The sequence below is a fragment of the Mustela erminea genome, chromosome 1 (assembly GCF_009829155.1).
Source record: "Mustela erminea isolate mMusErm1 chromosome 1, mMusErm1.Pri, whole genome shotgun sequence".
Lineage (NCBI taxonomy): Eukaryota > Metazoa > Chordata > Mammalia > Carnivora > Mustelidae > Mustela > Mustela erminea.
In genome coordinates, this window is record NC_045614.1 from 160,100,099 (window position 1) to 160,388,456 (window position 288,358).

At 39.7% G+C, this 288,358-nt stretch overlaps 4 protein-coding genes and 1 pseudogene across 22 annotated transcripts in view; 3 read left to right on the forward strand and 2 right to left on the reverse strand.

Annotated features, from left to right (window-relative positions):
* The first annotated feature begins 20,953 nt into the window (after positions 1-20,953).
* On the forward strand, positions 20,954-21,073 carry LOC116581028 (annotated as a pseudogene).
* Positions 21,074-21,533: 460 nt separating this feature from the next.
* Positions 21,534-84,556, reverse strand: ATP6V1A (ATPase H+ transporting V1 subunit A). Of its 6 annotated transcripts, none has more exons than XM_032348427.1 (16): positions 84,542-84,556; positions 83,861-84,022; positions 54,644-54,738; positions 52,043-52,171; positions 47,814-48,028; positions 47,394-47,531; positions 44,719-44,870; positions 41,051-41,213; positions 40,413-40,521; positions 35,355-35,477; positions 35,147-35,261; positions 34,107-34,170; positions 32,327-32,530; positions 28,611-28,705; positions 27,105-27,276; positions 21,534-23,893 (listed from the first exon to the last, which is right to left on the reverse strand). In XM_032348427.1, the coding sequence occupies exons 3-16, from the start codon at positions 54,726-54,728 to the stop codon at positions 23,801-23,803; spliced, it is 1,857 nt and encodes a 618-aa protein (XP_032204318.1). In that variant the 5' UTR covers positions 54,729-54,738; positions 83,861-84,022; positions 84,542-84,556; the 3' UTR covers positions 21,534-23,800. The 6 variants fall into 6 exon arrangements, with proteins under 6 accessions (XP_032204318.1, XP_032204335.1, XP_032204311.1 ...); XM_032348444.1 differs by lacking the exon at positions 84,542-84,556 and adding an exon at positions 83,460-83,507 and having other exon boundaries at positions 83,861-84,123; XM_032348420.1 differs by lacking the exon at positions 84,542-84,556 and having other exon boundaries at positions 83,861-84,122.
* Positions 84,557-84,692: 136 nt separating this feature from the next.
* NAA50 (N-alpha-acetyltransferase 50, NatE catalytic subunit) lies at positions 84,693-115,513 on the forward strand. Of its 2 annotated transcripts, none has more exons than XM_032348478.1 (5): positions 84,693-85,025; positions 111,171-111,307; positions 111,720-111,839; positions 112,295-112,361; positions 113,405-115,513. In XM_032348478.1, the coding sequence occupies exons 1-5, from the start codon at positions 85,018-85,020 to the stop codon at positions 113,580-113,582; spliced, it is 510 nt and encodes a 169-aa protein (XP_032204369.1). In that variant the 5' UTR covers positions 84,693-85,017; the 3' UTR covers positions 113,583-115,513. The 2 variants fall into 2 exon arrangements, with proteins under 2 accessions (XP_032204369.1, XP_032204379.1); XM_032348488.1 differs by having other exon boundaries at positions 111,174-111,307.
* A 17,044-nt stretch (positions 115,514-132,557) lies between these two features.
* On the forward strand, positions 132,558-175,942 carry USF3 (upstream transcription factor family member 3). Of its 5 annotated transcripts, XM_032348508.1 has the most exons (8): positions 132,558-132,871; positions 143,447-143,643; positions 155,809-155,924; positions 157,581-157,645; positions 158,773-158,801; positions 160,007-160,089; positions 165,080-165,176; positions 167,639-175,942. In XM_032348508.1, the coding sequence occupies exons 4-8, from the start codon at positions 157,599-157,601 to the stop codon at positions 174,127-174,129; spliced, it is 6,747 nt and encodes a 2,248-aa protein (XP_032204399.1). In that variant the 5' UTR covers positions 132,558-132,871; positions 143,447-143,643; positions 155,809-155,924; positions 157,581-157,598; the 3' UTR covers positions 174,130-175,942. The 5 variants fall into 5 exon arrangements, with proteins under 5 accessions (XP_032204399.1, XP_032204396.1, XP_032204392.1 ...); XM_032348505.1 differs by lacking the exon at positions 143,447-143,643 and having other exon boundaries at positions 155,809-155,933; XM_032348501.1 differs by lacking the exon at positions 143,447-143,643.
* Positions 175,943-188,894: 12,952 nt separating this feature from the next.
* Positions 188,895-288,358, reverse strand: part of SIDT1 (SID1 transmembrane family member 1) — a 101,075-nt gene continuing 1,611 nt past the window's right edge. For 2 of the 9 annotated variants that reach the window (XM_032348602.1, XM_032348611.1), the window contains 25 exons: positions 256,139-256,260; positions 254,806-254,976; positions 243,797-243,842; positions 240,291-240,392; positions 238,576-238,659; positions 236,738-236,843; positions 235,729-235,800; positions 235,210-235,303; positions 224,430-224,473; positions 213,607-213,678; positions 212,174-212,319; positions 211,246-211,319; positions 209,967-210,033; positions 208,646-208,719; positions 207,535-207,658; positions 207,208-207,325; positions 204,846-204,982; positions 204,102-204,210; positions 201,222-201,236; positions 200,115-200,191; positions 197,340-197,386; positions 193,929-194,034; positions 193,720-193,830; positions 192,679-192,792; positions 188,895-190,797 (listed from right to left, as the gene is read on the reverse strand). In XM_032348602.1, coding sequence (XP_032204493.1) covers positions 190,735-190,797; positions 192,679-192,792; positions 193,720-193,830; positions 193,929-194,034; positions 197,340-197,386; positions 200,115-200,191; positions 201,222-201,236; positions 204,102-204,210; positions 204,846-204,982; positions 207,208-207,325; positions 207,535-207,658; positions 208,646-208,719; positions 209,967-210,033; positions 211,246-211,319; positions 212,174-212,319; positions 213,607-213,678; positions 224,430-224,473; positions 235,210-235,303; positions 235,729-235,800; positions 236,738-236,843; positions 238,576-238,659; positions 240,291-240,392; positions 243,797-243,842; positions 254,806-254,976; positions 256,139-256,260 — 2,295 coding nt within the window. In that variant the 3' untranslated portion in view covers positions 188,895-190,734. Of the gene's footprint in view, positions 190,798-192,678; positions 192,793-193,719; positions 193,831-193,928; positions 194,035-197,339; positions 197,387-200,114; positions 200,192-201,221; positions 201,237-204,101; positions 204,211-204,845; positions 204,983-207,207; positions 207,326-207,534; positions 207,659-208,645; positions 208,720-209,966; positions 210,034-211,245; positions 211,320-212,173; positions 212,320-213,606; positions 213,679-224,429; positions 224,474-235,209; positions 235,306-235,728; positions 235,801-236,737; positions 236,844-238,575; positions 238,660-240,290; positions 240,393-243,796; positions 243,843-254,805; positions 254,977-256,138; positions 256,261-288,358 lie in introns of those variants that run through there. The other 7 variants (XM_032348631.1, XM_032348653.1, XM_032348621.1 and 4 more) reach the window with 7 other exon arrangements.

Here is a 288,358-nt window from a genome sequence, read left to right on the forward strand (position 1 = left end):
AGTCTCAATAAGAGAGCTTTGTGACATTTTATTTGACTCTGGTACCATCCCCCACTCCACAACAGCCCAAATTCCTGGCTCAAGTTCCTAGTCTTGGAAGGGGTAGCACAGACCTCATTAAAGAATTGGGGTCGTTTGTTTCGACCTGTCTGGTGGCTCCCTGAAGGACAATGATTTGAATTTATTTCACCTAACTCACAACTCAGGGATGGGACAGATACCTTAAAGGGGAGGGCTGGTAGCAAACATTTGCAGGCCAATGAATTTGCCCCTGCAACTTAGAGCAAAGGAAAAGAGTTGAGGCAAACAGTGGGCTGTCTGAAAAGTTTGGGAGGAAAGTCTGGGGAATGAGGGCCTGGGGAATGAATTTCCTCCAAATTCCAGGGAATCTAGAAAGTCACACATATGCACAGAAGCATGCACAGAAATGACCTCGGAAGGCACTAATCTCTTGCCTTGAGGCTCTGCACAGCAGGAAGGCAAAGCAAAGGAGGAGCTATCAACTGTCAGAATGAATGTTGTAGGCATGCCAAAACACCACCTGCAAAGACTATGGATCGATCGATCTTTCTTTCTTTCTTTTTCTTTCCTTCTTTCCTTCCTTTCCTTTCCTTTTCTTCTCTTTTCCTTTCTTTTTCTTTCCTTCTTTCCTTCTTTCTCTTTATCTCCTTCTTTTTCTCTCTATCTTTTTTCTTCCTTTCTTCCACATCTCTTTCTTTTTTTCTTTCTTTCCTTCTTTCTCTATCTTTCTCTCTCTCTCTTTTCTTCTTTCGTTCCTTCCTTCCTTCCTTTCTTTGCTTTTTGGAGTTTAAAAATCTCTATCAAATCACTAGCTGATCACTAAGCTAACAGAATAGAGATTTCTGTGGCCACACATGACAAAGAGCATACATTTACAAAATTAGTTCAACTTAAGAGTATTGAAACTTATAGAGCCAGAAAGTAGAATGGTGGTTTCAGGTGGCTGGAGGAAGGGCAGAATGGGGAGTTATTGTTTAAAGGGTATGGAGTTTCAGTTTGGAAAGATGAAAAATTTCTGATGGGGGACAGTGGTGACAATTGCATAGCAACATGAATGTGCTTACTTCCACTGAATGGCACACTTGAAATGGATAAAATGGTAAACTTCATCTTGTGTATATTTTATCACAATAAAAAAAAAAAAAACAAGAAGTAGTAAAACAAATAATAACAACAAACTCTGTGGAACAGGAAAGGGAACAATCTGATTTCCCAGAGTTGCCAGAATATAATATTCAAAATGTCCAGTTCTCAACAAAAAATTAAAAGGCTTTTGTAAGAAGAAACAAAAAAGCATGGCCCATATACAGGAAAAGTTAATCAAAACTGTCCCTAATAAGGCCCAGACACTGAACAGACAAAACTTTATATCAGCTGTTTTATATATGCTCAAAGAGTTAAAGGAAACCATGTATAAACACAGAAACTATGAGAACGATGTTTCACCCAATAGAGACTATCAATAAAGAAATTATAAAAAGAGACCACTTAGGACATCTGGAGTTGAAAATTCAATCACAGAAATGAAAAATGCACTAGAGGGGCGCCTGGGTGACTCAGTGGGTTAAGCCTCTGCCTTTGGCGTCGGTCATGATCTCAGGGTCCTGGGATCCAGCCCTGCATCGGGCTCTCTGCTCAGTGGGAAACCTGCTTCCCCCTCTCTCTCTGCCTGCCTCTCTGCCTCCTTGTGATCTCTGTCTGTCAAATAAATAAATAAAATCTTTTTTAAAAATGCACTAGAGGAATTCAGTAGCAGATTAGAGCTGGCAGAAGAAAGAGTCAGCAAACTTAAAGATAGGTCTATAGAAGTTATTGATTCTGAGGAGCAGAAAGAGAAAAAAAAGTCTGAAGAAAAAATGAGCAGAATCTAAGAGATCTCTGGCACCATCAAATGGACCAACATACCTAAAGGAAAGTTCTCAGAAGAGAGAGAGAGACAGAAGGAATATTTGAGGAGATAATGGTCAACAACAACAACAACAAAAAAGAATAAGGAAACTCATTAGGTATTGATTATGGAAAGAGCTACAAAATATATTGTTAAAGAACAAAAGCAAGGTATAAAACTACATATGGTGTCAAAAATGCATGCTATGAATCTAATCAGGAGAAAACATCAGACAAATTTAAATTGAGGGACATTCTATAAATAATTGACTTGAATTCCTCAGAAATATCAAGCTCCTAAAAGCCATAGGAAGATTGTACTATTGCTCCATATTTAAAAAGTTGAAAGATACATGGCAATGAGCTGCAGTGTATGACCTTGGATTGGATCCTGTACCAGAATTTTTTTTTTTTTTTTTTTTTTTTTGTATAAAGGACATGATTGGACAACTGGAAAACTTTGAATAAAGTCTACAGATGAGGCAATGATATTTGTCCAATATTAATTTCCATTTTGATATTCATACTATGGTGAGAATGTCCTTGTTTGGGGAAATATATTGCTATATATTTATTTCTGTTTAAGTCATGTGTTTAGGTTTAACTCACTCAGATATTCAGAAAAAAGTCATGTGTGCAGAGAGAGAGATTAATCAAACAAATAAAGCAAACACAGAAATGTTAATAATTGGGGAATGTGAGTCAAGGGTATATGGGAACTCTATACTATTTTTCAACTTCCCTTATTTCATAAAATTAAAAACTATTATAACCTGTCAAAACAAAGCAAAACCAGCCTGCACAGGTGTGTGTTTTTCTGCTGTTGCACTAGTGCAAATACAGAAAGGGCTGAGTTGGATTTAATTAGAGTTGAATTTTACCAAATGAATGTACTAAAGCAAGAGGGGAGCAAGGGAGATGAGTGTGCATGTGTAAGCCAGTAACAATTGTCCTTGGAATCCAAACCGGGTAAGAGGTAAAGTAAGGTTATAGGAGTGTGAAAGACAAGTGAAAAATATTAGAATTAAAGGCTGGTAAATCTAGTTGGGGGTTGAAGGATGGCTGGTAATAGACAGCTACAATTAAGAGTTGTCAGCTCTATGTAAACAATGTGACAAGAAGAAGCTCATTCTGTTTCTCACGTGGCAAAATCCATAAAAATTTGGATAAGTACATTAATTTTTTTAAGTTTTTATTTAAATTCCAGTTAGTTAACGTACAGCATAATCTTACTTTCAAGTGTACAATGTAGTGATTCAACACTCATACAACACCTGATGCTCATCACAACATTGGGTAAGAACATTAATTCTTTGTAAACATTTTATTTATCTATTTGAGACAGAGAGAGTGCACAAGTGGGGGTGAAGGGCAGAAGGAGAAAGAGAAGTAAACTCCCTCCTGAGCAGGGAGCTGAGCGGGGATCCCAATATGGGGCTCGATCCCAGGACCCCGAGATCATGACCTCAGGCAAAGGCAGATGCTTAACCTAATGAGGCACCTAGCTTCTCCAGAACATTAATTTTTTTTTAAAGAAAATAACTATAGAGGTGACGAGTTGGAAAAATAGGCGTTGATGCTTGTGATTGGGATTGTGGACAAGCTGTGGTTATAAAGACAAGTTCTCTGATATGAGCCTCAGAAGGGGTGATTGCCTAGAGTAGACAAAATGATGAGGGCAAGGTCAAGGAACTAAAAAAGCAAGGATTAGAGATACAATTTTAGTGGATATTGAAATCACCAAGTGCTATGGTCTGAATGTGTCCCCCCCCAAATTTGTATATTGAATCAATCCTAACCTCCAAAGGTGATGGTAGCAGGACATGGGGCCTTTGGGAGGCTCTGCTCTCAAGAATGGAATTAGTGCTCTTACAGAAGAGACTCCAGAGAGCTCCTTGCCCCTTCTACCATGTAAGGACACAGAGAGAAGGTGTCAGTTATGAACCAGGAAGAGCATGCCACCTAAACGCAGCTATGCCAGCACCTTGATCCTAGACTTCCCAGCCTCCGGAACAGTGAGAAGTAAACTTCTGTTTTTATAAGCCACCCAGTCTATGGTATTTGCTATGACAACCTAAATGGACTAAAACAGCAAGTATAAAAATGACTGCATAGAGGAAAGTGACCATGAGCAAGGAATAAAAATCTTCAATAAAAAAAGGAACATGAATGAGTTGGTACACAATCATAATAAAGATAGATAGTCTGGGGCATTGTTTTATTTTTTCTTTTAAATTTTATTTATGTAAGAAATGTATTTATCTGAGAGAGAATGAGAGAGAGAGAGCATGAGAGCAGGAAGGGTCAGAGGAAGAAGCAGACTCCCCTCTGAGCAAGGAGCTTGATGCAAGGCTCTATCCCAGGGCCCTGAGCCAAAGGCAGATGATCAACCGACCACGCCAACCACGTGACATTATTTTCTCACATGAAATTCAAAGCTCGGGTTTTAGGTATGGGGAAGAGTGAAAGAGAGGAGTCTGGCGGTAATGAGAGAACAGGCAATCACTTTCTCTGGACCCAGTCGTGTTCCAGTTAATTACTATGCTGCATGACACATAACCTAAAACCCTAGTGGCTGAAAACAGCAGTAATCATTCATTATGTCTCATGGTTTCTTGGCGGTCGAGGACTTGGGAGCAGCTTAGCTGGGCAGTTCTGGCTCACAGTCTCTCATGAGCTAGCCCTCATTAGCCATGCGGGGCTTCAGTCATCAAAAGATCTGGTTGAAACTGGAAGAACCACATTCAAGGTGTGTCATTTACACAACCAGCAACATGGTGTCGGCTGCTGCTCCAGAGCCTCAGTTCCTCTCTGCGTTGGTCTACCCAAGAGGCTGCTTGAGCCCTCTTCGTATGGTAGAGCCTTTCCTCAGAGCATGTTGATTCAAAAGACCACACTGAACGCTGCAGCACCTTTTATGACCTAGCCTTGGGAATTATGCACTGTCTCACACACACCTCCTGTTGGGTTAAAGGGTTAGATCTGATTCTCTGTGGGAGGCAACTATATAGGACCTGACTCCCAGAAAGCAGGATCACTGTGAGCCTTCTGGAAATAAAGCTCCCACAAGTACTGTGACAGTGTGGGAGAGAAAATGGCCGCCACTTGAGAGGACTGCACGGAGCAATGTCCTCAGCAGAAAGCTCGGTTTTAGTCACAGCAAAGTAAAGAGACCTTCTAGAGAATTTCCAGGGGGGAAACCAAACAAACAAACAAAAACACCTCTCAGAATTTTGACTATAGGAATTTTTTTGATGTTTGATCTTAAATTCCATAGCACACCAAGAAGGAATTTGAGAGTTAGGGATGGAAGGGATGGGGGAGAGAGCAAGAGGATGGATAGAGCTGCATGGTGATGAGAGTTTGGGGGTAGAGAGCTGGAAGTCTTGGATGTCTAGTACTGACGGAAATAAATAAAATTATAGGGCATAACCAGATTAGTCTTGATGACTATATTAATCTCCAAAGAAACAGAATCATTCCTCCTTTTCCTTCTCCTCTAGCTGAGGACAGAATCCACACACACCCACCCCGCCCCCACTGGCCATGCTCAGATTCTTTTCTGTACTTAGCTTGTAAAGTAGCTATTCTGCCTGCGTGCTCCACTGCTTCTCTCTGTAGGTTTCTGCTTTGACTTTCTCCTGGGTCTGGAAGGAACCAGGGGAGGTTTAGAAGCAGAAAACAGAGCGCTCTACTCTCTCTGGCCATACTTTTTTTTTTTTTTTTTTTTAAGATTTTATTCATTTATTTGAGAGAGTGTGTGAGAGAGAGAGAACAAGCAGGCAGAGGCAGAGAGAGAAGCAGGCTCCCCAGTGAACAGGAAGCCCCACTCGGGACTGGATTCCAAGACCCCAGAATCATGATCTGAGCCAAAGGCAAACGCTTAGCTGACTTAGCCACCCAGGTGTCCCTCTCTAGCCATACTTTTGTTAAATACCTAGTATCTGGTCAGAGCACTCAAACTATGGTGAACCCTATGTTTGTCAAGTTGCCTGAAGGCCCTTGCCCTCTGACCTTCCTAGAAAGGATTTCTGTAAATGCTCAGGGAACCTGACGCCAAATCATGACCCATAGTCTCTGTTGAGCCGATTTTCTCCTAGAAGCCAGAGTCACCCTTCCTCATAGGGAAAGATTATCTCTTGCTATTCACTTGGCGCTCCCCTGTTCTGCTCTTTTTTTTTTTTTTTCAAACTAAGGAATATATTATTTAGAGATACATACGTAGGCGGCAAAACTATGTATTTTTAAAGATTTTATTTATTTATTTAACAGAAAGAGATCACAAGTAGGCAGAGAAGCAGGCAGAGAGAGAGAGAGGAGGAAGTAGGCTCCCTGCTGAGCAGGGAGCCTGATGCGGGACTCAATCCCAGGACCCTGAGATCATGACCTGAGCCAAAGGCAGCGGCTTAACCCACTGAGCCACCCAGGTGCCCAAAACTATAAATTTTTTTTTAAAGACTTCATTTATTTATCTGAGAGAAAGATTGAGAGAATGAGGGGGAGGAGGGGCAGAGGAGAAGCAGACTCTCTGCAGAGCAGGGAGCCCAAGGCGGGACTCAATTCCCAGGACCCTGGGATCAGGACCTGACCCAACCCAGATGTTCAACTGATTGAAGCCACCCAGGCTCCAGCAAATCTATAAATTGAAGGAAGGAACTAATTAACGTAAATTTTGAGGTAATGTTTATCTTCAAGGGAAGGGAGATGGATGCAATTGCAATTGATGGAGGGACATGGAGGGTTTCTATGTTACTTAGGTGTTCTATTTCTTAATCTGATTAATGGATACATACATATTTATATTGTTAAATTGTCCATGTAAATATTACATATTCTTCTGTATGCATGATTTGTTTCATGGTATTTTTAAGTAACTAAAAATCAATTAACAAAAATAATTACCCTTTTATTTAAGTGTTGCTGATTGGCTGTTAGGTGGACAGAAAAGTTTTTGTTTTGACTTGAATGGTTTTTGTAAGATGCAAGTGACTGGAATATATTTTTAACCTAACTGGGAAAGGCCAATAGAGAAGTTTAAGACTGAGAAAGGATAACATTTCCTGGGAGAGTAGGAAGAGATCCAATGGACAGAACCACTAGTAGAGACTGGTCAAAGTGAAGGATACATATGAAATAGAAGCTAGTATTGGGGTAAGAGAGAAGTGCAAACTGAGACACTTGCTATGTCACTTGCTAAAGCTATTGGGTTTCTAGATTGCATTTCATTAAACTGTGAATTATTTAAATCCACCTGGAGCCAATTTCTGACATGGGATGCCTTATATTAAATATCTAATGTAGCACTCTACCTTATGATGTTCAATAAATAAACATACCAGAATCTGACCTGCCAAACTTCTCACCCCTCTCCTATCCCTGTGCCTTAACCACATCTATAACTTCGCAATTTTAAGATTACTATTTTACATAGGAACACTTTGCTTTTACAAAGATATAAGCAAATGTTTTACACTACTGATAGTGTAATTAAATTTAGAAATCATCAAACTTATTGAGACAATGTTTTCTTTCATATAATATTCTTCCTGAAAATTAGATATATTTAGAAACTACATTATCCATTTTATTGAATCTAACAAGCCACAGGAGTATCATTTTTAAAAATCTCTAGTGAGATCATTTGCAATTTAGCAGTTGTAATTCATGGATAAGTGTTAATTCTGCCTACTAAAGATAAGAATAGAAACTGTGCTCATTGCGATTAGAACTCAATGATAAATACAAATTGTAAAATAGGTAGTATTTTTTGTGTAGCTATGTTGGAAGCAGAGACTAGTAATACTAATGGGTAACTTACCTTGGACCACACAATGGTGCATTTAAAAGTACAGCCCCTTGGAAAATGGCTTCTATGTCTGATTCAGATCCTAGAACAGAAGAAAGACATAGAAGAAAAAGATGTGGACTTGGATTCTCAATTCCCTTGAAATGAAGGCTACAATTTCTCTTTTTTCTTTTAGTATTTTGTTTATTTATTTGAGAGAGAGAGGGAGAAGCAGATTTCCTGCTGAGCAGAGAGCTCGATGTGGGACTCAATCCCAGGATCCTGAGATCATGACCTGAGCAGAAGGCAGATGCTTAACTGATTGAGTGACCCAGGTGCCCCGAAGGCTACAATTCCAAGACCTTCTTTTAGTCAGAACTTCTCAGAACAAGATACTTGTCTGACTATATCCAACACGGCTGGAAAAACCAGAGGACATGGTCATTTCTACTCAGTGAGAATTTCTGTGGAAGAGAAAATGGAGCAGAGGGAGGAAATGGAAGGTAACATACTTAGTTCAGTTCCCTGGAAGTCAAGTATGAGACAAATCATGTGAGTGACTTCCTGAGGGTAGTGCTGCTCTGGAGAAATGTGTAAGGGCATGAGGGAAACAGGAAAGAAGAGGAGACACTGATGAGAGGTGTATAGCCTGATCCCATAGGGAGCTCTAGAGAATGAATGTTACCACAGACTTGTGTCTCCTTGAGGTAAGAGGACTGGTCTTTGATACCCTCATATTGGCTTGTGACCACTGGTGGCTGAGGGAGCGCAGACGCGGAATCCTTAACCTTCTAGACATTGCCAGATGTGCCACCTCCTGCTGGTTGAGAGCAAATTTCAGTACAAATGTGCCATGAGTTCTTGGCTGCCAGTTCTCAGTTGGCCTGGTAAAAGAGCTATGGCCAGTTTACCAACTGGAACAACTGCAAATAATATTTTTATCTGTGCTTTTTTTGCTTTTATCCTAACACCTCACCATTTACTTCAGGTACATATTTTAGCTCCAGAAATTTTTTGGTAGTAGCCATTACTATGTTAAAAATAAAACTTGATTTTAATATTTAACACCTTTTCCTTTAGCATCTGGGTTCATTGTTATAATTTAAAAAACCAAAATTAAAAAGTTAAATAATTCCTCATAAAAGCCACTTTAGTCTTCGATCTAAATAATGTGTATAGTTGGGTGTTTAAGGGAAAAGGCTTGAGTAAAATAAAAGTGGATTTCAGTTCTGGCTCCAGTGTCTGCTATCTATGTGATTGTGTGCAAGTTTCTTCTGTATGCCTCATCTGTTTATCTGGGGAAAAAAGGGGAAGAAGAGTAATAGTAACTCTTTAGAGTTGTTGTGAGGTTTAAAGAACACATGATAGAGTTCCATTTCTAGTTTTGGAAATAGGATGGGTAACATCATTGGACCAAACTTTCTACTACGGATAACTAAAAGTACTTTATAAGATATTTTCAGAGACCTTCTGTAAATCATCAGAGACCTGACAAGATCATAAGAGTTACCAGGCCAATGTCTAAGGAACACAGAAAAGTGAGTCAAGTAATGAAATTGCTTTTGCCCTGAACCTGGCCAAAGTAAGGAGAATGACAGAAGACAAAATCAAGGCCCAGTGAGGAGAATGACAAAAGAAAAAAAATCCCAGTGTGGAGAATCTAATGGGATCCATCTCCCCACAAAGCAGCAAGTGAACTTGAAGAAAACCCATCCCATATTCTGACCCACAAGAAACTGGAAGGTAGTTAGACAGCACGTACTGAAAGTTTGTAATTATAAACCAACCATTATTCTGCTTTGCAGACCATATTCACGCTCATTGTTTCAAAGAAACTTTAAGCTGTGAATTTAGTATAAAGCCATCCTGGATCTCCTTTTTTTCTAGAAGAATCTCAGCTAACATTGTAGAAGGGATGATAAAATTGGATATCACAAGCAGCAATAATGAAACTAGACTTGTACTCTTCAATATAGTAACCACTAACCACAATTTGCTATTTAAATTTAAATTAATTAAGAGGCACCTTGTGTCAGTCCATTAAGCATATGACTTTTTATTTTTGGCTCAGGTCATGATTGCAGGGTCATGGATCAAGCCCCATATCAGGCTCCAAGCTCCGCACAGAGTCTTCTTGAGATTCTCTCTCTCCCTCTCCCTTTGCGCCTCCCCCTCCTCACGCTCTAGAAATAAATAAATAAACAAACAAACAAATAAATAAATAAAAGCTTTTTAAAAATAAAAACACTTAAATTAATTGATACTAGAATTCAATTCCTCAGTCACACTACTACATTTCAGTGCTCAGTTAGTTAGCTATCATTTTGACAGCACAGATTTAGAACATTTTCATTAACTGAAAGTTCTATTGGGCAGTCTTGATTAAAGCAATAATCTTCAATGGCTTCAATAATTAGGTGAAATATAAGAATGTTAATGTCAAGACTGGCTGACAGCATGTAAACCCATGATCAGTTTTAATACACACACACCACACACACACACACACACACACACACACACAGGATTTGTTTAAACACATTTAGTCATTCTAGGATTTATATCCATAACCCAAAACAACTATGAGTCAACAAGAAAAAGCAAGATGACTCAATTTTATAATAGGTAAAATATTTGAATAGGTACTTCATATATCCAATAAACATAGGAATTGCCCCCAATCTCATTAACTGTAAGAAAAAGACCAAACAATAAGACGTCACCACCCACCCACAGATGGATTAGATTACAGACTGACAAGTGTTGAGGGAATGTAGAGAACTAGAATTCTCATTTTCTGTTAAGAGAGTAAATTGGTAGAATCACTTGGAAAATCATAAGTATCTACTAAAGTTTTAACATAAGCATAACCCATGTCATAGTGCTTTCACTCATTGGGCTATGCATAAAATATGTACCAAATGTTTACCAACAGATATATAAAAGAATACTCATAGCAATACTGTTTGCAGTAGCCTCCAAATTGGACCAACTCAAATATTTATCATCAGCAAAACTGATAAATAATGATATAGCCACACAATTGAATATATAGATGGGAGAAAAAATAACAATAAAATAATTGCTATCTGCAAAAACACAGATGCTTCTCACAAGTAGAATTCAGAATGAAAGAGACCAGATAAAAGGGAATCATTCTAATAATTCCATTCATAAAAAAGTTCAAATGTAGGTGCTGTGTCTTGTGGTTACCTCTAGGGTGGGTTAGTGGCTTGAAGGGTCTTGTGGGTGCCCCTAATTTTTGGTAATCTTCATCCTCAGCATGGGGCTTGAACTTACAACATCAAGATTCAGTGTTCTACTAATTGAGCCAGCCAGGCACCCCAGGGGTTTATTTTACCATTATCTCCATTTTTCTGTATACTTGAAATTTTTCATGATAAAAATTTTGTAAAAAAGTCTTAAAAAAAAGATTTTATTTATTTGACAGAGAGAGAAAGAGAGAGATCACAAGTAGGCAGAGAGGCAGGCAGAGAGAGAGGGGGAAGCAGCCTCCCCACTGAGCAGAGCCCAACATGGGGCTCAATCCCGGGACCCTGAGATTGAAGGCAGAGGCCTGACCCACTGAGTCACCCAGGCACCCCTAAAAATGAAGTCTTGTAGTTATTCAGGGTTAGGGATGAGTTGGAAAGCAAAGGGATGGTAGGAGGGAAGGAGGTGTGGTTACAAAAGGTCCATAACAGGGATCCTTGTAGTATTGGAACTGTCCCTTATCTTGACTAGTGGTAGATAACCTGAACCGACATATGTGATTAAATTGCACAGAACTAAACACACACATACACACACACACACACCCCTAAAGAAAGCAACCTGGGGAAATCCGAATGAGACTGTTCAATTGTGTCAATGCTATTATCCTGGTTATGATATTACACTACAGTTTTGCAAGATGTTACCACTGGGGGGACTGAATAAAGGATACATATTATTTCTGCATTATTTCTTACAAGTGTGTGTAAATCTATAATTATCTAAAAGAAAGTTTAATTTAAAATTAAAATAAATAAGTTGGGGCGCCTGGGTGGCTCAGTGGGTTAAGCCGCTGCCTTCGGCTCAGGTCGTGATCTCAGGGTCCTGGGATCGAGTCCCGCATCGGGCTCTCTGCTCAGCGGGGAGCCCGCTTCCCTCTCTCTCTCTCTGCCTGCCTCTCCATCTACTTGTGATTTCTCTCTGTCAAATAAATAAATAAATAAATCTTTAAAAAAAAATTAAAATAAATAAGTAAAAAAAAAATTAACAATGACATAGCCAAGGAACATTACTTGGCCTTTATAAACAATGACATAGAAATTTATACAGACAAATGGTTAGCTCTCCAATATGTATTATTAAGTAAAAAAGAAACCAGATATATAATAACATGTATGTTATGCTTCTGAAAGTTTTTAAGTATGTATTTGTGTATATGGGAAATTTCCAGAAGTATAAACAAAAAAGTAGTTGCTTTTCTGAAGTATATCTTATGCTAGGGTTTTGGGTTCTTGTTTTTGTTTTTTTCATTTTTAAAATTTTGTTGTGGTGGGATGCCTAGGTGGCTCAGTTGGTTAAGCAGCTGCCTTCGGCTCAGATCATGATCCCAGGGTCCTGGGATCGAGTCCCACATTGGGGTCCTTGCTCGGCAGGGAGCCTGCTTCTCCCTCTGCCTCTGCCTGCCTCTTTGTCTGCCTGTGCTCACTCGCTCTCTCTCCCTCTGTCTCTGACAAATAAATAAATAAAATCTTTTAAAAAATATTGTTGTGGTAAAATACACATAAAATAAACTTAACATTTTAACTATTTTTTTACTTTTTGTTTTTAATATAAGCTCTACACACAACAGGGGGCTTGAACTCACAACCCTGAGATCAAGAGTCAGATATTCTACCATATTCTGCCAAATGAGCCAGGCAGATACCCCTTAACATTTTTTTTTTTTTACCCCTTAACATTTTAACTATTTTTTTTTCATTTTAACCATTTTCAAGTATAAAATTCAGTGGAATTAAGTACATTCACATTGTTGTAATTAATTATGGTTTTTAATATCTGTATGTCTTCTTTGGAGAAACATCTGTTCATGTCTTCTGCCCATTCCTTGATTGGATGGATTATTTGTTCTTTGGGTGTTGAGTTTGATAAGTTCTTTATAGATTTTGGATACTAGTCCTTTATCTGATATGACATTTGCAAATATCTTCTCCTATTCTGTCGGTTGTCTTTTGGTTTTGTTGACTGTTTTCTTCACCATGCAAAAGCTTTTATTTTGATGAAGTCCCAATAATTCATTTTTGCCTTTGTTTCCCTTGCCTTTGGAGATGTGTCTAGCAAGAATTTGCTGTGGCCAAGGTTGAAAAGGTTGCTGCCTGTGTTTTCCTCTAGGAATTTGATGGATTTCTATTTCACCTTTAGGTTTTTCATTCATTTTGAGTCTATTTTTGTGTATGGTGTATTAGGAAATGATCCAGTTTCATTTTTCTGCATGTGGCTGTTCAATTTTCCCAACACCATTTGTTGAAGAGACTGTCTTTTTTCCACTGAATATTCTTTCCTGCTTTGTTGGAGATTTACATACCACGTTTTATTTATCCATTCATCCAATGGACACTTGAGCTACTTCCAACTTTCAGGGATTGTGAGTAATGGTGCTATGAACATATGTATATAAATAAGTATCTGTTCAAGTCCCTGTTCCTTATATCCGTCTGAAAAAATATATATTTTTGAAGGGGTAAATAAATGCATTGCCTGTATAAATATTAAATGCTTAAGAATAAATCTAACAAGAATTGTGCTGGACTTCTTTATAGATTTTTTAAGTAGATATTAAGAAACTTTTTAAAGAAAAAAATAAATGGAATGATGTAGCATGTTCATAGATTGGAATACTCAATATTTGAAAAATATCAGGTGTTCTTCAAATTTAGATTAAATATAGGGGCGCCTGGGGGGCTCAGTCCCTTAAGAATCTGACTCTTGGTTTCGGCTCAGGTCATGATCTCAGAGAGTCCTGAGATTGAGCCCCGCACTGGGGCTCAGTGCAGAGTCTGCTTGTCCCTCTGCCTCCCCCTCTACTTCACTCCCCACTTGTGCTGTCTCTCTCTCAAATAAATAAATAAAATCCTTTTTTAAAAATTTAGATTAAATGTAAGTCTAATTAAAATTAAAATCTTATTCTAGAATTGCAAAGAACAGCCAAAATAAGAACAGCAAAGTGGCAAGCTTGGAAGAACAGCAAATGTTAAGATTTGTCCTGTTATATATAAACATTTATTATAAAGCTGCAGTAATAAAAACAGAGTAGTAATAGTTCAGGGATAGACAAATATGACCAATGAAAAATGATAGGCAACCCAGAAATTTCTTATTTATGTAAACTCTTGATTTATGACAGAAGTGATACTGCATAGCCTTGGGGAAGGATGTGTTTTACAGTAACTGGCTCTCCAAATAGAGGGCATTCGTCTGGAAAAATGAATTTGGATTCTTCTACCTTTCACCACACCTAAGCATGAAAGACAAATAATTTAACTTTCAGAAGAAAATATTAGAGAGTGTCTTCATGAATTCCAGGATTTTCAAAACAAGACACAAAAAAGTACCAATCATGAAGGAGAACACATTTGATGATATTAAAATTTACAACTTTTATTAGTGTAGGGACAGATAATTATAAACAAGTGCTTAACCTATGTGAATGTCTGGTGGAATATGTGAGATTCATGCAGGAGACTTTCAAATGACTTTTCATTCCTTCACATTTCAAAATATCTTGCATCTTTGGCCCTGTCCACTAAATGTCCCTGGCAAAGAAGTCCGCATTCAAAACATGCACACACATACACACACACACACACACACACATACACGAACATGTATACACACAGGGGTGCATGAGCACCCACCATTCACTGTGACAAATTTTAAGACCTTCATAAATTTCCCAAACGTCCCTAGGGATGATGCATCCATCATTGAGAAACTCTGATCTTTGAGATCATGATGAGATCACCATCATGAGAAACTCATGATCTTGGCTCACAGCTGCCTGGAATAAAGGTTACATCTTCCAATTTGTTTTGCGGATAGACATGACCTTGTAACTAAGTATGGCCCAGTTATGTGTCAGAAATTCCCTTAAGAAAAAGGAAACATTTCCTTATTCCTGATGGGTGGAATATGCTTTGTAGGCTTGATGGCAGGAGCTGGAGCAGTCATCTTGGACTTGAGAATGAAAGCCATGTATTGAGGATAGAGAAGAACAAACTTGGGCACCTGAAGGTCAATATCCACTTTACCAGCACTAGGATGCTTACATTTCTGTAAAAAAAAAAAAAAAAAAAAAAAAAAAAAAAAATATATATATATATATATATATATATATATATATATATATATATATATGCTTTGACCTTATTTTAACCACATTATTTTGGATTTCTGTTACTTAAGTTAAACTTAATCCTAACTAAAACAGGTAGATATTTTTATCATCCCAATTTTACAGATGAGAAACTGAGAGGTTAATTGTCCAATGTTGCACAGCTAGTATGTAGCAAAGCTGGGATTTGAAACCATACAGTCTAACTTGAGATCTTATGCTCTCACTGACCATGCTATTTTGTTCCTGCTGTGAGACAAAGGGGAAGAGCCTACTAGAACAAGAGCAACTGATGATGGCAATGATATTGAGAACAGCTGTGTTTTAAAGCTCTAGTAAGAAATTTATATTTTTAAAAGCTCTAGTAAGAAATATATATTTTTGAATGTCACCTCCTGAGGAGTTCTGCATTTGATGATGAGTTTCTGTCTGGGATCAAGACAACATTTAGGGTTCTTTTAAAAAGTACTTGGCCAGCACTTATATTTTAACAGGCACTAAACAATCAGTCTGGCTTTCAACTTACAGGCAGTGTTGCTGCAGTTTCTACTTTGAAGACTACCTTCATGATTTTTGTTGCTTTTTTTTGTCTATAACTTTCTATACTTCATATTTTTCTTTAACAATAACTCACTTTTAGTATTTACTGTTTGGCTTCCTCCCTAAGAAAATCCTTGAAATCTTGGGTATGAAGTACTAAAAGTTCACTTCTATACATTGAAACATATGCATGTCTTTCTTTGAAAACCATCTTATGGGCACAGAGCTGTGCTGTACAGATCTCCCTTCAAGGAAAGACATGCATGCAACGTGTTGCCCAGCTGCCAGGAGTGTCTGGTGGACAACCTTCTGTTGTTAGATCCTTCCAGGTCAGGTCCCCAATGTCACCTCACCAGAGGTCATGTCTCCCCAGGGCAGCCTCAACCTGGACTCCAAGGGAGGTGGGAGTAATAAGGGCAGGCCATTTCAGTCAGGTGCATGTCAACTGTGATTGGCAATATTTGCTTTAGAGCTTCCCTCTAGGAGTGGCCAAATCTTTGTCAGGCCTGCTTTGTGTTTTGATTTCCACTATGCACACCCTGTTTTGCCCCTTCTTTTCTCAGCATTGATTCCAAAGGAGCAACTTGCACCCACATCTCCATCTCAGCATGCTTCCAGAGAGTCTAACTTGCATGCCATGCTTGAGGAAATACTGTCCTAAATAGTGTTTTTAGGACAAGCGTCAAAGGTCTTCATAATGGCTTTAAGATAGAGAATGAAATTTAAAAATAAAGGCCATGAATATGATTTTATATGATTGAAGGCAATTTGGCTTTTATGCAGGGTATCCAAAACTTTTAGTGCAATTTTAAGTCATCTAGTAAATGTTAGATGTTATTAGCTATTTGGAAGTTATAATAGTATAAGAGCTATTCAGATGATGGTTGAAAAATCAAACTAAAAAATTATCTTAATGGATTTTTTAAAAAGAATTTGAATCCCAAGACAAATGCTGTTTTTAAAAAATGGAACTAAATTACATTCTTTTATAATTATATTCACAAACTAAGACTGTATATGACAAAATTCAAATATGTCACAGAATTTTGATTCCTTTTTGAATTCGCCTGCATGTAAAGAAATGGGCAGAAGAGAAACTGCCAGTCCATTCAGTAAATACTGTAACAATCCTGCTTGAAATCTATACATATAACAATTACTACTGTTTGAATGCCATGATTTTGGAATACTTTGTCCTACTGTCGGATCATTCTGAATCTAAATCAGTCAGAATACATGTAAATCAGCACAGCAGTGTTTAAGTTCAGTAACAAGGGATATCTTAAATAGGATATGTGGTTCAGTAAAATTTTCTAACTCTGAGATTGCGGCACAGCTAGTTAACATTTGGAGAATACTTAACTCTCCTTTGTTACATTTCATGTCTGAGTATTGAGTAAAGATACTTGTTTCACAAAACTTGCCCCATGCTAAGAATTACCTGGGATTTTTTTTTTTTAAGATATTTATTTATTTATTTGACGGACAGAGATCACAAGCAGGCAGAGAGAGAGAGGAGGAAGCAGGTTCCCCACAGAGCAGAGAGCCCAATGCAGGGCTCGATCCCAGGACCCTGGGATCATGACCGAGCCAAAGGCAGAGGCTTTAACCCACTGAGCCACCCAGGCGCCCCTACCTGGGATGTTTGTTAAATGGGCTCCTATACCCTTTCCCTAGATACATTTCAGTTCAGTCCATTTAGGGTGGGCCCGGAAATCTCTATCATAAATACAATCCCATATGTTTATGTTCAGAGAGGTTTCAGAAACAGCTAATCAAGACACATATACTTATTTAAAACATCAAACAGGGGCACCTGGGCACCTGGGCACCTGGGTGCCTGGGCGCCTGGGCACCTGGGCACCTGGGCGCCTGGGTGGCTCGGTGGGTTGGGCCTCTGCCTTTGGCTCAGGTCATGATCCCAGAGTCCTGGGCTCAAGCCCCACATCAGGGTCTCTGCTCAGCAGGGAGCCTGCTTCCCTTTCTCTCTGCCTGCCTCTCTGCCTACTTGTGATCTCTGTCTGTCAAATAAATAAAGTCTTAAAAACAAACAAACAAAAAATCAAACATTTTTATAGTCATCCATTGCTACTTGGAGGACTGCTATTTATTCATGGACATCTGAATATACACTTGTTTGTGACTGGCTCTAGCATGTCTGTGTGGTTTCATTAGCTTCATTGGTCTAAGAACAGACTATTTCCCAAATCCTGGTCACCTGTTTGACAAAGTAAATTATTTTGAGAAATTACTTTGAGAACTGTGAAGAAATTACTTTGGAACTGAGAGTTCCTGAATTGAAAAATTTAAATTTATCACTTCTAGAAAAGTGCAAGTTTAAAAATCAAACAAAAACATGATTTTATTATTAGGTAGAACTTAAAAGCATTTTAAAGCCACCAGTAAACATTTCTTAGTGAAAAACTACTTATATATTATTTATTATTATTATTATTACTTTTTTTAAAGTAAGCTCCCTGCCCAACAAAGCTACTTTAAATAAATAGAAATCCTTCAGTATAAGATTTTTTCTCTTGGGAAACTTAAGTAGGACATATGTACAGAAATGTGCTTGAAAAAAAAAAAAGAAATGTGCTTGAATCATGTGGGTGAATTCTTACAAAATGAACACACCCATGTAAGCAGGACCCACAAGAATCAGAACACCCCAGAAATCCCCCATATGCTAGCCAATTGTTGTAATGTTGTAATGTCCCCTTCCCCACCATGTGTGACCACTATCCTGACTTCAAACACCATGTATTAGTATTGTGGTTTTTGAATTCTGTATTCATGGAATCATACAGTGTGTATTCTCTTGTTTGGCTTCCTTAACCATTCTATTTGTGAGATTCATACATCATGTTGCGTTAACTCTCATTTCTATATATTATTTCATTGTGTGAACAGGCAGTTTGCTAGTATCTATTCTTTCAAACTACCATTTAGATGGTTTTCAGTTTGGGGCTATTGCAAATAGCGCTGCTATGAACATTGTGGCGCATGTCTTTTGGTGAACATGTATGTATTCATTTCTGTTGTAATACCTAATAACCTGGAATGGTATTCCTAGGAATTGGAATGGAATAACCTAGGAATTAGGTATTACTAATTCAACCTTGTAGACACTACCAGAATAGTTCTCCAAACTGATTGTACAAGTTTATATTTATATTTGTATTCCCACCTGTATGACAATTCTGGTTAGTCCACATCCTCACCAACACTGTTCTTCCCATTTTAGTCCTTCTAGTAGGTATGAAATGGTATCACATTGTAATTTTAATTCGCATTTCCCTGGTGACTAGAAGCTAAGAATCTTTTTCATATATTAATGGGCCATTTTGTGGGGTGCCTCTTCAAGTCTTTTACCCATTTATCTATTAAGATTTCTCTCCCTGTGTGTGTGTGTGTGTGAGAGAGAGAGAGAGAGAGAGAGACTTGTAGTTCTTTATGAATTCTGGCTGGATACAAGTCCTTTTAAGATATTTGTCATGAATTGTTTATGTTCTCATTCCTCCACATTTTGATGACTTGTAGTTTTGACAAAAAGTGTTATTTATTTCCAGACCCACCTCCCTAAACTGGCTCAAACTGGCTCCCAGCTACATTTTCCTTCTTTAAGTGAGTCATCACACTGTCTATGACTACCTTGTTCAGCCAGTCAGTCCGCCCTACTTTTCTTCTGGTTTATCTATCTTTGTATGTCACATTTATTCAAACCAACTTCCTGGTTGTAAGGAAAGTACATACATAAGGAAAAAGTATATGGTATGATTTACTACAGAGAGACACCAGAAATCAGGAGGGTTGAGTGCTGGTATTAAGTGGCAGTGTGACATAGGGCAAATCAGTTAACCTCTCTGGAGTTCAATTTCGTCTTCTGTGTTAATGAGGTTGGAATAAATAACCAAAATTCTCATTCATCTAAGAAACTGTTTTATTTCAGGAGTATTAAACCTCACATCTGCCTGTTGATAATCATAATAGGTGTACTATTTGGTCTTTAAAGAACATCTTCCCTTTGAAAAAAATCTTTCCAGGCCTGCCTGGGTGGCTCAGTCAGTTAAGCAACTGCCCTCAGTTCAGGTCAAGATCCTCTCAAGTCATAGGATCAAGCCCTGCATCCGGCTCACTGTTCAGCAGGGAGCCTGCTTTAGCCACTCCCCCATGTGTGTGTGTTCTCCCTCTCCCACTCTCTCTCTCTCAAATAAATGAACTAAAACCACCACCACCAACAACAACCCAACAACAAACTCTTTCCAAATACAGAGGCAGGATGTAGTGTGGTGATTGAGAGTACACTCTTTGGCATCAGGCTGCCTGGCTTCCAAAGACTGTCCTTTCTTTTACAGGGTGGTTCCTTATTTTTAGAACAGCATAGAACAGTGGCTTTTTAGTTACTGATCAATTAATCTTTTTTTCCTGGGCTCTTAAGAAGTCTGATGCAGTTGCTAGAGGAGTGTCCCACCTAAAGCTCCTGGGCCATGCCTACCATTTCGCTGCACAACAGCCCAATCTCCCAACTACCTGCACCCAAATCTCTTTGTGGGGTTTTCTGCAGCTACCAGTGCCCTATCTACCTGTGTGCAAGTTCTGGGCACTGAGTCCCCCAGTCTTTGTGGGAACAGTCTTCACTGGATGACTGACAGGAGCTGGCTGTCAATCAATGACTGACACAAGTATCCCAGTTCTCTTGCACCACAGGTGGGATAACGGAGGTGCTTATTCTTCAGTTGTTCCCAGAACTCCGTAGCAGCATTGTGCTAAATAGTCCCAAGTGTTAACTTACTTGATAATGAATTTTTACTGGCTTCGTACAATTCTGTCTGAATTCTTTACTCCCCTATTGGTGTGTCCTGAGATCACATCCTGAATAAACCCCTGTACTCAACTACTTGTCTGAGTTCACTTCCAGGGTAACCCAAACTAAGAGGAGGCTCTTAGAACAACTTCAGTGGCATTTTATCACAGCCCACTTGAGAAAGTTACTTTCCTTCTCTGTGCTCTTATATTGTAGCAATACATTAAAAGAATAACCTAAAGATATTGGGATACTATTACCAAGTGGACTAAAAATTACCCAAGCATTGTATAATGAATAAGCTTTCCTATGAATTTTTAAGCATTTCTCTATAAAAATTTGGCACTTGATATTAATATACTAATATAGAGTGGTTCATTTCACACTCCTCTTTACTTCCTTGGAAGTTGTTAGAAATACATTTAAAAAAATAAAATGTGTCCTAAGTAACATGTTGTTACATTGGATCTTAAATGATTTGGCTTGTAAAATCATGAATTACAAGGTTTAGTTCATTTGTCAAAAATAGAAATGAAGCTTTGCGCAGTGGCAGTATCGTAGCCAATGAGGTTTATCCGAGGCGCGATTATTGCTAATTGAAAAATAGAAATGAGTACCACTGCTCTCCTTTAATTCTTTTATTTTTTTTTAAAGATTTTTATTTATTTATTTGACAGAGAGAGATCACAAGTAGGCAGAGAGGCAGGCAGAGAGAGAGAGAGGAGGAAGCAGGCTCCCTGCCGAGCAGAGAGCCCGATGCAGGACTTGATCCCAGGACCCTGAGATCATGACCCGAGATGAAGGCAGCGGCTTAACCCACTGAGCCACCCAGGCACCCCCTCTCCTTTAATTTTTAAGTGGACTTTTAGAAACCATTCACTTTTCAAATCTGAAGTAATGTTCAGGATGGCATGAGATTCTGTGTACTAACTACACTTCCAAATCATACGGGTATATGATTATAGGACTTTTTGCATTCTATCGCAAGGGCTCAGACTCAATTTCATGATCTTAATAATCCATAAAGAGAGGGAGGAACAAAAAATTTTAAAGTTCATACTGAAAACAAAATAGATGGCATGTTTTCTAGCAAACACACACACACACAAAAAATGTTAATTTAAATCCACTTTTTATTCTTTCATAGATTTTAACAATTATACACAACTTTGAACATAAAGATAGTGAAATCTCAAGGATAAGGAGGCAATATATATGGCCTCTTCTATTCGTTCTTCAAGATGGAAGGAAATTTCCAAAGGGTACAATGTGTGAGGTTTAACACTGGAAAAATACATATGAAACTTGTTTAACTGGCTCCACTCAGGACCAGGCATAGCACAATAAATATAGAACTGCATCATCTTTTTAAAAGATTGTTGTAATTTTAACACATTCTTACCCAAGAAATATGATCAGTGACCAATTTGAAATTCTACAACACAAAGGTGGAGGGACACTTACAAAGAGTATCAGAGCATCTTCTCTAGCATCTTCACTCCCATACAACAACATTCTTAGAAGGGAGTAGGAATTACATCGTAAATTCAGAACGACAAAAAACAAACTTGGTCAAACTTTCTTCATCATACCATTCATTACTATCACAATCCTAGTTTGCTGGTAGGTTTAAGGTAGGAATAGAACATTTCTGAAATCCTTTTCATTTCCATTGGTCTTCGGGCCTCTGGGTAGGAGGCCACATTGGAAGCAAACTGATAAAGCAGCACCATTAAGTCCGCATCTCAACAAATCACCGCATAATTTTTATCTTCCAGTATTTGGAAAGGTTAAAAAAAAAGAGAGAGAACTGCATGGAAGAATATCTATCCTGAAGAACAAGCCACTGTCAAAACATGCAATCCGCAAGGATTTCAACACACTATCGCTGAACTGTCTACTCATGGCATCTTTCCTTAACGGACCAAAAGAAACACGTTACCTAAAAATTAAATAATAATATGCTGAGGCATAAAATAAATACTTTATTTATGCTATTATGTTTGGGTATTTGAGATTGTTAGACATGTTCACATACCCTTTCCTCTCTCCAAAGAGGAAACAATGGTGCCAGCACTATTGGTCAGAAAGAGTTAATGAGAAACAGCTGCTCTCAGAGCTGTTCTGCAGTGTGCCTTACACAGACACAGAAATTATTTAAAAACATATACTGAAAAGACAGGATGAAATTATCTTTTTTTCACGTGACCCAGATTCTGTCATCAGCAGATGTAAGAATTAATCTCATCCCTATTAAATAGAATGGAAACTGTTATGCTGCTATTGCTACAGATATTCTGGGAAAACTCTTGAGCCGGTAAACTGGTAAACTGGTTGTTCAAAAGTTCACGAAACAAACAAACATGCAAACACGTGACACATATCATTACCTTGTAAAAATGTAATGCCATTCTGGCCCCAAGCATCACTACAGTCCAGCTGGTCCTTAATGGTGCGAACAGCCTTTAACCACACTGAACCCCTTCTCGGTGGCATTTTACCCACCCCCCCCCCCATATGATTCTCAGAAGCTCAGGCTTCTAAGACGTTTGAGAAAAAGAAAAGGGTGTGATGTGATTCAAGTTCCCAGTGATTGTTTTAAATGTGATTTTAAGAAGAATTTCCCGGTAATTCAGTAGTATAGTCCTTGATACTGAACTTTTCACACTGAAATACAATATGCTTTAACAAGAGGATGTTTAAGTTTGACCACCTGGCTCCTTTACCACTTTTTTGGAGGGTACTGATTCATAAACTGTGCTGAGTCCCACAAACGCCTGTTTCAAAAACAGTAGAGTTTCCAACAGTTTCCTATAAACATTCCTGATTTATACTGGGGGAAGCAATGCATAATTGGAACATTAATCATTCACGTTTTAAAAAAAGCAGTTATATCCTGCAAAGCAGTTACTTAGCAAAACGCTAAGCTGCGAATAACCTTACCACACAGATATTGAGTCATTTCACAAAGTTACCTGTCAAAATGTATAGAAATCTGGCCTTCCATTCCAAATCTATTGCAAAGAGAATACATGCAGTAGTCCTGTTTACAATTTAATGGCAATGAGGAAAGGGTAAACCTAGGACAAGGAGAGATGTCACCCTACAGACAAGTTTACAGTAGTGTAGCCATTATATATCATATTTACTACATTCACCACTTCGGAGAAAGGATCACGGAGGCCCTTCAAACACTGGAAGAAAGGAATGTTTGTTTTATATAAGACCTACCAGGTAAACAGGGAAACAAATGGTAACACACACAGGCACTAGCCTCGAAGCTGCACAATAAGGAAGCAAAGGGTTTGGCGATGAGAAATTTAGGAAAATGTACACATACGAGACGAGCTTGCTCAGGAAAAGAAGGAAAGAAATCACAGTTCTAATCTTCAAGGCTACGAAATGCGTTCTGCATATCTTCAAGAAGTTGTGCATAGTCGGCCTTGATCTTTGCCTCACCATCTTTCACTGGATCCTGAAAAAAGACAGGACAGAACTCAATTTGCCTTTGGAAAATAATTTTCAGGACAGGTAGTAAGTTACTTATATTGAACATATTTTCAGTATTAGGTAAGTGAGGTATACTGGCAAAACATAGGAAGGAGTCAAAATTATCCTTATTTTCCTTTAAAGTAAAAATGTATGGAAGGAGGAATACCCCAATCTGTCAGAAAGAAGACAGAATTTTGATTCCCCTGAAACTAATAATACACTATATGTTACCTAAATTGCATTTAAATACAAAACTTAAAAAAAAAAAAAAAAAGATAAAATTCTGCTTTTGTATATGGCTTGCTAACTGTATTCAGTGACCAATGGATTTATCCTCAACAATATGCAATGTAAGAGGGAATTATACAGTATCACATATTAGATTCATTCTACTGCATGTACATGATAGTTGGAATTAATTTAGCCAAAACATAATTTATTGTTCAAGGTCTTATAGTATCACATTGGCACAGGAAATAAAATTTCTAAAATAATCTTAAAAGGCAACACATTTTAAATTCCTATGGAAAACAACTTAATTTGAGCAGTATGTGTAAAAGAAACTTTAAAATATTTAAACTCTCTGACTGAATCGGTCTCCTTCTGGGAACCTAATAATAGAAAAATACATAAAACCAACTATATAAATAAAGGGGTCCATAGCAACAACTGGAAATTTCTTAAATACTTAACAATAGGAAAATATCACTCTCCAGCCACAAATAATGCTACAGAATATTCAATGACCAAAAAAAAAAAAAAAAAAAAAGAGTGGCGCCTGGGGGACTCAGTCAGTTAAGCAGCCAACTCTTTATTTCTGCTCAAGTCATGATCTCAGGGTCCTGGGATTGAGTCCTGTCTGGCTCCGCACTTGGTAAGGAGTCTGCTTGAGGATTCTCTCTCCCTCTGCCCCTTCCTCACTTGCGCTTTTGCTCTCTCAAATAAAGAAAGAAATTTTTAAAAACAAAACAAGAGCTTAAAAAAAAACCGAGTTGTCAATCTGATACACTGTACATGTAAACAGGAAAAAGATTCCACCTCGAATCACACTACCAGAAATCATCACTACATTACTATTGAAAATATATATTATAGTATATATGATATATATTATTATTACTATTGTAATAGTAATAATACTATATAGTATACACAGTACATATTACTAGAATAATATATAATAATATACTATATATTATGCTATATTACTGTTGAATATATTTATATTATATAAATATATAAATATGATATATATTCATATAGTCAAATATTCATTCATGTATTCAATATACACTCAATATGTATTTATTTTAAAAGAGAGGTTTTCCCCTTAGTTCAGAACAAGAGGAGGAGGTCCACTCTCACCACTTTTTAGAAATATTTATTTATTTGAGATAGAGAATGAGAGCAAGCGAGCATGAGCTGGGGACAGAGGGAGAGGAAGAAGCAGGTTACTCACTGAGCAGGGAGCCCGATGTGGGGCTCCATCCCAGGACCCTGGGATCATGACCAGAGCCAAAGGCAGACACTTAACTGACTGAGCCACCCAGGCCCCCCGATTGCATATATTTTATATCATCTTCCTATGAATGTATAATTTTATTTTAGTATAATTAATATATAGTATTGTATTAGTTTTGGGTATATAATATAGAGATTTTTAAAATCTTTTTTAAAGATTTTATTTATTCATTTGTCAGAAAGAGAGAAAGAGCACAAGCAGCAGGAACAGTAGGCACAGAGAGAAATAGGCTACCTGCTGCTCAAGGAGCCTAATGACCTGAGCCAAAAACAGATGCTTGACTGGGCTGCCCAGGCGTCCCATAACAGTGTACCTCTTAATCCTCTTCACCTGTTTCACTCATTCCCTCAGCCATCTCCCCTCTGGCAACTACGAGATTGTTCTCTATATAAAAGAGTCTGTTTTTTGGTTTGTTTCTTTTTTCCCTTGTTTGTTTGTTTTGTTTCTTAAACTCTGTAGGAGTGAAATCATATGGTATTTGCCTTCCTCTAACCAACTTATCTCACTTAGCATTAAAATACTCTCTAGATCTATCCATGTTGCAAGCGGCAAGATTCTACTCTTTTGTATGGTTGAGTAATACTCCACAGTATGTATGTGTGTATCATATTTTCTTTACCCATATGAATGTGTAATTTTTAAAAAATAAAATTTGGATCAAATTACAATACAGAATTTTTTGCAACCTGGTATTTTTCATTCATTATACCAGAAGCATTTCCCCATTACCTTTGGATTTTCTTTGAAAAAATATTAATGTTTTTATAATATTCTTGCTAGAATTGTACATGCCATAATTGACCCTGTTCACTTTTGAATGACATTTAAGAAGTTTCATGAACAATCTTTTATATATTCACATAAAAAATCTCTGATTATTGTGCGTCAACTGTACTTCCAACTAAAAAAAAAAATCTGATTATGTCCTTGGGTTATATGTTCTGAATTAGAATGACCGGACTCAAAGAGTGTGAATATTTTCAAATTCCTGATACACTGAGTGTCTACTTTTACAGATTTATTTTCAACCTATAGTGCAAAACAAATACTATATATATAACACATGGTCAGAAAATCGTTCTCAATTTCTCAACAGGTCATTAGTAAATATTCTTGTATGTCATGACTTAGAAATAAGTAAATACAACCCAACTGATCAACTATTTTAAAAACAATCTTACACATTCAAACTTCTACTGATAATTTCATTTAAGTATTTATGTTGTATACTTAAAAAAAAAAAAAGAACTGACCCAGAAGTTAAAAACAGTGTGTAATAGGGGGGAAAAATGATGTGTAATAGGATACTTAGAAGTAAACAGCATAAGTCATTTCAGATGAGCATGGAGATAAGATGGTAATTGGTACCTGAGGAAAAGTAATTGCTCTTCAGCCATGATTTTAGCTCTAAATTGGCTGGCAGTTCAGACAAAAGGGAAAATATGTCAGCATTTATTTTAGACATGACATACTGTAATTTTTATCTCTAGAATTCTTATTTGAATGTAAATTTGCGGTCTCTTCTGATTTTACATAACCTGAGCCATGTGTGAAAATGATAAAGGCAAATCCCACACACCAGGTTTGTGAATAAATAGGTTGTCTGTAAAGAGTTAAAAAAATAAAAAGAAACATTTCCTACTTAAAGAAGTTCAGTAGAAACAAAATATACCTTGAATTTCATGGAGGAAAGTTTATAGAGGATCTCTCCCATGTGCTCACGGATAATGGACCACGTGATTTTATTGTCACTCTGTGCAGTGGTCTCAACAGCTCTACGGGCCATATCATAAAATGCGATCATGTTGGACAGCATCCCGACCGTCTTGTAGAATGGGCAGAACCTAAGGTTTAAGTGAAAATCAAAGTAATTAATAAAAATAAAATCCAAAGTACGTTCATACTTCATCCATAAAATAATGGAGCACTAGCTTCTTTATTTAAATATGCAGACTACTTATATTTATCAGATGATAATAATGAATGAAAAAGAAAAGTGGAAAAGAATTACAATAACTTGAGCAGAGCTTTTGGGTAGAGATGGAAAATGGGGTGGATGGATAGATGGAGATATTTATTTATTTAAAGAGAGATGTTTATTTTTATCTATTAAAATAATCAAACAGGAAGAACAATCAAACAGTACTGCTATAATCTAACAACTCTCTGATGGTTTGTTTTTATATAGTGCGGTTAAAAGAATAAGCCAGATGGTAAAATAACAATGTTGCAAAGACTCCTTGTGATAGTGGGGTTAAGGTTAGTAAGTAATAGAAAAGCAGAAAACTGAAATTTCCTAAAGTGAATAGTAGTTCCTTCTCCCATTAACGTATTCATTTTCAGTTACCCACACCTTTAATAATGAGGACACGCAAGTTAATATTCAACTTGGATCACATGCATGCTTGTCAACTTTCTGACACATTTAAACACACTTGCATACAAATTTTATGCACATTCTATATTACACTTTCCGAACAATTTTCCTTTGGTTGAGTTATCTTTGTATGGATGGCCGGAGGTTCTTAAGTTACTGATACAGATTTTTGAGGCTTACTGATTATATTGCCATATTTTCTGCTTGTCCTACATTCTAGTAATTTTCCCATGTGTCAGTTCCCTCTTCAGTCCAAATAAGATCTGAGGGAGAAAAGCTAGCCTATGATGAAACGGCTTAATTTATCGAAGTTTAAAGAAACGGAGACTTTAAATAAGTCACAGCAGTAGCAGACGCAAGTGGGACATCTAACAGAGACTATGGCAGAAAGAAAGAGACTAGGACTATTGGGAAACAGAGTAGAAAAGTAGGACACAATTACTTAGGAAAAGAACAGAAGTGGCAGTTCTTACAACAGGCAGTTGTAAGAGGTAGTGAGAAAAGCACCTGAGGAAGGCAATGATCCCTGGACTCTACATACTACACCACAATCTAATCTAATTAAAGATGGCTGGATAATAAGTGAAAACACTGTCATAACTACACAAATGAATAAAATCAAAGATAAGGGGACATATTCAGTCATTAGATATTTGCTATGAAAACACAAAATAAACCTATATATTGAGTCAGAGTTGTGTCTGTATGAGGGAAAAAAAAGCTTTTTAATGTGGAGGCAGCTCTTTCTTCAAAACTCAACAGAATATCCTCAAATAACAAAAGAGAATCAGGATAGGTTACCTGTCATAAGGAGTATATCCATTTTGTTGTAAGAAATCATCTTTGATAAGTTTTGCTACCTCCAGAGTGATTTTATCTGTTTCGGCTAGAGAAGCCTAAGGGGGAAAAAAAATTTTTAAAGAAATTTACTTCCATAATATGGAACTAGTGATTATAATCAATTAAGCAAGCAAAAACTGTATAATGAACACACAATCATCTATCATTAACAAATTCACTTCATAAATGCCTGTTGATTTTATTGTGGTAAAAACATGTAACAAGCTTTCATCTTAACCATTTTTAAGTGTAGTTCAATAGTGCTCAGTATATTTGCATTGCTGTGAAACAGATTTCTCGAACTGGTCATCTTGCAAAGTGGAAACTGTATACCCATTAAACACAAATTCTCCTTTTCCTCCTCTCCTAGAACCTGGTAACTACCATCCCACTTTCTGTTCCTATGTGACTACTTTAGATGGAATCATACTGTAGTTGTCTTTTTGTGACTGTTTTATATCACTTAACATAATGTCCTCAAGGTTCATCCATGTTGTAGCATGTGTTAGAAGTCTCCTTCCAGGGGCGCCTGGATGGCTCAGTGAGTGGGTTAAAGCCTCTGCCTTCAGCTCGGGTCCTGGGATCCCTGCATTGGGCTCTCTGCTCAGCGGGGAGACTCCTTCCTCCTCTCTTGCCTGCCTCCCTGCCTACTCTCTGTCAAATAAATACAATCTAAATAAATAAATAAGTCTCCTTCCTTTCTAAGGCTGGATAATATCCCATTACATATATACACACCACATTTTGTTTATCCATTCAGTAATCAAAAGATAGTTGGGTTGCTTCTATCTCTTAGCTATTGTGAATAAGTGCTGCTAGAAACATGGGAATACAAATAAATTAATCTTTTTTGGAAACACTTTGTTCACATCCTGTCTTGCTAGCCTAACTATTCGAATTCTGAGTCTTGAGTTTGTTTCAAAAACACCTTCACATTCCATAAACAGTTACTTTTTAATTTTTCTTAAAGATTTTATTTATTTATTTGACAAAGCAGAGACACAGTAAGAGAGGGAATACAAGCAGGGGGAGAAGGAGAATCAGGCTTCCCACTGAGCAGGGAGCCCGACACAGGGCTTGATCCCAGGATGCTGGGATCATGACCTGAGCCTAAGGCAGACGCCTAAAAGCTGAGCCACCCAGGTGGCCCTAAACTATTCCTATAAAAAAAATTACATGGTGTTTATAACTATGTAAATGCATGGGGTACCTGGCTGGATTAGTCAGTGGAATGTGCAACTCTTGGTCTTGGGGTTTTGAGTTTGACCTCCACGGTGGGGGGAAAGATTACTTAAAAATAAAATCTTAAAAAAAAAAAAAAAAAAACTATGTAAATGCAAAGTATAGTAAGCATGTACTCATCTATGCCTGAGTGCTGTTAGAGCTTCTTTAACTATCACTGCCTCAAAAGCTTTAACTTTGGCAATCATTCTAATCAGCCTAGCCAGTAAAGATTTGTTGGAAATGGTGGCAAAGGAACAAGCCGAGTAAGTGAACTGCAGTCTTTTGTCATCTATGTGCAACTAAGCTTCTTAGAGGTAAGGATCAGGTCTTTCTTTTCTTTCTGTTTTTTTTTTTTTTAATCCCTTTTATACATTATCCCCTCTTCAACCGTAAGTATTAAATTGTGTATCCTTTTATGTGCATAAATTCATTTTGTATTAGTATTTTAAATTATGCAGAGCAGTCACGTTTGTGTCTGACACTTTTTCAGAACCATCCATGTTGCCGTGTGCCACACAGTTTGCTTCTAGGTCTTTCAGACCTCATTCTCCATGGCATGCAATTTCCCTATTTTTTTTTTTCTTTTTTGAGAGACAGCATGTGAAGTGAGGGGGAGCAGAGGGAGAGAGACAATTCCAAGCAGGCTCCACACCTGGCGCAGAGCCCAGTGCAGGGCTTGATCCCATGACCCTGAGATCAGGACTCAAGTTGAAATCAAGAGTCAGATGGGCAGTGGGTGGCTCAGTCGGTTAGGTGTCTGACTCTTGATTTTGGCTCGGGTCAGATCTCAAGGTTGTAGGATTGGGCCCTGTGTTGGGCTCTGCTCTGACAACGGAGCGTGCTTGGGATTTTCTCTTTCCTTCTCCCTCTGTCTCTCTCCCACTCGCTCTTGCTCTTTCTCTCTCTCTGTAAAAAAAAGTAAACAATTATAAATAAAAGTAATGAATTTCAAATACTTCTTCCACATTGGTTAAGATGTCCTTTTTCCATTACATTGGTAAGTTACAATAATCATATTTGCATTACTGAGATAAACTTTACTAGTTTATTTATTTATTTAGTTAGTTATTTACTAGTTACTTACTATTTTATTTAGTTTCAGTTTATTTATTTATTTACTATTTACCAGTTGTTTATTTAGTTAGTTTTATTATTTATTTAGTTGAATCATATTTGCATTCCTGAGATAAACTTTACTAGTTGATTTATTTATTTACTAGTTACTTACTATTTTATTTAGTTTTAGTTTATTTATTTAGTTATTTACTATTTATCAGTTATTTAGTTAGTTAGTTAGTTTTATTATTTATTTAGTTGAATCATATTTGCATTTCTGAGATAAACTTTACTTGCTCATGCTGTATTATTTTACTCTTTTTAATACCCTGCAGAATCTAGGATTTTGATACCAACATTCATAAAGAAAATTAGCTTGAGCTTTTTTTGGTCTTATATTGTCTTTTCTGGTTCTGGATGTCTTTGTTTCTACTTCCTCATACTTAGGGCCACAGTACTCATTTATAAATAATGAGTACTTAATATGTGCTAGCTATGTAATAGTACTATCATTTGCGGAAAAAGAAATTAGGAGGTGACTTTATAAATCCTTCTGATTCCTAGCCCTGGTGCTCCTGCAAAAATATAACAGATCCAAACCATACTACCTCTAATTTGGTTGGTGATGGGTACACTGTATTTTAAGAAATAAAAGTAAATCAAGTGTTTTTCTCATCTAAAGTATTAACGAGGACTATACCAAGTGCTACTAAGGATCAAAAAGAATACAAAGGCCTGAACAACTTAAATTACCCCTCTTGATAGACAATTTTGAAGTACAAGCCCCTCTTCTTGAATCTGGGCAAGATCTGTGGCTATGACCAGAACATAAGACTGAAGTGATATACCAGTTTTGAGACTGAGGCTTAAGAGGCTATTGGATTCTACTTCCTCTCTTTTCAATCAACTCTCTCGGAGAGCCCTAAACTGTCAAAAGGAGATACTACGTAGAGAGAAAAATGCCCAGCCAACCCTTAGCTATTCCAGCCATCTCAGCCCAAGCACTACATATATGAGGGAACAACCTTTCACATGATCCCAGCCCTCAGTCACCATATGACTGCAACTGTATGAGGGGCCCAAGCAAGAATTCTAATGGTCCATCAACCCCAAAACTACAAGCAGTAAAACACTGTTCAGACTTCTAAGTATTAGGAGTGGTTTGTTACTCAGCAATAGATAACCAAAACAATAATCATTTTTCTGCCTTCCATAACACAAATAGGGCCTGCAAATATCTGCCGGATAAAGGATAAGCCAAACTTCTATTAGTTCACAAAATATTTAATAAGTACTCATTTTGCTAGGCAAGAAGCTGCATATCCAATGTTCTATCTGTCCTTGCAACAGACCAGTATAACTCACAGACCTGTCCTCCATGGGACCTAACCACTCACCTTTCCTACAAGCTGTACAATTTCTGCCAGGTCTTCTTCCTCCTGCAGAATCTCCTTAGCTTTGGTCCTCAGAGGAACAAATTCTGTGAAGTGTTTGTCATAGTACTCGTCCAAGGCACGCATGTACTTGCTGTAGCTGATTAACCAGTTGACAGAGGGGAAATGCTTACGTTGAGCTAGTTTCTTATCTAAGCCCCAGAATACCTGATTTAAAAACAAAACAGACAAAGTGAATTTCTTAAAAAAATTTTTTCTAAAGTCAGAGTATATACGTTTGTCCAAAATATGCAATTCTATGATGTTTTGGTCAAATCATCAATCTTTTTAGTATATCCCACATATAGTTGAAACAGAATACAACTTACAATTAAAAAAATATATTCCTTTTAGTTTCAGGATGGATATCATTTACAAATCAAACTCAAATTGTATCTTAATTTCCTTAGCAGTGTGGCAAATCTGATAGAAAAATGAATGGACTCTATTGAAAACTCATTACGGTCCCATATAAACAGAGAAACCAGAAAGTTCTTACTGAGAGAATAGATTCTTCACTTTGATTAAACATCTTGAAACATTCTGACTAAATTCAATTCCCCATTAAAGGCCAATCCAGGGCGCGTGGGTGGCTCAGTGGGTTAAGCCGCTGCCTTCGGCTCAGGTCATGATCCCAGGGTCCTGGGATTGAGTCCCGCATCGGGCTCTCTGCTCAGCGGGGAGCCTGCTTCCCCCTCTCTCTCTCTGCCTGCCTCTCTGCCTGCTTGTGATCTCTCTCTCTGTCAAATAAGTAAATAAAATCTTTAATTAAAAAAAAAAAAGGCCAATCCAGCAAGATCTAACAGTCATTTTTCTAAGGCCAAATGTTCACATATATTTTATGCATTCTTAACTTTGCTTGCCCTTTCCCTGAAATTGAAACTCAAAATGTTAGCAAACACCTTGAGAGTTATAAATACAGCCTCTGCCATTTCTTTTATCAGATACTGACAGAAACATAAGCAAATATTCTCTTTCCCCACTAACAATACACATACTTACAAATATATCAACATTTATTTTCTTTACAATAGCCCTGAATTGTATACATCTTTCATTTTGGCTTCTTTTGATAGCCAGGTTGACTAGCTATCCACAATTCATGCCTTGTCACTGGAAAAAGCTGCGCAGCAGAAACTATATTTTCCAGCTTGGCTTTTTCATCTGGGTGTGGCCAACTAGAAAGAGTGGGGTGACTGCCTCTGAGCCCAGAGTTCACAGTATGGGTGTGCCTTCTCCACCGTTTCCCCCATGCCAACCTGATGCAGGAAGTTACCAGGCTGGGTGACAGTGAAGTCCCAAGCTGGAAGGAACCCTGCTCTCTGAATTACTAGTGAGTGGAAAAGAGCCACCCTCTAATACAATCATCTGCTTTAGACCATACCATGAGAAAAAAGAAACTTCCACTGAGTTTTTGCCATTATGCATTTTTTAGGCCTATTTGTTTCTACAATTAGGGTTACTCTCACTTAAAGGCTAGTATTATTCTAACACTAATAAAACTCTGCTATTCTGGATGTATTTTCCACTTAAAGAAATTTAGCTTGTTATAAATCTTGGGCAAAGAGCTAAGAAAGAATGGACAGTATCGAAAATTCTCAGCGACAAAGTATTTCTAAAACAGACTTTCCTACTGCTTACTCTTCAGTGAGTAAATTAAATACTTCACGATGATTTAGATAATGACATTAGAGCAGAGTCAGAGTGGAAAACCTCAGAAGTTTACTATGCTAGCAAGACATACCTGAACAATACCAAGAGTAGCAGATGTAACTGGATCAGAAAAATCACCACCAGGTGGAGAAACCCTGTATTTAAAGGGGAAAAAAAGTCATTAGAGATGTTTAAGAAAAGTAACTGGCATATGAAAATAAAACCTGTTTGAATGTCAGTATTAATGTAAATAACTTTAGAACTAACCTTTATTTTAAGATTTTATTTACTTATTAGAGAGAGAGAGCCACAGAGCACAAGTGGTCCCTGGTGGGGGATGGAGAGTGTGGGTGTAGAACAGCAGATCCCAGAACCTTGGCATCATGACCTGAGCTGAAGGCAGACACTAAACCAACTGAGACACCCAGGTACCCCTAGAACTAACCTTTAGAACTAAATTTTAGAATAAGAGAAACTTACATACAAATGTTAATAGAAATCAGTACTAAGTTGCAAATAACAATGGTAACTACTGAACACCTTCCAGTACCAGAAATGAGAGAGATAATCAGTTTCATGATTCTAAACAAAAGATGAAACAGGAAGGAAGAAAAAGTTCTAAAAACAAAGTATGGCTTTATGTAGTGATCATAATCTCCACTTTTTTATCCTGATGCAATGTTACCTTAACAGGTCTATAATTTTCTAAGTTATTAAGACATTGTGACTTAAATATGATAAATCAGTTAAGTTGAATAACCAGAACAGGCAGAGAGAACCTAAACATGTACATTGTAAAGAACTCTTTGCGTGACCCTGGAGTGCAATCTTGGTTAAGAACCACTACCCCCAGGGACACCTGGATGACTCAGTGGGTTAAAGCCTCTGCCTTTGGCTCAGGTCATGATCCTGGGGTCCTGGGATCAAGCCCCACATTGGGCTCTCTGCTCCACAGGGAGCCTGCTTCTCCCTCTCTCTGCCTGCCTCTCTGTCAAAAAAACAAAACAAAACAAAACAAAAAAACAAAAAACAAAAAAACAACCACTACCCTCAGAGGAAGCTGAACCTTTTCTCTTTAAAATAAATGAATTTTAATTTTTCTTCTGAAAAGTTAGTGATTGAGATGCTTACGCTCCTACAATGCTGACACTTCCTTCCCTTTCAGGATTTCCCAGACATTTCACCCTGCCGGCTCGCTCATAGAAAGAGGCCAGACGGGCACCAAGATATGCAGGATATCCACTATCTGAAAAATCAAAAAAGAAATTTAAGAGAGGTTCTAAGCCAATCCTAAAAATCCTATCAACCTTCTTACATGATAAGCAATACAAAGACTTACCTGCAGGCATTTCAGCTAAGCGGCCCGAGATTTCTCTAAGGGCCTCTGCCCATCTAGAGGTAGAGTCAGCCATCATACTGACGTGATAACCCATGTCACGGAAATATTCTGACAGCGTAATTCCTAAATTGGGAAGAATATTGCAAATTATAGTTTTACAACGTAGAATCCTGATTTTGTCACCCTTAAGAAAACTTTACAACAACAAGGATATGAGATAGATTGCTAGGTGTTCACCAAAATCTATTCCCCTCTTCTTTTATGCACACAGTTGAATTATGTTTCCTGGCCTCCTTAATATTTAGATATGACCATGTAGGAGCACCTGGGTGGCTCAGTGGGTTAGAGCCTCTGCCTTCGGTTCAGGTCATGATCCCAGGGTCCTGGGATCCAGCCCCGCATCCGGCTCTCTGCTCGGCGGGGAGCCTGCTTCCTCCTCTCTCTGCCTGCCTCTCTGCCTACTTGTGATCTCTCTTCTGTCAAATAAATAAATAAAATCTATTAAAAAAAAAAAAAAGATATGACCATGTAACTGACCTCGAGCTAACAGAATGAAAGTCAAAGTAATGAGTTCCATCATCAAGCAAGCCACATATCCTTCCATGCTCTTTATTCCTTCTCACTTACTGATATAGAGAGGACTCCCAGGAGTCCTGGAAGTCGTGAGTTAAAAATGAAAGAGTACATTTCAGCCTAGGTCCCAGTCCAGAATGACAGTATGAAAGAAGAGTGAGTCCCCTGACCACTTGAAGAAAACATGTTTTATTGAGCAATGACAAGTTTGGGTTTATTTGTTGCCATAACCTAATCTAATACAATACACATTTTAAAAAGTAGGAAAAGACTTTTTCCTTATTCCTTGTTGAGATAATTAAGCCTGAAATTAATTTCCAACCCCCCAAATAATTAGCTTGTTTGGTTATTTTTCAAAAGTTGAAAATGTTATTAACCTGAATAATATTTAATTATCCAGATCATTCTGCTGTGCATTATCAGGTTCCATTTTATTAAATTACTTATAGTAAACCATTTAGAAGAGCCTAACATACAGAAAGAAGTCCCAGGTTCTAGTTTTTGTTCTGTCATCAAATGAAGCTAGCTTCATTTCCCAGTATGGTTTCCTAATCTGTTAAAATGGAGTAACTCTTGCTCTATCTGTATAAATCAGATGAGATGATACATATAAACATCCTCTGAAAAGTACAATATACTATACAATTAAGATACTAGAAAATTATAGTTGTTACTACACTGTAAGAGCCCCAAAATCTAATGCCCTGATTCATTTTATCAGTAAAGAAACAGAGGCATATATAAGTAAAACAAAATGCACTAAAAAAATTCAGCACTTTACTATTTATCATATTACATCTTTCAGAATAAGAAATACTGATATCTAAGTCTTCTAAAAAGATGATTCCATGGTCAAAATCTTAAAAAAAAAAAATAACTTCTCATTATTGAGGCTTAAAAAAACCACATCTGTCATCAAATATTCCAATGTGATGATAGGATCAGGTCCTTTCTTACACCAGCATGGCTACATTTTCAGTCTCTGTGATGATGCTCATTAATGCCTGTATTAGAAAGACTTAATGGAAGAGACAGAGACCCATGAGTAAACTTCAAAGGAGTTTCACAGACCTAACGATATCAGTTCCTAACAGTTAAAAAAACAACACCTCAGACAAAATCAGAAGATGAACAAACTGGGAAAACACTGGCAACTCATGACAGATAAAACGCTATTTCAAAGCTTTTATAAATCAGTAAGAAAAAGGAGTCCTATCCAAAAGGAACATGGACAGAAAACAGTTTTCAAATGGTTAATACAGAGAGGAAAAACGCTAGCTCAGGAAAGAAATACAGACTGAACAGGTACCTAATATAAAGCAGGGATAGTAAAATGCAAATTGACAAATCTAGGTACTGAGAAAATCAGCATTCACTGCAATATTCCTTCAAATGTCTATGTGTCTGATAATTACTGGTAAAGATATGGAGAAACAGAACTCTTTTTTGCTGTTAACCCTTTTGAAGGGCTATCAAAATCAAAAATCTACATTAGCTGTTGTATGCTTGGCAATTTTACTTCTACAAATTAACCTTACAAAAATGGGCAAAGAGGGCGCCTGGGTGGCTCAGTGGGTTAAGCCGCTGCCTTTGGCTCAGGTCATGATCTCAGGGTCCTGGGATCGAGGCCCGCATCGGGCTCTCTGCTCAGCAGGGAGCCTGCTTCCCTCTCTCTCTCTCTGCCTGCCTCTCTATCTACTTGTGATCTCTCTCTGTCAAATAAATAAATAAAATCTTTAAAAAAAAAATGGGCAAAGAAATGTGCATAAAACATGAAAAGAACTATAAAAAAAAACACACATAAAGATGTTTTAGTGATACAAGGTTTGTGATAGCAAAAAAAGATCAATAATCCAAGTGTCTACAGAAAGATGCTGGTTAAATCAGTTATGATGTAGCCATACAGCTGGGATACTGTGCAGCTATTTAAAAGAAGAACTCCTGTCTTAAGATAGATGAATTTGTCACTTTCTCCTTCTCACACAAGTTAATCACCAAACAAGGAGAACAAGAAATATAAATATAAAATTATTGGGCACCTAGGTGGCTCAGTGGGTTAAGCCTCTGCCTTCAGCTCAGGTCATGATCTCAGGGTCCTGGGATCAAGTCCCGCATCGAGCTCTTTGCTCGGCATGGAGCCTGCTTCCTCCTCTCTCTCTCTGCCTGCCTCTCTGCCTACTTGTAATCTCTCTGTGTCAAATAAATAAGTAAAATCTTAAAAAAACAAAAACAAAAAAAACAAAACTCTATTACTAAAAACAAGGGGATATGTTTAGTCCCAAAACAAAATCATGAGGAAAGCCACCTAAATGAGGTAAAACCCAAACAAGAATTCACAAGAAGCTGGACATCTCAGATTAAGTCTCTGCAAAACAGGGGCAAAACCAAGAATCCTTTGTTTGGAACACTGCACAAGGGATACAGATTCCTTGGATCCAGTCTGGCATCAAGCAGCAGGGAGATGGTGACAAACAAAATACATGTAGGCACTCCTCTACAGTAAGGAAGAGTAGATGAGGCAGGGTAGAAGAAGGAATTCACTGTTAAGTGACTTTGCAGCCGTAGATTTCTGTGGTAGAAGAGAGGAGCAAAATCACTTACTTACACAACTCCATGCCATTACAAACTTCACAGAGTCCCATGAAGGAATGCTGCCATGCCCTCCCATCTTTAAGGTAATAGTTAACAATACACATCAGCACAGGAACTACACAAAAATATAGAAGAAAAAAGACAGAAGAGCAAATGCAATGATGGTCAAAGAACCTGCCAAAGAACCGATGATAGCTGTGGCCACGTTTAATTAATGAAAGAAAATATTAATAATGCATCCTACCACAAAATAAAATCTCAAGAAATATACAGTAAGCTCAGAAAAGAGGTTTCATGAGAAAGCAAAACTCAACAAAGAGCTGGAAGAAAAAATAAAGCCATTACAGAAATGAAGGTTTCATTAGAAGCAAAGCAAATAATAAACCCTGATTATCCTGTGAACAAATGGACAAAAGGCTAAATAAAAAGGATCAGAGAGAAAAGATATGTGTGGAAAATAGACAAAGGAGACCAGTATGTCTAGATAACCATAAGAGAAGAGAAAAAATTTCAGAAACAATTCTTGAACTCTCCCCCCCTTACCAAAACAGACATATTCATTGGTTGAAAAGGTAAGTATGTTTCAGGGAAAATTCACCAAAACTATCAATACTGGCATATATCCTAATAAAGTTATAAAACTTTAAAGAGAAATTCCTTTGGGCAAAAGAAAAATCAGTAATAGAAAAAAAAAAAAAAAGTTCAGTTTCAAATCTTTACCTGGCATTTTTTTAAAAAAAAGATTTATTTATTTTGAGAGAGAGAGAGAGCTCACATGAGTGAGCACACCAGGAGAGGCAGAGGAAAAGGGAGAGAGAATCCCAAGCAGGCTCTGCACTGAGTGTGGAGCCTGATGTGGGGCTCAATCCCACAACCCTGAGAAATTAATCTGAGTCAAAACCAAGAATCCAAGGTCAACTGACTGTACCACCCAGATGCCCCCCTCTCCCTAGCTCTTAATGCTAGAATAAGAGGTCTCAAGGAAACAGATATTGATCCAAAATACTTATACCCAGCCAAACTATTATTAAAATTTAAAGGCAGTGGAGAGGGATCTGACTGGCTTAGCTGGAAGAGTGTGCAAGTCTTGATCTTGGGGTCATTAGTTCAAGCCCCAAATTGGGTGTAGAGATTATTTAAAGAGAAAGGGAAAAAGAAAGAAAATTTAAAGGCAGTGGAAAAAAAAAACTTATGAAGAAAAAAGAATCTATGGGAATATATTTTTCCTGAGCCTTTCTTGAAGGAACGTCGTAAAATCAGATTTTAGCCAACCATGAAACGGATGGAGAAACTATAGCCAAAGGACTGCTGTGGAAACTAACTCCATTTTATTCTAGGTTTAAGGCTAATACAAATATTGTATATAGGGTTACACAACAGAATGTGAATACTATAAATCCTGAAAATGTAGAAATAAGAGTACCAAAATCTGGGACAGAAGTGGGAGCAAAAAGTAATACATAAACAAATGGATTTTCTTATCTTTTATATCCAGCCATCAAGATATAATTCAAAACTGATAATTCAAGTTATAGAGATTCAGATATATTTGGAGTTAGAGCAATGGTAAAACATGTAATAAAAAAAACAATAGTAGATGTGTCATTTATGGTCATGCTAGCTTTAAACTTATGAACAGATATAAACTGCCTTTTTTTTCTTTAAAGATTTACTTTAGAGAGAGAAACAAGAGGGTGAGTGAGTGGGGGGAGGGGCACAGAGAGGAGAAGAATCCCAAGCTGACTCCCCACCAAGCACAGAGCCCAGCATAAGGCTTGATCCTAGGACCTGAGATCATGACCTGAGCCAAAATCAAGAGCTAGACTCTTAACCAACTGCATCACCCAAGTGCCCCCAGATGTGAACTGCTTTTATTCCAATTCATATACTCACCAGTATAAATAGAAGCTTCTCTAGCAGCAACAGGCATATTGGAGGTATTGGCTACCAAAGCTGTCCTCTTCATAATTGATTCCACCTTACCATCAACTTCCATTGTGAGCTAGAGACAAACAATCTATTTTGATCCTCTAATTTCCAAATAGAATATTTTAGTCCCCCATTTTTTTTTTTTTACAATTTACCCATACTTAATTCATTTTATAATCAGTTTTCCTGAAGTAATATTTCCCATCACTCCAACCCTTTCTCCCTACCTCACTGTGCTGTAAGAAGACAGGCATTATTTCTATTTTATAAATGAAATCTATTATTTTATGGAAGAAGGAATATTAGTTTAGCAACCTAATAGATCATATAAAACCGATATAAAGTTCCCATCCATAAATACTTTGTCTATTTTCTCTCCACAACACCGTGAAAAGAAACTTTAAAGTATCTGACTGAAAAAGTCAAATTCCTTTCCTTGAATATAAAAATTGAATCACAAATATAATTAGAAAATTCCTTAAGAGATCCTTGACAAATGAGAGCATTGCTCCAGATCCCACACAAAGCTTTATTAATTGCCACTGAAAGTTGATTAGTGGTATTTTCTCTAGAGTAACATTTGAAGCCTTATATATACAAACCTCTGGAAAGTCGCGGAGGACTTCAGACATCTCATTTCCTCGTTCACCACATCCTACATAGATGATCACATCACTGTTGGAATACTTGGATAGGGACTGTGATATCACTGTCTTCCCACAGCCAAAAGCCCCCGGGATTGCAGTAGTTCCTCCCTGTACACATCTAAGCAAAGAAAACAAAGTGGATAACTTTACTTGGTAATAAATACTAACAAATAAAGTAGGTAAGTGACACAGAAATACAAGTTAAGGGGAAAAAAGCACTTTGAAATACTTTCATCTGTATCAATATCTATATATAACTATATACACAAAGATAGATTTACAGCTACAGATACAAAAATTGCTTCCCCAACTGATAGCTATAACTGCATTTGTTTATTATCATTAACCATCTCTACCATCTTTAATAGTTAAAAAGTGAGAATATAAGCCAAAACGTACCTGGGGAAAAGGAATACAAAAATAAATAAAACAGTACTAATGATCTTTGGAATGCTTATATAAATTAGTTTATGAAAGTACAATATAGGAATTAAAGCTAAAAGACAAATTTAAACTAATTTACTAAGTAGTCTTCTGATGCAAAAAATAAGACCTAAGAAAATCATATCCTGCCGTAAAGGTTAATGAACAAGGACTTGTATTAAGGTGTCACTGTCAATCCCTCTTTATACATTGCGTAACTATTTATGAAGTACTTCCTAGGCATTAAACACTGCTTGGAGATACTGGAGAGACACAAGCAAATAAGATAGCCACGTTTCTGTCTGCACAAAGCCCACATTCCAGCAGGGTAAAATGAAAAGGCAGCTGGTGATTACAGTGCCATTTAGCAGCTTCGTTCGAACTTTCCCTATGCAGTGGTACCAGAGAGTGAATCACCCTTAAGGGCAAAGGAAAGTACATGTTGTGGTGTGTATCTGTGTCTGTGTCCGTGTATGTGTGTGTCCGTGTGTGTGTGTATGCAGGTACAGCAGGAGGGTGTGGGAAAAAGAAATGAAATGTAATGCTAAGGAAAATGTCTTTGTAATATTGTGTTCTACTATAAAATTCACAGAAACACCATAGCCTTAATAATAATGATAGACTTCTTCAATATAAAACTAATATGCATTAAAGTTTTTTCCCCTTCAAACTTTTCAATGACTTCAATAAACTGAGTCCATCTCTCAGATCACTTTTAACTTGGGCGGGGAGGCAGGGCTGGGTGTGACCCAGTTTGGAAATTCAACAATTCAGTGTGAAAAGTGCTAGCACAGAGAACATCCAAGGTGCTATAGGAGAACACAGCAAGGGATACAAAGTGCGACACTGGATTGGAGTGTGGTTAGGAGATCCTTCCGACAGTAGCTAAGACCTGAAGGGAAACAGAAATTAGCCAGATGAAAAGAAATAATGTTCCAAGCAGAGGAAACAGCATATCCAAAGGCCCAAGGGCAAGAAGGAGCACTGCTTGAGGAACTGAAAGTCCCTCAGGATACCTGGCAGATGATATATAAGGTGCTAGGGCAGTCAAGTGGCTGAGATACTGGCAAGTTAAGTGACAGCCAGATCACAGCTGGTTTTGTAAGGAGTTATGGAGTATTTGTTTGAAAAGCAGTGAAGTGCACTTAGAGGTTTCAAGCAAAACAGTGCAGGACCAGATATGTTTTAGATGGGTCATTACGTAATATGGACAATACTTAGAAAGAAGGCAAGACTGAAGAGAAGTCTGATTAAAATGTGATTATTGCAAGAATTAGGGTAGAATCCTTTATTAAAATCATGGAGTAGGGATGAAAGATATAGATTTTAAAATGTCCAGGTAATAGAATAAAAGCACTTGTTCAATAATTAGGTGTGGGCAGGTAAGAATGATCATTGAGAGGAGTCAAAGATTTCACATTTGGCATTTTACCAGATGGATGACAGTGACATTGGTTCCGAGAGACAACAAAAAAAGATGAGCAACTTTCAAAGAGTGGTGATTAAGATAATGATTTTAGCTATGAACATACTGACTCTGAGGCACCTCTAAGGCATTCAAAAAAAGAGGTATGAATAGAAGTGAATATTTGAGTGTGGAACTCAGGTGAGATCTGGGAGGAAGATACAGATTTGGAAGTCATCATGTTAATATTTAATATTTAAGTCATGAGTGTGAAAAAACTCTTAACATCAAAATTAAGGGAGAAGGGACCTGAAATGGAGAATAAGAACTTGTGGACAGAAGCTAATAGGAAAAACAAAGAAAGAGGATATTTCAAGGAGGAAGGAGTAGAAAGCAATATCTGAAGTTACAGGAATCAAGGAAATACTAAAGCTTATTTATTGAATTATCAGTACAGGAGTGAATGATATTAGTGAGAGTAGTTTCAACTAGGTGGGCAACATGAATTAGAGTGGGAAAAGTAGAGATGGCCAATTTATTTTTTCAAGAGGTCTCGCTATGAAGATGAGGAGACAAGTAGTGGAAGATAGAAAGGAGTAAGGGGTGGAAGGTAGACATTTTTTTCATTAGATGGGAAATAAAGGGAAGATAAGCTTGAAGCTTATATAAAGGGAGATAGCCTAAAGTGAGGTCTCTGAGGAGACATGAGGTAGGATATACTCCAGAAAGACGAAAGGAAGAAGAAATCAACGGAAGTGCACATTAACTGAAGGAGTTTCAAATGTGATGGCCTCTAAGTTCTCTGTGAAGGCTCTAGCATGATCACTTTTTGCCAAACAAAGAAGGAAGAATGGAGCTGAGGCTTTGACACAGGTGTAGAGGTCTGAAACAGCTGCCGAGTAGAGGAAGAGAATGGTAAAGAGGGAAATGCCGGGCGTGACCCAGCAGTGCTGTACTAACTTGCACTGGTTATCTGATTTTCTCAGCAGCCTGTGTGTAGACCTGAGAGAAGGGGATAGCTGGACCGATTCACAGCTGGGAAGCTGCCGGGAGGGATGTTGCTAGGTGTAACAAAAACAAAAGAACAAGAAAATTCAGTATCCCGGCAAATATGCAGAAAATTGACAGACTAGTAAGCTTAAGCTAAATACTGAAGGATACGGAAACAGGAGGTACTGACTAATAAGAAGCCACAGGAGCGAAGATTTTAATGAGAAATAGCGAGAATAACTCAAAGTAGGTTTCAAGGGTCGTGGGATGTATGCGGGTTAGTGATCAAGGTTAAAGGAGTTACTGTACAATGGCTTCAGTCTTTCCTGGGGATTAAATGATAAAGTCATTTGTTTAAAGTAAAGCAGGGTATGGTGAAGCCTGAGAATTAAAAGAGATTTTTAAACAGTCGAAGAAAATGGCAAAGTGCAGACGTGAGCAGCATGTAGAGCTCGGTTGATTTTAGAAACCATTGACTTAAAGTGAATGATACCAATCTACTCATTCTAGGATAACTTAATAAAGATAGTCATATCTTTGGGCACAGATTTTCTTCTGGAAATTTTATTTTTTCAGAAACTTTCAGGAAAAAAAAACCTTTCCTTTTGCAACTGTGAAACAATAAATCTTCAATGATTTGACTCTATAACAAGCACTGGCAATATATGAATATATTTAACTAGTTCACTATTATTTCTCTAGATAAATTTATTGTAGGATTAGCACAGGAAACCTTTCATCTATAAACAAGTGAAACAATAAACATATATAATCCTGAGGGGAAAAAAACACAGCTCACACTTACGGAAAAAGGGCATCAAGAACCCTTTGGCCAGTCAACAAGGGATGATTAGCTGGCAGCTTCTCAGTGACTGGCCGAACTTGACGTACAGGCCATACTTGTACCATGCTAAACTTTTCCTTTATGCCTTCAAATTCAAGCTCCAAGACAACATCCTATAAAAATAGGGCAGGATGTTAAGTACAGTCAAATCTATGAACATTCCTTCCTCTAAAATCAAAGTAATTCCAGATTCCTCTTGGGGGTGGAGAGGTGGTATGTGGAAGTAGAGAAGGAGATCTGTATTTCTTAATGCTCATCGTTATATACAGAGTTCTCATTTTTTTAACCAGGTGCACTTATTACTGTTTCAAGAATTAAAAAACAGGAGTTTTGAGAAAGAGGTATTTCAAGTAACAGAGGAATAGTTAAATTATATGGATATGCACAGGGACAAGTCTTAAAAGATACAGATGACACTCTTGGGACTGGGGAGAAATGAAAACTTTCAGAATTTACTTTGTATGCTTTGTGTGCTTACTCTATTACAATGTTCTTATACTGATTTAATTAAAAATGCTTACCTATTAAGAACCCTAACATATTTAATAAAGTTAAATATTAAATATTTACAAAAGCAAAAAGATGAGTAATACTCTAACATTTATGAACACTGGGATGGTTTCAACTATTCAAAAACAATCCCAACATCCAGACTTATAGATATCAGTAATTTTGTTGATAAGTGAATTTGAATTATCTACCTCAGAGTATTTCATTCCGTGTAGGAGTGTATGAGTCTCAAAGCTAGTGAGTCAGGTTGGCTGACGGCCCAGAATCCCAATTATTACTTAACTCTTTTGTTCTCAATATTTTGTAGAGAACAGACTTATTCTCGTGGAATGATTAGAAAAATATTCTTTTATCACATTTTGTTGGGAACAGATTATTTGTTATAATGTTCTCCTTAATAAAGTTATCTTCATACCCACAAAGATTTTTTTAGGGTTTGTTTACTATATTTGATATGATATGACTATCAATAACATTCAAGGACTAAGTTTTAAATAGCTCATCCAGAGTCAGAATTCATATAATCTGTCATACAGTTTACTATATAAATATATACTGACAGTTAAAAGCAAAGTAAGTCTATTCTATGCCTAAAAGATCAGGTTTTAAGTAATGTAGCATAAGTTAAGAAATGTTACACTACATATTGCTTTTCCTTAAAAAAAAAAAAAAAACCCACAAAACTCAGTATGTTCTGCTTTTTGTATTCCCAAGCCCAAGTTTAAAAATAAAATCATAAAAAAATCTTTAAAAATTATAGGAATTATTTACAGGGAACATCAGGTGTTGGCAAGGATGTAGAGAAAAGGGAGCCCTCTTGCCCTGTTAGTGGGTATGTAAATTTGTGGTGCAGCTATGCTGGAACCACATTTTGAGGAAAACAGGTTCCTCAAAAAGTTAAAAATATAACTACCCTACAACTCAGCAATTTCACTGTAGGTAATTACCCAAAAGATACAGAAATATGATTCAAAGGGATACATGCACCCCAATGTTTATGGCAGCATTATCAACAATAGTCAAACCATGAAAAGAGCCCAAATACCCATCCATTCATCAGTAGATGGATATTTGGGCTCTTTTCATATATATATATATATTTTATATATATACATGTATGTATGGAGGAATATTACTCAGCCATAGATAAAGAATGAAATCTTGACATCTGCAACAATGTGGATGGACCTAGAGAGTATTATGCTAAAAGTGAAATAAGTCAGTCAAAGACAAATAGCACAGGATTTCACTTGTATGTGGAATTTAAGAAAAATAGATGAACACGGGGCGGGGAAGAGAGGCAACCATAAAACAGACTTTTAACTGTAGAGGACAAACTGAGAGTTACTGGGTTGGGGAGAGGGATGGGCTAAATGGATGATGGGTATTAAAGAGGCCCCTTGCAGGGGCACCTGGGTGACTCAGTCCTTAAGGGTCTGCCTTTAGCTCAGGTCATGATCCCAGAGCCCTGGGACTGAGCCCCGTATCAGGCTCCCCACTCGGTGGGAAGCCTGCTTCTCCCTTTCTCACTCCCCCTGCTTGTGTTCCCTCCATTGCTGTCTCTCTTCTCTGTCAAATAAATAAATAAAATCTTAAAAAAAAAAAAAAAGAGGCCACCTGTTGTGATGAGCACTGGATGTTATATGTAACTGATGAATCACTAAATTCTACACCTGCAACTACTATTATTACATTGTATGTTAACAGGAATTTGAATTAAAACTTGGAAAAAAAAAATGAGTAAGTGAATCTAACATATAACATGATGACTGTAGTTCACTGTATTGTATTACATACTTAAAGGCTGCTAACAGAGTAGATCTTAAATGTTCTCACCACACCCACACACACACATTAAGCACCCAAAGTGCTCTGATGAAGTACTAACTAACCCTATTGTGGTAATCATTTTGCAATGATAAGGGTACCAAATCATCATGGTTAAAAAAAAAAAAAAAATTATGGGAGCTATTTAAAACCTACACATTAAGTATCAATTCTATGACTATTTAGGACACTAAAATGGGACAATTATCAGGTAGTGCCACACTTTACATAATAAAGTTTAGATCAAGTTTACATAATAAAGATAAATAAAGTTTATTTAAAGTTTACATAATACTTACTGAGGTATCGTAATTTCCAGGTGGAGCAATGTAAGTTACAGTTCCTCTGTTTCGTGGGGGTAACATGATTTTGTGTTTGATGAGTGAGTTCTCATTGACAACTCCATAAATATCTCCACCAGTGATGTGACTACCAACCTAGAGAGCAAGTACATTTGCTGTTTAATGTTCAAATAAACATCAAGCTGTTTAATGTTTAAATAAATGCCAAGTAGATTCATCCTTGCTGCCATTATTTAAATCATCTGCCTCACTTATCAATAAAACACATTAGTTCTATAATTCTTCTAGCAGATTTAAAGAAAAATTTAAACTATGCTTCTGTGGTCTATTTTTATTTGATAAAGTACAAAATAGTTCACTAAACATCTATTTCACATTCTTTCACCAACTTTAGAAATCTTGGTTAAAAAGACATACCCGTAGGTTTTTGCAAGGTGTAAAATCCCATTTGACATCTCTGCTGAGAGCGGACACATTTACTCCTCTGGGAATGTAGATACTTTGAGTCTGACTGCTGATATCTGACAAAGGTCTCTGAATACCATCAAAAATAGCTCCCATGATGCCAGGCCCAAGCTCTACTGAGAGGGGTTTACCAGTGCGGAGTACAGGATCTCCAACAGATACACCAGCTAGAAACAGTAGTTGAGGAAAACTCACTATGAAAGTTTAGAAACCCTATAAGAAGGAAATACCACAAGGAGATGATACTTAAGGAGCTAAAACAGAAATTCTCAAACTTCCTTAATTTGCAACATCCTCGGTGTTTCAGTAACTTTTTCACAGCAGCCTATGACAAAATATATATTTAATAATTCCATTTATTAAATAGTTCTATCCAACCAACTTAACAAATATATATGTCCTAACAACTGAGTATCACTTTAAGAGAAAAATATATAAAGATTAAAAGAAAAAAATGGCATTTTAATTTCATTTTTAAGTAACATCACTTCTTCAAATGTACTGTAAAATTTTCAAACATTAGAATCAGACAAATACCTGTTCCACATTCATTTTTGTATGATACCTGCTTTTCAGCTTAACAATCACCACTCAGTTTTGCAAAGATATGACATCATTGACAAGAATATAGTATAGTAGAATAATGAAAGTGTCTATTAACTGAAGTTACTGGTTCACATGATGTCTGACAGTATGTCTAATATTCTGATGTTAACCTCAAAAATTTTAAATATCCTGGCACGTCACCTGAGTTTGCAGCAGCTGCTCAGTGTGCCTTCTAAAGTTTGGGAACCACAGAGCTAAGCACAGAAGCAATACATTGTGAATACATTGTTTCAACTATACTACTAAGGAATATCAGTCCCACAGAAAGGATATTAGTACCTGAGCAAAATCTTAAAATCTTAAAAATTAATAAGTGATTTTGAAAAGGAAAAGAATAAAACCTGCAAATAAGCACACTGAAACCATGTTGTTCACATACTTGTTGATTGATAGAGGAGTAAAATCAGTACAACTTTTACTGACAGCAACTCACCAAAATCTATCAAAATTTAAAACACATAACCTTGACCCAGGGGCACCTCGGTGTCTCAGTGGGTTAAGCCTCTGCCTTCGGCTCAGGTCATGATCTCAGGGTCGTGGGATCGAGCCCCGCATTGGGCTCTCTCCTCATCAAGGAGCCTGTTTCCACCCCCTTCCCTTCCACTGCCTGCCTCTGCCTACTTGTGATCTCACAAAAAAAAAAAAAAACCAAAACTTAAAAAAAAAAAAACAAACCTTGACCCAAGAATCAAACTCCCATGACTTTGTACTATAATTACATTATAACACTGTTTAACATATGTAGACTAGACACAACCAAAATTTTTATCATTAAAGAGATTAATAAATAATGGTATATTCATATGATGGAACTCTAAGTAGCTTTTAAAACAAAACAGAGGATTTTCAATTAATTGCTCTAGAAAGATCTCCAAAATGTATTTTTTTTAAAAGATTTTATTTATTTATTTGTCAGAGAGAGAGAAAGAGAGAGAGAGCGAGTGAGCACGAACAAGTGGGCAGAGTGGCAGGCAGAGGCGGAGAGAGAAGCAGGCTCCCTGCTGAGCAGGGAGCCCAATGCAGGACTCGATCCCAGGACCCTGGGATCATGACCTGAGCCGAAGGCAGCAGCTTAACTGACTGAGCCACCCAGGCATCCCTGCAAAATGTATTTTCATTTCCAGTATGAAACTTTTCCTTTTTTTTTCTTTTTTAAAGATTTTATTTATTTATTTGAGAGAGAGTGAGAGTGGGAGAGAGAGCATGAGTGGGATGAAAGGCAGAGGGAAAAGCAGACTCCCTGCCAAGCAGGGAATCCAATGTGGGGCTGAATTCTGGAACTCTGGGATCATGACTTGAGCCAAAGGCAGAACCTCAACCGACTGAGCTACCCAGACGCCCCCAATACGAAACTTTTCAAACCTAGAGCAAAGTTGAAAGAATTTTACAGTGAATTCTTTTATCTACCAGTTAGATCTTACCATTAACATTTTCCTATACTTTATCACATCCCTATCCATCTTCCATAATAGTATTTTTTCTTTCTTTTTCTTTTTTTTTTTTTAAAAGATTTTATTTATTTACTTGAGAGAGAGACAGTGAGAGAGAGCATTAACGAGGAGAAGGTCAGAGAGAGAAGCAGACTCCCCATGGAGCTGGGAGCCTGATGTGGGACTCGATCCCAGGACTCCAGGATCATGACCTGAGCCGAAGGCAGTCGTCCAACCAACTGAGCCACCCAGGCGTCCCATAATAGATGTATTTTTAAGTAAAAAAAGCAAAGTGTAGAACAGGGCATATGATATGTGGTCTTTTGGGGAAAAAAGGTTAGAAAAAACCGCATTTATATTGGTTCATATATGCAATGAACAAACTAGAAGGATATACAATAAAAGGAATTGATAAAAATGGCTGCATGCGTGTTTGGAAAATTGGTCAGATATAGGATGACAAAGGTGGAAAGGGCTGTCACTGTATACATGTTCATTTGTTTTTAAGTCTTCAAACCACATAAAAGATTGAAATATAAAGCTAACATTAGATTAAAAAAAAACCTTTAAAAATTTCTTTTAATTAGTCATGATTTCACAGCTACAAAGACTTCTAATTTTATTTAAATTTTCAGATAATTTTATTTTGATTTAGCACCCCACCACTCACACAGTGAGAACAGCTACCTGAAAAAACGTATTTTAGTACGGCAAAAAAGTTCTATCAAGTAAAGCTTAATTAAATAGCCAAAGAACCAATGCCGCCCCTGTATTTATAGCAACATTATTTACAACAGCCAAGATAGGTAAGTATCCTAAGTGTCCACGGATATAAATGATGTGTGTTTGTGTGTATAAAGAATATTATGGCATGTGTATAGAGAGAGAATACAGAGATGTGGAGATGTGTATATAGAGAGAATATATTGTGTATTATGTTTCATTTTGTGTGTATGTATACACACACACACACACACACACACACACACTATATTACACAATAAAATATTACTCAGCCACAAAAAAATAATGAAATCTTGCCATTTGCGACAACATGGGTGGACCTAGAAGGTCCATGAAGTTAAGTCAGAGAAAAATGAAGTAAGACAGAGAAAAATAGAGAAAAACAAATACCATATAATTTAACTTATGTGTGGAATCTAGAAAACAAAACAAATGAAAACACAGAAACAGAAACAGAGACAGATTCATTAAATACGGAGAACAACCTAGTGGTTGCCAGAGATGAGAAGGTTGGGTAGATGGGCAAAATAGGTGAAGGATATTAAGAGGTACAAACTTCCAGTTATAAAATAAATTAATCATGGGGATAAAAAGGTACAGCATGGGGAATATAGCCAATAATATTATAATAACTTTGTCCAGTAACAGATGAGAACTACACTTATCATGGTGAGCATTTCATAAAGAATGTTAACTGTCAAATCCCTATGTTATACACCTGAAACTAGTATTATATTGTATGCCAACTCTACTTCAATAAAAAAAATTTCAAATAATAGTAATAAATAAGAAGAATTAACGCTGATCCTGAAAATCAATTTAAGTAAAATATGTAAGTGAAGTTAAAAAAAAGCGGTTCCTCTTCACAAAGCCTAACACGTTATCTCTTTTTCATAGAAAACTAAAAATAAATACTTTGTTTAAAAGCCAAAAATATGATAATCAAACAAGTAGTAAAGATTCCCTAGTGCTAAAGTTATAATGCAACATGTCATCCAGCATTTATTAGGATAAGATAGAGTAGTGACTTATTCATAAAATTTTCTATTTTAAACAGAAATCATGATCAGAGAATTTTAACCATAAAAATAGATGTTGTTATTGTTTATGCTTTCCTCTACAGTATGTTACTCTTAAGAAAAACTGTAATTGGTTTCCCGTAAAGTTTGTGAACTACCAAAATATAAAGGGCAATAAAAGTTCAGAAGACAATACTAACTGCTTAAAATAAGATCAGTAATTCCTAGTACCTTTCTTCAAATTCTTGTATAAATCAGGTTTCTTTACAACACCAAGATTTCATGCTTTTGATGTGACTGCTTGTTGCTGCTTCCACCTTTGCCATAAATCCTTAAATTCGGACTTGTAGAAAGTGACAAGAAATTGAACCAAAAAGGATACAAGTTTCTTCATACACCTGGATAGTAGCCATGTCACCCTCCAATCGGATAATCTCTCCAACCAGCTCACTGTGGCCCACTCTCACCAGCTCATACATGGCCGCACCTGCCATGTCACAGGCTGTGACCACTGAAAAGAACAAATGAGTATTTGGTAACTTAAGATTCTGTGAACAGTTACAGGTAACTGAAATATCTGATCAATCCAGTAACACACCTCTCTCACACATTAAGAAAAATAAAATACCTGCTATGAAGCATACATACAGTTTCACAAAAATATGCATTTTTAGCAGATGATATACAGGTAAACAAAAGAAATCTGTTAGGCTAAAGCTTATTCATTTCATTTACATAATACACATGAAAATTATTTTCAAAAATTCTGAAGTTCTATATGGCAAACCCTTACCTAGCAGCACTAAGACAAAATTTTGACCAACTGAAGTTGCTATAAAGCATGAAATGATGGATTTGGGAACAATAAAAAAAATTTTAAACCAAAGTTAGAACAAGAACTTTAGCAAGTAGCATGGTAAAATGCAACACAATTATCAGTTTGCTGTGTTGTCACCATTCCTTTGAGAAACAATATATAAAATAACATCTTTATTTTCATTTCTAACACTTCATATTACTGGTTCTTAAAACTCTTCTGGGACAAGGACACCTTTGATAAACTAATGACAGCTCTACCTAGAAAAACTCACATATGCATCAAAAAAATTTTTTTCAGGGTCACCGAGCTGGCTCAGTTGGCACAGCATGCAACTCCTGATGTCAGGATTGTGAGTTCAAGCCCCACAATGGGTGTAGAGATTATCTAAGATATAAAATCTTTAAAAAATAATAATATTTTTCATAGATCTTTCATCCCTTCAAAGGATGTTTATAATCAGTCATCACCAGTGGGTGAAGTTCCAATTAATAAGTATAACTGTATTTTTAGTATTTAGTCTTCTGATGAAATTAATTAGAACTATGTATTAGCTAATATTCAAGTGGAAACCGTTAAAGTATTAATACTTAATTAACTTGGATTAGAACAATAAAGATTTGTTAATTTCATAATATTTAACTCTATACCTACTATGTAAGAATAATTAGGATGAACTGAAATGATAGAGACAATTAAAATGTTATTTTATTATTCGTTTAAGGAGGGAGGGGAGAGGAAGAGAGAGAATCTTAAGCAGGCTCCACAACCAGCATGAAGCCCAACTCTGTGGGCTTGATCTCACAACCCTGAGATCGTGACCTCAGCTGAAATCAGAGTCTGACCCTTAACCAACTGAGCCACCCTGGTGCCCCTAAAATTTTAAATCGTATTTCATAAACCCCAAAGTATGCCATTTCTCTACCATTTTATTTAGTACTTAAGAATAATAAAGAGGTTCCAGGAGAAGTATTTTGAAGAAAAGTATTTTGACCTAAACTCTTTTGTTGGTGTTCTTTTTTCTCCCCTCACCCCAAGATTTTAGTATATTTGACAGAGAGAGAGAGAGAACACAAGCAGGGGGAGTGGGAGAGGGAGAAGAAGCCCAATGAGGGGCTCAATCTCAGGACCCTGGGATCATGACCTGATCCAAAGGTAGACACTTAACTACTGAGACACCCAGGCGCCCCTGATGGTGTTCTTTTTTTGTCTCTTCCCTAAAAGTTCTTGAGTGTTGCCTGACTTTCCCAAAGACCCTTCTGATCATGAAGAGGAAACCTGTTGGCAAGAGACTGAAGACAGTGAAAAGTATTTTTGCCGATGAGTTCACGCTCAAGACACCATGTTCTAAGCTGTAGAAGCTTCATAGGGAGAAATAAACACTGTGACTGACTGACTTCATGTGCACAAAAACTAAAAAGGGGTCATCACCTCTACTGTGATTAAAACAAAAAAGCCTATAGCATGAGGTTTATAAAAAGACATAAGGAAAAATATTTATGGCACTAAGGACTATAAATCAATGAGTGGTTTACCTATGGAAAACCAGTGAATCATATTTTGTAGTTGAAGTAAAATGAATATTAGAATGAGATTTATCATTTAAAATGCAGTACCCCAAGTTCTGGGAGAATAAACAAAGTTTTTAAACTGCTTTCTATTTTTTTCACATCATAAAACCTCTTTCCCACAGGTAGCTAGTTATGCGATATCTGACATAAATGTTCAGAAGGATTCATATATGCAAGGAGCCAAGGATATTGTTGAGAAAAGCTCTGAAAAAAATTATTTAAGTTCAAACCACATAAACATATATTTACTGAATGCCTATTATCTGCAAGGTATTACATACTAAAAGCTATAGAGACCACAGATTCAACAAAAAAAACAGACATATCTAAAACTCTGAACTCCAATTATACACTTACATAATAAATAGGATATTACAAATTAGCATCCAAAAATTATCAAATTAAGATAACGAATGCAAGAGAAGCTCTTATGATGGAGGCATTAACTCAGTCTTATAGCAACTATGAAATCTTTTAGGGACAAAAAGACATATGGGTGAACAGAAACCTATATATTTTACCTAATACACCTCAAAAAGACATTAATTGAAGTTAGGAATCTTCTTTACTATTGAGATTATGACATATTACTTACCAGGTCCTGAGACCCCGTGCACATAACCAAACGTGCTTTCTTTATCTTCATCAAGTATTTTGGGTAGCTTGGAGAAATCCATCATGTTAATTTACCTATGGTTAAAAAAAAAAAAAAAAGTTATAACCACAAACCCTAAAGCAAAAGAATTGACATAAGTAGTCAACTCTAAACTATTACCACTTCTTTAGAGTAAAATATAAAATTCTAAAATAGTTCAAAGTACCTCATTCCTGAATGGTCTACAGTTATTAAAATTCAAAATTACATATTCTTATGCAACGTATCCCATAGAAAATACCAAGGAACATAATAAACCATGTGAAGTCTTTCCAATGGTTTATCCAGCCCTACATCCTGTCCTCCATACCATTACCATTCTAACCACCTCTCCAGCTATTCTTCTCCATAATCATTCTGCATACACATACTGAACTCTTTGTCAATTCTCAAAGACACGTGCATTCTGCCCCAGGATCTTTGTACTTGTCCCCATGCCTGGAGTACTCTTCTCCTAGATAGCCACCCCCATCTCTCTTTCATGTCTTTGCTTAATGTCCCCTTCTCTGAGGTGCTTCTCTGGCCATCTATATTGCAACACACCTCTCTTCTTTCCTGCTTTACTTCCACCATCTGACAAATTAAATCTTACAATGAATATATTTTATTGTACTACCTGTCTTTATAACTTTTCTGACAAACTATATCTTACAATAAAATTTTTTAATGTATTATCTTTATTTTTTTTCTGAAAGCAATTTCCCTTTTCCTTCTTTTTTTAAAAGCAGATCACAGAACAGTTTAAGAAATTCAGTTCAACTTCTTTACTTTGTAGGTGTGCAATCTCAAAAACCCAAAGAATGAACTGTTCAAGAACAAACAGAAAACTGATTGCAGATCCCAAAGCATAAAGTTTATTTTTGATTGCTGGTATAACTTAATAATTACTGTCAATTTAATAAGGGAGATAAAATACATGTACATATAAAAAGTTCATAATGCCCCAAACAACCATAAAGGGTAAAAGATCAATAAATATTTGAGTACCAAATAATACACACTTATTTACTAAAATTACAAAGATTAGAATGTTTAGGGAAGAATTCTTGAAGGTCAGACAGAATTAGCACAAACTAAGAAAAGGAGGACAGCAAAGGCATTCCAAGTGGGGTAAATAACAAGAACAAAACAACAGAAATAAATTTCTTTTAAGATTTTATTTATTTATTTGACAGAGATCACAAGTAGGCAGAGAGGCAGGTAGAGAGAGAGGAGGAAGCAGGCTCCCCGCTGAGCGGAGAGCCCAATGCAGGGCTCCATCCCAGGACCCTGGGATCATGACCTGAGCGGAAGGCAAAGGCTTTAACCCACTGAGCCACCCAGGTGCCCCAAGAATGGAAATAAAATTTGCAGGAACAGTTAACAGACCAGTTTGACTGGAATAAAAGGTTTATATTACAGTAGAAGTGAAAAATAAGGATGCACAGGTAGAGATTAATATGCGGGTCTTGAAATGAATGCCAAGTGGACTTTAGCCTATATACAATAGGAAACAACCAAGTGGGAACTGTTATGAGAAGGATGATGTTTAATTCAACTAACAGATTACAGTAGGGGAGGGAATGCAGGCAAGATGAGAAGCTGAAAAGCTCTGGAAAGTTATGGCTTGAGTGTCAATGGAATTCAATTTATTAAATGTTTATTGAGCTCCTATTTGAAAAGGCACAGTGTTGAACTTAGGGAATAAGGACTATGAATAAAAGGAGCTTTCACTGGCTTTAAACAAATGTACTATAAAGCAAAATGACTTTAGTGTTCAAAATCACAACACACTGGGCATTGGTAGTATAGTGGTGAGCACAGCTGCCTTCCAAAATGACCACACACTGGAAGCAGAGAAGAAATTGATTCAGATGTGGGAAATGTACAAACCAATATGGATGAGGTAAGGGGAACAGATAGGTGAAAAGTTAAGTTTAGTCCAGATAGAAAAAATACAGAACAGAAAAAGCAAAAACAAACCTTGAGATTGGGGATTAATTCAGGCAGGGTTGAGTAATGTTTTGGTCTTTCTGAAGCCACTAAAGGATCACTAGGGAACAACATACTCCATGGGGCACAATTTGTAATCCATTAACCAAGACAGCGAAGAACTGGGGAGGAGAGTGTAACAATGAAGTCGTTAACAGTGGAGTTCTGGCTTGATACACTCTTCTGAAGGGAAATGCTGGATGAAGTTAATAAAGAAATGCTGGATAAAGTTAATAAAGAAGAACCAAGTGATTAAAGAAACAAGTATGAGTGAAAACAAAGAGGAAAACCACATGGAGAAACAGGAAACTGTTTCTCCATGTGGTTTCTCCAACAGTCAAGAAAAGTATCAAGAACTTAAAGATGACATTGGTGATAAGGTAGAGACTATCAAGGCTGGTTATTTATTGATAAATGGTAGGGTACACTTATGCCCACTGGAAACAATGGAATTGAATTAGAAAGAAAAAAATAAACCAGATAACCATAGTCCAAGTGTCACAATAAGAGAGATAAAGACTTTTGTGTTCTCAGTAGGAAAGTTAAATTGGAAGAAGGGAGGGAGGAAGTGGAGGGAGGAAGTAAAGAAAAGGGGAATCTGGTTTACTAGGATTTTCCAGCTTCCTCAAGATGCAGTAGAAGGGCCTGTTAAGTTAGCAGCTAAGGAACTGCAAAAGACTGGAATACAAAAAGAACAAATTTTTCTGGAGACCACTTAGATAATAAGAAAAAAAACCAAAGTTTAAAGACAGACTTTTTTTTTTTTGAAGATTTTATTTGAGAGAGAGAGAGAGATCACAAGTAGGCAGAGAGGCAGACAGAAAGAGAGGGAGAAGCAGGCTCCCTGCTGAGCAGAGTGCCTGATTTCGGCCGGATCCCAGGACCCTGAGATCATGACCTGAGCCAAAGGTAGAGGCTTATTAACCCGCTGAGCCACCCAGGTGCCCTAGAGACAGACTTTTATTTGGGAAATGGGCTAGACAAGTCTTCAAAGAAGTAGTGAACAAACAAATGAGGTCTAATTTTAATCTTCAGAAAAAAATTTTCAGAGTCAGAAGACAACGTGACAATCACAGTCTAACTTCTTCCTCAAATACGGTATTTCCTACATAGCATGCATGATACATGGTCACCTGCCTATCAAGTGGAAAGAGCATGAAATTTTGAGTCAGCCTACTTTGGGGACCCTGGTTCTACCAGTGATATGCTGCAGGAGGATCTGGACAAATCAAAATCTCTTTGTACCTTCATTTGAAAAGTACAAATAATGCTAATATCTATGCCACAGTTGTGGCTGAATTATAACTTTGAATGTTCCTTGTGAAATATAAAACGTTTTTAAGAATTTCATCAGTAATACCACTATTTAAGCAAGGCTTCAATGTTGAAAAAGCAATTCTTTTTTTTTTTTTTTTTTAAATCTCCTCTTAGTGCCTTATATCCCACAAAAATCTACTTCCCCATTTGCTTCTACCCTCTGGCCCTATTTCTTCCAACTGCTATAGCCACAAAGAGGATGTCCATCTTCCAAGGAAATTCTCTGTAGTGCCTTTAACTTTCAAAAATTTTTTCAGATCTTTCTCTCCCAAGGCTACTCTTTTCTGAAGGATTTCATAATATCAAAGTTTGTTTTATTTATTTATTTTTGAAGATTTTATTTATTTGAGAGAGACAGTACATGAATGTGGGGAAGGGGAGTGGTGAGTAGTAGGAGAGGGACAAGCAGACTCTGCACTGAGCATGGAGTCCAATCCCATGACCCAACCTGGAGGATCATAACATGAGCCAAAATCAAGAGTCAGAGGCTCAACCAACTGAGCCACCAAGGTGTCCCTCAATGTTTCTTCTAAAGGGGAGCAAATAAAATAAAAAACAGTATTCTAAACATTATACAAGTGAGAACTGATGAGTACCATTTCATTTGTCCTGTTCTTTTTATTGAAACAGAGACTAAGGCTTTGAGTCAGACAGAACTGAGTTGAATTTACAAATTATATCCTCAGGCAAATCAAATTCTTTCAAACTTTTGAACCTCAGTTTCATCTGTAAAATCTAATGAGGTTATTGCATGGGACCAAAAGTAAGCCTAACAGAAAAGTAATAGTGATGACTACTAACTGTATTCTGTTATTACAAGCTAATCTTGGCTAGTATCTAAAAGGTACCTAGTATATTTCTACCTTCTTGTTACCTGAACCAAATCTAGTCCCTTGGCTAGTTTTTTTCTTAGCTATTAAGTGTATTTAACCATAACTTTATCTGTTAAAACTAAACAGATTTTTAAGCATCAAGGATGTGCCAGGTGCTGTGTATTACAGAATGAAAATATAAAATGTAAGGGAGTAGTAAGACACAATCTCTCCCCCACGGAATTCCTGGCGTGGTGGGATATAAAGGCAAATATGTAGTAACAACAAGTGACACATGTGCTCCTTTAGGAGCTGTCAGGCTGATTTGGAAGAGCATAAAGCAAAGGCATCAAACCTGGACTTGGGCAGGACAGGAATGACTTAGAAAAGAGTAAGCAGAATCTTGAAGGATGAACAAGAAGACATTCAGTAGAGCTTCCTCACAGATGATTCAAATCTTCCTCACAGATGATTCAAATGAAGGTATTCTGGAGAAAGTTCATGAGGCAATACAGGTATCTGTTCTCATTTTTAAAAATAAGTATTTATATACATTCCCTTTAAAACAACAGTGAGAACCTCCAAATGTATGAGCAATGATTAGCGGAAATCAAAGGGCTTATTCATGATTCAGCTACCTTGTGGGTTTATCACGCAGCTGACTAATCCTAGCCACCATGGAAACTAGTGATTCTATAGTTTTTAACTGTATTATTTTTAGGCATGTATTATTTATGCCAAAGACAGCAGACATTAGAAATAGTGGTATCAAACTAGTAAGAGAATTAAGAGCCTAAATAATAATTCTATAAATTTAGATATGCATTCACCAGATCCACAAACTTGCATTCATCTGGTTAATATTCTTATACAGCAAATCAAGATGATTTTATTTTTTAAAAAGTCAATGTTAAGAGGAGAAATACCTGATAATGATTATGCATAACTTAAGCTTTTTCTATTCCACTGTATTACAGGCAGAGAAATGGTTGCAAATACATCCCCAAACCAGCTCTTAATCTATCTCTCAGGACAGAATAAGAAAATCATGAAAACATGAGTTTTCAAAATATAAAATACAGGCATTCCCTGGACTTTTGTCCATTTCTGATGCTAACACAGTTAAATTTTAATCTCGGCTCCAGCAACTCAGACATTTCCGCTTGCTGTGCTCCTGCCTGGAAAGTGTTTCCTCACTCCCATGAATAATCCCCCTGGTCCCACTGTCATCCTCAATGCTCTTACCCTGCTTTTCTTCATACCACTTACAATTAACTACCTGAAAGAATATAATTTTTCTTTTTAACTCACTTTTTTATTAGGTGGGTCACTCCCTACAGTGCAAGTTTCACGAGGGCAAAGAAAACAGTGCCTCAGCAAAGAAAATAAGCACTCAGTGAAGAGTTACTTAATAACTTCATACCCACTAATGCCATTGCTATTTTATAAATGGAAAACCCAAGGAATGGAGATTTAAGTAACTTTGCCCAAGTTCACAAAATTGGCAAGCTTTACAGGTGGGATTTGAACCTCAGCAGTCTGACTCCAATGCCCAGGCTTATTAAGACCCTGCACTCTCTGCCTCAATTAACTAGGCTGGTTTCTACCGTTTGCTTCTAAACAATCCTCTGTGGCAGGAAGGACAATAGTCTCTGCCTACAGGCAACAGTGTTATCAAATGAGACAGGGAGATGAAGCATCCACATTCCCCTTCAAGAAGGGACAGGGAGTGTCGCCAGTGGATAGCCAGTAGCTATCATTCCTTCAGGGTTGGCCTCAGATGCAGAGAGCTGCCTGGCCCACAATCACAGCCTTTGCTGGCCACCTGCACTTGGTGATCGAGCACACTGGAGGTATAAAAATCCAGCCATGTCAACCGGATGTGGAATACTCTCATAAGACTCACTCCAGATCTCGCCACAGGGTCAGCTAAGAACTTTTCCAGGCTTGAATGGCATTTCAACTTCTCTGCCCAATTCGGCATGTGCCCTCTGTTTCACATGTGTTGATCCCTAATGAACATCTTAAACAACTCTTTCTTGGCATCTGATTCCAGAGAACCCCAAGTGCTCAAATAATGAATAAAGTGAATAATTCCCTGGATAACTAAAACTGAGACTCACACTTGAACCACAATGATCTTTGGCCTGTTTTCTTAGTTATCCTGTAACTAGTTATTCTGCAAAGGAGGAAAGAAATACAAAAGTGGCTTTAGAGGGGCACCTGGGTGGCTCAGTGAGTTAAAGCCTCTGCCTTCGACTCAGGTCATGATCCCGGGGTCCTGGGATGGAGCCCCGCATCGGGCTCTCTGCTCAGTGGGGAGCCTGCTTCCTCCTCTCTCTCTCTGTCTGCCTCCCTGCCTACTTGTGATCTCTGTCTGTCAAATAAATAAATAAACAAAATCTTTAAAAAAAAAAAAGTGGCTTTAGAAAGTTAGGGCAATTAGGACAATACTTGGGCTAAGTCAAGCAACTGACATAGAGGTCGGGTCCCCATACAACCAAAGCCTTAGTTTCTTCCAGGAACTTGCTTTTGTCTTCAACATAAAACTCAGAACCCATCATCAGTAGTTCTAGGAACAGAGTCCCAATTAAGAGTTTATTTAACTCCTAAAGTACTTTCTCTGACAGAGTTGGAAAATATGTTTTCCAGGTCTGAAAGTTTTTGGATCTAACTTATACACTTTGAGAAACTTCCATGAACTGGTCCAAGGTAATGAGCTTTTTTGAACATTAAATTTTCAATTCCCACAGCACTACGGGTTCCCATTGTACTTCTAAAGCTTTTTCACCAAAGCACCCCAATACGAGATAAACAAGTAAACAGTGAATAAATACCCCTCTATTTTCTCCCAATCTTCCTGACAGAGAACAGGATGTTATACCAGTCTACTGTAAGCTGGTAAATTTCTTTTTTTTTAGAAAGAGAGAGAATGCATGTGGTTGAGTGAGCAGGGGCCAGGGGAGGAGTGCAGAGAGAGGGAAAGAGAAAATCTTAAGCAGGCTCCTTATTCAGCACTGAGCCCAATGCAGAGCTCTATCTCAAGACCCTGAGATCATGACCTGAACAAAATCAAGAGTTGGGCCCTTAACCAACTGAGACACCCAGGCAACCCCAGGAAAATTTCTTTGTATGCTCTTGTATATTCTCTTAATCTAAGCAAGCTTTGTACTCCATTATATACGATATCTGTTTTATAAGATAAATCTGAAATTGCTTCCTTCCCACAACAAACAAAATAAAAATTATTCATTAGACTGACTTATATTGACTTAATCACTGAATAGGGCTAAGCATTTGGCAGTTTGATATATATGGTCATACAACATAATATTTTGTATCCATTAATCACCCCTTTATTGTTATCTATGAAAATAGTGAAAATAAAAATAGTCCAAACTAAAATCATTTGTTTCACTACTTAATGCTTTTTCACATAGAGGCATCCCACAACATCTTAACTTGAAATAAGCAAATTATATTGCAAGTTACAGTACACTGAAAATTAATCCTATCTCAAATTTCCATAATACCCAAGATAACATGATTTCATGCTACATTAGGTTTTGTATGTTATTTAATAACTCCTTCCTATTACAACATACACCTATTCTTGTTGCTCCCCATCATTTAAAAAAAAAAAAAGCATGATACCTACTTTAAAAACAATTGCTTGCTTTAAAATAATGTGGCATATATAGTTGCACTCATAGAGAAATCAACTTAATGATTACATAAAAATTTTGCCTTTATGTGCTTGATTCCTACTTCGAGGATAAAAAGTAAATGCAACTTACAACCAAGATTCCTATAGTCATAGACTGTAGGGTTTTCCACCATATTTATAAAGAGTTAAAAACAAAACAAAATCCTGCTGTGTAAGGGTAAAAACTCCAAGCATAGGCAACCATCTGATCTAATGAGTCATCACTCCCTCCACCTTGCAGAACACTGCAGTGACAAATCACGACATCGGAGGCCCAGTTCTGTTTCTTTCATTTCACAAGGTCCTCTCTAAATTGCTACTGGTTGATACACTGTATAGTAATTTCGTCATTCCAGAAAGAAGAGGGTCTGCTGGGGGAAAGTATGAGGTGTTATGTAAGAGCTACATACCAAGATTCCAGGACAGTATTATTTACATATAAAATCCTGGGGCACTTCATACTTCATTTTGTACACAGTTTACCTTCTTAGAAAAAGGTATCATAAATCTGTTTGACATTCTTATAGTTAGTCAAAAAGTTATAAAATACGTAGAATTCCAGCTAATAACATTACCTTGTATTCTAGTACAGTACCACATCATTTTGTGAAACACATTCCTATTCATTTTATTTAATCTACCCACCCAGCAACTCCATTAGAAAAGTTTATGTAGCAGATGACTATGCTTAGCTAGTTTCTATTTTTATCTTGCCAACAAAACCCTAAGTTGGCTCCAATTTTGGTAAGCCATCAAGGTAATTCTAGTTTCTTTGAGAGTAACTGGTTTGGAAATGAGCATATAATGATGTTCTGACCAATAAAGGAAAGGCAAAGTCTGTTGGAAAGCCTGTGGAAATAATCTCCTTGCTTTTTAAAAAGATACAGGCCATGAGAAACACTTTTTTCCCCTTGGGATGTGTTCATCTGCATGGGATGTGAAGCCAACTTGGGACCTCATGGGGAGCTAATCTAAGCAGACAGGCCACTTCGCATCTGGGTCCTTGTTGCTTTTACTGGTCTATTAAATTAACCAATCTAAGAAGAAAGGAAAGAGTTTCAAGAATAAACACTTTTAGGGCACCTGGGTGGCTCAGCCGTTAAGCGGCTGCCCTCGGCTCAGGTCATGATCCCAGAGTCCTGGGATCAAGGTCCACATCGGGCTCCCCTGCTTGCAGGGAGCCTGCTTCTTCCTCCCCCATTCCCTCTGCTTGTGTTCCGTGTCTCTCTGCCAAATAAATAAATAAAATCTTAAAAAAAAAAAAAAAAGAATGAACTTTTTTTTTTTTTAAAGATTTTATTTATTTATTTTACAGAGAGAGATCACAAGCAGGCAGAGAGGCAGGCAGAGAGAGAGCAGGAAGCAGGCTCCCTGCTGAGCAGAGAGCCCGAGGCGGGGCTCGATCCCAGGACCCTGAGATCATGCCCTGAGCCGAAGGCAGCAGCTTAACCCACTGAGCCACCCAGGCGCCCCAAGAATGAACATTTTAATGTTATACAGATTTCACATTGCTATTTTAAAAAGAAGAATGGGGGTGCCTGGGTAGCTTAGTGGATTAAGTGTTCAACTCTTGATTTCATCTCAGGTCTTGATTTCAAGCTCTGCATTGAGCTCCATGCTTGGTGTGGAACCTACTTAAAAAAATTTTTTAAAAGTCAGGGGCGCCTGGGTGACTCAGGAGTTAAGCTTCTGCCTTTGGCTTAGGTCGTGATCCCAAGGTCCTGGAATTGAGCCCTGCATCAGGCCCCTGCTCGGCGGGAAGCCTGCTTCTCCCTCTCCCACTCCCGTTGCTTGTGTTCCCTCTGTCAAATAAATAAATAAAATCTTTTTTTAAAAAAAAGTTAAATAAATAAGAATAGATAGATCAAAAAGTTAAGAACAAAGGCAAACATAAGGTCATTAAATAGTTCACAAAAATTACTGAGATGGATAATAAGGAAATGTGCAGACAAATGTGAGAACCACAGAGTAGAGAAGTATAGAAAAATCACAGATGGCAAACCAGACTAACGGAATCAGGAAAAATGTATTCCTCTTGGAATAAAACTTTTTGAGGACATGCACACATGCACCCCTCCATTTATCAAAAAAAAGGCATTTCCGTAAAAGAAATAGTAACTATAAAAGTTAGGTGAACGCTTAAGTGGGGAACAGAATTCAAACTATCAGCTATATATGCTTTAGATTTATTGACAGTCTTGCCCACAATTTTTACAGTATTTCTAGAAATAAGCAATTAAGATTCCTTTTACTTCAAATTTTTATAAATAAAATGGTACTATAGTATGGAATAACCCAAAGTTTTAGCTAAGAACCCCCAATACTTGATTTACTGTGTAAGTTCTATGGTATATGAATTTATAGGCTAGAAGCCTATGATCAATGATAAGCCATTATATGAATATACTTGTGTATCCCTGCTTTCAGGGAGCATGTTTATTATTTTCTGGCCCCTCCTCCCACACAGCAAAGTGCCTTGCACAGCAGTAACTTGATAAAAATGTCTGAAAATGAAAATAGATAATATCAACTACTATTCATTACGCACATATTACACTTTAGGCATTATGTTAAAAAATGGGCACATATCATTTAACACTTAACAGTCTTATGACATTGGTGGTGTTTGATTAGGTGATAGGTTTTGAGACTTAAGCCACCTTCTTGAGACAACAGAGCCATACAGTGGTGAAGCCCAGGTTTACTCTCGTTTTAACGCGCAGGCATTTTACCATAAATAATTCAAAACACCTTATTTCAGCCAACAGCTCTATTACTTTTTCTTTTTTAAAGCCAAGGATGCCTGTTTTTCATTAGTAACTGAATCTATATTAAAATTACAAAGGTTGGGGCACCTTGGGTGGCTCAGGTCATGATCCCAGGGTCCTGGGATGGAGCCCTGCATCAGCCTCCTTGCTCGGTGGGAAGCCTGTTTCTCCCTCTCCCACTCCTCCTGCTTATTGTGTTCCCTCTCTCACTGTGTCTCTCCGTATCAAATAAATAAACAAAATCTTAAAAAAAAAATTACAAAGGTTAATATGCAGGTAAAGGGAGATGAAAAAAAGGTGAGAGATCATTCACAAACTAAAGAATAAGAACAACAACCAGGAACTGACTGCTCCTAAAATACCCATCTCCTAAAAAAATTGAGATTCTTAAAAAAAAGAAAGAAAGAAAGACAGACTTATCTATTTATCTGACGGACGGGGGGGCGGTTTAGGGAAGGGTGGAGGGAGAGAACTCTTCACAGAGCATAGCATGTAGCTGGACGCAGGGCTTGACCCCACCATCCTGAGACCATGACCTGAGCCAGAATCAACAGTTGGATGCTTAACCAAATGAGACACCCAAGTATCACCTAAAACTAAAATTCTCAAAGAACAGTGCAAATGCCATATTTTATTAGTGCCTAGCTTTATAATACAAACCTAACCAATTTATTATAATAGGAAGGAAGGAGGGAAAGAAAGAAGGCAGGAGGGAAGTAAGGAGAAAGGAAGGAAGGATGGACAGACAGACTGTCAATGAAGTACAAAATGAATGGGCATATCTAAGTGGAAAATGAATATCTTTGGAGCAAATAAGAATATTAATGAAAACGGACCGAATTCTGTTACTGGTTTTGCTTCTTTTTTTTTTTTTTTTAAGATTTTATTTATTTGAGAGAGAGAGAGCGAGCATGTAAGGGGTGAGGGGTGGAGGGAGAAGCCGGCTCCCTGATGAGCAGAGGGCCTGATGTGGGACTCAATCCTGGGACTCCAAGATCATGACCTGAGCCGAAGGCAGTTGCCACCCAGGTGCCCTCTGTTACTGTTAATAACAGGGAACAGTAGTGGAAACTTGCTGGTTAATAGACTGTCATAAATTTGGAACAATGAAGCTACATAAATAGTACCCAAGCGAGAAATTCCTCTTATTTTTCTTACTTCTTGGATAAAACTTAAACTGGAGTGTAAAAAAGTTCTAGTGAAGCTAATATTACTATCCCATTAGACTTTTTGTGACTTTTTAGAACATTTTCTCTATTTCAGGTTGAAAAAAATTGTATCCCTGAAGAAAGTCTCTTGATTAATTTCCTAACTTACCTATGATGTAAAAAGCCAAGAGAGCCAAATGATATAAATAATAAAGAAAAAAAGCATGTATTACATAATTTTAAAGTTTATTTTCAAAAGCAATATGCTTACAATTTTTAAAATACTCAAAAGTCTCATCACTTAAATGTTGACCTATTTCCTCACAATTTTTGACATTCTTGTAATCAATACTGTAATATATTCTCACCTATTGTGAGAATTCTCACATGAGTATTATCTTAAACTGTGAAGTATTTGATTAAAGGAATGCCATAGCTTACCTAACAATTCTCCTTGCTGGGTAATGAGACAGCTTCCCACTTTTTGATTTTTATTTTTTACACTTTGCTAGTGTATTTTTATTTATTTTAACTTACTAACTAGGGGAGCCAAGGTAAGGCAACAAACTAAGGATCCATAAGGATACTCTTTATGCTGATGTCTCATAAGAGCAGTTCTTACACACACACACACACACACACAAACACACCCCTACCTAGATGTAATACCATATTTTATCTAATCTAAGATACCATCAACTGTAACATACTCTTCACTTATACTCCAGAAATTTTAGGACATTAATTTCACAGTTGTTAAAATGTCGGGGGGGGGGATGTATTTCTTAGAAATAATAATACACAGTATTAGAACTGAATACAGTATAATATTTATACAGAAGGTCAGACTTGTCAACTGTCATTAGAATCAAGACTAAGAAATAGAAAACAGATTTCTAAACTGCTAAGATGACAAGTCTGTGTTTATGTTTCTACAGTTTCAAGAGACCTTCGTATAATCTTGACTCAATTTATGCACATTAAAAAATATTACCTAATATTTTAGATCACTGCAGATTTAAACTAACAAAATACTAAATTATTAGAGGGCTACACTCCAAGAATAAATAAAGTAGATAATGAAAGAGACTATATGAATTATAGGTAATTCATAAGAATTACCTATAACCATCAAGGAAACCGTTTGATTATAAATTGTACCTCTGGGAATCTATTTAACATGCAGATAAGGATTTATTTACATATGTGTTTAACAATACAAAAATTAAAAACTTGAAATATCTTTAAGATCTAATAACAAAATGAAGTATTAATTTATTTGAAATCCTACAGTCTTCCCCTAACCCCCAGGGTATTTAATAATAATAATGAAATTTCTTGTGTTAAACAGCCTGCAAGTTCAAGTTCACGGTACCAAGCACTGTCCTCAGCAAATTCTCTTCTTAGAGGACCCTTAACCTTCATGGCCTCTGAGCACCGCAAAAGTTGTGTAGCTTTTGTACAGGCTGTTTCAGGTAAACTGCAGCTGAAGTGACCATGCCAATTAAAAAAAATGTCAGCGGTCATGTATGAGAATTATCCCCTTTAAAAGTAATCAACCTAGAAATTTTTCAACCACTGCTCAAAACACTAAGAAACTTCTCCTGAAAACTGCCTATGATTACTATGTCACTCTTTTCAACTGTTAATTAAGGAGAAACTTTCTGGAATGTTTTCCCAGTAAACATATCCCAAACAGCCAACCTGGCCAAATACAAGTAATACACATATCTGAGAACAATGTACATAGGAGAGTCAGCACCAACAGTGTTGCAGTGAAAATGCTATTACACTTGTATTATAAAGTGTTATTTATGTATTCAAATGATCTGTCTTGTTACTTATTTCATGGATGGAATAGAAGAGATAAAAGGTTTATAAAGTGTACAAAGACACATTAGCCTAATGTTAAAAGAAACATCACCATAAACAGGTTCTCCTTCAACTCAGGAATTCATAAAATCTCTGCAATGAAAATATGACCTAAAGGACAAAGGGTGCAGAGGTGGGAAAGAATGGTGCCTAGTATAGGTGAGAAAACATTTCACAACATGGACTTAAAGGTATGACTTTAGTCAAAAGTTCACCGACATTTCCAATTCAGAGGGCAAGAAGCTGCATTTCTAATGGTTTGCCGTGTAGTCCATGATTAATAACAACCAGGGTTTATTTATTTAACTAAAGTAGCTGTGGGGAGAGAAGGATTTAATCACAGATAGAGGTTTTCAATAGTATGATGTGCTAAGGAATTTACTTCCAGTTCCTCTGGGTATGTGTTCAGTCTTCAATATTGCTCCTTTGTCATACTTGCTACTACTGTAACTAAAAATCTGTGAACAGAGTTGTTCAATGTCTGTCTCCACTGCCAGACTGTAAATGTTAGGGAAACAGGGGCTAGACCTGTCTCATTCGCTGAGTACCCCAATTACATAGTAAAGCACCCTGACACAGAGTAGACAATTACTAAATAGTGAATACTGGCAAAGGTTATGTGGGAAATAAGCATGCTCATTCACTGAGTGAAAACTGATACAACTTTGAAGTGCACTAAATACACATCTTGACCTAATGCCCAATGGCCAAGATAAAAATAAAAATAAAAATAAAAATAAAAAACAACAGTATTTAGGTGAGGCCAAAGGAAAACCAAATACCATCATCATAGAATGATCTTCTAATATAAAACCTTTTGTTAGAAACTGAAAATCCTGAAATCTTAATGGTTATTTTGCTTATTATGAATGTCAAAAAACCAAATCATTCTACAAAGAATACATAAAATATCGTTCTGCCTGGTAGGATGATTTTAAATTCTACAAACATTTATTAGCTCAATATGGCTATATAAGCAGATATAAGTGGACAACTGACTTGACAAAAGTGCAAAGGCAATTCAGTGGAGAAAGTCTTTTAATAAGTGGTAGAACAAGTCTATATGCAAATACAAAAAAAAGGTACTTCAATCCATACCCTGTAGCATATACAAAAATAAACTAAAAATGAATGGTAGACCTAAATGTAAAACCTAAAAACCATAAACTTCCTTTGTGATCTTGGACTAGGCAGATTTATTAGATAAAATACTCAAAACACAATCCATAAAAGAACAACTGATATATTATACTTCATGAAAATCACAAGCTTTTGCTCTTCAAAATACTGTTAGAACAAAAAGCCAAGTTCCAGACTGGGCAAAAATATTTGCAAAGCGTAAATGTAATAAAGGACATATCTAGAATATACTTTAAAGTTCCCAAAACTGGGTATAAAAAAACACAGTTAATATGACAAGCGAAGTATTTGAAAAATATTTCAGGGGCGCCTGGGTGGCTCAGTGCGTTAAAGCCGCTGCCTTCGGCTCAGGTCAAGGTCTCAGGGTCCTGGGATCGAGTCCCACATCGGGCTCTCTGCTTGGCAGGGAGCCTGCTTCCCCTCTCTCTCTCTCTGCCTGCCTCTCTGCCTACCTGTGATCTCTGTCTGTCAAATAAATAAATAAAATCTTAAAAAAAATAAAAACTTAAAAAAAAAAGAAAAATATTTCACTAAGGAAAATATATGGATGGTAAATAACTACATGAAAGATGCTTAACATCATTAAGAGGCACATTAAAAGCAAAATAAAATGCTACTCCATACCTAATAGAATAGCTAAAATTAAAAAAAAAATAGAAAATGTTGGTAAGGATATAGAACTAGAACTATCATAAACTGGTGGCAGGAATGTAAAATGATACAAGCACTTTAGAAAACAATTTGGCAGTTTCTGAAAAAGCTAAATATACACCTACATAGGATCCAGCCATTCTACTCCTTGGTATTTATCCTTAAGAAATGAAAGCTTATGGGACACCTGGCTGGCTCAGTCGGTAAAGCATGACTTGTGATCTTGCGGTTATTAGTTTGAGCCCCACACTGGGTATAGAGATTACTTAAAAATAAGATTAAAAAAAAAAACCAATTTAAAAAAGAAATGAAAGCTTATGTGCAAAGACTTTCATATGGATGTTTATAGCAGCTTTATTTATAACAGCCAAAAGGTGGAAAGACAACCCTAATATCTACCAATGGATGAACAGATAAACAAATCTTGGTATAGTTATACAAGGAAATAATACTCAGCAATGAAAAAAACGAAACACTGAAATGCTTAACAACCTGGAAGGATTCCAAATAATTATGCTAACTAAAAGGCAGACACAGAAAAAGAAAAAAAAAAGGTTCTATTTAATTAAATTCTAGAAAACGCTAACTAACCTACAATGACAGAAAAAAGATCAATGGTTGCTTAGAAATGCGTAGTGGGGAGATACAGAAGTAAGGGATTACAAGGAAGAATGAGAAAAAACCTTTTGGAGGTAATGACATGTTCACTATATTGCTTGCAGTGATGGTTTCACAGGTGTATACATGTATCAAAACATCAAACACTTCAAATATGTGCAAGTATGTCAATTATACCTCAGTAAAACTATTTTTTCCAAAAGCACAAAGCATTAGCAATATGACTTCTACAGGTTATAAACACTTACACAGTATATACTACATTCATTTTGTCAATTAATAGTTGTAAAAGACAACGTGGCTTATGAAACTCAGAAGAGAATCTTAACCTAAGGAGCATCACAGGGAGAACTGGCAAAAACAGCCTAAAAGGTTTTTGTCTGTTTAGAATGAATTTATGTGGCTCCCAATAAGGCTGTATGAGTATACTTCAATATCCTCAAATTCAGCAAATCCTGGGAATACTTAACAGCTCAGGAGTACCAAAGTCAGATATGCCTTTAAAGTACTTAATTATCTATGTTTTCAGAACAGGACTTAATGGCAATATCTTGGATGAGGATTTCGGAAAAATCTTAACCTTATCTCAAATGAATTTTTGAAATATGAGGTATAGAAAGGTTTGTCTTCCAAGTCACAGGCAAAGCTCTGATATTTTGGACATCAAAGTTGCTATGGTTCAATGACTCATTTAGAGGATAAAAGTAGAGGAAGAGTTATTGTCTATTGTTTTATACTGCTCTAGTTAGAAGTAGAAATAGTTCACAATAAAGAATTGATAGTCTGTTTATCTCTGCCTCATTACAGGTATTTCCCCCACCCTCCCTATCCAACAGTATCTTCGGGTGAGGATGAGATCATATTTAAAACACACACCCATGGCAGAACAATAGCAAGTGCTGTAAATCTGCATTCAAGTACTGTAGGCACATATGAGCACTGTAGGTACACTAAGTTGGGACCTGAGCAGATTCTGTATTTTAAGTGTCTGTTTAGGATCACATTAAAGAATTTGGTGTCAATCAGCCTGCCTTTTTGAATTAAAGATAATTTTTTGCCTTTCTTGAAACAAATGAGACAGAGGACACTGAGCAGAAGTATATTTGAAACAATTTGCAGATGCTATTACTCAGCTGAATAAAACCCCCCACTGCCCAATTCTGTGCTACCTAAGACCAGGACTTACAGGTAATCGAAAACCCATTTTTCACAAGAAAATACATAATTATTTGTACATTTAGCTATCACACTCTCAATGGTCTAATTAATTGGCAATCTGATTTCCTATTTATTTATTTGAAAGCATTTACATAATTGTTATGGTACATAAAATTGGCAACTTTCACAATTATTAACTATCATAGCATTTTGCTCTTTCAATGGTACATATTCAGACTTCAATTTGTAGCATTTCAATGCATAAATCACATATGCAATACTTCAAATCATAATGAGAATACTTACCATTATTTGAAAGTACCAAGAAGTCCAAATGTTCTACTTTGTTCTTATACTGACATTGTTACACCAAGTAGATATGATAGGTAGCCTATGCGATCACAAGATGGTAGATCACTCATAATTCAGGGATGCTAGAAATGTTCAAGGCATTTCACTACTCAGGTTCCCAAAGACTCAAGCTAAATGATTTGGCAGATTTCAGCATGAGATTGAGGACAAATCTGCACTTTTGTGCATTGCTAAATTCTAGAGTGATTTAGCCATTTCCACCAAATGTCAAAAGGTACAGATCCTTTGATCCAGTTCTTCCATTTCCAGGAATTTCCTTAATGTGTACAAAATGTCCTGTTATCAAAATATAATAGTCTGTTTCTTATATCAAAAGTTTGAAAATGTCCATTACTATGGAGACTAGTTAAATAACTTGTCATAGTATAAGCAGCTGTAATACTCAGCAGTATTAAGATAAACTCTGCAAAGAGATGCCCTGGATTCAAATCCTGAGTTGTATTATGAGCTGTGTGACACTGCTGGACATTTAACCACCCCATGCCCAATTTGCTTCATTTATTAAATGGGGATAAATACAGCACCTATTTCATAAGGTGTCTGTGAGGCTTCCATGAATGAATACAACTAAAACATTACAAAAAAGTGCCTGGATCAGTAGTGAACTCTCAATAAATGTTACATATGATGATGATGAAACATTAGTACAACTGAATACTAGACTATTATTTAAAAGAATGATGTCGCCTCAACTGTACAAATGTAAAAAGATCTCCAAGATAACATTGCTAAGTGAAAAATGTAATGTCCAGAACAATGTGAAGAGGTACTACCTTTGAGGTGGGAGAAAAAAAAAAAAAAAAGGATTGGGAGAGAAGGAGAAAACACACACATATAAGTACATAATTTTTACTGTATTTGTACATGTATTATCCATTCAACCTGATTAAAAATATTACTGAATGATTCAGCAAGTGCTAAAACGATTAAGCCAAGTAATAAAATTACTGTATATACCTAACTGAACAAAGAGCATAGTAACTAAACAATAATGACAAATATTTATATAGATCTTATTATGTGTCAATAGATTTAATCACTTTCCTTATATAATTCATTTAATCCTCACAACACTTAAATACTTTTACTATCTGTATTTTAAAGCTGAGAAAAATGCAGACAGATAAAAACAACTTCCTCCAAAGTCACATTGCTACGAAGTAGTAGAGCCAGGATGTGACCCAGTCGGTTGGTGCTCATACCCTTAACCTCCTTGCTATGTTGCCTCTCAAAGCTACTTGAAAATTACTGGCTATTTACATATATCCCAATTATTTTCAAAAAGAAATCTGTATGTGTTGCAATAAAGAACATATATACCATCAAGTTAGTAATACTGGTAATGAAAAGAGGAAAACAAAAAAGATGAACATGAGAAACAAATACAGATGTTTACAGATGTTTTAAACATGCAACAAATCCAACTCTAAAGCATCTGCCATTTTTTTTTAAAGATGTGTGTGTGTGTGTGTGTGTGTGTGTGTCAGGAAGAGAGCACAAGCAAGGGGAACAGAAGAGGGAGAGGCTGAGGCAGATTCCCCACTGAGAAGGGAGCCTGATGTGGAGTTTGATCCCTGGACCCTGGGATCATGACCTGAGCTGAAGGCAGATGCTTAATCAACTGAGCCACCCAGGTACCCTGCCATTTTCTATTAGAGCCTTGAACGATGTATTAACTTCAGCCTCTTATAAGGACTGAAGTAAAGTATTAAATAATTGTCAATACTTTTAATTTTGCCTCTTTAAAGACATTCTTATTTGAGGGGCACCTGGCCTGGCTCAGTGGGTACAGCATTTAACTCTTAATCTCAGAGTTATGAGTTCAAGCCCACATTGGACATACAGCTTACTTAAAAAAAAGAAAGAAAGGAAAAAAGACATTCTTACTTAAAGCTTTCCTAAGGAGAGTTACTCATTGTATCTGTTTTTTTTTTTTTAAATTATTAACTAAAACCCAAATGTAGACTTTTCCTTATTCTGATTTTGTCATGTGATTAAGTCAGGGGATACACCCCATATTTGTGCAATATTCTCTATCTCCCAGGCATAAAGAGTTTCTGGAAAACTTAATATCGACACCAAAAATAAAAGGTACATTTGCAACCCAATCTGGTAATGCCTAGCATTTCCCTGCACGTTTTTTTGTTTTTTTTTTTTAAGATTTTATTTATTTATTTGACAGAGAGAGAGAGATCACTAGTAAGCAGGGAAGCAGGCAGAGAGAGAGGGGGAAGCAGGCTCCCTGACGAGCAAAAAGCCCGATGTGGGTCTCTATCCTGGGACCCTGAGATCATGCATGACCTGAGCTGAAGGCAGAGGCTTAACCCACTGAGCCACCCAGGCGCCCCTCCCTGCACATTCTTTTTTTTTTTTTTTTAAGATTTTGTTTATTTATTTATTTGACAGACAGAGATCACAAGTAGGCAGAGAGGCAGGCAGAGAGACAGGAGGAAGCAGGCTCTCCGCCGAGCAGAGAGCCCGATGTGGGGCTCGATCCCAGGACTCCGGGATCATGACCTGAGCCGAAGGCAGAGGCTTTAACCCACTGAGCCACCCAGGCGCCCCCTCCCTGCACATTCTTAATGACAATTTCTTATTGGGTACACAAAGGTTACCACCTATACAAAATGAAGGAGAACTTATGGAATTATCAGGATAATTTATACACTTTCCCCTCAGACATGAGAATAAATAAGTCAATAAATATTTCAGATAATTGCCATTTCTGGTCATTTCAAGTGGTATTTTTCTCCTTACTAATTCCTTCTTTGCCCTGTAAGAATGTTTATTTTTTTAATGTCAACGGCTTTGTTTTTTTGTAATTATAGACACATTATGATCGTTGTAAAAATAAAAACACAGTAATATAGATATGTGTAAGGATGAAAGTAAAAATCACCTGAAATGCCCATCCAACCCACTCTGAGAGAGCCACTAGACATTTTGATGACTATCTTTTCTTGCAATTCAAACATACGTAAACAGTTTTACATGCATGTTACTGCAGGTACTTTTTTCTTTCTTTTTTCTTTTGCTTATTCTTCCAACATTAACTGTTTAAGCATACACAAAACTCAAAGTGTTTTTTCAACTGTTTTACAAAAATGGGATCTCATTACATACATTTCTCTAACTTTGCCTTTGTCACTTAAGATACAGGATGGAGATTTTTTCAATTCATCAGTATAGATTTAAATCCTATTTTTTCTTTTTTTTTTTTTTTTAAAGATTTTTTCTTTATTTATCTGACAGAGATCACAAGTAGGCAGAGAGGCAGGCAGAGAGAGAGGAGGAAGCAGGCTCCCTGCAGCGCAGAGAGCCCAATGTGGGGCTCGATCCCAGGACCCTGGGATCATGACCTGAGCCGAAGGCAGAGGCTTAACCCACTGAGCCACCCAGGTGCCCCTAAATCCTATTTTTTAATAACTTCAAAAATATTCCAGGACATGCCTGTGCCATGATTTATATAATGGTACTCCTGACAGACATTCCCTGTGTTCCCAGGTTTTTGCTACTATAAAACATTGCTGCAATCAACATTCACATAAATGCTTGACTGTCTTTCTTTTTTCTTTTTTAAAAGATTGTATTTATTTATTTGAGAGAGAGAGTGAGAGAGCACATGAGCAGGAGGAAGGGCAGAGGAAGAGGGAGAAGCAGGCTCCCCATTTAGCAATGAGCCTGACAAAGGGCTCAACTCCAGGAACCCAAGATCATGACCTGAGCCCAAGGCTGACACTTAACTGACTGATCCATTCAGGCACCTGTCTTCATTTCTAAGGAAAAGTTGCCACGGAGTGGGACTGCTGGATGGAAGAATATATATTTTCAGTATTAACAGATACTAATTTTACTAAAAACACTGTTAACAATCCACATCTCCACTAGCATCCTGTGAGCAAGTCTTCTACCTCAGATCCCTACTAGCAGTAGGTTTACCACTTAATTTTGCCGGTCAGAAAAGACTATTTCATTGTCAGCATATCGATTGCTAGTCAAGTTTTATGTCTTTTTTTTACATTTGTTGAATAGATTTCTACCAAGTTCTGGTCACATGTTTATCTATGTTTCTATTGTACGGACTCTTACTTAATATGTAATAGTTCTTACAAATGTTAACTCTTTAACTGTTATACATACTTCAAACACTTTTTTTCGAATTTGCTTTTTGTTGTTTATCTTTGCCATTGAAAGTTACTACATCTAGAATGTATGTACAAAGAAAATTCAGGGGATTAATATTTTAAATATTTTATTGTTTACATTTAAGCTTTTAATCCCTCTGAAATTATTTTGTGCCTGTGCTGCAAAGCAACAGCTCCACTTTATTTTCCTCTAGGCAGACAAGTTGTGTCAGTTACTTTTACTATATATGTGCCATTTTCTCCCACTGGATTGAAACAGAGCTTTGTCATGTATTAAAATTCCCTTATATGCAGGAATTACTTCGGCTTTTAAAATTTTGCTGTGCTTATTTTTGCCTAAAAATATATCTGCACTGATAAAATTAAGTAGTTTATTTAGTTATCTGGATAAACTGAAACATTTTCACTTAAGATATTCAGATAATTAAGATGAAATCCTTATTTAAATGCCTTAATTCTCCCTATCAAATTTTTTAAAAATTTGCTGCCCAAAGCAATGACTATTGATTGTAGAAATTCACATGCACAAAAGGAAGAGTAATAAATTCTAAATCTTTCTTTAATCTCCTAGTCTAGAGATAATCACTTATTTTGATGCATTTCCTTCCAATTTTCCAATCTGTATATATAATCACCACTACATAGTTTTTATCATGCTCTTCCTTCAATTTTACAAGTATTTTCCAAATTAATTAGTCTTCTCCATTCTACTTTTAAATAAACACTCCTTTTTAAAAAACTAAAGAAATAACTAAAACAAAATATGAAGTCTGGTGGTTTTTCATTGCTCAAACACATCTAGAGCTCTTCTGTATCATACCAAGCATTATCCATTTTATTTTCAACAAAGTATGCTTAACTGCTTTTCAGAAAAGAAACAAAACATGACATGTTATAGGTATAATTTTAAAAAAGATTTATCACCAAAAGAACAAGTTTTTATAGAGAGCATTAGGAGTCGAAACTGAAAATTTTTTGATACCATAAAAGTAGCCAGGTTAATCTGAAAATACCTATGAATACCAATTTTTATTTTTTAATTTTTTAAAATAAATTTTTTTTTTAAGATTTTATTTATTTATTTGACAGAGAGAGATCACAAGTAGGCAGAGAGCCAGGCAGAGAGAGAAGGGGAAGCAGGCTCCCTGCCGAGCAGAGAGCCCGATGCGGGGCTCGATCCCAGGACCCCGAGATCATGACCTGAGCCGAAGGCAGCGGCTCAATCCACTGAGCCACCCAGGCGCCCCTAAATAAATTTTTTAAATAAATTTTATTTATTTATTTGACAGAGAGAGACAGAGAGAGAGGGAACATGAGCAGGGAAAGTGGAGAGAGAGAAGTAGGCTTCTTGCTGAGCAGGGAGCTCTATTTGGGGCTCAATCCCAGGACCCTGGGATCATGACCTAAGCCGAGGGCAGACAGATGCTTAACAACTGTGCAGCTCAGGCACCCTGAATACTAATTTTTAAGAACAGTCTAATTATGGTTATAAAATTTATTAAACAGAGCTAACAACAAACAAATATAAAGGGGAGTTTTAAATAAGTTAGTCATAGATAATTTTATCACAGTAGTTAGCTAATTTTAAAAGTAGCTTTGATAGTTTCAAGTAAAAAGAAGAACCTATACTGGGAATACATACACCCATTCCAGCTCTCTTTATAAACACATACTCAAAAAATATATTTACTATATATACAATATGTATATACTATATGCATAAAAGAATACACTTATACGAACCAGAGTCACTTTCATTTCACAATAGGAAAAAAAAAAGAATTTTAAAACTTTTGAAGTCTCTACAGAAGGAAATTAAAGAAATTAAATGGAAAACACTTACCACAATTTATTTCACCAAAATATAGAGGTTAACATTAAATTCAATAATCTCTTCATAAAATTTTTCCTTAGAACAAATGAATAATAAATTTTTCAGGATTAAGGTGAAACATAAACTCATGATAACTATTTTTCAATTATTATCTAATTTACTGGTATTTTTCCAGTATAAAACCATTAATCTTTGTGAATCATGAATTTAGAAGAATTTTTTTACTCTAGTTCATGTCCCTGTTATATTCTCTACATACCCCTACTTCATCTGAGGACAAAAATGAAATATAAAGACATGTAAAATAAAAGGTAAAATTTTTAAACATAAGCATAAATTCAAAAGTCCCTTCTCTATAGCGCTGTACAATTTTAATGTATTTCTATAATGCAGTGTAGAGATAAAAATTTAGGAAAAGAAGAAATACCTCCTTAAATTGATTCCACATATTAATAATCATGAGCTTTGGAAAATCTATATAAAAACATGAAGTCACTGAAGTTGCCAAAATAATGGGACTCATGTTGATATTTCTCAGTTTCTATTGATAAATCCGTTTTAGAATCTTTGCTGTAAGTACATTTTTCTAGTCCTCTATTTTTTGGTAATAGCCTCATTTCAAATTATATTCATTTCTCTTCATCCCAAACTTGCTCAATTTTAAAGGATGCCTTAAGTGTCCTTTAAAAATTCAGTATATAGAAGGCGCCTGGGTGGCTCCATTGGTTAAGTGGCTGCCTTTAGCTCAGGTCATGACCCTAGGACACTGGGATGGAGCCCCACATTCCCCTCCCTGCTCAGCGAGGTGCCTGCTTTTGCCCCTCCTCCCTGCTCATGCCTGCTCATGTGCACGTACCGGCAGTGCTTTCTGTCTTAAATAAATAACATCTTAAAAAAAAAAAAGTTCTGGGCGCCTGGGTGGCTCAGTGGGTTAAGCCGCTGCCTTCGGCTCAGGTCATGATCTCAGGGTCCTGGGATCGAGTCCCACATCGGGCTCTCTGCTCAGCAGGGAGCCTGCTTCCCTTCCTCTCTCTCTGCCTGCCTCTCCATCTACTTGTGATCTCTCTCTGTCAAACAAATAAATAAAAATCTAAAAAAAAAAAAAAAGTTCAGTATATAAAACCAAACCAGGTAAGAGTACAGTTAACAAAAATTTACAAAGCATGTACTAGGCTCCCTGTATTCATGATCTAATTCAATAGCACCTATGGGATAAACTTAAATAAGAGAAAATTTAAGCTTAGATTAAATAAATTGTCCAAGATCATACAGCCTAAATAAGTGGTAGGGCCAGAACCTGAACCCAGGTCGGTATGACTGGGAAGTCTACATTCATGAAGTCTACACTATATTGCTTTACATTTAAATACCAGTTAGTTTTTGGGATGTCTGGGTGGCTCAGTCGTTGAGTACTTGCCTTCAGCTCAGGTCATGATCCCAGGGTCCTGGGATCCAGTCCCACATCAGGCTCCCTGCTCAGCAGGAAGCCTTCTTCTCCCCCTATTCCACTCCCCCTGCTTGTGTTCCCTCTCTGTCTCTCTCACTCTCTGTCAAATAAACAAATAAAATCTTAAAATAAAATAAATACCACTTAGTTTTTAAAATACTTTCATATAAAGGGAACCCTCCTACACTGTTGGTGGGAATGCAAACTGGTGCAACCACTCTGGAAAACAGCATGGAGGTTCCTCAAAAAGTTGAAAATAGAGCTACCCTACGACCTAGAAATTGAGAATCTGGGTATTTACCCTAAAGATACAAACATAGTGATCCAAAGGGGCACGTGCACTCGAATGTTTATAGCAGCAATGTCCACAACAGCCAAACTATGGAAAGAACCTAGATGTCCATCAACAGATGAATGGATAAAGAGATGTTGTATATATACACAATGGAATACTATGCAGCCATCAAAAGAAATGAAATCTTGCCATTTGCAACGACGTGGATCGAACTAGATATGCTTAGCATATAGTACTATGTACTATAGTATTATGCTTAGCAAAATAAATCAATCAGAGAAAGACAACTATCATATGATATCCCTGATATGAGGAAGTGGAGATGCGACATGGGGGTTCTGGAGGGTAGGAAAAGAATAAATGAAACAAGATGGGATCGGGAGGGAGACAAACCATAAGAGATTCTTAAATCTCACAAAAAAACTGAGGGTTGCTGGGGGAGGGGTTTAGGGAGAGGGTGGTGGGTTATGGACATTGGGGAGGATATGTGCTATGGTGAGTGCTGTGAAGTGTGTAAAGCTGGCAATTCACAGACCTGTACCACTGCGGCTAATAAGACATTATATGTTTACAAATAAATAAAAAAATATATTAAAAAAATACTTTCATATAGATTATGTAGGGTTTCTCTCACTTGAACTCACAATACCCTCAAGAGGAGGTATTAAATTAGTATCAAATCCTAAGCCTCCACTCTCAACTTTACTTTAAAAAGCATATAACTAAAGTGGGAAGGTTGAACGATCATCCCCTGATTTTCACTCTAGTGCTGTATCACTTGTAGCCTATACAGAGCCACATTTTTAAGGACAGCTCACTCTTCTTCCCTTCCATACATGGGCAATAACCATAACTACTAGTAAACATATATGCTGTGAAAATACGTTGATCACAGCATTAATGAAATCTGTGTTTCTGTCTATTCTTCTGACCATGATTTGGATGGTTATTATTACCAAATTATATCTGAAAACTAATACTTAGTATACAACCATAGAAGGACCTATAATTTTTAAGAGATTTAAAACTAGCTTAACCTTCCTGTCAAACATTCATTCAGTAAATAAGTAAAATTTACTAAAGACTCATCAGGTACTTCAGCATCCTGGTTCTGAAGACACAATAGTAGAGTCACTATCCTTGAACTCCTAGGAGCTTTATGGTTTACTAAGGAACAGCCCAACCAACAGTAATCAAATACAATGTGCTAGAAGTGAAAACAGAAGAACAGAAAACAGTGTGAGTGCTGTAGGACTGAGGGGCTAGTTCTGCCAATAGGGGGACAAAGCATTCTTGGTGGTGCTGATAATCTACAAAGGCAGAGAAATATTAAGACCTCAGATACTGCCTACAAGCAATGTCAGGGATTTTAATACAAAAACTCCTGTGGATCATTTACTGTTGGGACGATAGCACAATTCCCTAATGAAGTTAAGGTTTCTCCTTGTAATACTCATAAAAGTGGTAAAAAAGCTAGCTTCAGGGGTGACTGGATGGCTCAGATGGTTAAGCACTGGACCCTTGATTTTGCCTGGGGTCATGATCTCAGGGTTGTGGGATCCAGCCCCACGCCTCCCACCCTGCGCTCCAGGGTAGAGTCTGCTTAGCCCTCTCCCTCTGCTCCTACCCTAGCTCTCTCTAAAATAACTAAATGAAGTCTTAATTTAAAAAAAAAAAAAAAAAAAAGCAAGTTAGTTTCAGAAATGGCTTCCTAGCTTCAAATCATTTGTTTGTGTATGAATTACACATAATGTTAAAGCTCTTTTTCACACTCAACTTTAATAGCAATTTAGTCACCAATTCCTGCTGCTAATTTCATTAGTGGTCTAAACTACTGCTTTCAGAGTTCCCTAAAATTGGGGAAATTATGAAGTAAAACTGCAGACTCATTCACAACCTCTTTCATACTGACATTTTCCCCTCTAGTACTTAATGCTCTTTAGCTGGTTTTTCTCTTTCCTGCTTTGGTCTCACCCAGACAGGACTGGTTTGGACTTCCAGAGCTTTTAAAAAAATGAGGCTTATTTGCTGGAATGTCACCTGGCCAATGAAGCAACACTGCTTATGTTTTTCTCTCCTCTAGTAAGAGACCCTCACTCTGGAGCAAACTGATGGATGAAACTGTAGTTATTTTTGGTAGCATGCATGGCTACCTAAACATACCAGTAGACAGGACAACAGCACAAAATGCTAAAACTGTAAATCCAGGATAGAGGTCTTGTTTATTACTGAGGGAAAGCAAGGCCATTTTTAAAGTTATGGTTTTTTGGCAAGGAGCATCAATCGGTGGGTTATTCTATTTTGAACTTACTATAAAAAATGTTTTGTTAAATTAATATTACACTAGCATTTTAACCTTTTGTTCCCCTTAACAGAATCAGTTTATTGTAGAGAATTTGGATGATACAGGAAAACCAAAAACAAATCAATCACATCCACTACTCAAAGATAAAGAATACCATCTTCCTCACTTCTCAGCCCACTAACGATTATTTTATTACATTGGCTAGGAAACTACAAGGTATAGCAGAGAACATGACTTTTCAAATTTTAAAAAAGTTTAATTTAAATTTTAAAAATCATATTTGTAACTTCTGTAAGGCCTTTCAATTTAAAAGAAGCAGGGGACTTTCTGAGTTTGCAGTATAAATAAAAGAGTTTAACCCCAAACTGGAAAATACTCTTCCCTAAATTAAAGCACATTGTTTAGGGTCAAAACATTGGTTATACATTACATATGACGTGGGTACTGAGTACACTGGGTTGGGCAAGAACCTAAGCAAAATAATTTCTGTATTTTCACAAAACACTATTCATCAGAATCTTAAGTAGTCACTTGGAGTTACACAAATAGGGAAGGCTAAGAAGGAATGTAAGTGTTACTTAATATAAATTTACCCACTGGTCAAGAAATTGATTGGGAACAGCGATTAGGTAGGATTACAGATAGAAAGGGCGAAAGAGAATGTCAAAGGCAGAAAATATAAAGTAAGTGATATCTTGACTTAACCTTCTTACGTCTAAGTTTAAGGTCAAATACATTTGGTTTCATTATATTTCCAGCCCAATCAGTTTCTGAAGAATTACTTCCCTGACGGGGAAACCCAGTCAGTATTCCATAAGCTAGTCTGGGTCTCCTGCAGAGCACGAAACCGCAACACCATCATCTTTCAACGCCTCCCCATTCAATTGAGACTGGCGCATTACCAACACCTCTTGTTTTGAAGCTAGTACATCTTTATTCTTTCAAATGTTTTCTCCCTTCCTGCATCATAAAATCAGAGAAAGGTAAAAGGCCTGCTTTTACCCTTCCAAGGCCAACCAAATTATGTGAATACCTACAGAACGTCTCATACAGGGCTGTCAGATTAAAAACTCCGAATTATTGAGAAAGCACATTCGGAGCAAGCTTTACAGTGACTCCGCAGTGAGGCCACATCAGTGACATTCTCTCCCAAGCCCGTCTCACCGGAGACGCCTCTGCCTCCAGGGTTTTTCCTACCTCCCAGCTTCCCAGCTCAAGGCTGAAGATAAAGACGGAGCAGGGCCTCTGCAAAAGAATGGGCTTTGGGGAATAAGACCCGGAGACTACTGCGGACCCCGAGAAAGGGCTGAACCAAACCCATTATCCGAAGCCCCAAAGACTCCGAATAGAGAGCCATAATGGCCGCACTCACCCCCAACCCCGGGAAAGGTGGACGTCTCACCCCTAAGTGGCGGGGGCAACCACAGGGGGGAAGCGAGGGTCAGGAAAACTGGAGAAGAGAGCTCCTAGCCAGTGCAGGATGACAGCGAGGAGAAAGCCCCGGACAACGGAGGCTGGCCGTTCACACTTGCTCTTCTCTTCCTCTTCCCACCCCTTCTCCTCTTCCCACCAGTCGCCGGTTACCGGTCGCCGCTCACCTGCCGGGGCGCGAGGTGCAGAAACAGTACCGATCACGGACCAGAGGCTCTGTCACTGCGGGCGGGGAAGTCTTCAGCTGCAGAGGGGGGCGGGCCCAGATATTCACGTGACCTCGAGCTCCGCCCTGCCGCCCCCAGGCGGGCGTGCGGCATTTCGGGGACCTGTATTTTTTGCGAATCGTTTGACCATTTATTTTCTTGCGATAAAACCAGAGAAAAAAACAGAAAATTTCCCAAAGACTGTGTCGTAAAGTGTAATGTAGAGGGCGTGCGTGAAATGGGTTAAAGTGCATTGCTAAGGAAGTGACGTTTATGCTATGATCTAGGGACCGGAAATGGCGACGGCATTCTGTACCACAGTGGCCCGCCGCTGAAATCCCAGGTTTAAACCCAGGCAATCACGTGACCTCAAAATTTGGCTCGTGCTGGACGGAAGCCAAGTTATCCGGCCGATTGTTAATTACGTTAGTCTTCAAAACATCTCATTTGTTTGGGTCTTCCACAGATTTCTTTTACATTTAAGAAGAACCATTATAAAATCCTATTAGGAGACAGCGTTTGAAGGTCATTCCGGAGACTACCAACTGGAAGAACAGGACTGGGCCGGGGAAGATTGATCTTGCTAAAATTGGAGAAGAGAGGGAGGGGTGGAAAAATCCGGATTTTACCGCCAGGGCCTACCGGGCAAGCCCCACGAGTAATGTCGTAAGGGATGGGAGGAGAAAGATGACGCCAGAGGCCACAGCCCAGTAGGAAAATGGAGGTCCTGAAATGGAGGGGGAAGGGTGCGCGGAGGCCAGCAGTGCGGCTGCGCGCAAGGCGGCCGGCGCGCCGGCGCGCAGAGGGGGCGGGGTGAAAGGTCAGAGCGCGGCGGCGGGTCTGGCTGGCGGCGGCGGCGGGCGAGAGTGGATAGCCCGGTGTGCACGTGTGGAGAAGCGGCGGCACAGCGCGGCGGCGGGAGACACCCCCGCCTCCTCCGGAGACGCAGGGCTGCGCTTGACTCTCGCGGCCTCCGTCACCCGCTCAGCTCCCTGCCCTAGGCGGGGAGGCCGGCTTGTGGGGGTTGAGTGGCCCGAGCTGAGGGCGCGGAGAGCTCAGGGCGGCGACGACAACGGCGTTGATATCGGTGGTAACAACGGCCTCAGCAGGCGGGGAAGATGAAAGGGTGAGGAAGGGCAGCCGGGCAGGGCCGGGCCGGCGGGGTAGAGGGGCTGCAAAGACGGGGAGAGACTCCGGGCGGAGACCCGACGGAGGGAGATTTCTGGGCTTCTCTCTGCTCAGCGGAGGGGGCGGATGCTTGGCGCGGGGCTGTTGGCGGGCTGAAGGGCCAGCAGAGGCAAGACCCCCGGAACCCAGGATTTCGGCCCGGAGGATGAGTGTGGGTTGAACGGAGACCATCAGCCGAGTAGGGCAACAGGGAAAAGCTCTTGTGAGGCGCCTTGGGCCTCCCACCCGGGGGCGGACGTATGAGCCACCCCCGGCCCGCCACTCCAAGTGCAGTAGTGTAGTTGTCCTCTTCAGATCCAGGCCCAGCCCTGGGACCCGCGGTCTTTGACACCTTTCAGTCTTACTCACACTTGAGAGCTCTGCAGAACCTTCTGGAGGGAGAAGGAATTGGAATAAAGAGCATGGAGATGAGTATTAAGAGCTAGTGACTCAACTGGATTTGGGTTGGGTCAGAGCGAGTGGAGGAGGGGGAGAGAGCGTGAGCTCTTGTATTCTTGGGGTGCCAAAATGTTTAAGGAAGTATTGCCGATCAGTAGGTGGAGCTATTGCTACAGTAGTTTGCTGTTGCCCCTATGCTGGGGGGGAGGGACGGTGAGGGGCGGTCCTTGGATACTGCAAAGAAGCTTTTTTGAGGTGATTAGCAAAATTAATATCTTCCAGTTTTTCTTTTGAATAAAATTAGGCATTATTTTGGCTCAACTATTTCCATTTGGATATCACTTCACTATTAAATTACATACTATTAAAATATTAACGACATAACACGGTGTTTTAAAATATTTCCTAAATTAGCCGTTTTGGAGCTCTCCTTTTATCAATGTTAGAAGCTTTCTGAGATGCCTGGATTTTTTTTTTGTATTATAGCAAGTCAGTTAATATATGTTGAGTTAGTGAAGTCTTTCAAACTGTTCAGCCTTCTGAGGATGAAATAAAAGTCAGTCTTCGAAAAATCCCATGCTGCGTGAAACAAGGCATGTATATGTGTATCGGTGTGTATATGTGATTGGGGTCGAAGAGGTCCAAGAAGTCCAAGAAGGGGGTTAATTGACCTTGGGTCTGTACATGGTTCCTTACTCCGATGTTGCTTTAAACAATGGAAATTAATTCTAATGTTGAATTGTTTTTCCATTAAACTTCAGAAATGATGAAATTTTCATAGTACCTTCATATTAAACATCAAGTTCTAAAGAGTTCCGATCAGAATACTAATTGGGTATGGAAACTATTTGCAGCGCTTGAATCGTGATCTATGAAGTTTGGTTGTTTTATATATGATCCAGTATAATTTAGTGAGGTTTTTCTTCTTTTTTACCCCCTTTCTCGTACTCGTTTTTATTACTTTTTTTTTTTTTTTTTGGTAACATTTTATTTATTTGACAGAGAGCAGGAGCAGGGGGAAGAGGGAGAAGCAGACTCCCTGTGAAGCAGGGAACCCTAGGGGGCTGAATCCCAGGAGGACCATGACCCCAGAGGAATGCGGACTCTTAACTGACTGAGCACTCTTCGTTTTTTTATTCTTACCTTTTTTTTTCAGTACACAATACTTCTCGTCTTGTTCTGTTAGAGTACTAAAAATGAGGCTGAATAGTTCCCACAGTTGAGACTGCATGGATTTATAAAGGAAGGTTTCCAAGAGAATTTCTATTCTGGGTGTTTAGATCCAAAATCTTTGGTCTAGCTCAGTCTTGCTAGGGTGTAATGTTCTTTCTGATGCCTAACTTGGCAATAGAAATGGGGTCAAACAGTGGTATTATTCACAGTCTACCTTCAGTTACCTTGAGTGTTCAAGGCAATTTTTTTTTTTTTAACTTAAAAGGGTGATTTATGTGTAATAACATGATGGTGGCAAATACCCAGAAATGAGTAACTGGCCAAATTTAGAGGAAATTTATAGTTACTGAATTTGTACTGCCAGCTAGCAGCTAGCCCTCAAATGAAGAGTCTTTAAGTGTAGTTCCTATCACTATGATTGGAAACTTAAAGTTGTGTTCCTAATGGTAAACTTTTAAGATGATTTCACAGGAATAGTCCCTTTAACTTCCCAGGTGAATAACTACCAGGTAAGATGGGACTTAAAAACTTTTTTCATTTCTAAATCTTGTATTTAAGACACAGAAAAAATGAAAACAATAGACATTTAAAAGATTCTAAGCTCCTTTAGTTCGAAGAATTGTATCACCATGCACAATGTAGTTAGTGTTATAGTCCTGACTCTTGGTTTGGAAAGGCCTGTGAAAATGAAACCATGGTCCTGATTATATATTTTTGTATGAAATTTTATTTGCTAAGAGTTTTCTTGTGTATTGAGTTAACTGAACTGTAAGTTGAATAGAAATATCTAAAATTGGAAACATGAAGAACTTCTAACTCTAAATCAATCTACTATTTAAATATTTTATGTCATCTGTATTGCCTATCATTTTCAAACTTTTAAGACTTACTATTTTATCTGATTTTTCTTCATACTTACAGTTTGTTTTTATTAGTAGTAGCAGTAGGACATTCCATTGTATTGGCGTGTATTTTTGCCTTTTCTCCAAAGTAGATAAATTTTCAGTTTTTAATTATTGCATGTATTTATATACATGGTCTAGAAACTTGAGGGTATATTACAAGATGTTATTTCCTTTGTACTGAAGCTACTTATTTTTATAGACCCAGGGATGTCGGTTGAATTTGTGGATGGCAGGCTGATAATTTTTATCTATTATTACTCTCTAGGGAAGATGATATTCGAGCAAGAAGTCACAGCCATGACTGAGATGGCATTATAACTAGTCAGTATAATAGAAAGTAAAACTGAATCCATTTACCTTTAAATTTTGGCAAAGAGGTATAAATTAGTTCTAATAAAAATGTGTTTGGGGCACCTGGGCGGCTCAATCTGTTGAGCTTTTGGCTCTGGATCTCAGCTTGGGTCTTGATCTCCTGGTGGGGAGTTTGGCATCATATTGGGATCTACACACTGGGGAGGAGTTTACTTTAAAAAAAAGGGGGGGGGGATGCCTGGGTGGCTCAGTTGGTTAAGCAGCTGCCTTCGGCTCGGGTCATGATCCCAGCGTCCTGGGATCGAGTCCCACATCGGGCTCCTTGCTCCGCAGGGAGCCTGCTTCTCCCGCTGCCTCTGCCTCTGCCTGCCATTCTGTCTGCCTATGCTTGCTCTCTCCATCTCTCTCTCTGATAAATAAATAAAACCTTTAAAAAAAAAGTGTTTAACAAGGTATGAATACATGCAAAGTAAAGATGGGGAAGTAGGTAAGAATAGGTAAGAATAGTATAATACAGTATATAGAAAAGTGTAGTTCTCAAAGTAGCAGATTCTGCTGTCCAAAGAATCTATGTTGAAATACAGTTACCTCTGACAGCATATGGACTGGGAGAGTTTTCTGAAGTGCTGGAAATATTCTCTATCTTTACTTTGGCTATTGATTGCATAGATACATATGTTAAGTCAATGAACTGTGAACAAGATTTGTGCTCTTTACCATACAAATTCTATACTTAAGTAAAACAGATTTGTTTGTTTTTTAAGGTTGTATTGCTGTTTTTTTGTAGGGGGACAGGCGGTGAGGCTGAAGGAGAATTCAGGAACTTTTATAAACCTCCAGTTCATACTCTTGCTTCTATGAAGCCAATCATTTATGGGATGTGGATTGAGATACTGTATTTTAAAATACTTTGTAATATTCCCTTGCTTTGTCGAGATGAATTCACATAAAATATAACCTACCTGTGCCACAATTTCTTTATAATCAATATAATGGTGTAACCGATATAAGAGAGAAGTGAAAGTAAACTATAATAAGGTATTTATTTCAATATGTAAGTGATCAGGTACAACTATACCATAGATCATAAGATCTATGTTTGCATCTGTCTGTAAATAAAATCATATGATTTAGAAAGTAGATCTGCCAATACAGATATGTGCATTGGTGACTAATGCTATGTTGCCATCAGTGTTGGTGATTTTTTTCCAGTGATTGTGGACAACTGGTGGTAAAGTTTTGAACAAAGAATAATCATGAATTTCAGGGTTGAAAAAGGATTTTTAAAGGTTATCTATACAAAGCATTAGCTTTCAAAGCCAGTGCTTTGCCAGACCAAACTAATATCTATATTAAATTTCACTTTACTTACATTACCATTTTGGCCTGTGGAAATCCTTTTGAATTCTGATTTTCTCTTACACATATTAGGTATGACTTCCAGCTTTATGCCATATGAAAAGATAAATCTTCTCAATTATTTAAATAGTTGTCTTTATTTTTTTTTTTTAAGATTTTATTTATCAGAGAGGGAGAGCGAGTGAGCGCAGGCAGGCAGAATGGCAGGCAGAGGCAGAGGGAGAAGCAGGCTCCCTGCCAAGCAAGGAGCCCGATGTGGGACTCGATCCCAGGACCCTGGGACCATGACCTGAGCTGAAGGCAGCTGCTTAACCAACTGAGCCACCCAGACATCCCGTCTTTATTTTTTTTTAAGGACAGCCTACAGAAACCATTAAAATACCAGTTGTAACCAATAGAAACTTCTTTTCATCACAGAAATGAAAATTGTATGTATTATAGTTTAAAAACTATATATTTGTCTTATGGCAAATACTGCTTTCTCTTGATTTGATCTCTTCCATTGGTTCCTATATACATTCATTGCCTGACTTACTGGAAGAATGTTAGTCCTGTCCTGTGCAATACAGTAATGGCTAGCTACAGTAAGTAGGCTGTTAAACAGATGAAATGTAGCTTGTGTTATTGAGGAACTGAATTTTAATTAAAATTTTATTTTTTATTTTTATTTTTTGAAAGATTTTATTTACTTATTTGACAGAGAGCACAAGCAGGGGGAGTGGGAGAGGGAGAGGCAGGCTCCCCACTGAGCAGGGAACCCTGTGCAGGACTCTGTCCCAGGACCCTGGGATCATGACCTGAGCAGAATGCAGACGCTTAACCAGCTAAACCACCTAGGCGCCATGAATTTAAATTAAAACTTTAGTTTTAAAAACTGATACTCAAAATCAGTTGTTGGATAATTTTCAAGTATGTTTGGAACAACCTGGATTGGTGAATCTATAGTTTGTGAAATGTAAATATAGATCAAGTGTTTCCAAGGAAAATTAGCATCTGAATTGAGATTTGCTCTGTAATACACACTGGATTTTAAAAAGACTTGGTATGGGGGTGCCTAACTGACTCAGTCGTGTCTGGGTAACTCTTGATCTCGGGATTGTGAGTTTAGGCCCCATGTTGGATTTAGAGATACCAAAAATAAGCAAATAAACTTTAAAGACTTAGTATGAAAAAAAAATTCTTAAAGAAGTTAAATTAATTTTTATTTTGATTGCATGTTGAAATGATTTCATCTGTTTCTTTTTGCCTTGTTAACGTAGATACTAGAAATTTTTAAATTACATATGTAACTCAAATTGTATTTGTTTTGGATAGTGCTGTGCTAGATCCAAAAAAAAAAAAATCGTGTAAAACATCTCTTTTTTTAGCATCCAATTTTAGATGGTGTTTCTAAACAGTAAATGTGTAGCTTGTGGGTCAACAGACAATACAGGGCTGGTCATATATACCTCTGTGAGGAAGGATTCTGAGGCCACCCTTGGTTTTAGACTAAAATATTATAATCCATTCACTTTGTCTACCATGATGGAGAAGGGGTAATAGGGAGTATGCATTTGCCTTTCCTGAGCTAAGGCCTCTATTCTGCCTGTATCATTGCTGAAGCTGTTCATGGAAAACCTTGTTTTTTAAGTCCAGAGGCTTCTCATAAGTCCTCGATAGTGCTGCAGTGAATGCTTGTTTATAAAAACTACTTGACACATATCCTTATTTCTTTTGGATAATTCCCTAGAAGTGAATTTTTTGGATCAGAAGATACTTGTGTTTTTAAAGCTCTGATATTTGTTGCCACTTGACCTCTAGAAAGATAGTAGCAATTTCATACTGCCACCAGTGTATGAGAGTGCCCTTTTCTTCTCCAAGGGCTATTGGGGGAACAGGAGGGGGCACTTGCAAAGACCTTAAGGAAATGAAGGAAGACAATATGGCTGCCATTTCAGCCATTGGTGGTGTAAATTACCTTCTTCTGGTGTGAGTGGCATACATCAAGCATTTGTAAAATGATAGAAATAACAGTTTCTTTACAAGTTGGGTTGGAGGACATATTCACATAATAGCCTAACTCTAGTTTTACTTTGCTAATTAGATGATGAATGGTATTTCTCTCCCCACCTTATTTTGGTTATTGTTATTTTGATTACTTAGTAAATTTGGACATTTCCCACTTCTGCTGGCCACTTGCGTGTGTTTGGGACTTACCTGTTACTTTTGTAACTTAACCAGTTTTTAATTTGGATATTGAATTTTTTTTTTTAAAGATTTTATTTATTTATCAGAGAGAGAGCGGGGGAGAGAGCGAGCACACGCAGACAGAATGGCAGGCAGAGGCAGAGGGAGAAGCAGGCTCCCCGCCGAGCAAGGAGCCTGACGTGGGACTCGATCCCAGGACGCTGGGATCATGACCTGAGCCGAAGGCAGCTGCTTAACCAACTGAGCCACCCAGGCGTCCCGGATATTGAATGTTTTGACTTCAAATTGCAAAACAACCAAAGATAATGTTCTTTAGAAAATGAGGTTGAGACTTTCAAATTAGTAAATATTGTCAGAGTGATGATGCCAGTTTAGGACCCAGCTCATGAGAAGAAATTTTTTACGGATGGAACTTGTTATAAACTAAGTTAAGAAAGGAGAATTGTACTTAGGAACATTTTATTTCTCTTTCCAGAAAACTACAGTATATTTAAAGATATACTTGGATTACATAGTAATCCATGTAGATTATTATTCATAGAATAATTCATCTTTTTAAAAATATATCTTATATGTTTATTAGATGAGCATACACACAAGTTTTGGGAGAAGGACAGGGCGAGGGAAAGGGACTAGCAGACTCTGCTGAGCATGGAGCCCCACTCAGGGCTCAGTTTCAGGACCCTGAGATCATGGCCCCAGCTGAAATCAAGAGTCGTACACTACTTAACAGACTGAGCCACCCAGACTCTCCAGCATAATTTATCTTCTTAAAGGAGACTTATTTTAACACAAAAAACATTGAACTAAAAGCAAACACACTTTGTAGTTCAGTGTGTCAGTAATGATTGTTTGCAGTCACTAATCGTTTTTTTGATCTCTGGGGTCTTGGTTTCTTGGTCCTTAGAAAGAATAGCTTAAATAAGAACAGCCAGAAGTTGAAATTCATGTGCCTGTTTTAATCTGTTGATAATATTTAATCAATTGGTATTTAATCTGCTGATAGCTTTGATGAGTTCTTAGATTGCCAAACCAAAAAAAAAGTGATGTCATTAATACCTACCATGACAGCTGTGGTGTGTGTGTTACATGTTTGCCATCCCTTGTTTCTTGATAGCTTGCTCTTTTTATGATACCAAGAAACAAAACTTTGGAATATTTGAACTGTTCTCTTTCAAGCTGTTTTCTTCATTTTGCTTTTGTGTCTCCCTTTTGAGATTTCCTCTCCCATCCTTCCCCTCTCGTGGCCCTTTTATTTTTTATAGCTACCTAGTACATCTCCAGGCAATAAATTCTCTATTAATCTTTACAATAGCTCTAAAAAAAGCATCCATAATCTACTAATTTATCTATAGGTTTAGTATCTTTAGTCTTTTAATGAAGCAACATTATAGAGGTGAACCAAGAAGGAAAGAAAGTGGTGGGTTTGGGAATTTATTAAGTTTTATAGGCCAAAGAGGTGGGAGAGAGAGAGGCTAGGCCAGTGGCCCCAGCTAGGTGATGAGGGCTTTATATGCAGTGCTATTGAAATTTGTTTTGGTTGGTTATGTGCAACATTAAGCATTAGAGGTAAGGTGATTAGATTTGTGTTTTTAAAAGATGATTCTGACTGCATCATGATGGCTTTGTCTCCTTGGTTCTAGTCTTTTCCCCCTTCATTAGGCTATTAGAATTTGTGTTGAAATGATTGTCTGCACAAGAGAAGGGGTATATGAGCAAGTTATGAAGATATTTGAGAAGCAGAATTAACAGATTAAAATGGGATGTAAGAGTACATATAAAACTAAATTTTTATATTGGATAGGTGATGGGACTATTTATTAAAGATCGAGAATAGGGTGTTTTAACTTACTGTGGAGGATGGTGAGTTCATTTTTTCAATGTGTTGAATATGAGGTTCCTGTAGAGATAACTAGTAAGCAGTTAGAAATATATGCTTGGATTCCGAGACTTGGAAGTAAAAGCAACATTTAGGTTGTAGTAAGGGAAAAGCCATAGCTGGGAAGGAGCTCTAATTGAAGATATTGATGACCATGGAACACTTTTTCCTAGAATTATTTTATTATCTTTAGGTTATAACCTTAAGTAGATTATATCTAGTGTGTGTTTAGCACTTCCTGTACCCAAGCAAATAATTGCTGAGATTTTTGCACACTTTATACTTGCACTCATGCATCTTGTAGAGCTAATCCACCCATCATCACTTTCTTAATACCTGCTAAACCTCTAGAACAGTGATAGTCAACCAGGGTTATATCTCCCATCCCTGGATAACTGGTAATGTGTGGAGGCATTTTAGGTTGTCACAGTGGAGTGGGGCATTTTGTGGGTAGAGGCTACAGATTATGCTAAATATCCTACAGTGCTCCAGAATCCCCTTCACAAAGAATTATCCAGCCCAGAATATCAGTAGTACTAGGACTGAGAAACCCTAAAATCTATATGATATGAGAGAAAGCCCATCAGTTAAATTAAGGACCTAGAGATTCTTGGGCTTACTGGAAGTAGTTCATCAATTCCTTGAAATATTTGAGGTCCTGCTGTAAGTCTTGTAGCTCAGTAAAAGAGGTAAGGTATAAAAATAAATGCTCACAGCAGAGAGCTGCTGTGCCTTCAAAGGGTACAAACAGTGTAATATAGTTCAGATGATGTGGAAATCTCAGCAGGATGACAGGTTAAGGCCTTATGAGCAATTAGTTTTTAAGCTGTGCTTTGATAAATTTTCAGTGGACTGACTTTTAAGTTAAAGGAATTTATACTTTAGAGGAAATCACTCTTTCGTGTAATTTACTTGAAGGCAAGAGTTTAGAACCAGATTACTGCTAGCTGAGAAAAAATTACCTACCTAAGCCCTTAAAATTTTGTATCAAAGGACCATAGGCATACATTGATCCTTACTAAAATACTTTAATCCCCTTTGTCATTAGTACACTTTACATAAATGTTCCTGGTTTGGTATTTCGCTCTCTCAGTAACCTTGAGTAAAGATGACTCTTTTGAAGGGGAGTCCTATGTATGGTTGATATTGCACTATAATGGAAATTTGTAGGCATAGGCATGGTTCTAGCTTTGTTGATAAATGGCTATATAACCACAGGTACATCTCTCTGGGCTTCAGTTCCATCATCTGTGAAATGAAGAGGAATGGACCCATTGGCTTCAAAGGTCCCTTCCAGATCAAACACTGCACAGGAAGTGACCAAGTAGTTAAAATGGTTAGACTTTAAACCTTCTGTATACAGTCCTTCATTTTCTCTTTTTTTATAGTATAACTTCAGTCAGACTTCATTGGAGAAAGGACATATTGTGTGTAGTCACACCTCCATCTTGTGGCCCTTCAGAATATTGCTACTAAATTTTGTTTTTATAATTTTGGGCATAATTGACATCACCTTCAATAGCTAAAAACATTTGAGTGGTTATTATCTGATGTTGCTATGTTGAATACTTAACATGCATTACCATTGTAACACAGTGCTTGTTTTAAGCCATAGGTAAAGATTTTCTACCATATTCTAAGCATGAAGATGCTATGAGATTTGACTAACAGATTAATCTTGTGGTGCTGATATAAGTAAATAACTAATGGGCTCTATAAACTCTAAATAGGCTAAAACTCATTGTACATTTAAAACATGAATTTTATGGTGTATAAATTATACCACATGGCTATTTAAGAGAAAAATAAATTAAAAAGTGGGAAGGGGCCTAAGGTTATTTGCAGTATACTAGTATACAAAAGACGTGTATCCATAATACACTTAAAACCCAGTTAGAGAACCTGGTTTATTTATTTTTTTAAAGATTTAATTAATTTTTTAAAAAGATTTTATTTATTTGACAGAGCGCAAGCAGGGGGGTGCAGCAGGCAGAGGGGAGAGACAGAAGCAGGCTCTGTGCTAAGCAGGAAGCCTGACATGGGGCTCAATCCCTGGACCCTGGGATCATGTCCCTTGCTGCAGGGAGATGCTTAACCACCTGATCCACCCAGGGGCCCCTTTTCACTCATTTTAAGTTGAAATCACAAAGCTCATCAGTTAGATCCTTAATTTTGCCCAATTTTCTTAATGTTCCAAATACTTTATTTTTTTTATATTCTTTTTTTTCCCTCACTGTAGCACATACCTTCCCCAGGGTCCATCATGCAGCTACCCCATCCCTTCCACTGCCCTCCCCTCCAGCACCCCTCAATTTGTTTCCTGAGATTAAGAGTCTCTGATGTTTTGTCTTCCTCTCTGGTTTCATCCTGTTTCATTTTTCCCTCCCTTCCCCTATGAATCTCTGTCTTATTTTTCAAATTCCTCATATCAGTGAGAACATATGATAATTGTCTTTCTCTGGTTGACTTATTTTGCTTAGCATAATACCCTCTAGTTATCCACATTGTTGCAAATGGCAAGATTTCCTGGGTTGTTTTTGATGAGTGCATAGTATTCTAGTGTGTGTGTGTGTGTGTGTGTGTGTTTATACATGTATATATATATACACACACACATCACATCTCTCTTTTCATCTGTCGATGGACATCTAGGCTCTTTCCATAGTTTGGCTATTGTGGACATTGCTGCTACAAACATTTGGGTGCACGTGCCCCTTCGGATCACTACATTTGTATCTTTAGGGTAAATTACCCAGTAATGCAATTGCTGGGTTGTAGGGTAGCTCTATTTTCAACTTTTTGAGGAACCTCCATACTGTTTGCCAGAGCAGCTGCACCAGCTTGCATTTACACCAACAGTGTAGGAGGGTTCTCCTTTCTCCACATCCTAACACCTGTCCTTTCCGAACTGGTTAATTTTAGCCATTCTGATTGAAGTACAGTGGTATCTCAGTGTGGTTTTGATTTGTATTTCCCTGATGCTGAGTGATACGGAGCACTTTTTCATGTGTCTGTTGGCCATTTGGATATCTTTGCTGAAATGTCTGTTCATGTCTTCTGCCCATTTCTTGATTGGGGTATTTGTTCTTTGGGTGTTGAGTTTGATAAGTTCTTTCTAGATTTTGGATACTAGCCCTTTATCTGATACGTCCTTTGCAAATACCTTCTCATTCTGTCGGTTGTCTTTTGGTTTTGTTGACTTTTTGCCTTTTTGTGCAAAAGCTTTTTATCTTGATGAAGTCCCAGTAGTTCATTTTTGCCCTTGCCTCTCTTGCCTTTGGCAATGTTTCCAGGAAGAAGTTGCTGCCTGTGTTCTCCTCAAGGATTTTGATGGATTCCTGTCTCACATTAAGGTCTTTCATCCATTTTGAGTCTATTTTTGTGTGTGGTGTGAGGAAATGGTCCAGTTTCATTCTTCTGCATGTGGATATCAAGTTTTCTCAACACCATTTTTTGTAGAGACTTTTTTCTTCCATTGGGCATTCTTTCCTGTTTTGTTAGATTAGTTGACCATAGAGTTGAGGGTCCATTTCTGGGCTTTTTGTTCTGTTCCGTTGATCTCTGTGTCTGTTTTTGTGCCAGTAGCATACTGTCTTGATGATTACAGCTTTGGAGTAGAGCTTGAAATCTCAAATTGTGATGCCACCAACTTTGTCTTTCGTTTTCATCAATCCTCTGGGTATTCAAAGTCTTTTGTTGCATTTCTTTGAAAAAATTGATGGTATTTTCATAGGGATTGCATTAAAAGTATAGATTGCGCTAGGTAGCGGTATTTTCACGGTATTTGTTCTTCCAGTTCATGAGTATGGAACGTTTTTCCATTTCTTTGTGTCTTCCTCAGTTTCTTGCATGAGTTCTCTATATTTTCCGAGTACAGATTCTTTGCCTCTTTGGTTAGATTTATTCGCTAGGTATCTGTGGTTTTGGGTGCAATTGTAAATGGGATCGACACCTTAATTTCTCTTTCTTCTGTCTTGCCGTTGGGTGTATAGAAATGCAACTGGTTTTGGAGTGCCTGCATGGCTTAGTGGGTTAAAGCCTCTGCCTTTGGCTCAGGTCATGATCTCAGGGTCCTGGGATTGAGTCCTGCATCAGGCTCTCTGCTCAGTGGGGAGGCTGCTTTCCTTCTCACTCTGCCTGCCTCTCTGCCTATCTGTGATCTCTGTCAAATAAAATCTTAAAAAAGAAAAGAAAGAAATGCAACTGATTTCTGTGCGTTGATTTTATATCCTGACACTTTACTGAATTCCAGTATGAGGTCTAACAGTTTTGGAGTGGAGTCTTCTGGGTTTTGCACATAAAGTATATCATCTGCAAAGAGTGAGAGTTTGACTTCTTTGCCAATTCAGATGCCTTTTATATTTTTTGTTGTCTGATTGCTAAGGCTAGGACTTCTAGTACTCTGTTGAATAGCAGTGGTGATAGTGGACATCCCTGCCATGTTCCTGACCTTTGGGGAAAAGCTCTCAGTTTCTTCACGTTGAGAATGATATTTGCTGTGGGTTTTTCATAGATGGCTTTTATGATACTGAGATATGTACCCTCTAACCCTACACTGTGAAGAGTTTTGATCAGGAAAGGATGCTGTACTTTGTCAAATGCTTTTTCAGCATCTACTGAGAGTATCATATGGTTCTTGTTCTTTCTTTTATTAATGTATTGTATCACATTAATTGAGTTGCAGATGTTGAACCAACCTTGCAGTCCAGGAGTAAATCCCATTTGGTTATGGTAAATAATCTTTTTAATGTACTGTTGGATCCTATTGGCTAGTGTATTTTGGTGAGAATTTTTGCATCCATTTTCATCAGGGATATTGGTCTGTAATTCTCCTTTTTGATGGGGTCTTTGGTTTGGGGATCAAGGTAATGCTGGCCTCATAATATGAGTTTGGAAGTTTTCCTTTCATTTCTATTTTTTTGGAACTGTTTCAGGAGAATAGGTATTAATTCTTCTTTAAATGTTTGGTAGAATTCCCCTGGGAAGCCACCTGGCCCTGGGCTCTAGTTTTTGGGAGGTTTTTAATCACTGCTTCAATCTTTTTACTGGTTATAGGTCTGGTCAGGTTTTCTGTTTTTTCCTGGTTCAGTTTTGGTAGTTTATACCTCTCTAGGAATGCATCCATTGTTTCACATTGTCAAATTGGCTCTGGTGTGTGGTTGCCGATAATATGTTCTTGTAATTATTTGTATTTCTTTGGTGTTGGTTGTGATCTCTCACTTTTCATACATGATTTTATTAATTTGGGTCCTTTCTCTTTTTTCTTTTGGGTAAGTATGACCAGGGGTTTATCAATCTTATTAATTCTTTCAAAGAACCAGCTCCTAGTTTCGTTGATCTGTTCTGTTGTTCTTTTGGTTTCTGTTTCATTGATTTCTACTCTGATCTTTATGATTTCTCTTCTCCTGCTGGGTTTAGGCTTTCTTTGCTGTTCTTTCTCCAGCTTCCTTAGGTGTTAGGGTTAGGTTGTGTATTTGAGATGTTTCTTATTTCTCAAGGAAGCTTGTATTTTATACCTTCCTCTCAGGACCGCCTTTGCTGCGTCCTAAAGATTTTGAGCAGTTGTGTTTTTATTTTCATTTGTTTCAATGAATTTTTAAAATTCTTCTTTAATTTCCTGGTTAACCCATTCATTCTGTAGTAGGATGCTCTTTAGCCTCCATGTATTTGAGTTTTTTCCAACTTTCCTCTTGGGGTTGAGTTCAGTTTCAAAGCATTATGGCCTGAAAATATTCAGGGAATGATCCCAGTCTTTTGGTACCAGCTGAGATCTGATTTGTGACCCAGTATGTGAAATCTTCTGGAGAATGTTCCATGTGCACTAGAGAAGAATGTGTATTCTCTTGCTTTGGGTTGGAATGTTCTGAATATATCTGTTAAGTACATCTGATCCAGTGTGTTATTTAAGGTCTTCATTTCCTTGTTGAATTTTTTTCTTAGAGGTTCTGTCCATTTTAGTGAGGGGGGTGTTTAAGTCCCCTACTATTACTGTATTATTGTTGATGTGTTTCTTTGATTTTGTTACTAATTGGTTTAAATAGTTGGCTGCTCCAATGTTAGGGGCATAGATACTTAAATTTGTTAGATCTTGTTGGACAGACCCTTTGAGTATGATGTAGTGTCCTTCCTCATCTCTTACTATAGTCTTTGGCTTATATCCAGCTTTCTTTTGATATCCATTAGCGTGGTAAATTGTTTTCCACCCCCTCACTTTAAATCTGGAGGTATCTTTGGGTCTAAAATTAGTTTCTTGCAGACGGCATATTGATGGGTCTTGTGTTGTTCTTTTTTAAATCCATTCTGATTCCTTTTGTTTTTTGATTGGGGCATTTAGCCTACTTACATTCAGGGTAACTATTGAAAGATAGAATTTAGGTGACTGTTAATGTATATCGTCTCTGTTCCTTTCCTGTCTGTTACTTTCAGGCTCTGTCTTTGCTTAGACCCTTTTCAATATTTCCTGTAGGGCTGGTTTGGTGTTAGCAAATTCTTTAGTTTTTGTTTTTCCTGAAAGTTTTTTATCTCCTATTTTCAACAACAGCCTAGCTGGATATAGTATTTTTGGCTGCATATTTTTCTCGTTACGTGCTCTGTATATATCATGCCAGTCCTTTCTGGCCTGCCAGGTCTCTGTGGATAGGTCTGCTGCCAGTCTAATATTTCTAACGTAGGTTACAGAACTCTTGTCCCAAGCTGCTTTCAGGATTTTCTCTTTGTCACTGAGACTTGTAAGTTTTACTATTAGATGATGGGGTGTTGGCCTATTTTTATTGATTTTAGGGGAGTTCTCTGTGGCTCCTGGATTTCGATGCTTATTTCCTTCCCCAAATTAGGGAAGTTCTCTGCTATAATTTGCTCCAATATACCTTTTGCCCCTCTTTTTCTTTTTCTATTATCTCAGTTACTCTAATACTGTTTCATTTCATGAATTCTCCCCTCGTGGTCCAGTAGTTGTTTATCTCTATTTTTCTCAGCTTCTTTATTCTCCATCATTTGATCTTCTGTATTACTAATTTTCTCTTTTGCCTCATTTATCATAGCAATTAAATCCTCCATTTTTGAATGTACCTCATTAATAGCTTTTTAAATTTCAATTTGGTTAAATTTTAGATCTTTTATTTCTCCAGAAAGGGATTTTATTTCTTCAAAAAGGGAATCTCTAGTATCTTCTTTGCTTTCTTTGAGTCCAGCTAGCATCTTTATAGTCGTCATTCTGAATTCTGGTTCTGACATCCTACTAATGTCTGTACTTATTAGGTCCCCAGCAGTCAGTACTGCCTCTTTTTCTGTTTTTTGAGGTGAGTTTTAAACGTCTTGTCATTTTCTTCAGAGAAGAATAGATGAATGAGAGAACAAAATGCTAAAAGGGTAACAACGACCCAAGGAAAATACACACTAACCAAATCAGAAGACATGTGAAACCCGGGGGAGAAGAAAGGGAAAAGAAATATGATTAGGCTGGTGAATAGAACGGAGCCACACACATGATTTTTGGGTGTATTTTGGTCTGTTAGAAAAAACTGCCTCCCAAAATTTTAAAGAAAGAAAAACATACAGGTAAGACGATGAAGGGATAGAGTATGACTGTAAAAATGAAAATTAAAAAAGATTTTAAAAAAGGAATGATAAGTTCGTTGAAAAAAGAAAAAAAAAGGAGAGCATGTAATCAGGCTGGAGACTAGAACAAAGCCAAAGCCATATCCCAGAGTTAGGGTATATTTTGGTCTATTAGCAGATAACTGTTTCCCAAAATTTTAAAGAAAGAAAAACTTGTATGTGTACAGAAAAAATAAGGTTAAACAATGAAGGGATAGAATATGACTATAAAAATTGAAATTAAGAAATTTTTAAAAGGTATTGATGAAATAGTTAAAATAAGAAAGATTAAAAAAATAGAAAAAGAAAAAAATAACAAATTTTAAAAATTTAAGTTTGAAAGACTAAAGAGTCATGGGAAAAAAGCCATGAATTCTATGTGCTGAATTCATCCAGCACTGGTGTTCTGCAGTTCTCTTTCATCAGTAAACCTGGTCTTGGCTGGATGTTGTTGCTGATCTTCCACGTGAGGGGTCTCTTGGAGTGATTCTCAAATGTCTTTGCCCAGGGTTCAATTGCAGTGTCCTTACCAGGGGCCAGGCTAAGGAGTCTGCTCAGTTTGCTCTCTGTAGCTTTTTTTCTCTTAAAGCTTTCTATACAGTTTGGAGGACTATAGTAAAAATGGCAGCCTCCCAATCTCCAGAAGCTAGAGCTCGCCCCCAGTCCCCTTCAGTGAGCCCTCAGAGAAAAACAGTCGCTCCTGTCTCCTTGGTTTCTGGCCGTGCTCTGTGTTCTCCAGGCCTGTGACCAAGTATTTCTATCTCTGGCATATGGCCCCATTTGGAGTCTCCAAATCCAGCAGATTACTGCAGTGCCTTCCTGTGCTGCTGCTCCTCCTAGTTGGGGGCAGGGAGTCTCCCTCCCGGATCTGCCACTTGTGGGGTCCCAGCTCAAAGAGTAGTGGCCTGACTCTGCCTCACATCATGCTTTAAGGTAACCCAAACTGAGAGCCCCCTCCTCAGCTTCGTCTCTGCAGCTGGCCTTCCCACTGTGATACGTGGGAGCTCTGCTGCACTCAGGCACCTCTGGTCTTTCTGTGACCCCACAGGTCCTGAGACCACACTGTCCCAGCGAGGGCTCTGCAGAGTAGACTTCTGAAAGTTCGATTTTGTGCTGCACTGCTCTACTGCTTGCTGGGAGCCGGCCCTTCCCCCTGTGGTCTGTCTTCTATATCATCTCAGACTCACTTCTCCACATGTCCTGCCTTCCAGAATGTGGCTGCTTTCCTGTTCATAGAATTGCTGCTCTTCTCTTTGATCTCCTGTTAAGTTTGTAGGTGTTCAGAATAGTTTGATAACTATCTAGCTGAATTCCTGCAATCAGATGAAATTTCAGTCTCATACTGCTCCACCATCTTGCTACTCCTCAAGATTTTATTTATTTATTTGGCAGAGACACAGTGAGAGAGGGAACATAAGCAGGGGGAGTGGGAGAAAGAGAAGCAGGCTTCCTGCTGAACAGTGAGCCCAATGTGGGGCTCCATCCCAGGACCCTAGGATTATGACCTGAGCCAAAGGCAGATAGATGCTTAACGTCTGAACCACCCAGGTACCACCCACCCCGGCCACTTTGTTTTAAATGGGCAAAAGAGTTAAATAAATAGCTCCTTTACCAAAGAAGTTATATGAATGACAGAGAAAAATATGCCCAACATCATTTGTTATTTAGGGACATGCAGATTAAAACCACAATGAACTGTGATTTTGAAATGAAATGAACTGTTAGAATGGCATACATTTTTAAAGGTTGACAGTGCCAAATGCTGAATGCAAAACAACCAGAACTCATACACTTATCACCCATTACCTCTCTTAATCAAGAGAAATTGTAAAAACAGAAGAATCTATAGAGAAATGTGTATGTAGATTCAGATACCTTTCAATAAAAGGAGAAACAGTGTTATATCCATACTGTGCAATACTACTCAGCAATAACAAGGAAGGAACTATTGATACAGCAGTGTGGTGAATCTCAAAGTCATTATGTTGAATGAAGGAAGCCAAGCAAATGGCGGTATATTCATGTGATTCCATTTATGTGACATTCTTTTTTTTTTTTTTTAAGATTTTATTTGTTTATTTGACAGAGATCACAAGTAGACAGAGAGGCAGGCAGAGAGAGAGAGAGGGAAGCAGGCTCCCTGCTGAGCAGAGAGCCCGATGTGGGACTCGATCCCAGGACCCTGGGATCATGACCTGAGCCAAATGTAGCCGTTCAACCCACTGAGCCACCCAGGCGCCCGTTTATATGACATTCTTAAATAAACTAAGATACAGGGAACAGAAAACAGATTAATGGTTGCCTGGGGGTGGTGTTACAGTTAAAACTCTACGGAGGGCCATGAGGGAGATTTTTGGGGTGATGGAACCCTTTTGTATCTTGATAGTTGTTATTATACATGTTTGTCAAAACTCAGAACTATACACTAAGAAAAGTGAATTTAATTTTATGTAAACTTCAAACTTTTTTTTTAAGCCAACAATGAAAATTGATCCCTCAAATAGGACTTGAAAAATAAAGGAACTACTAAGAGTACATACCGAAAATTTGCAAGCTGGTGGACTTGAGTAGACTACATCAATAATTACATTAAGTATAGACAGACCAAATGCTTCAATTGTCAGTGCTTACTTTGGCAGTATATATACTAAAATTGGAATGATCATGACTCAATGTGATGACATTTTCCACCTTTTTCTATCATGCTACTTTATTTTTATTCTTTTATTTTTCTTTTAAAGATTTCTTTTATTCATTCATTCATTCATTCACTCAAGATAGAGAGCCCGTGTGCCTGCGGAAGGTCAGAAGGGAATGGGAGGGATAGGGATAAGGAGACTGGCACTGAGTGTGAAGCCAAACAGAGGACTCATCCCACAACTCTGAGAGCCTGACCTGAGCCAAAACCAAACCAAGAGTAGTTCACTCAGCTGACTGAGCCACCCAGGCACCCCTCATGGTAGTTTAATACATAAAAGTAATACTTGAACATTGTATAATATTTAGAAAAAAGAACTGTGTAGTAAAAATATTCCCATTGTCAGATTAGAGGAACAAGACTTAAGTATGTGCTTTTTACAAAAGACACTTTAAATTACAAAGACATAGAAGAGTTGAAAGTAAAAGATGGTAAAAGATACATGATGCGGCATTGATTAGAAGAAAGTAGTATGTCTGTATTAATGAACAAAGTAGATTTTAAGACAGGGACTATTATAGCAAAAAGAAGGACATTTCAAAAGGATAACAGGACCATTTCATCAATTTATAACATCCCAAATATTCTCTTAAAATAACTTGGAAATACATGAAGCAAACATTGACAAAATTCAAGAGTAAGAAGGAACACTTCCAAACTTTGTTCAAGGCCAAACATAATCCTGATTGATAAGAACACGTATCCAGGAACAGTACAAAGAAAAAACAGATTTCTCAGAATAAACTTCTTGAGGTATCATTTAAATAAGGTAAGAGAGTAATCGGCAGTCAAAGATGGAGAGGCTATCAACAGAGGAAGCTGCAGGTGAAGCAGATTTGGGGGGTGGTCAAAGATTTAGGGATATATTTAATTTGAGGTGTCTGCTCTGGATGTTTTGGAGTTAGGAGTGATTTCTAAGGAAGAGACAGATTTGGAAGATGGCAGCATTAAAGCAGTAAGATGATGAGATTGAGGTCAAGCAAGAGAATAAAGTAGGTAGGGAAGATAGCCAAGTACCATCCTGATGTGCAAGCCCCTTATAAAATTGGTGGTTCTTCCTCTCCAATCCCAGCTTCCACGTTTACAGAAAGAACACCTTTTTTGTAGTTTTACGGTTTTATTAACACAAATGCAACTTGCATATCAGCTGCCTGAATTCATTTTCTTTGCTGCTGGCATTGGGACTGATACCTCTGATGGCCAGCTGGCTGCTCTTTCCACAATGGCTTTGTGGTTCTTGGAGGAGATGTTATGAAAAATCTCTGCACAGTAAGATTTATTGCATGTTAACAGCACTTCAAGCTCTTTGACCTTGTGGACTAGGGACTTCTGGAGGCCACTGGATAACATGGTTCGTTCTTGTTGCTCTTATAATCAGACTTGGGCATCAAGATCTGGCCCTTAAATCTTCTGTACACCCTATTATCAATGCCTCAGTTTCAGCCAGTTGCACTTAATTTTGACATATTGATCCGACTGATGCAGAATGAACTTCTTGGTTCACTTTTTTGTTTTGTTTTAAAGATTTTATTTATTTACTTGACAGACCGAGATCACAAGTAGGCAGAGAGGTAGGCAGAGATAGAGGAGGAAGCAGGCTCCCCGCTGAGCAGAGAGCCTGATGTGGGGCTCGATCCCAGGACTCTGGGATCATGACCTGAGCCGAAGGCAGAGGCTTTAACCACTGAGCCACCCAGGTGCCCCCTTGGTTCACTTTTTAACAGTCTTCACCAGAGGTCTGAGGATGGCTGTGATGCCATGTTAAGAGTAGGAGATGGCTGCACCCTCAGCAGGTAGCCCAAAGGAGGAGAGCCACAGAGTACGTTTTGTTTCTCCAAATCAAACTGCCTATAATTTTAGGAACATATCACTGCTGTTTTGTTCATGTTCTACCTTCTTTTTAGAATTCATTTCTTGTGCACCTGGGTGGCTCAGTCAGTTAAGCGTCTCCCTTCAGCTCAGACCATGATCCTGGAGTCCCACGTGGAGCCCCAGGTCAGGGCTACCTGCTTAGTGGGGAGTCCACTGCTTCCTCTCCCTCGGCCCCTCCCCTCCTTGTGTTCTGTCTTTCTCACTCTCAAATAAATCTTTTTTTTTTTTACTCATTTCTTGGGGTGCCTGAGTGGCTCAGTCTGTTAAGCGTCTGCCTTCCACTCAGGTCACTATCCCAGGGTCCTGGAATTGAGCCCCACATTAGGCTCCCTGTTCAGTGGAAGCCTGCTTCTCCCTCTCCGTCTGCTGCTCCCCTTGCTCATGCTCTCTCTCTCTAATAAATAAAATCTTTTTAAAAAATTTCATTTCTTGGCTTCCTGCAGAACACTCTTAGTCACCCTTCACATCTGATCCCAGGATTACTTCCATTCTAGTATTATTTTTGTACTTTGTGTGCATGTGTTACTACTAAGACATTATATTTTATATATATTATGTATGTGTATATATTATGTATGTGTATGTGTATTATATGTATACAGTTGTATGTGAATATGTGTAATATATATATACTCAGACACTATTTTGCATTCAGGGGTTAGCAAATATTTATTGAAATACCTGATTTGTGCTTTGAATAGGCAACTATTATGTTCATAAGAACTTCAGAAAATTATAGATTCATAGAACTCTTTTTTTTTTTTTTTTTTTAAGATTCTATTTATTTATTTGACATACAGATCACAAGCAGGCAGAGAGAGAGAGACGGGGAAGCAGACTCCTGCTGAGCAAAGAGCCCGCTGCGGGGCTGGATCCCAGGACTCTGGGATCATGACCTGAGCGGAAGGCAGAGGCTTTAACCCATTGAGCCACCCAGGCACCCCCACACATAGAACTCTTGGACACTCTCTTGAATTTTCTAATGGAGATTTTGGATTTCCTGGGGGGTTTTTTGGAATTCCTTTTGACTTACTATAGAAATTCTTTGAGCTTCTAAAAGCTTGTTGATTGTTTATAATCATGGTTTCATTTTCTTGACATTTCTCCCTTTTTTTTTTTTAAGATTTTATTTATTTATTTAACAGAGAGAGAGAGAGATCACAAGTGGGCAGGGAAGCAGGCAGAGAGAGGAGGAAGCAGGCTCTCCGCAGAGCAGAGAGCCCAATGTGGGGCTGGATCCCAGGACTCTGGGATCATGACCTAAGCCAAAGGCAGAGGCTAATTTAACCCACTAAGCCACCCAGGAGCCCCTTGACATTTTTATATAGCACTATATACCTTTGATACAACATGTTCTTTGCTAAATTATATGTACAAGTTGCTGTTACTCTGATATATTTAGAATATCCACATCTTAAAATAATTCAGAGCTAAGTGATCAAGATTACAGAAGTATTCCATTTCAGTTAGGCATATCATGTTCGTGAAAGATAAACTGTATTTGAAAGTGAATTTTGCTGACAAAGTTATATTTAAGGTATTTCTTAAACAGCTACCAAACAATACGAACAGTATCTCAATTCTGTTTTGAAATATTTATGTGTGTGTATATATATGTGTACATATATATATATGCATAGAAAAGTACAGGAAGACTGTTTGCATCAAACTTACTTCTGGTAATAGTCTTTCAGATATTTTCACTTCCTAAGTCATTTCTATGGCAATGGACTTTTTTTTTTTAATTAAGACTTGCATGTTTTTTTAATTAGGCAGGAAAAGATTAAGCTGCCTATTCCCTAATGATTTAATACAGTGTTTTGTATAGGCTTGATCTGCCTACTCCAATTGAAACTTTTTTAGTAGTTAATTATTAGATTTCATCTAGCACATTGAACCATACCACCTTTTCCTTCTGTATGAAGTTAAGAAATACCTGGTTATTATCCTTTTAAAAATTATAAAGATACTTGAAGCCCGACAGTTACCCAGAAATCATTTATTTTCAAGTTTTTATATATTTTTAAGTAATCCCTGTACCCAGTGTGGGGCTCAAGCTCATGACCCCAAGATCAAGAGTTGCATGCTCTTCCAGCTAAGCCAGCCAGGCGCCCCACCTGGAAATGATTCTTAAACTTTTTTTTTTTTTTAAGATTTTATTTATTTGACAGACAGAGATCACAAGTAGGCAGAGAAGCAGGCAGAGAGAGAGGAGGAAGTGGCCTCGGAGGCCACTTCCTCCTCTCTCTCTGCCTGCTTCTCTGCCTACTTGTGATCTCTGTCTGTCAAATAAATAAATAAAATCTTTCAAAAACAAAAAAAATCTGGAAGCTTGACTTCCTAGGTTAAATTTTTCTTTATTGTTTACAGTTAGACTTTATAATGTGGTTTTTCAATGACTTTTGAAATACAGAGTCTGACTCTTAACTGCAGTGGATAATTTTTTAAAACCGCGCTCTGAATATAATAAATAAATGCTATATTATATTTAAAATATATTACTGTACCAAATTTGGGGTGCTATACTCAGTTAAAGAGTAGCATTATGCTCAGTGAAATAATTCAGAAAGACGAACACTCCATGGTATTACTTATATGTGAAATCTACAAATAAGTCAAACTCATAGAAACAGAGTAGATAAGTGGTTGCCAGGGTGGGGGGAATAGGCAGAAATTGATAAAAAGGTACAAACTTGTAGCTGTAAAATGAATAAGGTTTGACAGTCTAATGCATATAATTGAAACTTGCTAAGAGAGTAGACCGTAAGTGTTCTTACAAAAAAATGCAAGGTGATAGATACATTGATTAATTAAATGATAGGAATCCTTTTGCTAAAGAAAAAAACACAGTGTAGGTGACATGTCATCTCTGTACTTTTTTTTTTTTTTTTTTAAGATTTGTTTATTTCAGAATGGGGGAGGGGCCAAGGGAAAGGGGGAGAGAGACTCCTAAATGGACTCTGCACTGAGCTCAGCGTCTAACGCAGGACTTGAGCTCATGACCCTGAAATACCCACCTCCCAAGCAGAAACCAAGAATCAGATGCTTAACTGACTCTGCCACCCAGGCACTCCCATGTTCTCTGTATTTTAAGGGGTCTGTATTTTACGTATAACTGTATCTGCTTATAAAAGGTCTGAGTAGTAGATGGTGGGTAAGTGAACCTAAGTAGGTTTTAATCAGAAAAAGGGTTCAGTAAAATGTTATTTACTCAGTCTTAAAAGAAGAGAAAGCCAGGATCCTGCTTTAATGAAAAGGGGAGTTGTTTTATGAATGAGATATTTCCTAGTTAAAGAGGACCTGAATCTCACAAAAGGAATTCATTTTAGATGTGAAATACTTAGGAGAGGCCACATTTACTCATATTTACTTTATGTGTCTAGAAATTGGAAGAAAATAGAACAAAGAGAACTCTGTTTTTTACTATGGTGTTTGCATCTTAAGAATTTGTGTGGCTACTAAGAAACTGCTCAGATTTTAAGAAAATATGCAAGATATACAAGGGTGATGGGTCATAGTAAGTAATTAAAAAAAAAAAAGCATAAAAATGAAATAATTGAGGCAAGAAGGCTAAAGTTCCAAATGGGTGTTATGGTCTGTATTCTCTGTTTTCTAATAATCTAAATTGTAACATTTCAGAGAATACTGTTTTTAAAATTACCCACCATTCTTTCATTATTATTATTATTAAGGATTGTATTTTTAAGTAATCTCTTCACCCAACATGGCCATGATTCCAACTTAAAACCATGAGATCAAGAGCCTCATCATGTTCTACTGAACTGAGCCAGCCAGGTGCCACCCACGATTCTGATCACACACTTTTTGTATATTGTTTAAAGCATTTTTTTCTATATATTAACAAAGGTATTGTAGATATTTATATATTAAATATATTTAGAATGTGTTTGCCCCTGCGCCCCCCCCCAAAACAATGTATCAGTGTTTCTCTGCTAATAATATTAATGTATCATGCATGCTTTATTTAACCAGTTCTCTATTGGGGACACTTAGGTTTTTCTTTTTTACCATTATAAAAGTGTGATGATTAACGTTCAGTCATTCCTCCAGCAATTTTCAAAACCTGTATGCATAGGGTGCAAATGATTAATTAGGGTATATTGTTTGCATTTCCTGGCTTTTGACTAATGTCATTGTGATCTAGAACTAGCATCTAGCACCCAGTGAGTAGGACCCACATTTTCTAGCTACTTGGGTGGCATCAGATTGTTCTTATTTTTTAGCTCGTTTTTATTTTGATTTGATCTTATTTAAAGAATTAAAAATCACTGTTGTTATTCTTAAGAAGGCCAATAATGTATGTAAGCCAACTCTACATAATGATAATGTTAGTGGTATTCAGGTTTGTCTTTCATATTGATCAACTTTTTTTTTTTTTTTTAAGATTTTATTTATTTATTTGACAGATAGAGATCACAAGTAGACAGAGAGAGGAGGAAGCAGGCTCCCCGCCCAGCAGAGAGCCCGATGTGGGGCTCCATTTCAGGCCCCTGGGATCATGACCTGAGCGGAAGGCAGAGGCTTTAACCCACTGAGCTACCCAGGCGCCCCTTGATCAACCTTTAGTTTACGGTAGTGATACTGACTTGAGCTGTTAAAAAATCCTTTCGTTGATGGCCTAGAGGCAGCATGGCTTTGTACTGTGAGTCTGAATCTTTTTAGCCTTAACTCTTTTAGTGATACTGACTTGAGCTGTTAAAAAAATCCTTTCCTTCATGGCCTAGAGGTAGCATGGCTTTGTTACTATGAGTCTGAATCTTTTTAGCCTTAACTCTTCCCTTGGAACCAGTTGTTTTGATTACATAGTTTTTTTTTTAAGGAATACTTCTGTTGCATTCTTGATAAGTAAAGCACCCCCACCACCATGTGGATTCCTTTGTTTCATTTCCAGAGATTCTGCTTCTGAAAGTGGGGTGAAGTCCAGGAATCTGGATTTGGAAAACCACCCCAAATGACTCTTGTGGGTTGTTCCTAGCTCAGTTAGTAGAATATACATAACTTTTGCCTATTTGGATTATTTTTTCAGGATAAAAGTTTCTGGAGTAGGATTACTTCCATAAAGGAGATGTACCTCTCAGGCTTTTTTTTTTTAAACTTTTTAAAGTTTTATTTTTTTGACAGAAGACACAGCAAGAAAGGGAACACAAGGGGGAGGGGGAGAAGCAGGCTTCCTGCTGAGCAGGGAGCCTGATGCAGGGGGTTCAATCCCAGGACCCGGTGATCCGCCCTAGCCAAAGGCAGAGTCTTAATGACCGAGCCTCTCAGGCTTTTTGATGCATAGTACTAGAGTGTCTTCCAGAGATACTCTATCTGTTTACATTTTTCACCATTCCCATTTGCCACCCCCTTGCCAACATTTGGTATCATCAGTCCTTTTGATCAGTAATAGATGTTTAAATTCTTCTGAACTGTAAACTACAAGGAAAATTTTGGCATTTATATAGAATATTAGTCTGCCCTTCTTAGTAATTGTTGTTTACCATATTTATCTCTAAATGTATACTGTTGTTTGAAAGCTACAAATTGAATTTGGATGGAATGGCTGGCATAATCATAAATAAATAGTAATCTTTCTAGGAGTATAAAGTCACTATGAAAGATTGGATTTATCGGTCATGTAAAAAATTCGTAGTCTTCTAGGAATGTTCATCATAACAAATAAAGCTAATTATATTTTATTGAGTACATTTTGGTTTGTTCCAGTAGCCGGATCGAGCTGGGAGATGTGACACCACACAATATTAAACAGTTGAAGAGACTAAACCAGGTCATCTTTCCAGTCAGCTACAATGACAAGTTCTACAAGGATGTGCTGGAGGTTGGCGAGCTAGCAAAACTTGGTATAATATGTTTTTTTCCCCTTTTCATTTGTTTGTTGGTATTCTTGACCCTAGTTTTTAATATTAGAGCAGAGTTAACTAATTTAATTTCCTTATTTTACAAGTCAGGAAATGGGGGTGATTCAGGTTCTGAGAAAAATCTCAAAGAAACCAAGACAATACTTGAATTTTAAACGGAAATGCTAAATGTCTTCTCTACTTTAGTGTGTGCCTGTGTTTTCACATATTTGTGTTTACTCTAGAAGAGACTGAAATCCCTAAAAAGTAGAAAATTTTTGAAGTTACTGCTATTCAGAATAGCTGATAAAATCTATGGCCAATAGCAATAATTTAGTTCTTATAGAAGGGGAGGAAGATTGAATAAAATGTTATTCTGTCTTTGAACTTTATATTTTTATATTTTCCATGGCAGCCTATTTCAATGATATTGCAGTAGGTGCAGTATGCTGTAGGGTGGATCATTCACAGAATCAGAAGAGACTTTACATCATGACACTAGGATGTTTGGCACCATACCGAAGGCTAGGAATAGGTAATTTTAACTTGTGTTTTGTTTTTTTTTTGTTGTTGTTGTTGTTGTTGTTTAGAGAAATGTAAATACGTGATTACTGTTTCTGACCCAGTGAGTGAAACCATTTCTTTTGGGAATATTGGGAAAGAATTACTGAATAATGTAAGGTGGAAAATAACTTTATTAACATATTTCAAGTGGAAGCCCTATATAGATTTGTTATCAGTGTCCCTTTTGCTTCTTTCTGTTTTCCTTTTACATGGAAGGGCTTGTGCTTGTGTATGTAAAGGTTGCTTTTCTGCTGTGAGTTTTAAACATATGTAGATAATGTAGGGAAAGAAGAAAATTTTTAAAAAATTGGTTGTCTCGTGTTTACCTCAAGTTCTGTGAAGACCCAGTAAATGTTAAGATGGCAGTTAGATGTGTAAAGATTGATTTTTATGAAATTACTTACTTGTTGTTTGTCTTGTTAATAGGAACTAAAATGTTAAATCATGTCTTAAACATCTGTGAAAAAGATGGCACTTTTGACAACATCTATCTGTAAGTATAATGATATTTAATGTTCTTACCTAAAGAATTTACTGGAAATGGAAACCTTTACTTGGAAACGTTAAAATCTGGTTACTTATTTCATTGTCTTTTGGAAAAACCATGGAAGTAGTGGTTATGAAGTTTTCTTTTGTTTCAATAATAGATAAGGAATCTGAGATAAGACTTTATCATTTTGCTTCATTCGTTGGGGTGGGAGCACCAAAGTCAGAGTAAACCAAGATTAAAACCCAAGTCTTCACAATTGAAGAATTAGTATCATTAATACTACTTTTCTCATCTTATCCATTCTCTAGGTTCTGTTTAAGGTTCTCATTGATATGTTCATTAGTAGTAGAGTTTAATAATCAAAATCAGAGAGTATCTAGCTGATACTATATTAATAAAATATCAGTATTATAGAACTCAGATTAAGGGCCAAGGTTAGATCACAGCTATGGATTTTTTATAATAAGGGTATTAAGATTATTCTCATTTTAACTTTGACAGTGGGAGAGAGTAAATTATATAATGCTATTTTGAAGAGTAATTGAGAAAGCTCAAATTATTTATTTTCAAAATATAGCATATTTTTTATAAATCAGGGAGGATATATTCAGGCATTTGAGAGCCTAGTTACGTTATTTTTCTGTCTTTTTTTCTTTCTGCATATGTTAATACGGTCTTTGAATCATCCTTACAGTTATTTCCCCATTTTTAGTTACTGGAATCTTTTTTTCCCCTTGCAGTGAAAAATGTTATGCTAACTAGGGTACTTTGCCCTTTGTTGATTGTAAGAGTAAATACTATTTCTGAGACTCCTAACCTCAGCCAGCTATCTTGCAAATGTAATAGTCAGGTTAAAAGTGTCCATTTGTCATCAGGTTTTTCTGAGATGAATACCTAATCTTTGTTGATTACTAGTAATTATGAGGAGACTCTAACAGATGTGTGCAGTATTCTGGCTCTAACCAATTTGAAACTGTTTGTGGAGAATACACAAAAGCTGATGAAATCTTTTTTTTTTTCCCCCCTGATACCCTCCTGTATCTTAGGCATGTCCAGATCAGCAATGAATCAGCAATTGACTTCTACAGGAAGTTTGGCTTTGAGATTATTGAGACAAAGAAGAACTACTATAAGAGGATAGAGCCCGCAGATGCTCATGTGTTGCAGAAAAACCTCAAAGTCCCTTCTGGCCAGAATGCAGATGTGCAAAAGACAGACAACTGAACAAATTAGAAATGAACTTTCTTGCACTTGCTTGTCGCCAAATAAAAGAGAGGCCCATTGATTCTCCCCCCTCTTTCTTTCTCCCCCTCCTTCTTGTTCTTGTTCGTCCTCCTTTCTTTCTTTTTCTTTCCTCTAAAAAATGTTTAATACTTCCAAGGACTTTCAAAATTAATCATGTTTGGATTGTTTTAGTTTTCTTATTTTTGTGAGGTGGTTTGATTGTAGGAAGGAGGAGGTATAGATCTGTTTGGTTTCACAGTTAAGATATATATGGTCCCAAAAATTTGGGTGTCAGTGTCAATTTTTTTTTTTTTTTTTCAATCTCCTGCTTTCACATTGAAGGGCAGAGCCTACAAAATGTTGTATATATCAAAAGACAAAAAGAAACAGCAGCAATATCTTGTTCTGTAATTCAAAGACAAGTTTAGTGTGTTTGTGGTACTTTGGGTTTTTCAAGACTGGGATACTAATCCCTAGACATTGCCTTCACTCCACCTTTTGTCCTTCTGAGTGTTGCCTCAGGAGTTGGACCATTGTTATCCTTGTAAGAAATACTAAGCTTATTATTTTTTTTAAGCAATTATTTCTTTCTTCCTCACTGAGGGTAGGTGGGACAGTTTGGGTAGGTAGTGTTTTACTTTGGTCTCAGTATTTGAGTTAAACTGCTTTTTGCTAATGAGTGGACTGGTTGTTAGCAGGTATATTTTTCCTGCTGTTGATTGTTATTAGTGGCATTAACTTTTAGAGTGTGGCTGGTGAGATTAATTTTTTTTAATATCCCAGCTAGAGATATGGCCTTTAACTGACCTAAAAAGGTTTGTTGTGATTTACTTTTTGTGTGTATCCTCTCTTTTTTCGTGTCTTCAGTAAACCCACAGTAGTTAGTCTAACTTTAAAAATGGGAGTTGATGTCCTTATAGGTCAGTACCCCTAAGATAAACCTGAAGCAGGTATTGTCTCTTGGACATATTTAAAAACACCTAAAAGGAAGCTTAGATGGACTCGTGGCACAATAAATGCATTTAATGCCAGCTAATGCAGACTATTAAAAACAAGGCCACAGAGCATTTGATTATATAGGGAAGAATATCTAGACAGTATTTTTGAGAATAACATAGCTGTGCTACTGCTTATCTGTTGGAGAACATCCCAGATTTGCTTATTTTCTGTGCCTATGATATTGAGCTTAAGGATTTGAGGGGGCAATTGTTAAACATATTGCTTCTATTCTTGGGAAAATAGAAGTTCAGAAGTGTTAATAACAGATGTCACTGTGACCTCCTTTACTGATGAGACTGGTTTATGCCAGATCATTTTCTGGCACATAAGGAGTGGCTTGGATGGCTTGGTAACTTTTTGTAAGATAGGAGACATCTGAAATTTCATGTTTTCCTCCATAGCCCCATTTCCAATATTTAAAATTTTCTAGATTGCCAATACTAGTGGCCCATGAAATGTTCTCATTAGACTTTAAAACAATGCACAGGGCTTGAATTTTCTTGTCATTTGACTTTAAAGGGAAGTTTGATTCATAATATTTATCCTTATGTACATTCTGATAATAGCAATCTCATCTCTCCAAATATGTTAAATGACAAAATTACACAATGTTGATGCACATTTTATAATCTTTTTTGAGAATGTGAAAGTACAAAGTACAATAGACTTCAGCGTTCTTGAGTGCCAAGAGTAATACAGGAAAAGGGAGATAGTTGAATGAGTATATAGGATTTGAATCTTAAGATAGTAAAAATGTAGAAAGACCATGCTGGTTTCTTGGGTATCAGTTTCTTCAGCAGTCCGAGTATAAGCTTAGGAAAAAAGTTAGCATTAAGCACCTTTACCTTCATGGATAAGCTTCAGCTTGCTCTTGCCAAGAGAAGAGTGCTTGAGTTACAGAAGGCATACTTAGTTTGAAGAATTCAGCCTTTTTGTAAACTTCCAGATATCAAAATAGATTTTGATATATAAATGAGTTTTCTGAGATGACACTGCCTCTATTTCTATAACCATTTCACCAGGACTATCTAATCAGTCCTATGAATGTATCCCTAAATGTGGTTATTGAAAACTGAATAGCTGCCTCATGACAATTAAGTACATGTTATTTAAGGAGGGGGAAAAAATAAATTTTGAATTGAGTATGTAGGCTCCCTATCATTATAGTTTCTTTTTCCACACTAGACAATGACTTTACCTAAATGGTATATTTGAAAAGGTTAGTTGTCCTACATCAGACTTGTTTGGAAAGGGTTAATTGTCCTACATCGAACTTGTATTAAGTAATTCCATCCATTTAAGGAAAAGGAGGATGTAGAAGCTGGATACTAGTTCACATGCCTATGAGTCAGTAAAGACTCGAGTAATGTCCCATATTGAGTTGGCTATTTTGGAGCATAAAAATTGTTAAGGTAAAACAATTCTATTAACTGGAAGATCAGAGCATATATCCATCATATTTTTTAGGACAGATAGTTTTTACTATGGGGCGTATAGGTAAAGATTATCCTTATGGTAATTGCATTTAGGTTCTAAAGAAAAGAATCTGCAGAGAAATCTATGCAATAGATAATTTGTCCAGACTAGTTTTCATTTGGGGAAAGAAGTTCTAAAATATCCCCAAAGCAGTTTATTCATCAATTGAAAGTCCTCCAAAAATAGAACTATTGGGAAACTGTGGTTTCTGGGGTGGAAGAGAAAAGCTCCCTCAGTTTTTTGGAGGGAATAACTTTAAATATACTTAAATGGCAAAGTTTACTTGGTGCAGTTAAAAATTAAACTTGTTGATTTTAACATTGCTGTTACATCTGAAATAAACTTATGTGATGTTCTGGTAGTAATCTATGATGTCTGGTAAGTGTCAAAGAAAACCCTGCACTGTGTTGAATACTGAGTATTCAGCATATGTACGATATTAAATATATAGCAGTTATATGTAGTCATTGTTTACTCTTAGCCATACAGTTTTATTTACTTTAACATTTCTTTAAGATCTAACTTAAAACATTAAAATGGGCCAAGTGCTATCCAGGCCTCCTAATTCAGACGTTTGGAGTTTGCTAGGAGCACTGTTGGGTATCTGCAGTTCTATCCCAGTGTGAGAAAAAATTAAGATCCAAGGAGAGGTCTTACTGCTGGGAAGTTTTAAATGTAATTGTTGAAAACAACTGATATATTAAGCTATGATCTAATTAGTGTGCATTGACTACAGGTAATGTATATTGAAATTTTTTCTTTTTGTTAGCAGTGTGGAAGGAGTTTAGTAGCTGAGTGAGTTGGGAATGGCTTAAATCTTTTTCTGAATACCAAAGAAACACGAACTTAATATTTTGTTACTAACATAAATTAATTTGGTATCTTATAAGTGTTGTGATTAGAATTTTGCTCCTTCAGGAAACAACAGGTGATCTTTGCCCAATGTATTTTAGTTACTGTGTGGCACATCATCCCAAAATTCAGCAGCTTAACCACAAACATGTTTGGTTACCCACAGTTTCTAGTGAGGAATCCAGGAGCATCTTAGCTGGGTGGTTCTGGTTTGAGGTATCATCAGGTTGCAGTGAAATTCAGCCAGGGCCACATCATTGAAGGCTTGACTAAGGCTGGAGAGGACTCAGATTTTCACCAGATGGGTGTCTCTCCAAGGCTACCTGGGTAAAATGTGGTATCTGGCTTCCCCAAGAGGAAGTGATCCAAGAGAGTTACCAGAGAGCCGTATTCTTGTATGACCTATCATCCTGCTACAGTGTGGAAAGGGGAGACACAAGGATATACTTAGCAGGAGGTGTGGATCAATGTGGACCTCCTACAACATTATGCTTAGAGAAAATGTTGGGTTTTTTGACAACCAAGACAAGGTAGTTGGAAAGCTTCTGTTACCTTACTCTCTGAAGGGTTTAGTTTCCTAAATGAGGGTTAGAAAACACTAATTTACCATTCAGAGCTTAAAGAAATAGGAAGTAGGTCTAAAAGTTCTATTCTAACGGTTAAGTTTTGTTGGCTAGGTGGCGATAGACAGTAATCTGTCTCCCAGATTGTGCTTTTCTGCCTGGGTGATTTGAACATTTCTGAGTTGGGTACAGCAATAATAAGGAGTGGTTAGCTTATAAGAATTTTCAGGGAATCATGGCAGAGGGTCCTGAATTGGATTTCCCTTATAAGGCTATACCATAGGAATTTAGTCCTAGTTTATGTTGTTACATAACTAACATAGTAACGGGGAAAAAAGTTAAATACAACCAAGTAACAGACATGTGGAAAAAGGGCTTGAGTGAGATTTTTAAATGTAGGTATAGTTAACTTGATAAAACATTGAGGAATGTGACATCAGAAATAATCAGTTACTGGACAAAAGCCTTTCCAATTTTCTAAAATACTTGATTCCTTCCTTAGGTTAAGAAAAAAAACAACTTACGTAGAATCAATGCTTACTCCAGGAATAGTAGGGAACATAAAGTATTATGAAGCAGTCACTACTTAAACAGCATAGAATTTACTTTTTTTCTTTTTTTTTTTTTTTTAAGATTTTATTTATTCATTTGACAGAGAGAGAGATCACAAGTAGGCAGAGAGGCAGGCAGAGAGAGAGGAAGGGAAGCAGGCTCCCTGCTCAGCAGATCCCAGGACCCTGAGATCATGACCTGAGCTGAAGGCAGCGGCTCAATGCACTGAGCCACCCAGGTGCCCCCCCCTTTTTTAAATAATTTCTACACCCAATGTGGGGCTTGAGTTTACAACCCCCAAGATCCAAGAGTTGCATGCCCTACCAAGTGAGCCAGCCTGGCACCCTAAGCATAGAATTTAAATCTCAAAGAATTAATGGCCTGTTTTATTACGAAGTGCTGATGAGATCTTAAATTCACCATTTGGGAAGCTACTGTATCAGGATGGAATATTTTGCAGTCTGTGAACTTTGATATTCCTGATTTATTGAAATTTACCACAAAGTTCTCGATAAGGATTTGAACCATCTTTTGAATCCTATTTGTCACTAGCAGTCTCCTACACTAAAGTATACCAAAACTATTAGGTACAACATGCAGGTGAAATTTGAATATGCAAGTTGAAAAAAATTTGTATATAAAACAGTGAAATCCAGTAGGGTGTCAGTATCATAGCACCCTCAAAGCAGTTTTGTAACTTTCTTTGTTCTTACCGTCCTCCTGTGTGAGAAAGTTACCTGCCTTTTCCTGATATAAAAGTTAAAAATTGTTCCTACAAATTAATATTGAGCACCTAATATTGTAAGCTAGGCAGGTAAGAGGGCCTCAAAAAGGAAGCAAAATTCTAATTATTAATTCATGTCAAAGTAAAGACTTGCCTCTACTAAAATGAGCAGAGCCTCCAAGGATGTTGACTTTACCTTAACTTTGGAAGGGACTCGGTTAAAATGAATATTCCCTACGTTGACTTGCTTTCTCATAACATTGGTCTGAGTCAAAACAAGAAACTGAATTCCCATAGGCCAAGACTAAAAGTAGGAGAGGGAGTGCAGAAGAGATCGGAAAATGCAACAGAAAACATTGAGCTTACTTTGTAGGGGTTCTACTTTTCCCCCTGGACTCGGCCTATCCCAGTCTAAACTTCCTTGAGGAAGCTACAATTTAGAAACAGCAGGGGTGCCTGGGTGGCTCAGTGGGTTAAGCCGCTGCCTTCGGCTCAGGTCATGATCTCAGGGTCCTGGGATCGAGTCCCACATCGGGCTCTCTGCTCAGCAGGGAGCCTGCTTCCTCCTCCCTCTCTCTCTCTGCCTGCCTCTCTGCTTACTTGTGATCTCTCTCTATCAAATAAATAATAAATAAAATCTTTAAAAAAAAAAAAAAAAGAAACAGCAGACTAGCTCAAAACTGTCAGCCAAATTAGGAATGACTTTCTACACAATTTGACCTTATGCACCAGGATCCAGAGTGTAAACTCCTGCATCCCTAGGTCTCCATCATTTCGGTTTTTGATCCCTAACAGACCTCTTCCCCTGATGACAGATAATTAAGAATGACCACCCAGGAGTGCCTGCGTGGCTTGGTGGGTTAAGCCACTGCCTTAGGTCATGATCTCAGGGTCGTAGGATTGAGGCCTGCATTGGTTTCTCTGCTCAGCGGGGAGCCTGCTTACCCCTCTCACACTACCTGCCTCTCTGCCTACTTGTGATCTCTCTCAAATAAAAATCTTTTTAAAAAGTATCCACCATTGGGGACTTTTTATTAATTTGATTATGGTTAAAACACTGTTAACTCCTGCAGTTGTAACTACCACCACTATTCCATACTTAACTGGCTTCCCCTTTTCTTGCCAAACCTTTCCACCTACAAAGAATTGTCTTGGATCTTTACTCTAAATCAAAATTCAGTTAATAATACATTATGACCTGGGGCAAATTTAGGGCATGGTTCCTGGATTATTGTCAGTCTTCAAAATTAAAAAAATAAGAATAATAAAGTGCTCTTTATTAAGGCAGTTACACTGCCTTACATGAGATTTGGTCGGGGAGTGTACCGCAATGGGTCAGGCGCTAACAGAAATGAAAATGATGGTGGTGGTCCCCTACCCTCAACAGGGAACAAATATTTTAGATGCCATGAGGTAGTATGTTGGAGGTATACATTTTATAGCATTTTGAGGGAACCATTTAAGACAGTTTGACTTTGGTTCTCAGTACAAAATACTGCCTTTTTTACACAGGTTAAAGGATAATCACTGTAAATGCTATAAAGCTTTAGAATTGAAAAACCTAAGATTATCTTAGCAACATTTTAATACAGAACCAACTATGTTTAATAAACGCTAGACACAGGGCACCTGGGTGGCACAGCTGGGTAAGCTCTGACTCTTGATTGCAACTTGGGTCATGATCTCAGGACTGTGAGTTTGAGCCTTGTGTTGGACTCCACACTCAGTGGGGAGTCCACTTGAAATTCTCTCACCCTCTCCCCTCCCCCCTGCTCTAAAATAAAAAATTAAAAGTAAATAAAAGCTAGACATAAGCATCAATAGCATTCTGTCAGCACTCGAAGCTGGAAAACGAAAACTCACAAAGGAGGAGTAAAGTAGTAACTGAGTTTATATAAGACAAATTCCTTTGGAACTTAATGAGAATTCATGGAAGAGAAGGTAATGCCACATTCATGGCTGTAAAAGTATAAAGTGCCTCAAAATGTCTGTAGAACACTGAAGTCCAACAGTATTCTGGCAGCTTTATCCTCTGAGGAAATTACAGAAATCACAAAGTTTTTAAAAATATGGTCAGATTTAACAGAATTACAAATACATGTAGTAAAAAAAAAAGTGGAAAATATTTTAAGCCAACTTCATTTAAAGAGCTCATATTTAACAAAAATATTAAGATCTTAATTTACAGAGGAAACTCACAAAGGAAGTACAATTAATGGGAAAAAGGAGTCTAATAAATGGGCAATTTATTAAAAAAAAAAAAAAAGGCAGGGATGCCTGGGTGGCTCAGTTGGTTAAGCAGCTGCCTTCAGCTCAGGTCATGATCCCAGTGTCCTGGAATCAAGTCCCACATCGGGCTCCTTGCTTGGCAGGGAGCCTGCTTCTCCCTCTGCCTCTACCTGCCACTCTGCCTGTGCTCACTGTCGCTCCTCTCTCTCTGACAAATAAATAAAATCTTAAAAAAAAAAGCAACTATGGCTTTATTTTTGCCTTAATGTTGAGAATTTGAAAACATCTGTGCCCTGCCAGGCCTAACCCTGCTTCCTTGCAATGGATTCGTTCATTGCAATAACATTCAGAGTTTACCACATATCAGGCACTGATCAGTCATCCATATAAGTATTTATAAATAATTAAATTTTAAATAATCACCTTATAAATAATTAAATTTTAAATAATTACCTTATTTAATTCACACAGCAGTCTGGTGGTAGGAACTTTCACCAGCTTAATTTTATAGCTTCAGAAACAGGCTCAGAGAAAGTAACTTTCTCAAAGTCAACTAGTTAAGGGGCTAAGCTGGGATTAGTGTACTCACTACAGTTTGGAGAAATAAATCTTACTGATACAATTACCAAGTTAGGGGAAGCCACCTGAATAATACTGTTCACAATGAATTAAATGGAAGCAGCCAAAATAATAAGGGACTCCTGGCTGGCTCAGTGGGTTAAGCATTTGCCTTTGGCTCAGATCATGATCCCAGAGTCCAACATCATGATCCCTGCTCAGCAGGGAGTCTGCTTCTCCCTCTCCTTCTGCCACTCTTCCTGCTCATTCTCTCAAATAAATAAAATCTTTTTTAAAAATGCTGAATAAGGGAAGGTTAAAATACAGTATGTCAATATTAACTAGCTCTAAAAGTAATATGATTAAAGTGGGAAACAGCAAGATATAAAATTGCACTCAACAAAGAATAGATGAGACATAGAAAACAAACCAAGATGAAACTTTTTTAAATCTAAGCACATCAGTCGTGACATTGAATGTAAATAGTTTAAATGCCCATTGAAAGGCAAAGATTCTTTATACTGGATATTAAACAAACATACTGTGTATTTTAAAAAGAAACAAAGCTCCCTTTAAGAAACTTACTTTCTAAGGGACAGAGTCGGTTAAGTGTCTGACTCTTGGTTTCAGCTCAGGTAGTGATCTCAGGGTTCTGAGTTTGAGCCCCACCTCGGGCTGCATGCTCAGCATTGAGTCTGCTCAAGGTTCTACCCCTCCCATCCCTTACGCTTTCTCATGTTCTTTCTCTCTCAAATAAATAAATAGATCTTTAAATATAAGTGAACTAGTAGGTGCACTTTACTTTTTTTTTTAAGGCTTTTTTCTTTTTCTTTCTTTTTTTTTATTTTAAAGATTTTATTTATTTACGTGAGAGAGAGCATGAATGAGGAGAAGGTCAGAGAGAGAGGCAGACTCCCCATGGAGCTGGGAGCCTGATGCGGGACTCGATCCGGGGACTCCAGGATCATGACCTGAGCCGAAGGCAGTCGTCCAACCAACTGAGCCACCCAGGCGTCCCTTAAGGCTTTTTTCTTTTGAGAGAGTGTGCCTGTACATGCAATGTAGGGGAGGGAGTGGGCAGGGGAAGAGAGAATCTTAAGCTGTCTGTGTGCCCATCGCAAAGCCCTGTGCTTGAGCTTGGCCCTGAGATTGTAACCTGACCTGAAGTCAAGAGTCAGAGGCTCAACCCACTGAGCCATCCAGGTGCCCCAGTAGGTTAACTTTAAAGAGGAAAGGATGGAAAAGATATACCATATAAACATCAATCAAAGGAAAGCTGGAATGGCTAAATTAATACCAAGGTAAATTCTAGAACAAAATTCATTTCCTGGGATAAAGATGGATATTTATTTATTTAAGATTTTATTTATTTATTTGACAGAGAAAGACACAGTGAGAGAGGGAACACAAGGAGAGGGAGTGGGAGAGGGAGAAGCAGGCTTCCCGCTGAGCAGGGAGCCTGAGGCCGCTTGATCCCAGGACGCTGGGATCATGACCCCAGCTGAGGACAGACGCTTAACAAATGAGTCAGTGAGGCGCCCCAAAGATGCATATTTATGATAATAGAATCAATTCATCAGGAAAATATAATCTTAAATGTATACGAACATAATAACAGCTTCAAAATACATGAAGCAAAAACTGACAGGTGAAATAGACAAATCCACAATTACAATTAGAGATTCCAAACTCCTGGTAAATAATAAGACAGGTAGATAGAAAACATGTTTAAAAGATGTGAATAACAGTTTTAACCAATGACCTATTAACATGTATAGAATATTTCACCATCAACATCAGAATATACATTCTTTACAACTATATAAAGATTATTCTCCCAAATGGACCATATCTTGGGCCATAAAATATGTCACAATCTCTTTAAGAGAATTAATACCTTGCAAACCATGTTCTTTAACCACCCCAGACCAAATCAATAGCTAAACTAACAATAACAAATCTATCTGGAAAATCCCCCAAGTATTTGGAAATTAAACAACATGCTTCTGAATAACTCTTAAGAAAAAATTGCAGAGAAGTTAGAAAAAATTTGAACAGAAGAAAAATGAAAACAATTTATCAGAATTGTGGGATTTAATTAACAAAGTGCCTAAAGGATCATTTATAGTATTAAATGTATTAATTATTAAATATTATAAATATTAACTTATTAATATATTAAAATATTAAAGATCTTAACTTAAGAAAATAAGCTTCCACCTTAAGAAACTAGAAAAAGAAGAGCCAGTTAAAGCTAACATGAGCTGAAGGAAGGACGTAATAAAAAGTAGAAACTAATAAAATTGAAAACAACAACAACAAAAAACCATTAAAAAAGTAAGGGACACCTGGCTAGCTCAGTCAGTACAGCATGTGACCCTTGCTCTCTGGGTCATAAGTTCGAGCTCCACATTGAGCATATAGTTTACCTTTAGAAAATTAAAAAATAAAATCTTTAAAAAATAAAACCTAAAGTCACTTCTTTGAAAAAATAAAATATATAAACCTTTCTTCTAGCCATATTGACTAAAACTGCCCCCCAGACAGACACAGGGAAGAAACAAATTACCAACATTATAATTAAAGAGAGGGCACATCGGGGCGCCTGGGTGGCTCAGTGGGTTAAGCCGCTGCCTTCGGCTCGGGTCATGATCTCAGGGTCCTGGGATCGAGTCCGGCATCGGGCTCTCTGCTCAGCAGGGAGCCTGCTTTCCTCTCTCTCTCTGCCTGCCTCTCCATCTACTTGTGATTTCTCTCTGTCAAATAAATAAATAGATAGATAGATAGATAGATAGATAAAAAGAGAGGGCACATCACTAGAGAACTCACTGACAATAAAAGGGTAATAAAGGAATATTGCAATCAACTTTATTCAATAAATTCAACAACTTAGATGAAATGGACAAAATTTTTGAAAGACACAAATCACTCAGGTCACTCAAGAAGTAGTTCTGCAGTTCTACAAAAGGTTAAAAGTTATCCTATGACTCAGCAATTCCAGTCCTACTATATACTTAAGAGAAATGAAAACATATTCACACAAAAACTTGAACATGAATGTTTACAGCAGTATTATTCATAGTAGCTAAGGAGTGGAAGCAACCCAAATGGCCACTAACTGATGAATTAATAAACAAAATGTTCCATATCCATACAATGGAATATTATTCAGCCACTGTGGGTAAATTGTATGGTATGTGAATTATAACTCAATAAGCTGCCATATATATATATATATATATATATATATATAATATCATATATACATATATATATTTTTTAATAAGTAACTTGAATAGCCTCATATGTCTGAAAGAAAGTGTAGCTTAAATCTTTTCCATGGGGGTGCCCCAGTGAATTAAGTGTTGGCCTTCTGAGCTCATCAGGGAGCCTGCATCTCCCTCTGCCCTCCCCCCGCAAGTGTGTGCTCTCTCTCTGTGTCAAATAAATAAATAAAATCTTAAAAAAAAAATCCTTCCCACAAAGAATATTTCAGGCTAAGATGACTTGCCTTGTGAATTCTATCAAATATCTAAGGAGGAAATAATATACTTTGCACGAAAACGGTAGAGGAAAGAATGTTGCCTAACTCATTTTATGAGGGCAGCATTATACCAATTATTGGTACCAGTATACCATTACAAGAAACTTGTAAAACATTACAAGAAAACTATAGGCTAATATTCCTCATGAAGACAGGAAAACCCTTTTTAAAAATTAACAAATTAAATACAGCAATTTATTAAAAGGTTATATCCTGATCAAATAGGATTAGCCCCAGGATTAAAAGGTTAATTTAACAATTGAAAATCATTTGGTGTAATTCATCATATTAGCAAATTTAAAGGAAAAATATGATTATCTCAATAAGGTGCAGAAAAAATTTTTGACAAAATTCAACACTCATTCATGATAAAAACTTCAAGAAGCCTACAGCTACTATCATACTTAATCCAGTAAAAAACTGGATTTTGTACCTTTGGGAAGAAAGCAGGATGACTGTTGTAACCCTTCTACAATAAGGCAGTGGAAGCTCTAGTCAGTCCAGTAAAACAAGAAAAAGAAATAACGAGTGTGCGAATTGGATACAAAGAAAGAAAATGGTCTTTATGTGCATATGACATGATGAAGTAGAAATGCTATAATTTTTTTTTTTTAAGCTATTAGAACAGGGGCACTAGAGTGGCTCAGTTAAGCATCTCGCTTCACTCAGGTCATGATTTCAGGGTCTTGCGATTGAGCCCTGCATCAGGCTCCCTAATTGGGGGGGTGGGGGCGGTGTGTCCTCTTCTCCCTCTCCATTTGCCCTTTTTCCCTGCTCATGCTCTCTCTCTCTCTCTCTCAAATAAATAAATATTTTTTAAAAAGACTACTAGAACTATTAAGTGAATGCAACAAGGTCCCAGGATACAAATACCAATTGTATTTTTAACTATAACAATTAGAAATTGGAATTTAGAAGATAACATTAAGAAAATAAATAAAAGGTAACATTTACAGTAGCATAAAATATGAGATATTTGGGGATAAATTTAACAAAATATAGGCAAGACCTGGATACAGAATGCTATATAAAACATTCCTGAAAAAATGTAAAAGATCCAAATAAATGGAGAGAGAGAACATATGAATCCAAAGACTCAATATTAAGTTATAACTTCTTCCCAAATTGAATTATACATCACCCCTATCAAAGTTTTAGCAGGTTTTTTTTTTTTAACTTGACAAACTTTAGTCTATATGGAAATGCAAAGGATCTAGGACAGTTAAAGCAATTTATTTATTACTATTTTTTAAAATTTAATTTAATTTTGTATGTGTGTGTGTGTGTGTGTGTTCCAAAATTCAAAAGGAACAAGAAAACTGGAGGACTTATACTATTTGACTTCAAGGCTTATAAAGTTTCAGTGATCAAATAGTGTGATATTGGTGTTAAGATTGACATATAGATTAGTGGAACAGAAAAGAGTCAAGGAAAAAAAGTATACATATATCATCAATAGATTTTTGTCTAAGGTAGAATGACAACTCAAAAGAGGAATGATGGTCTTTATAATTGGTTCTAGAAAAACTGGATTTCCCAATGCAAAAACATAAACTTTGATCCATACTTTCACAGTATACAATTAATTTAAAATACACTCTGGATCTAAATATAAAACATAAAGCTATGGGCGCTTTGGTGGCTCAGTGGGTTCAAGTCTCTGCCTTCTGCTCAGGTCATGATCTCAGGGTCCTGGGATAGAGCCCCACATTGGGCTCTCTGCTCAGCGGGGAGCCTGCTTCCCTCTCTCTCTCTGCCTGCCTCTCTGTCTACTTGTGATCTCTCTCTGTCAAATAAATAAATAAAATCTTTTTTAAAATAAATAAATAAAAATAAAAAAGAAGAAAAGAATCACCATAGTAAGTGTTGGCAAGGATATGGTACAATTCAAATTTCATACTCTCTTGGTGAGATGATAAAATGTCACGACTTTGGAAAAACAGTTTGGCAGTATGTCTGTATGTACGTATTATATTTTTAGATTTTTTTTTATTTATTTGAGAGAGAGAGAATGAGCCTGAGTAGGAGGGAGGAGCGGAGGGAGAAGGAGAAGCAGGCTCGCCACTGAGCAGGGAGCCCGATGTGGGTCTGGACTCTGGGATCACAACGTAAGCCAAAGGTAGCTGCTTAACAGACTAAGCCACACAGGCCTCCTGTTGTATTATTTTCAATTGAAGTATAGGTGACATATAATATTACAATAATTTCCGGTGAACAACTTAGTGATTTGACATTTATATACATTAAGAAATGCTCACCACAATAAGTGTAATACGACCTGTCACCGTAAAGTTATTACTGTTCCATTGACTATATTCCCTATGTGGTACTTTTCATCCCTTTGACATTTATAACTGGAAATGTGTACTTTTTAATTTCCCTCCTTTTTTTTTTTTAAGATTTTATTTATTTATTTGACAGAAAGAGGTCACAAGTAGACAGAGAGGGGGGCTTGATCCCAGGACCCTGAGACCATGAACTGAGCCAAAGGCAGAGGCCCAACCCACTGAGCCTCCAAGGGGCCCCTAATCCCCTTCTCCTATTTCCCATTCACCCACCTACCTCTCCCTCTGGCAACCACCAGTAGTTTCTTCATTTGATTTGTTTTTCAGATTCCACATGTGAGTGCAATCATGTGATATTTGTCTTTCTCTGTCTGACTTATTTTACTTAACATAATACCCTATAGGTCCACCCATGTTGTTGCAAATAGCAAGATCTCGTTTTTTTTTTTATGACTAATTTTGGCAGTTTAAAAAAAAAGATACACTTACCATATGTCTCAGCCATTCCACTGGATACTTACCCAAGTATTAACTAAGGAAAATGAAAGCAAATATCCCTAAAAAGATCTGTGCACAAATGTTCTAGCATCTTTATTAGTAATAGTCAAAAATTGCAAACAGTCCAACTCTTCTCCAACCTCATACAACTGAATACTACTTAGCAACAAAACCTAGTAAATTATTGATACACATAACAAAGTGGATGAATTTCAAAAAAATGATATGCTGAATGAAAGAAGATAGACAAAAGAGTATACAATGAATGATTCCATTTACATAAAATTCTAGAAAATTCTAGAAAATGTAAACAAATTATAGCAACAAAAAGCAGTTTAATTGTTGCCTGAAGAGCAGGATGAGAGCAAGAGGTAGGAATTAATATGGAGCACGAGAAAATTTGAGGACAGGATGGATATATTATTTTTGTTTGTGGAGACGGTTTAAAAGGTGTGTACATATGTCAAACTTACAACTGTTGTACATTTTATTTATGTATTTGTGTATTTATTTTTATTGCAAGCTCTACACCCAACTCAGGACTTGAACACAGGATCCCAGATCAAGAGTTCCATGTTCTACCAACTGAGCCAAACAGGGGCCCCACCTCAAACATTTTGAGTATGTTCTATTTGTTGTTGGTCAGTCATACTTCAGTAAAGCTATTTTGTTTTTACTTTGTAAAGTCACGGATGGTTGAAGGTATTTCGCACAACATGTATCAGAGAAAGGACTTTCATGCAGAACGCACAAAAAACTTTCACAAAAAACTTTCACAACTCAGTAAGACAAGCATCCTGATTTAAGAGTGGGCTAGATTTGAACACTTGGGGCGCTCAGGTGGCTCAGTTGGTTAAGCAACTGCCTTGTGCTCAGGTCATGATCTCAGGGTCTTGAGATGCAGCCCTGCACGGGGCTCCTTGCTCAGCTGGGAGTCGGCTTCTCCCTCTCCCTCAGGCCCTCCCCTTACTTGCACCCTTTTCAGCCCCTTTTATTTTATTTATTTTTTTTTAAGATTTTATTTATTCATTTGACAGAGATCACAAGTAGGCAGAGAGGCAGGCAGAGAGAGAGAGGAGGAAGCAGGCTCCCTGCAGCGCAGAGAGCCCGATGTGGGGCTCGATCCCAGGACCCTGAGATCATGACCTGAGCCGAAGGCAGAGGCTTACCCCACTGAGCCACTCAGGCGCCCCTTTCCAACCCTTTTTAAAAATAAATAAATAAAATCTTTTTTTTTTTTTTTTTTTTAGATTTTATTTATTTATTTGTCAGACAGAGATCACAAGTAGGCAGAGGCAGGCAGAAGGCGGAGGGGGAGGGGAAGCAGGCTCCATGCTGAGCAGAGAGCCAGATACGGGGCTCGATCCCAGCACCCTGAGACCATGACCCGAAGTGAAGGCCGAGGCTTAACCCACTGAGCCACCCAGCCGCCCCAATAAATAAAATCTTAAAAAAATTTTTTTTGAACACTTTACCAAAGATGCAACTGATCAATAAACAGGCAAAAATATTCTCAACATCACTAATAATCAGAGAAATGCAAATTAAAATCACGAGGAACCATGTCATTCCCACCATAATGACTAGAATTTAAAAGACTGACAGCAGGGGTTTCTAGGTGGCTCAGTGGTTCAGCGTCTGCCTTCAGATCAGGTCATGCTCCCAGGGTCCTGGGATCCAGCCCCACATAGGGCTCTCTGCTCAGCAGGGAAGCCTGCTTCTCCCTCTTCCACCTCGGCCCCTCCCCCCTTCCCGTCCTCGCTTGTGTTACCTCTTTCGCTATGTCTCTCTGCCAAATAAATAAATGAAATTAAAAAAAAAAAAAAAGACTGACAACATCCAGGGTTGGTGATGATGTGGACTCTCTTGACAGAGCTGTTGAAAATGCGAAATCTTGCAATCACTCTGGAATACAGTTGGTCAGTTTCCACAGGAAATAACGGAAGTGGATTTCAAGAGACAACTATTCTCTTGCCTCTCTGCCATTTATTTCTGAAACCTGAAAAGAAAATGCCAGCGTCCAGGTCAGCGTTTGGTGCTCTGAGCGTGACCCCACGAACCTGGTGGTAGGGGGCGCAGGGTGCCCAGAGGTCGCGGAGAGGAGGACAGCGCTCGGCTGGTGTTAGGGCCCCACTGGGCCCCACCAGACCCCGCACTCCGGTTCCCACGAAGGAGGCACATTGCTCAGCCCCTGCTTCCGAGGACACGAAGCGGGTGGATAGAGCGAAGCTGAGAGCAGCCCTGCGGAGCCGCAACCCCCCGGAAACACGGCCCCCCGCATGCTGTCAGTGCCCCCTTTCCTAGCCGAACATCCCCAGCAATAAAGAGTTGTTAAGAAATGAAATCGAAGATGCAAGCAAGGGGCTTGTACCTCACGCTCTCTTTCAGAGCCACTGAAGGGTCTTAAGTATGTGAGTGAAAACCAGATTCAGCTGGACTGTGTGAAAGATGGACTTGGCCTGGAGGCAGGGAGACCAGTTTCACTCGGCCACCGTATTTTATCACCACTCTATGCACTGCAAACACATGCCTGCTAGCAGGAAAACTGGACTGGTGTGATTACTTGATGTCATCCTCTCATATCTAGTGCAGTAAACCAATGCTGAATGCACAAAGCCAATAGGAAGATCTATGATGAGGATTTCAGCTTCAGTTAGGAATGCGGATAAAATAAAAAGCTAACATCTTATCCAGCAGAAATTCATCTTATTTAACACTTCTAAGTTGTGTTAGAAAGGTGTTAATGTGTTTTTAACAGCAGTCCAAAGAAACTCTTAAATTCTGTTTTCTTGTACCGTCAAAACTGTGTTATTTTTCTTTAGACTCGATGAACTATAGTTTAGAAAATCATACACACCCCAGATATATTTATTAAGCAGAATAGCTTTTTAAAAATTTATTTATTTATTAAGATTTTATTTATTTATTTGACAGACAGAGAGATCACAAGTAGGCAGAGAGGCAGGCAGAGAGGGAGGTGGAAGCAGGCTCCCTGCTGAGCAGAGAGTCCAATTTATTTGGGGGGGGGATGATCCCAGGACCCTGAGATCAGGACCTGAGCCAAAGGTAGAGGCTTAACCCACTGAGCCACCCAGGTGCCCCTTAAGATTTGTGTGTGTGTGTGTTTTTTAAAGATTTTATTTATTTATTTGACAGAGATCACCAGTAGGCAGAGAGGCAGGCAGAGAGAGAGGAGGAAGCAGGCTCCCTGCCGAGGAGAGAGCCCAATGTGGGGCTCGATCCCAGGGCCCTGGGATCATGACCTGAGCCGAAGGCAGAGGCTTTAACCGGCTGAGCCACCCAGGAGCCCCAAGTTTTTTAAGAAAGACATTAATTCTATATAATTTCATGTAGGTGCTATTAGCATTACTATTACATTCTGAATTGTTAAGGTCTTTCTAATCTGCAGCTTTGATTGGGTTGTGCTAAATCAATTCAGAGGCTAATTAGAACTACATATGCCGAGACGGATGAAAATGTTAAAGGAAAAAAGTGTAAAAGTTCCACAGTTTAGAAGCAATTTTAAAGGCTTTCTGGTTTATCATACCCTTTAAACTGCTGTACAAACATTAAGATGCAGTTACTTTAACTTTGCACTTTTCCCCGTACAAGGTCAGCATCTTCTGTACACGGGCTCAAGTAATTCCCATTGTGCCATGCCATGTGTGCACCTTCTGAAAGTTACCTAGTCTGGCCCCTGGATGTCTAATACCTGGGACATTTCCAAACCCGGTTGTGGAAGCGCTTGGAAATCTGTCACTACCACTAGGTGGAGGACACCTGTTTCAGGAGGGGAAAAGAGTTATGAAATAGGAAGCGAAACGAGTAAAAGGGAGTTATGACCACGTTTCCAGAGCTCCAATCCCAGTTGGGAGTTAGGGGACCTTCAGGTCTCCATTCATTACCGGCTGCTCTACACCTTTCAGATGTAGGTCTCTAGGAACACAAGACCGAGGTTCCAAACCCCATCCCCCAATGCCCCATACTGTTTCCCCCCAATTGGGAGGCTCCCAGGGCATTTCTGAACACGGTCATCTCCAGTTCAAAGGAATCTGTGCTTTGTTGCCAATGAAGGATGACAGATTACCACATCCCACAAATTCAAGCACCGTCAGGTCGGCAACGATCTTCCAAGGAAAAGAGCAGTCAGTAGGAGACGTCTGGATTCTCTTTTCTTGCCCACTTCTTGTGACGGAGGCATCATTCTCCTTCTACCCTCTAAGCTATGAAGAGTTCTCTAATCGTTCCTAAAAGCCTTCCATGACCTCTTCCTTTTCAGTTTTTCCACTTCCAAACTTGGAAGAGGTGACAAGCAGCACAAGAGAACAAGATACAAAGTAGTTTTTTTAAGCACCTCCTTTTCTAGGTTCTCAAGGCGTCCCCTTTAATGAACCAGGCCCACCTCTCTCTCAGTCACCTACTGGCTTTCCTTGCTGCCCATCACTCTACCTTTAAGAATATTTCCTGTTCCTTCAACCCAACTTGCACACCTCCGCCCCCCGGCCCTCCTCATTGGGCCGCCCGAGGCCCGTTCACTCCTCGGTTTTCCCTCCGTCTCCTCCCGCCCTCCAGCCTAGCGCACCGGCGTCCCGGCTCTGATTGGCTACCTCGGCAGCCTCCCCGGGGCCGGATTGGTGGGCTGAGTGGCAGGGGCGGGAGCGCGGCGCACTCAGGGTAGGCTGTTCGCCTGCCGAGCGGCGGCCGCGGGAGGGGCGGGGAGGGGCGGGGGGAGGGGGGCTGGGAAAGTTGAGGCCGCGCTGCTGCCGGGTCTCCGGCCTTGAGGGCTCGGGCTCGCAGCGGCGGCGGTGGCCGCAAGAAGAGGCGGCGGGGGCGGGGGGAGAGGAGGGCCTGGGCCCGCGCTCCCCCAGCCCCAGAGGAGCAGGCGGCGGCCGCGGACGGAGAGATTCGCCCCGGCGGTCGGACACCCCTGCCATACCCGCCTGGGATCATGACCCAGGCGGGGGTCGCCGCCGCCGCTGCCGCCGCGGCCGAGACCGCGCAGCCCGCGGGTGAGTGACTGCGGGAGGGGGCCGCTGACAGCCGGGGCGGGGGGCGGGGGCCAGGGCTGCGGGGGCGGCTCCGGGGGGCGGCTCCGGGCTCTGCTCCACCCACCCCCTCCCGGTCCGGGAGACGAGGGCTCCGCAGAGTGTGTCTCCTTCCTGGGGACCCCTGAGTGCGGAGCCCGGTGGGGTGAGAGCGTGGGCGCTGCGCCTGCCCCTCTTCTCCCCGACCTCTGGCGCCCCGCGCCCCCTGGTGCCAGGCTGGTGGGGGACTCGCGCTGCGGCCCGGCCCCCAGGAACGCGCGGGGCGCGAGAGCTTCCACGCCGCCCTGGGTGCATAAAGACCCGGGCATCCTGGTTCACACCGGATGGCCTTTGCCTGCCTCCTTCACCTTTTCCTGTCTCCTTCATCCGCTTTTATTTCTTTGCTCTCTGAATTTTCCTCGGATCCACTGGTCAGACTCCTGCGACTTGCTTTTTAAGTCTCACCCCTATAGTCAGAGAGTTAGGGTTGCGTTTTCTTTTAAGAAGCCTTTCTTTTTCCTTCTTAGTGGAATCAGTTCAAGCGAATGGCCAACTCTTGAAATCTGGCTCCATATTTCCTTTTCATGTTTTACATTTGGGTTTTCCTTTACTCACTGCCCTTTCCCCGCCCCCATGGTTACGTTGGGATATGGTCCTTCGAGTTTATTAACTTTACGTGGGAATAAGAGACTGCATAAACCGACCTATGTGTGTGCTATGGGCTTCCAACTTAAGTTCTCACACCATTTTACCATTAAGTAGATACCGTGACCTAACACCACGGAAAATAAGATAGTTGTGGCTAACTTAATTTCGCATAAGGAAAACAGTTCCTGACCTATAAGCCAAGTATAGATTTCTTGAATAGACACTTTGGTGAGTAACATGCACCCTGAAGCATATTGGTATCTTTGCTTTTTCTTTGAATATAAGTGAGCAAACACACCACCCTGCTTTTTGAAGGATCAACAGGCTGTCATACTCTTTAATCATCTTGGTGATGTTTTTCTTCCACAAACGGTTGTTTAATGTAGCACAGAGTTGTTGTATAGGATACATTCTTTTATTTCCCTTCATTTGTGAAGTATTCCGATAGTTATTTGTTACAAAATAAGCGAAGTACTTTGTAATCATTGCACATCTGAAACCAGGAATAGTATAATGTCTCCAGGTACTACAAGAATGAATACTTAGTATCTCACATTTTGCTCTGGCCTAAGTAGTACGCCTCTTGTATATGTAGATATTACACTCTTTCTAAATTTAAAAGAGAAATTTTGTAAAATCCAAACATGGATGCAGCCTAGAACATTCCTTAATATGAAAGCACTTCACTGCAGGGGTATAAGGGCAACATAGGATTGAAATATTTATTTTCTAAGTTAGTTGTCTGTAGGACATCATGGAAATAACATTCTGGGTTTCAGACTGTGCAGTCAATGAACCTGTCATGTGAGAGAAATTGATGGGTTATTTTCTGATTTTCAGAGCTTAGCACTGTCAACAAGGGAAAAGAAACACTAAGAAAACAGAATGTTTAACTTAGGTTAGAAGATAATCTTCAACAGGCAGTCAGTTCAGAATTGTTACTTATAAACAGGGACTGAAATCAACCTTAGGTCTTAACCACATCTGTCATGCCTTTTCTATCCCAAGCCCAGTGATTCTGACTCGACTGTAGAGTCGAGTCACCTTGTATACTTTTACATTTTAATGTCCTCACCACTCCCCTCAGAGATTCTCTTACTTTTGATATGAGGTGAGCCCTAGCCAGAGGTATAATTTTTTAAAGTTCTCCATGTTTCTATTTAGCAGTCATGGTTGACAGCTACTGAGTCTAGAGCAGCTGCTAGGCTTGTGTTCCAGGCTCTGCTAAACCAGGCCTTCATTCATGTGTCCAGTTTTTTTTTTTTTTTTTAAGATTTTATTTATTTATTTGACAGACACAGATCACAAGTAGGCAGAGAGGCAGGCAGAGAAAGAGGGAGAAGCAGGCTCCCTGCTGAGCAGAGAGTTTGATGTGGGGCTTGATCCCAGGACCCTGGGCCGAAGGCAGAGGCTTTAACCCACTGAGCCACCTAGGCGCCCCGTGTGTCCAGTTTTTACCCAGTTCTTCTAAACCTCTGGACCTCCTCATGGTCCCACAACTATGTAGTTCAGATCTCTGCTTTTGTTAATGACATTGGTCTTTCCCACCAGGTAGACAGCCCTCCCCGTGCTCCTTTCCCCACCAATGGTAGTTCTAAATCCACTTTTATGAAGGTTTTCCTAAGAGCCCTAGCTCTTAGTGATTGGCTCCCTTTGAACTTTTATGCCATCTGTTGTTTAAAAGACTCCCTTTATACTTACATCATAATTTCTTTTGTATATTTGTATTATTACTCTCAAGCTTAACAGCAAGGAGTATTTTACTTTTTGGCTCTTCTACAGTGGTTTTCTATGAGTTGGATTGGTTTGCTTTGGAATCCTTCTGACCCTGCTTGCAACCCGAGTTTCAGGTTTGATTCTGTCTCAGGTGTTTCTGTTGTGGTAGCTTTCTCACACCTTGGCTTGCTTTGAACTCATGTATGGATGTCAACCTCATAACATCTTGTAGTTATTTCTGGGTTAAGGCTAATCACATTACCAAAGGTATGTGTTTATCCACCTTTTGTACCAGACTGCCACCAAGAGCCTCCACGTTGAGCGACTCCAGGCAGTGTGTTTCACATTGTATTCTGTTTTTCTCTATTTTTTTAAAAGTAGACTCCACATCCATCACATTGTATTTTTAAATACCATTGCAGGACGGCAAAGATGCAACCCCCAATATGGGAACTGTGTTCTCTTCATCTTTGTAATTTTATTTATTTATTTTTTAAAAAAGATTTTATTTTTAAGTAATCTCTATACCCAACGTGGGTTTTGAACTTACAACCCTGAGATCAAGAGTTGCATGCTGTACTGACTGAGCCAGCCAGGTGCCCCTCCCTGTCTTTGTGATTATAGGACCTAACGTAACACTTGTCATTCATAGGGACTTAATAAATGTTTGTTGAATGAGTAAATGACTACCATGTTATATATCATGCAGAGATAACCCTATACATCTTTAGCATATGTTGATTTGACATTGATTGATTTGTTATTAAATATTTTTATGTCTTCTGTTATGAATTTGTTAAGGGTTAGTGGAATTTAGGTAGTTGTGGTTGTGGCAGACCCCTTAAACTTGTAATCTACTTCCAATATGCAAGGGGATATATAGCTTGAGTCTTTTACTCTCAGCTCTAGAGGTTGACTCTTGTTATCTGTAAAATATTTGTGGAACTCTCACTAAGAGAAGAGCTCTCAACTGTCCAATTGGATAATTTTTCTTTTTCTCATTAAATTTTCCATAGAGTACAACTGTACTATTTCAGAAGGCCAGATCTTTTAATTAGATCATGGAGCATGATAAGTTGCTCCTATTAATGTGCTAATACTGTGTTTTAAATTCAGTTCTTCAAGTATGTATTGAGTGCTTACCATGTGCCTAATGCCCGTAGGTGCTGAAGAGTACAGAAATAGTAAACTCTTGGAACTCAGCTCTTAGAAGTTCTTAGACTTAGAGGAAGGATTGGGGAGCACCATATCAAGTAATTAAGGAACTGAATACAGTATTCATTAGATGCTAATTTAAATATAAGTACCCCAAATCTCAGATACAGTGGTTAATACTATGGAAAATGAAGAATGACCAGATATTGGGATGCCTGGCTAGCTCTGTTGGTTAAATGTCTGCCTTCGGCTCAGGTCATGATCATAGGGTCCTGAGAATGAGTCCCTCTTCGAGCTTCTTGCTCATTAGGACTTGTGCTTCTCCGTCTGCCTGCCACTGTCCCTGTTTGTGTCCCCCCCCAACAAATAAATACATAAAATCTTAAAGAAAAAAGCCAGATATTCTTTAAATAGATATTTATTACTCACATATACTGAGTACTAATTGTTGAGGATACAAACAGAAAAGATGTTTCTATCATTTAGAAACTTTACAGGCTAGTGGGAAAAACCAGCAAGCATGTAGAGCTAAGACATTGTTAAGACACATGTTAAGACATTGTGGAGTATTAGGTCAGGATGTTTGGGACTAATCTCTAGGGACCAGAGAAAATTTCAAAGAGGATAATGAGAAGTTTTCAGCTGGAATGTTGATAGTAACATCCCAGACAAACTAAAAGGTACAAAGGCATGGAAGTGAGAGGGATCATTTCTTGATTAAGGAGCTGCAGGTGAACTGATAGCAATAGAAAGCTATCAGTGAATGCTAAAGAGTATGGACTTTGGAGTCAGACATACTTTTATTTCTGATTGCTTTGAGCCCTTGTAGGTCTTCCCTGTGTAGGGTAGCAGTATTCTACTGGTAACTTCACTGCTAGTGGTAATACAAAGAGGTACCCCAGGATTCCTCCAGTTTCCATCTATGCTCCCATACCTTCGCTTTTAACTATCGCCTGGCTGCATGTGGAGCCCCACATAGCCTCACCTCACAATTAATGAAGCCATTATTGGGTACCCTGGTGAAAGCATTGTCAACTTAGCTACTATAATTTTTTTTTAATCTTTTTTTTTTAATTTCTTTCCAGTGTTCCAGAATTCATTGTTTATGCACCACACCCAGTGCTCTATGCAAGCTACTATAATTTCTTAAACAACAGAAGCCACAGTAAAGGAGACAGGGAGGAGAAAGTTGTTGTGTAACCATTAGAGGTACCACTCTAACCTCTACTCTGATTTCTCATTGGTTATGAGCAATAGAAATTGCCTTCAGCTAACTGAAGCAGAAAATTTATCGTTAGATTTATGGATAGATATTGGGTAAGCTCACAGAAGTGAAGGAAGCCAGAATAATCAAGCCGTGGGAAGGCCTGGGGACAGCAACTTCTAAGATCACGTGGGCGCATGGGGCTAACTCAGCCCTAGCCACCTTTCTGCCTTGTGTGGTCCTTTGGTTCAGCCGTGTGCCCACCCCAGAGATAAGCCCCCCCCCTTTTTTAAGATTTTGGTTATTTATTTGACGGAGATCACAAGTAGGCAGAGAAGGAGGCAGAGAGAGAGAGGGGGAAGCAGGCTCCCCGCTGAGCAGAGAGCCCGATTCGGAGCTTGATCCCAGGACCTTGGGATCATGACCCAAGCCGAAGGCAGAGGCCTTAACCCATGAGCCACCCAGGTGCCCCAAGCCCATTTTTGATAGGCGTATCAGACCTCAGAAGTCAGGCAGAGAAGTTCTTTAAAGGAAAAGTGAGGTATTGTTGCCATAACACCAAAGCAAGATATTTCCTACAGAGTTCATTGGATTTGATACTCTGGAATTCTTCTGCAAGCAATTTTATGAGTAAAAACCAGGTAATGGTGAGAAGAGTGGATGGGACTTGAGGAAGAAGGGACAATGACTATAAATTACTTGTTCAAGAAGTCTGATGGTTGGGAGGGAGAAAGAATGGGAACACATAGAAGGAGTTGCAAGGTCAGAAAAAAACATTTTTTGCCTTTTAAATCTTTTTTTTTTTTAAGATTTTATTTATTTTTTTGACAGAGAGAGATCACAAGTAGACAGAGAGGCAGGCAGAGAGAGAGAGGGAAGCAGGCTCCCCCCTGAGCAGAGAGCCCAATGCAGGACTCGATTCCAGGACCCTGAGATCATGACCTGAGCCGAAGGCAGCGGCTTAACCCACTGAACCACCCAGGCGCCCTGCCTTTTAAAATAAAAAAAAAAAATTGAATGAGGATACATTTTAATGGAAAAACACTAACAGAGAAGGAGAGATTAATAATATATGAGAGAGAAGAGATATTATGTAACAAGATTACTAAGAAGTGAGAATGATAGTATCTAGAACAAAGGTAGTGGGTTTAGAAATATAATAGAATATAGAAATAATATAGAAATATTCTGGGAGGTTTTAGAGAGGAGGACAGACTTGCACTGGTCCTCAAAGGGTTAATAGCAGGGACACCTGGGTGGCTCAGGTCTTGATCCCAGGATCCAGTCCCCCATGGGGCTCCTTGCTTGACAGGGAGCCTGCTTCTCCCCCTGCCACAGCTCCCCTTGCTTGCTCAGTCTCTCTCTCTGACAAATAAATAAAATCTTTAAAAAAAAAAAAGGGTTAATTGTATTTGAAAAAAAAACAGCATAGTGGAAAGGTCATTTCAGTGGGCAAGTAGCAAAGATTTAGCAAAAAATGAACAGCTGATAAGGAGCACAGGGAAGAACGTGTCTGGACTGGAGAGAAGGGAAGGGTAGATGGCATGATTAGCTTGATAGCTCTGCTCCTGTGTGTGGTGTATTAAGTGTTTAAGTGGTGAGTGAGACTGGCCAGTGAAGAAGGTGGTGTTAGGTAGGATCATGAAAGCTAGGACCCAAGAGTTTGGATTTGATCCAGTAGATTGTGGAAAATAGTACTGTAGTTCTAGAGCAGAGAGGGACATGCTGAGTACTGTGAATTGGAAAGATTACTGAGACATTAGAATATGAAACCATTGAAGAATAAAGGAAAGATTGGGAGCCAAAAAGACTATTAAGAGCCAGACATGTGTAAAACAGGGCCTAATCTGAGGTGGTAGGAATAAACAGGAGGAGATGAACATTATGAAAAGAATTGATAGGATTTGGTGAGAAAATTTGCAGATTATATTTGGGTTTAGAGACAGGTTAAAGTTCTGGTGTCATTGGTAAAATGGAGAAATTGGAAGAAAGTCTCTGAAGAGGCAGGGCAATTCAACATGTTGCAAAGACTGTTAATTGGTTTTGAAATGAAATGTTCTGAACAGAACTTGTCTAACTGAAGATTTGGAACTTTATTATAAAAAGGTAATGCCTTTTACACAGAAATAGTTTGAAACTTTGTAGGAAAAAAGCTAATAGGAAAGCAAACAGCATTGAGCCTTGGAAATCAAAGTGAGAGACAAGCATTCATGTGAGAGAAAGATGATGTGTAATTGGGGAGGAGGAAGACAATTTAGGAGAGGAAGTGTGGAGGAAGGGGAGACAGCAGCAGCCTCCAGACCTGCAGAGAGGAGAGGAAAGGCAGAGAAAGACTCTCCGCCTCTGATGTGGGGAACAATAGTTCCCACCTCTAAGAAAGCCATTTTGGTTGGCAGGAACAATCAGAAGACTGCCATGGATTAGGTGGGATTGGTCAGTGAAGGAAAGAGGAGAAGTTTTAGAGGAGAAGTAGGCGAGGAATGGAGTGATAGACAGGAAAGGCAGTGAATTCTTATTTAATAAGCTCCATATTTTGGAAGCAGAAGAGAAATGGTTAAGGAGAGAAAGGAATCAAGTATAGAGTTCCTCTTCATAGATGGAAAAGTTAGCTTTAGGATGTTCTGGTAGGCTGAAAGGACAGATGCATGGGCAGAGGTCTGTTATGTTATATGTAGAATACAGTTAAGGAACTGGTACCGGGTGATCTCCGTCTTCCCAGTAAATTAGGGGGAAAATGGAAAAAAGCAACTTTTGTGTATTGAGTGCTTGCTTTGTACCAGACATTTTGCTTGATCCACTGAATCTATTATCATGTAAATCATAACAGTCCTCCCTGAGGATGGTGATAGTCTCTTGGTCTTAAATGTGAAGACATCAAGACTATAACAAATATTTATTTAATTATTTTATGGAGGAACTTTAAAAAAAGTTACAATTTTTTAAACTAATCTCTACACTCACCGTGGGGCTTGAACCTGTAACTCTGAGATCAAGAGTCGCATACTTCATGGATTGATCCAGCCAGGCACCCCAAGGAATACTTACTTTAAAACCAAATAGCTAGTGAATGCCAGCTTTAAGATTTGATTCTAGGTCTGTATCAAGACTATTCTTATTCACCTATACCATTCATTCATTAATTTGAGGTAGTTGGTATGTGGGGTATTACTGATTATAGTGGCTATGCCTCAGAATTGCTTATGGAGCCTTAAAAAATTACTGTAACTTGCCCCATTCATTCCTTCACCAATATGCTTATTGATTACCTACTATTTTAGGGTTCTCCAGAGAAACAGAACCAATATGATATATACCACAAGATGAGCCCCGAGCATCAAATGGTGCCAAAAAGTAAGGAAGTACTAAAAAAGTGGGGGTGGGAGAGAGGGGAGGACTTGTGAAAAGGACACGGGAGCCAGCCTGAAAGAATGCACAATGGCCAAAGCTTGAATAATTTCAACAATGAAATAACTGTAGCATTCTATTTTGACTGAAAGGATAAAATAAATATTTCCTTGAGTCCATACTGATATAAATAAATGATTGAATGCATAAATTGGAGTAGAAGAGACAAATATCCTTTGCAGAATAATTACAAAAATATATTTAGATACTCCCTTCTCAAAGAGATGGAGATTAGTTCCCCTCTCATTGAATGGGCTAGACTTAGCACCCGCTTCCAGAGAATAGAATATGGAAAGGGAAAAATAGTAATATAGCAGTAATTACTTGAGTCATGTTAATAGGAAATTTCAGGAGGGAAAAGTTGGTGTGAGAGACTACATCTTTTATAACTTAAATTCTTCAGTATGATCTGAGTCATTTAATATAAGGTTATTTTATTTGTATAATAAAAAAATCCAGGGGTGCCTGGGTGCCAGGGTCAGTTGAATGACGACTCCTGGTTTCTGCTCAGGTCATGATCTCAGGGTCATGAGATTGAGCCCTGCGTCAGGCTCTGTGGTCATCACGGAGTCTGCTTAAGACTCCGTCCTTCTCCCTCTGCCCCTCCCTTCCTCTAAAATAAGTAATCTTAACAAAAATCTAGGTAAGTAACAAAAAGAATTAAAAATAGGAAAATAAGGACACATCCTTATTACTGTTCAAAAGCTGGGCAGGGTGTTTAAAGATCAAAAAATGGAAGAATTTATGAAAAATGTTAAGTATGTGGGATCATGTTGATGGCAGAACCATACAGTGTGGAGAAATCTGCAACCCAATATAGACTTAAAGGTGAATAAGTAGGAAAGTGAGTCTTCCCACTGCAATTCTGGAAGATGCCAACACTCAGAGCCTTTGAAAAGTAGGAGAGGGTAGAGGTTGGTTATCCTAGTCCATTCAGGCTGCTGTAACAAAATATCATAGATTGAGTGGCTTTTAAACAACAGATATTTATTTCTCACAGTTCTGGAGGCTGGGAGTCCAAATCATAGTGCCAGCATGGTTGGATTCTGGTGAAGGCCTTCTTCCAGGTTGCAGATTATGTACTTCATGATGTACCCTCACATGGTGGAAGGGGCAAGCAAGCTCCCTGAGCTCTCTTTCATAAGGGTGCTAATCCCATTTATGAGGACTTTGCTCCCATGACCCAGACATTTCCCAAAGGCCCTACCTCATAATACCTTGAGTTTTAGGATTTCAATGTACGAATTTTGAGGTGGGAAAGAAACATTCAGATCATAGCAGTGGTCAAAGGTAATTAATTAGCAGACTTCAGAATAATCATAGCAGGACCAATTAGGATACCTAATTACAGTGTTTACTCACAGGGCTAAGCTACTAGAACATTTTTATGTAAACTGAGGGTATTTCCATCATGGGCTTTAGGGCCAGAGGGAGAATCAGGGTTATACTTTAGAGAATTTCCACTTGTCACTGTGCATGTGGAGCTCCTTCCTTCGGAAGGCACCCATCTCATTGTTAACCTTCTTCACCAATGTGTGATAGTTTCGACAGCCAGAACTCTTACAGTCAGCATGTACATTCATGGCAGGGAGAAGAGTGATTTTTACATGTGTTAAAGTATTGGTTCTTAGTGGTGGATGCACATTAAAATTAAGGAGGGAGCTTTCTTTAAAAAGATGATTTCTGTAGTGCATCCCAAATTAAGAATCACTGAGTTAGGAAACCAACTTCATCTGTCAATTCAGTTAACTGATTCTCACTAAATATTTAAGAAAAACCATTAGGATGAAAGAGTAACATCAAGCTGAACATAAAGAGGAATTGATCTTTGAGAAAACAAACTGAATGTAGTGGACAAAGATAACATTTTTGTCCAAAAATATCCTAAAAAATGTGAGAGCATGTAATTTCCATAAAACAGCAGTGGGTGCTATGAAAAAGAAATGAGAATAAGAAAATTTTGGGAAATTAGAAACATGTTTTCTGAAATAAAAACTTTAATAGCAGATCGAATAGCTTCATGGTTGCACTTGATGATTAAATTAAAGGACTAGATAATCAAACCAAAGAGTTCTTCTTAAATAACATACAAAAGGACAAAGAAGAAGATTATGAGCTGTTGGACATGCAAAATAGATCTTGGAGGAGAACTAACCGTTCTAGAGCTAAAATTCTACATAGTTGCAATAAGTGCTTGGGATGGGAGATGGGCGGTGGGCAGTTGGTGGGTAACAGAGTCTGTTAAAACTTTTGTGGTGGGAGCAGAGGAGACCATAGATACTGTTTTTAATAGGAAGAAAACAGACTTAAATTTTAATATTAAGATACTTTAGATTATTGATAAGCAATTCCTTTACTCTCTGTTTTATCCTCCCAGCTTTGCTTTTCTTTGTGTACACTTTCATCCTCAAACTGGCTTCTTTCTTTTGCAGGATGTCTGTATTTGAAATTTTATGCTTTCTCTTTAAATTGGAAAGGGAAAGAGCATAGCTGCCCCACACCATCAAAGAAAAATCCTGAGGTTTCCTATGTGTGGACCAATCTGAGACCAGTTATTGTGGCCAGAAAAAAAAATCACTTCCCAAGACCTGCCATAAACTATCAGTGAAACACAAGGGCTGATTTAGAGGTATATACCTAAGTGAAAACTGGGGAATTTCATGAAGTGGAGAGGAGAAAATATCAAATGTCCACTGTAGTATGTCTCTTAAAATTGTTAGGGAAATTCATAAATCAAACAGGTAGAAAAGAAAAACAGGTATTGAGGAAAACAAACAAAAAATCAGGCAAGGAAAAGTAAAAAAGTAAGGGTGGGAGGAGAGAGAGAACAAACTATGAGCATATGTGACAATGTTTACAATAAATATGACTGGAATAAATTCTCTCTTTTTTCTTCTTTTTTAAAAAAAGGCCCTTAGATTGTATAAAACCAAATTTGGTTACTTCAGACAAATATAAAAGAAAATAATGCAGAAAGCTTAAAAATCAAATACACATATGCATACCCTGAGCAAATGTTAAGTAGAAGAAAATGAACAGTAATTTGTTATCAATGTTTATTTCAAAGAGCAAACATTAACTTTTAAAAATATTTACTATGACTTTATACCTAAGGAGCTAAAAATACACACTCTTCTCAAACACTCATATAACCGTTAACAAAAATATATCATGTAAGAGGCCTAAAGGAAAACCTCAAATTCTAAAAATCAGCTACTTTTTTTAAAAGTTTATTTGTTTAAGTAATCTCTACACCCAGTGTTGGGGTCAAACTCGTATCCTGGAGCTCAAGAGCCACACTCTCTACCAACTCTCTAGCCAGGCATCCCTAAAAATTAGATACTACTTATCGCCAATCATAATACAAGGAAACAGTTGATATATATGCATATAAATTAACAAAAGGGGAGCCAAAGAGGAATAAAGCTACTTGGAAAACTCTTTATTTCAGCTCAGGTTGAAGAGGGTGTAAGAGTTGAAATTACAAGGAAGAAAAAGTCAAGATAATAAAAAGCAAATCACAGAAAAAATATAAATGATTCATACCATGTGAAAGGGTATTTAGCCTCACCAGTCATCAGTGAGATGCAAGTTAAGCATTAAGATAAATTTTGTTGACTTTTAGACTGAGAAAAGCTTAAAAGATGTTGATTGCAGTCTTTTTTTTTTCAGAATTGTTTTTAGTAGCAAAAATAATAAGAGGGGAAGAAGGAAAAAAATGAGTTTGGTCAATGGGGAACAGCTGAATAAATTATGGCTTTGTGTTTCATAGCACTGTGTAGGTATTAGAAAGAATAAGGTAAATTGATATGGACTTACCTGGAACGATGTTTATATTTCTAAGGAAAAATAAAGCATGTTACAGAGTGACATATAAAGCATGATTTCATTTGTATAAAAAGTTTATGTGCATGGGATAATAATACAAATATATAGATAACGCTGAAGAAAGATCAAGAAAATTGGTACCGAATTGATTCCCAACTGGGAGAGAGTAAAATGGAATAGGTGGCAGTGGGTTCTTTAATTCTCCTCCCCACAATAAAAGGATGTAGTTAGGAGTAATATTTACTTTATTGTTTTTCAGTATAGTATTTAAAAAAAATTTTTTTTTAAATTTAGCTGACTGAGCCACCCAGGCACCCCTTAATCTCCTTTTCTTGTAAGGACACCAGTCATGCTAGATTAGAGCCCACCCTAAGACCCATTTTAACTTAATTACCACTTTAAAGACCCTATTTCTGGGGCGCCTGGGTGGCTCAGTTGTAAAGCATCTGCCTTCGGCTCAGATCATGATCCCAGGGTCCTGGGATTGAGCCTCACATCAGGTTCCTGCTCAGGGGGAAGCCTGCCTCACTCTCTCCCACTCCCCCTGCTTGTGTTCCCTCTCTTTCTGTCTCTCTGTCAAATAAATAAAATAAAATCTTTAAAAAAAAAAAAAAGGCCCTATTTCCAAATACAGTCACATTCCAGAGTACTAGGGTTTAGGACTTAAACAGTGAATTGAGGAAAACACAATACAGCCCATTTTGTAATTATAGATATATATATATACACACACATACATATATGTTATATACATACATTTGTATTATACACATATATAAACGTATACATATATTTAGATTGAATATTTAGATACTATGATTCAGTCTGTTTTAGATTGAACCATCTGAAATTATAGTTTCTAGAAGCAGAAAATGTCAAATGTGGGCAATTTCAGATGATTCAAAATAATACTGTGACATATTTAGTCATTCTTTTAAGATATTTATTTATTCCATTATTATTTTTAAAAAGATTTTACATATTTATTTGAGAGAGAGAAAGAGCATGTTGAGGGGAGGAGCAGAGGGAGAGAATCTCAAGCAGACTGTGCTGAGCAGAGGGAGAGAATCTCAAGCAGACTGTGCTGAGCAGAGCCCAGATCCCATGACCCTAAGATCATGACCCGAGCTGAAACCAAGAGTTGGACACTCAGTCAACTGAGCCAGCCACGCACCCCTATTTATTTATTTTAGAGCAGGGGAAGGGGTAGAGGGAGAGGGAGACAGAGTCCCAAGCAGACTCCCTGCACAGGCTTGTTTTTAAGATTTTTAAGATTTTGTTTATTTATTTGACAGCCAGAGAGACAGTGAGAGAGGGAACACAAGCAGGGGGAGTGCGAGAGGGAGAAGCAGGCTTCCCACTGAGCAGGGAGCTAGATGCAGGCTCCATCCCAGGGACCCCTGGATCATGATCTAAGCAGAAGGCAGATACTTCACAATTAAGCCACCCAGGTGCCCCTCTTCATTGTATCTAAAGATACAATTTAAATTAATCTTTATCACTAATTTGCTTCTTGGTGGAAAGAAAACACAATTTGCTCCTGAACAGTCAGACCTACTTTATTTATTTATTAAAGATTTATTTATTTATTTATTTGATAGAGATCACAAGTAGGCAGAGAGGAACGCAGAGAGAGGGAGAGAGAGAGAGAGAAAGAGGAACGGAAGCAGGCTCCCTGCGGAGCGGAGTGCCTGATGCAGGGCTCAATCCCAGGACCCTGGTATCACGACCTGAGCCAAAGACAGAGACTTTAACCCCTGAGCCACCCAGATGCCCCTAGACCTACTTTAAAAAAAAAAATGCTAGTACTTATTCTTGGTAGCTTCACATATTTTCTGTAATAGGAAAATTGAGGATGATTGGTAACCAAAAAAAAAGAATTTTATGTTGAAAACAAACAGACATATAAACTGATGGAAAAGATGAATGGGTAGAGAATTTCAAATTACCCAAAGAGACTTCCATCAAATATTTCTTTCCTTTTTTTTTTTTTCTTTAAACGGGGCAATTGAGATACAATTCATATACCGTAAAGGTTAAAGTGAAATTCAGTGGTTTTAGTATATTTGCAGAGTTGTGCAACCATCACCATAGTCTAATCTCAGAACATCTCATCATCCCTGAAAGAACAAATACCTCCCCTGCTTGCGCCCCGCCCCCATGGCCATTAGCAGACATTCCTCATCTTCCTCACCCCTGGCAACTGCTAATTTACTTTCAGTCTCTCTAAATTTTCATGTTCCAGAATTTAAAGTAGATGGGAATCATACAATATGCTGTCTTCTGTGATTGGCTTCTCTCACACTGTATAATGTTTTCAAGTTTCATCCATCCTGTATCAGTATTTCATTCCTTTTCATTGCTGAGTTATATTCGTTTGTGTGAATATACCTCAATTAATTTATCCCTTCATCAGCTGGTATACATTTGGGTTCTTCCCCTTTTTGGATATTATAAATATTCCTGCTATGAACATTGACATACAAGTTTTTGTATGCGAACAGTTGTTTTTAGTTATCTTGAGTATATGTAGTAGAAATGCTTGGTCATATGGTAACTGTAACTTTTTTTTTTTTTTTAAGATTTTATTTATTTATCAGAGAGAGGGCGAGAGAGTAAGCACAAATGGCAGGCAGAGGCAGAGGGAGAAGCAGGCTCCCTGCCGAGCAAGGAGCCCGATGCGGGACTCCATCCCAGGACGCTGGGATCATGACCCGAGCCGAAGGCAGCTGCTTAACCAACTGAGCCACCCAGGCGTCCCTATGTGTAACATTTTAAGGAACTGCCAAATTGTTCCAAAGGGATGGTACCATTTTTTAATCCCACCAGAAGTATATGAGAGCTCCAGTTTCTCTACCTCCTCACCAACACTTGTTATTGACTGTCATTTTTATTTTAGCCATCCTGACAGATATGAGGTCATGTCTCACATGGTTTATTTTTTATTTGAAAGATCTTATTTATTTGACAGAGTATGAGAGAAAGTACAGGCAGGGGGATGTAAGAGTGGGAGAGGGAGAAGCAGATTCCCCGCTGAGCAGGAAGCTCAACGGGGGGCTCCATCCCAGAACCTTGGGATCATGACCTGAGCTGAAGGCAGATGCTTAACCCACTGAGCCACCCAGGCACCCCATTTTTTCTTTTTCTTGATGGTGCCCTCTGAGCACAAAAATTTTTAATTTTGAAATTGAATATATTTTTATTTTGTCACTTGTGCTTTTGATTTCATATCTAAGAGTTTTAAAGTGTTAGCTATTATGTTGAGCTAGGATATGGTTCTTTCTGAGTTAATTTTTGTATGTGTTACAAGGTAGGGGTTTAACTTCATACTCTTGAATGTTACTATCCCATTGCCCCAGCATCATTTGTTGGAAAAGCTGTTCTTTCCCCCACTGAATGGTTTTGGCATCCTTGTTGAAAACCAGTTGGTCACAAATGTAAGGGTTTATTTCTGGCTCTTAGTTTGATTCCATTGATCTCCATGTCTGTCTTTATGCCAATACCACACTATCGTGGTTACTGTAGCTCTGTGGTAATTTTTAAAATTGTGAGCCCTCTTTTTTCTTTTCAGTCTTTCTAAACAATCCCTAGCAGTAGGATTCTACCTCAAACATTTAACACGTGTTTAAAGCAGATTATTTGAATATTTTGTTTTATGAGAAAACTATAAATCAAGTTTCTTTTTATTTGCATATGGCTTCTGATTGATGTTTTTGTCTTCTGTGAACAGCAGCCTTAGGAGAAAATAACTTTTCTGGGCTAGATATTATCACCTACATATGTCCAGGACAGTAAGATATAAATTGAAACAGAATTGTAGTTGAAGACATAGTTTTGCTAAAATGTACCATATATGGTACAAATGCACCATACTGTGTTTCCTTCCTTCCTTTCTTTCTTTCTTTCTTTCTTTCTTCTTTCTTTTTTTTCTGCAAGGGAGGGGGGAGGTAGAAAAGCACTATATGAAAATAGTTAAGGACCTGGACTCTGGATTTTGATTATATTAAGTTAGAATCCTGCCTCACTACTTCTTAACTTTGTGACTATGGACAAATTACTAAATTATTTTAATGCCACTTACTTTATAATTTAGTGAGTATTAGATGGGGCTATGTGTATAAAATAGTTATATAATGTGTATAAATGGTTCTATAATTATTTTAAAATAATTTTTTAAAAAGTGTTTGCCAACAGAGCATTGATTAAATCTGGAGATGTCAAACATTTTACATTTATAGCATAATTTTTTGCTTTCCCTTTCATTTTTTATTTGTATTTTTTATTAAGATATAATTTATATGTCACAAAACACCCTTTTAAAGTGTTTAATTCATTGCTTTTTAGCATATTTACAAAGTTGTGCAATCATCTCCAAAATCTAATTCAAGAGCATCACCCCCCCAAAAACTTGTACCCATGAGCCATCACACTTCATTCCTTCTCCCCACTCCTGGCAACCACTGATCTCCTTTTTGTCTCTATGGATTTGCTTCTTGACATTTCATATAAGTAGAATTGTACAATATGTGACCTTTTGGGTTAGGCTTCAAGGTTTTCAAGTGTTACCCACGCTATGGCAGGTATTAGTACTTCATATCTTTGTATTGCTGAATAATATTCCCTTGTGTGGACAAGCTCATTTTACTTACCCATTCATCATTCACATGGACATTTGGCTTGTTTTGACTCACTGGCTATTATGAGTATTGCCGCAACAAACATCCATGTACATGTTTTTGTGTAAACATGTGTTTTCAGTTCTTCTGGGTATAATCCTAGGTGGCATTGCTGGATCATGGAGGGACTCTGTGTTTTGACTATTTGAGGAGCTGCCAAACTGTTTTCCAAAGGGACTGTACAATTTTACATTCCCACCAGCAATATGTGAGGTAATAGCATAGTTTTCACTATAAACATATATTTTATATATATACATAATATATAAAAACATTTAATATATCAAATATATATTAAATCTATATAAACATATATTTTTCCAGCCTTATTGAGGTATGATTGATGAATAAATATTATATGTATTTATGGTATACAGTAAATTGTTTCAATATGTATACCAATGTGAAATTATTACTGTGGCCAAGCTAATGTACATATCCATCCCCTCACATAGTTACTTTTTGTGGCAAGAACAAAAGATTTTAAGATATTCTCTCTTAGCAAATTGCAAGTATACAACAAATTATTATTAACTACAGTCATCATACTGTATATTAAGTCTCCAGAACTTTTTCATCTTAAAACTGAATGTCTGTACCCCTGATGAGCATGTCCCATTTCCCCTATATCGTAGCCACTGGCGGCTACCTTTCTACACTCTATTATCATGAATTCAACTTTTTTAGTTTCTACATGTGGGTGTGATTATACATTATTTGTCTTTCTGTATCTGGCTTATTCCACTTAACATCATGTCCTCCAGGTTGATTCATGTCACAAATATCAGGATTTCCTTCTTTTTTAAAGGATGAATAATATTCCATTATGTACGTATATATGTGTATAAATATATACCTGTGTATATGTATGTATATGTAAATATATATATTTCATTGCATATATACGTATGTGTGTCACATTTTCCTTAACCATTCACCTGTCGATGAACACTTAGGTTGTTTGCATGTCTTGGCTGTTGTGAACACAGGATTGCAGATAGTGTTTTCATTTCCTTCAGATAAGTATCCAGAAGTGGGATTGTTGGATCCTTTGGTACTTCTCTTTTTATTTATTTATTTAAAAATTTATATTTTTTAAGATTTTATTTATTTGACAGAGAGAAACACAGTTAGAGAAGGAACACAAGTAGGGAAGCAGCAGAGGGAGAGGGAGAAGCAGGCTTCCTGTCAAGCAGGGAGCCGGATGTGGGGCTTGATCCTGGTACCCTGGGATCATAACCTGAGCCGAAGGCAGACGCTTAAGGACTGAGCCACACAGGCGCCCCCTCACTTCTCTTTTTAATTTTTGAGGAACCTCCATAATGTTTTCCATAATGGCTGTACCAATTTACATTCTCATTGTGTACAAGGGTTCCTTTTTCTCTATATCTTTACTAACCCTCGTTATCTTTTGCCTTTTTGGTAATAGTTATTCTAATAGGTGTGAGGTGAGATCTCATTATGGGTTTGATTTGCATTTCCCTGATGATTAATGATGTTGAACACCTTTTTATGTACTTGTTGGTCATTTGTATGTCTTCCTTGGAAATGTATATTCTTCTTTGAATATATATTTTTGAAAGAAATTCCAAGGGATTAAGAGGCAGGGACCTTGAGAGAGCCTGTTGAGGTAATGTTCTATATCTTCATCTTAGTGGTGTCTACATGGGTGTATTCACATATATAAATTCATTGAGCAATGGACTTAAAATAATGACTTATTGTATGTAAGTGACGTGTCAATAAAAAAAAAAATCCTTACTTCGTTGTACCTTTTTTCATTTTACTGTAGACCAGGGGGGCTCTTTTTCAGACCATCACTGATCTGACAACCACTGATCTTGAGATAAAAGCTAAATATACTTATTAGACACAGAAAATTCCGTCACAGTCTAGTCCAAGTTTCCTTTCTCTCTGCACCTCCTATACCTTCCCTTCCTCCCATATTTTGTTTATTCTTGGAGTTCTCAGACTCACAAGACTTCCTTTATGTATGTGGCATTTACCGATTTTTAAAATTTGCTTTTAAAAACTTTTTATTTTCAGGGGCGCCTGGGTGGCTCAGTGGTTTAAAGCCTCTGTCTTTGGCTTGGGTCATGATCCCAGGGTCCTGGGATAGCCCCGCATCGGGCTCTCTGCTTAGTGGGGAGCCTGCTTCCCTTCCTCTCTCTGCCTGCCTCTCTGCCTGCTTGTGATCTCTGTCAAATAAGTTAATTAAAAAAAAACTTCTTATTTTCAAATAATTATAGACTCAAGGAAAGTTACAAAAATACTATATACTACTGAATCCATGTACTACTGATGTACCTTCCCCTAGTAGTGACGTATAGCTGTAGGACAATATCAAAACTAGGAAGTTGATATTCATTAACTAATTTGTAAATTCATCTTTTTTAAAATTATTTTTAAAATTCCCTTTGCTGCCCAATATGTTAACCACTAGCCACATGTAACTATTTAATTTAAATTATTCAAAATTATGTAAAATTAAAAGTTAATTCTATGGTCTTACTAGCCACATTTCAAGCATTTAATACCCACATGTGATGAATGATGGCCATAGGCACAGCGCAGTTATAGACTATTTACACTGCACAAAATTCTTTAATAACCCTGTTCTAGACTGTGTTCTTCTTGAGGGAAGACTTGCCTTTTTCATCTTTATATCTGTAATTCCTAGGCAGTGTGGGCACTCAGTCCATACCTGAATGGTTGGGTCTGGTCCTACCCTCTTGTTTTACATGTGAAGAATTGTGGGCCCTAAGTTGTGATAAATAAAACGATACCTCACTTTTGAGTATCACATCTTGAATTAGAACTCATTTTCCTAATTCCAGGTTCACTGTTCTTCCCATGTGGACTCATTACTTTGTGAATTCATTGATTTGTCTCAGTTTTAGAGAAGCAATATTAAAATAATATACTTCTCAAACTTTACGGTGCAGAAAAATCAACTAGGAAGCTTGTTAGAACTTCATATTTCTGGACTGTCCAGAAAGTAGGTCTGGGGTGGGGTATAAGAATCTATATTTTAAACATATGCTTTATCAGTACTGTGTGGTAGTAGCATAAGGATACTTAAGAGAGAGCCTAGAAATGGAACTGCACTAATATGGACATTCGATTTTAAACAAAGGTACCATTTGAGGAAAGGAAATCTTTTCAACACATGATGTCGGAACAACTAACTATCAATACGGAAGAAAAAATGAACTTTAACCCCTACCTCCTGTCTTATGTAATATGGATCACTGATCTAAATATGACAGTATCGTAATCCTTGTAGGAGTGATCATAAGAGAATATCTTGGGGATGAGTAAAGGTTTCTTGGACAGGCCATAAAAGGAATCATCATAAATTAAAAATTGGTAAGTTTTACTTCATCAAGACCTTTTGCTTACCAAAAGACACAATTAGGAAAATGCATAGGTAGACCACAGAATGAGAGAAAATATTGCAGAATACATTTCAGATTAAGGACAGGTATCCAGAAGATGTAAAAACTCAGAATATATGAAGATTTTCTGTAAGTCAACAATAAAAGGATAAATAATCCAATTAAAAAACTGGCAAAAAGTTATGAGCAGACAAAATAAGATCTACAAATGTCTAAACATGCATGCACAGGAAAAAGTACTCAATATTATCAGTCATCTAGGAAATGAAAATTAAACGAAAATGAGACTCCACTATATAAATACCAGAATGGTTGAAATGATTAAGTAAGCAAAACCCAATGTTGGAAGGATTTGGAGCAACCAGAACTCTTACATTTTGTGTGGGAGTGCAGAATGGTATTGTCACTCTGGGGAAAGTGTGACAAATGTTTTTATAGAAGTCTTTTTGTGGATATCCTTTTATAGGTAGTGTATCTTGGGTGGATACATAGGAGTAAAACTGCAGGGTGTATAAGAAGCATTTCTACTCCTAGATATTTACTCAGCAGAAAGAAAGATGATATCCACAAAAAATGTTACACAGAAATGTTCATGGATAGCAGCTTTATTCATAGTAGCCAAAACACAGGAATAGGCCAGGTGTTCATCAACACAAAAATGAATAAATTGAACTATAAACTCCCACACAGTTACACAGTGGTACTCAGCAATAAAAAGGAACAAACTACTGGATGAATTTCAGAAGCGTTAAGCCGAGTGAAAGCTTGACACAACGGAATTCTCAGTTAAGGCATATAAAGCTCAATGGTGAAAAAAATGAGAACACCGGTTGCCTCTGTGGGAGTAGGGGGAGGTCTTGATTAGAAAAGATCATGAGAACTTTCTCTAGTCATAATCATGTTCTGCACCTTGCCACGGGTTGGGTCAAACTAGTGTGTGCCTTGGTCAGAATTCACTGAATGTTGTACTTAAGATTTGTGCGTTTCACTCAATGTAAGTTTTGCTGTGAGGATCAAAAATAGTTTTAAAAGTTGTGATTTTGGGGCGCCTGGGTGGCTCAGTGGGTTAAGCCGCTGCCTTCGGCTCAGGTCATGATCTCAGGGTCCTGGGATCAAGTCCCACACTGGGCTCTCTGCTCAGCGGGGAGCCTGCTTCCTCCTCTCTCTCTGCCTGCCTCTCTGCCTACTTTTGATTGCTCTCTGTCAAATAAATAAATAAAGTCTTTAAGAAAAAAAAAATTAAAAAAAAAAAAAGTTGTGATTTTGGGGCACCTGGGTGGCTCAGTGGGTTAAGCCTGTGCCTTCAGCTCAGGTCATGATCTCAGGGTCCTGGGATTGAGCCCCACATCAGGCTCTCTGCTCAGCGGGGAGCCTGCTTCCTCCTCTCTCTGCCTGTCTCTCTGCCTACTTGTGATCTCTTTCTTTGTCAAATAAATAAATTAAAAAAAAAAAGTTGTGATTTTGATGCAAGTGATCTCAAAACCGCACTTTAAGAACCATTGTATTTGATTAATTTCAGAAATAATTCTCTCTTACCATGAAAAATAATAATTCATGGGTTACTAATATAACATTTAGAAATTTTGCCTTAAAAATTTGTGGCACTTTAAATATTTTAAAAGGTATATTTTAAAAAGTAATTTCCTTATTAGTAGGTTAATGAATTGGTGGACAAGGACTTAAGACAGTATTATATAGTTTATTTTTTTCAGTAAGTATTCTTTTCTAATGTGAGGGATGCAATTTTAATATCAGGAGTAGCATCTGGAAACAGTTGTGCATTGATAAACATAGTTGAATTGGTTAAAATGTGGTTTGAGATGGATATTTATAGAGACATTTGGGAAAGCGGATGATAAACCTCTTTCAGTTAAACCCCTGCCTCTCACCCCCACCCCCATGCAATGAATATGTTTACTTATATGATAGGCCTCTAGCATCATTTACTTTAAGATTCTAAATGTTTAGAAGATTGGAACTTTTACTTCATGTATCTTAATTGGAACATGAATCTGCAAACTTTCAGAAGTCTCCAGAGGAACAATGGGAACTCTGACACTAATGACCAAATGGTGACTCATGGATACAGGGGAAATCTGATCTTATGGGTTTGTAGGTGAAATTTTATGTTCAGTTGTCTTGCTGTATCCCAAATAATCTCTCTTATAATGGGTGATCAGTCAGATGCCTGAAATTCCACCAACTAAAGATACCTGCCTGCCTCTCTAAAATTTCCTGATAAGAATCCTCTGGGGGCATTATTAAATTTCAGACTCCTCCCTTAAAGATTGGAATTCCTCCCTGAGAGACTGATTCAGTGGGTCAGAGATGGGCTGACAATTTTGTAGTTTTTAACTAGTACCTTGTTGAAAATACAAATTCCTGGGTCCTACCCAACACTTCTTTGGGAAGAAGCCCCCAAATCGACATGTTTTAGAGCATATATGATGAGAGGCCGTCTTCTCGTGTCACTGCCACACCCTGAGTCAGTTCTGTCACTGTCACAAGAGAGGAGAGGAAAGTAGGAGACTGAGGGAAGATAATTTATGATTGAGGGCAGATCTTAGCGTAAGACCTAGGTGGAGGAAGGTAAGAACTTGAAGGACAGTGAGCTTGTCTGAGAGGAAGGAAAGAATCTCCTGGGAACCATCCAATGGCTGTAGTCCTTGCTACCATTTTTTGGTAGGGGAGGGCCGGGGGACATGGGCAACCCACTGGAGAGTGACTTTTTAAAGCAACTACGTTCATTAGCTTTCAAGTGGTGGGGAGAATTCAGGGTAATTCTGTATGCCACTAAAAATTTGTCTACATGCCACGGGTTGCCAGTCATTTCACATGCTGTTAATGGAAACCCAGCAACTATAAACATACATTGATTTTTCTCTTGTGTAGTAAGAAGAAGACATAACCTATAGACCATCTTCTGGCAGAAGATGATAGATTTGGATCAGAAACGGGAGGCGTTGGAAGCCAGGAATCAAAAGTGAAGAAATTCTGCAAGCCCTTGGGTGAGAAAGGTGACAGGGATTTATTTATTTACTCACACACCTCACATTGTTGTTACGTGGTTATCTAATGTGAGTGTGTTGCTTTTAGGCTGATGTGTGCCATCAATGATATTAGGGAGAGGGTGGAATCAGCTGCTGGAAATGGGTCTTGAGTGCACATTTCTTCATAGGCTGCTTCGGCCAATACTTCCTGTCATGACCTTGTCAGCATTCACTTCTACTTATTTCCCTGGACCCTTCTTCCACCTTTCCAGGGCTAGAGTGGAACCTGAAATACCTTCATTATTATTCATGGCTAACATTGGTTGAATTCTTTTTCGCTGCGCACCCTGCTGCTGTGTTCCACGTGCATTTTTTATTTCTTTCTCAAAATAAGGGTCTAGATGCTTTGATTATTGTCCATTTTGAAGACGAAGCACCCGAGGTTCCAAAAGGCTAATCTAGCTTGCCCAGGACCTTACGGCTAGGGAATGGTAGAACCAGATTTTAAACTCATGCTTGCTTCCTTTCTCTTCCTTCCCTCTCTCCCTCTTCCCTTCCTTCCTTCCTTCTTCCCTACCTTCCTTCTCTTAGAGCGCTTGCATGTACAGACAGACACGGTAGGGGGGGAGGGAAGAGAGAGAGGGAGAGCGAGAATCCCAAGCGGGCTCCTTGCCTACCTTGGGGCCCACTCAGGCTCCATCTCACGACTCTGGGATCATAGCCTGAGCTAAAGTCAAGAGTTGGACACTTTAACCACCCAGGCACTCCTGAACTCCTGCTTTCTGACTTCTAATTCCAAACTCAGAAAATGGGAAACTGCCCTTGCACCTCCTTCAGTGTGCAGGAACAGGTATCCCGGCTGGACAGACCGCTTTTGAAAGGCCGTCAGTCCCTGAGACTTAAAAGCATTAAGGTTTCCATTATGAAATTTTTGAAAATCAGAGAAGGGAGAGAAAACACCTATAATATGGCTGGCCTTACATAACTATAGTTAACTAGTATCTTCATGTATTTGCTTTCAGGCTTTTTGGGGCATATGAATATATTTCCTTATAGTATGTATATTCTTTAGTATCTGATATTTTAAGTATAAGTAGAATTTCCATACTCCTAGATTTTCATGACTCTCGAGTGATAACGTAAGACTTCTAGCAGTTTGAGAGAAGGCTAGCAAATAAGTGAATGAGTTGATTCCGTGTATGGAATATTATGTGTCTGTGCACTTGTCGCTTTTGATTTTCTGTGTTCAGAGGGGAGGACTATTGTTTTAGTTTAAATTTTGTAGAACACTTTAAACAGTACCGTGAACAAATAACATACTCTCCCAAATCAAATATGTTTTACCTGTTGTTCTAGGTCTTGCTCAAATCCACACCACCATTAAGCCTTTCTAGATTTTCAAGCCCATGATGATCTTTCTCTATTCCAGTCTTCTCGAGCGCTTCCTGGCTGTGCCTCCCATTTGACATTCACCATGCCCTCCATTTGCTAGTTACGATGTTTTTTGTCCTGTTTTCTTATACCTTTCTCTATCCACGACAGCTAAGCTAGCGCTTTTTTCATGACATCACTTTTGTTTTTTTAGCATTTTGGTATTCAAACCAAATTGCTATTAATCAATTTCTCTGACATACTGACTTTAAACTTTCTGGTGTGTCTTTCTTTGCCTTGTAGGTTCCTATCACTGTAATCATGCCAGAAATGACAGAGAATGAGACTCCTACAAAAAAGCAGCACAGGTACGTAGCCCCGGTCCAAAAATAACATATAGTTTGGGCAGATAAAAAGCAGAATTAGTCCCTACTTTGCTAAAAAGGCAGTCCTCAGGGAACTTTCATTTGGGTGCCTGGAAAACCATTGCTCTTCAGAATATGTGTGGATAAATAAATACAGATGTACCAAAAGGAGTATAGAGTTAAAATTTACCTGTCCTCCTTATTTTATTAACACTGTAACAAGTAAGAATGGTAGGAAGTAATTAAAATTGTATAATACCAAATCTGTGTTAAATGTTTACCTTCTCCTGAAAATTTTACTTGCACACAATATTATAGTCTTTATAAATCATAAATTCATTTAGACTGAAGTCAATTTAAATAGATGTTTTGTGACATTACAATTTTCTGACATTATAATTTTCTAACATTACAATATGCACAGCAGTATATTACTTCTGGTTCTTTGTATAAGCCCCTTTCTGAATTTCCAGCATTTGGGGCAGTGTTTCTGCTTAGAATTGCATGCCTGGTACTTTCATTAATATTAAAATCCCCATTCTCTTTCTTTACCAAATAGCTATTAGGGAATGCTAATGTTTGTACATAAAAGGGAAAATCAGTGGTTTTAGGAAATTAGCTTTTAGGTACACAAATGCAGAACATGGCTCAAATGCCAGTAATCTGTGCCTGGGTGCTGTTGGCTGCCTTTTTTCTCCCTGGGATTAAAAGTTTCCTCCTGTTCTTGTATCCCTTACACATTCACAGCACCCCTTGCCAGCCACCAGGGCAAACATTAGAGGTCACCTACTTGGGGTATCTCTTTGAGAGTTGACTAGCTCTTTAATTACATTTTTCAAATAGTTAAGGTTTTTTCAGTGATTAATTAACTTCCCAACCAATGACTTCTGGGTATGGAAGAATAGAGAATTGTAGTTACTTCTAGAAATCGTGGATTCTAAATTTACATTGATGTACCTACAGTTATGTTTTCCATACCATAATATTTATTAAGAAAATGTTTCTTTGGGTGGTTTCCTGTTGATACAACAAATACAAATTCATAAAATTTATTCTTACAGTTCTCAAAATATAAAGTGTTAAAAATGTTTTCCTATTATTTTCATGTTCCTTTTATCTTTTTGTTTCAGAAAGAAAAACCGGGAGACACACAACGCAGGTAGAAACCAATTTCAATTATATTTGTTAGCACTTTTTGCATTCAAAATGAAATTATACTGTAGTTGATTTTAAGTTTTTGTGTTGTAAGCATAGCATCATTATTCATTATGTTTTAGGGAAATGTTCCTTACTTTTTTTTTTTAAGATTTTATTTATTTCTTTGAGAGAGAAAGCATGAGTGAGGAGGAGGGTCAGAGGGAGAAGCGGACTCCCTTCTGAGCAGGGAGCCCTAAGTGGGGCTCCATCCCAGGACCCCAAGATCACGCTGAAGGCAGATGCTCAGCTGATTAAGCCACCCAGGTGCCCCTGTTCCTTACTTTTTTATTCCTTTATTGTTTAATTGACAAAAAGCCCCCAGTCTCACAAAGGTGGTTTGCTTATCTTCTGATTCATTGTCTATTTAAATAATTTAAGGATTAATATGTATCCCTGGAACTAGTGGTTTAAGTGGTTTCACTCACTGAGGAGGTCCAGCTCTACCTCTGCCAAATGGAATAAAGAGTATGTGTCTTTGCAGAAATTCTAGAGGGGGCTGGCTGCCTACAGGAGTAGGGGAGAGATGAGCAGCAGGCTGTAGACCTTAAAGGTCCTAGAAATGTGAAGAGTCTTAATGAAGTTATGGAGTCCTCAATTACAGAGAAATATAGAAAATACATATTTGATTTTATCTCAAAATATCAAAATTCTAGGCCAAAGCCAGATAAACATTTATAGAAGTAATTGTATGTACTTTTACAATTTGGTACATTTTATAACACTTTATTTTTCAGGGGCTACAGCCTTCTAGTCATTGTAAAAGGTGTTTTAAGGTTCTGTAATCTAAGTAGGTCTCCTTTGCCCATATGAAAATGCAGCTGTTTAGTAACTTAGCTTGTTAGTAGGTTCTTAAATTTCAGTTATCACTAAAATCTCTAGTAATTACTTGAAACATAGTTAGCAACTTCTGTTTATAATTTGAATTTAATTATTATAGATCACATTTTAAAATGTTAATAGAAGTATTACTTTTATCAGTTCCTATAATACTAGACTTAAAATATGACATTCTTAGAAATCTAATTGTAGTTATTTGTCTCCAATAGATACTGTTTGATAAAATTTTGTTAGGGATTTCTTTACCTAAAATTTCTTTACCCAGGGAGAATAACAAACTTTGGCATTGGTACCATAAGGTTTGATAAATGGATTTTCCTCCCTGTCTAGTGGAGAGGCATAGAAAGAAGAAAATCAATGCCGGAATAAATAGGATAGGAGAGCTGATCCCGTGTTCCCCTGCCCTGAAGCAGGTAAGAAGTCCACTCATATTTTCATTCCTTACTTGTGAAGAGATAATTCTCTAAGTTGTTTCTTTGCTCAGAATGATTATTTTTGTTTCCTGTTGTTTATGGTATATAGTTACTTGCCTCATTGTTTTTCATTTGCTTAATTTTCTATATACCTATCTTTAATTTCCCCATACTTATAGCTGTCTTATAGCAGAGCATTCTGCATGGTCAGATGGACCAAATAATTTTTTAGATCTTTAAGATCTTGAATTATTCAGTCCTATGATTACCTTTATTTATGTGCTATTGTATTTACCAGGCATTTCTTTTATTTTCTGTCAATCATATTTTTTGTCTTAAATTCTTACCTAGAATCTTCCAAAGATCTCTATTTTATTCTCTGTGCCCTATCAACATCCAGTGGTACATAAATCTCAGCTTTTAAACAGTATTCCTTCATGAATAAAGCTTTTTGTTTCCTGTGATAATGAGGATAAAATGTGCTTACTGAAAACAAAACAAAATAAAACAAAATGGAAACAATATGGAAGGCATAAAAAAGTTTGAAAAATAAATTGACATGCTACTTCCAAGTTATAGCTACTATTATGACTATTATATTATTATAACTATTGTTGTTACACATCTTACACATGCTGTTACACATTGCTTCATGATTTTATATATCTGTATCTATATCTAGACACCAAGTGCTGTTTTATAACCTGCCTTGTCATTTTCACTCACTGGTATATACTAGACTTTTAGTTACAGATACCCTTCCTCATATGATCTCCTTTCTTTTTCATGGTTATGTAGTGTTTCATTATAACGGGATTTCATAATTTGTCTTAGCCTTTTGGTTAGTTTTTAATTAAATTAATATATGTGAAAATTAATATATAAACATAACAAATAGCACTAAAAACCTTACAGCAACAATATGAGCCTCTGGACTTCTTGCTTCCCAAGTCCAGTACAATAACTTAAAGGCATCCATTCTCCACTCTTTCTTCTGAAATAACATTTATATTTTGAAATAATAAGCTTATATTACTATATCTTAATATTTCTATTTTAGATTTTATCTATTGTCTTCTTATTCTTTTCCTTTGGCTTCACCTTGTCTAATCCTCCCAATATAATTCTACTCAAACTTTTGGTTAAATTGGTATTCAGTTTTTTGTTTTTTAGACTGAAAATATGGTTAATTGTAGGAGGGAATACTATTACTATGTTTTGTCTTGTATGTAACTTTTGTGTTTTTGGGGGGTTAATAATTGCCTCACTTTTCATTTGCTTACCTGTTTATATGCCAATCTTGATATTTATTTATTTAAATTTTTAAAAATTTATTTTTTATTTTTAAGTAAGCTCTATACCCAATGTGGGGCTTGAACTCACAACCCTGAGATCAAGGGTCCCATGCTCTACTAACTGAGCCTCTTAGGCACCTCTCTCTATACCTCTCTTTAATTCTTTCCACACTTCCAACTGTCTCTTTAGAGTTACTGCATAGTCAAGTGTATCACATAATTTGTTTTCTCTTTTTCCTTTGAGACTTTACTTCTAGAACCTTCTGCCGTTCTTCAGTCTCAACTGGTCTTTTCCAACTCTTCTGTTTTTAAATTTCAGCTCTCATATTTTTAATTTTATTTTAATACTTTCAAGAGTCTTTTTCTTATTCTCTTTGGGTTTTTTTTTTCATATTGTATGTTTGGTTCATGAATACAACATTATGTCATCTCTGAGAATGTTATATAGGTTTTTAAATTTTTTTTCTTGTTTTTGTTTCTTCTAATTTTCTTTTTTTTCCCTTTGTTTCGTTGTTTTGTCTTTCATTTTGGGGACTTCGCTTAAATTTTAGTGATACTTAGCTGTTTTCTCATATTTGAGAATGAGGCATTAAAAGGTGATTGAATAGGCTTGACTTTTGGTTCTCTTAACTGTTGAGTGATTAAGTGGTAAGCTAGTATTATTGTTTTTGTGGCACTAAAAAATATCAATATTGGTAGCTTGTTTACTTTTGGGACTAGCTATAACTTTTATTTTCCAGAGAAGAATCCTTCAGCACCCTATCTAGGAGGGGGAAGGGTGGGAAGAAGAGTATAAGCTGGTTGCCACATTCTGGGAGCTGGTTGGGGAAAGGGTGCTGGAGAGTCTCATGCTTTAGGAGGCAGAATTTTACTTTACCCTCCTGTCTTCATTGAGTTGCCTCATCTTGTCCACTTCTGTGCCAACCATCCCTGAGGCCAGAATTCTCTAGTTCAGATTTTACAGAACTTGTCTCCTGCATTGGTACAGCTGCGTAGGATGTGTGTGTGGGAGAGAGGGGGTTTTTATTACTGCATAAGAAGAGTCTTTCCACCACTCTCTTCAGTTTAACCCCATACGTCACCGCACCTTTTGTGGTAGCTGGACCTTCCCAGTCCATCCTGTACCTCCCCAGGCATTCAGAGGGCCAGATCAATTTGCTTGCTTCTCAACACCATCTCCCTTGGCAAGGTCTTACACTTCACTTTCTTTTCATTCTCTTCTACAGGGTTGTACTTAGTCTTGCATACGTGTGTTTTTTTATTTGTGTGTGTGTGTGTGTTTAATGTACTTTGAGCTTCCTTAACATGATAGCAAATTTAAGGGTAGGAACTGTCTTCTGATTGTTTTTCTTTCTCCACATGTCAATGTACAGGAGTTTCTCAGGAAATTTTGGTGTTTTCCCAGTAATATCTTATTTTCCTGCTCTTGGTTTTCATTCCTACAAGTTTCTCTGAAAGGAAACCATAGTCATTCAACTTCCTTGCTGTCCTAGAATGTGCAATGGAAGTCAGTATTTGGCTCCCAGAAGCCAAGTAAATTAAGATTTTCTTCACTGTTGCTACACGTCCTCAGCCCCGTCTGCAGTAGAGAGGCAAGTAGATGGGCATTATCATGTTCTGCCTTTGTCTCAACTCTTGCTTTAAGAAAGGATAATATTTATCTTTTCTCTCTAGAGTAAAATATTTCCTAGATTATATTGGATCTCTGTTGGGACTCAATCTAAGAAACCCAGAATTGTAACTTTGTGAACCAAAGCCCTGAATCACTGATTCCACCTGAAAAGAGCTATCTGAGAAAGTACTGGGGATATTTAATAATATACATACTGGAATAGAAATTAAACATTCACTGCAACATTTTTAATAGCTGAATAATAAAAAAACAAAATGCCTCTTATACAGATTAAATAGTTGTCAGTAATGGACTCAAAAATAAAATAAATTCAGCCTTTAGAAAGTATAACATAGATATCTAAACTCTACAATGAAATATCTCCAAGGTATATTTTTATTTTTATTTTTTATTTTTATTTTTTAAAGATTTTATTTATTTATTTGACAGAGAGAGATCACAAGTAGGCAGAGAGGCAGGCAGAGAGAGAGAGAGGAGGAAGCAGACTCCCTGCTGAGCAGAGAGCCCGATGGGGGACTTGATCCCAGGACCCTGAGATCATGACCCGAGCCGAAGGCAGCGGCTTAACCCACTAAGCCACCCAGGCGCCCCTTATTTTTATTTTTAAATTTTATTTATTTATTTGACAGAGATCACAAGTAGGCAGAGAGGCAGGCAGAGAGAGAGGGGGAAACAGGCTCCCCACTGAGCACAGAGCCCGATGTGGGGCTCGATCCCAGGACCCTGGGATCATGACCTGAGCAGAGGCTTTAACCCACTGAGATACCCAGGTACCCCTCCAAGATATATTTTTAAATAAAAAAGAACAATGTAGCATACTGTTTATCTGTTCTGTGTTGTTGTTGTTGGTTTTGTTTTGTTTTGTTTTTTTTGATAGATAAAAAAACCATGTATCAGCATAGAATGTTTCTGGAAGGATATATAAGTAACTTTATGGCAGTTGCCTCTGGAATAAGGTCTAGAGAACTAAAACCAAAAGGAATGTCATTTATTATGTTTTATTTTTAATAATTGTTCATAGAGTAAGGAAGTCTAAAATCTTCACATTTGAATGGCCTCTCTGGCCTCTTCCTCCTACCACTCTTCCCCTATATACTTCACTCTAGTTCCTCTCACTTCACCATGATTCCTCCAGTGTGTGAACACAGCCCTGCTTTGGGGCTTTTGTCCTTGTTGATCCTAATACCTGGAGCCTTTTCCTCCAGGTATCCATGGGGCATACTTCCTGGTACTTCCTTCAGGTTTTTGCTTTGTCTTACAAGAGAGGCCTTCTCCAGCCTATCCATGCAAAATAGATTATAGTACAGTATCTTAGTTTGGGCTCTTATAAGAAAAATAACATAGCCTGGGTGGTTTACACAACAGAAATTTACTTCTCACAGTTCTGGAGTCTGCGAAGTGTAAGCATACATCAGTTCTGGTGTACGCTCTTTTCCTGGCCATGTCCTCGCATGACAAAGAGTGCGATCACCTCTCTCATGTCTTTTCTTCTAAGGGCACTGATCTCATTCATGAGGGATCTACCCTCATGACCTAACTACCTCCCAAAGGCCCACCTGCAGATACCATCATATCAGGGATCAGGGTTTCAACATGAGTTACAGGGGGACATAAACATTCAATCCATAGGACAGAGTGACCTCTGCCATCTCTGGCCTCCTCTTTACCCTGCTTTATTTTTTCTTCATAGCACTTAGCACTACCTGATTTTATATAAATATACAAATATATAAAGATACAAATATGTGTGTGTGTGTGTGTGTGTGTGTGTGTGTGTGTGTATAAATATATATATATAAAACTTGTATATTCCTGCAGGTCAGGAATTTTGTCTGTTTTGTTTATTATATCCCCAGTGCTTAGAACAGAACCTGACACATAGTAGATGTGCAATAAATATTTAGTAAATGAAAAATGAACAGTAGAAGCATTTGAATATGGTGCCTGTTTAATTTTGAAAAGATGCATATCACATATATGTGATAAAACCAAAGCTCTAAGTTTCTTCTGGCAAGTTCTTACTCTTCAGTGAAACTTTTAAATGGTTAATTCTCTTTGGCAGAGCAAGAATATGATCCTGGACCAAGCCTTTAAATATATAACAGAATTGAAAAGGCAAAATGATGAACTCCTGCTTAATGGAGGAAACAATGAACAAGGTAAAGATTTGAAGATTCTTTTTGTTCAGTGTTCAGGTCTTTGTGTCATAGGGCAACTTATAGTGGATACAGAAGGCTTTTTTTGACCAGAAACATTGTTAAGATTGTATCTTCAGTGGGTCTGAGAGAATAGTGTTGTAAAATAAATTCATTGTAGTTTACCTACCCACCCGCTCCTTGAACAACTCTAATCTTTTAGCCATACAGAATTTTGATTTTGGACTCTTCTGTGTACTTTGTGTTTGCTTAACTCATGAGACAAATAATGGTGGATCTCTTTTATTCTGCTTGGATCTTCCAGCTAGGGGATGTAGGGGAGAGTCCTGTGTAACTTAAAAATAAAATAAAGATACGCTCGGGCCAAGACTTAGCTGTGAATTAACTCAAAAGGTCAAAACATTCCATTCATAATTGTTTATATTGCATGTAATGTGTGTTTCAGACTGCCTGATCATTTAATGGAATTTGGTTTTTATTAGTCATTATTTTTTAGATAATCACATTGTTAAAAAATTTTCAGTTTTTTATAACAGCTGAAAAGAAAAATATCCCAAGCAAGGGTAAAGCTCAGAGCGGTAGGCAATTTGAATTGTCCTTTATTTATGGCTCTGACTAGAGCAGAGAAAGAATTTCCTGTGACAATTCAGTAGGTCACCTTAAAAGGAGAGGAACAAAGGTAGAATTTGCTGAGGTGGGGGCAGCGTTGGGCTGTGTTCATTGTATATCCGGAAGGTCAGCCTTCTGAATTCTCATTGCTTACTTTAAGTTAGTTGTCCACTTACCCACCCCCGCCCCACGTCAGCTGTCTTTTACAACTCAGGCCTTGTTTTATGATGCTGGTAGGTAGTTTCATAATACTCATTTGGTAACCGTTCTGAGGCACCCCACAGAAGGGTTGTCAAGGCCAGAATGCTGTGTGGACTTTTCTCAGGAGAGCTCCTTGGGTTTCACAGCCTAGAGGCTGAGGCTGTAAAGATAACTCAGGGAAAAGGGAGCCTGTTGGAAGAATACAAGTTGCCTGGGGCTCAGGAAACACTGAACAGGTTGGCCCTGGCTTAAGGCAGCTTAAGTCACCACCCTTTCTTTGGTTCTTTTTGGTGCCTCTGCTCTTTTCTCTTTTCTTCCCCCAGCAGCTTCCCCACATGCTCACTGCACACACGACAGGCTGCGCAGTGGTCTGAGCGGCGGCCCTGGGCGTCAGGCCCACCTGGGCTGAGTCTCCTCTTCACTTACGCACTCAGTACCTGTGCTTATTACTTCGCCTCTCCCAGTCTCCGTTTCCTTTTCTTAAAATGAAGATAATCCTAGCATGTATGTGGTTGATTTTTAGACAAATTTATGTGATTACCCTGAGTCTGTTTCTCACATCTCAAAATATTGATGACAAGAGGTCGTTCCCATCTCATGGTTGTTACGAGGATTAAAAGAGATAATGCAGGTATAGTACTCAGAGTCAAGCTGGCATATAGTAAATGTTACCCATTGCTGTGGTCATTGTTATTATTGTTATTAAACGAGACGATGAATGAAAAGTGCTTATAGTAAGTGTGTAGTAAGTGAGAACCGTCATCATTATTATTTGGTCCATCATAATTGTCCAGTTGTTTCTGATGTCCATGGCACACTGGCATCTATCTTTCTTCTGTGTCTCTTAGTTTAAAAGTCTGAGAAGAATAATCTGCTAGTCGCAGCTTATCCTCATCATAATGGAACTTTTTATTTCAGGCCCCCTCAGAGGGCATTGGCTTTGAAGATTGGCCGCCCTTGGTGGAGGGAGAGTGGCAGGACAGGTGGGATGTGTGGGGTCACAGAGCAGAAACACCAGCAGCCAAGGCTGCCCCAGTCCTAGGATCTGTGGGGGAAGTTCTTCCCCTTTGGAAAGAGTGGGGTGTGACAGCAGTGTACGTATCTTGGCGCTCCCAAGGAAAATTCAAGTTCCATTATTGATGCTCTCGTCGGTACTCTACTACTTGACTTTGACACGTTTCACTTGGGCTCTGTTGTTTCCGAGTGAAATAGGAGTCTAAAGCCATTTATAAAGGGGACTCCCCACTACTACCACAAATAATGTTTCTGTTGCAGCCTATCATATTGATACTCAGTGCCATTTTCCTGGCACATTACCATGATAACAGTATATCTTTCCTCCTTTTGCCTTTGGAGCTGCCCTATTGGGAATTTTTGAATTGGGAATTTTGAGATTTCTACATTATGAGTAATTTTGGACCTTTCGGTCGTTGACCCTCAACGATACATTTTTTTAAAAAGGATAGAATGGAGGCTTGATATACCACTGTAAAAAGGAGAAAGAATTTGCTTTAGAAGAGAACTGAAGCTTCTCAGTTAAGCTATTTAGAAAGACTAGAATTAGAACTGAGTAGTTGGCACACAGCTTTTTCTTACGTTACCGTAAATACTGGCATTAACAGGTAATTGTTTCATTTTTATTTTTAATATTGTAGCTGAAGAAATTAAAAAGCTACGTAAACAACTGGAAGAAATTCAAAAAGAAAATGGCCGATATATCGAATTACTGAAAGCAAATGACATATGCCTATATGATGACCCCACAATCCACTGGAAAGGAAATCTTAAAAACTCAAAGGTCTCTGTTGTTATTCCCAGTGATCAGGTTCAAAAAAATATCATTGTTTATTCCAGTGGGAGTCAGCCTGGTGGAAATAGCCAGGGAACAGCTGTTCAGGGGATAACCTTTAATGTTGGTCATAATTTACAAAAGCAGACCGCCAATGTGGCGCCGGTACAGAGGGCTTGCAATCTGGTGACTCCTGTGTCTATTTCTGGAGTTTACCCTCCTGAAAACAAGCCATGGCATCAGACCACAGTTTCTGCATTGGCTGCCAACCAGCCTGTTCCTCTTTGTCTTCCTGCTACCATTTCTGCTCAAAACATTGTTGAGCTTTCCACCTCTGAAAGTGAATCGAGTGTGCTTGGTGCCACCAGTGGCTCACTGATCGCTGTTCCCATTGGGCCTGAAGCCCACCAACATCGTCCCTTGCACACATGTCTGAATGATCGGAATTCTCCTGAAAATAAGAATGGGCAAGAGAGCCCTAAATTAGTGAGGAAAACAGTCCCTTGTGCCACAAGCATCCCTACCACTTCCTTGGCGACTGCTGCGAAAGTGCACCATGGAAGCAAGTCCTGCCTGAGCATACAGGATTTCAGAAATGATTTTCAAACCACCTTCGTCGTTTCAGTTACCACCACAGTCTGCTCCCAGCCCCCCAGGTCTGCAGGTGATTCCTGTCCAGTGAGCATTAGCAAGGGCGCAGACTCTGCAGCTGTTACCGCGGTGGTGGCCCCCTCTGCCCCCGGAGGAGGGAAGACCGCCACTCCCGTAAGCACTCTCTCTGCAAGCCCTTTGGACAGTAGTTGGACACTTTCTTGTTCTTTGCCTTCTTCAAGTGTTAGCGCTTCAGATTTAAAAAACATGAATAGCCTTACTCGAATCTCCTCCGCTGGAAACACACAGACAACGTGGACTACTCTGCAACTGGCGGGAAACACTATTCAACCCTTGAGCCAGACACCGTCTTCTGCTGTGACTCCAGTAGTAAATGAGTCTGGTCCCAGCCCTACCACAGCCAACCACGGGAGACCCGTCGCTACAGGTGTTAACTTGAGTAATTCCTTTCCAGCAGATGGGCAGGCAGTTGAGCAAGTGGTTGTAACCTTGCCTTCTTGCCCATCTTTACCTATGCAGCCGCTGATTGCCCAACCACAAGTTAAATCTCAGCCTCCAAAAAATATCCTTCCTTTGAATTCAGCAATGCAGGTTATTCAGATGGCTCAGCCTGTTGGGTCGGCTGTTAACACAGCTCCAGGTAATCAAAACGTTATCATTCTCCAGCCTCCCAGCACGACCCCTTGCCCAGCGGTGATGAGAGCAGAGGTTCCCAACCAAACTGTGGGTCAACAGATAGTAATCATACAGGCAGCTAATCAGAACCCCTTGCCGCTCCTCTCGGCTCCACCTCCTGGTTCTGTTCGACTCCCTGTCAATGGAGCCAGTGCTCTAATAGGGTCCAATAATTCAGTGCAGAATGTTTCGACCCCACAGACTTTTGGAGGAAAGCATCTCGTCCATATTTTGCCAAGACCTTCATCTTTAGCAACATCTAGTTCAACACAAACTTTTTCTGTTACTATGTCAAACCAACAGCAGCCTCAAACCATTTCTTTAAATGGACAGCTCTTTGCTTTGCAGCCTGTGATGTCCTCATCAGGAACTACAAATCAAACCCCTATGCAAATTATCCAACCCACCACCAGCGAAGATCCAAATACCAACGTTGCCCTGAATACGTTTGGAGCTTTGGCCAGCCTCAATCAAAGCATATCGCAGATGGCTGGGCAAAGCTGTGTACAGTTGTCTATTAGCCAGCCTGCCAATCCTCCGACCGCTGCAAATAGTCAGACCACCCCAGTTAACTGTGTTTCGTTAACAACAACTGTAGCATCTCCTGTGACAACTGATAATTCGGGCACACTACCCAGTGCTTACAGTCTAGTAACTACGCCCTCAGTGAACGCTGTAGCTTGTTTACCTAACGTGAAGTCGAAAAGGTTGAATAAGAAGCCAGGTGCCAAGAAACACTTAGCAGCTAACAAGTCGGCGTGCCCCCTGAATCCAGTCAGAGACGCAGGCAAATTTGACTGCGCCAGCACTGACGCCACAGCGGAACCATCATGTAATAATGACGGACTGCTGGAAAGCCTCCCTGTTGGGTTACCGTCTGTCGCCGGGTCCCAGGCAAACAGTGTAAGAGTTTCTGGTGCACATTCTGTGGACGTTCTGAATTCCGAGTCAGTGATACCTGAATCTCTACCCAAATCTAAGTCAGCAGAAGAAACTAGTTCGCCCTCCCAAGAATCTGTACCGAGTGAACATTTTGTCATGACTCCAGCAAAATCCAAAGATTCTGTCCCCATTTTGCAACGAGAGACCCCTCAGGATAAGCCACCAACTAGTTTGGCGTTGTCAGATGCTGCCAAATCCTGCGCTTCGGCTAATGTGTTGATTCCATCTACAAATGATCCCCACGTTTTGGTTTCTCAGGTTTCTAGTCTGTCATCTACCGCCAGCACTGCCGGTACGGACTGTGTTTCCGAGGTAGAGGTCATTGCGGAACCTTGCAGGGTAGAGCAAGATTCACCTGATACGTTGCAAGCGACGGGTCTCTTAAAGGGGCCTGGTTTGACTGCACTGCTTTGTGGTCTCGAGAAAGAGAAAGACCCTCAGAAACTCTCTCTCTCAGTCCAGGTGGACCATCCTGACTTTTCTTCAGAAAACTCTAAACTGGTTGATGCAGGTGTCGATTTACATCCCAAACAGGAGCTCTTACTGATGAGCAGTGACGATAGAGACCCGGGGCCGCCTCACTCGTGCGTCCCTGATCCGGAGGGCATCGGTGGCTCCTTGCTGGTCAGCAGACAGGCGGACTCTCCCATGTCAACCAGCTCTGGCAGCAGCCGCAGTTTCTCAGTGGCGTCCATGCTTCCTGAAACGACTAGAGAGGATGTCAGCAGCAGTACAACGACCAACACGTGTGACAGCTGTACCTTTGTAGAGCAAACTGACATCGTCGCTCTTGCGGCAAGAGCTATTTTTGACCAGGACAGCCTTGAGAAGGGAAGAGCTGGCACTCAGGCTGACGTGAGGGACGTCACTTCGAAGCCTGCCGAAGCATCGCCTCTAGAGGGGGACCAGCCTTTCAAAACACAGGTATCTAAAGAGAGTGGTGCCGGACAGGCAGAAGCAACACCAAATGAATTTACTTCTCAGGATTCGATTGAAGCCACAGTGGATCAGCCTCTTGGGAAACCAAGTTGTTCTGTGGGAATGAAAACATCCAGTGCCTCTTTACAGGTTTCAACCTCTCAGCCACCAAGCATCACCAGTTTGAGTGTGAATAATCTTATCCACCAGAGCAGCAGCAGCCATCCTCTGGTCAGCTGTGCTGGTTTGTCCCAAACTTCAGAGCAAACAACTGTTCCTGCAACGGTTACTCTGACGGTGGCATCTAGCTCCTACACCAGTCAGCCTCCTGGACCAGCTCTGATGACCGAATATCCCCAGGAACAGCTCAGCACCATAACTGGCACCATACCAAATCCACAGATCCAAGAGCCCCTCTTAAAGACAAGCCAGGAAAGCCGCAAAGACTCTGCTAAGCGTGCTGTCCAAGATGACCTTTTATTGTCTTCGGCTAAACGTCAGAAGCATTGCCAGCCAGCCCCGCTGAGGCTTGAGGCAATGTCCCTGATGAGCCGAACTCCAGACAGCATTTCTGATCAGGCTCAGATGATGGTCAGTCAGCTCCCTCCCAACTCTGCGAACTCCGTGGTGCCCATCAGCAACCCAGCACACGGGGACGGCCTCACCCGACTGTTTCCACCTAGTAACAATTTTGTGGCCCCTGCATTGAGACAAACGGAAGTGCAGTGCAGCTCTCAGAACTCGGTCGCCGAGCAGCAGCAGACCCAGGCCAGTCAACATCTCCAGGCTCTGCAGCAGCATGTGCCGGCCCAGGGGGTGTCCCACCTGCACAGTAACCACCTCTACTTAAAGCAGCAGCAGCAGCAGCAACAGCAGCAGCAGCAGCAGCAGCAGCAGCAGCAGCAGCAGCAAGCGGTGCGAGAGAGGCATCACCTGTATCAGCTGCAGCATCACATACCTCATGCAGAGAGCTCTGTCCACTCTCAGCCCCATAACGTCCACCAACAGAGGACTCTACAGCAGGAAGTTCAGATGCAGAAAAAGCGGAATCTTGTTCAGGGCACTCAGGCCTCTCAGCTTGCCTTGCAACCAAAGCACCCTGGAACTGATCAGCCCCGGCCCAAGAGCGGTCAGCCGCACCCCCACCATCAGCAGATGCAGCAACAGATGCAGCAGCACTTCGGAAGTTCGCAGCCGGAGAAGAGTTGTGAAAACCCTTCGGCCAGCCGGAACCACCATAGCCATCCCCAGAACCATCTCAGTCAAGATCTTCTGCACCAGCAGCCGGATGTTGGGAGCAGGCAGCAAGGTTCAGGGGTTTCTTCGGAACACGTATCTGGGCATAACCCAATGCAGAGGCTTCTGACATCAAGAGGCATGGAGCAGCAAATGGTGTCCCAGCCAAGTATTGTGACGAGACCTTCAGACATGACCTGTGCTCCACACAGGCCAGAGAGAAATAGGGTTTCAAGTTATTCTGCTGAGGCACTAATTGGAAAGACGTCTTCTAATTCCGAGCAGAGAATGGGCATATCAATTCAGGGTTCCAGAGTTTCAGATCAGCTTGAAATGAGAAGCTATCTTGATGTTCCCAGGAATAAGAGCTTGGCCCTTCACAACATGCAGGGTCGCGTGGACCATCCTGTTGCCCCGGAGATCCGCCTTTCTGACTGTCAGACGTTTAAACCAAGTGGAGCCAGTCAACAGCCCCCGAGTAATTTTGAAGTACAGTCCTCAAGAAATAATGAAATAGGTAACCCTGTAACATCCCTGAGGACTATGCAGTCCCAGGCTTTTCGAATCAGTCAAAACCCTGGTCCACCACCAATCGACCGCCAAAAGAGATTACCTTATCCACCAGTTCAGAGTATCCCAGCAGGAAATGCTATCCCACCAAGGGACAGTGAAAACACATGCCACCAGAGTTTCATGCAGAGCTTACTTGCCCCTCACCTTGGTGATCAGGTCCTTGGAACGCAGAGACCACTCTCGGAACATCAGAGGAACACACAGTGTGGTCCATCCTCTGCCATTGAATATAATTGTCCCCCAGCTCATGAAAGTGTACATATTAGAAGAGAGAGTGAGAGTCAGAACAGGGAAAGCTGTGACATGTCCCTAGGTGCAATTAACACCAGGAACAGCACCTTGAATATTCCTTTCTCCAGTTCTTCTTCTTCAGGAGATATTCAAGGTCGAAACACAAGTCCCAATGTTTCTGTGCAGAAGTCCAATCCCATGAGGATAACTGACAGTCATGGGACCAAGGGCCACATGAACCCTCCAGTCACAACCAACATGCATGGGGTTGCAAGGCCAGCTCTGCCCCATCCGTCTGTGTCTCACGGAAATGCTGAGCAAGGGCCTCCTGTACGTCCAACTAACTCTTCAGTTCCCCAGCGATCAAGGCATCCCTTGCAAGACAGCAGTGGTTCCAAAATCCGTCAGCCTGAAAGGAATCGTTCTGGAAACCAAAGACACAGTAATGTCTTTGATCCGAGTCTTCCCCATCTTCCTCTGTCTACTAGTGGCAGTATGATTCTTGGACGCCAGCAGCCCACTACAGAGAAGAGAGGAAGTATTGTTCGTTTCATGCCCGATAGCCCACAAATACCTAACGATAATTCGGCACCTGACCAGCATACACTATCACAAAATTTCGGTTTTCCTTTTATTCCTGAGGGTGGCATGAATCCACCAATAAATGCTAATACTTCTTTCATTCCACAGGTAACTCAGCCTAGTGCCACTCGAACGCCAGCTCTCATCCCTGTAGACCCCCAGAATACTCTACCCTCCTTCTATCCCCCGTACTCTCCTGCTCATCCTACACTGTCCAATGATATTTCCATCCCGTATTTTTCCAATCAGATGTTTTCAAATCCTAGCACTGAGAAAGTCAACAGTGGAAGCCTAAATAACCGATTTGGATCAATTCTGTCTCCTCCCAGACCTGTTGGTTTTGCTCAACCAAGTTTTCCTCTGCTCCCTGATATGCCGCCAATGCACATGACCAACTCTCACTTGTCCAACTTTAACATGACATCTTTGTTTCCAGAAATAGCTACAGCTCTTCCAGATGGCTCAGCAATGTCACCTTTGCTAACCATAGCGAACTCCTCTGCCTCCGACTCTTCCAAGCAGTCCTCAAACAGACCTGCCCACAACATAAGCCATATTTTAGGTCATGACTGCAGTTCAGCTGTCTGAATATTGATAGACTAAATGTATGTGTATCGGCTGAGACTACAGATGTGTTTGTGTGCGTGTGCACACTTAATGCACATGGAGAGGGAGATCGTGTGTGTGTGTGTGTGTGTGTGTGTGTGTGTGTATCTGTGTTTGTATGATCAATTTCCTATTACCTTCTGAATGTAGGGAAGTCACGTCAGAAATGATGCGAATCATGGGTTGTCAAAAACAAATTATCTTTTCATTTTTAACTGCACGGTGTGCTTTTTAAATTTTCTGAACGGAGTTAGATTTTCAAGTTTGATTTGGAATCTTATATTCCCTAAATGCTAATCAGCTGGAAGTTGGAGGACATCCTCTTGGCATGTGCTGAGTAGTAGGAAAGAACCCAGATTTTAAACTTGATTGTTGATCATTTGTAAAATAGGTACTTGAGATAGTTGAATTGCTTTCCAAAAATCCAGACGCTTCGATGCAATGCAATGGTACATCACCAAATGCTTGGCTGATATCCGCATCTAGAACAGTTTCTTACCCATGGCAGATGTTGAATTACTATGGAATGAATGTCCATGGTTAAAGTCAAGCAGTTAGCAGGTAAATGAGTTGTTTAATCAGCCTTTACTCCCAAGGTCTGGTTTAGGTAGAGGCTTCCTTCTTAATTATAACAATTCATCAGTTATCTGAATTTAATGTCTTTTCTTCACATTAGAGAGCCATTTTATCTTTTAATGTGCCAAGATCCTAGAACACAAAGGTCTTCCTTACTTAGCCTTAAAAATAGCAATCTAAAAAGCAAAGTACATAGACATTCTCCATTTTGCGCTTGCATTTTGCATCAGGTCATAACGGTAAAAGCAGTTGTATTGCGGAGTTTTGCTTGTGTTCAGTAAAAGATTGTTGTTTCATCAGTTAAATTTTGTTTCAGTATTCTCTATTCATTCTGTTCATTTGATCCTGAAGTAATTTCTTTTATATTTGTTTAATAATTGGGGACTGCTCAGTAAATAGTGTTTGGAATCTACACGATTATTTGAGCCTTACTTTTTAAATATTTCTGAGCAGAGTCTTAAGCTCTGTCAGTATTTTCACTTACTGATATTTATATTTAAAATATGGCATTGTATGTTACATTATTACCCTTCATAGTAGACTTATAATGAAAAGATGAATTTGTTCATTATTTTTCCTGATGGCAGATGTGAAATGGTGCTTCAGAAAATTGTCTTTGTATATGTCCAGGTGTGTGTATGTATGTGCATGTGTGTGTGTGCGTATGTGTGCACAGACATAGATTTAAAAGTATAAGCTGGTCCTTCAAAAATTGTCCTGCCATCTGGAAATGGAAATTGTGACCTGAGACTTGCTGAAGTATTGGAAAACTTGATGTCAGGGTTTTTAAAAGCCCCTTAGAAGTTAATTTTGTACACACATGTGCGTGCACACACACACACACACACACACATGCACACTAATATATTGAATTTAGAAAACTTAAAGCCTATGAAAACAACCATAAATACTCATATTCTCAATCCTATTATTTGTTGTTGTTGTTGTTATATTCTGCCAAATAGGGGATGGAGTGGGAGAGAGACGTATAAATGGTTCTGTCTGCTCTGTTAATAAAGGCAACCCAAGGACCAGCATTTTATTTTATTTTTTTCCTCCTTAAAAATGCCTCCTCAGGCTGGGTCAGAGCAGTTAACTCTGGCGAATACCTCTAGTGAAGACTCAGTAAAAGGGTCATGTGTGCCTCTTGAACTATATTTACCAAACCTTCCTCTCTCTTCCTGCTGCCCACTGAAGCAGCCTCCTGGGGGCAAAAAAAGAAAAAAAAAAAAAGAGTTGTAAACAAGAAAAGCTGTATTTTCACTTTTCACTTTCAAAATGGTCATGGTGAAGAATAGGAATTACTTAAATAAGACAACAGATAAACACAGTAGTTAGAACTTGTCATTGGGAAAAAAGTGAGATTCGTGGCTTGTTTTTAAACTAATTACCTTAACTGAGTTTTAAGTTATGACATTTGGGTTTTTCTCTGTACTTGAAAGGTCCAACCTGCCAATTTCAAGAAGGATAGTGTTCACTATGTCGGGCTCCTCCTCCTCCCTCCCTCCCCCTGTCACTCTCTCTGCCTTTCACAGACACATACACGTGCACACACGCACAGCGTGGCAGCTGTTGAGTTCTGAAGAACTGGGCACTGTTCGATGTAATTAGAACAACGGTAACAGGCTAAGGAGAAGATCAATTTGAACTTCGCAGTAGAAAGGCCTGAAAGGCTGGTACTGTCAGCTGCCCTCTGTTGGATTGATTTTCTTTTTCTGCTCAGCCCAGTTCAGAGATAGCATTTCCGTTTTTCAGAGCTTTCATTCCAAGCACATAATACTTTGATCCCAAATCAGCCTCTGCCCTTCAGGAAAGCTTATTTGACCGTCCGAAGAAAGATGTGACCATCTGCAAATGGTTTGGCTTCTGCTTACGTGTAGCTCTAGTTATCTTACAGATGTGCATGTGTATGTAAGAGATCATCGTATATCAATTCTGAAAGTGTTCAGAGCATAGTAATCTTATTTGATTGAAAAGCATGAGTGTATGAGATTTACCAGCTGTATATTAAGTATTTGGTAATCAGAGCTACATGATTTTGGGGAGGAAATTCTTTATTTAATATCTAGCAGTCTCGATATAATTTTTGGCAAAAGCGTGACAGGAAAACAGTCAATTTTGGTTATAGTAAATTTATCGTTATTTTTGGCTTGGCTTGCTAATATAGAACTGGGTCTATAGAATGTAAAAACAATTTCCATAATTTTTGATTTCTTAAATACACAAACATACAAATGTATGAATCAAAGTGAGAATCATTAATTAAATTATTTCTGTCTTTTTTAGTGTTGTTGATCATATAAATCAATTAGAGAAAGTGATTTCTCTAAAGATTTAACATAGTAACTTCTAATGAGGTGAAAAATTTCAGATTTCTCATGTATAAATTTCTGATGTGTCAATCATGGATAAAAGCAAGTTTGATGTCTTTTTTTTTTTTTTTTTTTTTGGTACATACCGGTTGTTTGGGGGATATTTTATACCATTTAAGGAAGTTTATTTTTGTTTATATTGGAAGTCCTTTCGGAGGGACCAGGGATGGTACCTTTTTTCTAAGTAAGGAGTGATATTCCATAGTGATCATGCTTTTTAAAATTTAACATAATAGAACTGTGGAAGGAGAAGAATGAGGAGGGAATATTCTTTTGCAGCAATTTCCAGTTACATATCAGGGTGAACTGCAATAAAGATCAATTTTTAAAAATCAGCCTTTTTTGGGGTTTGTTTTCCTAATCAGCCTTCTTAAAATATAAAATTATTTAAATGCTTTAAAGAAAATTTATTTGCCTTGCTCTTGCCTTCTAACATTATCCATGTCATGGAAAGGCTAAAATTTATATTCCAAAAAAAAAAAAAATGTGCAAACACATTTTAATGGGAGTAAAGTTTTTAAAATTTGAGAAAAAGTAAAGACTTACTAACCAGCCTCTTCTTGGCTTTACCCTTCCTCGGATCTGTAGGTACCTATACTCCTTTTTTCTTCCATCTGCTCCGTGTCAGACAGATGGCAGGGAGCCTGTTTATTTCCTTAGGATGATTACTCCTCTGCCTTGAAAGGTTTATTGCGCCCATCCATCTCTTGGATCATTGTTTGATATAATGAGTTGTGCTCCTATATCTGATTCCCAATTCCTGGCTTCAGGAACCACTGTATCTCCTGTTCTATCAAGAGGCAACAAGAATTTCTTGAAACAAAATTAGAATTAATTTAAAATTTTGAATAAACCATACAGTTCTGTTCCTTGTTTTGATGAATTCCCTTTCTTCCCATGGAGGAGTTTCAGAAAGCGCAAAGGTGGTACTAAGATCAGATAGCTTTGGATTGATATCTTTAGGAATCTGGAAGTCATAGTACTGTTGTCTGTATAAATTCTCCTTTTGTCCAGAGATCGTTGCTTATGGTTGTATACATCCAGAGGGCAATAATAATAGCCAAATAAACTAGTATGAAGTTAATCTGTGAGTGATGATTTTATGATACCTATATGCAAATTAAAGGCCAGAAATTCATTTCTTCTTGAAGTACATTTTGGGCTAAATGCTCCCAACAGAAAAGGGTCTCTCTCTCTCTCTCTCTCTCTCTTTTTTTTTGGCTTAACCGTATTCTCTCTTCATTCTACCCTTCCTATATGAGCCAGACAGTGTTTTTACCAGAGTCTGTGGGGGAGCACCGAGTTTAGAGGGAGGCAGTCCAGCATGAGGACCTTCTTGGACATGGAGCTTCTAGTTCTGCCCACATGCCTCTATCCTGGTACTGCACTTTACTTGAAACTGTGCCTCTGGTCCAAAGACCAGCCATTGGAACATACTACTCACCCACTCCTCTGCTACATAGCAAAGGACCATCCAGAATGGTACATGCTGTGTAATCAAACACCCAGAAGACAAGAACAGCTGTTTCTCACTGTTGCCTTATCATTCTCTGAGCCATCTTTGATGCCGATCTTGTAAAAAATATACTGTTCAGAAACAAAACTCTTTTTAAAAGTCTGAGCTTGTAGGTGGTGGTCATTCAACACCGTTATTTCCATATCGGCACAAACCCTGTCAACTGTATGGCTTGGGTGCAGGCATGCTTTCAGATGCTTCATAAACACGAGCCAACTTGGGTTGAAAGTATTGGATAAAATATTCAAATTGGTGTTATTTTGGATGATAGTCTGCATCATCTGTCACCGGAGATCTCATGAGACATAGAATCTCTATCTTGTAATTTAACACTTTTAAAAATGATGATCATAAGTTGTGGGGTTTTTGCTTTTGGGTTTTTTTTTTTTTTTTTTTTTTTTGGCTCAGTTGTGTGTACAGCTCTACACCATACTCTGTTACAGAAACTTAAGAGTTTCCTCCATCTCACTTCTTCCTCACTTCTCTGGATCTCTTTATCCCCATCCCTTAAGTCTTAAAACCATTCTCATTTGTGGGGTCATCGAGGCCACTGGACTTGACTATATTGGTAACCTTTAAGGGAGTTGAACTGTTGATCTTCCAAGAAGAAAGGGACCAGACAGTGTTGCTTAAAATGCTGCAGTTGTGTTACTGTGAAGAAAAGATTCACTTCCATGTTCAGCAGGCCATATACACACACTCACACACACATACATGCACACATACACATGCACACACATTTTGGTAAAATAGGTGGAAAAATCTGAGAACATAATTACCTTCACAAATTATTTAAAGATACACTGGGTGAGAGGCTTACTGTAGGGCAATCACCAGAAAAAAAAACCTAACTGTAGTTTTTCAATAGTGTAATATTTGTATCTATTCCCATGCCAGCAATGTCTGCTGTGTACTGTGTCCTATTACTGTAAATCACCTGGTTTATAATTCTAATGGGAACTAATTTGTTTTGTAATGGAATCCAGAGAAGATATGTATAATACGATCAGGATTGTCCTACAGTTGTAAATAAGAATAGGTCCTGTTTATTTTGACATCTTTTTACAAATGCATTGTATTAGGGTGTGAATATTCTAAACCATGCTCTTGTTTAAAGTTTTGAAATTTTTATTGGTAAATGTAACATTTTAATGGTTGTAATAATTATTTGTATAGATATGAATATAGTATTTTATTTAAGAAAATAAACTTTGCATTTTTGCATTGTGAATTCTGTCTTTTCTGACCATTGCATGTGCTGCGTCAAACCTGGTATTAAAATGACTTGTCTTGCATACCAAAGTTTTCTACTAAAGTAATCTTCCAATTTTGCTGAAATGTCTGAAAATGATACCATGACACATTTCTCATGGGAACCGTATTCCTGATCAAAGAGTCAACCTCAAATAATAATTTATTTGTAAATTATTATTAATTATGACCAGCATCATACTGTTAGGGCAAACTATACACGTCTGTACCTACTGTTAAAAGTAAAATGGGACTTTCAGATCTGGAAGAGTACTGACAGATGATGAAGCTAAGCTCCTCCTCGTGTATTTATAGTGGAGGAAACTGAGGCACAGAACTTTGGAACAAAAAATGGGTCTTTCATTACAGCTACCCACATCAGCTTGGTTACATGTTTTTTTGAAGATTTTATTTATTAGAGCTCATGGGAGCAGGAGGAGGAAGAGAGGAGAAGGAGCAGGAGAGGGGCAAGCAGACCTGCCTGCTTACAAGCCTGAAGTTTGAAGGGAAAAACTAGTTGCAGGGGAGTTTGAACAGCATAAAGTGACATAAGATTAAATGCCTATAAATCAAACAATTTATTGCTCAGGGATGCCTACAGATACGAGAAAAATCACAAATTAAGGAAATGATAAACCCAAAGTTCGGGATAATGGGTGCTTCTTACGAAAGGAGGGAGGGAGATTGTATCACGGAGGGGTACTTCAAGCACTGGTATGTTCCATTGAACTGAATAGTAGATACTCAGGTGTTTATCTCATACATGAAGTTTTGGTTTTATGAACGAATAAACTACATTCTAATATTAAAATGGGTAAAATGAGGCGGTTAGAGATCATTTGTTCTCATATCTCAATCAAGCTGTTCTCTTAAAGGTCTTTCCAAAAAGATAAATAAATATCTTTCCACAAAGATAACTCAAAAGCTCAAGTAATTTTAGTGAAAAATTCTTCTAAGTGTTAAAGGAAGAAGTAACACTGATCTACCCAAACTCATGAAATAGAATTAGAGGGATCACTTACAAACTTGTTTTAGGAAGTTAACGTAAATAACCTTGATACCAAACCTGTCACGACATTAGGATAAAAGAAAAGCATAGGTCAGTATTCTTATGAACATAGATGTGAAAATTCTAAAAAAGATGTCAGCAAATTGCATCTAGCGGTACAAGGAAAGAATTATGAATTATGACCTAACAGGGTTTATTTCAGGAATGTAGGGTTAACGTTTTATTTATTTATTTTATATATATATATATATATATATATATATATATTTTTTTTTTTTTTAAAGACTTTACTTATTTTATTTGACAGATAGAGATCACAAGTAGGCAGAAAGGCAGGCAGAGAGAGAGGAGGAAGCAGTCTCCCTGCCAAGCTAAGAGGCCAATGCGGGGCTCGGTCCCAGGATCCTGGGATCATGACCTGAGGGGAAGGCAGAGGCTTTAACCCACTGAGCCACCCAGGTGCCCCATAGGGTTAACGTTTTAAAATCAATTTATGCACTCGTTGTCTCAGAATAAAGGAGGAAAAAAAACCCATGTACACTCAAACCGTTGATAAAATTCAGCATCCACTCATGGTAAAAACGCTAAACAAAATAGGAAGAGAAGGGAACATTCTAAGTGACGAATTGTATCTACAACCCGAACAAAACACCAAACACAGAACTACAGCTTATATTATACTTAGTGACTTCCCCCTGAAGTTAGGAACAAGACAAAGATGATCATTATTTACCAATATAGTCAACATTTTTTTGATGTTGCTGATCAGTGTGTTCCCAACGAATAAAGTTACTGACCCAAAGCTATACAACGTTGCTGGCAGAATAAAAGATACAAATATCAAATCAGTTTGTTGTACAACTGAAACTCATGTAATAGGTCAATTATATCTCAATAAACTTACTAAGCTCCAACACTTAAAACACTATGATATTGGCACAAGGAAAAAATAGTAGACCAATGGGAAGGAAAAGAAATCTCAGAAATAGATTACATGGTATAGTCACTTGATTGATGACAAAGGTGCCAGTTGGATTTCAGTGAGTAAAAGGTGGTATTTTCAGTAAATAGGGCTGTAGCAATTGGATATCCGTATGGAGGGGGAAAAAATCCTGGACACCTCTATTTCACACTATATGCAAAGATTGATTCAAGTTGGGTCACAGACCTAAATGTAAAAGGTAGAACACTACAACTTCTGGAGTAGTGATTCTTAAAACATAGGCCCCAGGACCCTGGGGCTCTTTGAGCTTAGGGAGTCTGTGAAGTCAATGTTATTATTATTGTTTTTAAAGATTTTCTTTTCTTCTTTTTTTGTTTTAAGTTTCCATCTATTTGACAAGAGAGAGAGAGACGGCAAGAGAGGGAACAGAAGTAGGGGGAGTGAGAGAGGTAGAAGCAAGCTTCCTGCCAAGCAGGGAGCCCAACTCAGAGCTTGATCCCAGGACCCTGGGATCATGACCCGTACTGAAAGCAGACGCTTAATGACTGAGCCACCCAGGCGCCCCTCATAGTCATTTTTATGATAGTGCTAAGGTGTGACATACCATAACTGCTTTGGTATTCACACTGATGTTGCAGAAGTGACGGTGTGTGAAACTGTTGGGACTTTAGCACAAATCAAGGCAGTGGCACCACTACTGTGCTAATAGTCATTGCATTCTTTAAAAAAATTTCATTTTATTTGAGTATAGTTGACACATGATGTTACATTAGTTTCGGGGGTACAACATAATTATTCAACTTCTTTTTATATTATGCTATACTGGCTACAAGTGTAGCTACCATCTGTCACCATACAATGTTATTACAATACCACTGACTATATTCCCTGTATTTTCCCTTTTGTCTTCACGGTTTATTCATTCCATAACTGGAAGCCTGTATCTTTCACTCCCCTTCCGCCATTTGCCCCTCCCCCTCCCCGCCTCCTCTCTGTAACCATCTGTTTGTTTCCTGTAGTTAGCTGATTCTGCTTTTGTTTGCTTTGTTTTAGATTCCACATGTGAATGAAATAATATATTTGTCTTTCTCTGTTTGACCTATTTCACTTAGCATAATGCCCTCTACGTCCATTTATGTTGTCACAAATGTCACAGCCTCCTCTATTTTACATGGATGAATCTCACAAACATATTGAATGACAGGAGCCAGATGAGAAGGAGCATATACTGCAGAATTCCACGTATACGAAGTTCAAGAACAGGCAACATTTGTCTATACGGAGAAAAACCAGAACAGTGGTTATCTCTGGGGCAGGGATTTGACTTGGATCAGGCACAAGGAGCCAGATGAGAAGGAGCATATACTGCAGAATTCCACATATACGAAGTTCAAGAACAGGCAACATTTGTCTATACGGAGAAAAACCAGAACAGTGGTTATCTCTGGGGCAGGGATTTGACTTGGATCAGGCACAAACCTTTTGAATCTCAGGGTGGGTGCTGGATACATTAGTGCATATGCATGCGCACGTGTGCACAATATAGTTTACGTGCATTACGTGATATAGTTTACATGTGCCTCAATAAAAATTTAAGAAAAAACTGTCTACAGAAATCTGAACTGATGTTGGTTTTCTCTTGGTCAGTTTCTTGAATCAGTAAAATCTAAAAGCTATTTTACTGTTGTTCTTTAGACAAAGAAGAGGCAATGGCATTATTTTGTATCTGGCTCCTGTTACCAGGCTGCGAGACTTTGGGCAAGAGGTCTTAGTTTATTAGTTGGAACATTATCTATCCTACCTCACATGGGTCATGTGAGGGATGAAAGAGGTTTGATATTTGAAAGTTTTCACACAGTTGCAAAGGAATATTTGAATGTAAAGAGGTCAGTTATTTTCCAGGACCTTCCTCGCTTCTATCTTCCCTACTCAGGACACTGAAATGCAGGGAATACTAGACTACAGTGTGTTGGTCAATGTCAACAGCCCCTTTGACCTCTTCTTTCTGTGAGAAATTAAGGCCCTAATGCTAATTTACTGCCTACATAAGTTGAGAAGTCTGGTAGGTTGGCTTACTGGTATCAATGTGCCACCCGTGTTCCCACGATCCAGTAAGTCCCAGATTTTAGGGAAGATAATGAAAACCCAGCCTTTAACTAAGTTTGGGCTGAGCAGGTCGGGTTTTGTTTTTGTACACTGTCTTAATCATATTCAGATCTGTGGTTTGGAAAGAGGCTGAATCCAAATTGTGATGGTGGAGAATTTGCCGCTTCAGGGAGGTTTTCTGGGAACCCATGATTCGATTAGGTTAAATCCCATTTTTTTAAATGCTGCCGAGTGGCAAATGTGCAAATTCACATTAAATATAAATTATATATAAATTATATGTGTGTGTGTATACACACACACACACACACACACACACACACACACAAAAGCCCAACAGACAGCTTAGGATAGGAGAAGAACACTGGTTAGTATATCAGTGTCGCAAACCAAGTCTTGTTATTTTTGCTCTTATTTCAGGACACATTTAAAAACATTTACCACTACTATCACTTATTTCCAGTGGAGAAGACTGATTCTCCAGTTCAACACAGCCTCCTTCCTCTGCCTCTGTTTGGAGAGGCACTCCCTTCTAGAAAGGGAGAGCTGGGCCCTGTCCCCACGTCGGAAGATGGTTCAGCTGTTGACAGGAGTGGTGAAATCTGCCTGATCTACCAGACCAGCATTGATCAGTCCGAGAGGCAGATTTGGAAGACTTTCTGACATGGCGATGTTTTCAGTCTGTAAATGTTTTTTAGGAAACAGAAACCGACTGCATGCCTGTGCTTTGTCTCCAGTGTTAATTTTGTTTCTGACCCAGTAGGCTTCCTGTGGAGACCTGACACCTTATGAAAAACATGTATTTTAATTTAAAATGGATCTTTGAGCCTGTAGCCCTTTGCCAAGTACAATCTTTGAATTTATAAAATGGACTTTGGTTTTTAATGTTACAAGCTCAGAGGCTGAAGCAACAGCCCTCCCATGAATGCAGCTGTTCCAGTTTAATCGAGCCACAGTGATCCAAACCCGTGGTTTTATCCGTTGGCTTTCCTAAAGCATGGTAGGTTTCATTGTTATTCAGGTTTATATAACAGACATGCTTCTTCTGAATTTTGCTGCAACCTTCTCTTTTTGTTAAGGTGTTCAATAGTTACACAATTCTGGGCTACATGGTTTACACGTATAGATACAAGCATACATGAGAGTAGAGCTTTCCTTACAACACAGTCTGTCTTCCCTTTCTCTGGTGTCTGGACCCAAGCTACTCAATTCAGAGAACCCAGGTTTTGGCACCATTTGCTTCATCTAGTCAACAGGGACTGGAGTGTCAGTTTCTCCAGATGGCAAATGTAATAACACTGCCTACTTTACAGGGAGGTGGGGTTCAGGATTAAAGACGGTAATGTACATAAAACCCTTGACACAATACCTGATGCCAAATGATCTGTTGTAATGATCAGTTCTGCAGACTCAAAGATTCTAGCATTAGAGGCAGGAAGGCAATGGTTTCCAACAGCAAGACTCCGCTAAAAGGGCAGGTGGAAAAGCTCAATCTCCTGCTTGTCCTAGAGCAGTGAGGGATGGGTCATTGCAGTACCTCAGAATTAGGGAGTTGGAGCAGTTTTTGCTCCAACAAAATGGATTGAGAGGATCCCCACTCCAACTCTCTCTCTGGATCTCTGTTATTCACTAAGATCGAAATCGGGACTTTCATTTTCCTTATGAAAAACTGGAGGTGGTCAGTTCAAGCAGGAGAGAGGCTACATTGTATCAGTAGCAAGTTTAGGACTTCACATCTGGGGATAAAAATTGCTGGTGCTTATTTGGACTTTTTTCGGGTTTGGATCTAATGATAAGATTCTCAGAAGGCCACTCTCTTGTTGGAGAGCTTGGCCCACTTAACTGACAAATTGTGAGGATGTGCTTCATGTCCCTTTTGGACCCTGGATCCTATGACAGAAGAGACTGTGTTTGTCGATCGCTGCGTCCACCTCCACACAGAGTCTGGCCTGTGTACTTCTGATTGACTCTTAGCCAAAGCAGTATATCAGACTCTATGTAAGTGGACAGAGAAAAGGTGAGGAAGGAGAGGTTAAAAGAGAAATCGATCCTCTGACAAGTAGGTTATTTTATCAGGTGTCCTATGTTGAGAGACAAGCAAAGTGAGCCTCAGTTCTGAGTTTGTCCTCTTCCCCAAAGGGGCCTGCCTAAGACTGGGTACTGAGCCTTATGAAAAGCTCAGATAGGCAACATAATAATATAGATCATAAATATATATTATGATCTTTATATATGTATATTATGATCTTTATATAATAAAGACCATAAAATGCAAATCAACTTTTTTCTGTGAGGGCAATGTTATAGAGAGCTTTTGAATTATTTTGGATAACTTGTTAGTCACTTAAACATTTAGAGTCCTAATTCATAAAGAAGTTGGGGAGATAGGGCGGAGGAGGGCCCCAGGAGCAAACCACAGTGGGGTTGGTATCAGACTTCTCTTGCCCAGACTTGAAAATCTTTCACTGTTTGAATCTCTTATTTTCTAAATCAGAACTATAATGCCGAACAAGAGATAAAACACCTAGACTTTGTTTAGCTCTTGACTGAGAGGTGATACGACTTCAAGGCTATTCTATGTATAAAATATGGTGGTTAATTATTTTTCATCTCTAGCGAAATCTGTAAATCTGAGATGACAGAAACTTTCAGGTGATGAAAAGGACATAGGACAGAGCCAAACAAATTTTTTAAAATTTGAAGTTTAGGGAAAATGATACAATTTTTAAAAATTTGAAATTTAGGGAAGATGATAAAATCTATTCTAGGGATATTTAGGAAGAAGGTAGAGTCCATTTCCCTGAGGTTGGAAAGAACAAGGGGTAATTCTATGTGAACAATGGTAACCACCTAGTCTTCCTTGTGCATCAGTAAGAACAGCAAGACCACACTTGAGGGAAAACTGTACAAAATCTGCCCTTGGAGCTCACAGGGTAGGGGTCTCTTCTCGCAGAGGATCCCGTCCAAGCAAAACTATTACTACAGCCCTGATGGAAACTCATGGGGAAGCTGATCTGTGAGTTCCATGAAGCTTATTTGAATTCACGTGTTTAAGGACCAAGGTTTACCTCATTGGCAATAGTGAGGGGATAATATTGAGGGGACAATTTAATATTGAGGGGACAAAGAAACCTAGTCACACAATATATCCTGTCTCTACCAAACAGCGTTGACAACCACCACAAAGAAACCTGTCACAAACTGGGCAGAATCACGCTAACCAAGGCTTTTTACATTTCTTCAGGCAGGGCAGATCGCATCTTTACTTACAATGCTTTTCCTTAGTTTCACCAGCGATATTAGTCATTTCAAAACCTGGATGAGCTTCTCCTGCTTCTTTCTGGGGCCAGTTCTCTTTCCCAAAGGCCAAAGCCCCTCTTCATGCGGGATGACCCTCCAGGCTTTCCCTCCGGAGCATTTGTTGAGGGGGCGGGGAGGGTGAGGGGAACATTTGCACAGGGCTTTCTCTGAATGACAGTAGGAACAGCTACTTGAAAAAGGAGCAAATCCAGGTTTTCTTTGAGATTCCCAGGGCAGAGATGGAGGTAATGAGGTGTGACCCACAGAGCTGGATTTTCCACTTGGCCTAGCTTTGGGAGTGATTTTTCATTGAAGTTGGAGTAAGAGCATTAAGGGCCAGAGACAGGGACGTGCAGCAGTAAAGGGCAAGGAGGCCCCGGGGCTGGGAGATTTGATAAATCTGGACAGTATCTCTGAAGGCAAAGAGGCCCCCAGACCGCCTTCAGGGCCTCCTGGAACTGAGGACAGGAAACGGAACAGCAGGTTTCAGTGGACAGCACCTAGAGGAGAGAGAGGCCATCCTGGTGGAGAGACTGCCCCCTGTGGGGTTTACGGGGGTAGGTGACACCCTCCTCTGTCCCTGCACTGCCCTCGGGGCTCTGCACATCTCCACTTCTGTCTCCCTCATGTAGCGGGCTTGATAGGAGACGATCAGAGAGTTCCAGCGACTTGCCCCAGGTCACAAAGTGAGCACATGAACATATTTGGTCTAAAATCAGGCTCCAGAATCTTCCTCAGACTCCACTGTTCTTTCCATGAATAATGTTTATCTTTGTTTCTCCCTTTCTCCCAAGCTTTACAAAGAGACACTATCTCCCGGAAGGAGAACTATTTGAAGGTTGTCAGACTTGCTGACCCATGCATTTGGTGACCCCACAGAACATTCTGGTGGCTAGTCAGAACTCTCAAGGAAGCAGCTGCCACTTTCTCTTCCCTGGGGAGCTGGTTGGGTGAGCTCCTTCAGTCACCGAAAGTCCCTTCCCCAGATAGACTCTGGTTTTCCACCGGCTTCTCCCGCTGCTAAAATAAAACCGGGCTAATCCCTCAACCACGCAATGTCAACAGGTGGACTTGCCTCTCCAGCATTCGTCAGAGGTGTGAAGAGGTCCTTTTTTTTTTTTCTGTGCACAGCTTTGCTCCTCTGGCCGCCACATGTCTGTCCTGATCCCGCTGACCTCCTCTGATTACTTCTGTGCCTGCTCTGCCAAAAGCCTCTTCACAGTGACTGTTTTCTCCGGTTACCTCCGGCTGATCTTGGCTTTCAGGGAGGATGAGTAAAACGAGTTCACCCCAAGAATTATTTCTTCACTTCTCTTTTAAAAAGCAACGTCCATGGGCACAGGCGCAAGCTGTGGACAGGGCTGTTTGGCCATGAAAAGCTCCGATTGCCTCCCCGCTCCCCCCGCCCATTCCTATCAACCCCACGGATGCTGTCGGATGACCTTCTCATGTCCTTCGGCCACAATGTTGCCACTGTAGAAAGAATTAGCAAGTGCGTGAGGAATTGAGGACTCTAAGGGCAGGCTTCGTCTGGGTTTTTAGTCCTGCTGCAGAGAAAAGAACTAACCACAGTGTGTGAGTTCACAGCACAATACAGACAGACACGATGGGAACACAGTCAAGCACATGGCAGCCCCACCTGGCACATTCCCCAAACAAGCAACTGCACGGGGAATGCATCTCACAATTTATTCACTTTGGGCCACAGGGCCACTCGAACAGACTACGTCCACATTTTCTTAGTGCATCTTTTTTTTTTCTTTTTTAAACCATCCATTAAAATAAAAGAATTAGGTCAAATACACCATAGTTAAACAGATTTGAGATTTGTTTCAGATGTTAGACTAACACCACCATTAAATAAGTGGTCTTCATATGGCCTCTGGAAGCCAACAGTTTTTAAGGAATAAAGAAAAGCAGAAAACAAATATGAATTTGGGGCTATTTTAGGAAAAGCAAATCACAGAAAGTTCCATCAAAAGCATCTTTGCATTGTTAAACTTTTCAAACTTCCAAAATGTGATTTTTGGCCTTTATGCAAATATTTTAGAGACAGAATTATTTTTTTTTTAAAGGACACCTAATCCATTTCTCTAATGAATGATCAAGAAAGCAGGGGGTATAGGTGACTTCAGTTTCACAGGCAAATATATATGGGGTACACATTTGTATGTCTATTTTCTGATTACATCTTACTACAGGTAATGAGGGTGCTTGGTCCAGATGGGACTTGTCAGGGGCAGAATTGCCGGACGGTGTGAGAGAAGTAGGTGGCTGAGCTCTGTCACATCTTGCTGGGAGAGAATGAAAATCAGGTGCAAACAAAAGGCAGTCCTCAATCAGCTTGCTCTTTGCAACTCAGGGAGGATGAGTAAAACGAGTTCACCCCAAGAATTATTTCTAGAGAACTCCGAGGAGAAAACTGGAGCCCCTGATCTGCAGAAAGTGACAGGGAGTTTAGTTGGTGGTGGAGGACCTCCAGTGCAGTGCCCCTGGTTAGAGCAATGATTTATTTCCCACAGGAGAGGCGGGCCCAGAATTTAGCTGTCTGAATTGGAGGCACGAGAAAGCAATTTCGTCTTTGCTGCATTTGCCCCAGGAGCCCACGTCCTTAGGGTGAGGTCTATTTTCTTGATGCCGATGTCACCAGTCTCTCGGCCTGTCAATCCTCTCGTTCCTGCTGCTAGAAGAGTTTTTCCTGTTTCCCCTTCTGCCTTGGAGCTGATGGGGTAACAGAGCCTTCCCGAGAGAGAAGAGCCTGAGTTGTGGGGTCAACACACAGCAGTGAGATGAAGACACAGAAGTAAGTAAGCACCCAAGACTTGGGCCCAGAGACAGTCACCTGTGAGGACAACTGTGTGACAAAGTCCAATCCAGAGCCCTTCTAATGGGGTCAGGAGCCTGGGGGCACATACAGCATTCCTTCCAAGGAGGTGATTAGCTGGTCCTACTAAAAGAACTATCCCAGTTGGGTAGGGGGTTGGGTTCAGCCCTCCACCAGACTCTGAGGATTCTCTGTCGTCCCTGGACTTCAGAGGAGCAAGCTGGTGCTCTGGGATGTGTAGAGCAACAGATGTGGAGGTGCAGAGGGGTCACCTCAAGTCTGAGCAGGAGACCCAAGCTGCTGGCCTCTCTGGGCTTGGAGGCAGCTGGATGAAGAGGGCAGTGTCGCTCCCCCTAGCTGGTAAATCTCGTGAGGGTGGGAGGGGTCCCAAGACAATGAGTTGACTCGGATGCAGCTTTTGTCCATGTCAGGGCTGTACACGACAGGGGATGGGAGTCCCTTGACTCTTCAGGGCTTGCCTCTGGCCATACCCATGGCTTCTCCTCTGCTGCCCTGCTTGAAGGCTTGAGTCTCCCTCCAGCCCCTCACCTTCCTGGGGAAATGCGCACAGAACTGACTTGACAGAGGGGGAGTGGAGCATTTGGCAGTGGTGACTTGCTGCAGTCCCTGTATTTTCATGAAACAGCACCAAGATCGACTGCTCCCTCTCCCTCTCTTAAAGCTGGAGGCTCAGAAGACAGGGATCTGGTCTCTCCGGACCACATCTAGGTCATCATCCAAGGTTAACAAAACCTGGAACGAGAGGGTCAGAGGGATGATAGGGATGCACAGTCACAGCCGGGGTAAGCACCTACCCACACAGGCTGCCTGGAGCAATGCCCTTACCCCTTACTTGCCTTTGTGTCCTCTACAGCTTTCTGCAATGCAGCGCTCTCTACAGGTGATTATTAGGATTACATAATTCATGTATTAATTCAAATGTTTATTGGGGGTCTATGATGTGCTATTCTAAATGCCACAAGGGACAAAACTCCCAGCCCTTCTGGAGCTTACATTTGAGAGACAGCTTGAGACGTGAAGCAAATACCTGAGTACAGTATAGCATGCTAATGAGGTGAGCTAAGTATGGTGTACTGGGTAATAATATGCAATAAAAACAGTAATGGAAATTAGACTATGGAGGGGACACAAGAACTATGGGGTGAGAAAAGGTAAAAAAGTGCTAATAGGGTGGCCAGGGAAGTTATCACTTAGGGACATTTGGCTTATGATCTAGAGGAAAGGAAGTCTTATTGCATATAGAGTATTGCTACATAAGAAATGCACACCCCTCCTCCATTTTTAGTTCCCTCTGCCATCACTTCTTCACGTGGAAACTTTCACCCCACTTTTGTTTATCTCTTTTTCTCTAATGAATGTGTTCATCAGAGATAAAAGTCACGAGGAACGAGGTTTATGCGGATTGCTGAACCTCCCCAGATAACCACCAGGGGGCAGCCCCTCTCCACTCTCGAGACAGTGCAGCGTGCGCACCCCGGGGAGTGCCGGGGGCACAGGTCTCCTTCGCCCCGTTGTTTTGCTGGCTGAATCTGTGTCCAGGCACTGCGGAGTTTTAATGTGGAAAAATCTCTAAATGAGGATGAATCGATGCCAGGAGTGATCATCCAAGGTTGTTAGTATACGCACAGCTTCTGGAAAGGAGTTTTGGGCCACAAAGAATGGAGGGATTACAGGAGAGGTCTGGGGAGACTGGTGAGAAGCAGCAGAGGCCTGGGCTGCTCTCCAGAGTACGCTAGGAATTTGTAAAATATCTGTAAGATATTCAGTGAGACTGGAAGAGGAGGAGGAGTGTGAGGGCAGCACAGGGAAGAATTATCTAATGTCACCCGAATGCGAGTGAATGCCAAAGTGATTCTTGGGGCGATTCATGCCATGGGAGTTCTTTTTTTTTTTTTAATTTTATTTATTTGTCAGAGAGAGAGAGAGAGAGAGAGAGAGAGAGCGACAGCACAGTTAGACAGAATGGCAGCCAGAGGCAGAGGGAGAAGCAGGCTCCCTGCAGAGCAAGGAGCCCAATGCGGGACTCGATCCCAAGATGCTGGGATCATGACCTGAGCCGAAGGCAGCTGCTCAACCATCTGAGCCACCCAGGCATCCCATATATATAGTCATGTGAGTTCTAACAACAAATTCAGTCCGGACCAGGGGCATTTATGAAAAATCATTTTGTCACTCTGTCTTAAAATATTGGGGAGTAAAAGGAAAAGAAAAATAAAGCTCTAACTGAAGGAGAAAAAAAAATCGTCTGTATACTGAATTACAATGAGGAACTGGAAAGGGAAGTACCAGAGAAGTACAAAAGGGTAAGGAAGAGGGGGAAAAAGAAAAAACGTATGGGATGTGAAGAAAAAAGAAATTAACAAAAAGGTATTTTTAGGGGCGCCTGGGTGGCTCAGTCAGTAAAATGTCTGCCTTCTGCTCAGGTCATGATCTCAGGATCCTGGGATCCAGTCCCGAGTGGGGCTCCCTGCTCAGCAGGGGGTCTGCTTCTCCCTCTTCCTCTGCCTCTCCCCCTCCTCCATTTCTCTCTCGCTCACTCTCTTTCTCCCAAATAAATGAGCAAAATCTTTTAAAAAAAGTATATTTCTTTTAAAAAAGTATTTATCAACTCACCAAGAATGAGAAGAACAGAGCAGTGGCAGAGAGGAAGTGCCAGACGTCATGGTCATCAAAGAAATCCAGCAGGATACACTCTCGGTTCTTCTCCCGGGATTCAGCTGGGGTGCCCTGGAGGAAGATGAGACAGGATGTGGGTGAGCCTTCCCACAGCTCAACTCTTTAGAGGGCCGAACGTCCAGAAAGCTACGGAGACACTACTGGATGCCTGGCTCCAAAAGCAAGCTTCCAAAAAAACATGAATCCACACAAACACGCGGACACCATATTCACCACGGCTGCATCTGCAAGAGCCCAAGAATGGGAACAATCCAAATGGCCGGTGACTGATGAGAGAGGAGGAGCGCTGTCTCCACACAAGGGAGTGTTATTCAGCGATAAAAAGAGATGGCCACGGACACATGCGACCCCATGGATGAGTGCCTGCGCCAGACTCAAAGGCACATGCCGCATGATAAATGGGTTCAAGAAATATCCAGAAGAGGCAGAGCTAGAGAGATTAGCGGTTGCCTATGGCTAGGCGTGAGGGAGAAATGGAGCGAGCGGCTACTAATGGGCCCAGGCTGGCTTTCTGGGGTGATGGAAATGTTCTAAAGTCGATTGTGGGGGCGGAAAGTGGAGGCCCCCTCTCTGTTACTGGGTACCATCCTGGGCTCCCAGGCTTCTGCTTTCCTCTCTGCGCCACGGATTTACAACGGCCAGCAGCTGAGGTCTGCTTGTGGATGCGGGTTAGGAGAAGAACACGCACCCAACAAGGTTTTTACACGCACTAAACATCACGGGGGGGGTGGGGGTGGGATCGTCCCACGACATGTAATGAAGATCAGTTCTGCCGCGTCTCGAGGGCCACGGGAGGCACGGTCCTGACCGCGAGGACCCCATGCCATTTAGGCGTGGATGGGAAACACGATCTCTCTCAGAAAAAGCTTCCGTTTCAAAGACAGACAACCACAAGCGCGTGGAGAGAGGGAGGTAGGAAGGCCCGAGAGGCGAGACGGAGGGAGAACGTTTCCCTGGCCAAGAAAACCACCCTCTTACCTCCCAGCTGCTGAGATTCTGGAAGAAAAAGTACAGCGAGGCGGCCCACAGCAACGCTGTGGCCACGATGCAGAAGAGCGGGATCGGAAGGAGCTTCTCGGAGCTTCGAAGCTGTGGGTGGGAAGCAGATGCTGCCATGCTGGGGTCCTGCATGTGGGCGCGCCCCAGGGCTGCCGGGGTGGGGGCGGCCCCCCAGCGCCCACTCTCACCTTCATGATGATGTAAAAGGCCAGGTAGAGCAGCAGGTTACAGATGAAGATCCCCAGCATGTAGGAAGCGAAGTCCCTGGGCCGATAGACCAGTCCAAAGAGTGCGCTGGATGTAAGGAGAATGACTTTGTAGGCATCAGGGCGGTTGCGTAACTGTCTTGGCTTCTTCACTCCCCGCTTGTATTTTGGGGAGGATTAAAAAAAAAACTTGAACCTCCATAAATTATGACACCTCTTTCAGACCTGGCATTTTTGATGACTGTAAGAGTCCCATAAGTGGAGGTACCACAATCATCTTGAGGGCCTAGGCGTCCTGCAGCTTTTCATTATTCTAAAGAACACCTCAACAACTAACTGAATCCCTTCAACAGCGCGCTTTTCTTTCTTCTTCTTTTTCTTTTTTCTTTTTTCTTTTTTTTTTTTTTAAGATTAATTCATTAGACTAGATTACTGGAAGTAGAATTATCTCAAAAATTGCCTTGACACACATTATCAAATTCTTGCTCGCTGCCTATAGTTTTTATTTTTATTTTATTTTATTTTTATTTTTTAAAGATTTTATTTATTTGACAGAGAGAGATCACAAGTAGGGGAGAGGTAGGCAGAGAGAGAGAGAGGAAGCACACTCCCCGCTGAGCAGAGAGCCTGATGCAGGGCTGGATCCCAGGACCCTGGGTTCATGACCTGAGCCGAAGGCGGAGGCTTTAACCCACTGAGCCACCCAGGCGCCCTGCCTATGGCTTTTAAACCAGTACTGAAGTTTATTTTGGCTGGGGTTTAGCACTTAGCATGTTCCACATTTCTAATCAGTTACACTAAAACTCTTTATTATAAGACCCTTCCTATGTCCTTGTTTTGAAAAGCTTGTTTTTATAAATATAGACACATACACAAACATAGTTGGATTTCTATCCTCTCCACGCTGCTTCACTAATTTGTTGCTAATTTCTAATTTTGGGTCACCATGTTATTATTTTAGAATATGTCAAATTATCTGATTAGGCTAGCTTGCACTACCCAGTACAGTGGCTACATGTGGCCATTTACATCTAAATTAATGACAATTGGGGTGCCTGGGTGGCTCAGTGGGTTAAAGCCTCTGCCTTCGGCTCAGGTCATGATCCCAGAGTCCTGGGATCGAACCCCGCATCAGGCTCTCTGCTCAGCGGGGAGCCTGCCTCCCCCTCTCTCTCTGCCTGTCTCTCTGCCTACCTGTGAACTCTGTCAAATAAATAAATAAAACCTTAAAAAAATTAATTAATGACAATTAAATAAAATAGAAAATTCAGTGCCTCAGTCACCAGCCACATTTCAGGTGTTCAGTAACTATATTTGGCTGACAGCTACCGTATGGGGCAATGCCTTGTAGAACATTTATATCACTCCAGAAAGTTCTGTTGGATAAAACTGGACTAGTCACTATACTCCTCTGCCCTTTGTTCTGTTAATCTTTTGTGGAGACCTTCGGAAATTTTACGCTAAGTAGGCAAATAATTTCAGAATAAAATCTTATTAACTTAATTCTAATTTTAAGTTGAAATTTATGCATGCACTTGAGAAATAATATCTTTACAACAGCTGATCTTCTCACCTAGGGCGTGACATCTCTCTTCGTTCAATTAAGTTTTCCTTTATGTCTCCTAATAAGGTTAATTAAGTTTTCTGCAGAAAGGGTCCTCCTATCTCAAAGCTTATTCTGAAGTATTTGAAGTGTAAAGCTCTTCTTAATGGACTCTCTTTTGGTTCACTTTGTATTCCAACCAACTCTGTTCTATATAATATAGGGAATTTCCTCTTCCCGGAATTTGAATTCTTCAGTATACCAAAAACTCTTGTATACTTTTTACTCAGATTCACCCATCATCAGCATTTGCCTCTCTCTCATTTGGTTTATCTCTCTCTCATTCTGTGTGTGTCTGGGGACTTACATATATATGTACATACATCTCTTTCTATGTATACACACACACACACCATCCTTCATGACTATATAAGAGTGATTACCTTTAAGATAATATTCATATTCAGTCCTACCATGACTTACAGGACACCATGTCCTGTAATGTCCACAAGAAACTGAGGACGGAGGAACGAAGAGCACGGTAACCCCCTACCAGGCTACCCTAGTGTTGGTGTGTCATCACACCTCATTCCTCCCTGCAGGCCTCGATGCCCAAAGAGTTCCTGTGTAAGAAAAGAGAGGCCATTCACCTTGTCTTGGGAGCAGATTATGTGTTTGGTTTTGGTTACAGAGAGGCAGGGACAAGCCAGGTGATTGTCAGTACTGGGGACATGGTTATCGGTTACTCATTATCAAGCAATTGGTCCCTTTCCTCCTACCAGCACCCAGCACCCTTTCTTGCAGTCATCAGGACTGTGCAGTCTGCCCCCAAAGAGTGGTCAGGAAGAGCACCAAGCTTCAAGAATCACCCACCTCAACGTATCTCTATGTAAAGGAGGTGTAGACCTTCTCTACACCTTCACAGGTGTAGACCTTACCTGGAGGTAATCCCGGGGTGACAACATTATGGACAGATTTTTCTAGAAGCATTACCCCAAATAAGTTTTGAATTGTCATGACCAGATTCTGGCTTCCCCTGAAGAGGAATGCCTCTTCTTCCATTCCTTTCATGTCTTAAAAGGGGGCAGGGGTAGGGAGTCATCTTTCTATCAAAGGTTGCTGAACTTTCTAGCACATCAGCTAAGAACCACAAATGAAAGCAATTAAATTTACTGATTTTTTTTGGAGGGATGAATAAAATCTCTCACTTATTCACATTTTAAAGTTGAGAACATGTTGTATAAAATAGAGATAGAAAATATGTGTCTGTTATACTGTTCTATTTTGAAGGCATTTGAAGACAAAAGGCCAAGGTGATAATGAAGGGAAAGAAGAAGGAGGAGGATATTGGTGTGGTAGAAAGATTGAGACCTACAGGGAAAGAAAGAAATAGGAAAGAGACTTGTACACCCCCCACCTCGGCCCCCACACACACACAGTAAGAAAGGGAAATGTCTGCGGGGTAGCATTTATGGAGAGTTCTACAAGAATTTAAAACTATGCTTCATTTTTACATCTACTCACTTGGTCTCTATCGTCTAACTATCTGCGTAGTCTATCCATGCAGATAACAAATTTGATGTTGGTCTTGTTGAGCAAATGAATTCAGTGCATCAGTGCATTAAACTCAACTCAATGCCTGAAGAGAGGCCACTGTCAGTACACAAGGCTTCCTAGTGCCTTCTTTGCAGAAGGAAAAAGTACCTTTCTTTCAAGTCCCTGGGGCAAGCACAGTCTTACACTCACCTTAGTTTCATATTTCTTTATAAAAATGACAGCCAAGGAAAGCGAAACCACAGTTTTCTAGACATCAACGAAGAGAGAAGACTTGTCTTCCTAAGACTACTTACAAGGACCAGTTCACCAGATTCCCCACGATGAGCAACACCATTCTGTCCTGGTAAGAAAGCATCAAATGAGAGGCTGCACACATCGCTTTTCTTTTAACCTACCACCTGGGAAACATCTATTACAGCAAAACAATTGCCCGGTGGAAGAGTTTCCATGGTTCTTAAGAAAGCTGTGCAGATAGTCGGTTCCTAATCCGCCATAAGAAAGCTGTGCAGATAGTCGGTTCCTAATCCGCCATGAGAACCAATGGCAAGTCCTGGGACTGAGCAGACGAAACAGTGTCAAAGAAGATGTGGTCAGTAAACAGAACTCTTACTGATTCTCCACAGTGCTGAGGGTAGCTGGCCACCTGGGGCCCACTTCTCAGTGAGCAGTGTCTACAGCTGACTCTGTGTAGTTAAAAAGCATTAAGCCGCTGGTCTTCCCTGGCATTGTGTTACTTCATGGGCCATGGGTGGCTTGTGGGACTCACCTGGGAGGCACTGGTTTCCTACCCATTACTCTGGCTCCGCGGAGGCCCTGAAGTTCCCAGGCTCCTGATCTCTAAACACATAGCTTCAATACTAAAGACACTAGTAGTGGGAAAAATTGGAAAGGTCCATCTCAGAGGAAAATGACTTGGGTAGGGATTCATTCACAATCTGGTCCTGCACCTCAGCGTACAACTTAAAACTTTTAGGTGGTTTCTGATTATGTTTTAATTTGCATGGCCTCGTTGACTAAGAGTGGCGATGCTCTGTCTTTGTGGGTGATCCGTCCAGTTTGGAGGAAATATCTTCATTTAAAAAAAATGAATCCATCTATTAGAAAGGCTGAAACAGGGGTCCCCCCAAATGTTAGCCTGGATGTGGAACAATAGGAAGGCTCATTCACTGCTGCTGGGAATGCCCAATAGTACAGCCACTTTGGTAGACAGTTTGACAGTGTCTTAGAAAACTACATATAGTTTTGACATACGATCCAGAAACTGCCCTCCTAGGTAGTTGTCCAAAAGAATTTAAAAACCCTAAAACATAGGACCACGCAAAAACCTGCACACATTTTTTTTTTTTTTTTTTAAGTAGGCTCCATGCCCAGTGCAGAGTCCAATGTGGGGCTCAAACTCACGACCGTGAGATCAAGACCAGAGCTAAGGCAAGAGTCAGATGCTCAGCTGACTGAGCCACCCAGGCACCCCTGAGCACCAATTGTTATAGCAGCTTTATTTGTAACTGCCGAATTACAAAGTGTCACCCGGCAAGTGAATGGATACACAAAGTGTAGTAATGCATCCAGACCATGGAGTGGTATTTGGTGCTGGAAAGTAATGAGCTACCGAGCCATGGAAAGACACGGAGATATCTCAAATGCCTATTAATAAGTGAAAGAAGCTAATCTGAAAAGGCTAAAATCTGTATTATTCCAGCTATATGATGTTCAGGCAAAGGCAAGACTTTGGAGACAGTAGAAAGATCGGTGGTTTCCAGGCATCAGGGGGGAGAGGGAGTGGGAAGAACAGGTGGAGCCCAGGGGATTTTTAGGGCAGGGAAACGACTTTGTAGGATACTAACATGGTGAATCCTGTCATTACAAATTTGTCAAAACTCCAAGAATGTACACTACAGACTTGGAATGATTATGACGTGTTTGTGTAGGTTCATTGATTCTAACGAATGTACAGCTTTGGTTGGGGGTGTGGATAGTCGGGGAGGCTGTGCATGGCGGGGGGGGAAGGGATCGATGGGAAATCTCTGTATTTTTTGGCTCAATTTTTTGCGGATCCTAAAAAGCGGCTCTAAAAAAATAGTCTATTAGGGGAGAAAAAAAAGAGACAGCCTGTATCCCTTAATGTAAGCAAGCAAACAAACAAAATGTTAATTGTTCTTCCTGGCTCACAGCCAAAGCATGCTTTACTCCCCAAAGACTCACAGGTCCTACTGGATTTTTAAGTTTTCACATGAATAAAACCCTGTAGGTTTGGTGCCTACAGCTCCTGCCCAAGCTCTAGATGCCTCAAATATTCTCATATTGCTCTATGTAAACATCCTGGGATCAGATACTCTTAGCAAGTACTTAGGGAACTCTGGTGTGCCAGGCCCCAACAGCAGCACCAGTTGCTTCTGTAAAGGTCCCCCTTGACTCAGGGGACATACGTGGCCTTCCTAAGGTCCCTGGCCTGCCAGCCAAGATAGAGCTGGGACCAGGGCGCCCATCCCTCTGCTCTGTGGAGCAATGTATAATATACTGAAAACAATGGTGAATGTTTAGGACTTGTGTTTCAGCCACTAATGAATAAGCACAATTTTGAAAGAATATTCTTGCCCACTGTAAAAAAGTCAAACAAGGTATAATGAAAGCAACTGGAGAGATAGGTGCCCGGGTTTGCTTAGGACAGGCTTGCTTCGTGCCTGCTGTTGGGTACAATTATGGAGCGAGTGCCTCTTCCCTTTCCCCAAGTGAAATAATCATATTTCTTCGGGTGATTTTATACACGGATGCCCTGCCTTGATCCTTCCCCACAGCAATTGTCACTGTTTAGTAGTTTTCTATGTATACACATATGTTCTCTTTATACACTAGCAGCGTTTCATGTATAAAAATAGATCTATCCCAGCTTGCTTTCCCATGAGCGAGAAGAGAAAGTAACACGCTTCTTCCCCCTAACTGGACCTCCGCCACCCTGGGCCATCTGGCTCTCTCGACTTAGAGAACCTGAGCGTCTGCCCCGAGCCTGCCCCTCCTCCTGTTCCCGCACTCCCTGGGAGAAGGCCAAGGCACACAGGATGCGCACGTACCATGTACAGTGGCCGGCTACACTGGTGGACAAAGTCCGTGTAGAACACCATCGCGGCCCGTCGGAAAATCCCCAAGTCTGCCGATGACACAATCGCATGGGAAGGCTGAGTCAGAGGTCATACAAGATACTCCCCAATGGCCCAGGCTTTGAGGGCCAAGATGATGTCGCCTTCACTTTATGCTTTGCACACCGAATAGGTCAGCAATATATGTTGGCCTTAAAAAACAGTGCCTGCGGCCCCCAGGCTGTCCCGGGAGGCAAGCAAGATCCAGGCATCACCCTGCAGGGAGGCAAGTGAGGGGGACACAGTAACAAGCGCTCACCAGTAATGTGGGTGGCTGGCCAGCCCTTCCACGGGCCCCTGGGCTAAGGTTCCCTTTGTTTACAGTTCACCCCAGTGCTGGTTCCTCCAGAGCAGAGATGTGATGGGACCCCTCAAGCTACCTTAAAACAACTGCTCAATCTAGAGGATGGGGAATCTTCGCTTGCAAAAATTCTAATCTGTGTTTCTCCATGTGGTTCTAAGTCAGTAAGAACTGAACTTCCTGCCATTTATGAAGCATGTTCGGAAAGCCTAAACTTGTCAGGAAGCTGGAATCAGAGGGTTGTAAGTTAAGAAGGCGAAAAACAGACAGGAAAGGAAGCCTTAAATACCGTCCTTCAAAAGCATAGGAGGAAACACAGCAAGTGTAGGTGTTATGATTGTCATAGGAACTGAGTGAGGGTCACAGGTAGAGCAGTCTTTCTGCGCGCCGTCTACCCCTCAGATTTCACAGGAAGGCTGGGGTCTGCTCAAAGCCAGCATTTCTGCGAGGGGGGACCCCAGCTCTGTTGTGAACGCTGTTCCCCTTCATGTCAAACCCTGGGGTCAGTGGAACCAGACTTCTCTAGACTGCCTATACTGAGGGATGATAGCCCAGAAGAGGCAGGGGGCAGGCTGGGTTGGGGTGCATCTCTGACCCCTTCCCCCCTCTCTCTCCCCTCCTCCCACTGATCGTGCTCAGCCTGGGAGGGGGTTCTGGGGAGCAGAGCTGGCAGGACAGCCCTGCCAGTCGCTTTGTTAAGAAAACAACCAAGAACCCTGGGAAGGGTGGCTGAACGTTACCTGTATCAGACCCGTCTGAATCAGTGGAAAGCAGAGAAGAAATGAGAGAAGAAAATGGTATAAGAAGGTAGCCAAACAGGTAAACTACTGGTCATTTTATTTTTCCTCTCAAAGCGATGACTCTCATTTTATTTTCCAATTAAAAAAACAATGTTTTCTCATCGTAGAGAACACAGAATCTTTCTGCCTGGCTCAAACATTCCCAAGTCTACTATTCCTTAGAGGGAAGCAGACGTCTGTCTCTCCCCATCTCCTTCGGGCACTGCTTGCAATGTGCTGTCCGTCCTTTCTCATGAGCAAACCCCTGGCTCTGAAGCATAGTCAGGATCTGGGCAAGGAGTTCTCTGGTTTTCTGTCTCCTTAGGAATGCTGTGCCCCATCCCTGCTGCCTTTCCCGTGTCCACATTCATTTTCAGGTAGGGCCTGAGGGCCACAGAGAAGGGTGTAAGTCATTCTAGAAATCAGAGGCAGCTTATACAATGGGCAGTAAGGCTGGTGTTGGCTGAGCCACGGTCCACTAGCCCAACTTCCTGTCTTTGGACTAAATATAGTTGCGACCATTGTCACCACAGAATGGCACATTTTCCTTTAGACATGAAATCTGTGATCACTTGAGGAAGACTCCCTGAGTAGAGAAATTGAACATCTCAGTGATGCTATGCACTGGCTGTCCTCCATTGACCTTGGCCACACCTGTGTCCCACACCGTGCCCCCCGGGGAGGCTGACTGCAGACCCCATAAGTGGCTTTGCTCCCTCTCCATGGATTTGGATAGCGGGGAAACCCCAGCAGGAGATTGGAGGGGCTCAGGGAAGAGAGTGAGCTCGGAGTGTACATCCACCTGGCACCTTCACTGGGAGGATGCCTCAGACTGGCCCATGTCTGTCATCTAAAGGTCACTGCTCCTTTCAGAGTGACTTCCTCTTCTTCCACATTTTGGCAACCACTCCCTCCCTGTCCTTTGGGCTTCCTTGCTCCTGACTCCAGGTTGCCAGGCTACCCCATTCGCTCTCCTCTACCTCGACCTTGTCTAAGGAAGGGTCCCTTTGTGATCAAATCCTCCATCTTCATGTGTGACATCTTGTTCCTGTTGAGACGCTCCAGACGATGACATGGCCATAACATAATACATTAAATTTCTCCTTTTTAAGAAGGTAAACTAATATAGTAAGGCAAAATTGCATAGGGCAAAAGTAATATAAATATACTAATAGCTCTCTTATGTATTATTAATGAACCCTCCTGTCACAAATATCTGAATTCAAATTTGTTTTTCCAGTTCTGGGAGAACCTGGGAGAAGCCAGATCAAGAGTGCTTCAAATTATTTTCCTTTTCAAAGTTGACTTTGCATGACTTCACTCACCTGTGAGTCTGGAGGTTGGGACATGACCAGAGCCCAAACCAAGTGCTCTCTACAACCACTTAGCGATGCTTCCACTGGGCAACTTGAAGATACATTGGCTATGTTAACGCCAAAGGCAAATCTACTGACTGAGCCCAAGGAGAAAACTACACTGCTGAAATTGTTTTATTCAGCTTTCTAATCATAAGCTACTTGTTTATGTGAATCACTCTAAGACCTGGCCATATTTTAAAGGTCCTCGATCCGAAGTAAGTGAGGGGTCTGCTGGATGAAGGAGTTAGTCCTTCTCCTTCTGGACCACATTCTGAATTCCAGAGCCCAGAGTTCTCTACCCAGATGGACTTGAGCTCACTCAGAGCCTGCATAGCCGCCTTCACCCGTCGATCTTCCTGAGGGCATTGGGTGCTGTTAGAGTGAGCACCTCTAGGGGCAAGGAGTGACCAACTGGATGTTGGGCAAGAATGTCGATGTGCACACCTGTGAGACTGCTTAAGATGCAGGACAGAGCCAGAGTGGAAAGAAAAGATGGATAGGGGCCGGAGACCAGCTCTCCTAATCAGCTGTGTTCTCGAGTGTTCTTGGGGAGCTGACAATTTTAAATTTGAGCCTGGACCTTCTAGGTTGTAATGAAGGCATATTATATTCATCAGTTTGTTGGTCTCTCTCTCTCCCTTTCTACCTCTCTTTCTTCCTTCCTTCCTTCCTTCCTTTCATGCATTTAATAGGTTCTTCTTCTTCTTTTTTTTTTAGCCTGCTTTAGAACTTCAAAATTTTTACACACATGATTATGTGGACTTTTATTCACAGTCTTGCTTTGGGCTCTGCAAATATTAGGGATGGGCCTGTGTTTATATGTAATTAGTTTTCTTGAAAGAGATAAAAGAATATTTAAGTCTGACTTCCTGGCCCTTCAAAGGACTGGGGAAATGTAATTCTCTACAATGACTCAAATCTGTTCCCACATATAACGAGTGATGGCCCCAGATCAGAAACTGATTTCCATGGAGCAGTCAGTGCTCGACGGTGATACGTGTGCATTGTTGTGGGGGAGTTCAGCCGGTGTCCTGCCTGTTAAGAATGGTAAGTCTCAAAATATTCGTTCCAGTCCCAGAATTTGAAAACAATATAGAATTCATTCTCGATAACCATTTAGCCTGCTCAGAGAAATGCTCCTTTTAAATGCTACAGACAGAAAAGGATTTCTCTAGGTGGAACAAGTGGCGCGGTGGGTGCACCATTCTTCAAACACACTTTCAGAGCTCCGTGAGTTATAAAGCACTGGGACTTGGAGCTGGAGGTCTGCCTCAGTCTGAGGTAGGGCAAGCTTAGTTCTCGGTTGAAAAGAGAACTAGTGGCAATAGCTCACGGTGACCCAATACAGGAGAAGTTACTAAACACAGAATTCAGAGACCGTATTCATGATGACCCCCAACACTTCCATTTAGGGTAAGCAAAGACAATGTTGTCTTGGGGTACGTTCATCGGTGTGTTCAGTATAGGGTAACAGGTGACTCACCTATCTTGAAACGACCCATGTAGTAGATCTGGGTGCTGAGGGCCAGGGACACCAGGATATGGATTGCAGAGAAGATGACCCAGAACCACAGGTCATTTTTTCCAAACACCTATGAGTAAAGATGCAAGTTACTTTCATCAGGGCTGTTCCCCACAGAACTCATGAAAATCATTCTGTCATGTATGCACACGGAGACAGACCCCAGACGTGCATGCATTGTGGTGTCTCTCCCCTGCCCCTAACTTCTGTGAGCTCACAGGTACCTTACTGCACCAAAACGAATGGCTACCTGTGACAATGGGAGAGGGAAGAAATGGGGGAGACACCGAACAGCAACAATGAAAGGGCAACAGGTGTAGAGTTGGGGGCCAATACCCTTCAAATAACTGCACCCAACCCACACATGTCCCTGCACATTCCATGAGTGGTGTCCACTCAGTCTCTGTCCGATCAGCTTGTCCATCTCTACACCGATCTCACGTGAGTCAAGTCCCAGCTTGACGGCGAAACTCTACAGGGCTAGCTTTACAGGTGCCTCTTACATTATTAGAGATAACTAGCTTGCTATGTCAGTAAAATACCATGAATTGACCCCCGATGGCCGCCTATCAGGAACCAAGGATTGCAATTCATTCAAACCTGTTCTCCTGAGGTCAAGCAAGCAAACAATGGACAACCTCCCAAGGGAGCATCCCCTTGGAAAGCAGGGCTGAAGGTGCTGGGGGCAGGGAGGTGGGCACGCACCACTCCGAGGACAGTGAGCGTGATGACCGCCGCGAAGGAGGCGTAGGCGGCGTAGGCGCTGGCATTGATGTCTGGGTGGCGGGTCTGGTACAGCTTCAGCATGCAGAGGCCGGCAATCATGTACATGAAGGAGGTGTCTGAGGGCACACAGGAGGAGTGGAAACAGTCAGGACCCAGTGGGCCACAGACAGATCCTCTCTCTGGAGCCTGGGAACCCCCTGCCCTCAGGCCCTGGAGTATTTGTCGCCCTCAGACTATGTGGAGACCTCCAACGGGACAGCCTCTGCCCCCACGTTCTCTAGCCAGACCCCACACATCCCATTTCTAAAGCCCTCCGAGGCTGTTCCTACTTCATGGAAGCAAAGCATCCGATGACCGGTAAATAACCGACTATCCCTACTTGTGGAGGAATTTGTGTTTAAATGTTGCTGTTTAGCAGTTGTAACAGGAGCCCATACTGGTGACAATTAAGGAGAGGAGACAATAAAAAGCATCCTAGGTGGACTGGTAGGTCCTTATCAGCACCCTGAAATAGAACCGTGTTGATCACTGCTCAAACCCAGCTTTACAGCCAAGGGATGGAAAACAGCTAGAAATGAAATGTGGCATAGCTGCATGAGAAGTATGGAAATACAAATTCAAACAACAAGGCAATGTCCCATATTACTCAAGAATGTAGCGAAACATTTAAATGTCGGACAATAACACGTTCATGCTGATGTAGGGGAATCGGAACTCTCAGGCAGCTAGTGGAAGCAGGAATTAATACTCTGCAGAAACTGAGTATTTTGGCAATGGAAGATGCATAAGCCAGGTGACTCCAAAATTCTACGTCTAAGTGTCCCAGGGAACCTCTCCCACGTGTCCCACAAAGAGAACTATGTAAGGGTATTCACTGGACACTGTGTGCAACGTCTGGATGGTGCCCCATAAATGCAGTGCTCATATTTTTATTACAGAAGATGACAGTCCTTAAAAATGAGTGAACTGGATGTCCTTGATTCAATATTGGTAAATGTTGAAAACATATCATTGGGTGAAAAAAAAGTTACAGAACAGAGTGTGATAACTAAATATTAATTTACTACAAATGTAGTAGAATTATAAAAACAAACTGGACTGATAAATATCAAATTAGTCATAGCTGTTGCCTCTGGGGAAGGGTGGAATAAATTTGGAAAGCAGTTCAAGGAACCTCAAACTTTATCACGGCGTTTTATTTCTTAAAAAGTAGATTCAAGGCAAATATTTTTAAAATGTTGGCATTTGTTCTGAGTGGTGACTGATAGGGTTCTCTACAGTTTTTTTCTATTAAAAATGTTTCTAACTAAAGAAAATTAAATGTGACAGAATTTCTGTGGTGTTCTGGATTCACAGACAGAGGCTAGAACACAAACATAAAAATGACTACTTTTTAAAATCCCTAACCTTGAGTGTGGGGGTCACTGTTAATTGCCTACTACTAGCATCAGTTCTTCCCCGCCTCCTTTCTGACAGCATATCAGTACTAACTCAGATATCTTCCCCATTTGCAATTCAGAAATTCATGCCTCTCCTATTTATTTCAGCAAAGCTAACTCCAACTCCTGGTTCTACCAATGGGTCTCTTGGTCTAAAGGTAGTGCCCTGCCGTTGCCACCATGATCAGTGTACCAACCCATGCTTGAGCTAACCGTGGGCTTGTGACTATTTAAACTACTGAGGTATGGAAGAATGTCATCTGGGGGTTTTTGGCAAAGAAATTTCCTTGCTTTTAAATGAAGGCTTCTGGAAACCAGCTTGTTGCATCCACCAAACATCATGAAGTAGAGATGTGAAGCCAGGACTTGCTGTAGCTATTTTTGCCATCATGAGTTTCCTGAAAGCTTGAGGATAAAATCGGGTACAGGCCAAGCTCAGCCCAAGGCCTTGCAGAGAACTGGAGCCACAGCCACCTGATGAATCCATCGCAAGCCTTTCCCACCTTTGCACTTGCAGAAGGTGAGCTGATAATTGTCCTTATTATTTAATCCAGTTGAATTGGGCTTTCTATTATTTTCAACCCAAAGCAGTCTAATTGCTAAGCTAAGCCAAATTATACTAAGGGAAAATTCCTGATGTTTATTGGTGGATTCTATCTGCCCATTGCTCATCTGCAGATCTAACCATGGGATTATCATTGAATGTTGAGCCTTTTGTAGTCTGAAAGGTGGTCAGAGAGAAAAGATGGCATGACCCATGAAAACCATGTCCTGTGAGGAGGTGCCCTCAAATCACTTTAGCTCACATAAAATATCATTCAATTCTTGCTTACATTTGGGAAGGGTCCCAGAACAGGACTCCTATAACTCAAATCTGTGTGGTTGATGGAAATTCTAATTACCGAATTGGAAGTTGGAGTAATTAGGGCAGACGTGGTAACAAGCACTGAGCACTCCTTCCATCATCAATGCAATACCCATTGCATAGAAAACACCAAAGTGTTTAGGAATCCCATATTCCTGAAAGAGGAGAGAGCATGGTCAGTGGAAAGACACCAACTGGTGATATAGCCATACAATCTGGAAACCCAAGCTTCTGGCCTCCTGTTATTCTTTTCCTGTAATCCAACACCACACAATCCAGCCATATGTCCCTCCCCTTTGCAGATACAGTTCAGAACCATGACCGTTCCTAGCTCCCACATCTGATTTGGCTGCCCTCTCCTCACCATGGCAAAGATGTCCTTGGCTTCCAGGGCTCTGCGATGGAGAATGTCCCTGCGCAAGACTATCAGCAAGAAGAGGAAGCCCAGAAGCACATGGCCCAGGTTGCTGAGAATGTTGTTGAAGGCACTAAGGGATAAGAGGGAAACCATGAGAGAGTCCAGGCGATCCAAGAGATTTGGAGAATGAATGCACACATGAACGAGTGTGTGAGCCCTTAATCTCCCACGTTTTCTGCCCAGCCTTCTCATCAGATTTCACGACTGGCAAATCATCAGAGATCATCTTTAGCCTTACTCCTTTATTTTAGGATGCCTAGCCTGTGATAATGTGTCTGTCGGTTTCTGCCCTGGATGTCTGATTGGCTTCCCTGATACCCACTCAGTCCTCTTTTATCCCGAGGACTGGCATGGAATGGATCTTGGGAAACAGCTGCTTCAGGGATGGGCAGCTTGGCCGAGGGTCTCAGCTGCGCTGTGCGAGGGAATTCTCACAGCTGGACCCATGCTGTGTGTGTCAATATTCAGCTCTCTAATGGTGAAGTGTCAGCTGGTCATAGCCAGCTGCTTTATTTCAGGAAACTGAGGCTGGTTTAATTCTGGAACAAGGAGTCTGGCTCCCAGCTGCCAGACGAATGCTCTTTCCACTTCCCCATGTTCTGGAGGGCAGAGCATGGCCTTGGAGGCAGCAGGCCTGGGTTTGAGTCCTGACATCACTGACAGGTGAAGAACCTCCCGCAAGGCCTTATCTTTCTAAGCCTTAGCATCTTCATCTGAAAGTGGGAGTAATGATAATCCTATGCAGTTTATGAGGTTGTTCAGTGGATTAATGTACGAGGAACTCATGTGCCTGGATGAGTGTCGTTACATCTAGGACCTGATCTTTTCGAAACATCCCTGCCCTCTTCTTAGCTGGTTATTCTTAGGACTCTCTCCTGAGGCCCCTATACGGGAATGAGAGGAGCACATCTGGTCTCAAAACTTCTAGATTTCATCCCTCTTAACCTCAACTGGGGTAGTTTTCCATGGTTGTTTTTAGTATTTTAAAAAACTGACATTTCATCATCTAGAAAGGCATCTCTAAGTGCCTCACGCGCAACCAGAGGGCAGGGCTCACCTCAGGACGCCCAGGGGGTGAGCACAGAGGAAGTTGTAGTAGCAGATGTCCTGATTGCCAGTGACATTCGCCACCTGCAACATCAAGAGTGAGAAGAGGAGATGCAGCGTTTCTCCATCTGCTGAGCCCAGCCTGAGGTCACAAAAGGCGGGCCCTGCTCACAGGGATTTACCATGGAAGCAGTGTTCCTTCTCAGCAGGGGATGGGTCGTGGTTTGCCCTCCTCACACAGCACAGGGTTATTAGGACCGTCATGCTATGTTCTATTTTCTAGATGCGTGTTGGGAGGGTACAGAGCTGTCCCATCCTGTGCGCAGAAGTGATAACCACAGGGCAAGGCGACGTGAGGGGGGATGTGTTCAGTTTTCTGTCTTTATCACCATCTCTAACGTTAAGAACCTTCCCAGACCATAGCACAGCTCTATCTTCAGATAGGGCCCTGGAGATTAGAAGCAGTGGTGCCCAAACCTCATAAGAGTCCTCATCCTTATTGCATTATTAGGTAGGGAATTGGCTAAATACTATTAGACCATTGGCTTTCAAACTTGGCTGTACACTAGACTCACTGGGGGTTTAATCAATACGGGTGCCTGTTCTATTCTCAGAGACTTGGATCTAATTTGGTATAGGGTAGAGCCTGGACATCAGGATTTAAAATCTCCCCAGGTGATTTTGATGCACAGCTGTTTGGGAGACACTGTATTAGAAACACTGTCAGCCTTATCCTTTCAAAGCAGGATTTCTATGTGTAATAAAGGCTGGAGAAGGTCATTATGGGATCTGGATCCTAAGGTTCTATGAACTATGAGGAGGATTCTCAAGCTGCTTTAATTACTATCTTTGTTTATTTGTTTTTACTTAATTTTTGTTCTTATTTTATATTTTCTAAATTTGAATATCTTACTAGTTTTGTAAAGTTGTTTTTAGTTTTATAAGAGGGCGCAGGCTAAATTACACACCGGGTTTCTTTGTTTTGGTCTGGAACTTATTTACTCTATTCATTACCCCTTGACAATCAGAAGTTCAGCCTGGTAAATGACAGATATAGTTGCTAGATATTATGACTGAAAGAGCATCAAGGGATACCTTTAATTTGGGTGACAAAATAATACAAGAGGTCTCAAGCCCTTCTGTGATAAACAGTTGGGAACTAGATATAAAGGTCCATCAAAGATGAAGCAATGGACAGGTCCAGTTGGAACTGAAATGGGAAATTCACACTTGAACTGAGCTCAAGTGATAGATACCTTTCTCTGTAAGTCATAGCAAAGATCTCTCCCTGCGGTATGAAACTGGGATTCTGGCATCTGGGCAGCACTTACTGTCTGGTAGGTGATGACCAGCTGGATCACAGGCAGCGCATAAAACACAGCAATGGTGATGATGTTCCTAAACAGGCAGAAAGAACCGGAAATAGTTGTTTCCAAATTAACAATGAATCTTTGCCGAATTTTTTTAAAAAAAAGAATCCTTCCACCTCATAACTCCTTAGTTCACTTGTAAACATAGTTAGAAACTGATTATAGAGCTCCTGTCTCTGCAGCATCCCGCTACTATAATCACTGGTAAAACTATAAATAACACTTGCTTCTGCTTTACCCAAATTATGGATGAGGGCCTCTTCCTTTAGAATGCTGTCTGATTAAAAGTGATCAGAGTGTAAGTAATGGGAGATGGAGTATATGAAGGGATATGGCTCTCTAAGATACCTTAGTTCCAAAATGATGATCCCACTATGAAATTCCGTGGGGCCCCCACTGCCCCTGCTTCCCTGGGATATCTGTACCTAAGTAAAATGGCAGCCCTCCAGAGAAAAGTATGGAAGAGCTGTCACAGCGTCAGCTTGGGATTTCTGAGCGGGGGTCAGTGGTACGAGGGTGTCACCTTCCAGGCAGCTCAGCCTCTCAGTTTGGAGAGAAGCTGCATCTAGGTGCTTGACCACCACAGGTCTGTTTATCACCTCTTGGGGTACCATCTCCTTTCTGGGTGGTTTCCAGCTACTCTGAGAAGCTGTAGATCTCTAGTCCCGGGAATCACTGGCTCTTCTAAGAGCCAGGCAGGGTGAGAAGACAGAATACATACTGAGAACATAAAGGCTCCAGTGTAGTGTCTCTCATGGAAGATAGTGACATGTTATTGTTATGTTGTCTTTCTGGAAATGGGAGTTGGTGTGCTCCCTAAACAAAAGGGTTTCTACTACCATTCTCATTTTTCCTTTTTTTTTTTTTCAAGATTTTATTTTTGTCAGAGAGAGAGTGAGTGCACAAGCAGGTGGGGCGGGAGAGGGAGAAGCAGGCTTTTCGCCAAGCAGGGAGCCAGATGCGGGACTCAATCCCAGGACCCAGAGACCGTGACCCAAGCTGAAGGCAGACGCTTAACTGACTGAGCCACCTAGGTGCCCCAACTTTGTATGTCTTTAATTTAGGACTGGTTGCCTTTTATTGTTATTTTTGTTTTTCTTATAGAATGTGGCATGAATTCTCAAAACATCTATACTTTTGCTTCATTAAGTGGAAACTGGTACCATAAGTGATTGTGGCTTTTACTAAGAAAACTGCCATTTTACTCAGGGAACCATGGTCCCAATAGTCATCTACTCACCAAAAATAAATCTTATATTTTTTGCTGACAATTCTCCGGTCCTTCCTGGACAGATCTGACAGGTAAAGGAACATCTAGGGTATCAAATAAAAAGAGAGTGCACAACTGTACGTGGCAAAGATACATAGGAGAGCTTTACAAAATTTCAATCCAATCCCTCACTAGGGATTAAAATGATTTAATAAAACTTTTCTTTCAATTTTTCCCTCCACAGCACCTCAATAAAAATCCTAGCATTTTCTCTGAAATAGTAAGAATTGGCTGATGTGGAAAATGTATTGGGAGTCTCAGATGCTTCATATATCTCAGGAATGGGTTTTCAGTTTTCAGAGATGTCCACTGTGTGATTCCTGAATGACAGGATTGAAATTAGACAACCTGCTTTCATCTCCTTTACTGGCTACAACGCAATATAATAAATATACGCCGGAAAGAAATGAGCTTTATTCCTGGAGGACGATATGTGCAAAACCAGGGAGTTTCCCCGGGTATACCCCTCAGTGAATCTCTACTTCCATCTGCTGGAACTCTTCTGCCCTTCTGGTCCTCAGTCAGCCACTTCAGACCCTGAGTGGTGTTGTTTAAAGTTTTATTTACTCAAGTAATCTCTACACCCAACGCGGGGCTTGAACTTACAACCCAGAGATCAAGAGTCCCATGCCCTTCCGACTGAGCCAGCCTGGTGCCCCCAGACCCTGAAGACCGGGAACAGATTGCGGTGTTCTAAATGCTCTCACTTCCTTCTTCCAGAAAGAGATGCTAATTAGCCGAGTATTGCTTTTAGTCTCTATTTGTGTTTTATCTCAAAAGCCCTCATGGAAGTTTGGTTTTCCCTTGCAAGGAAAAGAGAGGAAACGGAGTTTTGCTGAAGGTGTGTTTGTTGAACTTTCTTTCCGCCCTCACCCAGAGTTTGGTCAGGCAGAGGTACCTTGGTCCGGATAACATTCTTGTCACTCTCAATGTCTGGCATGGTGTCGAAGTCACTCTCCTCCACAGAGCTGTCTGTGTCTGACTGGCACGTCTGCCCACCATCGGAGGAGGACATCTGCCTGCCAGGACTGGAGCTTGACTCCTCTGAAACAGAGAAAACTCAGCTGCCTTCCAGAGTGAGTACCATGGAGCCCATTCCTCTCTGCAAAAAGGCACAGTGCTGACTCATTCTTGAAAATGTTGTGTTGAAAAATGAACTCCTTCCCCACAACACATGTTCTTTCTCTTAATTCCTTCTCAGTGGACTTCTAATTTTCCTCTTCTCCTATTTTTTTATATTTACATTGTCTATTTCTAGGGCCAAATACATATTAAGAACATAAAGGCATTTGCTCTGATAAGGTATTTGGATGCAAAAAATAAGATGATGTTTATATATCATGTTTCATATTTTAAAATAGGAACATAAATATATAAACATGTACATGCACGGTTCTGTAGGGCATCTTCCTCATGTCCGTGTAAGCACACACATATCCAGGGGCTATATATTGCTCATGGATAAAGTATGTGTACACCGAGACCCCCCACATGCTGCATCTATGATTACAGCATGAGAACACCACTCTCAGGAAGAAGAATCCTTGTGTTCTTGTGAATGTTTCCCAGAGCAGATGGGAATTTGTGCAGCTCGATGAGTCCATGAGCAGAGCCTACCTTCCACTTTATTTCTTTGGTTCAGAGAATTAGACACACACACACACACTCCCCTGTTCTCGCAGAGCCAGAAATAAGTAGCCTGCACGAAACCCACATGCTTCTCCAAGCTTCAGCACACGGAACAGAGTAAAGACTCTCAGCCCCTTTGCCCTGACATTTTAAATGAATCATTCATAGACCCACAGGAATTCTGTCTCTTTCAGGCCATGCAATGAACACTGGAGGGTTGCCATGTGAATGACTAGGTTCAGTTATGAAGTTAGCCAGAAAGAGCAATTGTTTGCCTACGGCCATGTTCACCTGCAGCAGAGCCTTAGTCTTCTGATCGCCCTCACTCCACTGAAATCTGAGAATGAAACAGCTCGTCAATTGATGTCGGGCTCCCTGACTTGACTCTGACACACTGTTCATGCACTAAACTCAGGCTGGGTCTGAAAGCATCCTCACGGGGATCTTGGGGGTTGATGGCAGCAGCCACGGTAGGGAATTCTGCTCACGTGTGGCTGGCACAGAAGAACAGAACTGGAGAGAGTTAGAGCTGGAAGGAGCCTTCCAGATCATCCAACCGGCACATCTTATAAAGAAAAGACAACCTTACAGGATGACCGCATCACACACTCTCACAGTCAGTAGTGGCTGGAGGGCCCTTTATATCCTATTCTCTGGAGAATTAGGAAATACTTCAACGAATGAACTCATTGTAGGAAATACCTATGGCCCCATAATTGCTTCCTTCAGGGGTGCCGGCAGCAATGGGATGGGACGCCACCATGTTTTCAGAGCCTGTTGGAAAGAAACACAGAGAGGCCAACACTTAACGTCCAGTTGCCAAAACAAAACAACACAACTCTAAGTAGTCTGAATAATCAGATCACAACATTTTGAACTTGATTTTCTTTTTACTCGAATATAAGACTCACTGAACTTGACCTGTGGGCCAAATCTAGCCCACCACCTGTTTTCGCCTTCCTCTTTTTTTTTTTAGACTTTTATTTGCTTTTTCAGTTTTTTTCTTATTTTTACCTCTTTTTGAATAATTTCCATTCTTTTATATGTATATATATACATACATGTATGTATATATATATATACTCACACATATATGTGTATGTATATGTATATGTATATAGATATAGTTTGATTTCTTTCGTTCTATTTTATTTTTCTTTCTTTTTTTTTTTTTTAAAGATTTTTTTTATTTATTTGACAGAGAGAAATCACAAGTAGACGGAGAGGCAGGCAGAGAGAGAGAGGGAAGCAGGCTCCCTGCTGAGCAGAGAGCCCGATGCGGAACTTGATCCCAGGACCCTGAGATCATGACCTGAGCCGAAGGAAGCGGCTTAATCCACTGAGCCACCCAGGCGCCCCTCTTTCTTTTTCTTTTTTTTAAAATTAACATATATTATTAGCCCCAGGGGTACAGGTCTTGTTTTTGTCTGCCTCTTGAAGTAGGAATGGTTTTAAAATTTTTAAATGGTTGGGGAATTAAATCAAAAGAAGAGTTCATGACAGGTAAAAATTATATGAAATTCAAATTCCAGTGTTCATATATGAAGTTCTATGGAAATAAAGCCACGGTCATTTGGGTTCGTCTATGGCTGCCTTTGGCTATAGCAGCAGAGTTGAGAAATGGCGAGAGAGACGTCTGACATGATTTGCTCTTTGACACTTTACAGGGAAAAAAATCCCTCCTGTTTCCCGCCTGAAGGGACTGCAGGATCCCAAGAACAAAGGAGCACAGGTATTGAAATTATTTTGAGGAAGGCCACCACTGAACAGAAACACGGAGTTAAAGCCCTGTAATTTGGATGTTTTTAAAATAGCATTTAGCAGTACCCTATCTGCAGGATGAGCCCAGATAGGGAGGAAATTACTCCACTCCTCAGAGCAACCAATGATGACAACTGAGCTGGGGATGAGGAAGAATGTGAGATATTTTGAGAGAGATTTCTGGATCTGCTGCCAAATGTCTGTTGGCAGGGAGAGAAAAATCGAATAAGATAATGTTCCTCAAATGTTTCCATTGAGGTTCTCCTGGTAGCATCCCAGGGAGCGACCTCGTTCCTAAGTCTGGCGGTGTCCTCTGGAGCCAGGCCACCGCAAGCATCGGAGGAAAACATCTCCCGACGGTCTCCTTGGTTATGAGGCAAGATGCTCTTCAGTGAGTTTATCCACCTCTGAGCATTAGGCAGAGCTGAACAAGGAGAGGAGAAGCCACAAACAAGCAGCCTATCTAGGATGTTTCTCTAATGCTACAATGCTACAATGTTTCCAGGAGCCACCCTGGTCTGTGGAGATGCAGGAGAATATGTCTTCACTGCCTCCTGAGCTTTGTCCAAGATCTGGGATGTTATCAGGTTGGTGGGAATCACAATATTGTATCTTTCTTCTGAGGTGAGAGAGAGAGAGAGTCTGTGGGTTAACTGGTCAGTCTGGTATACTGTTGCAGGGAAATACATTTTTAGTGAAGACACATAACTGAGGATAGTCTATAACAACCTCATTGTAAATATCTTTCCATTTCTTCATAGAAAATACAGCTCCTTACAGCTTTCGTTCCTGCCCTAGTACATAATACGTGGAACCAAAAGCCTCCAACAGTTCATCTCTTGTCACAGCCAGCTCTCCTCACGCAGCTCATACACTTCCTCCCACTGGTGGGTAATAAAAACATTACAAACAAGCCAACTTGTAGGCTATATCATGTTTTTAAACTCTTGGTGTGCCCATTCCTTTTCTTCATGAAGAAAAAGAATTAAATCCTGAGTTCAACATATTTAGCCGGGTGATAAAAGATGGCCTGGGAGACTCCATTTCCTTCCTCCTTTTGGTAGCTTAGCCAAGAGTGGGCTCAGCTGGACAGCAAGGCCTTTGGCTAATACAGCAGTCCTGGTGGGCAAGGCTGTTTCCAGGCCCTCAGAATGCAGACTCCCTGGCGCTGTCCCCAGGCCTGGGGATTCCTTGATCTGTGTCTTATGACTTCAAGAGAGTAGATGTTGCTTGGCCCTTCTTGGGCTCACCCGTAAATATGTAACATGGTGTCAACACCCTCTATGCTTTTCATCCAACTCCAAGGCAAAGAAGGAGGTTATTTGCAGATGCTTAAGTATGAAATACTAAATTTTTTGTGTGTGCAATAGCAGTGTCATGTGGAAACGTCGTGTACAATTTGATGGGCTCTTTGACCTAGGACAGATTTGGCCATAGTTAAGAGCACAGAGCTTTGCTGCTGCGACTGCTGACCGTAATCACATCCACTAGTACAGCTACTGTAACCCATGCTCCCGTTGCTGTTACTACTGCTGTGCTTGCTGCTGCTACTACTAACAACAACTACTACTACTACTGGCCAGTGTTTACTGATAACTTAGTGTATGTCAGACATTCTTTGAAGTTCTTTGCAAAAATTTACCCTTTTAATTTTTCAATAGCCCTATGAGGTGGGTACTGTGATTGCCATTTTAAAATAACATAAGGGAGACACTTGAGAAATCAAGGATTTGCCCAGAGTTCCTCGGACAGTGTATGGAAAGAGGTTCATTGCATTGGTTTCAGTTAAAACTTATCTTCTTCTTTTGGTGGGGTGGGGGGAGAGAGAGAGAGAGAGAGAGAGAGAGAGAGTGTGTGTGTGTGTGTGTGTGTGTGTGAGCAGGGGGAGGGTCAGAGGGAGAGGGGGAGGGAGAATCTTAAGCAGACTCCACGCCCAGCATGCAGCCTCACTTAGGGCTTGATTTCCTGACCCTGGGATCATGACCTGAGCTGAAACCAAGAGTCAGATGCTTAACCGACTGCGCCACCCAGGTGGCCAAAAACTTTTCTTCTTCTTCTTTTTTTTTTTTTTTAAAGATTGTATTTATTTATTTGAGAGAGAAAAAGGGGATATGAATGGGGGAGGGGAGCAGGGTAGAGGCAGAGAGAGAGAGGGAGGAGCAGACTCCCTACTGAGCAGAGAGCCTGACACAGGGCTCAATCCCAGGACCCTGGGATCATGATCTGAGCTGAAGGCCTGGTGCCCCCCAAATTATCTTCGTAACTGAAAAATAATACAGGGATTTTCCTTCAAGATATGAATATCAAGTGTGTTACTTTCACAGAGTGCCCAAGAATATCTTTCAAAAGAGACAAGGAGGTTGAGACTTATTTGCATCTCCACTATAGCAAGCTGATACTTTAAAGACATATCTAAGCACAACCTTTGCTTTTTAGGTGGTCTGCTGCTGCTTGCCGATGATGCTCTACTGGGTCAGGCTAGTATCTTCTGTCTAGTTCACTGCGGGGAGTCTCACAGAAACCATGGTGATGGGCTCATCCCAGGTGATGTGGTCTTTTACATTTCCCTCAGTGTCTTTCACATTTTTCTCTTTCCGAGCTTAAACTCCCTCTTTTTAAAACTTTCTATTCAAGTATAATTAACATACAGTGTTATACTAGTTCCAGGTGTACGACATGATTTGACAATTCTATACATAACGGGTGTTTATCATCAGTGTGCTCTGAATCCCCATCACCAGCTTCACCCAACCTCCCCCCCCCACCTCCCCTGGCAACCGCCAGTTTATTTTCTATATTTAAAAATCTGGTTTTTTAATTCATCTTTTTTTTTTTCTTTGTTCGTTTGCTTTGTTTCTTAAATTCCACAAATGAGTGATATCATATGGTATTTGTCTTTCTCTGACTGACTAATTTCACTCAGCATTATACCCTCTAGATCCATCCATGCGAATCTTGCGAATGGCAAGATTTCATTCTTTTTTACGGCTGAGTAGTATTCTTTTTCTTTTTAAAGACTTATTTATTTATTTTAGAGAGAGAGTGTGCGAGGGGGAGAGACAGAAGGGGGAGAGAGAGAATCCTGAGGCAGACTCCCTGCTGAGCATGTAGCCCGATATGAGGCTCAGTCTTACCATCCTAAGATCATGACCTGAGCAGAAACCAAGAGTCAGTCACTTAAAGGACTGAGCCCCCCAGGCATCCCTGAGTAATATTCTGTTACACACACACACACACACACACACACACATACACCCCACAGCTTCTTCATCCATTCATCTACCTATAGACACTTGGGCTGTTTCCGTAATTTGGTCATTATAAATAATGCTGCAAGAAACATAGGGGTACATGTAACATTTTGAATTATTGTTTTCATTTTCTTTGGGTAAATGCCCAGTAGAAATTACTGGATATATGATAATTCTATTTTTCAATTTTTTGAGGAAATTTCCTACTGTTTTCCGCAATAGCTGCACCTGTGTGCATTCCCACCAACAGTGCATGAGGGTTCTTTTTCCTCCACATCATTACCAACACTTGCTGTTTCTGTGTTTTTTATTTTAGCCATTCTGACAGTATGACAGGTATCTTATTGTGGTTTTCATTTGCATTTCCCTGATAATGACTGATGTTGAATATCTTTTCATGTGTCTGTTGGCCGTTGGATGTCTCCTTTTGGAGAAATGTCTGTTCATGTCTTCTACCCATTTTTTTTTAAAGATTTTATTTATTTATTTGTCAGAAAGAGAGAGAGCTCACAAGCAGGCAGAGTGGCAGGCAGAGGCGGAGAGAGAAGCAGGCTCCCTGATGAGCAAGGAGCCCAATGTGGGACTCGATTCCAGGATCCTGGGATCATGACCTGAGCCAAAGGCAGCAGCTTAACCGACTGAGCCACCCAGGTGTCCCTCTTCTACCCATTTTTAATTGGATTATTTGTCTGGTTTTTTTTTTTCCCTTTGGTGTTGAGTCATATAGGTTCTTCATATATTTTGGATATAATCCCTTATTGGATAAATCATTTGCAAATATCTTCTCCCACTCAGTAGGCTGTCTTTTTGTTTTGTTGATGGTTTCCTTTGGTGTGCAGAAATTTTTATTTTGGTGTAGTCCTAAGAGTTTATTTTTGCCTTTGTTTCCCTTGCCTAAGGAGACATAGCTAATGTTGCTATGGCCAGTGTCAAAGAGATTACACTTTATGTTCTCTTCTAGAAGTTTTATGGATTTAGGTCTTTAATCTATTTTGAGTTTATTTTTTGTGTATGGTATGTAGGAGAGTGGTCCAGTTTCATTCTGCTGTCCAGTTTTCCCAGCACCATTTGTTGAAGAGACTTTTTCCTTTTTTCACGTGTCATTTTTGCACCAGTACCAGATTGTTTTGATCACTACGGCTTTGTAGTATATCCTGAAATCTGGGATTGCGAAAGCTCCAGTTTGGGTCATCTTTTTCAAGACTGCTTTGGCTATTCAGGGCCTTCTGTCGTCTATACAAATTTTAGGATTATTTGTTCTAGTTCTGTGAAAAACGCTGTATTTTGATACGGATCAAATCTGTGGCTTTAAGCTCCCTCTTTTTAACCATCAGCCTACATCCTTTAAAAAAGATGTAATTACTCAGCAAAAGCCAGCTGCGTGGGTCTGTTCAGATTCGGATGTGGTACTGCCTTTGATACTCAGCTCTGGCTTGTAACTGAGCAGGCGGTGGTTCTGGTACAGTCGCTGGCCGCAGTTTCCACTGGGAGGCAGCTGCAACGCCCGGTGTAGCTCTATGAGGGACAACAGCATCACAATGGCCCGCACACAAAGATGTGTTAACTCAGTGGACATCTACAGGCTCAGCTTAAATATGAGATTGGCCAACATTGGATAACAGTATTCTATTAATTTTTCTAACATTTAAGGACTTCATGGAATGCAGAAAACCAAAGCGTTCTCTCCCAAACTTCAAATATACTTGATGCTCCGTAAGGGGAGTTATATACTTATATTTAACTCTCTATGGTATTCAGAAAGAATTAAACAGAAAATATCAGTTTATAGGACAGACCAAGATGGTCTGGCTGGGAGTAAGTAAACATATAAAGTTGTGAATGAGCTCATCTTAATGAAGAAACTTGTTCTGGCATCTTTTTTTTTTTTTTCCTGAGCACAAACCCTTTGCCATCTGTTTACTTTGTTAACATTGCATAAGATATGCTCACATGCTGGCTTTTTATGTTGAATGCTCAGTGTGAGGAGAAAAACCTCACTTTGAGCACGTTTGGATCTTTCAGAGGCTTCATATTTATAATTGTCCTGTGTTCTTCTGTCTCTGGACTCAAGAGGTCGGAAGCTGAAGAGGGAGTCAGAAATGACACGAACTCACTGCTGAGAAATTTCAGTTTTATGTCAACAGGCTACCTATCCCCAAAGTCTCAAAAGTTGGGGAGAGAGTTCCCGTCCAAGATGGCAACGTGGGAAGACACTGAACTTACCTCCTCCACGCACACACCAAATCTGCACCTATTTATAGAGCCATTCCTCCTGAAGAACCGAGGGCTGACTGAGCAGCTTCTGTACAGCTAAAGATAGAATAGCAGGAAAAACAAAGCCGCGCTAATGCGAACAACGGGCCCTGGAGGAACTGGGGCGGCAGGGATAGTTCTGAGGGACCGGGAGCAAATCCGTCCGCCTTGGGGCACAGACAAAAGCCCTGGTTTAAAAGGGCAACTAGAATAGAAAAGATCCAGCCTTAGAACTCCTCCAATGATGGGAGCGCTCCTGGAACTCTCTCTGCGGGGAGGAGCTGGCATGGGCCTCGGTTCACGGTCCCCCCACCTGGAGAGCGCACAGGGGGCAGGGGCCTTGGGGCCTCAGAGCTGACCTGCCTCCTCAGTGCACATTAGTTTGAGAGCTTCTCTCTTCAGAAAGATACATAAACTTTAAATATAAACAGGGATTCCCCGGGTGGCTTAGTTGGTTAAGCATCTGCCTCCGGCTTGTGTCATGATCCTAAGGTCCTGGGATCGTATCACACATCAGGCTCCCTGCTCAGCCGGGAACCTGCTTCTCCCTCTCCCTCTGCCTGCTGCTCCCCTTGCTTGTGCTCTCTCCCTCTGACAAAATAAATCTTTACATATATATATATTTGTTAAACATATATAAATTTATCTTTAATGTCTTTATATATATATTTGTTATATATATATATATGTGTGTATATTTGTGTATATATATATATATATATATATATATATGAACAATACATGTGAAGCCTTTCTACTCTATTAAAATTTGCCACCAATATTAAGCTTATCTATAAAGAGAATGTTTGTGAGGAAAAAAAAAAAAAAGACAGGCATCCTGAGTCCCCACTGACAATCTGGGAAAAATCTCCTGTTTTGGTCTTCTTTTAACCTGTCAATAGTCCATAACCACACTCCCAGAGTTCAGCACGGAGAGGAAGATGCACGCGTCCCGCTCACCTGGTCACTTTGTCATTACCCCACTCCCCTGCCGTCTTCCTCCCACCAGCCTACTGGGCTGAGTGAAGTGGGATGCTTCTCTTGCAAGAGTTTTCCCTGCCTCATCTTCTTGTTGTGGCAGCATTTGTCCTCTCCCTTTTAGACGTCTGGGTCCGCACGGATCTGGGTGGATTCCAAGTCTAATGGGATCCTCCTTCCCTTTCATATAGTACTCCTAGCTTTTGCGCTGGTTACCAGCGCCTCTGCTATTCCCTGTAGCTCTGATCTCCACTGATCTTCCTGTAGCCCCCACAGTCGCATGGATACGGGACCCCTGGGAGAGAAAGGCATTTCTGCATCCTTGTTCCTCGGCAAGGCAAAGCCCCCCAATATCTCACCTTAGCTTTCAGATAGATAGTGTCCCTCACTTGCTTCTGTCTCTTGCTCCAGGCTGGTTTCTCAATGCTCCCTTTGATGGGCTTTAAAGAGTTGCTAACTAGGGGCGCCTGGGTGGCTCAGTGGGTTAAGCCGCTGCCTTCGGCTCAGGTCATGATCTCAGGGTCCTGGGATCGAGTCCTGCATCGGGCTCTCTGCTCAGCAGGGAGCCTGCTTCCTTCTCTCTCTCTCTCTGCCTGCCTCTCAGTGTACTTGTAATTTCTCTCTGTCAAATAAATAAATAAAATCTTTTAAAAAAAAAAAAAAGAGTTGCTAACTAGTTTTTTCCTAGGGTAGACTGTGTCTTCTCTGCTCTTGTCTTCGGCATCTAGGTCTTGTTTCACTTGCGGTCATGGGCCATCTTTCCGAGATAGCCTGTCTGCATAAAAAAGGCTCCTGACCTTTCCCTATTTCAAAGCGCTTTGTGGTGAGCAATCCTATTCCCTACTTCCTAACTAAGCTGGGATTTTTGGTCAGGTATCCTCACCTGGCAGTCCGGGTGTTTAAGTCAGATATTCTCAATTGGGGCTGTAGAGGTGGGGAGGCCATTCTGCCCCCAAGATGACGTTTGGCAATGTCTGGAGACATTTTTAGTTGTCATGAGGATGGAGTGTACTACTGGTTTCTAGTAGGTAGAGGTGAAGAATGCAGTTAAACATCCTAGAGGGCACAGGACAGCCTCTAACAACAAAGAATTACCTGGCCTGTAACATTAACAATGTAAGTTTGAGAAACAGGTCTTAGAGGAAGAAGATCTAGTTCTGTAAGTAGGCTTGATTGATCTGCAGGTAAATCTACTCCTTTGCAGTGACTGATTTAACAGTAAGTCAATGATGCACTCTACACCGGGGAAATACGAGAAGTTACTGGGTGCTCCTGAAAAGTCCTTCCTTTCGGACATTTCCAGGCGAGGGTGTCAAATGAATCCACCTCACATCAGCACTGGAAGTAAAGCAGAGTCAAGGGAAGGCAGGGAAAGGGACCAGAGCCTCCAGAGACTCAGTCAACCGTGAAGCCCACCCTTCTGCTCAACTTGCAAAGGGAGGGGCCTCTTGATTATTTAAGCATGTTTTGAGCTCTGTTTTGTTGTTATTTGCAACCATGTGAATCCTAACCGATGCGTCTTTACTTTCTTTCTCGCTCTCCCCCTTCTTCCCTCCCTGTCTCTTTCTCCCTCCCTTCCTCTTTTTCTCTCTCTCTCTCCCTTCCTGTCCTCTCCTCCTCTCCTTCCTGCCTTCTTTCTATCACTCACTCATGCATTCATTCATTTCTGCTTGTCACCTGAAGGGTGCCTGTAGCTTGCAGCTAATTTTCAGAGCCTTCTTGATCTTGGATAATGATCTGGCTGAAGTCTCAGTTCTGTCCACGTATATTTAACTGTTCAGGAAACTCTTCCAAACATGGAAATTCCTTATTATCATTACAATATTATCATTACAATAATTTACATTACAATAATGTAATGTCTTCACTCATCAAATAAAAATAACAGACCCTTCTTTCACAGAGCACCGATGGCATCTGATTAGTCAGGCTTTCTAAGTTCAGTGGAGACCTAAACTAAGAGTAGAACTTGGAGAACACCAGAAGAAAAAGGATGAGATCCAGAGAGAAGACAGATTCACTTACACATTTTATGAATACAAGGGAAAGTAGGACTTCAGATTTTAAAGACACTAGAGCAGGTGTCCTTTCACAGTTGAAATGTTATCAAAACCAATTGCCTGGGTGGCTGGAAAAATAAACATGCTGACATTGAGGAAGACAAAAAATCAAAGGAAGGCAGGAGAAGCAGCCCTTCAGCAGAGTGAGAAATGTTCCTGCTGGGTGTGTAGGGGACGGGTTTGTGTCTTTCTAATATTCTGTGGGCTCATTTAAGTACAGAAAACACAGAACTAAACATCTGCTGTATGTGACTTAAAAATCAAGTTTCATTTCATCGTTCCTTTTCCAAATAAGCACTCTATGCCAAAGAACTTACAAACACTGAGTAACTCACACTGATTTAGACTGAGGACATTTACAAAAGATATAAACTTCCAGTTATAAGATAAATGAGTCCTGGGGATGTAAGATGCTGCCTGGTGACTGTAGTTCATGCTACTTATCATATATTTGAAAGTTCCTAAAAGAGTAGATCTTACAAGTTCTCATCACAAGAAAAAAAAATTGTAACTCTCTGTGGTGATGGATGTTAACCAGACTCACGGTGCTGATTGTTTTGCAATATATACAGATACCAAATCATTGAGTTCATACCTGAAACTTACACACTATTACTGGTCAATTATTTCTCAATTAAAAAAATGAGGACAGTTAAAATTTTTAAAGACTTGATAAAAAGATCAGGTAATTGAATTCCTTTGTTCAAATTATCAGACTGGAGGAAAGGGCATCTTACGATGGTCAAATAATCAAAGAGTTATTATACTCTTTATTATACTAATTAGTTTCAAACATTTCAGGTTTTTAGCTACGTGAACAAAAAAAAGCCTCTTTCTCAATTTGGGAAAAGTGAGCTCTGTATTAGAGTTGACAAAATAAGTTACTTTTGTTCACAAGTCAGTTTGGGGACAACAATTTACATCCTAGAAAAGACTCAACTTTAAAAAAAAGATGAATGGCTGATAAATGGTATGGATAACTGCAAGGGACATTCCGAGCAAAGGTTTTTAGCATGAGCTCCACAGCTCAGTAATTACCAACTGTGAAAACTGGTTCTCTTAGCTCTGCTTTCTGTAGAAAGAGTGCAGATTAGATTACTCTGTGGGAGAGGACAAGAGAGGGTTTGGAAATTACAAAGGGCAAAGAGAGAAAAGTACCACCAAATGGGATGTTGCCACACACTCGATAATCATTTGAATTTGAAACCAGGGTTTTTCTTACCATCACTGGAACCAAAGCTTCCATCGATGGATTTTCTTTGAAACCTGTAAACAAACGCACACACATGCTTCTAAGATAGTGAAAACCTCGGCCTTTTACATTTGTTCCCCATAGACTTTGTTGCCGAATTGTCTGCTAGAATCTCTTAAAAATGAGCCTTTGCATGTGGAGAAACTGGCACTCTGACACACTGTTGGCCGGACTGTAGAATGGTGTAGCCACTTTGGAAAACTCTTTGGCAGTTCCTCAGAAAGTTAAACATAGACTTATCATATGGCCAATTCCACTTCTAAGCATGTTTCTACGTGCATAAATTCATTAATTTATTCCCAGATTCCTTTATTTTCAGATAATTCACACACCATAAAGTTCACCCTTCAATGTGTACATTTCAATGAATTTTAATATGTTCACAAAACTGTGTAACTATGCAAATGAGTGGCTCGGTTAGTTAAGTGTCTGCCTTCAGCTCAGGTTATGATCCCAGGGTCCTGGGATCGAGTCCTGCATCAGGCTCCCTGCTCAGTGGGAAGCCACTTCTCCTTCTCCCTCTACTTGTGCTCTCTCTCCAACAAACAAACAAATAAATAAATCTTTTAAAAACCCACAATACTGTGCCACTATCACTATTATCTAATTCCAGAAATTTCCATCACCCCCCAAATTAAAAACCTATTAGCAGTCACTCCCCAATACCCACTTATGTACATTTCAGACAACCACAAATCTACTTTTTGTCTCTATATATTTGCCTGTTCTGGAAGTTTCAGGTAAACCATACTAAATGTCTTTTTTCGACTGGCTTCATTCATTAAGCATAATGCTTTCAGAGTTTATCTATAGGTAGCATGAATCAATACATCAGTCTTCTATGATTGAATAATACTCCTTTGTATGGTACACCATGTTTCATTTATTTGTTTACACTCGGACATTTGGTTGTTTCCATGTTTTGGCTATCAGGAATAGCACTGTTATGAACATTTGAGTACAAGTTTCTGTGTGGATATTGAATTATCTTGGGTATACCTAGGTACGGAGGTGTTGGGTATTAGGTAACTGTATTTTTTTTTTCAAAACTTTCCACAGTAGCATTACAGCAGGAACTATTTTGTATTCTTACTAGCATTGTGTAAGGTATCAATTTCTCCACAACTTTACCAACTCTTGTTGTTTTCCATTAAAAAAATACTGTAGTCATCCTAGTGGATAAGGAGTGGTATCTCATTGCTGTTTTGATTTACATTTCCCTGATGGCTGATGATGTTGAGCATCTTTTCATATACTTTTTGGCCACTTGTTTATCTTCTTTGTAGAAATATCTATTCCAATCCTTTGCCCTTTTTATTTATTTTTCTTTGTATCATTGGCTTATAAGAATTCTTTATATAGTATGGATACTAGACTCTTAACAGATATGCGTCACAAACATTTTCTCCCATTTTGTGTTGTGTTTTCACTTCCTTTTTAAAAAAAATTTTTAAAAAGATTTTTCTTTATTCGACAGACAGAGATCACAAGTAGGCAGAGAGGCAGTCAGAGAGAGAGGAAGGGAAGCAGGCTCCTTGTGGAGCAGAGAGCCCGTTGCGGGGGCTTGGTCCCAGGATCCTGAGATCATGACCTGAGCTGAAGGCAGAGGCTTAACCCACTGAGCCACTTCCTGGATAGGCCCTTTAAAAGTACAGAAGTTTTGGGGTTCCTGGGTGGCATAGTCAGTTAAGCACCTGACTCTTGGTTTCAGCTCAGGTCATGATGTCAGGATTGAGAGATGGAGCCCCATGTTCGGCTCTGCGCTCAGTGGGGAGCCTGCTTGAGATTCTTGTTCCCTCCCCCTCTGTCCTCCAGCTCCCATTCTCTTTCTCTCTCTAAAATAAAATAAATAAATATTAAAAAAAAAAAAAAAGAAGAAGAAGAGGCACAGAGGCCCCTGTGTGGCTGTCGGTTAAGCATCTGCGTCGGCTCAACTTATCCCACATCAGGCTCTCTGCTCAGCAGGGAGTCTGCTTCTCTCTCTCCCTCTGCCTGCTGCTCCCTCTGCTTGTGTTCCCTCTCTCTGTCAAATAAATAAATAAAATCTTCAAAAAATTTTTTAAAAAGTACCAAAGTTTTAATTTTGATGAAGTCTAATTTATATATATTTTTTCTTTTGTTACTTATGCTTCTGGTGCCCTAAGAAACTATTGCCTAATCCAAGGTTACAAAAGATTTACACCTATGTTTTCTTCTAAGAGTTTTATAGATTTAACTCTTATATTTAGATCTTTGATCTGAGTTCATTTTTAAAAAGATTTTATATTATTTAAATTTATTTTTATTTTTTAAAGATTTTATTTATTACTTGACAGAAAGAGAACAAGTGGGCTCAGTGGCAGGCAGAGGCAGAGGGAGGCTCTCTGCTAAGCGCCCTGTGCAGCTCGATCCCAGGGCCCTGGTATCAAGACCTGAGCCGAAGGCAGCCACTTTAACTGACTGAGCCACCCAGGCACCCCCCAAATTTTTTTTCTTAAGTAATCCTTACACCCACTGTGGGCCTTGAACTCATGACCCAGAGATCAAGAGTCACGTGCTTTGCTGATTGAGCCATCCAGGCACCCCTTGAGTTAATTTTTTCCTATGGTATAAGGTAGGGGCAAAACTGTGTTCTTTTTCAGGTTGATACCCAGTTGTTTCAACATTTGTTAGAAAGAATATCCTTTCTCCATTGAATTATCTTGGTACCCTTGTTAAAAATAGGATCATAGATGTAAGGAGTTTATTTCTAAACTCTCGATTCTATTCCATTGATTTATATGTCTTTCCATATATCAGTGCCAAAGTTTTGATTATGCAGCTTTGTAGTAAGTTTTGATATCAAAAGGTGTAAGACCTCCCGTTTTGTTCTTTTTTTTTTTTTTTTTTAAATGACTATTTTACCTATTCTGGGTCCCTTGCATTTCCCTATGAATTTTAAGATCAGTTTGTCAGTTTCTGTAAAAAAGTCAGCTGGGACTTTGATAGGGATTGTTTTGAATCTATAGATCATTTTGGGGAGTATTGCCCCAATGTGTTTTAGTTTCTGTTGCTGCTGTAAAAAATTATCACAAACTTAATGGCTTAGAATGATATAAATTTATTATCTTACAGTTCTGGATGTCAGAATTCCAAAATGCATCTTATATGGCTAAAACCAAGGTAGCAAGCAGGGCTGTATTCCTTCCAGACTCTCCTGGGAGATTACTACTTTTCCTTGCCCTGTCTAGCTCCTAGAGGCCACCTGCATTCCTTGACTCATAGCCCCTTCCTCTACCATCAAAGTGCACTGCTCCAACCTCTGCTTCCATCATCACATCTCCTTCTGCCCTTGACCCACTTGCCTCCCTCTTACAAGGACCCTTGTGATTAGATTGTACCCACATGGATACTCCAGAACAATGTCCATAATTTATCACATCTGTAAAATTTCTTTTTGCCATGTAAAGTAACATGTTTATAAGTTCTGGATGTTAGGATTGGACATCTTTTGGGGGCCATGATTTTACTACACCATCTTAGTAATATTCAGTCTTCCAAACCATGAACATGGGATATCGTTCCATTTATTTAGGTCCTCTTTAATTTGTTTCAAGGACGTTTGGTCATTTTCAGTGTACAAATCTTATATTTAATTCGTTAAATGTATTAACTTTATTATTATTATTTTTTTTTTAAAGATTTTATTTATTTATTTGACAGACAGAGATCACAAGAAGGCAGAGAGGCAGGCAGAGAGAGGGGGAAGCAGGCTCCCTTCTGAGCAGAGACCCTGGATGCGGGGTTTGATTCCAGGACACTAAGATCACGACCCGTGCTGAAGGCAGAGCCACCCAGGTGCCCCAGTTTCTTATTATTTTTAAAAACATTCATTTATTTTGGAGAGAGAGTGTGAGCAGAGGGAGGGGCAGAGGGAGAGAGAGAGAGAATCCTCAAGCAGACTCCCTGCTGAGTGTGCACCGGCACCCCCACCCCATGTGGGGCTCGATCCCGGGTCAGGACCTGAGCTAAAACCAAGAGTCAAACACTCAACCTAATGAGTCACCCACATGCCCCTAGTATTTTATTATTTTTGATACTATTGAAAATGAAATTGTTTTCTTAATTCCGTGCTTGGATTGTTCATTGCTAGTGTATAGAAATACAACTGATTTTTGTTTATCGATCTTATATCCTGTAATCTCGATGAAAGTTTCTTTTTGGAGGTGATGAAAATCAAATAGTGGTGACGGTTTTCGCAACTGTGAATATACTAAAAACCACTGAACTGTATCCTTTAAAAGGGTGAATTTTATGATCTGTGAATTATGTCTCAGTAAAGCTTTTACTAAAAAAGCCAGGTATATCATTTGGGAATGTCCGTGAAACACTAAGATGTGAATCACCATCATCTCACAAAAGTAGTGTCTCTTTTGGATGTGAGCTTAGAGTCAGGGAGGAGGAAAGTTAGGGGTTAGACATGCTTGCGCTTTGGTACGGGCTCTTGTTTACTTCCAGATGGCAACTCTAGAAGTTGCACATTCCTGATCCTAGTACGTTTGGTGGAAGAACTTCTCTTCATACCTCTTTTGTTCCTAGACGCAGCAAACTCATCCCTGCCTCAGGGCCTTTGCTATTGTTCTCTGTCTGGGCCGCTCTCTCACCACATCCTCACATGGTTGGCTCCTTTTTGCTATTGAAGTCTCACTTCTGAGAGATCTTCCTTGCTGAACAAATCAAATCTAAAGTAGCTTTCCCAATCCATTCTCTATCACACTACAGTGTTTTTTTTTTTTCTCTCCTCCTGTCACTAGCTGAAATTATTTGCTTTGTTAATTGCTTGCTTGTGTGTTTTTCCTTTGTACAATATAAGCTCTTTTGGAGCCGGAGCTAGACTCTCTTGTTCACCACTGCATCCTTAAGCTCTGGGACAGAGCCTGGCACATAGGAAATTATAACTAAACGTTTGTTGAATGAAAAAAAAATATTTTTAAAGAGAGCAGCTACAATTTGGCTTAACTGTTTTAGCTGGCAAATGAAGCTCTGGCAAAGTCCCTTTTTAAAAAAAAATTAAATTTTAAATTTTAATCCAGTACAGTTAACATACAGTGCTATATTAATTTCAGGTGTACAATATAGTCATTCAACACCTCTATACATTACCCAGTGCTCATCACGGTAAGTGCACTCTTGAATCCCCTTCACCGGTTTCACTGATCCCCCGCCCCCCCCACTCTAGTAACCATCGGTTTGTTCTCTATAGTTAAGAGTCTGTTTCTTGCTTTGTCTTTCTTATTCCCCCACACCCCCTTTGCTCATTTGTTTTGTTTCTTAGATTCCACATGAGTGAAGTTGATGAGGGAGCAGGAGGCTGGCTGAGGACAAAGCAAAAGCTGGCGCCTTGCACCCCCTCTTCACCCGCTCCCCTCCATATGTGTAGCATTCCTCAGGAACCCCTGACTGTCATAAAACGATAAATAGTTAACTTGCAGGGATCGCAATCCTGCAGAACAGGAATCTCCCTTGCTCTACAAGATGTCCTAGAGACCTAAACAGGGAGGTTACCTTATCAATAGCACAAATTTCCAGAGGCAAATAACTCTTGGTTCCTGAAGCCCTAATGTCCCCCTCCCACCGTAAACTGGAGGAGACTGGAGTAGAAAGGAATGTAAATGATAGCCGGATCATAATATCCCACCAAGAATCCCCCAATTATCTTGATGTTAGTGCCTGACCTAAAGACGACATTGATCAAGCCATAAGGGCAAGGACTCCCCCCGGCACCTTGTAGGCCCTCCCTAACATGTGAGAACTCTGTTGAAATCTCCCATCCCTTCACCACCTCCCCCCCAACTGTGGGGTATATAACATGCTTACCCTCACAACCCGGGGCAGCAGCTCTTCCTGCCCACGGGTCCTGTCCCCGTGCTTTAATAAACCACCATTTTGCACCAACGACGTCTTAAGAATTCTTTCTTTAGTCGTCGGCTCCGAACCTCCTCACCCCACTGAACCTGACTTAGGTTCTGGGACTTCATCAAAGTCATATAGTCTTTGTCTCTCTAGAAGACTGACTTATTTCACTTAGCATAATACTCTTTAATTAATGCTCTTGTACTTTTTGGTAAATACCCAGTAATGCCATTACTGGGTCACGGGGTAGCTCTATTTTTAACTTTTTGAGGAGACTCCATACTGTTTTCCACAGTGGCTGCACCAGTTTGCATTCCCACCAACGGTCCACGAGGGTTCTTTTCCTTCACATCCTCACCAACACTTGTTGAAATCTCTTTTTAAAACAATCCTAGTCTGAGGGTTGCTGGGGGGAGGGGGTTTGGGAGAAGGGGGTGGGGTTATGGACATTGGGGAGGGTATGTGCTTTGGTGAGTGCTGTGAAGTGTGTAAACCTGGTGATTCACAGACCTGTACCCCTGGGGATAAAAATATATGTTTATAAAAAATAAAAAATTAAAAAAAAATAAAACAATCCTAGTGATATTAACTGGCAAGCAAGTCTATGGACTCATAAAAGATGATGTGTTTGTACTAACAGCCTTTATCCACATTTGCCATAGGTTTCGGAGCTGACAAAATTCTTCAGTAGAGGGGTTAAATGATTTAGAAAGCTAGGCTGAGGCGGGCAGTATCCCAGGTGCAAAGAGAAAACAGGAGATGAGAACAGGGCCAGCTGATTACAAAACGGTGACACCTCCTCTAGCATTCAGCTCCTTACATCAAAAGGTGGAGTCTGTATCTTCACCTCCGGAATCAAGGCTGGCCGCACAACTTGCGTTGACTACTGGAAGGGAGAAATGATAGATGCCACTGCTGACCCTACGTCTTAAGCAGGCCTTGCGCTCTTCTGTCATCTCTCTCAAAGATACAGGAAGCCAAGGTCAGCCGGCTGGAATGGGAGAGATCAAGGGCTGCTGAGGCCGGTCCTGCAGGAGCCCACTCTCAAGGACTCCCCGGGTGATCTCACACTGTGACACACCCAGCGGAGAGCTCTGAGCCCGGGTCTGGATTAGCGGCAGCATCTTGTTGACCTGGCGATTTTTAAGTAAACTTAACTACTTATTGCTGTATGCCATTGGAGTTTTTGTGGTTGATTGTTATGCAGCATTACTGTGGCCATCGATAACCGGTGGAAGAAGCAAGGGAAGGGTGAATGCTCCCAGGAGTGTGCGGTTTGAACTCAATGTCTGGCAGGATGGTTGGGAGAAATGAGTAAGAGAACATGTATCCAGTGTTTGCCCCAGGGTCGGCACATTTATTGTAGTGGCTCCTTGAATGCTTGTTGAATGGACTGTGGCTGGGAATGGCAGGGGGACGGGGTTTAGGTTCAAGTCGGTACAGCTAGTACTTGGATTCTTAGCTTCCCAAGGGTGGGAGCCAAGTCTCTTATCCATGTTTCATCCTGACTTCATAGCATATACTGCAAATCCCACCTACATTAATAATAAAGTACAGGGAGCACACCAAGCAAGTGGCCTTATGCTCCAGGACTGGCTTCATTTGGTTTTGTAGAAAACTTTGTTATTTCTGCTTAGTTCAATGAGGGAAGAGTTCCATTAACATTTTTTCCCTCAGTCTGTCCTCTTATTAAGAATGCCGGATGGGGGCACCTGGGTGGCTCAGTGGGTTAAAGCCTCTGCCTTCTGCTCGGGTCATGATCTCAGGGTCCTGGGATCAAGGCTTGCATCGGGTTCCCTGCTCATTGGGAGCCTGCTTCCTCCCCTCTCTCTCTCTCTGCCTACTTGTGATCTCTGTCTGTCAAATAAGTAAATAAAATCTTTAGAAAAAAAAAATAATAATGCCAGATAGTTCTTATGTCTCTAGATTTCTATTTTCAGGTTCTCTATATTTGGAAAGAATCCATGCTTGTGCAGTCGACTGTAGCAAAATAATCCGGCAGCCAGAGGTTTCAAGAGAGCCTTATACCACAACTTGCAAAAACTGTGCTTTCTTCTGTAGGCCGAATGACAACTTTAAGGAGACTGATATCCAGATCTTAACTTTTTGTCTGTTTGTATATTGATTACCCATGCTAGTTAACTAATGAGGTAAAAATCCTATCTTCTAAAATTTAAATCATCAGGCATAGAGATGGTCTTCCTAAGAGAAGCAGAAGAGATGAACTTCTTTTTGCATGAGCTTGGAGCTCATCTGAGTCAAAATGGAAAGCTTTTTGGGTCCTTTTCCAATCGCACCCATGTTGGGGGACCTGACTTTTGTCTTGGCCTCCCTGATCAGGACTGCCCTCCCTCACATGCCCCGACCACTCCAGATCCGTCTTGACCAGCCTGGCAGGCTCTGGACCCAGACTGCCTGCAAGTTCAGACAAATCCCAGCTCCCTCATTTATTGGCTATGAATCTTTGGTTCAACTGCTTCACCTCTCTAGGCCTCAATTTCCTTAACCTTCAAGTGGTGATAATACTAGTCCTTGTTGTAGGGTATTTGATGAGATAATCAGCTAGCTCAGAGGGCCCAGCGGGGTACCTATTAAATGTCAGCCATTGTGATCTAGTAAATTAAGTAGGCTGGTAATCAGTTAATGTATATACTTTCCAGATATGTTTGCCTGTACACGGGGGTTTTTGTTTTTAACTTTTATTAGAAAATAACTGAATTTACAGAGAAGTGGTAAAAGTAAAAATAAAATACAGAACACCCATATAGCCTTTATTTAGATTCACTTACTGTTAGCAAGATAGCCCATTTGCTTTATCATTCTGCATGATATATATATATATATGATATATATAACACACACAAAAATATATATAATTTTTTGAATCATGGGAAAGTAAGTTGCTTATGTCATGAACTGTTATTCCCAAGTATTTCCATTTTTTTTAAAGTAAGCCTCATAGTGAACATGGGGCTCAAACTCATGACCCTGGGAGTCCCAGGCTTTACTGACTGAGCCAGCCAGGCACCCTCAATACTTCCAAAGAATAAAGATATTCTGATATTCTCTTACTTAACCACAATACCATCAAATTCAGCAAATTTTACTTCAATATGTTACTCTTATCTAATCTGTCTGTAGTACGATTTTGTTAACTGATCCAATAATGTCCTTTATAGTATATTCTTCTTCTAGCAAAAGATCCAATCTGAGACCAGGTGTTGCCTTTAGTTGCCCGTATCTCTTGTCTCCTTCTATCTAGGCCATTTCCACGGCCTGCCTTTGTCTTGCATGACACATTCTAATAGAGTGTTTGTCATTTTGAATTGGATCAATTTTCCCTCAGGATTTCATACAAAATATGCATTTCTGGCTGGACTGTTGCATCCATGGTGCTGTCTCCTCAGAGCATCCCATGTGGAGGCACACAACGTCCTCTTCCCCTTGCTCACATTAATTTTGATCACCCAGCCAATCCGAGTCTGCGTTTCCGTTGTAGAGTCACTATGTTTCTCTTACAACTAGGAAACAAATCATGGGGATGCACTTTACGGCAGTGTAGTACCTTGATTCTCATCAGATTCCCCTCTTAGATTAGTATCCACCAATGATTGTTAATCTATGCAAAATGATGATTTTCCAACTGCAGCACTCCCTCCATATTTTCAATTCAGCTTTTGGCATTCTGATGTAGGCAAGAGTCCTCCCTTACACCGTCAGCATTTGCTAATGGCTTCCTTCCCTAATGTGTGCCTGTTTTAGTGACTTCAGATTTGTATCTGGAGGTATTTAGGCCTGCCCTTCCTCCCTTCCTTCCTTCTTTTCTTTATCAGTTTGGATTCATGGATTTCTATTTTTCTCAATGGTTTATAACGGTATTATTCTTAATGATTTTGATGGTCAAATTGTGCCAGATGTGGCCAGTGGTAGTCCCAGGGCTTTAAAATTCAGTTTCTCAATTGAAAAGTTCTATAAAGTTCCCTGAAGAGAGTTATTGTTTGAACCAGAAAGAGGCCTGGGTCGCTGAGACAGCTCTGTGCTAGTAGTGGCCATGAAGGTTTTCTACTGATGCTGTGAACTTGCCCAGGAGTCTGAGAACTCTGTGTTGAAAACCGATGCTTTGTTTTCTTTACATGTTCAAGATGGGAAAGAACATTTGTTTATTGTAGGCCTTCTGCCATTCCTTTGTAGTTGTTTCCCAGAGACCACAACAAAGTACAGAATTCACAGTGTTTGGGTCTGCACAGAGATGTAAGGAGAAACTAGGGCTCTTTTTATTATGGGCTCCAAACTCTTGGGAAGGGAAATTGTCTTGGTCAAATTACAGTGCAATCATCTCCTTTTATCTCTCCAGGGACATTTTACTGGAAAATTGATGCTGCAGTAGAAAGAAAGCAGCTGGTAATGCAGTAGCAGAGCACATCACCCCTGCTATTTATTATACCTCAGGAATTATTTCAGGCATTAATTTACTCATTGGTGGAATATTTAAAACTATTAATGGAATATCTAATGTGTTTCTCCATATGAGGAAGAACTTATCATTTCCTACAGTCCATAGGATTTATAAGACTTTCTGGCCAAAAAAATACCCACACTGTCTTTCCATTGAGTTTTATTAACTATGAAGAGAACTAACATTCTACCAGCACTTACTCTGTGTAGGACATTGACATAAACACTGCAGTTTTACAATTCCAGGAGGGAAATGATGATCTCATTTTGATGAGTAGGAAACTGAAGCACAGAAATGTTTAGTAACTAGCCCAAGGTCACACAGTTGGTGGTTGAGGTAGAGTTGAATCTGGTCAATACGGCTCTAAAGCCCAATGCAGAGACAGGAGAAGGGGGTGAACATTTCTTGATATTCTTGACCTACCTGATATAATGAACAAATGCAATGAGCAGGCATCCCAGGTAGAAGGAGAAGAAGATGAGGGAACTGAGAAGGATGGATTTCACATAAACAGATCCTAAGGGAAGAGAAACAACTTTAGTCAGCGAGTCCTTAGGAGAAAAGAGGACCGTGTTTGGGACAGGACAGCTTCAAGGGCCCATCTCCATCACACCCATTTGGAAATCCTAATACATTTCCATTTGCTGCAAAGGCAGCAAAGCTGCTGGAGTTCCCCCAGACTTTATCCACAAATGCCGCCTTTCATAGTCATGAGTACCCAGTGGAAGCTAGGAAGGGACTTCCTGTATACAACTTCACAATTGAGCTCCCTCTCTTTCTGGAAGAGATTTAACAGAATGCTTTGACTGTCTCTTCTATCTCTAAGGTAAATATCAGTTTTCTTACGATGTTTCTCTGGAAGGATGACATAAGTAACGATGCATATGACTGACTTCCTGACATAGAAATCGTTCTCCATTGAATCCTAGAGCCAACACTGACCTTTAATGGAAGGAACAATGGTCACTTTAAGGTTCTTTGTTCGTTGTAGATTCCAGGTTTGGTTCTCCTTTTCTGGTAAAAAAGAACGAGGCACAGTAGATCAGATACTTGGTTCTTGGCCTTTCGTCTGAACAGTTGTTCAAAAACTGTCCACAATTAGCTCTGGCTGTTGAATTTTCTTGTAGCAAGAACTGGAGGAAAACCTAGCCTCCAAAGCTGCAGACCATCTGATACCCCTTTGGGCCAAACTTTCAATGTGGCCTTTGCTTGGTGCATTTTGGTAGTATTGAAGCAATGAGACTGCAGCCCCCACTTCTTGAGTGAGAAGGCTCGACCCTTCCTCTGCTATCCGTGTGGCTCAGTAGGCCAGAGACATCTGAAGGAAATAGCCACAAAAACAAAAGCTGTCTCATCTTTTGGTTTGCATTATTCCAGCCAGTGAAACTTTGTTTTTTGTTATATAGTCATAGAAGGACTTGTAGTTTACCAAAGATCAACAGACATTGGCAAAACTCTAGACTGCATAATTAAGAGATTAAAGAACGCAGAAGCTGAAATTTCACCTAATTGGCAAGGGAACCATGTTAAACTCAATAGTGGACACCCTCTGTGTTAATCACGTGTGGTTCATCAGCTGCTGGGGGTCTGGTTTTCAGTAAGCAGCCTGTGCCTTTCCCTCAGTGGTTCCTGGGTAGTTACCCAGAACCATCTGTTCTGTGCCTAAGGGCTCACACAATCCCTGTCATGGGGAGAAACTGTCCCACTTTGCTTTCTTACCATCTTGCCAGGTATAATTTTGGCAACTGAAACTGAGAACTCTGAATTTTCCTTGTACATCCTGTGGAAATGATAAGTGCTGATAAATACAGTGGCTCCATTACCAAATTGATCTTAGAAAGTGGACCCTGATATGCTACGTAAAATCATTATTTCATAAAGCCAAATATCTGTTAAGTAAAAGGTCTACTGAGAGTATATACCTCACGTGGTCTGAGGGACTGTTTCTTACCCTGGATAAAGAAAGATCCTCCACAGGCGTAATCTTCAGGCTTTATCACAAATACCACGAAGAACTGCTCGCCTGGAAAATCCTTCTTCTGTGAGAGACATAACAACTAGTGAGAGCAAGAAAGGGTAGTAAAAGGGGAGAAAGTGCATGGTGGGGGTGGGGGGGGCAGGGAGAGAGGAAAGAGAAGAAAAGTGGAGTTCACCCCTGCCCTCTTATTTCTTAGAAAGAACCTTCAGATACCCATGATTTACTCCAGATTTTATCCACAATAAAATAATTGTTACACACAAAAATTTCAAGCAAATAGACACACTATTCTAATTTCACTCTATGTTGTGTCCACTTAGGTGCTTAGAGCTATAATAGGTCCCAGGTAAAAAAAAAATATGTCAATAGCCTGTGTTTAATAATTAATACTTGTATATGCTGTTTTTAAAATAAGCATACTCTAGAGTGTTTTAGGTTCACTATATTAAGTCTTTATTATTTAAAAATCCAATGATAGGGGTGCCTGGGTGACTCAGTGGGTTAAGCGTCTGCCTTCAGCTCAGGTCACGATCTGAGGGTCCTAGGATCGAGCCCCACATCTGGTTCCCTGCTCAGCGCGAGTTTGCCTCTCCCTCTCTCTCTGCCCCTTTCCCCTGCTTGTGCACGCACGCTCTCTCTCTCTCTAATAAATAAATAAAATCTTTAAGAAATGTAAAAAAAAATCTAATGATAAATGACTTTCCTGAAAGTCACACAGCCACAATTAAGTAATTTAAGTTAGGGATGTGAAGATTAAGTGAGGAGACCTGAGTTGTTAAGTCCTGGCTTTAACTTTCTCTAAGTGTGCTTCTTTGTGTCCCAGTCCCCCTACTCATGAGTGAACAAGAACAGCTATTTGGTGTATCAAAACTGAAGCACTAAGAAATTAGAGCTTAATAGAACTTTTGACATTTGATAGCTAAATTATAATTAACCTCTCTTCATTCTTTGTTATTCAGTAAACAGTATCACCTTACCCTGGAGAACAGACCAAGTTATAAGTAACTTGGGTAAACACCACCCTAAAGGCAGGAACAGAATCTTTTTGAAAATCTACTGACATGATATATATTCATTTTTTCTATAAAACTGCCATTGAAATAACTTAATGACAAATGACAAAAGGGCGAACTGCTATACACATGTGGTCTATATTCCTTTGAACATATTCATTCTGTCCAGAATGGAAGTCCTCTTTTGGTTACTGTTATAGGTATATAGAGTATTAGAATTGGTTCAATTCCTTTAAATAGATCAAGCTTCCCACTAAATTGGCAACCCCCAATGAGGAGATTGGCATCTCATCCTACCTCTCTAAGCACTCTGTCAGATATGTGTCCCACTGCATCATGGGTTCCCAGGACTTCGCAAGGGGAATGGGGCAAAGCCCATGGCCTGGGCTTTGATTTCAGAAGTAGCGATCTTTGCTTTATTTTATTTTATTTTTTACTTTTATTTTTTAAAAATTTTATTTATTTGAGAAAGAGAGTGAGAGAGAGAGAGAGAGTACAAGTAGGGGTTAGAGAAGAGTATAGGGAGAGGGAGAAGGTGCAGACTCCCTGCTGAGCAGGGAGTCCAATGTGGGGCTCTATCCTAGGACCCCAAGATCATGACCTGAGCCAAAGGCGGAGGCTTTAACCCACTGAGCCACCCAGGTACCCCGCAATCTTTATTTTAAAACCTATCATAAAGGAAAGAGATCCAAGGCACACAGTGAATGATGATAACTTCTGGATGCTGGTCCAACAGGTAACCTGACCATAAACTGTGTATTGTAGTTGACAATAGTGGACACAGAAGTGATGTCTCACCTGCAGGGTGATGGCAGCTTTCTTGGTCATGGACTGATACACGCCATTAAATTCCACATTGTGGTCGAGATCATACACTGGGCACTGTAATGCACATGAAGGATAAAAAAGAAAGCTTCATTAAGGCCATACTACACATACCACACATTCTGTCTGCATCACAGAGCAAGGGGTTCCTTACTAGGCCAGAAACCAGGAAACCTTTTCTCCAAGTAAAGTCATGAAACAGTCCTCCTAAAACTCGGTGCCTTGATTTCTAAAGTCCTCTCAAGTGTCCTCTAAAGGTTACTTTATATCAAAGAGACCTGAAAAGCTTGTCTTAAAGTGTATGACGCCTTTCCCATTTGTTACTAACACATTATGAGACAAAAGGGGCTATGGTTACAATAAAATTTTTTTTAAAAAGATTTTATTTATTCATTTGACAGAGAGAGACACAGTGAGAGAGGGAACATAAGCAGGGGGAGTGGAAGAGGAAGAAGCAGGCTTCCCGCGGCTCTATCCCAAGAGTGTGGGATCATGACCTGAGCCGAAGGCAGATGCTTAACAACTGAGCCACCCAGGCACCCCTACAATAAAAATTTTAAAATCTAGGCTAAGCGGTAGGTTTCTATGTTTCTTGTGCAGCCCACGGTTTGGTCTTCCATATTCTTTTTTTTTTTTTTTTTTTAAAGATTTTATTTATTTATTTGACACAGAGAGATCACAAGTAGGCGGAGAGGCAGGCAGAGAGAGAGAGAGGAGAAACAGGCTCCCTGCTCAGCAGAGAGCCCAATGCGGGACTCCATCCCAGGACCCTGAGATCATGACTCGAGCCGAAGGCAGCGGCTTAACCCACTGAGCCACCCAGGCACCCTGGTCTTCCATATTCTTTGTCACAATCTGCCCTCCCTTCCTTCTTCCCTTTGTTTATTTTGGTGAGGGATTAAGTATTCTCTATCTCCCCCAAATCAGTGTCTCCAAACAGATTATCCACTTGTGTGCACAAGATACTACTTTTATTATTTAGCAGTTTTGCAGGAGATACAGAGTAAGAGGATGACATGGTCCTCACCCTCCTCTTTCATTTGTCCTGGTGATGAAGTTCTAGAACCTGGGTGAGGTTCGGTGGGCTGAGGTCCGGAGCCGATGACCAAGAAAGAATTCTTGAGACATCTTTGGTGCAAAATGGTGGTTTATTAAAGCACAGGGACAGGACCCATGGGCAGGAAGAGCTGCCGCCCCCAGTTGTAATGGGTGGCAGGTTATGTACCCTGCGCTTGGAGGAAGGTGAGGGGAAGGGAGGTTTCAACGGAGTTTTCATATGCTAAAGAGGGTCTACAAGGTGCCAGGATGTCTGAGGCCTACTGGAGGCCTTGCCCTTGAGGCTTGATCAATGTTGTCTTTAGACCAGTCATTAACATTAAGATAGTTGGGAGACTTTTTGGTGGGATGTCACAATCCTGCTATCAATCATCTTTGTTAGTGAGATTTAGGATATTTGTAAACCAAGGGAGACTCCTGTCTAGCAGGATTGTGAGCTCTGCAAGGTAACTATTTGCTTATTGTTCACGGCAGTCAGGGCTGCCAGAGGGATGCTACACATAGGACTGAGGGGGAGCAGATTGGGGGGTGGTGCAAGGCGCCAGCTTTTGCTTTGTCTTCAGCCGGCCTTGTGCTCCCTCATCACAATATAACGCTCCATATAGAAAGGCTGACAAGTTATTAAGACTCACCATGATATTCTGGACTGAGACAACAGAACACGGATAAGCCATTTCGGACTGGACTTTAATAATAACCGAGTCCACATCATCAGGAAATTTGTATAGAAAATACTGAGAATCAGAAAAAGAAATTGATTTGTTAATATTCAAAAAAGTTTTACTGTTATGAACTCAAACTGGTTTTACATGAATAGGATTGTTTCTTCTCACATTAGACACAAAGTTCAGACATAAATCTCCATTAATTCAGTCAGCCATTCCTCTCACATATAGTGAGCAACAGCTGTGTGCAGGGCTCTGGGCTCTCGGCCAGATATTAGGCACACAGCAGTGAACAAAACAAGGTAGGCATTTTAGAAATGTTGTCATTTCATTTGCTAACATTTCTCTCTCAACTCAACCTTCCTGCACTTCATTCCAGTTTCTGCTTAAGATTCCTCCCAACCCTTTGAACTAGGGATAGTCAAGATGTAACCTGAAGACATTTATTTCTAGGTGATCCTTTTTGAAATAGGAAGCTCCACTTTGAAAAGCAGGTAAGCCTGTTCTTCAAGATTCTTAACAACCTTCCTTTAGGCAAGAATTACACGAGACCTACCCTTGTCCCTAGACTTCTTGTTTAAGAATCTGTTTCCTGGCTGGAATGTAGTGAGATGGTATTTCTGTTCAAAGATCAAGCACTATTTCATACCCTGAATTATGTTTATAATTTTGAGCAGGCTGAGACATCTTTAAAACTATTTCTCAGGTATCAACAGAATCAGGAAGCTTCATACCCTGAATTATGTTTATAATTTTGAGCAGGCTGAGACATTTTTAAAACTATTTCTCAGGTATCAACAGAATCAGGAAGCATTTATAATAGAAAGAAGTTATACCATTTACCCAGATTAGATTATGAATCCACTGTTTATTAACACTGAGTTTTAAACATGTTGCTAATAAATGAAGAAAGGAGACTCCTGTCCAATAATTATAAATGTGGTAACTGGCTGAGAAGCTTGACATAGAGATTTTGAGGACACCAACCAAAACAAGCCCAACATCCTAGGACTCTAATAAATCTATCAGTTTAAAGGAGAGACAAAACATGTTAAAACTTAATTTTGTGTCCCAGCCTCCTCTTTACCAACCTTATACTGAGAACCAGAACAATAAAAATAGAATGTTGTCCAATAATCCAAAGCCTTCCAGATGGGGAAAAAAAATAACCTCAAGATTAAGGAGTGTCATTAACGCTGCTGCTTGGAAGTCTGTTCATGCCTTTTAACAGATGGCAACACTCCCAGGAGCCCACTTCGTTTTGACCTTTCATTTTGGAGCTTGATTCATATATATAACACAGGGCTCTTCCAAAGGTAAATGCTCTGGAATTCTCAAGGGGTATTTTTGGTTCTTAGGGAAGCCAAACTTCGTAACTCATGAGCATTACGGTGATCACCGTTAGCAATAGTGAGTATCGTGTATATTCCTATATATTAGAGGAGTTGGTTTTATGCAAAAATTAGATAGCTATTGAAGCTTTATCTATATGCCAAAATATTATCAATCTTCTTTATCTCTAAATTACCATCAACCACAAATAAATATTTTTGACCCTTGCCTGGAAAATCTACTTTTATCAGAAAGAAGCTAATGACAAGGATCCAAAGCAATGGCTCGAATTCAGACCAGAAATCACCACCTTGAGTCCTCACTACTTATGCAGTTTCTGTAACCTGCTTCTATCTGATAATAAAGGTTCTGTGAGAATGTGTAATAGTTTGGGTGAGTTTATATAAGTAGAAAAATCTGTCCTACAACTGAAGAGGATATAAAATTTCGGCCAAAATGGGAACAGTTAATAGTAAGGTCAAAGTTGCATAGATATCAAGAAAGTTCTGTTTTTATTAGTTTGTTCTAAGGATATTTTACTCCAGTTTGAGATTTATATGCAAACTACTTGGACTTTCATATTTACATACCTTTTTAAAAATAAGAGGAAGCCATCGTATATAGTCATCACTGGTTTTCTACAAACTGGAAGTACACTCTAGCATTCCGTTACCATATTTAGTATAGTGCTGTACAGCACTATTAGACTAGACTCTTTCTATAGTTGGGGTGTAAGTTTTTCCCCCCTCTTTAGATATCTCTCATTACACCTAGTCACTAGTGCTTTATATTTATTTTTAAAAAATTTAAAATCAATTAATTAACATATAATGTATTATCAGCTTCCCAGGTAGAGCGTAGTAATTCATCAGTTACTTGTAACACCCAGTGGTCTTTACATCACGTGTCCTCCTTAATGCCCATCACCCAGTTACCCCATCCCCCCATCCCTGCCCCTCCAGCAACCCTCACTTTGTTTCCTAGAGTTAAGATTCTCTTATAGTTTATCTCCCTCTCTGATGTCAAATATTTCATGAATGAAGTGGCCAGGAAATGTTGAAGGTGAGAGATTGTGGCCCTCTAATCATGGGAAGTTTAGCTCTGAAAAGATGTGTGGGAGTTGGCCCATACAGGTCTGGAGAGCTGATTGTGCCCATCTCTTCCCGACTCTGTATTCAAGGACATCATGCTGGCAGCTTGAGATTAGCCAGAATAGAGGTATTTTCACCACAGAAATGGGCAACTGCTACAGAACAGGAACTTCTCTCTGGAAACTGGTCGTTCAATATTTACCAGCACATAAATGCTTGTCATAGAGTTACACCAGTATCCATAGATTATGTTAATCCCAGTTTTAGCACATCTGAAACAAAAAATTAAGTAGCCATGTATGACCTAAGCTATATTACAGCCTACAGAAGATTTACAAAAAATATCAGGACATTAAATGAATCTGTTATAAACTTGCAATTGCATAGACTTTACTCTTTTAGAAGTGGCGAAAGAGAAAAGGAGCTAGAATTGTCCATAGAAAAGCAATTTAAGTGGAAGTTTTCAAGTATTTATTCTGTTTATGATTATGGTTTAATGGAGAGCACAGCATAAATATCTAATTCTTCTCATGTCAGCATTCCTGGTCTCTCTTTATGACAGGAATAACTAATTTATTCTACCTGTAATACTATAGAAATTAAAGTCTGTCTTGTTTTCAGGGCATTTCCTGGTCAGTGAATTATTTGTGTACCTGTATTGTGTTTGGCCTTCCACTCCCTGGCCCCCCAGCGCCCATTTTGATTACAAGGTCCATGAGGGCAGAAGTTACATCTTTTTCTCTTTCACCTCATGTCCCCAGCACCTAGTACAGTTGAATACTGTCCTTGGTGCATAACAGGCACGCAGTTTGCTAAAAGTTGAGCCAAGGAACATCTGTCAACAGATGTCATGCCTCCCATTTCACACCGATTAAGGGGATAAGATTAAATGCTGTGTCTAAAATTCAAGTAATATGAACAACATGCCAAAAATGCAAATATAGCTCAAGCTGTGGAAAGTCTAAGGCAATACCACATGCTGACTCTACCCTATTACTGTGGCTTTCTGGAGGGTATTGAATCATGATAATCTTGAAACCCTTCACTTACCTGAGGTTGAGAGGGGCTGGCAGTGAAGTGAAAGGCAACATTTGTCCTGAGAAATATAAGTGGGAGAAGGGAAAGGGGAAAAAGTGAGAGAGAAGCTAAGTTAGCAAGCAAAAATGATTTAGGTAAAAGAAAACCATCTTAAAGTCAATGCAAGGAAAGCATTTGCCATCAAACTGACAAAGTTAACTGCATGAAGATTTGCTTTCAACTCTCAAGAATGATCGAATTGGGGAGGGGATCAATTTTATGTCTTTGTATACCCACGACATCATACCTAGTAAAGTAATTACTTGTTTACTTTTGCAGACACTTTTGCCTTTCGATTCTCTTAAGGTTTTACAATCAAGCACAGGATTTAGGTGTCAGAAGTGGGCTGAAACAGAGAGGAAAAGAAGGCTTGAGGTCCTTTTGGATAATATAGGTCACGCTTCAAAATAATTGGATGTATCCATGGCAAAAGATCATTATTTTAAACATGGTAAATACATCATCACCATGGGATGGGCCCTGGGGCTAGAAGCATACTCCTGAACCCAAGCACTTCTCCAAATGCCTGCCACACCAGCTAAAATTCCCGTCTAAGACTATGTCCTCTTCAGGTTACACATTGCCTTCTAAGACCATCCTCTAAAATGCAAATACCATCACAAGAATATAATGAAGCAGTTTTCTCTCCAGTTGGTAATTTACTGTGAACTATTTTTTAAAAAAATATTTGGCTTATTTATTTGACAGAGAGAACACAAGTAGGCAGAGAGGCAGGGAGAGGGAAAGGGAGAAGCAGGCTCCCCGCTGAGCAGGGAGCCGGATGCGGAGCTCAATCCCAGGACCCTGGAGCCACCCAGGCGCCCCTTACTGTGAACGATTTTATTAGCTATGTTTGTTCTTCTGTGAAAGACAGGAGCAGTCCAGCACTGAGGAAAGGAGAGTGTGAGGAACACGTGGGAAGCGTAGCCTTGTAGCAGAGAGGGCTGGCTGGCGTGAACACACACGAAATGGATTAAGAAGCTGGAGCACACAAAGACAAATTGGCCTTCTCTATAGTTTTGTAAGGGCTGTTTTTGGCCTTTTACACTTTCTGGCTCCTGCCTCGTCTTTAGCTGCGAAGCTCACTCGCACAAGCCCACTGCATTCTCAGTGCTGGCCCCTGCGGGGGGACTAGCCTTTCCTCCCCAACTCCCCTGTCTGGCCTGTATTTCAGGAAACCTGAACCTGAACTTGTCTGGGGGCCCCTTCCCTTGGTGCTCTCTAAAGAGTCTTTCTCTCTACTACTAATTTTTCTTTAATAAAAGTTAGAAGTTTTAAAAACTTAACTGAAGATTCCTTTATAAAGGACATGCCAAAACATTTAACAAGGAGTTTATAATTGGAGGCGTTGTTTAGAAGTCATAGAACTTGAGCGCTATTTCTAAATTTAATGGCCAACAATTTTAGGCTGTTAGCAGACTGGGTGCAGAATTTAGCAGTGGCTGCAATTTTTTGTGAAGCTACTCCCGACAGAAATGATCAGTGTCAAGGACTGCTTCTGTTGAAGAACAGTTGAAAACTTGTGGCCCGAAGTCAGCTAAAGAAGGCAAAGTCAGTGTCAAACGTCAGTGTGTTGACTCCTGAGATTCCACCACCAGAGTCCTCGGGACCCCATGCTGTGTGTGGCCTCAGTTCTGTTTAGTTGCCAGGTCAGGGGAAAGAGAAAGACACTGATTTTCTTGGCTGGCTACACATAGCAGGAGATTTCCAGATGCAAACAGTTTCCTTTGGCCAGAGATTTCTTTTGTATACTCCCCTATCATTTGAATTCCAGTTTAACACTGAATATATAGGCATCAATATGATTTTCCCCCCTTTCTTTTTTATGGTTTCCTTATGGGTATAATACATACAACCTTCAAAACCATTATTTTCTTGAAGACTATCTCATTTAAGTCCTCTTTTTCTCACAGAGTCAACAGTGTAAGCAAAAATAAACATTGTGTCTGTTGCTGCTGAAACATGTTGCTTCCTTCCCTGGGGCAGTGGGGGGTGGAGGTGGTGACCTGCCACAGGTTGGGGAAGGTTTATTTTCACCAAGAATTGCTAACCAACAGAACAAAGCTGAGGCTCCTGCACACCATGAGAGAAAGAAGCGTAACATGTTCAACCTGTTTGTTTAAACAAATTAAGCACAGGAAACAAATGTTTATTCAATAAATAAGAAAAACTCAAAAGCTGACTTTGTTCCCTTGTTTTGCTTAGTTTGAGGGAGAGGGAAGAGGAAAGGACCAGATGGTGTCCAGTGAGGTGAGTGTGCAGATAAGGGAGACAGGAGAAGAAGAGAGAGAGGAGAAACCGATACAGGAGAGAAATAAAACAGAAGAACACGGAGAGGGTGGTGGGAAGAAGAGAGAGGGAGGGTGGCAGGAGAGGCAGGGACCAAAGCTGAGTCGGTCCTGGGGTGAGTACCAGAGAAGACTGTGAGATTGCCGGCATCTTCTTCATGCTGTGAGAGCCAGCCCCTGGCACAGAGGCCAGTGTGTGTGTAAAACCCCCACTTTGTTTGCTGAAGGAAATTATGCCCTATTATTCACTTGGACTATGGACTTCAGAATACCAGTCCCTGTTATCTCCTTACTGCCATCTGTTATGAACTCCCCCTGCTCCCCTCAACCCTTCCAGCAACCCTCTGGTCATGCGTAAACTTCGACCTCATCGCTCTGGTCTGAGTATAAACTCCACATGCCTGGGCTACATCTCACCCTTTCTTGCCTTCTCTAGGACTCTGCTTCTACAAAATTCAGCGGTCCTGTAAATTTTATACACCCCTGGCTTATAAAGATATACTAATATCAACCACTTTCAAAATAAATAACAAAAAACCCTCCACCCCAACAAAATGCCCCCCGCCCCGTTCCTGTATTTCACTCCTTTGATGTCATTCTCTACCTGTCCTCTCCTTCACAAACCAACTTCTTAAAATCGTGTTCTGCTTTCATTCCTCATTCATTCTCTCCTCTCTCCCCTACTGTGAGCATTCTTTTCCCATCTCCCTGAAGTTGTCTTCGGTGAGGGTAATAGTCACCTCCTAACTCTAGTGACTTCAACCTTCACTTTACCTCTCTGGGACATGTGACTCTGACGACCACTCCCTCTGTCTGGAAACTCTTTCCTCCCTTGGGCTCTGTGACATCTGCTTTCCTGGGTTTTCTCCCACAAAACTGCTATGTCTGCTCTGCTGCTTTTGATTGCTTCTGTTTCTCAGACCATCCCTTCCATAAGAATGTGACCTGCTGTTCTTGACCTTCTCATTTTCCATAGCCATGTACCTTACATATATATCCGATTGCCATAAAAATCACATACATATTCAATTGCCACAAAACTCACAAAAAGTATCAGTGGATCTCAAGTCTCCATGTCTAGCCCAGGGCTATCCCTTGAGCTCCCGTCATGGGAGTGTGATCGCCTGCTGGGCTTCTGTGCTTGGTTGGCCCTCAAACACCTCAGATTCCACGGGATCAGAATGGAATGTGCTATCATTTTCGTGATCCCGACCCACTATGGCTCTTGATGTCAGACTTCTGACATCATCGTTGGAATCATCATGGACTCCCTTTTTGTCAACTTCCCCATTTAATTGATCGCCAAGTCTTATTGACTCTATTAGTATATAAGTAACCTGGATGTGCCTGACCCACCTGAAGTACCATCTTTGCCCAGTGTAGCATTTGGTAAGGAAAAAAATTGGAAAAGTAATGGAAATCATTATTGTAGCCTATCTCCGAACACCAGAGGGTGATTACATAGTATGACACATGGCAAAATGGTCTAAAAGCCTCTTCACTCTCCCATTTCCTCAAAAAAATCTACTGAGTGAGATGGTAGCTGCATCATCTCACTCAAGTTTCTCAAAACAAAGACTCAGATCCCTACTTAGAAGTCTGGAGGAGGGTCAGAGGCTGGAAGGATTCAGGTAGGACTGCATTTTTTAAATGTATTTTTTGGCATTTGTGGATTATCCCTGTGTATATTACTTGACTCTTTCTCTCCCTTACAACTTCGTTGCTGCTGTAATATGTTCAGTTCCTAATCATTGTTTACTCTTCTCGATTCAAATAACTTTTCATTTGCTTATTTGTCTCTGCCCTCTCCTCTCTCCAACTCATCTTCCATGTGACTACTAAATTCATCTCTAAAAATCAGATTTGTTTATTTTATCCTGTTGCTTAAAAGCTTTAGTGGCTCCCATAAACTAAAAGTTGGCATTTAAACTCCCTAGTGCAGGGGCACCTGGGGGGACTCAGTCACCTAAATGTCTGACTTGATTTGGCTCGGGTCATGATCTTGGGGTCATAAGAATGAGTGCCGTGTGGGGCTCCATGCTCAGCGCAGAGTCTGCTTGGGTTTTGTCTCTCTCTCTCTCTCTTCTCCCCCCACTCCCACTTTTGCATGCGCACACTCTCTAAAATACATACATCTTAAAGCAACAACAACAACTCTCTAGCACAGCATACAAGATCTCAAAGATTGAGGATTGGGTGCTACTATCTGTTTCTCTGTGCTCTTTCCTGTTCTTCCACCTCAGGCACTGTGTGGGCCAGCCTCCCCGAAGCACTTAAACTCAGTCTGCTATCTGTAATCCAGACCTTTCTTCTGAGCATCATGCTAGTGTATAGCCGACCTTCTGCCCAACATCTGTACCTGAAGTTCAACATGTCCCAAAGTGAACTTATCATCTCTTCCTTCCTCAACCTTCTCATTTTCTTAGTGGCACCACCATCTACAAGGGAGGACGCCATCTTTGATTCTCCCATCTCCCTCACTCCTCATATCCAATCAAGTTTTGTCAGTTTCATCTCTCATTTCTTCAGTTAATCTCATTATTATCTTGACCACTGCATTAAGCCTTCTAACTTCTCTGCTTCCAGTCTTGTCCCCTTCAAATCCTCCATACAACTATGACAACTTAGACAACTACCTAACTTCACACCCCTTCCAAGCTCCTCCCATCCCATGATGAGGTGTCAGCCTGCCCCTACAGCCTCTGGCTCTTCCCTCTCTGTGACTTCACACTCCACTTCACAGAATGCTGATCACTGGAATTTGGGAAAATGAGTGGTGGCAAAGCTCTGTGTGTGTGTGTGTGTATGTGTGTGTGTGTAGGTAGGTGAGGGATAGTTAGATGGCAGGAAGTAATGCTTTAAGGCAGAATTTTATTTTTAAGACTTGATTGAAATAAATAAATGTTTCATGGAATTGAGAAACATATTTAGGGCAACATAAAAATTTGGAGGACAGTTTTAAACATGAATTAGAAATAGCATATTATAGTGGGAAGAGCTCAGAACTGGGAGTTAGAAGGAGAATCTAGTCCTGATTTTGCTCTTTCTTAGCTGTGTGTTTAGTTAAGTCACTTAACCTTTCTGGGTATCAGTTTGCTCATCTGTAAAAATGAGGTGAGTGGATTCGATTTCCAAAATTCCTTTCATTCTTAAACTTTATGATTCTGGAAAAAAATCCTGAAACATGTTTCAGATACCTTCCAGTCTACCACTCAAAAACATACAACAGAAACTGCCATGTTAGGACTTTTGAGTTGATTTTTCAGTGTTTCTTTCATTATCCAGACTTTCACTATCCAGATCCATTACCACCATCCTCTGGCTTTCTGGGTTGCCAGCAAGATTGGTATGGGACAGTCCAGAGCCAAGGAACAAGAGACACAAATATATTTCTATTCCCAGTTACCATCTCTTCTCAGACTTACTTATTCTTGTCAAAGCCCTTTTAATTGTGTGCATTTTGAAATGCTCTGAATGTCTGGTTGCTGAGGTCAAGTCATGTTATAAGAAGTGGAAACAGAAAACAATGTGAGGGAATAGATTTGCAGTCCCACCAGCAAGCTTATCATTCATTAACGCTTGCACAGAGTTGTGACCTTATGATTTCAGTTTCACAGAATTCAGTACTCCAAAGGGTCTAATTAACCTCCCAGGAAAACCAGCTTGAGAATTCAAGTACACTGCCGCCAGGTGACAGCAACAGGTCAAAGACACAGAGACCAATCAGTAAATGTGAGGCTTCTCCGAAGTTCAAACTGCACTCTGTTCAAGGAATGGGCTGCCGCCTCCTTCCAATGTATCATCATGAATTCCCCTATTGTTTAATATCCTAAATAGATTTAAGTATTAAAATAATTAAATGTAAGCACCATATTTAGAAATTACTTAGAGGTAGTGGTTCTCAACTCTGGCTACATGTTAGAATCACCTGGAAAACTTTAAAAATATATATTCTAATGCTCAAACCTCCCTCCTAGAAACTTTCACTTAATTAATCAGGGTGGATTTTATCTACCAGAGAAATTTTTCCACCTTTATTCCCCACCAGGAGTAGGAGTGAGGGGTTTTTTTGCTCTTGGAATTATTGTGTCACTTTTTTCTACACCCAAAATTAATGGAGGGACTTGGAAAAAATGTTGTGACTACTTCTCTATCCTAGCCATTCACTCTTCCATCTGTCCATTCATCTGTATGGGTATACATTGTCAAGAACTGCAGAGAAGTCAAAGATAAATATTTGATTCCTATTAGCAATTCCTCTGGCTATCGACTTCTTTATAAACTGCTTTAGAAAATTGAAGGTGAGCTTTAAAATAGAACAAAACATTCTGATCAGAAAAGTAAGCTGTAAAAGTAATATGTACTATTTTTAAATATTCTGATTTTTTTAAAAAGATTTTATTTATTTATTTGACAGACAGAGAGCACAGGTCGGCAGAGAGGCAGGCAGAGAGAGAAGAGGATGCGGGGCTCGGTCCCAGGACCCTGGGATCATAACCTGAGTCAAAGGCAGAGGCTTTAATCCACTGAGCCACCCAGGCGCCCCGAATATTCTGATTTTTAAAACATTCATCTTTCTTTTGAAGTGTAACAAACATTTGGGAAAAAAGCGCAAGGCATAAGTATATATTGAATGAATTTACCAGGTAAACAACCATACATTTCCTCTTTCCTCTCCTTCTGTAACATTACAGAATAGTTTTGCCTGTCTTTATACTTTGTATAAATGGAACCAGTTATGTATTCCTTTGCCTGGCTGCCTTTGTGTCACATTGTGTTTGTGAGATTTATCCATGTTGCCAGGTACAGCCATAGTTTGTTGCTTTTTATTGTGTCAATAAAATAGTGTGTCAATGAATAGGAAAATATATATCTAGGAGTTGTATTTATAATAAGTAGGAGGGAAATTGCATTGTCAGGCTTTTCAAATTATAGAAATTGGTAGGTTAGTGACATCCCATTATAGTCTTAATTTGTGTTTCTGATAGCTAATAGGATTGTGTTGGGAGGATCATTTTGGCTACTTTCTTTAGTAAAGTGTTCAAATCTCTTGCCTATTTTTTTTCCCCAATGGTCTTGCCTTATTTGTTTTTTGAAAAACAGGTATAAAAATAATACTGGTCATTTCAAATTAAAGAAAAAACACAAAACAAACCGTGGTAAAGCCATACAATGGAATACGACTAATCAATAAAAAGAAACGAACTTTGTGCAAAAAAATAAAAAACCAAAAACCAAAAACTAGTCATTTCAAATAACTGACTTGTGGTTTGGGTGATTTTGTCCATTGTTGATTTGTTCTCTACTTTATTGTTTTATGCTCTTATTTCATTACTTCCTTTCACTTTCTTTGGGGTTTACTTTCTAATTTTTATTTTTTTAAAAAAGATTTTATTTATTATTTATTTGACAGAGAGAGAGAGAGACAGTGAGAGAGGGAACACAAGCAGGGAAAGTGGGAGAGGGAGAAGCAGGCTTTCAGCAGAGCAAGGAGCCCGACGCGGGCCTCTATCCCAGGACTCTGGGATTGTGACCTGAACCGAAGGCAGCCGCTTAATGACTGAGCCACCCAGGCGCCCTCCTTTCTAACTTTTAGCAGTGGACACTTACCACATTGATTTTTAGCCAGTCTTCCTTTCTAACATACACTTGAAGCTATGCATTTTCCTCTAAGCAGTGCTTAGTTGCATCCTAGAAGTTTGTATATATCATATTTTCATTATCATTTGTTCAGAATGTTTTCTGATTTTCATGGTAATTACTTTTTTGACTCAAAAGTCCTTTAAGGGACACCTGGGTGGCTCAGTTCGTTAAGCCACTGCCTTTGGCTCGGGTTGTGATCCCAGGATCTTGGGATCGAGTCCCACATCGGGCTCCTTGATCAGCAGGCAGCCTGCTTCTCTCTCTGCCTCTGCCTGCTGCTCTGCCTGCCTACGCTCTCTTTCTTCCTCTGACAAATAAATAAATAAATAAAATCTTAAAAAAAAAAAGGCTATTTAGAAGTAGACTACTTGATTTCCAAACATTTGGGGATTTTATAGATATTATTTTGTAGTTGATTTCTATCTCAATTCCATATACAGGGTTTTAGTTCTTTTAAATCTATCAAGATATGCATTAGAGCTTGGCAATTTTGGTAAATGTTGCGTGTGCACTTGAAAAGGTTAGGCGTTCTATCATTGTGAGATACAGTTTCCTAGATACATTAATTAGTTCAAGCTTGTGATCATGTTCATCAGCTCTTTCTATCTTAAAGGGCCGGGCAGTAAATATTTTAGGTTTATAGGTCATAATGTCTTCATACCAACTACTCACCTTTACCATTGTGGTATGAAAGCAGCCAAAGACAATACGTAAATGAATGGGAAGGGCTGTGTTCCTATAAAACTCTAGTTACAGAATGCAGTGGCCAATCTGTGGGCCATAGTTCACCAATGTCTGGTCTATCTAATTACTATGTAGTAGTATGTACTAGTATGTACACACTACCTATGTAGATAGTACTATGTACTATCTAATTACTATGTACTATATACGTAGTAATTAGAAACAGAGAGATTGTGAGTTAGTCCAATTCTTCTTTCATTCTGAAATTTTTGCTTTGTATGTTACGAAATGATGTTACTAGGTGCATACAAATTTAGAATTTAAATTTGTTTTCCTGGTGAATGCTTCTTTTAGAAATATGAACTGTCCCTCTAGCTCTAATAATGCTTCTTGCATTAAGGCATATCTTGTTGGGCGCCTGGGTGGCTCAGTGGGTTAAGCCGCTGCCTTTGAATCAGGTCATGATCTCAGGGTCCTGGGATCGAGTCCCACATCGGGCTCTCTGCTGAGCAGGGAGCCTGTTTCCTCCTCTCTCTCTCTCTGCCTGCCTCTATGCCTACTTGTGATCTCTCTCTGCTCTCTGTCAAATAAATAAATAAAATCTTTAAAAAAAAAGGCATATCTTGTATAATATTATATATATATATATATGCACATACTACATCAACTTTCTTTTTGTTTGTATTAGTATAGTTGTTTTACTACCCTTTTAGGTACATTTATATATTCTTTTATTTAGGGTTGTACTCTTTTTTTTTTTTTAAAGATTTTATTTATTTGACAGAGAGATCACAAGCAGGCAGAGAGGCAGACAGAGAGAGAGGGAGAAGCAGGCTCCCCGCTGAGCAGAGAGCCCAATGTGGGGCTCGATCCCAGGACCCTGAGATCATGACCTGAGCCGAAGGCAGTGGCTTAACCCACTGAGCCACCCAGGCGCCCCCTAGGGTTGTACTCTTTTAAGTAACACATACTTAGTTTCCTTTTTTTCTAAATCCCATTGACATTCTTAGTCTTTTTCTTGGCATATTTAAGTCTATTTATATGATTAAAACTTTTTTTCACTGGGTAAATATAAACATTGATTCCCTTTCTGAGACCCTACACACTGTTCCAAAGTTCTAGTGAAAGGTGTAGGTCATAGGATTGTTTTCTCAACTTTTGCTCCTGAGAGCTTCTCATTTTTCCTCAGAAAACTTATTTGTTCCAGTGAAGCTGAGTCTGGGTCTATGGGCATGCAGACTTGGGGACACAAACTTGTGCACACCTGGGGGCCAGTATCCACTCTCAGCGGTACCTAGACTCACAAGTGCTGAGACTTTTGCCTGTAAGAAGTCAGAGGCACAGAAGGGTGGGTGATAATAGGGCCAGCAGCCAAGAGTTTACCTGTTTTTTCTCATTGATTTGTAGGAGTCCCTTATATATTCTGCTATGAACCCTTTACAATTATGTGGGTTGTCTTTTAGTTTATGGCTTATCTTTTTGTTCTCTTAATGATTCATTATGATGAGTACAAATTCTAATTTTGATAAGCCAATTTAATGATAGTTTCTTTTAAATTTTCTTTAAAATTTATTGAAAACACTGAGAGAGGATGAAGTGGTCTGACCCCTTGAGAAGCCTTGATCTTAAAAGAGAACGGGGCAGAAAGTCCCTGAACTTTCTGGTCTTCGTAAGGAATAGCTTTTCTGTTTACATTTTCACACAGATTTATGCAATACTTAACAAGGGTAACCTCTGGAAAAGAACAGATCCCTCAGAGACCATTCCCCCAACTGAATTTCTTATACGTATGTCTAGTACAAACAAGTTGAGATGGTGTATCCCAAATGATTTTGTTTCAAAGCATGGTAGTACAAGGAGAAGGGGGAAATAGTCAATAGATACTGCACAAAAGACAGAGCCATGTGACAGTATTTTCTACCTGTATACATGCTTAACCTGGAAGGAGAAAACTGGACTAGCAATAAGGACAAGAAAAAATAGGTTAAGGTCTTCGTCAGAAGAAAAAGGAAAATTGCTTGAGGAGAGAGGCACTGACGCATAATACAAAAGCACCCAGTCACCAGGGCCCCTTGATTGGACTACAGGCAGGCATGATCCTCACACAGACCCTTGAGAACAGATATGCCTCTGAGGTCAGGCACTGATCCCCTCTGCACTAGTTCCTACCGCTTCCCTATAGCAAAATGTACAGTCCCGCTGCCCAGCTGTGAGCAGGATGGGTCAGAAGGCGCTAACACAACATGCCAAGTAGCTGATTTCCTCCTTGAGTGCAGACTTGGCAGAAGGGAGGCTGGATTGAGCACACCCAAGCATGGGAAGAGCAGACAAATGAACAGAGAAGGGCCACAAGACCGTCCTGCTTACTGTAGTTGGAAATGCTTGATCTTGGTGACCAGCAGTTTGTATTGGGCGCCCAGTGGAGCCATGGAGGCAACATCTACAAATACCAGTTGTTCCAGAGGTCCTGTTTCATTGGTTGCTTCTGAGGGACACAAAGTACGGCTGACTTCCTGGTAGTTGTAGGTCCTCTGGTATCTGCAGCAGCCGATGGAAGGAAAAACAAGCACAAATGAGAGAGAGACTTGGTGAACAAGCAAGGAAGAAAAGCCGATCTTATTTCATTTCTCTCCAAATTTGTTTTCGACTGCTTATGTTATAAAATTTCAGAGTGGACCTACTGATAGTAACTTAGTCTGGGGCATAGGCTTGTGTGGTTTCATAACAGGGACTCGAGGACTCTTCATGCTGACCATGACCACCCTTCGATGGTGGCTACATTATCTTACACCATCTTCCTCATTCAATGAAGGAAAAAAATAACAAATTCTGAAGGGAAACTGTGCTGATAGAACAACCAGTTGATTTCATATTCCCACTCTTTGAGCTTTTGCAAAATGGAACATAAAAACAAACAAACAAACAAACCCCACAGCCCAAGTCAAGGCTATGAGAGTTACTATTGTTTCAATTGTCAAATTACTCAGCCACTAAAATGAGTTAACACCATGCTAGGTACCTATGTCTGAATGCCTTCTGTTTTTTTTCTTAGTAGTGCAAGAGTAACTTATACAGCTTCTCCTACAAAAGTATAAACTACACAAGGGCGGGGATTTTGTTTTCCAATCCCCCCACTACTGTATCCTTAGTTTCTAGCACTTAGTTGCACTTAACTGCTATAGAATGAAGGAGGCACACTCTTTGGGCATTTTGAAGAATGGAGGTGTTACTCACTTACCCTGATTTCGGAACCCAGCCCTGTTCTCAGTGAATGATTCACTAACCAAGAGCTACAAATATTGTGGGTAGAATGAAAATGCTAAAGCTTCTTCTGGGTGCTACACATCTGCATAGAGTGCTTGCTCATCTGAATTCAAAGAGTCAGAGTGCTTGGGTGGCTTGGGTGGTTGAGCGTCTGACTCTTGATTTCAGCTCAGGTCTTGATCTCAAGGTTGTGAGTTCAAGCCCCACATTGGGCTTGATGCCTGGTGTACTTAAAAGACAAAAACAGAAGATGGAAACTGAACAGACCTGGACAGCTCGGGTTATGTCTTATGACTATTATTTGCACTTAGGATGCATGTGATGTCAACATTCCAGAAGACTGAGTTCCCCTTTTACTAGAGAAAACACCAAGTAAGGCCGAGGTCATTGAAAGAAAACAGGTGTAGCAAAATTGTCCAGGAGAAGATCTACTTACAGTCCTTGGAAGAGCAGAGGAACCTGCCAGGATAGCACCCCTTTCTGCTGGCGAACCACGACGAGAACTGGGTAGTCGAGGTTCTCTGAGGAACTATTCACATAGACCCGTACAGCGTTCACCTGTGAGCCAGGGCAGAAAGAGGGGTAAGGCAAATCACACACACACACACACACACACACACACACACACACACACACACACACATTGTGGCTGCCACCTTACATGATCTTCAGTGAAAACAGATTCTGGAGGCTTCAAATGGTAGGCTTCATTGGACAGTCAATACAAGGTTTTGAGAATAAGCCCAGAAGAGAGAAAGAAAGATATTGATGTCTCTTCTCATTTGAATATAAATGCTACAGATACAAATATCTTCAAAAAAATTAAAAAATACCTACGAGCTCCTTAAATCATTCTGTGCTTCAAACCAAAATGTTATTGCCATGTTTTATTAAAGCCTAGCAGATGGTCTGGTGCTCCCCTAGCAACAGATACCACAGGGGCTGAGTATTTCTCTCTTTGCCCTGCTCCAAGGCATAAATCAGTCCCTGACACAAAATGCTTTTCTCCATCAGCAGCTTCACGGCTCCTTCTGAATACACAGATCAACCCCAGGGATTTAACACTATCATGGCTATTTTAAGGACAGAAAATTGAGCTATGGCCCTGGATCTAGATGGTTCTGGTGTTTCCCTTTATTTTGTGTAATACCATAGAATACATGGAAAGAACAAAATAGGAAAAAGACATGGTCAGAAAGAAAAAGTAGAACTTGATTTTTCACATGAGATTTCCCCTCCTGCTGTATTAAAACCTTAGTGTTCCCTTGAAAGCTTCTTTATTAGGGAGAAGAAATGAAACAAGAAAATCTTGCAGCTCTACATGTTCAAAACGGAAACAGAGGAGACAGAACCACATGGGTATCATGTAACTACTATTTGGTTCTCTTACATCATTCTTCATTGAACAACTTTGCTTTTTTTTTTTAATGTTGAAACAATCCAAGAGTAATTTATTAATTTGGTAAGAAGCACTTGTTCATGAAGGAACATTTTCTTGAGCCTAAGCTCTATATGTTTCCATGGAAATTAAGCTGTCCCGATAACTACCAACATCCTACCTCTAGTGCAGACCTTTTCCCTAAGTTCTGGATGTGCCTGAGCACCTCAAACTCTACCTGTCAGAAATGGAATCTATCACTCTCTTCACTCTCAACTTTAATTTCATCTGTATTTTCTTGCTTATTGAATGGCCTCACCAGGAAGCCATTTCATCTAATAAGAACCATTAGATGAGAGCCATCCTTGATTACTTCTTTAGCCTTCTCAATCAATAGGTCATAGAATTCTACTGCTTCTGTGTCCTTCATACTGTCTGTATCCAGACCTTCCCCTCCACCCACAATGATGTTCCCACCGTTCTCATCATTGACAGGACCTGATCAAGTCTTCTTATTCCCAGGGCTATGCCCCTTCAGATGTCAGAGTCATCTAGGCATTGTCTTATATGGTTCTTTCCACAGTTTGGCGACCGTGGCCTTTGCTGCTATAAACATTGGGGTACAGATGGCCCTTCTTTTCACTACATCTGAAAACTCGAGGGAGTTTTCAGATTTACCCTAATACCTAGACTTGCAATTGGCATCTTAAGTGGGAGGTGGGCAATCTTATGGGGCTGAGCCCTTAACCTACGAGATCTGATGCTAAAACCAGGTAGAGCTGAACTGAACTGCAGGGCACCCAGCTGGTATCACAGAATTACTTGATGTGTCGAAAACCCACACATCTGGTATCAGAAGTGTTGAGTGTGAGCAGAAGAAAATGGAAGTGAGTTTTTCCAGTAGACAACTGCCAAGCATTTTTTTTTTTTATGTAGTCCAATTTATTATTTTTTTTTTGTGGACAGTTCTTCTATCACTCTTTAAAACAGAGATACAGGGATGCCTTGGTGGCTTAGTTGGTTAAGCATCTGTCTTTGGCTCAGGTCATGATCCCAGAGTCCTGGGATTGAGTCCAGCATTGGGTTCCTCCTTGCCTAATGAGGGGGTCTCCTTCTGCCTCTGCCTGCCATTCCCTCTGCTTGTGCATGTGCTCTCTCTCTCTCTGACAAATAAATAGATAAAATCTTTAAAAAAATAAAATAGAGATATAATTCACATGCTGCACAAATCCCTCTTAAAGAGTATAATTCAGTAGTTTTTAGTACATTCATAGAGCTGTATAACTAAAACCACTATCTAGTTCCAGAATATGTTCATCACTCCAAAAAGAAACCCTGTACCCATTAGCAGTCATTCCTCATTCTCTCCTTCCCTTAATCCCTGGTAACCAATAATCTAATTTTCGCCTCTTTGAATTTATCTATTCTCGACATTTCATACAAACGGCATATGTCCTTTTGTACTTGGCTTATTTCACTTAGCATAATGTTTTCAAAATTCTTCCATTTTGTAGCATTTGTTTTTATTGCTAAATAATATTCCTTTGTATGCACGTATCACATTTTTAATGTATCCTTCTGTTTATGGACATTTTGGTTGTTGCCACTTTTGGGCTGTTACAAACAATGCTGCTATGAACATTTATATACAAGTTTTGGTGTGAATATGTTTTCAATTCTTTTGAGTGTATACCCAGGAATAGAATTATTATAGGACATGGCAACTCTACGTTTAACTTTTTGAGGAGCTGCCAAAATGTTTTCTAAAAAGATTCACCATTTTACATCCTAGCAATTTACATTACTGGTAATATATAGGGGTTTCAATTTCCCCACATCCTTGTCAACACTTATTGCTATCTTCTTCCTTTTTTTATTTTTTAAGATTTTATTTATTTATTTGACAGAGAGAGAGATCACAAGTAGGCAGACAGGCAGGAAGAGAGAGGTGGGGGTCGGGGAAGCAGGCTCCCTGCTGAGCAGAGAGCCCTATGTGGGGCTTGATTCCAGGACCCTGAGATCATGACCTGAGTTGAAGGCAGAGGCTTAACCCACTGAGCCACCCAGGCGCCCCTGTTGCTATCTTCTTGATCATTACTGTCCTAGTGGGTGTGAAGTGATACCTTGTTGTGAATCATACAGTATTTTAACTGTTTACCTGCTTGGCTCTTTTAGGGGGCTTCAGACTTCATCTCTGGTGTTCCTAATGTTGACAAAATGCATGAGCTCAGAAGCAAGCTCACTTTTGCAGTTCATAATCCAAACGCTCACCGGCATTATGCAGCACGTGGTTTTAGAGCACGCTCTTAGTCTGGCTGACACCCATAGTAGTCAGATCTGAGGTAAAACCTAAGGAAAGTTGTAAACTAGGCAAGCTTCCTCTTTAGCTTGTCTGCCCTCTTTTCGTTACCTAGGAATGCAGCTTCCTCGTCTCTTCTCTTCTTTTTTTTTTTTTTTTTTTTAAGATTTTACTTATTTATTTGACAGAGAGAGAGATCACAAGTAGGCAGAGAGGCAGGCAGAGAGAGAGAGAGAGAGAGAGAGGAGGAAGCAGGCTTCCTGCGGGGCCGATCCCAGGACCCTGGGATCATGACCTGAGCTGAAGGCAGAGGCTTAACCCACTGAGCCACCCAGGCGCCCCTCCTCTTCTCTTCTTAAGGTACTCAGTGCCAGAGGGATTTCCCTCCACTTTCTCCCCGCATACTTTAAGACAGTGATTCTCAACTGTTTGCTTTTTGGCATTTGCATCCCTCAAGCCCACCCCTAGCATTTCCGATTCAGCAGATCAAGCAGAGAATCTAAAAATATGCATGCTTACCAAGCATGCCGCGGGGTTCTGAGGCAGATGGATTAGAGCCTACACTTTGGGAAGTACTGATCCCACAGATCCAGCTAGGGGATGACCCCCCGTTTGTCAGCAGCTTGCCAACTGCCCATTATTATGAAGTACACAACCATGACACCACCAAATGTCATGAGTACGTCTGGAAGTTGGTATCTAATGGGGCTGACACTGGGCTAGAAGAAGGAGATCTGTAAGGAGCACAACAGATACATCACAACGAGATTACCCCACTCCCTGCTCATTGCCACACCTAATTTTATTCCTTGTCTGGTTCTTATAATCCATTTACTTTTGTACTATATAGTAATGGTCTTACTAATTATAATAAAAACACTCAGAGATACTGACATAATAAATTGCAGAAAAATATATTAGAGTAGGAGATAGAAGACACTGGGCAGCTTTTCGACACAAATAGATAGTGCATTGCCCCCAGGAAAGGATAAAGAGTCCTGTTCAAATTTTGCTTTGCTTTTCCAGAGGCTAATGTGCAACTGAGAAAATTGGATTACATTTGCTAGAGTGAAGTAAGCCCTGTAGAAGCAAAACTAAATGAAGGACAGAGTACTGACCATGCATGATCATGATACCTTGTAACAGACCATTCTTTCCTTTTTTTAAAAAAGATTTTATTTATTTATTTGACAGAAAGAGACAGAGAGAGAGACACACACACAGCAAGAGAGAGAACACAATCGGGGGAGTGGGGGAGGGAGAATCAAGCTTCAGGCAGAGCAGGGAGCCTGATGCAGGACTCAATCCCAGGACCCTGGGATCATGACCTGAGCTGAAGGCAGATGCTTAACAACTGAGCCACCCAGGTGCCTCTGGAGACCATTCTTAAGAGCCAAGATTTTCCCTCCTGTGGCTTCTTCCTTTTGTCATGAGCATTTCATAGTCCCACCACCCGTATCCACGGGGGAGTATGTTCCAAGACCGCCAGCAGTTGTCTGAAACTGCAGATAGTACCAAACCCTATATAGACACCATATTTTTTTCCACACATATATACATAGATGAAGTTTAATTTATACATTAGGCACAGTAAGAGATTAATAACAATACCTAGTAATAAAATATAATAATATATTATAATAAAAGTTATTGAATGTGCTCACTCTCTCTCTCTATCTCAAAATATCATACTATAGGGCGCCTGGGTGGCTCAGTGGGTTAAGCCGCTGCCTTCGGCTCAGGTCATGATCTCAGGGTCCTGGGATCGAGTCCCGCATCGGGTTCTCTGCTCCGCGGGGAGCCTGCTTCCTCCTCTCTCTTTCTCTGCCTGCCTCTCTGCCTACTTGTGATCTCTCTGTGTCAAATGAATAAATAAAATCTTTAAAAAAATATCATACTATACTCACCCTTCTTCTTGTGATGATGTGAGAGGTTAAAATGCCTACATGATGAGATGAAGCAAAATGAGAGACGTAGGCATTGCAACGTGGTATTAGGCTACTATTGACCTTTTGACATATGTCAGAAGGAGGATCATCTGCTTCTGGACTGTGGTTGTCTATGGGTAACTGAAATTGTGCAAAGTGAAATCACGGATAAAGGGGAACTGCTGTACACATATCTACTTTCTTTCTATGTTCATTACAAGCAAGGAGTTGAGTTATAGCTAAGAGAGGAGAATTATTTAAGTACTTCCATTTCTGATATTATATAGACCACAATTGTGAAATGTCTTAAAGCTTCGAGACTCCCTTTTTAATCTTTTGGAATGTGTCAGCAGGGAAAAGTTCAAAATTCTCAGTAATGTAATTCTGTTGTATAAAGAGGATGAGAATGAGTTTAATTTAAAATCTGGATTGGTTTTGCTTAATTAATGAGACTGTAGGCTCTATTAGTTGGAACATCAGATTCTAAATCAGAGATTACTGGCTTCCATTATTAAGCATAGCACTGTTTTCCCATGTGATCTTGAAAAACTGAGTCTCCCAGTAAAATAGCAAAAACAGTATTTGCTTTTCCTAATGTGCACAGTTTTAGTAACTGTGTTACGTTCATTAGGTGTTCAGGTTATTTGGTCCTTCCTTCCTTCCTTCCCTCCCTCTTTCCACCCTTTCCTGTTGTCCTTCCATGCTCCCTCCATCACACAGCAAACATTAAGTGAATTAAGAACTATGAGGGATGCTGCGGGTACACTAAAGGCAGCCCTGCCCTTGAAGATCTCATGATCTAGTCGGAGAGACAAATGATGTTATTACCAACAGCATAATGTGATGATGTTGTGGTAGCAACATGAGCAAGTGCTGTGGGTACACAGAGGACAAAGTGGCTACCCATGTGGGGGAGTTAGAAAAACAGCACAGTAGCTGGTCAGTCATTTCCCAAACTATAGTTAAGATGGACTTGTCCACATAGGTCCTGTCATTGCCTTCCTGGTGCACATGACCTTGACTCATTACAGAAACTTGTATTTGGGAAGGTGCTCAAGAAGACCATCTAGTTCAAAGGTTCTATTTACAGACGAGGAGCCTAAGACACAGAGGTGACATGACTTCCCCACTGACACTCAGCTGTGGAAGAATTATGCCTGGAAACCAAGCTTCTGGTATCTCAGTCTGCACACAATGCTTGGTCAGATCATGCTATCACCATTATTTTGAATCCCTGACTCCACTAGACATTGATATGGATATAGGCTTCTCCTAATACTTCACTGTGAAATCAAGAAACTATATAAATACCATGAATGAAGGAGAGAGACAAGCCATAGAATAGGATATGTTACTTGTACAAAAAAAACACAACAGACAAAACATCAATATCTTGAATATGAAAAGAGTCTTTAAATCTCATAGAAAAACACAACCCAAGAGAAAAATAGGTAACTGCAGAGATGACAAATGACCAAAGAACACGGGAAAAGATGCTCAGTTCTTTACACTCTTAAGAAAAGTAAAGCCTCAAAAGTGTGATAATCGCACATTTGCAAGGATGAGGAGAATCAAGAACTCTCGAATATCACTTATGAAAATGTTATTTAGTACAACCACTTCGGAGGGCAAATTGGCCATCTCTACTAAAGCTGAAGATGAGTTCACATTACATCCCAGTGTTTCCACTAAGTTTATACACAAGAGGAACTCTCTTACATATGTACTGGGGATGATGGACAAGAATGAAAAGAATAAGCTACAATATGGATCGATACAGATTGCTCTGAAGATAAACTGAGGAAAATAGCAGGTGGCTGAAGGATACATACTGCATGGTCTAGTTTACATAAACTTTGAACAAGCAAAACAAAACTATCCATCTATCTGTTATCCATCCCTAGTAAAAGATACATACACAGAAGTGATAAACACCAAAATGAAGATAATTGTTTTCCAAAGCTTTGAAGGATCTGAGACTTTATCCCAGTTGCCACAGTTTCACTGTTCCTATGGAGGACAGACTTCTGGGTTAGGGACTAAGGACCTTTATTTCTTTATTTCTTGTCACAGCAAGCAGCATGGCCATCAGCATGTTTGCATCACTCCCTCTTGCTGCCCAGTACCAAGAAGATGATGTGAATGGGCCCAGATAGCTGCTTCCATACATCAGTGGGTTGCAAGACAGAAGAGGAACCAAGAGCTTGGGAGCACATATCTTTTATAATGGGCAGTAAATCTGCCTTACCTTTGTTCCAGAGAGGGACACTGTCCCTACCAGCTGTTTGCTATACAAATATCCTTGAAATGATAGTGTTAGGAAAAAATTCAGTCAGTGTCTTCCCATAAAATGTGCAGAAATCAAGAGACCCATGAAAAACTGTCTCCTCCAATTGGTTACTTTGGAGGATGGAGGACATCCCAGGACAGTCTAGATTCTAGCTACTTTAGGATGAACTGTTTTTCTTTCAAAAAATATTTGACTCCCTGTCCTGTGCCGGATATTTTTCTGGCACAGGAGATATATTATTAAGCTATGTGGACATAGTCTGGCCCCACTGAGATCACAGGTTTGTACATGATATGCCAGTTAAATAAGGAATTGCATTAACATTCAAGTTCTTGTGGCCATGCGTGGCTTAGGGTGGGGACAAATAGGGAATTCTAATTGCCTTCTGTTTCTTAAGCTGAGTTGTCAGTACATAGGTGTTTGTTATGTTATTTTCTATACTTGTTTATATATCTAAAATATTACATTATAATAATAAAAAAGAAGTCATGATGCACTGGCCTTTGCGTCTTGCCCATTTCTGCACGACAGCCCTCATTTTATGTAGTCTTTTTGTTGTTCAGGGGTGCGGCAAATGCTCAGTTTCCAAAACACTCTTATTGCACTCCTGGTTTATTTCGCTATGGTCTATCCTTATTTTGGTGCTTGATCCGCTTATGCTAACTACATCAATTACCGTGTCCCCCCCCCCCCCCCCCCCCCCCCCCCGCTCTCTCAGCTAGCTGCAGAACCTTACATTGTCTTTGGTCTGATTAACATGGCCCATGTCCCCACTGTTCTAGCCTGGAAAAGAAATATGGTCAGGGACCCAGGTGGAGAGGTGCTAGCCCAGATTCTGCATTAGGTGTATTTGTTTCCTAGAGCTGTCCTAACAGAGTACCACAGACTGGGTGGCTTAAAACTACAGAAATGTACTCCCTCACAGTCCTGCAGACCAGAAGTCTGAAATCAAGATGTCACTCCGGTCACCCTCCCTCTGAAATTCTGGATAGAGTCCTTTCTTGCCTCATCTCAGTTTTTGGTGATAACCATCAGTGCTCAGTGCTCCTGGGCTTACCACTGCTTCGCTCTCATCTTTGCCTACTGTCACACGGTGTTCTCTCTGCGTGTCTCTGTTTCACATGCTGACCTCCCTTCTGTGCGTGTCTGTATGCAAACTTCCCTCTTCTTGTAAGGACTTGGGTCACACCAGGTTAGGACCGTCCTCAACGACCTCCTCTTAGCTTGGTTACAGCTGCAAAAACTCTATGTCCAAATAAGGCCATACCCATAGATTCCAGGGATTAGGACTTCAACATGTGTTTTGGGAGAACATAAATCAACCCAAACAATAATAGATTTGTAGGATTTTTAAGCAATAAAGTCATTCTCCAAGACTCTGAGCCTCTCCCAGACCATGAGCTTACCTACAGCTTGTACCTACCAGCCAAGACCCTTCATGCTGAATGAAGTAGGCCTGCTGGGAGGGGCTGTTCTGTGACTAGTAGGAAAAATGGCTGTTCCTGGGCAAAGGGGCCTTGCAGTTCTGAATCCCCTTCTTATTAGAGGCTAGAAAGTCCTAATAAATGGAGCATTCAGGGGCACCTGGGTGGCTCAGTGGGTTAAAGCCTCTGCCTTTGGCTCGGGTCATGGTCTCAGGGTCCTGGGATCGAGCCTCATGTCGAGCCCCATGTCGGGCTCTCTGCTCAGCAGGGAGCCTGCTTCCACCGCACCCCCCCCCCACCTACTTGTGCCATGCCTGACATTGGGGTTAGTGTTTGTCCCTGTGTGTGTGTAAGCAGGTGCTGCTGTTCTACTTCAGTACAGGAAGGAGTTCTAGCTCCAGTGAAGACTCCTAAAATGAAGAATTCCCCAAAGATACAGGAACGGAACTCATATGTCAAATAAATAAATAAAATCTTTAAAAATAAATAAATAAACTGAGCATTCATCCCCAAATTTTTATAATTACCATAAGGAGTGGAGTTATTTCAATCAAAGGTTATACCTTTCTTTTTAAAGAGATAAAATTTAAAATAATTCCTACAGTTATTGATGTGACTGTTTAAAATTCCCTCTGCCTGATTTGACCTTAAAAAACCATCTTCTGTAAATTTACACCATAACGAAGAAAAATATGTAGACCTAGATTTTATGTCTGGCACCAACGTTACACTATCTGGGTGACCTTGAACAAATCACTTAAATTCTCTGGACCTCAGTTTCCTCAACTGTAGAATGGAAACAGTAAACCCAGACTAACTACCTCCGGAGAGTATGGGCAACAGTACTCTGTGACCCACAGAGCACCAGGCAGAGTGGAAGGCAGAGCTCTCCCACCTGCACCTGGGGTTAGGCAGTGCTTTTCCACTCCCACACATTCACCAATCAACCAGTTGTTGATGTGTGGAGACACACTTAGAAGCCCAAACACCACTGGCAAAGGAGAAGGTTATGTGGTCCATCTCACATAGGATATTCATTTCCTTTCACAGTCTGGCTTACAGCTTTCCTGGAACAGCTCATTCATCTCATTGAAAAGAGCAGTTTACCCCTTGGGAGCTATTTATTCCCTCTACTTTTAGATACTCAGCATTTTGCTTTCCAAACTCTTTCCTAAGGAGCATGCTTTACATACCTCAACTCGCCCATTTCATTATACACACAAATGCATCCATATAAACTTTCCTCTTTAGGTTTTTGATTGAAGTTTTGTATTAAACATTTCAATTCCCAAAAAAACATAGGAAAACATTAAAAAGAGGTATAATAATTGGCAGGCCCGGAGTATAGAACCAAACACAGGTTACATTCCAGCTACTTTGCGATGAACTTTGTTCATTCATTAAATATTTGACTTTCTGTCCCATGCCAGGCATTGTTCTGGCACAGGAGGGACATTACCAAGCTATGTGGATCTGGTCTGCCTTCACTGAGACCACAGGTCTCAGTGGAATGGAATGCCCATTAAACAAAGAATGACATTAATATCTAAGTTCCTGTGGTAGTGCATGACATAGATTTTCAGGGTGAGTATTTTCTTCAAGGATGAGTACAAGTTAACCAGAAAAATGCAGGGCAGAACAAGAGAAATGTCCTAACCAAAGGAACAGTGTAGTAGACATAGGGGAGGAGGGAGAGAGGGAGAGAAGGGGGAGAAATGAGAAAAAAGGCAAGAAGGAAGTTTGAAGAATTAAGAGAAAATCAGTTTGGGTGAAGTTGAAGGTGTGTGAAGGACCATGATAAGTCCTGGGGAGTCTTAAAGTCACATGAGAGGGGTTGGGCTTTACTCCAAGGGCAACAGAAAGCTTCTGGAGGGTTTTAAGTGCTGTTGCCCCATAGCCATGGCCATTGCTGGAAACCAGTGTGGCCTCTGTTTCCGTCAACAGCTGCTTCTCTACATCGCTGGCTCCCGAATCAAAGTCTGGGAAAGGCAGACATGATTGGTAGCACTGAGGCCACGTGCCATGCCTGAAATTGGGGTTAGTGTTTGTCCCTGTGTGTGTGTAAGCAGGTGTTACTGTTCTACTTCAGTACAGGAAGGAGTTCTAGCTCCAGTGAAGACTCCTAAAATGAAGAATTCCCCAAAGATATAGGAATGGAACTCATATGTTAGGCAGTCAGACCATGGCCAAGCTCCACTACATTTGGAAAGCATTTTATGTGCAACCCCAAGACTGTCCTGCAAAGTAATTGTTCCATAGTACATCCTTTGGAAATGCTGTCCTACATATTTTCTTCACAAGAACAGGCGGCAAGTCACGTCTATCCCGAAGACCCTAACTTAACCTGACCCCACCGTTTAACACTCATAAGTCTTATGGACTGCACTACTCAATTTTATACTTAATTATATACTCTTTTCATGGTTTGTAATAGTTGGTCATTGTTCCATGCATTTGTTTCATCTCTCTCTCTGAGACTTGTATTTAGAATCCAGTATGTATCTGGCCCTTAGTATATACACTACAAATATTTACCATTATTATATGAATGGAAATAGTCTTCCTAAGCTTGTAACTTTCAACAAGTCCTGAGAAAGCACCCCCATGATGTTGGGGAAGTGGCTATTCTTAACTCTTCTACAAATATTTCTTTCTTCCCATTCGTTTTCTTCTTGTGGGCTCCCTATTATGTTGATATCATAACCAGGTCATCTGTCCCAATTTCTTAATTTTTCTGTTGATACCCCTACATCTCTTTAGGTATGTCCTCCAGTTCTCTAATGCGCTGTTCATTCTAATGTTCAACCCATTGCTGAGGTCTTCAGGTAAACAGTTTTATATTCAACTCAGATTTCCAGTTGGCTCATCTGTATAACTGTGACCTACTTCATTTTAACGAACCCTTATCTCTTTCACGATAGTCACTTCGCTTATTTTCAAATCTTATTCTTCCTGTTTATTAGTTGGACAACTTCTGGTAAAGGCCATCCAGGTTGATTTCTCTCGTGTAGCTTTGTTCTGCACATGTGTTATTTTCTACTGTGAATTCAAACTTCTGAAAGTATCAGCTACCTGGGGTTGTACTGAGAACCCCAGCGGGTCGGTGCTAAATGGGAGGAGGGTCCAGGGTAGAAAGAGGGGCTGGAAGGAAAGCCCCCCCACCACAGTGTGGACAACCTCTGAGTTGACCACACCCCTTTTCACCCTCACACAGGGGTCCAGTCTGCCCCCATCTCATTTTACTTCTACCCCCCTTCTCCCACCCTGCACCCCGTTTTTGCTCCCATTATAATCTGCTGGCCTATGCCTTGTGAAGGGGGTGGTGGGAAAGGAGGGAATGCTCAGAGTCAGCAGGTCAACGGTCACAGTGGTAATCCGATGCGCTCCAGCAGGCCCTCGCAGATGTGAGAACACGTTGCCCAGCCAGCCTTGGCCTGGTGCTGCAGGTTTTCTCCCTCATAAGGGCGATAAGGCAGAGCAGGTGGCAATCCACCTAGGCCAAACCCAAAGAGGCAAAGAAGCACATCAAAAAAGCTCTCTGAGGGGCGCCTGGGTGGCTTAGTGGGTTAGGCCTCTGCTTTCGGCTCAGGTTATGATCCCAGGGTCCTGGGATCAAGACCCACATGAGGCTCTCTGCTCAGCAGGGACCCTGCTTCCCTATCTCTCTCTCTCTGCTTGCCTCTCTGCCTACTTGTGATCTCTCTCTGTCAAGTAAATTAAAAAAAAAAATCTTAAAAAAAAAAAAAAAAGCTCTCTGAGCCAAAGTACCTGGGTGGCTCAGTGGGTTAAAGCCTCTCCCCCTCCTGCCTTTCTGCCTGCCTTTCTGCCTACCTGCCTGCCTTTCTGCCTACCTGTGATCTCTGTCTTTCAAATAAATAAATAAAAATCTTAAAAAAAAAAAAAAAAAAGCTCTCCTCCAACCTATTCCTCACCAGTGGCCTCTTAAAATTATGGGCTGCCATTTGTCTCTCACTTCAAGAGCTTAACCATCTTCTGTCTCACCAGTTCTCTCACAGTTTTTGCATTGGGTCCTCAATCCCATGACCTTCCCCGCTTTAGGCATGTCCAGGCTTGGTTCCTGGGAGACAACCAGCTGCCATGTTGGTTCCTCATCTTCTAGGTATTGGGGTCTGCTCATCTCCTGTGCCTGGTTCCTTTTCTCCATTACCTTTCCTGTCTTTTTCTCCCTATCTCTCACCTATACTCCCTGTCCTTACAATTCCTTTACTTTGGAGTACAAGTGGAGGGGCTCAAAGAGGGAAAAATAATTATTTTATGGTTTAAGCAGAATTCAAGGATCCACTCCTTAGATTTTATTTATATGCTGAATGATTGCACTGCAGGCAAGTTTCTTCAAGAGCTATTCTGAGGCCTACTTAATTAATGCTCTGAAGCTGGAAAGGCACTAGAAAATTATTGTTATGACTGTCAGAGTTATGGTGTGACACTTACCAGCAATTCTTTCTGTAGTGGTATTTATTGACATACCAGTATCATTTATAGTTTTAAATAAGTTTTGTCAGGATATAAGTATTACAGGAAACTGCTTTCTTTCTTTTTTTTTAAAGATTTTATTTATTTATTTGACAGATCACAAGTAGGCAGAGAAGCAGGCAGAGAGAAAGGGGGAAGCAGGCTCCCCGCTGAGCAGGGAGCCCGATGCAGGGCTCCATCCCAGGACCCTGAAATCATGACCTGGGCTGAAGGCAGAGGCTTTAATCCACTGAGCCACCCAGGCACCCCAGGAAGTTGCTTTCTAAATAAGACAAAGCTGATCGTCTGTAAACATCTTCCACCCTCAAAATAGCAGACATTAAGAGGAGGAAAGGAAAAGTGAATTGGTTCAAATCGGAGGGGGAGATGAACGGTGAGAGACTGTGGACTCTGAGAAACAAACTGAGGGTTTTGGAGGGGAGGGTGGTGGGGGGAATGGGTTGACCTGGTGATGGTTATTAAGGGGGGCACGTATAGAATAGAGCACTGGGTGTTGTACATAAACAATGAATCTTGGAACACTGCATTAAAAACTAATGATATATTTTATGGTGACTAGCATAATATAGTTAAAAAAAAAATCCTAAAGGAAAATTTCTTGAGATGAACAGAAGAAGCCTCAGGCAAGGCCACATTCAAGAAATTAACTCTTTCCAATCATGGAGTGAACATGGTGGCAGAGATGCTATGTACTACTCTAATTCTTCTCTGAAACTTGATTAGATGTTTCTCTTTAATGGACATAGATAGAAGGTTCTAGCACCCTTCTTCCTCCCTGCCACATCTTGGTCCCTGGCGACCAATGTTGGGATCTATGTATCTGTCTTTGAACAAATGCCCTAGCTTGAGAAGACCACATAAGGACTTTAGGTGGAATGGACTTGGAGGCTACGCAGCATTCAAATCCTTTACATGTTTTAAAGGGACTTCCTCCACTCCATTAAACCTGATGAGTTTTGTGGGACGTGGCACAAATGAGGGATGCCAAAAGAGTCATGTGACCTCTGCTCAGGTAGTTGGACACTTCCACCTGGTATTTTTCAGTGGTGATTACATGATCTAAAGATGGAGGGAGAGCTTAGAATTCACTGCAATGCTGATACCAGTAGGGCTCATGGCAGCAGGTTTGGGGTAACCATATTTAACAGCAGAGGAGGTGGTGATTCCCAGGTGGGCATCTTGACAAAACCACTCTGCGGCATGACTGTTGCCATAATTTCCTGTAGCTTAGTTTCTCTTGGTCCTTCCCTGTGGTCTGAGCCTGGCAACTCAGGTTTGTGAGCACCCCAACATTCTTCTAATGACTTTTTTGCTTAAGTTAGCTAGTTGATCTATGTCACTTGCAGCTAAGAACTTTGCCTGATCCCACACCCTCTTTCTTTTTCTACCTTGCTCATAGCCCATTGCTACTTTGGAGCCTTACTGGCCATAGCTTCCCAAACCATCTCTGCATACACCGACTTTATTCTGTTTGCCTCTCTCCTTATCCCCCACTTCTTGTACTTTTAATACCAGATAAACATTGTCTTTGTCCTAGAAAGTTATAATTACTCTACTCTGGTGAAGATGGTATGGTGAGAGAGCAGGGACAAATACAGGATTTCTTTTTTGCAGATACTGGAAAGAACAAAAAAAAATTGAGTATTTTCATGTCATATTTTAATATATGCTTCCAGTTTAGATAATTAAAATAACTGAGTCAATTTGTCTACAACAGGGCAGTTAAATCTAGAGGAACAGAAACAGTTGGTTAATCCTGTTTGCTATGGCTTATCTTCACGGTTGTTTAATGGAGATCCAGAAATACCAGTTCTGAGGATAAATCCTGTCTTCTAGTGACGTACAGGCTAACTCCTTGGGTCTCCAAGCTGCCTTGTGTCTGTCACAAAGGAACCCAAGCATTGATGAAAATGGAGCATAAAAGAGATGAAGATTGGCCTTCTGGGTCCACAGGGGGTCCCAGTAAGATCATGGTTGGTGGGTAGCTGCGGCTCTGGAAATATTGAAGCAAATCTGCGAACTTCTCAGTTTTAGTTAGTGTCAACCCTGCTGGCCTGACTCACACAGATGAATGGATGCCTGGACAAATTCCTGGGGGGAAAGACAAAGATGAAAACCTGTGTAGATTTTCAGTAACTGTAAGGGAACAAGTAAGGGATCACATAAAGTGTGATCAAATGACCTGAAAGTGTGACTGTCATACTTCAGATTATTTTTTTATTGTTGTTGGTAAGTATATACAGATGTGCTCTTGTGGGAGGAAGAGTGGTTTAGTGGAAATATCCTGAGGAAATATCTTTAAAAAACCAGAGTTATGTTCCTAGCTTTGCTTCAAGCTAGTTACATGATTTGGGACAAATAATTTAATTTCACTGGCTTTTAGTTTTCTCTCCTGTTAAGTGAAAAGACTGGGTGATTTAAAAGGTTGTTTTAGCTCTTAAGTTTAAAATACAAATACTGCTGGGATGGCTAGGTGAGTCAGTTAAATGTCTGGCTTCGGCTCAGGTCATAATCCCAGGGTCCTGGAATCAAGTCCTGCATTGGGCTCCTTGCTCAGCAGGGAGCCTTCTTCTCCTTCTGCCTGCTGCTCCCCCTGCTTTGTGCTTTCTCTCTCTCTCTCTGACATACAATTAATAAAAACTTAAAAAAAAATACAAATATCCCTTTCTATCCCAATGGTTTCCAGCATTATTTAATGTTTCTTTTAGGGATAGAAAAAAGAATAGAAAATGCAAGCCCAATCGCACTTCTATAGCTAAAGAGACTTGACAAGAAAATCTTGTTGCCATGAATAAAGGAAATAATGGAACACAAAGTCAAAACAAATATAGCCTGACTTCCCAAATAGCATGTGTTTTTCATCCTCCACTGTTGGTATTATTAAAATTCTATAGCATAACTTTAAAAATCTGGAGACCAACTCTCTAGCAACTGAGATTACCCATCATGGCTTTGAATCAGGAGGTATGGGGGGGAAAAAAAAAAAACATGTTGTCTGAAATGAAGAACAAGGAATTTCTTCGCCAGTAGCAAAGCCCCTAACAACATGAGAACATCAACCAGAGAGGAAGAAACATGATGGGCCAACAGTGTTCATGAAAGGTCTGAAAGATAAAAAGCATGGGATGAGCAGAGAGATACCAGATACACAGAAAAAACTAGCCACAAGAGAATGGTAGAGGTTATGGAAATAGTGATAAGAACAATGAGCTTCACGTACAGAGCTGCTTTCAGACTCTGTGGTCCAAGGAGGTCTATAAACTTGCACACATATACATAACACTGTAATATTAAAAACACAGTGTGATCTTTTTTCAACAATTCATGCTGGAACAATTGGACATTATATGCAGTAACACATACACACACACACACACACACACACACACACACACACACACAGACTTTATACCTTTCACAAAGTTTACCAGGATCATAAACCTACATGTAAAATTCAAAGCTATAAAATTTCAGAAAATAGTTTGGGGGTGGAGTCTTTTGGGTTTTCCATATAAAGAATTATGTCATCTGCGAAGAGAGAGAGTTTGACTTCTTCATTACCAATTTGGATACCTTTTATTTCTCTTTGTTGTCTGATTGCTGTTGCTAGGACTTCTAATACTATGTTGAACAAGACTCCACCCCCAAACTACTAGAACTCATATAGCAATTCAGCAACGTGGCAGGATACAAAGTCAATGTGCAGAAATCAGTGGCTTTCTTATACACTAACAATGAAAATACAGAAAGGGAAATTAGAGAATCGATTTCATTTACTATAGCACCAAGAACCATAAGATACCTGGGAACAAACCTAACCAAAGAGGTAAAGGATCTGTACTCGAGGAACTACAGAACACTCATGAAAGAAATTGAAGAAGACACAAATAGATGGAAGACCATTCCATGCTCTTGTCTATAGACATTGTTAAAATGTCTATACTGCCTAGAGCAATATATACTTTTAATGCCATTCCGATCAAAATTCCACCGGTATTCTTCAAAGAGCTGGAGCAAATAATTCTAAAATTTGTATGGAATCAGAAGAGACCCCAAATCGCTAAGGAAATGTTGAAAAACAAAAATAAAGCTGGGGGCATCATGTTACCTGATTTCAAGCTTTATTACAAAGCTGTGATCACAAAGACAGCATGGTACTGTCATAAAAACAGACACACAGACCAGTGGAACAGAATAGAGAGCCCAGATATGGACCCTCAACTCTATGGTCAATTAATCTTCGACAAAACAGGAAAAAATATACAGTGGAAAAAAGACAGTCTCGGGGCGCCTGGGTGGCTCAGTGGGTTAAGCCGCTGCCTTCGGCTCAGGTCATGATCTCAGGGTCCTGGGATCGAGTCCCACATCCGGCTCTCTGCTCGGCGGGGAGCCTGCTTCCTCCTCTCTCTCTGCCTGCCTCTCTGCCTGCCTCTCTGCCTACTTGTGATCTCTCTCTGTCAAATAAATAAATAAAAAAAATATATAAAAAAAAAAAAAAAAAAAAAAAAAAAAAAAGACAGTCTCTTCAATAAATGGTGCTGGGGAAACTGGACAGCTATATATAGAAGAATGAAACTCAACCGTTCTCTTACACCGTACACAAAGATAAACTCAAAATGGATAGAAGACCTCAACGTGAGACAGGAATCCATCAGAATCCTAGAGGAGAACATAGGCAGTAATCTCTTCAATATCAGCCACAGCAACTTTTTTCAAGATATGTCTCCAAAGGCAAAGGAAACAAAAGTGAAAATAAACTTTTGGGACTTCATCAAAATCAAAAGCTTCTGCACAGCAAAGGAAACAGTCAAAAAAACAAAGAGGCAACCCAGGGAATGGGAGAAGATATTTGCAAATGACAGTACAGACAAAAGGTTGATATCCAGGATCATGAACTCCTCAAACTCAACACACACGAAACAGGCAAACATATCAAAAAATGGTCAGAAGATATGAACAGACACTTCTCCAATGAAGACATACAAATGGCTATCAGACACATGAAAAAATGTTCATCATCATTAGCCCTCAGGGAGATTCAAACTAAAACGACATTGAGATATCACCTTACACCAGTTAGAATGGCCAAAATTAACAAAACAGGAAACAACATGTGTTGGAGAGGATGTGGAGAAAGGGGAACCCTCTTACACTGTTGGTGGGAATGCAAGTTGGTGCAGCCTCTTTGGAGAACAGTGTGGAGATTCCTCAAGAAATTAAAAATAGACCTTCCCTATGACCCTGCAATTGCACTCCTGGGTATTTACCCCAAGGATACAGATGTCGTGAAAAGAAGGGCCATCTGTACCCGAATGTTTATAGCAGCAATGGCCACGGTCGCCAAACTATGGAAAGAACCAAGATGCCCTTCAACGGACGAATGGATAAGGAAGATGTGGTCCATATACACTATGGAGTATTATGCCTCCATCAGAAAGGATGAATACCCAACTTTTGTAGCAACATGGACGGGACTCGAAGAGATTATGCTGAGTGAAATAAGTCAAGTAGAGAGAGTCAACTATCATATGGTTTCACTTATTTGTGGAGCATAACAAATATCATGGAGGACAAGGGGTGTTAGAGAGGAGAAGGGAGTTGGGGTAAATTGGAAGGGGAGGTGAATCACAAGAGACTATGGACTCTGAAAAACAATCTGAGGGGTTTGAAGTGGCGGGGGTTGGGAGGTTGGGGTACCAGGTGGTGGATATTATAGAGGGCATGGATTGCATGGAGCACTGGGTGTGGTGAAAAAATAATGAATATTATTTTTCTGAAAATAAATAAATTGAAAAAATTTAAAAAAAATTTCAGAAAATAACCAAAATAACACAGGAAAAAATCTAGGTGAACTTTGACTTTATCTTAATTAATTGATGAATTTGAGAGAGAGAGCTGCATATTGGGGGAGGGAGTAGGAGGGGGAAGAGTCAGAGGGAGAGGGAGAGATAGAATCTCAAGCAGGCTCCATGCCCAGCATGGAGTCCAACATATGGCTCCATCTCATGACCCTGAGATCATGACCCCAAGATCATGACCTGAGCAAAATCAAGAGTTAGATGCTTAACCAACTAAGCCACCCAGGAGTCCCTTTAAATACAACACCAAGGTGTGATTCAGGAAAAACAATTAGTAAGTGTACTTTCTTCAATTAACAATGTCTGCTCTGTTAAAGAAACACTATTACATGAATAAGAAGATAGGGCACAGACTAGGAGAAAATATTTGCAAAACTCATATCTGATAAAAGACTGGTATCCAGAATGTACAAAGAATTCTTAAAACTGATAACAAGGAAACAAACAGTCCGATTAAAAAATGAGCAAAAGATCAGAACAGATGCCACACCAAAGAAGATACACAGGTGGTAAATAAGCATATGAAAAGATGCTAATATGCTCTTAGGAAACTGCAAATTAAAACAATGAAAGACCACTCTACCCCTAATAGAGTGGCTAAAATGCACTGACAATACTGGATGCAATTGAGGAGGTAGATCAACAAGGACTCTCATTGCTGGTGGGAGTACAAAATGGTGCAGTTGCTTTCGAAGGCAGTTTGACAGTTTCTAACAAAGCTAAACATGCCCTTACCATAGGATCCAGGAATTAAGCTCCTTGGTATTTACCCAAAGGAGTTGAAAACTTATGTCTGTATAAAAATCTGCACACAAAAGTTTATAGCAGCTTTCTTCGTAATTGTCAAAAATTGGAAGCAACCAAGATAGCCTTCAATATGTAAACGGATAAATGAACTGTGGCATATCCAAACAAGAACATGCTATGCAACACTGAAAAGAAATAAGGTATTGAGCTATGAAAAATAACCATGAAGGAAGTTTAAATGCATATTGATAAGTGAAAGAAGGAAGTCTGAAAAGGCTACATACGATATGATTCCAAGTATATGACATTCTGGAAAAGGCAAAACTAGAGATACAGTAAAAAAATAAGCCATTTTCAGGATTTGAGGGTAGGAGGGAGAGGTGAATAGGTGAAGCATAGGAGATTTTTTACAGGGATGAAATAAATTATTCTGTACAATCCACTGTAATGGCAGATACATTACGCATTTCTCAAAACCTATGGAAGCATATAACACCAAGAGTGAACCATAAAGTAAAATGTGAACTTTAGCAAATAATAAAGGTCAATGCAACACCAAGGCTGTATCAATATTGGTCCTTCAGTGTAGCACACTAATGTAAGATGTTAATAATTAATTATAAATAAAAAATAAATTAATGTTTAATTTTTTGTAAACCTAAAACTTCTCTGAAAAACAGTCTATTTAAAAAAATATATATAAAGGAAGAGTGAGGAAGCAGACAAAGCTGAAAAATTTTTGTGTCCCAGGATAGGCAGAGGGAAGGGCACACCTTTACACTCTTAATGGTAGTTAGAGGATGCTTTTACTCAGGGTTACATGCTACTTGGTGATAATAGATAAACTTAATTTTGCCATTATTTTCAGAAATAAGGTATTTTATTTAAATACTTAGGAGTTTAACCTAAACTGGTGATTTATACCTTTAAATAAACTAGTACTTTCATAATTACACATAGACACTGCTGGCCAGCCTTGGGCTCAACTGAAGAAGGCTGGGTCCCAAATTAACTTCCTTAAAATTATGGACTGAGAGCTAGCTCTTGAAAACTTTTCAGTGGAACAGAGGGAAAATTTACCAGTTCTTGAGATCTATGACAGGAAAATGGATTCCTATAGCTGTGCTATCAGAAAGAAGGTTTATATTCAACTTTTTTTTGGGTGCATTTTTCAATATAAGATACTTTCAAACCAGATTCACTCTTCTTATCCAACCCATTGAAACACTGCCTGTCTAATTTTGTACAAAATCAGCATATGCGTGTCCTTCTTCCTAAGAGCAAAATCAATTTATTTGCCTATTCTCACTTTAAATAAACTGAGGGGATGAGACAAGTGAGAATTTGGAAGTAATTAATTACTAGAGCAAATTATTTCAATTAATTTTATTATTAATAACACTTAATATATAACCTACATTTGCTATGTGCCACTCAACATTGTTTTTCTTTCTCCAGGAATGGAGCACTATGTTTTGACCGGTAAATCAATTGCTTCTCCTGTATAAACAATTTTTACACATTTTTAGAAACTTATTATATATGAAAACCAAAGGATCTTAGACTGAGGACTTAAGTGTTAAGTCCAATAGTTATTCTCAGTGCTGACCTTAGCTTTTAAACAGAATACAGGCCCTTAGGTTTTGTTTGGTTTTGGTTTGCATAGCAACTAATGTACTGAAAAAAACCTTCAAACTTTCCATTTTTTCACAATATCCAAGAAAAGAAAATAAACAATATTCAAAAATGTATTTTTTTTAGCAAAATGAAAAAGACTATGATTTTATTGCCTGGAGACACCATGGTATCTTTGGTATTTTTCTTAGTAAATAAGCAGAAAGAATGGTGAGGCCCCAATTCGAATAGCTCATTAGATGTATCTTTAAATCATCAACACACCATCTTGGTGTGTTGACATGAAACTTCAGTTAACTCCAGAGTTAAACAATGTAGGAAGAGCTGGCTAACAAACTCTGGGGGCTCCATGGCAACGTGTAATAATATCAACCCATTTGAAAGGAAGAAAGAAATACTGGCATCTTCTTGCAGCACAGAAGTTTCACGGTATTCCAAGTATCAAGTCCCTGGCCTTTTAGATTCAAGCCAACAGTGAGAAATGACATAGGAGATACTTCAGGTAATGTGCTGAAACTAGAGAGCAAAAGGAAGGAAGACTGAAAAATCCATGTGTATACATGTATATATATATGTGTGTGTGTGTGTGTATAAATTTTTTTGCTTTTTTAAAAAATTTAAGTTCAATTAGCCAACATATAGTACATCATTAGTTTCAGATGTAGAGTTCAGTGATTCATCAGTGCTCATCACATCACATGCCCTCCTTACTGCCCATCACCCATTACCCAATCTCCCCTCCCCCACCACCTTCCCTCTAGCAAATTTCAGTTTGTTCTCTACAGTGAAGAGTTCTCATGGTCTGTCTCCCTCTCTAATTTCTTCCATTCAGTTTTCTCTCCCTTCTCCTGTGATCCTCTGCATTGTTCCTTACATTCCATATGAGTGAAAATCCCTACATTCTGTATCAATTACTAAAAATACCCCCACAGAAGGGAGCATCACAGCAGTAAAATCAAAACAAAACAAAATAACAGCCACCAAAAAACTAAACCCAATACCGAAGCAAGCCTATTGCCATGGCACTCAGGAAGAAACAAAAGGAATGTGCGAGAGAAACAAGGTGGCTGGAATACAGGCTCAGCACATGTGGCAAAGTGGGAACAAAGCAAGATGAAACAGAACAAAACCACTTCCAGACAGTGAAGAGCCCTATGGGAAGCATCTCAAAAGAAACAACAAGACAAACAAAAAAGGAGTTTTTCAGAAACAATAAATTAAAGTTTTCATTTATTTGCTTTTATGAGACAAAGAGTTATAAATGATCTTGTTGGTAAGACATTTCTCCTACTTGTCTATAAAAAAGAAAAAGATTTGGGGCACCTGGGAGGCTCAGTTGGTAGAGATGTGACTCTTGGCCTCGGGGCTGTGGGTTTAAGCTCCATACTGGGCATAGAGCTTACTTAAAATAAAAAAATAAATGAAGTTGTACACAAGTATAGGATATTTTTTAATTATATGTAAAAATTACAATCTTACACATGGTTAAAAAAAAAAAGAGCACTGAACTTTTGCACTCCATTAGAGAGAAAAAATGTGGTCTTCTCTTATCTGCAGGGGACATAAGGAATGGGATTTGCTGCAGGTACACAGGTTGTTAAAGAGATTAAAAACACACATCTTCTGGAGCCTCACCCGGTGTTCTTCCTCCAAACTGCTCAGCCTCTTGGTGGTTGTCCTTGCCTTAGGAGAGTAAAACGTTTTTGTTGTTGTTGTTTTTTAAAGATTTTATTGATTTATTTGACAGACAGAGATCACAACTAGGCAGAGAGGCAGGCAGAGAGAGAGAGAGTGGGGGAAGCAGCCTCCCTGCTGAGCAGAGAGCCCAATGTGGGGCTCGATCCCAGGACCTTGGGATCATGACCTGAGCCAAAGGCAGAGGCTTTAACCCACTGAGCCACCCAGGTGCCCCAAAACATTTTTTATGAAATACTCAGAAAATACAGAAAAGAACAGAAAAGACCATTAAAACTCTCTATAATCTCACCACCCAGAGACAATGTAAAGTTCATCATATTTCAGAAAACAAAAACCTACATTAAAAAATATATATATACTGAGAACTCCACAGTCCAAGATTTGAAATGGATAAAATGATGAACCTGAATTCCGACACTTGGATAGTCTAGTCTCAGTAATTGCTGATGTAATTTGTTTCACTCTTCTGGCTTTCAGTTTAGCATGAATCAAGAAAAGAATGATACGCTTATCTATTTAACTGTAAATTCAAAACTGAGGATTACTATACTTATTAAGTGATCTAGAGGTAGAGCTGCCTCTCTAGATGATCTGGATAATGGGTCACAATAGATGCCCTAGATGATAACTGATGATGTCATCTTCCCTTGTGATTCCCTAAAAGCCTGGAAATATTATTTTGCTAGTCATGGGGAGGTACAATTCTGCACCCCCAGTTACAATATATGTTTTTCCCCACACCACCAAGAGATTCTCAGACATTAGCTGGGTGTTTCATAATTCAACTCAATTCTGACACTTTCTACTTGGAGATAGCGTCAGATCCCACAGGTTAAGGGTACAGTTCTGTAAGACTGCCATTTGCTTTCAGGTGCCAATCAAAGAATCTAGGTTGGGGGTACCCGACTGGCTCAGTCAGAAGAGCATGCAACTCTTGATCTTTGGGTTGCGAGTTCGAGTTCCAGGTTGGGCCTAGAGATTACCTAAATAAATAAATAAACAAATTTTTTTAAAAAGTCCATGTTGTCACCTGACTGACCAGCTATAGATCAGAGGTTATAACAATGTTCTCTTTGGGTTTAATTAATTTACTAGAAAAGAAAGAGGAAGACTCCATAATATGAGGGAGAGGACCTATGAAATTTCTTAGAAAGAATATCACATTTTGATCACTTCATAAAGATAAGAGAAGAAAGACAGGAAAGCTATCTAGGTCCATCTTTCCCTGCTAAAATAAGAAAAACTCACCTAATGTAAAGATGAGCAACACCTAAAGACTGCAATTGAATCCCAAACAAAGTCACTGTAAGTAAAAGAAATTAAGAGGCAGAAAACACCATTTCAGATGGTGAATATATGTTGGAAAACTGTACCTATAAAACAGATGGAAAGTATAGCATAATATTTCAAAATTAAGAATTATGAACACTTAAAAACTATGAAAAAAGCCATAAATCAGAATTTTAAAAATTCAGAAATGAGATTAGAAAAAATGAAGTTTTAAGAAAGAAAGGGCAGAACTCAGGAAAAAAATTAGAGTTAAAATTTAGAATCTTAACATAAATGAATATTTAATTTGGAGGAGCAGAGGGATATTTAAAAAAACCTCCATAATGCCGTAAGGAAAACAGAAGGTAAAAAGGAGAAAAAATTTTCTAAAATCTGGGCAGGATATAAAAAAATAATTCTAGAAAAATGGGTAGGTAATAGGAAACAACAAAGAAGAGCCAACATAAGTATAAAGAGAATTCCTAAAGAAGATAATCAAGCATTGGAATAAATGAATGTTAAAAACACTAAGGAAAATTTCCTGAATTAAAGAAATAATCACTTAAGTTACATATTGCAAAATTACATCATGTACCTGGGAAAGACTAACCTATTAGATGGTGGTCTGGGAAAACTACTGGATTTCAAAGAAAAAGGAAAAGGAGTCTTTCAGGAATCCAGGCAGAAAAATGAAATTACTTGCAAGTGAAAGAATCCCTTTTATTACCACTTTTGCCAGAAACCAAAGGAATAGTATGCTTAAAACTCAAGGAAAAAGACTGTAAGTAAGGGGTTTATATTCGGCTAATCAGACTTGCAAGTACAAAGGCTGTGGACAAAGCGTTACGAACACGAAGGAATTGTAGAAGGCACCTCCTAGAGAATAAGCTTTAGACAATCAGATGACTGGAGAATATTAACATAAGTCTAGTTGTGAATATACAGGTACCTGCACAGCTAAGACTAAATGTTTGTTGTAAGGAGGGATAGTGTAGCTCGTAATGACTATATGCTTCAACAATCAGGTATGTACAACTAACCAAAAATGGGGCAAGAATGGGGAGAAAATATAAAAAGTAGAATAAGTTCATTAATTTCTTTATAGTCATAACTAGGGTTTAGATTTGGGAGTTGAAAAAAAGAGATGGAGAAGAAGATACCAGGGATGCCTGGGTGGCTCAGTTGGTTAAGCGGCTGCCTTGGGCTCAGGTCATGATCCCCGCGTCCTGGGATTAAGTCCCACATTGGGCTCCTTGCTCAGCGGGGAACCTGCTTCTCCCTCTGCCTCTGCCGTCACTCTGTCTGCCTGTGCTCACTCTCTCTGACAAATAAATAATAAAATCTTTTTAAAAAAAGAAGAAGAAGAAGAAGATACCATCTAATTTCAGTATTGCTCATCATAGAGAAGAGACAAAAATAGAAGAGGCTAATGGCAACATATCAATATATTAGTAAAAAAGGAAACCATTGGAACAATAATAACAGCAAAAAAACTGCTTCATTTTACAGGCCATAATTTATGCGTGTGTGTGTGCATCTACGCACACACCCATGAGACATTATGTGCCTCCTGGTAGAGTGGTGGGGAGTGGCAGAGGGAGAGAGAATCTTTTTTTAAAAAAATTTTAAATTTTTTAATAAACATATAATGTATTATTAGCTCCAGGGGTACAGGTCTGTGAATCGCCAGGTTTACACACTTCACAGCACTCACCATAGCACATACCCTCCCCAATGTCCATAACCCCACCACCTTCTGGGAGAGATAATTTTAAGTAGGCTTCACGCTCAGTGAGGAACCTGCCTTGGGGCTGCATCTCATGACCCTGAGATCATGACCTGAGCTGAAATCATGTGTCCAATGCTTAACAGACTGCTAAGTTGATAACATAACTACACTGAAAGGATTACATAACTGCACTGTTACCTTACTTTAAAACACAGTAATGTGACTCAACTTAATCAATCATGAAATATGCCCTAAGGTAAAAGGAACTGTAAACATATATCTTAAATTGGCGCCAGTAATCTTACTGGTGGTAATGTTAGTATTGTTATCTAAAACTGTTGTGTGTATGTTGTGGGTTAAAGCAAGTGAGTAAGTCCATATAGTTGAAAAGCAGGGTTTTGGGCTCAGAAGGAAATCTCTGTGTGAGTTGGATGAGGTTAAGTAAAAAGCCTGTATTTCTGAATTTGAGTTGGAAGTGCTAGCATGAGCTCATGATACAATCTATCCTTAATTCTGTCCATTGAAAAGATTTAGAAAAAAATTACCAATCCATTAGCAATAAAAGCCTCTAGGTTTCATATTATGGTCTCTATTTGTTACTCAAAGGAACCTGATCTGTCTGATTCCATGTTGGAGACAAGAACTGAACCTGCTGAGCCTATAATAACTTTTCATGCCAGAAAGCAAGGAAGATGTCAGAGACCACTTGGATTTTATCAAGAGAATTCAGGATCCAACTCAAACTGGCTTTCACTGGCCAATGAACAATTTGAATGTAAGTTTAGTAACAGCAATGGGTCAAAACATATCAGATATGTTTAAATTCATGAATTCATGCTTATGCTAAATGAAATGTCATGATCCTTATCATAGGCTGCTTGGGGACCAATTAATTATTTTGTGTAAATTGGTAAGTAAAAGTAAGGAATGAAGACAAAACAGTAGCTTAAGATGCCCCAGGAGCTGATGAGAAGTTTCTTATTATAGGAGTATTCCAATGCATGGATGAAAAAGTAAGGGATATAGTTAAAATATTATTACTTTATCGTTCTTAATGAAACTAGGCAATTATGATCCATGGTGGCTATCATCACAAAAAGAGACAACCAGACATTATGTGCCTCCTGGTAGAAATATATACTACCACTTCTGAGGTAGTATTGTCAAAAAAGAAATCAGATACATTTTTCCTTGTCTGAAAGGCCTTTCTCCTTTTCTTTGGCCTATCCAAGTTCTTTTTATCCCTTATGACCTTTCAAGCTTTATTTCCTCCAACAAAGCCATCTATGGGATGAATGACTTCTCTAAAGTCTTGGAGGACTTGGAGCAGTGCTGTCCATGGAAAATATATGACTCACAGGTATTTTTAAATTTTCTAGTAGTTAAAAAATTTTTTTTCTAGTAGCTATATTAAAAAGTACAAACAAATGAAGTTAATTTTATTAATATATTTGATATAACTTAATATATCCAAAATATTATCACTTAAACATATAATCAAAAATATTAATTACACATTTCATGTTCTTTTATACTGTCTTTGAAATCTGGTGTGTATTCTACATTTATGGTACATTTCATTTTGTGACTGGCCACAATTCAAGTGTGCAAGAGCCACATGTGGACAGTGGCTACCATAATGGACAGCACATACTTACAGAATCTTTTTGATAACTTAGCACATGACTATCAGGTCTAGATAGATGAGAAGGCATCTCAGGCAGAATTGGACCATAAATGGTCCATTAAATTGGACCCACAACTGGAGTAATGTCAGCCCCTAAACATCCTTATGACACTTTGATATTTTGTTTTCAGAGCCATAGAGAAAAATGGTGGTAACTGCTGTGGACTAAATGTTTGTGTCCCCTTCTGCCCCCAAATTTGTATGTTGAAGTCTAATCCCCCATGTGACAGTATTGGAGACAAGGCCTTTGGAAGGTCATTAGATCAGGAGGTCAGAGCGCTCATGATGAGATTAGTGCCCTTGGAAGAGACAGGAGAGAGCCTGCTTCTCTCTCTGCTCTCTGGGCCATCTGAAGACCCACACTATAAGGTACTGTCTACAAGCTAGAAGTCAGCCCACAGTAGGCACTTGGATCTTGGACTAACTAGTCTCCAAAAGTGTGAGAAGTGATGTCTGTTCTGTAAGCCATCCAGTCTATGGTATTCTGTTCCACCAGATAACATGCTAATGAGATGATTTCCTCCTCACAAACAAGCACCAGTTCCGTTCGGTAAGAGGAAGTGGGAGGCCAGCAAAGAAGGTTTCCCTGCCTCAGTACATAAAGAATACAGGGGGAGTCCATCCAAGACGGGGGGAACTGAGGCTAATCACATCAGAGGTTTTCATTCTAAGTAACCACTAATGTATAGTTAGAAGTTACCACTGGAGTGTCCTGATCTATGTTTCACTGTTTGTCGGAACTGGATAGATATTTTGAATTTGGATCCAAGAGGCAGTATAGCTCGTTCTAGATATACAACTACAGGTTGAGGTGAATAAAGTCAAGGATTGTTCCTTGGGCATTAAAAAAAAGCATATGTCATTAAAAGATAAATGTTTCCATTGAATAAACAAAAAGAACATGTCCAGGGAAGCATTTCAAATTAAAAGATCTACAAAGAACAACAAAGTCTGTGACTGAAAGCTTCTGAGAAGACTTCTTGCCTGCTGGTAGGTAGATTTTTTATTGAAAGCCTTCTTATCAGCATTTAGCTCAAGTATAAACATCTGATTATGGCCACCACCTGTCTCTACAGGAGTATTCTCATTTCTCAATAAACCTGCTTTCGTGCCCTCTGTCCTAGTCAAACATATGCCTGGTGACTTTCTCAACAAGGTGATTTCCTTCTAGTTTATTTCCAGCCCAGTAGTGGTAGAACACCCTGTTCGCGGGCAGTGAAACTCTACTCCCCTGAAAAGGAGTCTCCAGATACTTCCCCTCCAGGGAAGTGAAATGAACCATGATCTTGCTTAACCTGCACCTTCACTCCTTATTTTCACTATTCTTTAAAGCAGTTGCTCTATTCTTTCAGAGATTTTTTTTTTTTTTTAGTGGCAACTTCATATTTACATTACTCTGCCTAGAAGGCATGTGAGGCTTTTCCTGATACTGACCTCAGCTAATTAGCATGACACATGCCTGGCTAACTAGTTCTTTGGATCAGTGTTTGGTATGGGAGAGGCAGTGGCTGACTGGAAAGATTAGGGGCCAAGGTTTCCACAGCAGCTTCCCCTTCTTACCAAAGCCTAAATTGGGAAAAGCCTTTCTCTTCCAAAGTGAAGAAAAAATAATGTCAAACATAACAATGGCTTGAAGAGTAAAGGGAAAAAGATGAAAACTCAAACGGCTATACTTCTTCCCCCCAAACCCAATTCTTTGCTGCACTGAAGAGGGATGGGTGGGAAATGATCCCTGTAGGGAAGGTGTCCCTGACCAACACTTGGGTCTGGTTAAAGGAAAAAGGTCCTGGCCAAACTATGGCTCTTGGGTTCATAGTGCTTTATTTAACAGAACCCTTCAGTGAGTTTGGGATCTGCAATGGAGACAAACTGCTTCTCATGAATTAACAAAAATTTAGAGAGTGGAAGAGGCCAGCATTTGGGGTGGGGAGTAGCCAAGAACATGGTGATAAACCAGGCCTAAAAGGTAGTGTCACCATCTTGAAATTTCCCCTAGTGGGGAATAGCTAATAAGTTGTTATGACAGCATTGCCTAGATCTCCACTTTAATCTAGCACCTACCCTGCTCTGCTCTGTAATTCCCTTATGTCAGTCCAAACCTTCAGGAAAATTCTGCTATATCCAAAGTCATGGTATTCATGTTATTGGAAGATGGGGCCGCTGGTATCCAATGTGGGGCAAATGGGACCAAGAAGAGAGGAGGCAAACAAGAGAAATAAGAGTAATGGTTTGGATAGATAGATGAGAAAAATGCCATCTCTGGAGAATACGAGGTATACCAGGAATAACTGGGGGAGTGAAAGGGAGCAATTTCCCCAAGTAAGAGGACTGAGGTTTCCACTGTTTTATTTGCATACTAAAAAGCTGTCTCTCGGGCACCTGGGTGGCTCGGTTGGTTGGGCAACTGCCTTTGGCTCAGGTCATGGTCCCGGAGTCCCGGGATCGAGTCCCGCATCAGGCTCCCAGCTTCATGGGGAGTCTGCTTCTCCCTCTGACCTTCTCGCCTCTCATGTTCTCTCTCACTGTCTCTCTCTCAAATAAATAAATAAAATCTTTAGGGAAAAAAAAAAAAAAGAATTAAAAAGCAGTCTCTCTAAAGCTGTAAGCGTTGAGGACATCTGGTTCATACCAGTGTTAAAATAATTAAACCACCTGAGTTATCTGCCAGCCCCATGGTTCCCAACTGTATTTCTCAGACTAGTGAAATTTTAGGGACTGCTGAGGTTGTCATCTTTTTATTGTATTATGCAAAGTATTTTAAAAATGAATTTTCAGGGGCACCTGGGTGGCTCAGTGGGTTAAAGCCTCTGCCTTCGGTTCTGGTCATGATCCCAGGGTCCTGGGATGGAGCCCTGCATCAGGCTCTCTGCTCAGCAGGGAGCCTGCTTCCTCCCCTCTCTCTCTTCGGGCTTCTCTGCCTACTTGTGATCTCTGTCTGTCAAATAAATAAATAAAATCTTTAAAAAAATGAGTTTTCAATCTTGTTTCATAAAACAAGAGCTATTTAAACATGTAGACAGGCAAAACGGAAAGGGCATAATTTCATAACAATTGTTAAAAATGTTGTTTTTATCTGGAATGATCTCACACTTTCAACCTACTAAAAATATGTATATATATTTTTGTTTTTCTTTTTCTTAAAGGTTTAGTTATTTATCTTAGAGGAGGAGCAGGAAGGGAGAGAGAGAGAGAGAATCCTAAGTGGACTCCACGCTGAGTCGAAGAACCTGACACAAGGCTTGATCCCAGGGCCCTGAGATCATGTCTTCAGCCAAAATCAAGAGCTGGATGCTTAACTGGATGAGCCACCCAGGCGCCCCCAAAAGTATGTATTTTATTTTATTTACTTTTATTTAGTTTTGCAGTTTCCTTCAATCTTTCTTCACTTATTCACTTTTCAGAAACATTAGTAAATGAACATGACTCTGCCCCTGTCCTCAATATCTCAGGCTTTTCTAGGGAAGTCAAGCAGGTGACCCAGCTGCACACAGAGCACCTGTGCTTGTGGCAGAGAAACTCACCAAATACTAAGGGCAGAAAGGCCAAGCAACAGTTTAAAAACAGCCCATCTATTTCTAAGCAGAAGTGTAAGAAATACTAAATAAAGGCTGATGTCAGGACTCACTTTGCACCTAACATCTGAATGCCCTTCCCAATGATTTAGGGGAAAACTGACAGTGCACCCCAGAGATCAGGGAGTTTTTCAGGCTATTCATTCTGAGCAAATGACAGGGCTAGGAACACAACTCACTGAGATGGCACCATCTCCGCAGGTCTGTACCGCACACTGGACAGGAAGAGATGAGTGACACGGAATTGGGAGGATTAAAAACTGTCCCTCCCACTTGTCCCCAGTAGAATGGTCTGCACATGGGCACGCTGTTCACTTCAGGACATCCAACCTGAAGGTCAGCAGGCAACTGGCCAGGGTGAGGGCTGCGCTGCCTTGGCGACCTTTGGTGCCAGCCTGGAGATGGGGAAATTGCTTAGGGAGATGTCTGGGAGTGATGGTGGGCAAACTGGTCCATGCTACTCAATACTACTCCAAGCTACCAGGTTTCTGAGCTCTGGTTCTCACTGAGAGTTAGAGAGGGAGGCATATTGTGGTATCCAAGTCATCTGGTTCTGGAATCTTCCAAGGGAGTAGGGAACGCTGGCACAGTAAGAGATACACATACACATCCATATGGGAAGAAGACCCAGAGGCAGGCACAATGGCA

Coding starts and splice junctions, on each gene's coding strand:
- ATP6V1A (XM_032348427.1), bottom strand. CDS start 54,728: ATGATGGATTTCTCCAAGCTACCCAAAATACTTGATGAAGATAAAGAA. Junction 41,214..44,718: donor GTTCTTGATGCCCTTTTTCC/GTAAGTGTGAGC, acceptor TTCTTTGCTTAG/ATGTGTACAGGGAGGAACTA. Junction 35,262..35,354: donor CTTAGCTGAAATGCCTGCAG/GTAAGTCTTTGT, acceptor TTGATTTTTCAG/ATAGTGGATATCCTGCATAT.
- NAA50 (XM_032348478.1), top strand. Junction 111,840..112,294: donor ATACCGAAGGCTAGGAATAG/GTAATTTTAACT, acceptor TCTTGTTAATAG/GAACTAAAATGTTAAATCAT. Junction 112,362..113,404: donor ACTTTTGACAACATCTATCT/GTAAGTATAATG, acceptor CCTGTATCTTAG/GCATGTCCAGATCAGCAATG.
- USF3 (XM_032348508.1), top strand. CDS start 157,599: ATGCCAGAAATGACAGAGAATGAGACTCCTACAAAAAAGCAGCACAG. Junction 160,090..165,079: donor GTTCCCCTGCCCTGAAGCAG/GTAAGAAGTCCA, acceptor TCTCTTTGGCAG/AGCAAGAATATGATCCTGGA. Junction 165,177..167,638: donor TGGAGGAAACAATGAACAAG/GTAAAGATTTGA, acceptor TTAATATTGTAG/CTGAAGAAATTAAAAAGCTA.